General features: G+C 39.7%; 15 protein-coding genes across 21 annotated transcripts in view; 3 read left to right on the top strand and 12 right to left on the bottom strand.

Moving 5' to 3' along the window:
• tgfb2 (transforming growth factor, beta 2) overlaps window positions 1-19,477 on the top strand; it is a 71,676-nt gene extending 52,199 nt beyond the window's left edge. The window contains exons 3-8 of the mRNA XM_020923645.2: window positions 3,324-3,487; window positions 10,023-10,155; window positions 10,853-10,963; window positions 11,630-11,792; window positions 14,317-14,470; window positions 19,267-19,477. Of these exons, the coding sequence (XP_020779304.1) occupies window positions 3,324-3,487; window positions 10,023-10,155; window positions 10,853-10,963; window positions 11,630-11,792; window positions 14,317-14,470; window positions 19,267-19,425 (884 nt within the window). The 3' untranslated portion in view covers window positions 19,426-19,477. The remainder of the gene's footprint in view (window positions 1-3,323; window positions 3,488-10,022; window positions 10,156-10,852; window positions 10,964-11,629; window positions 11,793-14,316; window positions 14,471-19,266) is intronic.
• A 54,876-nt stretch (window positions 19,478-74,353) lies between these two features.
• Window positions 74,354-81,869, top strand: lyplal1 (lysophospholipase like 1). The gene is made up of 5 exons (XM_020923648.2): window positions 74,354-74,447; window positions 75,154-75,253; window positions 75,676-75,845; window positions 77,169-77,284; window positions 77,964-81,869. The coding sequence occupies exons 1-5, from the start codon at window positions 74,363-74,365 to the stop codon at window positions 78,198-78,200; spliced, it is 708 nt and encodes a 235-aa protein (XP_020779307.2). The 5' UTR covers window positions 74,354-74,362; the 3' UTR covers window positions 78,201-81,869.
• Window positions 81,870-85,578: 3,709 nt separating this feature from the next.
• preb (prolactin regulatory element binding) lies at window positions 85,579-102,640 on the bottom strand. Its single transcript, XM_055163738.1, has 10 exons — window positions 102,466-102,640; window positions 100,889-101,074; window positions 97,567-97,762; window positions 96,410-96,651; window positions 95,813-95,893; window positions 95,152-95,276; window positions 93,211-93,384; window positions 92,218-92,290; window positions 90,418-90,577; window positions 85,579-89,094 (listed from the first exon to the last, which is right to left on the bottom strand). Exons 3-10 carry the CDS (start codon window positions 97,712-97,714, stop codon window positions 89,000-89,002), a joined length of 1,098 nt encoding a protein of 365 aa, XP_055019713.1. The 5' UTR covers window positions 97,715-97,762; window positions 100,889-101,074; window positions 102,466-102,640; the 3' UTR covers window positions 85,579-88,999.
• A 1,290-nt stretch (window positions 102,641-103,930) lies between these two features.
• On the bottom strand, window positions 103,931-111,767 carry LOC129411850 (zinc finger protein 3-like). Its single transcript, XM_055163993.1, has 3 exons — window positions 111,390-111,767; window positions 110,255-110,737; window positions 103,931-107,380 (listed from the first exon to the last, which is right to left on the bottom strand). The coding sequence occupies exons 1-3, from the start codon at window positions 111,687-111,689 to the stop codon at window positions 106,418-106,420; spliced, it is 1,746 nt and encodes a 581-aa protein (XP_055019968.1). The 5' UTR covers window positions 111,690-111,767; the 3' UTR covers window positions 103,931-106,417.
• A 2,294-nt stretch (window positions 111,768-114,061) lies between these two features.
• LOC110159075 (gastrula zinc finger protein XlCGF52.1-like) lies at window positions 114,062-121,827 on the bottom strand. Its single transcript, XM_020923634.2, has 2 exons — window positions 121,374-121,827; window positions 114,062-115,440 (listed from the first exon to the last, which is right to left on the bottom strand). The coding sequence occupies exons 1-2, from the start codon at window positions 121,671-121,673 to the stop codon at window positions 114,616-114,618; spliced, it is 1,125 nt and encodes a 374-aa protein (XP_020779293.1). The 5' UTR covers window positions 121,674-121,827; the 3' UTR covers window positions 114,062-114,615.
• Window positions 121,828-122,441: 614 nt separating this feature from the next.
• LOC110159076 (zinc finger protein 32-like) lies at window positions 122,442-128,483 on the bottom strand. 2 transcript variants are annotated; one of them, XM_055163996.1, is made up of 3 exons: window positions 127,681-128,483; window positions 126,390-126,509; window positions 122,442-123,835 (listed from the first exon to the last, which is right to left on the bottom strand). In XM_055163996.1, the coding sequence occupies exons 1-3, from the start codon at window positions 127,978-127,980 to the stop codon at window positions 122,984-122,986; spliced, it is 1,272 nt and encodes a 423-aa protein (XP_055019971.1). In that variant the 5' UTR covers window positions 127,981-128,483; the 3' UTR covers window positions 122,442-122,983. The 2 variants fall into 2 exon arrangements, with proteins under 2 accessions (XP_055019971.1, XP_055019972.1); XM_055163997.1 differs by lacking the exon at window positions 122,442-123,835 and adding an exon at window positions 125,782-126,209.
• A 3,818-nt stretch (window positions 128,484-132,301) lies between these two features.
• LOC129411852 (zinc finger and SCAN domain-containing protein 31-like) lies at window positions 132,302-139,450 on the bottom strand. Its single transcript, XM_055164000.1, has 2 exons — window positions 139,105-139,450; window positions 132,302-133,596 (listed from the first exon to the last, which is right to left on the bottom strand). The coding sequence occupies exons 1-2, from the start codon at window positions 139,384-139,386 to the stop codon at window positions 132,814-132,816; spliced, it is 1,065 nt and encodes a 354-aa protein (XP_055019975.1). The 5' UTR covers window positions 139,387-139,450; the 3' UTR covers window positions 132,302-132,813.
• Window positions 139,451-141,856: 2,406 nt separating this feature from the next.
• On the bottom strand, window positions 141,857-150,234 carry LOC110159086 (uncharacterized). The gene is made up of 7 exons (XM_020923646.2): window positions 149,915-150,234; window positions 149,059-149,430; window positions 146,205-146,937; window positions 146,041-146,097; window positions 144,099-144,167; window positions 143,955-144,032; window positions 141,857-143,016 (listed from the first exon to the last, which is right to left on the bottom strand). Exons 1-7 carry the CDS (start codon window positions 150,164-150,166, stop codon window positions 142,802-142,804), a joined length of 1,776 nt encoding a protein of 591 aa, XP_020779305.2. The 5' UTR covers window positions 150,167-150,234; the 3' UTR covers window positions 141,857-142,801.
• Window positions 150,235-154,918: 4,684 nt separating this feature from the next.
• LOC110159078 (zinc finger protein 391-like) lies at window positions 154,919-160,557 on the bottom strand. The gene is made up of 3 exons (XM_055163992.1): window positions 159,637-160,557; window positions 158,245-158,616; window positions 154,919-156,920 (listed from the first exon to the last, which is right to left on the bottom strand). The coding sequence occupies exons 1-3, from the start codon at window positions 159,925-159,927 to the stop codon at window positions 155,784-155,786; spliced, it is 1,800 nt and encodes a 599-aa protein (XP_055019967.1). The 5' UTR covers window positions 159,928-160,557; the 3' UTR covers window positions 154,919-155,783.
• Window positions 160,558-160,852: 295 nt separating this feature from the next.
• LOC129411851 (gastrula zinc finger protein XlCGF52.1-like) lies at window positions 160,853-166,769 on the bottom strand. Of its 2 annotated transcripts, none has more exons than XM_055163998.1 (2): window positions 166,411-166,769; window positions 160,853-162,046 (listed from the first exon to the last, which is right to left on the bottom strand). In XM_055163998.1, exons 1-2 carry the CDS (start codon window positions 166,699-166,701, stop codon window positions 161,084-161,086), a joined length of 1,254 nt encoding a protein of 417 aa, XP_055019973.1. In that variant the 5' UTR covers window positions 166,702-166,769; the 3' UTR covers window positions 160,853-161,083. The 2 variants fall into 2 exon arrangements, with proteins under 2 accessions (XP_055019973.1, XP_055019974.1); XM_055163999.1 differs by lacking the exon at window positions 166,411-166,769 and adding an exon at window positions 162,189-162,807.
• A 2,218-nt stretch (window positions 166,770-168,987) lies between these two features.
• LOC110159079 (zinc finger protein 768-like) lies at window positions 168,988-173,101 on the bottom strand. The gene is made up of 2 exons (XM_020923639.2): window positions 172,727-173,101; window positions 168,988-170,281 (listed from the first exon to the last, which is right to left on the bottom strand). Exons 1-2 carry the CDS (start codon window positions 173,021-173,023, stop codon window positions 169,151-169,153), a joined length of 1,428 nt encoding a protein of 475 aa, XP_020779298.2. The 5' UTR covers window positions 173,024-173,101; the 3' UTR covers window positions 168,988-169,150.
• Window positions 173,102-175,753: 2,652 nt separating this feature from the next.
• Window positions 175,754-181,213, bottom strand: LOC110159080 (uncharacterized). Its single transcript, XM_055163994.1, has 4 exons — window positions 180,819-181,213; window positions 179,971-180,381; window positions 178,028-178,325; window positions 175,754-177,741 (listed from the first exon to the last, which is right to left on the bottom strand). Exons 1-4 carry the CDS (start codon window positions 181,143-181,145, stop codon window positions 177,035-177,037), a joined length of 1,743 nt encoding a protein of 580 aa, XP_055019969.1. The 5' UTR covers window positions 181,146-181,213; the 3' UTR covers window positions 175,754-177,034.
• A 1,999-nt stretch (window positions 181,214-183,212) lies between these two features.
• Window positions 183,213-199,950, bottom strand: LOC129411849 (zinc finger protein 271-like). Of its 4 annotated transcripts, none has more exons than XM_055163989.1 (8): window positions 199,565-199,950; window positions 197,811-198,182; window positions 193,538-193,675; window positions 192,946-193,005; window positions 190,816-192,845; window positions 190,582-190,731; window positions 190,446-190,502; window positions 188,766-189,950 (listed from the first exon to the last, which is right to left on the bottom strand). In XM_055163989.1, exons 1-5 carry the CDS (start codon window positions 199,880-199,882, stop codon window positions 191,463-191,465), a joined length of 2,271 nt encoding a protein of 756 aa, XP_055019964.1. In that variant the 5' UTR covers window positions 199,883-199,950; the 3' UTR covers window positions 188,766-189,950; window positions 190,446-190,502; window positions 190,582-190,731; window positions 190,816-191,462. The 4 variants fall into 4 exon arrangements, with proteins under 4 accessions (XP_055019963.1, XP_055019966.1, XP_055019964.1 ...); XM_055163990.1 differs by having other exon boundaries at window positions 190,446-190,499; XM_055163988.1 differs by lacking the exons at window positions 188,766-189,950; window positions 190,446-190,502; window positions 190,582-190,731; ... (1 more) ...; window positions 192,946-193,005; window positions 193,538-193,675 and adding an exon at window positions 183,213-185,887.
• Window positions 199,951-204,503: 4,553 nt separating this feature from the next.
• LOC129411789 (zinc finger protein 32-like) lies at window positions 204,504-209,851 on the bottom strand. The gene is made up of 2 exons (XM_055163814.1): window positions 209,489-209,851; window positions 204,504-206,420 (listed from the first exon to the last, which is right to left on the bottom strand). Exons 1-2 carry the CDS (start codon window positions 209,768-209,770, stop codon window positions 205,551-205,553), a joined length of 1,152 nt encoding a protein of 383 aa, XP_055019789.1. The 5' UTR covers window positions 209,771-209,851; the 3' UTR covers window positions 204,504-205,550.
• A 393-nt stretch (window positions 209,852-210,244) lies between these two features.
• hace1 (HECT domain and ankyrin repeat containing E3 ubiquitin protein ligase 1) lies at window positions 210,245-261,772 on the top strand. Of its 2 annotated transcripts, XM_020923641.2 has the most exons (25): window positions 210,245-210,615; window positions 217,063-217,117; window positions 219,458-219,547; window positions 220,300-220,404; window positions 223,638-223,713; window positions 224,251-224,382; window positions 225,867-225,949; window positions 226,343-226,439; window positions 227,738-227,839; window positions 229,140-229,246; window positions 230,288-230,438; window positions 232,691-232,750; window positions 235,558-235,937; window positions 236,588-236,656; window positions 237,020-237,107; window positions 238,319-238,430; window positions 238,671-238,768; window positions 239,181-239,268; window positions 239,888-240,037; window positions 241,491-241,687; window positions 246,695-246,826; window positions 251,853-251,951; window positions 252,856-252,926; window positions 254,919-255,032; window positions 255,790-261,772. In XM_020923641.2, exons 1-25 carry the CDS (start codon window positions 210,525-210,527, stop codon window positions 255,890-255,892), a joined length of 2,850 nt encoding a protein of 949 aa, XP_020779300.1. In that variant the 5' UTR covers window positions 210,245-210,524; the 3' UTR covers window positions 255,893-261,772. The 2 variants fall into 2 exon arrangements, with proteins under 2 accessions (XP_020779300.1, XP_020779301.1); XM_020923642.2 differs by lacking the exon at window positions 232,691-232,750 and having other exon boundaries at window positions 255,790-261,771.
• Window positions 261,773-288,358: the final 26,586 nt, after the last annotated feature.

The raw sequence follows: 288,358 nt of genomic DNA, 5'->3' as shown, positions 1-288,358 counted from the left end.
TTGAGTATTGAGTTTATTCCTTGGTATCGAAATCGAGTTTGAAATTTTAGTAAGGTGACAACACTGCTTCATACTACTGATCAGGGCTGCAACAATATTCGATATAATATTAAGTTGTTCGATACTGATCTCATGATTTGATACACGTGTTCAGTTAATATGCATGTGTCCCTTCATGAGCTCTGTGTTGTCATTTATTTTAGTCTGAAAGGAAAACGGTTATCGCTGCGTGCTCCTCAGATGCAGCAAGAAAACAGCTCCATTCAGACATTACAGCTGAAACATTCTAACAGAGGTGGATTTTGTCTTTCAGTCACTCTTTATTTTACGTTGATAAACCCAGGAATGACAGAGAAATTAACTTTTAATCGCTTTTGGCTTTACTTGGGCTTTACTCAAATGCGCTCGTACATGCATGCGACGTGACTCACGATATACACAATCTTTTTCTCAGACTCTGCCTCATTAGTTTCCTCAGAAAACAGGCGACTGAAACATTTCTATGTAATATTACGTAGTCTGAGTGTCCAGAAAGAGGATGGGAGAGCACAGTGTGTTACATACTGTAGGGGCAGTGTGGGAGGAGCTACGTACTGTCTCTGCTGGAGGAAAAGAGCAGCACCGACACAGACATGAGGTGTGCAGAGAGACTCAGGAAGAAAAGAAATCAGCAAATCATCATCAAAGAAGGAAAAGTCTGATAGTGTCACTCCCCTACAGTTTATAATAGTAGACTGTCTATATTCTAAAATATAAAATAGCCTGAGAAACCTTTGTTTTTATTCTCATTGACTGTAAATCGCTGAACCAAATGAACTAAAACACTTCACATATAAACTTCACCTTTACAGTAGCTGTACTGTAATGTATTGTGTTTAATGTACCGTATTTTCCGCACTATAGGCACTCTGGATTATAAGGCGCACTGTCATCGAATGGTCTATTTTCAAACTTTATTCACATATAAACCGCACCGAAGTGTAAGGCGCATTAAACGAAACACAACAGTCAGATAAGTCAGTCAAACTTTATTTAACGCGTTCACAATAACTCTCAACTTTGTTCAATTGTAACACGTAAAAAAAATACTGTCTGAGACGCTAAATTGTCATTCACAATAACTCATAACTGTTCAAACAGTTGGGCGATTACGGCGTCCAGCACGTCCACATCCCTCTCGTCATTATTCGAGTCAGTGTGGTTACTGTTCTCTGGCAGTTCAGATGATTCTGGTTTTGGTGAAAGCTCGGACCACAGTTGATACTGATCCTTAGCCCAGGCGTCCACGATCCGTTGGCAGATCGTGGCGTAAGTCGCTCGGCGCTGTGTTCGCCTTCTCTCATCCACTGCTCCCACGCAGCTCGCACTTTAACCTTATAATAGTCTTGAGTTTAAAGTGGGTGTTGTGTCTCTTGACAGGTGTATTTTGATATTAAAAGGAATCACAGTATGTATTATTCCTGATGCTCCTGACTACTGGAGCCGTAATGCTGCAAGTGGTGTGGCTTTGTACTTTACTAAAGTCATACTAAGACACCCCAATAAATTTATATATAAGGCACTCTGGATTATAAGGCGCACAGTCATTTTTAGATTAAATTAAAGGCTTTTAAGTGATCCCTATAGTGTGGAAAATACGGTATGTAATATTTTATGTGTTTAAGTTTTTGCGTCTTAATATGTATCGAAATTGAATCGATATCATGACCAGTTTATCAAAATATTAATCGAATTGTGGGAAAACTGTATCGTTGAAACCCTATTTATGCAAATAAATACATCTCCATTTCAGTGAATACAGTTATTATTATTATTTTGCGCTGGTAACTGGGAATCTAGCGCCAACCTGCAGCTCATAAAGTGACGACTCCACCACCTGAGACTCCTGCTACTACCGGAGCTTTAAGAGGTTCAAAAATAGCCTAAAGTTTGAGCTGACGTAAAGAAAACATTCGACCAGGAATTTCCCAGTTCCTCCCAAATGTTAAATGTTGATGTTGGACTGAAGCAGGCTGAGAAGAAAGTGCTCTGGTTTTAATGTGACTAAAGAGGAGCAGAGCCGGAGGAGCAGAAGAGAGCAGAACAAGAGGAGCAGAAACAGAGGAGCAGAGATGAGACAGAGGAGCAGAGACAAAAGAGTAGAGACAGAGGAGCAGAGTCAGAGGAGCAGAGGAGCAGAGAGACAGAGAGCAGAGGAGCAGAGTAGAGACAGAGGAGCAGAGTCAGAGGAGTAGAAAAGAGACAGAGGAGAAGAACCAGAGGAGAAGAACCAAAGGAGCAAAGTCAGAAGTGCAGAGAGGAGCACAACCAGAGGAGAAGATCCAGAGGAGAAGAGACAGAGGAGCAGAACCAGAGGGGGAGACAGGATCAGAGTCATAGCAGCAGATGTGACAAGAGCAGACAAAACTGAGCTGAAGAAGGCCCTAAGTGTGCGCTGTGTAATTAATCATATTTGGATCACGATTTCGATTTGTATCAAACGATCTCCAAACTCATATAGTTGAATTGAAATGATTTAAAGCTTAATAAATTTTATTTTGGGATATTTTTTATATAAAGTATATTTATTATTCTTTTTAACTATAGCGATTGTAGAACAGGATATATAGCTTATTTTGGATACATTGATGTTTTTCTATATCTTATTTCATGTTCAAAGTTAATTTTATTAATTTTGTGTTTCGTACATCGCAAAACTGCTCCTAAGGTTCATATTTGTAGCCTGTGTTTATTTCTATTTTAGAGAGAAATGCTGAATAAATGCATCGTGTAATAATCGTTTGAATAATCGTGATTTTAGTATTGACCAAAATAATCGTGATAATGATTTTTTTCCATCATCGAGCAGCTGTAGAAGGTCCTGAGTTCCATCAAATCAAGTCCTCACCTCGCACCACATCGTTTGGGAAACAGTGAAAGTTTTAATAAGGACCAAGTAAATTAACAAATGTGAAAGACTTCTGTGGAGAATAAAGCAGCACTACGTCACATTTTTACCTCCTCAAACATCATTGTAAGTCCCTGTGATAGTTTAATATGTGTTTGTGGGTGTATGAAGCGTCCACTATCGCCCTCTGCTGTCTCTGTGCAGAAAACAAGTCTTGTAATACGGCCAACACGACCCGAAAAGAGTGTAAGAGACTGTATTTGGCAATGTTGCGTTTCTGTATGTGATTATATTCCCTTATTTTAGTAAAAAAGAAAAGACAAAAATCTGCCTGAGCCTGTTCCCTCATAAAGGAGCTGCAGGGGAAGCTTTATCGCCGAAAGTTCTTCAGTTTTGCTTTTAACGTAACTGTTTCTGTTCCTCTTTCTCTCCTCAGACGTGATTTCTCCGACGCTGTTAAACCCGTTCTACCGCCGGCTCTCCTTCGACGTGTCCTCCATGGAGAAGAACGCCTCAAACCTCGTCAAAGCAGAACTCAGGATCTTCAGGCTCCAGAACCCCGGAGCCAGAGTCCCAGAGCAGCGCATAGAACTCTACCAGGTACGACAGACTCTACACAGACATAGAGCTATTTGATCAGGATTATCTACCGTAAAATCCAGACTATTGAGTGCACCCGAATATACGCCACATCGACTAAATTTTAACAAAATCCGCACCTGAATATAAGCCACAGGTGTCCACATCTTCAAGAACGTTTTCAAGTTCGGGCGTCTGCTTTTATCACCTCTGAAAGTTTTTGTCGTCTTTTTGCGTTGAGTCAGTTCGTCACGCCGCCGTCGCCAAAATCTCACCATCGACTCACTGACATTGAGCTCGATTTCTTTCTTCCACAGCCACATCAGTCGTCGTTAACTTAAAAGGTGCATCATCTGCATTTCTTCGTGTGTTTTTCATGAGGAGGGTGTGTCTATGAAGCGCAAAATAACAGTTCAAAACACAATCAAACTAGAATCTTCCGCATCACCCCCGTCTCTCCCCTGTGCATGTCTCCTGCAGAAAGAGTCTCTGTTCTGTCTGTATCATGTCAGTGTCTTGGAGGATTTCAGCAGATTTCAGACTCTCTCTGGGGCAGGGTTATTTCTATCAATCAGGTATGAGTGGATGTCCGGCTACTGAAGATTAAGACGTTTCTTCTCGTCATTTACACACACGGGTAAGACGTATCCCCCTCACTAATGTTCATTTAGCATCACAACTTATTTTATCAAGCGGCGATAAACTATTTGAGTGCGCTGACAGGAGATCAACCCTAGATCCGTGTGTAACTGCACAGACAGCGACGTTTTCTGCACTCAGGCTTCGTGTATCCGCTGTGTTGCCAAACCATAGACCGTATATATGAATGGACAATGTGCCAAACAAAGAATCCGTCCATATATTCGCCGCATCGTTTTATTACCCGCGGGGTTCAAAGTGTGACCAAAAAGTAGCGGCTTATAGTCTGGAATTTACGGTATTGACCTTATTTCGCCCCGCCCACTTTTGCAGTAAAGGCGACTAAACCGTGCTTTCTTTGTGGTGGAATTCACGGTTAAGCGAGGATCTAAGCTAAAATATGAAATAAAGTAGGTTTATTTGTGTAAAATGTTAAATTTTCATATGCACCATGGGAGATTAAATAATTATGATCTGTAATTAATTTATCTAATTAATCTCTTTTTTAATCTCACCTAAAAATTGCTGAGAAAAGCTTCCACTTGAGGTATTTTGATTTAAATTCATTATTACATTATTGTGGCAGATCATAAGACTGATATATAACAAAAAAGTGACTTTATAAAGTCATTTATTGTTTAACAAGATGCAGATCAGATGCAGTCATTTACATTCCACAGCATCATTGTTATTACTGTTACTAATCTGCATAAATAAACTCAACTTTACAACATATAAACCATAACCACTCTAGAGCCACATCAGCCCGTTTGACATTATAATGTGTTTAATTCAGCTTTGCGCAAGTCTCACAGAAACAAATCTTAAAACCGCATGGCTAATTTGCATAAACTAAGAGGAGAAAAGAAAAAAAAAAGGATAAAAAAAAAGAGGACTAAAGGACACGACTCAGTGGAATATAGATGTTCTTTCTGTGACAGAGGGATGTTGATGCTGAAGGTGAGTCTGTTCTGTGTTTGTGTCTCGATGTTTTCAGAGATCAGACGTGTGCAGGTTTATCGCAGATGTGGGCGAGAACGGGAATGAAAATTACAATTCTTTGCAGGAGCGATGTGTTGTTGTCCCAACATAAAACATAAACATAAAAAACACAACATAAAAACAGATTTTATAATAAAGCAACTCACATACAGAAACAGTAAAGTTAGAGATTAAAAATAAGATTAACGCGATTAAAAAACATAACGCGCTAAATATGACTGTAATTAATTAATCGCAATTAACTCGATAATTTGACACCCCTACCAGTAAGTCAACACTGCACCGATTCTCTGTGAGGCTTTTAAACGGTTTTGTGGTCCAGATAGAACTTATTTACTGCAGAGGTCATTAAGGAAATAAAGTGAATATGTGGTAAATGAGGGAAATCTTTTTGAAGTCCAAAATGATCGTCATTTTCAGTCAGAAGCGCCCACTGTTTTCACTTTTTCTGTTCCCCGAATCTGCAAAGAAGCTGGACACAGATCATTTCAGTACAAAGCCCCGTCAGACTGGAACAGATGACCCACAGCCTTAAGAACTTTAACATCTTTCAGTTCATTTAAATCCTCTTTGTTTTCATATCTCAGAAACTTCTTGTTTATGTTTTTAGTTTGGTTTATTTTTCAGTTTGTTCTGTTATTACTTTTCCATTTGTCCATATCATCCATATCATTGTTATATAATGTTTACTCTTTTTTTTAAATATATATATAAATCATGTCTATCTGTATGAGTGTTAAAAATGACTTTCACAGAGTCAGTTTTAGTTTTCTCAGGGTTTATATAAGTACAATCTGTTCTACAGTTAATTTAACATTTTTGGAAATGTTAATGAAGTAACACTGGACCAAAGTTCCTGTTTAACCCCGAAATCAAGAGTTATATTAATGTTTTGAGAGTAAACAGATAACACTTTGTAGGGTGTTCTTGATCTTGATTTAGCTAAACAACACACAAAGGCATTTTATTTATACACTTTACTTTAGTTTATTTAAGATGAAACTGGTTCAGACTGGTTTTCTCTCGCGGGGGTTTGAAGTGGTGGGTGGGACGAGCCAAATTAACTCTAAGGGAAGTTCAGTTAACTTCAACCATATCAACTCTGGCAAATAACCCCAACTCAAACTCCCATTTAACTTTCAAATAGTTAAAATAACACGTTTTAAAAACAACTCTGAAATATTTTACCCTGAAATTTTAACCCTTCAGTTTTTGCTGTGAAATGAAGGAGATCACTGGTCACTCAAGATTTAGTTTAGTACTTTTGCTCTTTGATTCTGCAGAAATCCACAATGTTTTTCAGTTCCTTTTGTTTTTCATATTATTTTTCATATTGCATATCGTACTACTTTGTTTGCACTGACTTGCACTCGCCTTGCACTCACCTGGAATCAAAAGACTCTGAGATGCCAAAAACAAAACAAACATGAACGGATTGTGAAATAACAGAAGATGGCACAGACCGGCGTTGGTCATGCTACAAACACTAACAGAGATGCTCACACTAGCTCCTCTGCCAAATCAAACTCTGGAAATGTTCCAAACATTTCAACTGAGACATTACTAAAAAAGTATTTCTACAGCAGTGGCCGAGGAAGGAAACATTCAAAAGGCCATGAAAGAATCGTTTGATGACTTTGAGTCTAAGCTGAACTGTAAGATAGACGACCTAATATGGCACATTAATGAAGTCGTTGCTATAACTCACTAAATGCATGACAGACCGAGTCCGAAACACGCATCTCCTAGCCTGATTCATCAGCCGGTTTCACTTCGTTTCATTTCGTACAAACCGTCTGACCTCGCAGTGTTAGGATTCGTTCGCTCAACGATAGTAGGGTACTTTTTTTATTTAACCAATCGCTGTTATTTGGTCGTGATGTATGTAATGCGCCGCTAACGGGGCTAAATGATATATTAAGCTTTTCCCAAATCCCGTAAGAAGAAGGACAATAACATCTTTCCCCTTGATAAAATTCACCAAACATTCTCTTTGTTCCGGCTTTAAATCCTCGATCTTGGGAATTGTTGCCAACACTGAATATCTGGCTCTTCGCTGATTGACTGGTGCCTGAACTCACACTTCTGGTATTTTTGCGAACCATCTATTGTATTTTGATTCCTGACCTAGTTGCTGGAGAGAAATTAAATTGAGCAGAGGCATTAGGTGGCGCCAGCCTGGCTATGCATCTCCGGGATTGAAGATGACATCACACCGATAAAAAGGCCTTTGAATGAGCTAATGGACAAGGTATTAGACCTGGTGGGGCAACCTAAAATAAGACTACTCAATCTAAAAGAGGCTACAGACGGAAAAGATCCGATCATGTTTTTTGATGGATTTATACCCAAGCTGCTAAAGCTACGGGTCACCTCAGTACCAACTGACAGCCCCCACCAGGGCTTTGGAGTGTCTAGAGACGCACGCCCAGTTATCATCAAACTTCAACGCTCCAGAGATGTTACGATGATACTGACCAAAAACTGAGTCTGTCAAGCCTTTACATTAATCACACTGTGGTGATGAACCCCATATTATACAAGTTTACCCAGCTTTTACGGGAGTCCATGTTTTTTTCAGTTTTCACATATTGCATACATAAAAGTATTTGCCTATTGTGGGATTATAATTTATAGTCTAAAATTGTGGAAAAAATAAAATTGGAATTAAAATCAAACTCAAAAATGGAGAGATTCAAGGGTGACCAGACTCACACCTTCATAAATACTGAAGAAGTGAGTTTTCTGGATTAAGGGCAATGAGAAATCCTTGACCCTGGGGAAACCTGCTCAGACACAGGGAGAACATGTAAACACAGAAAGACCCGGCCTGGGAATCATAACCACACCTTACTGAATCACAGGGGACAGTTTTTCTTAATCACATCTCAACGGGTCGATTAGGTCGGCTTGGATTATGAGACAGATTTCACACTGTTGTGGAGTGTACATGTGCTTTCAAGAAATGCATAGAAAGCAAAAAATAATGGAGAAAAAAATGTATTTAAGCCCTCAAATAAAAAAATATTCTGCGTTTAAGTTGCTTTTAACTGGATTTTCCTCTGAGTCACCAAGTTCTTCTTTCGTGAGCAGCTCCTGTGTGGTCCCTGCACTCATGTACTGCGATTACTGTGCACTACTGTGTTGAGACATTGTTTGTAGTACCACTCGGCCCGGCGTACTGCGTTTGACAGTTAGCATAAACAGCCTGTAAAGCACTCACCGCGACATGCTAACGGCCAACGCTGAACCGTATGTGCGCAGACGGGACGACCCGGTACGGAGAATTAGCACCTCATCTGGATCTACAGCACAATGTTTAGGCCGCAGGCTCCGGGTGGGTAGAGGGATGAGGGATGGAGGCTTTTTTTTAAACACTCAAAAAAATCATAGTTTTTAGAGGCTGTGAAAATCACCTCTAGATACAAAGGCTCTCGAAGGGCTGGAATTACAGAGTCCCTCGTCTTTCACTAAGTTACACCAGTGTTTCCTTTACTTTTTTTTTTCTAGGGACCCATATTTTAAAAGTCACAAACCTTCGCGAACCAAGTCAATAGACATTAGTCATGAATCACAAAACAAAGGTGGATTTGATCATTATTGAACATTAATGAGGATATTTTATTGTTGACTGAGTGATCGTGTCTCTGAACAATTAGTGTTACTCAAGTTTTAAACAATGAAAAACAGTCACTGAAGCCGCAATAAAAGGATCCATAAATCGCCTCTTTGGACATTTAATGTAGAACATTTCTTTTTCTTTTCAACATTCAACTGAACCAGCAATACTGGAACAAAATAGTCAATAAAATAATTTGAAAAAGATTAGAAATTATACAAAACATGTCTTAACATTTCAACATTTCTAATGACATAGGTGGACCTGTGTGTGTTTTTGTAGCCCGTTTTGTAGCGGGTGAAGGAGGAGAGCGCAGCAGCAGATCGGGTGTATAGGCAGAACTGTATATCGCAGACCTTCATGCAGATCGTTACAAGGCGACCCAAAAAAAATCTCTTGTGACCCAAAAAAAATCTCTTGTGACCCAGTCTTTAGAAACAATGAGTTCCACTGTACATGGCTTTTGATTATTGGTGTCACAATACTAAAATTTCAACCTCCATACTCAAAGACAAAGATATGACCTTTTAAATACTCTAGAATCAGTTTTGGCTTTACTTAGACTCTGTCTCATAAGTTTTTCTCAGAAAAATATAACATGGTTTGAGTGTTCAGAAAGAGGATGAAGACGAGGCAGAGCAGCGTCGACACAAGAGTCTGTGTGAATGCAGCGAGAGCAGAGACAAACTCAGGAGGAAAAGAAAATACATCATCAAATCATCATCAAAGAACGAAAAGTTTGATAGTGTCACTCCCCTACAGTTTATATGAAGAGTAGACTGGCTGTATTATAAAATATAATATAGCATGAGAAAGCTCTGTTCTTATTCTCAGTTAATAAAAATTCTGAGCTGTAAACGAACTAAACTATAAACTACAGCTTTACAGGAGTTGTACTGTATTGTATTGTATGTAATGGATGTTTCATTAACATCATAGTGTTTGCGTCTTAAAACGTATTGAAATTTAATCGACATCGTGACCTGTGGAGAACTGTGGTGTTGCGTCCCTAAAACTGATTGTCTTATCAGATAAAAACACTCTTTCATTAGACAATAAAATGTGATTTTCAGCATTAAATTGTAGTACTTTTCTTTTATATTCCCATATGATCTTATATCTGAATTCTAGACTTGGCAAATGAACAGGAACTTTTCAGGAGCTTGTGTTGTGTCTGTGAGCAAGACACTGCAAACCTACTGACCACTACCGTCATAGAATTCCAACGATATTAAAAATGTCCGTGTACTTGTATTTGTTTTTATGTGTGTTAAAGTGTGTCTGTTGTGTGTTCAGGTCCTGTCACACAAAGCGCTGGCGTCTCCCACACAGAGGTACATCGACAGCAGAGTGGTGCGCACGCAGACCGAGGGGGAGTGGCTTTCCTTCGACGTCACCGAGGTGGTCAGCGAGTGGCTCAATCACAGAGGTGTGTCTGCCCACTTTAGATAGATAGATAGATAAATGACAGATAAATGATACATAAATACTCTATTGATTTATTGAATTCAGGTATTGCAACCATCTCAGACACACCTTTAAATCTCAGACACACCTTTACTGCACCTGTCAGAATGTAGTCTTTGTGATCTACTGCACCTGTCAAGACTTTACATTTATAACATGTAATATACTTTTTGTTTTTTTAGCAGTATTTTAACTGTTACACGAGCCTTTTACCTGCAGTTACTTGCGGTCTCTTTGCCTCTGCCCTGAACTACACATTTTAATAAGTTTGTAGCTGAATCTGGTCTGTGCAATGCATTTATTGTGCAATGTCAAGTAAATAAATAAAATAAATACTGCACCTGTCCAGGCTTTACATTTGCAATCTACTTCACCTGTCACCTGGCATACATACTGCCACATTCACCACAAAAAACTGTGAGAATTTTACTCCTAGATCCCATAACTTTGAGAGCAAATTACTATAAAAACATGTAAAAGACTTTTCTGCCAGTGCAGTTTAAACAACTGATGTCAAAGGGCATCAAAGAATTATATACAGGGCCTCAAGTCTGACTGACTCTGTGTTATATGTGGTAGTAAACCCAGTGTTTAAACTTTTGCATCGACATTCTAGACCTGTATTGTTCATGTGTGAGTAATACTGTTGTTGTGTGCAGACAGGAACAGTGGGTTTAAGCTGAGCCTGCACTGTCCCTGCTGCACCTTCGTCCCCTCCAACAACCTCATCATCCCCAACAAGAGTGAGGAGCTGGAGGCGCGCTTCGCAGGTCTGTCAGCTTTATACTCACAAGTTTAGATTCTGTTTATGTGTCTCAGTGTAAGGATTCAAACTAAAATTGTACCCCTATGAGTACAATTTAATCTATAATCTACTTCTATGAGCTTTAATCATGTTATAACCGTGCTCTCTCACCATTAGTTAGCTCAGAAGTTGTGTTTTAGTAACCCTGTATTGCCCTGTATTTGAGACTTGAGTGCTCAGACATTTTCAGTTTTCACCAATCCCCTACCCCCGCCCCCTGCTCTGTATTTAATGTGATTGATCAATATTGTGATTTACAATAAAAAAGTAAATTAATTGCAAAAGAAAAAACTATTCAATTTTGAAACCAAACAATATCTGATCTTAAAACCTCCTTGTTATGAGGTATATATTAGACCATTGAGCGGCTAAGTGATATTGTTGTTTTGGGTTTGTCTAGGTTTGATGTGGTAGATTTAGATGAGCACTAGTCTTTCATTTAATTAATTTTGTCCTGGACCTGTTGTGTTGTGTTGGTTTGTATTGTTTTTGTTATATTAAAAAAACAATAAACATTTGGTAACAAAAAAAAAAGTTAATTAATAATATACATAAATATTTGTATATATCCATCTAGAGCAGCCCTCCCCCTGTAAATACCTGTTTGACTTTTAACAGTGTTTTTCTTCAGGTATCGACGACAGTTTTGACCTGAAAATGTTTAAGAAGCGCAGACACAGCACCCGGGCCCCTCACCTGCTCCTGATGCTGCTGCCCTCCTACAGACTGGAGTCCCAGACGCAGCACAAACCCTACAGGGCCAAGAGGGCGCTGGACGCAGCCTACTGCTCCAGGTACCACCCCCTGAATGCTCTCCCTCTGATCCAGTCCCGCTCTTAACATAAACATCACTGATTTAGCGGTCAGACCCACAGGTTGGCAGTGCAATTCCATACTGGACGTGCTCTGCATAAGCCCTGATTAGTGCTCTGAACTCTATGATGATAAAATTAGCCTTGGACCATGTTTAAGTGTCCCTCAGATTCCCTCATGTGGCCACCCATGAAGTTCAAAAGATAAAAATTAGGACCAAGCAGACTGTTCTTGTTAGCAGGTCTCATTTTCTTATACAAGTTAGTCATCATTATATTGATCTGATTAAGTATGAGGTGATTCATTTACTTGGCACTAGAGCTCTGCAACCGACGCCATGCCGGAGCAGGCGGGTGGGATGATAAACTGTAGTAAAAGAAGTACAAATGAAGAAAACATACAAATGATTAATCTATGACTATCATGCATAATTTGTACTAGGTATTTTATTTGGCATTAGTAAAAACATTTTAAGCAGCCTAAATTTGCAGATGTGGTCTAATCTCGTGCACATTTTAGACAATTCCTTTCTGCTTCTCCGTGTTTCATAGAGTTTAAGAAGAGCTGAAGAAAGCGAACAGCTTTATTACGGGATTTGCGGACGGGAGCGGGACAAAATATCGTAGATGCTGGCGGGAGCGGGATTGAAAATTATAATTCTCTGCAGGTGTTGGCTAGTCTGATTCATCAGCCGGTTTTACTTCGTTTCACTTCGTGGAAACCGTCTGACCTCGCAGCCTTAGATTACTTTTTATCATTTACTAACTGGTATATTAATCTTTTCCCAAATCCGTAGGAAGAAGGACAATAACGTCTTTCCCCTTGATGAAATTCACCAAACATTCTCTTTATTCTGGCTTTAAATCCTCGATCTCCGGAATCTTTGACAACACACTGAATATATGACTCTTTGCTGATTGGCTGCACTTTCGGGGCTTTTGCGAACCATCTAGTGTATTCTGATTCCTGACCTAGTTGCTGGAGAGAAATGAAATTGAGTGGTGGCGCTAGGTGTTGGCGGGAGTGGGACTGAAAATTCTGTCCCGCGCAGACCTCGACTTGGCACGTTTTGATAGAAGCACAAAGACATTGCCTACCTAAGAATGTAAGCGTCTAAACATGACTGAGAGATAAATAATTTCTTTGGTAAAGAAGAACTAATTCATTTTACTGAGAAAACAAGATGAATATTCAGAACTTATCGTGCATTAAAGGTTGTATGGAGGATTTTTTAAGGAAAGAGAAATACAGCGACAGTCCTTTTTCAAATGTTGTGCAAACGTGACACCACCTTCCTCCTCCACAGCTCCCTCAGTAGAAACACCTCCTCCCTCCTCCATACTCTAGAAATCACGTTTGTTTACAGCCAGTGCGTGTTCAGAATTACTGTTGAAGTGACCTGTCTAGAAATAATTTGGAGACCGACATGTCAGTTTTTAGACCCTTCGTCTGCTTCATTCGCGCCATCGCTGGAAGGAATCTCCAAGAATCACCTCAGTTTGGCTTCGCTCCTTTTCCCCTTCTCTTCTTCTTTCAGCGACCTCAAAAACAGACTTTCTTTTGCGGCGAACTGGTCGTGGATTCTCGTCCGCCATCGCAACAAACTTTGTGCTAATAACTGCGTGAGAGCTACAGTTTGAAAAAGCCTCTAAGAACCGCTCCGTAAACCGCATAATCCCTGCACGCCGGAGAATCAGTTACACTAGAAATGCAGGGAGTTTGATTGACAACCTAACAGCCAATAGATAAAGAGGGAGCCTCGTTGTCTATTAGCTGATGTTTATCTGGTCTCAGTACATCCACAGTTGATAGATTTTCATTCTTTTTTTTTTTTTAGTCATTATAATTACAAAGCTGCTGCATCTCTGTAATGGTATATTAAACTTTCATTGACAATTTAAAACAAAAAAAAAAATCCTCCATACAACCTTTAACATGGCTGATGTTCTAGTGTGTGACCAAACAAATGTATACAAAGTAGAAAAAAACGATGTACTCAAAAAGTACAAAATAATTAAAAGCCTTTAATACCACATGGCAGATAAAGTTAAAATCACACCAACATGTTTCGGCCCTTCGGTTTTATCAGGGCAAACTCGAAATGATGGGACATGTAGACTGAACAGATTTTAGTTACAAAATATTTAAGATAAGATATAATACAAGATATAAATAGTACAATTCCCAAAAACCAATACTTAGAAAGATACGAATAAAAATATATATAATCCAAAAATTCAAAAGTGCTACAGATACAACATATATAATTTGTATAATATATTAGAGGGCAGGTCTTAAACAGTTTCATGGAGACAAAGATGTAAAAAGGAAATGATTGCACATTTAAAGCTTGTAGTTTTAAAGGAAGGGGAATAAATCTAACCCTCCATTGAGTCCTGGAAACTGGATATGGAACTGAATGGAAAGGACAATTCTGCACATTTTCTGTATATCCATGTAGCACTCCTGCCCCCCAGAGTTTTGCAGGTTTTATTTGTGTTGTAGGAACGTCCAGGACAACTGCTGCCTGCGCTCGCTCTACATCGACTTCAAGAAGGACCTGGGCTGGAGGTGGATCCACGAGCCAAAGGGCTACGAGGCAAACTTCTGCGCCGGAGCCTGTCCGTATCTGTGGAGCGCCGACACGCAGCACAGCAAAGTAAGTACGAGCATAAAACCCATCAGCATCTGTCAGCGCCTGTCCAGTAAAATCAAATCGAAAACGCAATTTGAATACACACAATTAGCAAATTACAAAGGTTGCAGTTTTTTAAGTTGGGTCCGGTTAAGTGGTAACGGAGGGAAACAGGGGCAGATTTTTGACATTCAAATGTCTCTTATTCAGAAACTAGAGGAACTATTGAAATAAGTAAAGTATCAGAATGTAGGAAAGAGTTACACTCCAACAGGGTCAAGTTAAACCTGTGATATTCTTTCAAGTTGTTGACAAAAAATTTAAAAACTCATGTCGGTAACGGAGGGAATGAAATATGCAGCACGTTTTGGGCAATAAATCCAAACAGTGATAACTCTTGGTTCTCACTTACATATCCTTAACAAACTGGTTTGAATATTTGCTTCATATTGTTTTCTACCATATGGTACAAGATTAGGCTGAAAAACCTCTTACTTTTTGAGTCATGATATTTTTTATTACGAAAGGTCATGGTAACGGAGGGAAAAGTAACGGAGGGAAAATTGTTCAAACAAGTAGAAGGTGCAAGACTTTGCATAATTTGTCGCTTTTTTCTTCCGAATACTTTAATATTACTTCAAAATTAAAGGAAACTATTTCTATAAAATATGTCAGTCCTTCCAAGCAAATTTTAAATACATTTTTAAAAAATCATGTACCTTCATCAACAGTTCAAAGATGGAATAACACAAGATATGATGAAATACATCAATTTATTTACATGATTTGCAGGTCTTTGAAATTTGGGAAATAATTTTTGTTCCATGTTTCATACATGGTCTGTTTAAAACGTATGTAACTTTAGAACCAAAAATGGTACAGAAAAAAGGTCAACAGTTTCATAAACTAGAGTACATATGTATCTGTTCAATAAATTTTTATATCAGATGCATTAACTTGAATTTTTGGCCTTGTTGTTTACTTCTGCTTGACTGGGCCCAGTTCTATAATTTCCTACACAAAAAACAAAATCTCCTGTTTTATTCTGCATTAAAGCTGATAACCCGGTACTTTGGATCTTATGTCTCTGTGTATAAGATCTTTTCCTTTGTGTCCGTGGGGTCTTATTGTGTATAAAAGCTGCTAACTGTAGTTTAGATCTGTACAAACATGTTCTGAAATGTGATTCTTGTGTTAGTTTGTCAGTTCAGATTTCAGTCGTCTTGTCAATTCTTCTGGTCGTGTTTAAAACGGTCGTAGTAATAAAACATGAATCTCAAATCTAACCTCAATCGACCTTAATGTCTATCTGAAAACCCACAATTAGATGTATTTTCCAAATCATTCAGCCCCATCTGTCAGCCTGTCCAGCACCAGACCGGTTTCTCCTGGCCTTCAATGCGCTGAGGTGACTCTTGGCACTTTATCCCTCTGAAAAATGGAGAAATTCAGTCTGGTGCTGCCACGTTGGTATTGGTGTGTTGGTCATTCAATCCCAGGACTGTGCTGCTGTGTTTCTGTTTTGTCCACCACAGGATGCCAGATTATTTCCAAATTCAACATCGTGCCAAAACATGTCAGCTGCTGTGGTTCTGTCCTTCAAAAACAGTTGTGCACTTGTCACAAAATCTCTGATGCAGCTGCCATTTTGAGTGTTTTCATTTGTTTTCAGCTCCAACAGTGAAATACCAAATTGAAGGCAAGAATGAATGAATGTGAATGGAATGTGTTGGATGTTCTTTTTTGTTGTGCACTATTTGTTTATTGTGAGTGCAGAGTTTTGCTGTGACACTAAAAGTTACAACAACAACCTGAATATCAGACAATAAAAACATTTCTATTTAGGACCAAAAGAGTACAATATACAATATATCTGCACTATTATATAATATACATTTTGCTCAGATAAATGGAAAAGAATGGGATACATCACTCTTAAGATTTTATACACAACCTAACCAAAATTTTATACCAAACAGTGAGAGATACAGGACTACATTCATGCCATACTCCATACAGATGTACAAGAACTCACTTTTACACAGACATGTTAGACTGGCCCGTGATACAATTATATTTGGTCCGTGAGATCATATCAAATCTGTATTAGAGCTGCCCGCCGGCTACAGATCGACTATAGAGACATTATTTATTTAAAATTGTGTTATTATTTTATATTCTGCTTGTTCTGGATTCAGTATTTAAGCAAAACTATTATTAAACATTTATTTTAATAAGAAAAGGTTTAACATTACATATCTCAAAAGAAGAGAAAACATGCAGATGTTGTTGAAATTTTTCAATAAATATTTAGTTTGGCCCACAACTTAGTCCCAGTTTTTAATTTTGGCCTCTGTGAATTTGAGTTTGACTCCCCTGATGTAACAGATAATACTCCCTACAACTGTACAACAACTCACCCTCGTAAGAGAATTTAAGTAATTTATCCTCCATGTACATCTCAGTTTAACATTGACTCACAAAAGCTATATTTACACCATGATGTTTCCTTGGCACACCACTGGCACCATTGTCTAAATTGTGGCATATTTCTGACTAACCGGTGCCTACTGGTCTTCATAGTCTCACCACACTTGCTTTACAAACCTCCTCCTTTGGAAACAGAGTCAAGGGGCTTAAACACTCAAAGATCACACTCTGTTCACTTTTGAAAACACACTCTGTTGACTTTCAAGTCCCTCCCTGGGCCGTATTATTGATGGTAAATGAACTTCTCCTGCTTAAGACTCCAGTTGGTCTCCTTTTGCTTCCACCCTTTCTTGGACAAGCTGAAAACTCTACAATTCTAACTCAGAATTTACACCAGGAGCGTCCGCAGCACATAACGTATCAGAGCTGCATAGGCGTGAACTTTTAAAAGCTTCAATTTACACCAGAGGCAGCAGAACAGCCTCTGTGTATTCTCACATTTAAACACTAAACTTTTCACATTATTTATGTATTCATTATTGATTGGATGAATTATGTTTTAAATCACAAAACAATAGTTAACAACAAGAGAGATGACGCTTTACAAATTTTACAGTGATAACTAGGGCTGGGTATCATTAAGAAGTTGCCGATACGATACATACCTCGATACACAGGCCACGATACGATACATACCTCGATACAGCGCACTTTCGATTCGATATGATATATTTCAAATCGATTCGATACGGTTCAATAAAAAAAATAAAGGTAATCATGGCTGTGATACTAAAGTCTTTGTTAAACCAGTTTTTCTGCAAAGTTAATCTGAAACACAAACATTTTAATCCTCAAAATAGTAAAAATGTCAAATGTGTTACATAAATGAGTTTCCTTTCACTCCACAAGCAACAAAACTGTAGCTCTGTAACAAAATAATTTTGTAAAACACACCTAAAAATACTCTTGGTGAAATATCTATACAGTAGCCTACGATATCGATACTGTATCATCACATTAAACGATATGATATATCGATATTCCGATATTTTTGCACACCCCTAGTGATAACGAGTTTTATCTGCGGTGCTGCATTAATGAAGCTCCTCACCATTTCACTTTGTTCGTCTGCTCCACGTGCCTTTTCCTTCAGAATTTGTTTTTGTAAAGTCACTGTCTGACGTCGTAAAGTGTTTTATATTTATCAGTTACATGGCTGTAAACTTTCCGTAGTCCATCACGAGTCATTCCCTGAGCTCCTGATGCGACGCTCGGTATTTATGCTACTGTCGTGGTTTTAGAGAACGTACAGTGGTCCCTCGTTTATTGTGGGGGTTATGTTCTAAAAATAACCCACGATAGGTGAAATCCGTGAAGTATTCAACTTTATATTTTACATTTATTATATCTGTTTTAAGGCTGTAACACTACTCACCACAAACTTTATACACTTTTTTAAGACAGGACTGTTGCAACCCTTTTTGCATCTTTCTTAAAACTTATTGCTGCTGTCGTCTTTTTTGTTATTTTCCTCCTTCTTTATGTAATGAACCTGAGATTAATTTATTCCATAATGGAGCCCTACAGCGCAGAGTCCTGCACCCGCGCAGTACAGCACCGCACCCGCCTGTTAACCCGAGATTATACCAAACTTTTGCGCTGCCTACTCCACGGACTGAACCTAGGACTGATTCCAGGACTGAAATAGGACTAAAACAGGAGTAAGCCAAGAGTAAACCAGGACTAAACCAGAACTGAAACAGGACTCGCTGTCGGGACAGGCTCGGAGGTGACCGCAGGAGAAAGGACGGAAGCAGAGCTCCGCACCTCACGGAGATAAACGTGGCAATTACCCGATTGCGCTTTGTGGACAAACTGCTCGGGGTTCTCTCTCTTAAATCCAAGATTAGTCCTGGTTTAGACCTGGTTTAGACCTGGTTTAGTCCTGATCCACCTGTATGTAATTACTCCCCGCCCGTAATACTCAATACGCGTTCATACCCTGTAAAAAAAAAAGCATGCAAAATACACTAAAAGAGACGGCAAAAGATGAACCGCGATATAGCGAGGGACGATTGTATTTTGAAAGGGCATAGGACGTTTATTTTGACCATTTCCTGTCTTTCCTCTGCTAAAAAGCCTGGAGACGTTCCGTTGACGGTGCAAAATTAGAACTCCAACCTAATTTGATCAGTACATAGCGTAATGGCGGCCGCTGGACACACGTATGACTCTGCTGCTGTAGACTGTCTGACCAGTTCAAATGGAAAGCCAAACCTGTGCTGTGCTGCTGTGCTTACGCTGTTACGCTTTGATGTAAATAGGAGGTGAGTCTTTCTTCTCTTCTTCTGCTGTCAGAGTAACTCCTCCTCTTCTGTTTTTATCTCCAGGTTTTAGGTTTGTACAACACGATAAACCCCGAGGCGTCCGCGTCTCCGTGCTGCGTGTCCCAGGACCTGGAGCCCCTCACCATCCTCTACTACATCGGAAAAACGCCAAAGATCGAACAACTCTCCAACATGAAAGTCAAGTCCTGCAAGTGCAGCTAGGACCGCCACAAACTGGACTCTACCAAAACTGGACTAAACCGAACCTGGACTAAACCCCGGACTATATCTGGACTCCAGCCTGGTCTTTCACGGCGAGATCTCCACTCTAACCTGGTCATGCCCGAAGGTACTGTTGTTGCAGTAGTTTACGTCCTACATTTACGTTTTCATGAAAGCATTTTGGACATCTGGTCTGGGGAAGCTTGTGTACAGTTTTGTTGTTCATTTTGTTTATTTTTATTATTTTATTGAAGTTAAAAGTCCCTGTCACAGACCCATCAGACTCCGAAGCATGGCTAACACTGGAAGAACAAATATGTCTATGTGAAATCCATCCCATAATGTCCTCGCTCAATGTTCGTCCTCTCTTTTTCTTGTTTATTATTTTATTTAACTCTTAAGTCCTTATACAGTAAATGTCCAAACCAGCGCCCCTAGACTGTCGAGTCTAGTCTGGGATTTAGCTGTCTTTAAATCTCCTCTTTGTTCTCCTTTCTCCTGGCATCTTAGCAAATTTCTAACAATATACTCTGCAAATTTTAGTCAAATTGGCTTATAATTCAGTATAGCTGATAAATTTTTATGTTTAAACCAACATTTAAAGTTACTATTTCAAAATATTCTATAATCAGAAGATTTGGGGAGATGTAATAAGCAATTTGCAGTCTTTTTTCCTCAAAAGTGGTAAGAATGACAAACGTAGATATTATAGATTTTCACACATTTCACTTTTTGTAGCGTATTCACTCTCACCTATCCTCGAAAAATATTGATATTAAATACATGTTTAAAGGGTCTATAATATGAAAAATTGACTCTTGTGAGCGTTAAGTCATGTTATAATGTTGTTACCTCGTCAAAAACAGACCTGGAGCTGTGTTTTGTTTCATTCACACATGTTTGAGTAACTCTTTATTATTAGTCTGTCTGCATCTCTAAAGCTCAAAATGCTCAGTTCCACCTCGTGATGTTGTGTTGATGAAGTGGTAGTTTTCAAGTTAACATCTATGTTTACGTAGAGATTGGCATTTCCAGGGCTGAAGTTGGTCAGTTTTCTGTTTGAAAGAAGGACTCATTGTATAAATATATAAATATACAGCGTTTGTGTGTTAAATATTGTAATTTCCGGACTATAAGCCGCTTCTTTTTTCTCACACTTTGAACCCTGCAGTTTATACAACGATGCGGCAAATATACGGACGGATTATTTGTTCATCATTCATTCAGCACAGTGGATGCTCCGCAGCCTGAGTGCAGAAAGCGCCGCTGTCTGTGCTGGTAATATGAAGCTGCAACACAAGCTAATGATGTTGTCAGCACTAAAGCAGTTTATCGGCATGTGATAAAATAAGTTTTGATGCTAAATGAACATTAGTGAGTGAGTTTATGACCCGTATGTGTTCAAGGTGAGTACGTAAATGACGAGAAGAAAGGTCTCAAACATCCACTCAGACCTGATCCATACACCTATCCCCGCCTCCCAGAGAGCCTGAAATCTGCTGAAATGATACAAGAAGGACAGAGACTCTTTCTGCTGGAGACATGCGCAGTAGAGCCTAGTGACGTACTCTGATAATCCTTTTCTAAGGGCGTAATCCTGTCGTTTTATTGCTGTTACAGGCACTGTTTGGAAAAAGCATGTACAGATATTTAATTAAAAATAAAAAAATATTTCTGTTTAAATATGTCAAGTTACAGCGTGGACACCACATGTGCAGCCTGTATATGTACAATTTTTATTTTATTTTTTTAACTTTAATTGTTGCGGCTTATATCCAGGTGCTCAAAAGTCTGGAAATGACAGAATGTGTGAATGAAACAATGATGAGGAAACAACATTATAACATAAAACACAAAATATCATAATGTTGGCCCTTAAATGTGGGCGGGTTTAGGTGTTTAGTCCCACTTCAACTTGAAAATCTGTTAATATAACTGATGTAAAAAATGCATTTATCTCATGTGGACACTACTTTGATTTAAAACTTTAAAGTGACAGTCCTCAAGTTTTTTTTTTTTGTTTTTTTTTTTTTTTTTTTTCACCAGTAGATGGCAGATGTGAAACCTGTTTGCCCCTCCCCTCACCTGACCCCTCCCCCTTGTTTAGACTCACCTTTTCTCTCTGGTCTTCTTCTTCTGTCTAATTACAGATGGTAGCTTTAATCGGTGGAATTCTCTTATTCCAGTGTGTGAAAGAGTTAAATTTACTGAACAAGGAGGTTGTACTTTATATTATATTATTTTTGATTTATTTTTTTAAACTAAATTTATTCCAGATGGACGTCTAATTGCCAGAGCGACAAAACACTCGATAGATATGGAAAAATTCAATGTTCCTTAACTTTTCACTACTACTAAATATTTGGATTAGGTCGTCGTTTTCATCTAAATAAAGTCAGCATTTCATCTTTTTATTGTAGTTAAATTATTTTGTTTATTTTATAATTTGTAGCGCTCTAAATGTTCATAAGAAGCAGGATTGGGAAGGTTTTGTTTTTAATGGTACTGAAGGTGTTTTGAAGGTTTGCTGAAAGTGTACAATGGCCTAATTATTGAAAGTTTGATACAAAAATACAAAAAATGTCATTACTTTTGTTCATTTTGTGTTACCTTGTCTTCCCAATTGAAAAAAACTAACCATGAAGCAACGGTTGTGAACTTTGAAACGCACTGCAAACTGCAAACTGCATATGCAGTACACTTTGTTCACTTCTGTAGTTTTCATATTTCAGATTTCTGTACATGCTGAACCTAGATTACTTTAATTTAAAGCAAAATCATCTGATCAGTTTGAAATAAAGTGCATTTTCTTCTTTAATCTTTAAACCTTAATTCTGTGTTTAATACAGAATCAACCTTTCCCCATTTAAGTTCAGGCAAAAGAAATATTTGGACGTATATTTTTTTCTGATCTGATGGAGTTTCTGCCACCTGTTTAAGTTTGCACTTATTCAGTAGCAAATGTTTTTATTTAAAAAAAAAACAAAAAAACAACAATCTTACTGTGAGCAGGGTCACCGCTCTATTCTCTATGGATATTGGTAAGTTTAATGCCACACTGTGGAATATTCAAAGCATGGAGGAGCAGGAGCAGTTCAAACTTAAAGGTCACACATTATGTGAAATCATAGACTGTGTAAAAGTGGGCTAAGCGAGTGTGACGGTGCTCAGCGTCGCTCAAAGGCCATCTGGACGAGGATTTTGTAGAGCATGTCAGACAGCAGGTACAGAGAGAGCGGTGACAAGATCCAAATGTAAGTCAACTAGAGCCAGAGTCAGAAGGAGCCGGAAGAGCCTCCTGGAGAACTTCCTGTTTGGTACATGGCAGCTAGTGCGTTAGCTATGTCCTCTCATATATATACGGTCTATAGGTGAAATTGAGTAATCCTACATCTCAAAAGTTCTAAACGCTCTGTTCCACCTTGTGATGTCATTAACCAGTAGATTTCAGCAGATATTTTTCACCTTTTGTTCAGTAGAGATCGGCAATTCCAGGGCTGAAACTATCCAAATGTTCCTAGTGAAGATGTATGGAGTTTTAAAACACAGAGGAGCACTTCCTGTATTACCACATGACATCACAAGGTGGAACAGAGTGTGAATGAAACAAAACACAACTCCAGCTATGTTTGTGACGAGGAAACAACATTATAACATAGATCAGAAAATAGCGCAATATGGAACCTTTAAAGAAGCCATATTGTGATTGTGTTTGCTCTATAATTATAATCTATGACACCCATGGAACATTGTTATAATTTGATCCAAATTTAATTCAGTTTTAATTTTGAATCGCAATATTCACCTAAAATGACTTAAAGAGTCAAATGCGTATAATAAAAGAAACAAATGCGATTTCCATGTTAGAAAACTGAAACTATGAAAAATCTATTTTGCATAATTCGTCCGCTTTAATTATCAACTTAATTAAACCAGGTCAACAAGCTCAAGATGTAAAATAATCTAAGTCCTGTGAGGAAATAAATGTACATGAGTCAAAACTACTCAAAATAATTACTCTACTTCTATCAGCTTCATTGGGTTTTCTGATTTTATTATTTCATACTCAAATCAAGTTCTTTTTGCAGTGCGTTTCATTGTAAATTTCTCGTCTTTGTGTTTTCCCTGAGTAAATAATCGTGACTTTGTTGGACAGGGCCAGTTTCTGTCTGTGGACTTAAACCAAACAAAACCGAGCTGTTTTTATGTTGTTTTTAAAATATTGTTTATGTTTCTGATGCACTGTAAAAAAACGAGTCTCTACATTGAGTTATTATCACTTGTGTTCAGAATCTGATAGATCTTGTTTTGCCTTTTTTATTGTTTCGCACTTAATTTGGCTTGAAATTAAACCACAGATCCGTATATCCTTCGGTCATTTGTTTTTCAAAATAAAACCAAAAATAAGAAAACAAATAAAAAAATTTAAAAAACTGCTATTTTCTTCATTATTTGTCTCTAAAACCAAAATGAAAAAACGTATAATGATTAGTTTTTTTACAGTTTTCGATTTTGTTAAAATTAATAATTTCCGTGACTTAAACTGCGATGCCGGACAAAACCAGGTCTAAACCAGGACTGAACCAGAACTAAACCAGGACTGAACCAGGACTAAACCACGTCTAAACCAGGACTAAACCAGGACTAAACCAGGTCTAAACCAGGTCTAAACCAGGACTAAACCAGGACTAAACCAGGACTAAACCAGGTCTAAACCAGGTCTAAACCAGGACTGAATCGGGACTGAACCAGGAGTGTCAGGATGGGCCCGGAGTTGCGCCCGCGTAGACTGTCAGGTGATCAAGATTGAGACCGGGACCAGATCGGGACCAGGACTGAGACCGGGACTGAGACCAGGACCAGACCAGAACTTAGACTGGAACAAGATCAGGAATGAGACTAGGACTGAGGCTCGGACCAGACCAAGATTCAGACCTGGACCAAACTGGGAATGAGATCGGGACTGAGATCAGGACTGAGACTGGTTTAGTCCTGGTTTCGATCTAGTTTAGACCTGGTTCAGTTCTGGTTTAGTTTAGGTAAAATCAAAAACTGAAAAAACAAATTGTTATCCATTTTCTCATTTTGGTTTTGGAGACAAATAATGAAGTGAAATGAAATTCTCTTATTTTTGGTTTTATTTTGAAAAACGAATGATACACGGATTGACCACAGAACTAGTTAAAAATGAAACACAGACTTAAACATATTGTTGTGAATAACGTTAAATCCAAATATTTATTTTTTGCATTACATTAAAGTGATAGTATGTCACTTTCTGGAGGTGGAAAGTCTGCACCAGCATGAGTCCATGGAAACAGAAAGTTAAAACCATACTGTGGAACATTCTCCATTGAGATAGATAAATGCCTTAGAGTGGAATATTAGAGCCAAAGGAACAACGGTAGAAGGCGTGTGTTTTTTCAGTTCAATAAAAACATCCATAAAGAAAAGAAAAAAACAAACAAAAAACAAAACACATGCTTATATTTTTATCTATTTTTCATACAAAAAAGCTACATACTATGGCTTTAAATCATTAAATATAAAGTTTGGCATAATGTATTTTGCAGAGTCAAGATTTTATTTTGTAGAGCATTTATTCCTTCTTATTTCAAGCTAAAATATCGGCCGATGTGGTAAAACAAATCCAATAATACATCAAGATTTCATTGTCAAAACAGACCTTGAAATTCAACACAGATATTCTAGGTCTGTTAGAGTAAATACATTGAGTTCAAATTACTCAAAACAAGATGCACATTCAGAATTCAAGTGGTTTTAACTCTGAGATCCTCATTTTTTGCAGTGTGTTGTTGTGACCCACTTTGCTGTTTGTATCACAGTATTGTAGAGGGGCTCTGGTGGAAATAAATTATTTAAGTTTTACATCACACTCGTTTCCTGATTGGTGAATTTATTTGTTAATAAAGGAAATATAATGGTTCTTTTAAAAGGGACGGTCTGGAATTTTGGACATAGGACCTCATTTCCTCATGAGCCAGAGTGTGGGAGACGTGTGGAGACACTTTTTAAAATATTCCATCCAGTCCTTGTATTTGCAGAGGTCGCTGGTGCTAGACTAGTGCATGTCAATGGCCACAGTTATCCTTCCACTAAAAACAGTCTTACCCACTCCACAAAACACCCGAAACGAATCTATTATTACACCAGACTGTCGATGTAAATGTCTGTGTTGATAGAATAATGTTTGAAATAAAACTCACCTTGCATAACAGGAATCATCACATGAATCATTCTATGTTGAGGGACTATTTTCTCTTATATCAGTCCGCCACTGCCGAGCTTTCTATCAGGAAGTACAACTCACTGCTGCTGCTCAGACATAAATCCTTCAAATGCAAACTATGGTCACTGACATGAACTAGCCTGATTCATCAGCCGGTTTCACTTTGTGGAAACCGTCTGACCTTGCAGCATTAGTATTCGTTCGCTCGACGGTAGGTGGATTCTTTTTTTTATTTAACCAATCGCTGTTATTTGGTCGTGATGTATGTAATGCACCAAATCCCATAAGAAGAAGGGCAATAACGTCTTTTCCCTTGATAAAATTCACCAAACATTCTCTTTGTTCTGGCTTTAAATCCTCGATCTCGGGAATCGTTGCCAACACAGAATGTCTGTCTTCGTCTACAACCATCTCGACGTTTTGTTTACTGTTGTGTTGTTCCACAAAAGGGACACAGACAGGCGCGACGAGTTTGACATCATGGCTTCACAGCTCTTCACTGATTGGCCGGTGCAAGGTTTAGAACTTCTGGTATTCTTGCAAACCGTCTAGTGCAGGGGTGTCAAACTCATTTTGGTCCAGGAAACGTATCCAACCTACTTTGATCCCAAAGGGGCCGAATCAGAAAACTCATGACATATAAACCCCATAAATAACAATAAATTCAAATATTTGTGCAGAGAAATGCAAATCTATTACAGAAATCTTTTTTAATTGATGAACTCTTTCTTACAAAATATTATGAACAACCTGAAACTTTAAGAAAAATGCAATTTCAACACAATGTTTTAACATGAACTTGTTTGCAAATAGGAATAAGTCAATTTTTCTTGGAAAATCCTGCACTCGCTCCACTTTTCTCATTTTGGACATTTTTGCTGATGAGGGTGTCACGGTCAACAGTCAAAACGATCGTCCTTTAAGAGCGTTTGGAAAGAGACAAGTCTTCATTTGTGCTGCTCTGGTGGGAGGGGCCACGTACAGAGACGCTGGACACGCTGGTATTACCAATATTTTAATAGAAAATATAATTAAAATATTTTATTAGAAAATCAGCCGAGGGCCAGATTAAAGGTCTTGGAAGGCCGGATCCGGTATGTTTGACCCCCCTGGTCTAGTGTATTCCAATTCCTGACCTAGTTGCTGGAGAGAAATTAAATTGAGCGGAGGCACTAGCACCAGCGACCTCTGCAAATACAAGGACTGGATGGAATATTTAAAAAAGTGTCTCCACACGTCTCCAACACTCTGGCTCACGAGGAAATGAGGTCCTATGTCCAAAATTCCGGACAGCCCCTTTAATAATAGATTACAGAGCATGGGTGGGGATGGGGGGAAGGTGAAAACAGACATTTCGCAGCATTATTCAAACATGCACGAATCAAAAGACAACTCTGAGTAAGATAATGATGAGAGAGGACTGGTATGAAATGGTGAGAAGCTCTGGAAAGTCCATTTTGCCTTTTTAAACTCTGCTTTCGTTTATGTGTTAACTGGACCCGAGCCATGTGCGACGTGTGGGTGGTTCCTGCGGGAGGCGCCGTCCACCCCCCGGAGCCTCGAGTGAGGTCACGGATGAGAACATGCACCGAAGAAACAAGACTCCTCCATTTTCCATCACCCGCTTTATATTACATTACATTACAGACTCCAAAACAGCGGAATAAGGCTGGAATTCAGTCACTTTGTACCCAGGAGGTTTTCACGGCATTAAGATATTACTTTCTTGCTCTAATAGTTAAAAAAAAAGATATATTCATAGTCATCCCCCTGGAGGAGCTGGAGGACGTGTCTGGGGTGAAGGAAGAAGACCGAGACCTGGACTGAGACTGGGACTTAGACCAGGACCCGGATAAGCAGAAGAAAATGGATGGATGGATATATTCATAGTATTTTTTCAAGCCAAAGTTTCATAAAAATCCATCCAAGCACTGACCAGGACCAACCCTCTTTACCTTCTGAGATCTGAGTGTGACCCTTTAATTTCAATAAAATAGATAAATACGTAAATAAAACACATAAAATGATCAGTGTCGGGGAGTAACAGATTACACGTACCGGAGTTACATAATCAGAGTACAAATTATGAGTAACTGTATTCAGTTACAGTTTCAGAGAGTGGGAAATGGATTACAGTTACTTTGTTGAAATAAATGGATTACACGTTGGTATTTTCCTGTTTTTACATTTTGGGATTATATCCCCCGTTTTTTTTCCCCCCCGTAATTCCACTCATTGCCAGACACTAAACTAGGTCTAAAACCAGGTAAACATTAAAATAAACCAAGGACCAGGTAAAACCAGGTCTAAACCAGGTCTATACCAGGTCTAAACCAGGACTAAACATGGACTAAAACCAGGACTAAACATGGACTAAAACCAGGTCTAAACCAGGTTTAAAACCAGGTCTTAAACAGGATTCAACAGGACTAAACCATGCTGGGCGGACATGTCTCCTCCTCTTCTATCAATAATATTTTTAATACGGTTAAGGAAAGTCTGGGTTTTTTATTTTCTTTTAGCAGACAAAACAAAACTCTACAGCAAATCAAGTAATCCAAAGTATTCAGATTACGTTACTCACCTTAAGTAACTTAATGGATTACGTTATAAACAACATTTTGGTGTATGTAATCTGTAATCTGTAGGGGAATACATTTTAAAAGTCACCTTCCCAACACTGAAAATGACTAAGGCCACAGGTGACTTTGTAAAATAAGGACTTAAAATGTATAATTAAAATTCATTAAACACTAAAAGAGGGCAAGTAGAAAGGTAAAATTGTAGGTGAAATGTTTAAATAATAAAATGGCCAAGATGCATAAAACATACTAAAATAAGGATAAAACTTTGCAGCTCCTGGGGGGAAGAACCAAATCTGCAACAAACAGAAATAAATGTTACAAATAAACCAAAACAAGGACAACTTGAGACTGGGCAGCGCCACCCAGAACAAAACAGAAAGTGCTACCGTGCAATCACATCTAAAGAACTTAAATCCCAAAGTACAAACAAAAAGGTACGGGCTAAACCCCTCCCAAGTACGACCCGGGAACTTAAACTAGAACTGAAACTAAAAGCCCAGGGACGGCAACGATAAAAACACATGTTTATTAAAAGGTGCAATAGAGCCAAGATACAAACATTGCTAAATGAAACAGTAAAATAAAACTAAAACAAAATGCAAAACCCAAACAAAACAAAACACAAAACAGTAGTAGACCACACTCCTATGATAAAAAGGACAGATTACTATTAAAAACAAGGATTAAAACCATGTTAAAAATCCTGATTTAAAAGATGTTAGACCTGTCCTACCTTCAAAACGTAAATACTCTGGAGAAAAGGTCTGCCTCCGGTACAGTTTTAGCTCTACAATGATAAAAAACAAACAAACATTAAAACCAATTTAAAAAACAGCTAAAATAATTAAAAGGGAGATAGTTTAAAACCTTACCTGACACCAGCAGCAGAAGTCAGGACTGAGCCTTTGCCACGTGGGTGACTTGTTACGCGTGGGCACATTGATTCGGATCATTAGTTGTTTTTCTTGCCTTTTGTAGTAAGTTGTAATTAGTCTTTTTGCGTATTTTTGTTTATAGTTTATTTTTTGCGTGGCTGTGCGGAGCCTATAAATATGGCTGTTTGTCCGTGGTGCTCTCTCTCTGCTCTGCCCCGCCCAGCCCCACTCACCTGGCGCGCTCCAGACTCCGTGCACGCGCCCTGACGGTGGCGTCGCCCCTGGCAGACAGGTGCAGGGTGGGCTCCATGTAGCCTTCATTAGCCATTAGTCTTTTGTTTCGACCTGGTGGGAGCAGCTGTCCTGTTTTTGCTTTTCTTTTGGGTTCAGATTTTTTTGGGGGGTTTTTTTTGTCTTTAGTTACAGGTGCTGGCACCAGCTTCTACGGTCCTGTGCGGGGTTGACCTGGTGTCGCACCTTTTTGTTCTGTTTGACTGGATCGCCAGGTCCACCTTTCTGTTGATTACTTTTCATTATTTTTGGGGGGCACGGGAGGGTTTTTTAATTTCTTTAAAAACGTTTTAAAAAATTAAGAACCAACTCCTGTGTCCCTTTTAAATATGTTGGGACTCACCTTTTGGTGTCGTAACACCGACCTCCGCTGGCACAGGAAGGTGGTGTCAGGTAAGTCTAAAAAAATAAATAAAGTGCGCCCCCTGCTGTCCACCACATGAGGAAAAGCTCAAGGTGCTACACCCGTATAATAATTACTTTACAGAAAGTGAGGCAGAGAGGGAGATCCACTACAAAGAGGAGATCCTGGATGTATTGAATGATGCGGATGCAAAACTCAAAAGGAAAACCAAAGGTATATCTGGATTTCTCCAAGCTCCAACAGTGTTTTGAAGAGAGACAGACAGAATCATCTGGCCTCCCGTCAGATCATCAGGCTGCAGGCAGAGGCGTGGTTCCTAAAGAGGGAGGGTATTTTGAGGCTAAGAAAAGAAACCTCACAGCTTCGTAGAAATGTGCAAGAGCTTCGGTGGAAAGTTCAGGTTACTCATTTTGTTATGATCTTCAAATCTGGTCCTTATTTGTGTGAGGATGTTGTTGATTACAGTCAGGTGAAGCGTGGGCCGAGCTTGGCCTGTTGAAAATGTCACTAAATTTAGCTCGCTCTCTTTCATCGCTGTTGCAAAAGGCACGTCAGCGTCAACACATCATCAAAAATACCACTAAAGCCATAAAGGAAAAAACAAAACACTAAACTTTTCAACTGTTTCTCGATTAAAATGTCCAGCATGATCGAAGATGTGCCGAAAAAGCTCTTATCGTGAACAGAACACACCAGTCTGCTATTGAAATTCCACCTCTCCTGTGCCACGTGTGACAGCTGCTTTTGACAGAACAGTAGTAGTTTAGTATGTTTTGTGGAGCATTTTCATAAAATATCTTACACTCTGTTTTTGATGCTCCTTGGGACATGAGCAGGATTAAGGTGTGGGCATAACACACAAACAAAGCACCACTGTAGCACTGAGACACTTTGGATTTACAGTCAAGGGTGTCGAGCAAATCCAGTACTAGTCTTGCAAGTTCCTGTGCTTGTTTTTGTCAGTAACATCCTCAAACTTTATTTCTTTCTTGCACCTCCATTTCATTCATTATGGACCTGAGGATGCGGCACATTACTGAAGTCAGTCGTCTCATCAATGTCACGACCCAGCTCTGCTAAGGACAGGGAAGTAACAAAAATAAAACCAAGATGTAAAATGGAATAAATTAAATAAGGTTTAATTAACAGGGGTGTAAAAGGTAAATTAACAAAAGACTAAAATATACAGAAAATAACCTAAACTAAGAAACAGAACAACAGAATAAGCTGAGTTTTGTGCCACAAAAGGAGTCACGCAGGCTTACACAAAACGAGTGGTTAACAAAGGGACACACACTAAACTAAAACACTAAAAGTTCCCCAAATTAAACCACATAAACCCACAAACAGAATCGAGTGACCAAATAAAAAGAAGGCACAAAACAGTACTAAACTAGACACAAAAACGCAAACACAAAATGGTATACTGGCCACCAAGACCAGCAGCTCCAATCAGGTGCAGGTAATCTTCTTAAATAGGGGGAGGTGACTGCAGGTGAGGTGGGCGTCGACATGCCCCACCAATCACAAGTCAGGGCTCCTGCCGCAGGAATCAAGGGGTGTCAGCAGAACAATTTACAACACACAAAACAAATTACAATCTAAGACCTGGGGCCGTAACAATCAACCACGACAAACTTCAATACAATGTGATGATTCAAAAACATCGGCCACGGCATTTATAAGAACATTTTGAATTTTCCTCAATGTTCCTGTAAAAAAACAGTAGCTAAGTGTGTTAGTAACTCCCACAGTTGAGTGTAAAAATAATGGCCTACATTCTATTGGACGATCTTAGGCCATATCCACACTATGATTTTTAGGTGGTGCACTAGTGAGCGGTCATGAGCTGTGGTTTGAGCTTTAGAATGGCCTTGTCCCTGCAGTGGTCTCTCTGGGTTCAGGACAGAGCACTGCTGTAGTCACAACTTTCTCTCCGAAAAAGAGGACACATTCAACAACAAGACACTTCAGGATGTCGCGTTTCTTCGTGACCTTCTCTTTGTGAAGACGGATCTCGCTGCAAATGGACCCAATATTCTCCAGAAGTTTTCAAATGGACAACACACACAGCTCTGTATTTATGAAGCGGTTCAAACTAGACCCAATGCAAAACAGAACGTTGCGGGACACATTTTGAAAACTCATTGCAGGTGCAGACATGAGCGGACGGGTGAGAAGATAAACTGCAGTCCCGCAAACTAAATATGAGTGTAAAGTAAAATATGCAAATGATGAATGTTTGCCTGTCATGCCTCATTTGTGCTGGATGTTTTATTTGGCATTAATAAAAACATTTTAAGCAGCCTAAATTTGCGAAAGTGATCTAATCTCACGCACATTTTATAGACAAATCCTTTCCGCTTCTCCTTTTGATAGAGTTTAAGAAAGCGAACGTCCCCATCTTGCAGGACTTGCAGGCGGGAGTGGGACAAAATATTGCAAATGCAGGCAGGAGTGGGACAGAAATTCAGTCCTGCTTGGACCTCTAGTTCAAACTGCTGAAGCCAGAATGAATCCCTGGTCCTCTGCTGGAAGTGAAAAACAAACATGGAATTTTCACAGTGTAAACTTTACAGTGTAAACTCACAGTGTAAAGTTTAATCTTAATAAAGAGTGTAAAGTTTTCAGTATAAATGCAGGTGGTTTGCCTCAGCTGGGGATGTGTCAGTTTTTCTTAGTGATGGGCGAATGGAGCCTCGTGAAGCATTGACACTTCAGTCGCAATATTGTCTCAAATGGTTCGACGTGTCTGAGGCCTCGGAGAAACACTGACCTCTAGTGGACAAATTTAACCATTGGCACGCAGGTGTCTCAGCGTCGATGAAGTATTGTTAGTGTAAGACAATACTTGTGTGCAGAGCGACACCGTACCTAACAACAACAATAATAATGATTTCACTAGCTAGGACCACGGCAACAACAATATAGTGCGAAGAAGTTAATTGATAATGTACGAAGCGGGGCAGAGGTGGCTGGGTTGAGACTATGGGTGGGCGCTCCGTCTCAATCTGCAATTGGCCCAGCTGGAACGGGACCCCCCCTGTAGGGGTCTTATGACTGAAAGACAAAATAGGGGATGGGAGGGTGGGGTCGAGTTCGCCAAGACAAACTGGGATGATGGGAAAGGCTGCTACATATAGGCTTCTGGGAAATTAGAGGCGTGGTCGAGGTGAGTTGTGGTTCGCTGGTGAGGAGGAGAGGGCGGTTGAGGCGTGGTCCTGCTCCTGAATCTCAGTTAATCATATTAACTACATTTAAAATAATATGTAAAGAGCAACATAAATAGCTGCTGTAAATAAGAAAATAGGTGTTACCTTGTTAGGTGGAATTAGATCAAAGTGATCCTAAACCATGGATCGCTTTTTTCCACTTGTAGATGCCATCAAAAATGAAACAAATGCCAAAAGTCTCCAAAAGTCACCAAAATCACCACTAACGTCACACAATACTCCTCACTACCCAACATTTTTTAAGAAATATTGGAACATTCTCTGAGCCAATGAAACGCTTCGATACAGTGAAGCGACTGACACGCAGAGCGAAGCAGTAGGGGGAGAGACCGACACTTCCACACTTCATGTCATGTGAGCGGCTGCTGCGAGACGAGCTCCGAGGCAGTGCTTCAGAGCAATTTGTTTCAGAAAGAACGAGACGTGCTCCGGAGCTCCGTCTCATTTGCCCATCACTAGTTTTTCTGATGGAAGCACAGACTGGAGACTCGTCCATCACCAAAGCTGACGTCCCTGAGGAGTCTTTGGTTCTGTCCCGCTGTCCAGTCCCTGTTTGACCAGAGCAGGAGATGGAGGAGGTGCACTTTGGTCTCACCTCTGACTGGTGACTGTACATGTGTCCTTCACCATCTTTGCCCTCAGTGTTCATGAACCCTGGAACGAAGGAGTCTGAGAGTGAAAGCAGGACAATGGATACAACCAGAGTCTTTACATGTACTGTGTTCATCATCATGTATTCTGCCAACCAAATCGAATCTGAATAAACAGATGATTGGTACAAAGAAATCTGACAGGTTTAGTTTTGTACACGATAAGAGAGACTCAAGGATTAACCACACACATCACCACAATTGAATCATTTCAGTCTTTGAGGTCTGACAATTACAATTCAAACTGAAGTTTTGTTTGCAATGAATCTTTTGGCTCCAGAGCAGAGTGACAAAGGGAGGCAGAGAGAGTGAAGTAGGGAGGAGAGAGAAACAGGGAGAGAAAAAGGAAGAGGAATAAAATAAGCATAACCTTAAGAGAGACAAGGGACAGAGAGAAAGGGAGATGATTGAAGTAACCTTAACCTTACGAGAGAGAGGGAGAGCAGGAGAGCCAAAGGGAGGGAGAGAGAAAGAGCAGGAGAGAGAGAGAGTAAAGAGTTAGAAAAAGAGTGAGGGGGAGTGAGACGCTTCCACCATTACCTCTACAACCGCAGTCTGGTTTGTTCGTTACAGGACCAGGGCCAAAACTTAAAAACACATCAGATTTTAACCCTTGTGCGGCCGGGCGAGCGTGGAGCTGTTTCCACTCTCGGCTCTGGGGACTGCACTTCTCAGGTTGAGCCGTTCTTAATGTTTTCATTGGGGAGGTAAAGTTACACACATGGAGAGAGCATTAGAGCCACTCCACACAATAATGTGATTAAGAAACATTTTCATCTTTTTATGTCATTAAATAGTTTGACTGTTTTCTGGGTTTGTTACACTTTTCAAACTGTGCTTCTATAATGTTTAGTTCAGGTTTTGTAGCTCAACTAGTATTACTTATAATATTTTACTACTTTTAACTACTTGCTCTTGCCGTTAGAAAACTATCAAGACTGCCAATACTTCATACTGCTACTTACTACTTATCATAGTACTTCTTCTACTACTAGTACTACTACTTACTTACTTTTACAACTACTCATACTTTTGTAAACATCTAATCATGTAAACAACTTCTAATGTTCTTGCTGCTAATACTAATACTTCTACCATTACTGTAACCTGCCATCCTACTACTACTTTTTCTACTAATAATACTTGTACTACTACTATTTTATTATTATTATTTTATGTAACAAAATGTTTGAGAACGAATTCTCATTTGCAAACAACTACTACTACCAATCACTACAACGTTCTACCACTACTACTACTACAATTACCTTTACTACCCCTATCATTATAACTATTAATACTACTACTACTACTACTACAATCACTACAACTTCTACCACTACTACTACTACAACCAATATTACTACTACTACTACAATTACCTTTACTACCCCTATCATTATAACTATTAATACTACTACTACTACTACTACTACAAGAACCACTATTACTATTACTACTACAACTATTACTGTAACGATAACTATTACTACTACTACTATAACAATTACCTTTACTACCACTATCATTATAACTACTACTGCTACTACTACTACCACTACTACTACTACAACAATTATCACTATAACTACTAATACTACTACTACTACTACTGTAATTGTTACTCTTACGTCTACTAGTACTACTACTATTACTATTACTACTACTACTACTACTACTACTTCAATTATCTTTACTACAGCTACTACTATCATTATAACTATTAATACTACTACTATTGTAACTGGTACTATTATTTCTAATAGTACTACTACTACTACTACTATTACTATTACTGTTACTATTACTACTACTACAAGAACTACTATTACTATTACTGCTATTACTGTTACTGTAACTATTACTACTATCATATCACAACTATTAATACTATTACTATCACTATTACTATTACTACTATTACTGTTAGCATAACTATTACTACTACTACAATTACCTTTACTACTACTATCACAACTATTAATACTACTACTACTGTAACTGTTACTATTACTTCTAATAGTACTACTACTACTACTATTGCCACTACTACTACCACTATTACTATAACTACTAATACTACTACTTCTGTAACTGTTACTCTTTGTACTACTACTATTACTATTACTAGTATTACTACTTCTACTACTACTTCTCGACTTATCCTTAGTATGTTGGGCACCAGTCAAAAAAGGCTCTAAGGCTCTAAAAACTTCACATATTTCTTTTAAGCGTTTATATTTGTGGCCAGTCTGCGTCCAGAATGTGGGACATTTAAAAGCTTGTAAACCCATTTATTTTTTTTAAATCAGGGAATTCCCAACCAACATTTGACAAAGTAAATTTAAGCCACTTACAATTAGTTTGAGCTGAGTTCTGTGCTGGAAAACGCTGTAGTGAAGGGCCAATGGAAAAGCTATCAGGGGCTGGACTCATGAGCAGAGAATCATCCATATTTAAAGTACTCTCAGAGGGTGGAGCAGAGCCAAAAACGACAATAAAGTTAGAGTACTGTCACTGCAATAAAATATTACCCACATATAGACGGATTATCAGACTAACTTTGGGCTCTACTGCGCATGTTTGCTGGAGAGAGAGCCACTGTCCTGTCTGGTATCTTGTTTCCTGGAGAAAAAGCCGCTGTCCTATCTGGTATCATGTCTCCTACAGAAAGAGCCGCTGTCCTTCTGGTATCATGTCTCCTGGAGAAAGAGCCAATGTCCTGTCTGGTATCATGTTTCCTGGAGAAAGAGCCACTGTCCTGTCTGGTATTGTGTCTCCTGGAGAAAGAGCCGCTGTCCTATCTGGTATCATGTCTCCTGGAGAAAGAACCGCTGTCCTTCTGGTACCATGTCTCCGGGAGGAAGAGCTGTTGTCCTGTCTGGTATCATGTCTCCTGGAGAAAGAGTCTTTGTTTTGTCTGGTATCATGTCTCTTGCAGAAAGAACCACTGTCCTTCTGGTATCATGTCTTCTGGAGAAAGATCCTCTGTCCTGACTGGCATCATGTAAGTGTGTTGTAGGATTTCAACAGATTTTAGGCTCTCCTGGGGGTGGGGATAGGTATGTCGATCAGGTATGAGGTAGATATCCGGCTACTGAAGTTTGAAGTCACCTGCATTTAACTCATACCAGCCATTAAGACGTGTCCATAGACTAGGGTTTCAAAATGACTGCCCATTCAAGTCAATGGGCCGAGCTCAACGTGTCTCCAGATTTGCCTTTACGGCAGTAGCTCAGTCAGTAGAGGGTTCGTTCACTGATCCGAAGGTTGGCGGTTCGAATCTCGCTCTCGACATAAATACCATTGGTTGATTGGTTGAGCAATCAGATCCACAGACCCACAGTTTGTGTGATTCTGTTGTTGTGTCCTTGGGCAAGACACTTATCCCACCTCACCCTCAGGGGCTGCGTACACTGGTGAATGGCTGAGTTGTTCCTTGTTGTAAAGTGCTTTGAGTGTCTTGAAGGTGGAAAAGCGCTATAGAAAAATATGACCATTTACCAATATTTAATACAGATGCAACAACAGCAAAACAACATAGTTAAAATGCAGGTTTTTGTTATAATATTTGTTCTTTGGTCTGGTTAGATTTTCCATTATACTTGATTCCATGAAACATCCAAAAGGTAAATTCACAAATGTTGAAGCTGATCATTTCTATAAGTGACGAGACCCACAAACTCACTGTATTACAACAAAAATCTGCATATTAACTGTATTATTTTTAACTGTCCCCATTTGCATTAAATATGATTGGTCTATGTAGAATGTTGTGATGTCATCTGAAACCCAGCAACAGCTTATAATATATATGTAGACCAAAATAAAAACAACTGTGGGCTCAACATTTCTGTATTTGTCCAGTAAAACCTCTCAAGTCAAGAGTTTGCGTCAGAAGTGTATAATAATCTCCCACTGCGTTACAAAAAAGAAATCAACAATGGGGGAAAATGTCTTGCGGGCTTTGATATCGCTCACATGTATCTGAGCGGTTTTCATTTTCCAAAACCACCTTTTCATATTTGTGTTATTTTGAGGTTAATCACAGTTTCTCCATGACTCCGCTCTGGAATTTAAACCATGTATTTGTTCACAAAAGTTTTGCAGCTTTTACTCTGCACCAGTTAAAGTTTGTGCACAGTTTTTCATCCACATTTCTTCTTTATTTTCATGATTATTTACATTGTAGATTCTCACTGAAGACATCAAAACTATATGGACGAATGGTATTATGGTCACATATTTATACAGCGCTTTTCCACCTTCAAGTCACTCAAAGGACTTTGCAAGAAGGAATCACTATCTAGTTTATACACACACTGTGGGAAAGGGGGTTAAGTGTCTTGCCCAGTGACACAATGACAGGATTAATCAGTGGGAATCAATGATGTTATGTTAATGTTAATATTCACAGCTTCAAAAGAAATTATAAAGAGTTTTTGCTTTTGTGGTATAAGAGTGAGTCACAGGACTGGGTGATCTAAAATAAATAAATAAATATATATATAAAAAAAAATTTAAATTAAATTAAAAATAATAATAAAATGAAAAAAGTATACAGATAAAGTAGTAACTGTAAAACTTTACAGTACAATACAATACAAAAAAAAAGAACAAAATTGGGTTAAAATTATTTATATATTATGTTGAGAGTGGGATTCAAACTGCCAATCTTTAAACACTGGCAACAGTAGCTCGGTTGGTCGAGCATTTGTCTGCTGATCTGGAGGTTGGCGGTTTGAATCCCTCTCTTGACATAAAAAACATCATTGGTTGAGTGGTCAGGTTGGCTGGTGTGATTCCAGCTCTCACAGATGAATGCTGTCATTGTGTCCTTGGGCAAGACACTTAACCCACCTTGTACTCAGTGTCTGCGTACACTGGTATATGAATGGATGAGTGGTTCCTTGTTGTAAAGCGCTTTGAGTGACTTGAAGGTAGAAAAGCGCTGTATAAAAATGTGACCATAATACAATTTGTCCGTTCATAGTTTTGAAGTCTACAGTGAGAATCGACAATGTAAATAATCATGAAAATAAAGAAATAACATGAATGAAAAAGTGCAAACTTTGACTGGTGCAGAATAAAAGCTGCAAAACATTTGTGAACAAATACATGGTACCATTTACCACATCACCTACTGAGCTACTGTCAACAAATAAACTCAAAATAACTGAAAACATTCTGTATTTTAGATTTTTGAAAACAGCCTTTCAACTTTGCTTTGATCACTGCTTTGGACTTTTGGCATTTCTTGACTCTGACACAGCACAGCTGTGAAGTGAAAACCATTTCAGGAGATTTCATCATGAAGCTCATCGAGAGAAGGCCGAGAGTTTGGAGCGCTGTCCACAAAGCAAAAAGAACTAGAATTTCAAATCGAAAAAATATATAGTTGAGTTATTTCACTTTATTGTCACCATGATTACATATATCTTGCTCATTTGTTGTCTGTTTATATCCAAAATGTAGAAAGTACAAGTCAGAGTACTGTTACCTCACAATATTACAGAAGTACCAGTAAAAGATAAGTAATAAAACTACTCTGAAAAGCGCAGTTTATTGAAAAGTTATTTGATGGGTAAATGCAAGTGAAAAAGTGTAACTAAATCCCCACATGTGCGCTCCTCCTTATTCTGGCCGGACTGAAGGTATCCTGGAAAGACGTCGTCCGTGTGGAAAATTGAGGATAAAAATAGAAATAGTTGGAAGCGAAACATCTCCAGATCGAATAAATAATGTGTTTTTGGCTCCTCGTGGGTCGCTCACTCCGCTCGCGCGTTCCCACATCGTTCGGCAGGATTTTTCCGACTGAGGAGACTTTTTTACTTTTTTCTCCTTCTTTTCTCGCACATCTGGGAAGAGCACAACTTTAAATGCTGGACACACATTACCCACGTGGAATTTCCCAGAGCTAATGGCAGACATTTTGATTTATTTGTTTAATTAAAGGTGCACTGTGTAAATTTCAAGGAGAAGAGCTGGGCAGGTGACACCGCCAAACCAAGTTCAAGGTCAGCTCTGTGGAATGGGGAGCCAAGTGACTGTAAGAATTCATGTATTTTCTATATTTTTTGAGCAATAAAACACCTATAGTTGAATAAATATAAGATAACTTTAATGCCGTACTGTGAAACTTTCAAGCCAAAGCAATATCATCTCCATGGAGACAAGAAGCTGCCAGACGTCCCACCAGAAAAGTTACATATTGCACCTTTAAAGGGTCTGTATCGTGCCAAATAAACATTCACTTATGGAAGAGAGTTTGTTTCATTTAAATGAATTTTTTAACTAACTAAAAATCACCTTATATTCAACAGAAATATTTTCAAGGCCCCAAATTCAAAAAATCTGAGTGTAAAATTCACAGTGAAAAAAATTGCAGGAAAGATCCAAGATGCCAGGGCAGGAGCAATCGATGCAAAGTGTTGCGATCTAATTTAGTAACAAGCAGGAAATGGTGCAGTGAAGCGATCTGATTGGTCAGAATTATCCTCATCAAAACCTCATCTCTTTTATTTCTTAAATGTAAACCCCGCCCACAGATTTTTATTTTGAACTTGAAACATATTGAAAAAGAATACTTAAAATTTCAGCAACTTTGGCTGCGTTCAGACTGCAGCATGAAGTGACCCAAATCCGATTTTTTGGCCCCTATGTTCCTGTATCTGATCTTTTAATGACAGTCTGAACGACACAGATCCGATTTTTTTAAATGTGACCCAGGACACTTGGATATGTGCTCCTAAAACCGATACATATCTGATCTTTTGACATGCGACTTCAGTCTGAACGGCCAAACCGCATCCATTCACCTACACGTTATCAACAAGCCACAAACGTCACTATTCTGCGCTGAAGTAGGCGAAAATTGTTAACGAACTCTGTGTCACTGAAGTGAAGCACATCGCCACTCACCACTCTTGGCTCCGTCTCCACATCCACACGTTCCTTTCAACAGACGTCGCTGCCGCTGCCCCACAAAACGCCACGGCCAAAAACCTCGTCCTTCTCCTTCTCAATCTCCTCCTTAAAACAAGTAAGTTGTTCATGTTCTGGCTCCGGTACGAGAGAAACTTTAAAATCTCCAGGTGCTCAATGCTCGTGTCCATGTTTGGACAACTTCCGTAAACACAGAGACGCTCGCTGCGGTTGACGTCGTCGTGTCTCCAGTGCACATGTGGGACACTTTTGGGCCGTTTAATGTTCACACTGGAGATCACATACAAGGCACATTTAATTGGAAATGTGAATGACCTCGCAACGGCCCTGCGGTCTGAATGTAGCCTAAAATTCAGCATAAAAATAACTGAAACTTTTTTTTTTCTGAGTTAAAAGTTCAAAGTGAGTATTTAAAATTCTAAATTTAATGTAACAAATTTACCTTCCATATTCACTCTTGTTTCACTAGTTCTGTATTTAGACACTCCTTACTGCCCCCAACTGGTAAACGCCATCATAACACTCTGATGGACAGCTGCACATCACACTAGCAAACTGCATATTTCTTTCTTTTTCTTTTTTTTTAAATTTTATACCAAAATGACGACACTGCTGAAACTTACATGTATGTTTTTATGTAGCTTACAGACTCCGGTCCACGTTCACACCTGCAAACGAACCAAAATTGGTCCGACTGACGTTTCATCAATGTTTATCTTCCCGTAAAAATAAATGCCATTTTTAATTCACTGTGGAGCGACACATTCACACATTTGTGCTTGCTCTGATCTTCGTGTATTACATTCTCTGCAATAGCCATTGTCAACAAAATATCCAATTTGAATGGTGGCCAAAACTTTACAAGAGGTGAGGAATAAAGTCGCTTGTTTTCGCTGAATTTGCATCTTGCGCCTCTGTGTAAGTTGCTCCTCTGCCCAGATCTTGTGGTTAAGAGACAAGACAAACCACTCTGCTACTGTGTGTAATAGTGAAAAAATCCACAAACATATATTAAAACAATTATTCCTGTCTTACTCAAACACATTAACTAAAAGAGCCAAGTTGACTCGTGCCCCACCCCTTTCACTTCAGCATAAACCTTAATTCTAAATAGTTAATGTGATATTTCTTGTATTTTCTGGTTTAAATCACTGGACATCCCGGAGAAAAGAGTATGAGCTATTAGAAACTGTGTGCAAACAGGCCACAGATTTAACACCCCCCGGGAGTAGAATTATGGTCTCAAGTTTCACATGTACTTTGAAGAGGGATTCAGTGTCAAGTCAGGAATTATAAAGCTGGTAAATGCAGAGGCCCGGGACAGGGAGGGCATCAGGCATAAATGAAAACACACTGTGGCTTTCATTTAGAAAGAGAGTAAGAATATAAAAGGTGGAAAGTGACATCTGGAGATCCGGTCGCCGAGGCCCCCGCCGTCGACTGCTGCCCGGATCCTCTTGCACCGGCCCAATATGGATCCTCCCGCGGGTGGTGGGCCCACGTGAGGACAGCCCCACATCGCTCCTTCGGGCTGAGCCTGGCCGGGTCCCGTGGGGGAAGGCCCGTCCACCAGGCGCTCGCTGGCGAGCACCCACCCCAGACCTGGCTCCAGGGTGGGGGCCCGGTAATGCCGATCCGGGCGACGTCTCTGACCTTTGATCGTAACTCATCATATGAGGCTTCTGAACCGTTCTTTGTCTGACCCGTCCCCCCGGACCTGTTTGCCTTGGGTGACCCTACCAGGGGCATGAAGCCCCTGACAACACACCTCCTGGGATCATTCGGGCACTCAAACCCCTCCACCACGATAAGGTGGCAGTTCAGGGAGGGAAATATTGCACCTTTAAAGGGTATGTATCGTGTCAAATAAACATTCACTTATGGAAGTGAGTTTGTTTTTTGTCAGATTTTTTATTTTAAATGAATTTTTTAACTAACTAAAAATCACCTTATATTCAGCAGAAATATTTTCAAGCCGTCAAATTCAAAAGTGTAAAATTCATAGTGAAAAAATTGCAGGAAAGATCCAAGATGCCAGGGCAGACGGTTTCCACGAAGTGAAACCGGCTGATGAATCAGGCTAACCTCGGACCTGCATACAAGAAAGTGCAGAGGCTAATTTCTTCTTTTTAGTGTGGGTTTGTCAGACCAGAGCAGGTGAAGATTCAGCTCTCACGAAATGGGAATCAGCTCTTTTGATTCACTACAGAGAATCGGTTTGGACATGAAAAGCCCATAGCTGCAGGACAGGAAAGCACAGGGTCTGTATTTGTACATAGAGGGTCTGTATTCATGTCTAATTAGCCTGAGGTCACTGTGGGCCCGGGCTGTTTCGTGTGCAGTCTGGGGTCAGGCGTCTGGGGGCGTTCAAACAGGAAGTCGGGGTTCAAAGGTCGTGTGTGGAGCTGAGAAAACACAGACTTTAAAATGACTCATTGTTTTTGTTTGAGACAAACTGCAGCCTGTTCATGGGCTTATCTGTCACATCACATCTGACTCGGACCCTGACTCGTTTCTGAGCAGCCAGTCTCCTCCACATTCTGTTGGAATCCAGAAGGGACTGGAATCAGACCATCGAGGGCAAAATAAACCTCTTCATAACACAAGGCGATTCAGTCAGTTGCTCATTTGTAGCTTGTGTTTCTCAAATGCAGAAGACAAGTCCGGAAAATTCTCATATCGTTCAGAACAAAATATGTAACTTATTTTACCTGAGATAGATTAAAGTTTAGTGCTTTGCTTGTTTAACTCTTAGGGCCTGTTTACACGAGAACGCTTGTGGGTCAAATGTTTTATAGGAAATGCCTTTCATTTAGATGGTGATGGCATTTTTGGGGCTTACAAACGGAAAAATATGAAACCACCCTCCAGAGTGAAAAAGTTGAATATGTAGTGTTTCCATCTACACTGCCCAAGACGCAAAACTCTGATCAGATCTGCTCACGTCATGTGCATGTTTACGTCTCATACATACAGTACACAGAAACAAACATGTCGGATCATTTCCACGCGTTGGACCTTCAAGCTGCTCTAATAAACTTACAGGAGGCTCCCGACAAATGTACAGAATCTGCAGAGATACTATTAGTGAACAGAGAAGGATCTGCAATCACCTCTGTCAAATTTAGGATGCACCAGTTCGTCTCAATCAAGTCAGACGGATATGGACGAGACCTGAAGAACCAGTCGATGGTTAGACAACTTTGTTGGAGGAGTAGCTGATGAAAATGTTTGGTGTGAAAACTTCTGTATGTCCAAAGACGCTCTTGTTGCTTTAAGTACATGGATACTCAATCGAATTCCACACACTTTTGCGACCGTATGGACACAGATTTACTCCCGAAAACGCTCGTCTAAATGCGGAATAAAAGTGAAGACGCAACGCCACTTTTGCATCTTCTGTTCAGACCATCATCATATAAACGTAGCCTTAAGCCAACGTGTTTGTTTTGCCATGAACGGAGCATTTGTCTCTGATTGGTTAATCCGCCTGTCAATCACACCCTCTGGAATCAGGGAGACAGGAAACAGCTCCAGACCTGGACGTCTTTGTAAAGTTTTGTCTGTGTGGTTTTGGCCGGACAGACATGCCTCATTTGGTACCAGACCTTGTACCAGACAGACTTTGAATAACAACAACACGGCAGAAGGTTAACCCTCGTGTGAATGTAGTGAGTGAGCGAGCGTGGTGGGAGGGGCTGATGGTGACTCACCTCAGTCAGTCTGCCCCAGGGCGACTGTGGCTACAATAGCAGTTTACCACCAACCACGGACTGAATGAATAATATACAAGAAGTTAAAAAGTGACTGGGAAAGAACTCTATATTTGACTAATGCATTTTCATTCTCATTCTTCACAACAGTGGGTGGTAAAACGTGCGCTTGGTTAAACTGAACTTCTTCTAAATAAGACACAGTGACACAGACGTCTCTATCTGTCTGAGGAGGCCTGACCTTTGACCCCAAAACAAGGACGAAGCGTTTAGTGCGTTTAACTGCACCTGCACATGACAGCTTCAAGATGGCCGCCCTCCTGTCTCCAGATGTTAGCGCTGAGATTAGCCACATCTGGATCTGTGCAGTCTCCTGTGTCGCAGGAATATTAGGCTGCTATTGGTCTTAGAAAATAGGTTATTGAGTTGGCTTTTACTTTTTCAAATGTTTTTTTAAAGACTTTCTGTGCTTGTGTGTGCTTTTGGGCATTTTAAATCACAATATTCATCTAAAACAAGTCAGTGGCTTCCACGGTAGAAAACTTTGGTGTCCAATAGGAGCTGATGTCATTATACTAATAAGCTTTCATCTGGAGCAACTTTGTCCAATCTGCACCTAAAGATCTTTTATTGTTTGATCGGTTTACTTACGTCCATAGAATTCAGTGTAAAATGGAGACACAATAGAGACATAAAGATCACCTCTTACACTCTGGTGCAGGTATTTGACAGATTATTTGTCTTATTTATCTCATTCTAATTCTGACACGTTCACGTTTTTGCTCCAAATTATCTGTAAATGTTGTTACATGTTTCATTGTTCCTATCAAATACATAAATAAATTTAAAAAAATATAAAAAGGTGACATTTGACCCACATTTGACCCACATTTGCAGTAGATGTAGTGGGAGTCAGTGAGTGGGAGTGAGAAAAAGGAAGAGGGGATGAGAGAAATCCAAAATCCCCTTTTATCTTCTGTATGAACAAAAGGAACCATGTGTTAAAGGTCTTATATTACTCAGAACTGAGTCATGTTAGAAGCTGCGACCTCCACAAAAACACCTGGAGTTTTGTTTTGTTTTGTTCACACTTTAATCTGTCTAAATCTCCAAAGCATGAAGTGGTAGTTTTCAAATGAACAGCTCTTTTTACCTTCAGTTCAGCAGAGCTGATTTTATCTGTGTCTCCTCGTGAAGGTGTACGGACTTTAAAAAACACAGTGGAGCACTTTTGGTATTACCACATGACATCACAAGGTGGAGCAGAGTGTTTCCTGTTTGAAAGAAGAACTAAATTAGTGTTCTCAAGATTACACTAGTCAAGACCAAGACCTGTCCGAGACCACAGGGTCAAGATCAAGACAAGACCAAGACAAGACCAAGATAAAACCCAGACAAGACCAATACCTCTGAGGGGCAAGACCAAGACGAGACCAAGACAAAACTAAGACTAAAACAAGACTAAAACAAGACCAAGACTAAGACAAGACCAAGACAAGACCAAGACAAAACCCAGACAAGACCAATACCTCTGAGGGGCAAGACCAAGACGAGACCAAGACAAAACTAAGACTAAGACAAGACTAAAACAAGACCAAGACTAAGACAAGACTAAGACAAGACAAGACAAGACCAAGACAAGACCAAGACAAGGACTTTGATCTGTCAAATCAAGACCATATTTGTAATTTTCTACATTTACTTGTATTTTACAGTTATTTTGGCACACATATATGTCAATGTTTTTATAAATCTATCTCCATTTAGGCTTAAAATAAGCCAAGCAAACTGATACAAGTTTGTTGCCGACAATAGTGGATGCAATGAAATGTGAGTGTTAAATCTCGAATCCATGACAAGACCAAGTCCAAGTATCTTCAAAAGCGAGACAAGACCAAGACCGTGAAAAATCAGTCTCGAGTACTATGACTCTGGGTTAAAAATGCAGGGTTTGTGTTAAACACAACTCCAGGTCTGTTTGTGATGAGGAAACATTATAACATCGATCAGAAAATGGTGAAATCTGGGCCCTTTAAACCAAACCAGATCCCAGGTGCCACAGATCGAACATGGCCTTTAAAGTTCCGGTTTCAGACGGTGCCCGGTTTGGCCCTGTACCTGCTGCCGCTCCTCCTCTGTGTCCATGGTGAGGATTTCTGACATTCCACCAGTGTTTTTCCAAAGAGTCCGGAAGCTCAGTCTGGAAAAGGTCTCTGCTGCAGCTGGGAGAGATACGGAGAGAGGGAGAGAGGGAGAGGAGGAGAGAAGGAGGAAGAGGTAAAGGGGGAGGGAGAAGGGAAAGGAAGGATGCAAGGAAAAGGGGAGAGAGGAGGAGAGCGCAGTCTGGAAAAGGGAAAAGAGAGAGGGGGAGAAAGGGAAGAATAGAGAGAGAGAGGAAAGAGGGATAGGACAGAATAGAAGGAGGGGCGGAAAGGGGGAAGGAAGGACAGAGGAAGAGGGAGTGTAGGAGAAAGAAGGTGAGGAGTAAAGAGAGAACAGAGGAAGAGAGAGGATGAACAGTAAAGAGGGAGAGAGGACAGATGAAGGGCGTGGGTAGAGAGAAGGTGAGAAAATGGGAAGGGAGGAGTGCAGGAAGGAGGAAAAAAGGAGGCAAGGAGAAAGAGAGGAAGAGGAGGAGAGATTTATTTATCATTATTAAAGTGGAACTAAACTCTAAGCCATTTTCTTTTCACTACTAAGCTGCGTCTGTGATGTTTTAAATGCATTATCTACTGTTCCTGGTACTTTTTTTTTAGCACAGACTTAAGCATATTTGCAGCTTTCTGGTCAAAAAACAATCGAAGATGTGCCCTGTTTCCCATGGGCACTACAATTTCAAGTACTACGTGACATTACACAGAGCTGCCGTGATTAGAGACATGTGTTTCTGATACAAACACCTGTCTGCAGAGGTGGAGTTTAGCGTGTGGACACCTTTTTAGACCATTGTTAGACTTCATGGGGGTCGCATGAGATTTTTTTGGGTTGCCTTGGGGTCACAATCTGCACGTAGGTCTTCAATATACAGTTGTGTACATGGATCTGTGACCTTATCGTCATTCTGGATAAACATTTGGTCAGAATATCTTGTCCTCAGTAGGGCCAGTATTTCTGTACTTGTTGCTTTCACTACTACATACATGTTCGGCAAATCAACAGTTATAACCAGCTGCCTGTAAACCTACGTTCACTGAATGACTTTGTTAATTTCAGATCTAGTGAGGGCAGAGTGACCAGAGGAGCAGTGAGGGAAGACTGCATTATTCCTCACAGAAAAGCGGTATTTGGTCAGTGTGTTTTCTCCGTCAGAGCGTCCTGTTCTGAAGCCATCACTCTCTGCTATTAAAAAGAATGCTAAAAAGTGGCTTTTAGAAACGCAAATGTGTGAACACTAAAACTTTTATTGTTTTTTTTTGTAATCTTATTGTACATATGTGTAATTTTTGATGTGTAACTATTTTCTTTTAGGATGCCTTTTTGACATCTGGCAAAGGGACTACCGATGCAAATTAGCTCTTATCAGCGAACTCGGGCACATTTACATTGTTTTGATGTTGATTGATGTGCATTGTCCCTTTTCAAATAAATAAATAAATACGTTCAGACTGCAGCCTGAAGTGACCCAAATCCAATTTTTTTCTCCCCTATGCTCCTGTATCTGATCTTTTATTGACAGATCCGTTTTTTTTTCAAATGGGACCCAGTCCACTTGTAGCCAGGCTGGCACCACCTAGTGCCTCAGCTTAATTTAATTTCTCTCCAGCGACTAGGTCAGGAATCAAAATACAATAGACGGTTTGCAAAAACCCCAGAAGTACAAGTCAGGGCACCAGCCAATCAGCCAAGACTCATATATAGAGCATGTGTTGGCAACAATTCCCGAGATCAAGGATTTAAAGCCGAAATAAAGACAATGTTTAGTGAATTTTATCAAGGGGAAAGACGTCCTTCTTCCTACGGGATTTGGGAAAAACTTAATATACCAGTTATCCCCATTAGCGGTGCATTACATACGTCACAACCAAATAGCTGCGATTGGTTAAATGACAAAAAATATTGGTCTTCCGTTAAGTGAACGAATTCTAACATTTCGAGGTCAGATGTTTTTTACGAAGTGAAACCTACTGATGAATCAGACTAGGCCACTTGGATATGTGCTCCTGTGACAAAGTGGGCCTTTGTCTTATTTTAAATTCACCTTAGTTTATGTTAAACATTTTGATTTTGAAAAGACACCTTTTGCTTTGCTTTACCTGGAATCGTTACTCACTTGGGGGAGGTGCTTCCTGTGGGCGGAGTATAAAAGGCAAGCAGGTGTCACCAATTAGGGAAGACTTCTGTGCAGGTATTTGGTGGTTTGCTTTGAGTTACTTATTTTTTGTCTATTTGTATTTTTGTTGGTTAAACCCAGAAGTCTGTTTTTTAAAACAAATTTTGTCTGCGTAAGACACCTTTTTTTGTGTCATCTGCCTCCTACTTCGACCACTTTGGCCAGCTTCCCCACAGCTCCTAAAACCAAGACATTTCCGATCGTTTGACATGTGGCTTCAGTCTGAACAACCAGGTCCTTTTCATCCCAACTACACGTCATAAAAACACGGTAACAAGCACCTGTTGCAAACCAAATAGGCCGCCAAAGAAGTGTTTCCTCCCACGAGAGTGGAAGAAGTAGGCGCTCACAAATGTACACAAACGTTCTTCTGATCATACAAAAATTGTGTATGAACTTCGTCCTTCTTCTCAATCTCCTCCTTGAAACAAATAAGATGTACATGTTCTGGCTCCGGTACGACAGCAACTTTAAAATCTCCAGGTACTCGATGCTGCGTCCATGTTTAGGCGACTTCCGAACACACTTGCTGTTGGACACTTTTGGGGCGTTTTAAAGTTCACACTGGGGATCAAACACAAGCCGCATTTAATTGGAAATGTGAACGACCTCGCAAAAAAATCAGATTTCACAAAAAAATCAGAATTGAGCATTAAGCCCTGCAGTTTGTGACATGAAAGACACGATTAGAGTCCCGTCCTCCATGGAAAGTTTTGTCAGGTTGTGAAGACGCTGCTGCTGAATCCACGGTTTTATCACATGCCCAGTGCCGGGAACTACACCGGAAGTCGTAATCCGTTTCCAAACGTCTTCCGGAAAGCGTGAACAGAGCCTCTTATCCAGTTTTAAACCAGTAGCACGTGTAACTACAAGAATTTGATCTTTTGGTTTTTATTTTTGGTTCACTTCGACTCCACTCTCGAGCCATTGTCGTTAAAGGGGTTGTTAAATGTAGCTTTGGCTTTTTTTTCACTTTCCTGTTTGAAGTGTTGTCCCGCGCGTTTAAAGCAGCTTGTAAAAGTTTGAACAGTGAGTGAAGGATAATGTTTTCAAGACATAAGAAAAAGAGAAGCAGAGAGAGAGAGAGTGACGAGGAGAGACAAGAGGGTCACGTTCAGACTGCAGGGTTTAACGCTCAATTCGGATTTTTTTGGTGAAATCTGATTATTTTGCGAGGTCGTTCACGTTTCCAATTAAATGTGACTTGTATGTGATCTCCAGTGTGAAATTTAAACACCCCAAAAGTGTCCCGCGTGCGCATTGAAGGACACGAGCTCAGTGTTTTAAGGAAGTCACCTAAATGCTGGTCTTGTCTCCCAAAATCCGGTCCAGTTCTTGGTAAAATGGGCAGGTTACACGTCCACGGCCGCTTCGTTTGTTTGAAATGTTCAGTGTTCATGTGCACCAACAAGTCACACTGCACTGATTTTCTGGAATGCTTTAAAACGAATTTATCGTCCGGATTGAATTTATTTGCTGGTTTGGACCTAGTTTGGACCTAATTTAGTCCTGGTTCAGTTTGGACCTGGTTTAGTCCTGGATTAGTTCCAGTTTAGTCCCAGTTTACATCTGGTTCCCTCCTGGTTTAGTGCTCAGGATGGACCTAGTTTAGTTCTAGTTTAGTTTAGACTCGGTTTAGTCCTGGTTCAGTCCTGGTTTAGACCTGATGTAGTCCTGGTTTAGACTTGGTTCAGTCATGGTTTAGTTTAGACCTGGTTTAGTACTAGTTCTGTCCCAGTTTAGACCTGGTTTAGTCCAGTTTCCGTTTCTCTTACACTCCAGCCCTGGTTCAGTCCTGGTTTAGACCTGATGTAGTCCTGGCTTAGACTTTGTTCAGTCATGGTTTAGTTTAGACCTGGTTTAGTCCTAGTTTTGTCCTGGTTTAGTCCCGATTTAGTCCTGGTTCAGTTTAGATCTGGTTTAGTCCTAGGTCCAATTCTCTTACCCTCTAGCCCTGGTTCAGTCCTGGTTTAGACCTGATATAGTCCTGGTTTAGACTTGGTTCAGTCATGGTTTAATTTAGACCTGATTTAGTTCTAGTTCTGTGCCGGTTTAGACCTGATTTAGTCGTGGTTCTGATTCTCTTACCCTTTAGCCCTGGTTCAGTCCTGTTTTAATCCTGCTTTAGTCCCAGTGTAGACCTGGTTTAGACCTGGTTGAGTCCTGGTTTAGTTTAGACCTGATTTTGTCCTAATTCCGATTCTCTTACCCATTAGTCCTGGTTCAGTCCTGGTTTAGACCTGATGTAGTCCTGGTTTAGACTTGGTTCAGTCATGGTTTAGTTTAGACCTGGTTTAGTCCTAGTTCTGTCCCGGTTTGGACCTAGTTTAGTCCTGGTTCAGGTTAGATTTGGTTTAATCCTGGTTCTGATTTTCTTACCCTTTAGCCCTGCTTTAGCCCTGCTTTAGTCCTGCTTTAGTCCTGGTTTGGACCTAGTTTAGACCTGGTTTAATCCTGGTTTTGTTCCGGTTTAGACCTGACAAATGCAGCTGATGGACCCTGTTACATAATTTGTTTTTACTGTATTTTGTTTTGGTGATTAAAGTTGTATGAATAGTTTTAAAGTGAAACAGAATCAGTAATGGCCCAGGTAAAAACCTCAAGGTGGAGGTTGTGGAGGTGGTGGTTGTTCTTGGAGGTGTTGTTGTTGTTGTTGTTGTTGTTGTTGTAGGAGGTTCTTCTGAGGAGGACTCTCAGCTCCACACCTGTTTCTCCGCGCGCTCACACCTGCTTCACATAAAGTCCTCTTCTGCGCACACACCTGGTTTACATCAAGTTCAGGAGGAATGTTCCAGATTGAGTCTGATCCAGCAGCTCATGGTCCTGACACATCTGAGCTACAGGTGGACCACAGTTCCGGTTTAGAACTGGTTTGGGCCTGGTTTAGACCTGGTGCCCTAGTTTGAACGTTGTTAAGACCTGGCCTAGTCCTGATCTAGTCCTGGTTTAGTTTGAGTTTAGTCCTAATTTAGAGCTGGTTCAGTCCCAGTTTAGTCCTGGTTCAGTCCTGGTTTAGTCCTGGTTCAGTTTTGGTTCGGGTCCGATTTAGACCAGATTTAATTCTGGCTTGAACCTGGTTTAGTCCTGGTCTAGTCGTAGTTTGGACGTGGTCTAGTCTTGATTTAGTCCTGATCTAGTCCTGGTTTAGTCCTGATTTAGATCTTGTTCGGTCTTGGCTTAGTCCTGGTTTGGACCTGGTTCAGTACTGGTTTAAACCCTGATTTAGTCCAGGTTCAGTCCTGGTTATAAGTCCTGGATTGAGGACTAAACCTGGTTTAGTCCTGATTTAAATCTTGTTCAGTCTTGGCTTAGTCCTGGTTTAGACCTGGTTCAGTCTTGGTTCTATCCCGATTTAGACCAAATTTATTTCTGGTTCAGTCCTGGCTTGGACCTGGTTTAGTCCTGATCTAGTCCTAGTTTGGACGTGGTTTAGTTCTGGTCTAGTCCTGGTTTAGTCCTAATTTAAATCTTGTTCAGTCCTGGCTTAGTCCTGGTTTGGACCTGGTTTAGTCCTGGTTTAGTCTTGGTTCAGTCCTGCTCTAGTCCTGATGTAGTCCTGGTTCAGTCTGGGTTTATTCCTGGTTTGGATCAAGTTTAATCCTGATTTAAATCTGGTTCAGTCTTGGCTTAGTCCTGGTTTGGACCTGGTTCAATCCTGGTTTAGATCTGATTTAGTCCAGGTTCAGTCTTGGTTTGGATCTGGACAAACATTCACTTGGAATCAAATCCTCAACCTTAGTCCAAAGTAAATTTTTCCATAAATTTAACAAAATTTAGGTGTTGTCGTCTATTTTTATTATAATCATAACTATTGGTCTGAATTTGATAAATATTTGAGTAAAATCTTCAGTATAATTATGTGAACGATGTTTGTGTGAAAAAGTACTTCAACCTGTCACATGCACTTTAACTTTTTGCTACTGGGAGATTCTCTTTCCTTTTGACAAGTTCACGCTTCAGTTTTGGGATGAATTCCTCCGGAGCAGATGAGCCTGGCATCTCCAGGTCTGTACCCAGGACGGAGCTGATGTGATGGGGCAGACAGCAGCTCCAGGCCCCCCTCTGTCTCCTCCAATCACACGCTCCGATCGGATTTCTGTGGATTAAACCAGACCTGATCCAAAACCTGATCCGAGCCCGGAGGCAGGGCGCGGGCGAGCGAGCGCACAGGGGCCGGGTAGGGGTGAGAGAGGGACGCGGCGTCAGGATCGAGCAGGTGAGGAGCACGTTTAACTTTGCTTTTCAAGACATTTGCTGAGACTTGATCCTGGACTAATGTGAACTCACGTCAGCGCTGATAGCACGAACACATCACACTGTTTTAGACTGAGATAACTGCACATGACAGCTTTTCATGTTAGAATAATTATTACTCAGTTTGGTGGTGTGACAGACAGAAGGGGGCACCTGTACTTTTTAATCACCTTCCTGTGCCAACCTGTTCACTTAAAAACTACCACTTCCTGACATCACAAGGTGGAACAGAGCATTTTGAGCTTAATAAATTACTCAAACTTTTTTTTGTGCTATTTATTCAGTGTTTTCTTTTCCTCTCTCTCTCATAAGTTGCAGTACCTGTATTTTCCGGACTATAAGTTGCACTTTATGGGGAAATGTATTTTATAAAATCAGAGACCAGGAACCGACATTTCATTTTGAAAGCCAAGTTAACATAACATATTAACAGTTATTCAGATATCTACAGCATAATCAACAGAACATAAGATTATCAAACTCACGATCTCACTCCAAATCACTAAATCCATTCAATTCTTCATCCTCTGTGTCACTTCTGCGCGACCTCCAGAGATAAATCATAGATCCATGATGTAAACAGAGCGTCGCCGCTTCCTCTTCTGTGTCGCTGTCGTCAGACTCAGCATCAGTTCCAGTTAGAATTATTCCGGTCTTTCTGAATCCTGACAGGATGGTTTTGGTGTCACTGAAGTTCAGGCTTTATCAGTTCATCCAGTGACTTCAGGAAAGTTTCATGGTGCATCCTCCCGGTTCACATGAAGCTGTGTTCTCCATTTCCGCCTTTCCGCCAGTCCCTCACAAGTTTCTCACTCACTCCAAACTTTCTTTCTGCTGCTCGATTACTGTTTTCAGCTGCATATTTCACTATTTGCAGCAGGACAGCGGCTTTTTCTACAGGAGATATGCGCAGTAGAGTACGCAGTGACAGTGGTACAGGAGTAATAGACGTACTAGACATTGACACAAAAGACTAGAGCCTCTCGCTGCTTCAGTCTGAAAATTTTAATATATAAGTCACACCAGAGTATAAGTCACGGGAAACACTCAAACCATCAAAAAAGCGCGACTTATAATCAGAAAAATACGGTATATGGTCATAGTTTTGTTTTTTTCTTTGTTTTGTGTTTTTTTTTACATAAAGTTAATATAAAAATAAGAATACATGAAAAAATACTGATGATAATAATAGAATAATAATAGAATAGAATACATTTATATAATTATGCCTTATATCAGGTGTCAAACTTAAATTCACAGAGGCCAAAATAAAAAAAACTGGGACAAAGTCATGAGCCAAACTAAATATTTATTGAAAATGTCTGCATGTTTTCTCTCCTTTTGAGATAGGTAATGTTAAACATACATATTAAAATAAATGTTTAATAATAGTTTTGCTTAAACATTGAATCCACAAACAAGCAAAATATAAAATAATAACAACACAATTTTAGATAATGTCTCTATAGTCTATCTGTAGCCAATGGGTAACGCGAATACAGATTTGATATGATCGTGCGGGCCAAATATAATTATATTGCGGGCCAAATTTGGCCCCCGGAGTTTGACATGTCTGCTTTATATCAACCCCCGTGGATCGTTTGGTACCGGGCCGTGCAAAAAGAATAATTAACTTACATTATTTTTGTTTTATTTGTTATCCGAGTCTGAACAATGTTTTATTTTGAAAAATGACGAATGAAATCAAGACATTAACGCTAATATTAAACCCATAAGCTGCAAAATGAGTAAAAAACAGATGTTATTGGAAATGTTTATTATCATATTTACAAAATACCACAGTTTTTTTGTTAGTCATATCATTTTATTTTGTCGTATTTATCCGTCACAGCTTAAAGGCCGGTCCGTGAAAATATTGTCTGACATTAAACCAATCTGTGGCGCAGCACAGGTTGAGGACCGTTGAATTATTTGACACCTGTCTGTTTTTTGCTACTTATTTAGAATTTATTATTACCATTTATATATTTTTCTCTTTGTTATTATATTATATTGTGATGTGTGAGCTACTGTGTCCAAATAATTTCCCTTCTGGATCAATGTTTGTCTAAGTTCTGTCTAACTCTAAATATTAATGAACCAATAATAAATAAAATAAAGAGCTACTCAAACATGTGTGATGGAAACAAAATACAACTCCGGGTGTTTTTGGAGGAGGTAACATTATTATGGTCCAAAGTTATTCCTCACTTACTTTACTCTGTATTGGGGAAAGACACGTTTTGGCCAAATACATGGAAGGACAGGGTCTTTAAACAGAAATGAAACAGAATAGGCCTCTTGTGGTCCTCTATTTATAGCCTCCGTGAGTATTTTAGACGCTCTCTCTCCACTGTAACTCTTCAGGTGTAATAAGAGGAACTTTTTAATACCTTTAATTGAGTTGGAAATTGGAATGTTTGTTTCTGGTCGGTGCAGACGGTTACTTCACTGTTCCCAGAGTGACCGGGATTTTCCGACGCCGTTAAACCCAACAGAATTATTACTGTACGACCTCCATTAGCGAAACTACCTGGGCCCCTCTGCTGCCAAGTCTCACTCATAAAGAGCACTGCTAATGTATGGAACAGGGTTTCACTGGAGTCTGCTGACAGTGAAATCATTTTTTAAACAAGACATATTATGCAAAATCTGGGTTTATGGACTTTAACCATGTTATAATAGTTTTCCCTCATCATTTGTTTACTCAGAGTGGTATTACAAGTGAGTGGCAAAGGAGAGATTCAATTTGTCAACTGGATATAAGTTTATTTTGGTCGAATACATTTCACAGCTCATCCAAAGTGCTTCTTCAGTTCTGGTCAGACGCTGGAGGACACTGACTTATATCTGTCTGAAGTGAGGAGCTAACTACAATGAAACGACTCTGAAACTAACACACACCTACATGTTTACAGTTTCTGTTTGTAGCTCGGTCTGTTGAACTGCACTGAGGGTACACTCACACAAGGACTTTAGAAATGTGCCCAAGCACAAATCGCCCCTAAAGCACCGTGCCTTTGTCCAGTATGAGTGCAGTCGAACCGTGCTCAGGTACGGCACGGATGGGACTTTAGTCCGATTGGAAGAGGTGGGCCAAAGCACGACACGGTTGCTCATGTTCACGCACACACACGACTTTGCTACACAAGCCCTGTCAGGTGCGCTGTCACAGTTCTTCAATAAAGACTGTGACAGATGTTTAGCTGCCTCTGGTCTCCAGCTGTCATCACTGCTCTGTTTTTATCTGCAACTCACAGAGGAGCCCGTATCATAAAAGGACGCACATCAGCCTCACTTTTAATAGATATTTCTTTTCTTCTCCAAAAGCGTTAGCACATGTAAACAAACAGTGCCGTGTGATGATATTATGGAGCTGTGGCTCGGTTTGGTTATGCAGGTGTGAGTCTGGGCCATAGAACCCTAGAGTATGGCACAATTCTAAAGTCCTAATGTGAGTGCGCACTGAGTGTGGGGTCATATTAGCAGAATCATTCAGGCTCCTGATGGAGCTTTCACTCCTCTGGCTCTCACTGTTGTTTCATTTGTTTTGATTTAGGTCTGAGGATGGAGTTATAGATGGGAGACAGATGATGTCTGAGACCTCCATTTCTGTTCAAGGATTGATTTTCTTTCTTAACAAAAATAACTCCCCTCTGAACTACCTGGACGACTGAGGGATTTTACACATTACAAGTGAGTGATTGATTGATTCATGCATGTTTGAATAATCCTGTATTGTCCTGTATTGTTCTGTATTAGAGTTTTGAGTCCTGAGAGAATGTCTGTTTTCACCTACCCCCTATGTCCGCCCACACCCACAGATCTATACTGTGTTTCTTTGTAAAATGATGTTTCTGGGACACACATAAATGGTTAAAAATGTTAAAATTTTTTCAAAAACTATTAAATGAAGTTCTGCTGCTTACTATGAGGATGCATGACCAGCAGCACTGAGTATTTATATTATTAAAAAGAAGAGAGAAGAACTCAGCCTAACTCTGCAGAATTTGTGTGTTAAACATGTGAATGAAACAAAACACAACTCCAGGTCTGTTTGTGATGAAGAAACAACATTAGAACAGATCAGAAAATAGCATCATAGCACCTCTTTACATTATTTTAGATTCATAATTTGGATTACAGTGAAAAAATTGATTTAAACTTCAACAATATGTGCAAAAAAACGAGCGAGATCAGGAGTCTAACCCGCAGCCTCGTCGCTGTAGCACAGGGAGAGTATTGTGGGTGGATTAGGGGAGTTGGGTTTTGGAGGTGGTGACAGTGTGGCTTTGTTTTGGTCGTGCAGGTGCAGAGGATTACAGACGAGCAGATCTTCTATCAGACACTTTTAATCGGCTTAAGCACCTGCTGCGGCGAAACTGGACGACACTCGGTTATTGCAGATGGACAAACGGGGCAAAATGGTGTTAGAACTTCCCCTACCACTGTAAAAAAAAAATCTTCCTGTGTCTTATTTTTACTGTTTTAAATACGTGAAAAATAAAAGTAGTCCATTTTAAACCGTTTGCAGTGGTCCAAAGTTAGTCCTCACTTACCTTATGCTTTCTGAACATTCAAATTATTCACCAAAATACGTTTATAACCATGTTTTCACAACTCTTGCCATCCATGACAACTTGCAGGCTAATTGTGAATTTAGTCCTGGCTCTGTCCCGGTTTAGACCTGGTTTAGTCCTGGTTCCATCCTGGTTCAGAGCTGGTTTACACTTGGTTTAGTTCTGGTTCTGTCCTGGTTTACAACCGGGTCAGACTTAGTTTAGTCCTGGTTTAGACCTGGTTTAGTCCTGGTTTAAAGCTGGGTTAGACTTGGTTTAATCCTGGTTCCATCCCGGTTTAGACTTGGTTTAAAGATGGATTAGACTTGGTTTAGTTCTGGTTCCGTGTCGGTTTAGACTTGGTTTAGTCCTGGTTTAAAACTGGTTTAGTCCTGGTTTAGAGCTGAGTTATACTTGGTTTAGTCCTGGTTCTGTCCTGGTTTAGGCCTTGTTCTGTCCTTTTTTAGAGCTTGTTTACACCTGATTTTTACCTGGTTTAGACCTGGTCTGTCCTGGTCTGTCCTGATTTAGACCTGGTTCAGTCCTGGTTTAAACCTTGTTTAGACCTGGTTTAGGCCTGATTTAGACCTGGTTTAGACATGGTTTAGTCCAGGTTCTGTCCCGGTTTAGACCTAGTTCCGTCCAGGTTTAGAGCTGGTTTAGTTCCAGTTCTGTCCTGGTTTAAAACTGGGTTACACTTGGTTTAGTCCTGGTTCTGTCCCAGTTTAAAGATGCGTTAGACTTGATGTAATGCTAATAGTGCACTTCCTGATTCTGGACATTAAAATGCTTTATAATGCAGTCCGCACACAGTGGACTTATTTTGACCAAGAGCGGCTCTTCTCTGTACTGAGGCAATAATGTAAATATTTACTTATCGACCCATAAGTCTTGCCCAAGGACACAACAACAGACAGCACTGGTTAGCACTGGGATCGAACCGGCAACCTTTGGGTTAATGGGCAAACACTGTGCCACTTTTTGCAGTGCTTGGTAATTCCGTTCCGGCTAATCTCTGAACAGATATCAGATGTTTCTCCCTTTTGTGTCTGTCTGATCTTAAACCAGTTATGATCCTGTAACCAGACCTGAGTCCTGGTCCGGTCTTTGATCCAGGCCTGATCCTGAAAGCGGACTCTCTTTGTCCTGGTCTGGTCTTTGAAATGCACCCAGCAGGACTGAAGCTTCTGTGAGGGCGCAGACAGAAGCAAAGACAGGAGCAGAAACATGAGACACGTGAGGAAAAACATGAGCTGAAATAAGAGAAACATGAGCAGAAACATGAGCTGAAATGTGAGAAACATGAGCAGAACTTCAGCAGAAACTTGAGCAGAAACATGAGCTGAAATGTGAGAAACATGAGTAGAAACATGAGAAACTGGAGCAGAAACTTGAGCAAAAATGTGAGAAACATGAGCAGGAACTTGAGCTGAAACATGAGCAGAAACTTGAGCTGAAACGTGAGAAACATGAGCAGGAACTTGAGCTGAAACATGAGATACGTGAGGAAAAATAAGAGCAGAAACTGGAGCTGAAACACGAGGTGAAACATGAGCAGAAACATGAGCTGAAATATAAGCTGAAACATGAGAAACATGAGCTGAAACTTGAGTTGAAACATAAGCAGGAGCATGAGGAGAAACATGAGCACAAACATGAGAAACATGAGCTGAAACATCTGAAGAAACATGAGCTGAAACATGACAAACATGAGCAGAAACATGAGCTGAAACATGAAAAACATGAGCTGAAACTTGAGCTGAAACATGAGCTGAAACACCCTCATTCTGACCCAATCATTCAGGACGTTTCAGTTGAATTTGCACAGATTGGAGCTGCTTTTGTTTTGACGTCACTTTTACCTGAACTCAAACTTCTCTCCCTCCGACAGAACAAACTTACTGTGATTTTACACTATTGTTTTGTCTAGTTTATTTTTTATTTATTTATTTTTAATGTCATTTATTTGAATTTTTTGGATACACTTTAAATGCAGTCGGTGTTGGACGTGTCACTCCAAATTTTACAATATAATTAAAATACTGTACATTTACAAAATAAAAAAATAGAAAAAAAGATATCGATGACAATTTCAGTGATCCACTAATACAAAGAAATACCCCCATGTGACTGTGGCTGGGACTGTCGCCTCACTGCAAAAGGTTCCATGTTAGGGTGACCAGACGTCCCTATTTCCCCGGGACAGTCCCAGTTTTGTGTCCTGTGTCTCCTGTCCCAGCAGATTTATCCAAAACCAGTTATTTGTCCACGTTTTACACAAGAAATATCCCAGGTGTCTCTATTTTTAGAGACACTTGGAACATTGATGATGGAACCGGTTTAAACCTGGTTCTATCCTGGTCTAGAGCTGGTTTAGACTTGGTCTAGTCCTGGTTCTGTCCTGGTTTAAACCCGGTTTAGACTTGGTTTAGTCCTAATTCCCTCCTGGTTTAGACCTGGTATAGTTCTGGTTCTGTCCTGGTTTAGAACTGATTTAGACTTGATTTAGTCCTGGTTCTGTCGTTCTGTCCCAGTTTAAACCAGGTTCCATCCTGGTCTAGAGCTGGTTTAGACTTGGTTTAGTCCCAGTTCTGTCCCGGTTTAGACCTGGTTTAGTACTAGTTCCCTCCTGGTTTAGAGCTGGTTTAGACTTAGTCTAGTCCTGGTTCTGTCCTGGTTTAGTCCTGGTTTAGACCTGGTTTAGTCCTGGTCCTGTCCCAGTTTAGTCCCAGTTCCCTCCTGGTTTAGACCTGGTTTAGTTCTGGTTCTGTCCTGGTTAAACCTGGTTTAGTCCTGGTCCTGTCCCAGTTTAGTCCCAGTTCCCTCCTGGTTTAGACCTGGTTTAGTTCTGGTTCTGTCCTGGTTTAGACCTGGTTTAGTCCTAGTTCCCTCCTGGTTTAGAGCTGGTTTAGACTTGGTTTAGTCCTGGTTCTGTCCCGGTTTGGAGCTAATTTAGACTTGGTTTAGACTTGGTTTAGTCCTGATTCTGTCCCAGTTTGGTCCTAGTTCCCTCCTGGTTTAGAGCTGGTTAAAGTGATTTGTCCCAGTTTTATGCAAAAAATATCCCAGGTGTCTGTCTATTTTGAACCAATTTGATCTAAACTAGGACTAAACTAAGATTAAACCAGGACTAAAACAGAACTATCACAAGTTTTGACTTATCTGACTACACAAAATCTACAGAAATTTGTGTTTGCGAATGACTGATAAGCAAAAAATAAAAAATGCAGTGGCAGAAGTCCCTCAGATTATGACACGAGAATCCACAATGTTGCACACTCTTTTCACAATTTTATTTATACTGATCATCCAAAACCTGGTGTGTCCCAGTTTAGAATTTTAAAATCTGGTGACCCTATTCCAGGTTTAACGCTCTGTCTCTGTGGAGTTTGCATGTTCTCCCTGTGTCTGGGTGGGCTTTCTCATGGATCAAATGCAGAGGACGAATTTTACAAGAACAAAAACAACTTTATGTGGATCCCCATAACCCTATTTTTAACCAGCGTCTCTGATTTAAACTGTCCAGGACCATCTGCAGATATGAGTTTGATCAGGAGGAGAGCAGATCTGGAGGATTATAACACTTAAATCAGGCTAAATATTCCGATTCTGAGTGGATTTGAGTTGTTTCCCTGATTTGTTGAAGCTGCAGCAGGAGTTTTGGATTTGCAGGAATGCTCCGAAAATGCCAAAGAATTCTCTGGCTCCGCGCGGCCGCTCTGACGCTGCTTTGATCCGCTCTCCATCGCTCTCCTTTTCTACTTTTCTCTCACTCTTTCTCTTCTTTTTCTATCTCTCCATCTCTGCTTTCTTTAAAATGAAAAGCACACGTTTATATCCAGAGGGTCATCAAGGACACGCACGGTTCGGGCCATATTCTCGTCAAACAAACACAACACTGGAAGTAAACATTAAATCCATCCACTACATAACTGTGCATGTGGGGTTTTAAAAGCATTATCTTCTGTTTATTGTCATTTGTGTGTGTTTGTGACAAATGGTGAGTGCAAATTAGGTAAATGTGCAGCTTTGTGGTCAAAATGTATTTATTTAAAACGAGGACAGTGCACAGAAAACATTAACATCAGACAGAAAAGATGCTCTGTGCCAGATTTAGCTACAAGCTCCTTTCCATCTGCAGTCCTCAGGCAAGAAACAAAACACGTTAAAGAAACTATTTACATTAAATCAACTCTAACAACAATATTTCATCAGGAACAGTGTCTCCTTAAAATAACCACAAACCAATTCATCATTAAACATTTAAAACAATCAAAGTTAATTTATTCTAATTTCCATAAATACAAGATTTCAGATTCATCATTATCTTCTAAAAATAATTAAATTCATCGTCATCAAAATCCTCTAAAATGTGCATTTACCAAACTCATCAGTATTATTTAACCTGATTCATCGGCCGGTTTCACTTTATGGAAACCGTCTGACCTCACAGCATTAGGATTCATTCGCTCGACGGTAGGCAGGTACTTTTTTAACTTAATCTGTCGCTGCTATTTGGTCGTGACGTATGTAATGTGCTGCTAATGGGGTAAACTGGTATATTAAGCTTTTCCCAAATCCTGTAGGAAGAAGGGCAATAACGTCTTTCCCCTTGATCAAATTCACCGAACATTCTCTTTGTTCCAGCTTCAAATCCTCGATCTCGGGAATCGTTGCCAACATAGAATGTCTGTCTTCATCTACATCCATCTCGATGCTTTGTTTACTGTTGTGCTGTTCCACAAAATGGACCCAGACAGATGCTTGAGTTTGACGTCATGACTTCACATCTCTTCGCTGACTGGTCGGTGCGCGGTCTACAACTTCCAGGGTTCTTGCAAACCGTCTTGTGTATTCTGATTCCTGACCTAATCACTGGAGAGAAATGAAATTGAGCGGAGGCACTAGGTGGCACCAGCCTGGCTAAGTATTGTTATCCTCTAAAATACAATTCGTAAACAACATGACCATCAAGACAAATGTCACAGTCAAACACAATACATTTCGCAGCTTTGTACCCCCAGCCTGGCGAGCGGGAGTGTTGAACCAGCATCCCGTGGCTGCAGGATCTGGTTTCCTGTTAGCCTTTTTCATCTGTGGAGGAAGTTTTACCGTTAAGAAATCAAAGAGATGAAGTTTTGATGAGGCTAATTCAGACTAATCAATGTAAGTTCACTACAGCATGTTCTGCTTGTTACTAAATTAGATCACTCAGAATCGATTGAGGATGAGGATCAGCTCCTCCAAATCTGAGGCCATGGTTCTCGACCGGAAAAAGGTGTCTTGTCCTCTCCGGGTCGGTGGAGAGTCCCTGCCTCAAGTGGAGGACTTCAAATATCTCGGGGTCTTGTTCACGAGTGAGGGGAGGATGGAGAGTGAGATTGACAGGTGGATCGGTGCAGCGACGGGAGTGATGTGGTCGCTGTATCGGACCGTTGTGATGAAGAGGGAGCAGAGCCGAAAGACAAAGCTCTTAATTTACCGTCAATCTATGTTCCTCCCCTCACCTATGGTCATGAGCTCTGGGTAATGACCGAAAGGACAAGATTGCAGATACACACAGCCGAAATGAGTTTCCTCCACAGGGTGGCTGGGCGCTCCCTTAGAGATAGGGTGAGGAGCTCAGTCACACGGGAGGAGCTCGGAGTAGAGCTGCTGCTCCTCTCAACGTGGGGGTGTTCCGGGGAAGACCCAGGACATGGTGGAGGGACTATGCATCCCGGCTGGCCTGGGAATGCCTCGGGGTCCAAACAGAAGAGCTGGAGGAAGTGTCTGGGGTGAGGAAGTCTGGGAGTCCTTGCTTAAACTGCCCCCGTGACCCAGCCCCAGATAAGCAGAAGAAACAGCCAAACAGTCACAGCTCTTATTTTAGAGTGCTTGTTTTACTCTTTGCAAGTTTATTTTTACTGTTTGAAAATTCTCCAAACAATATTATTAGGTTCACTGGTTTAAGTGTTACTCCCATGTACAAACTACTCCTGAATTTCTCTGCTAAAGTCTTTGTTTACGCCTTTCTCCATAAACCCTCCTTCTCTCTCTTTCTCTCTCGTTACCCCCCTCCTCTGTCCCTCCCTCTCTTCTTCTCTCTTTCATGTCCTGCTTTTTGGCTCTGTCTCCACCACTTTGATCTGGCTCCATAAAGCCTGCAGCGTCTGACCTGAAGGTTGAGTCCAGTCGTACATTTTAAAAGACTCAACATGAATATAGTGCTTTTAATAAGAGCCACATTCATATTATTGTCAGTGAAGTTAGAAAGAAAAGGAAGAGGTACATCATATAAACGATAGTTGCTTTGACTGGCCCCATGTCTTTAGTGGTTCATGGGAAAACACAGCGAGAACAAACTCCACACTGATGTTTGTGAGTTCCTCTGCGAAGTGTGCTAAAGCTGCAGAACGCACAGCTCCAAGTAATAATAATAAAATAATAATGCAACAGTTTTATATAGCGCTTTTTTGGACACTCAAAGACGCTTTACACAGCATTATTCATTCACTCCATACCCGGTGGTGGTAAACTACTACTGTAGCCACAACTACCCTGGGGCAGACTGACGGAAGTGACGCTGCCAATCTGCACCATCGGCCCCTCCGACCACCACAATCACTGACACACAGTAGTTTAATGTGCTTACACCACAGCTATAAACTGAAATGTCTCACCTGTGAATCTGGAAAGCCTGTGTCCTGTCTGTATATGTCCAAAACATCAGCATTCAAGCGTCCACACAGTGCCGGATCAGCTCCGTACTCAGATGAATTTGTGGGAGCTGGCGGCACCAGATTGTTCCGTCTCTGGAGCCATTTTCAATTAGATTAGTGTGGACAAACACTGCGTCCACAATGAAAAAACGGCTCTAATATGTACTAGTGTGGACAGGGCCTAAAGCTGCGAGGTCAGACGGTTTCTACGAAGTGAAACAGGCTAATACAAACATGCCTGGATGCACAAACCCTACATATTTATAAACTAAAAACACTCTGTTCCACCTTGTGATGTCATGTGATAATACAGGAAGTGCGCCACTGTGTTTTTAAACTCCACACACCTTCACTAATAATCCTTTAGATCATTTCAGCTGTGGAACTGACAATTTCTACTGAACCAAAAGTTTGAAAAAGTCACTGTTTGCTTGAGAAACTTCCACTTCATGACATCACAAGGTGGAAAAGAGCATTTTGGAGCTTTGGAGATGTAAACAGACTAATAATGCAGGTTACCAAAGATGTGTGAATGAAACAAAAGACAAGTCTGTAATGTTTTAGCATGACTAAAAGCTCACAAGAATACATTTCTCATAATATAGGACTTTTGAAATTAATAAAACCACATTTGAAAAGTCCCTCTTCCTAATTTAATGCCTTGCCTCCAGTTTTGAGTGATTTTTCACATCTCAAACATAAACCAGAGCCTCTTGTGTTTGAACATGTCTTTATTTCATTCCCTGTTTATGTGAGAGCTGCAGATTTACAGCTTTAGGGGCAGGGTGACCTCTTTCTTCCTGTAAAACCTCCTCCTCTAAAACCAAAAAACATTTCAACATTAATAATTGTGATTTCCTTCAGCGTTGGTGGTCCGTTTATGAACAAACTCCAGAAGGTTTCTCCCATCACACTCAGCCATTCCATCTCTAGGACTTTGCCTTTACACAAGATAAGACAAGCCATGAGATAAACAATGAACAGAATGACTAACTATTGTATTTCAATATTGAGTTATTTGAAATTTGCTGTATTCCAGTAACTTTGTTTGTCAAAAACAAATAACTAAAAAATCTGTCTTGCATTATTTTTTGTTCTAGGTCTTCACTCAAAATTAAATCTCATTGGTTTTGGGGATTTTTGGAGCTCTGGAAGTGGTCTTAAAGAGTCTCTCAGTTTGGTGATTCGTCCGTGGGCTTGGGTTTCAGTTCTAGTTTAAATTCCTGGGTCGTAGTTGGGTTGGGGGAGGGGAAAATTATTACCCATCCATCCATCCATTTTCTTCCGCTTATCCGGGGCTGGGTCCCGGGGGCAGCAGTCTAAGCAGGGACTCCCAGACTTCCTTCACTCCAGACACGTCCTCCAGCTCCTCCGGGGACCCCAAGGCATTCCCAGGCCAGCCGAGAGACATAGTCCCTCCAGCGTGTCCTGGGTCTTCCTCGGGGCCTCCTCCCGGTGGGACATGCCTGGAACACCTCTCAAGGGAGGCGCCCAGGAGGCATCCGGAACAGATGCCCGATCCGCCTCAACTGCTCCTCTCGACGTGGAGGAGCAGCGACTCTACTCCGAGCTCCTCCCGTGTGACTGAGCTCCTCACCCTATCTCTAAGGGAGTGTCCAGCCACCCTGCGGAGGAAACTCATTTCGACCGCTTGTATCCGTGATCTCGTCCTTTCGGTCATTACCCAGAGCTCATGACCATAGGTGAGGGTAGGAATGAAGACTGACCGGTTATTCGAGAGCTTCGCCTTTCAACTCAGCTCTTTCTTCACCACAATGGTCCGATACAGTGACCGCATCACTGCTGACGCTGCAAGCGTCCCCTATGGTGAGTAGAAGAACGAGGCCAGTTACGTCGCCCAGATTTGGCGTCACCAGGGCCCCACCCTGGAGCCAGGCCTGGGGTGGGTGCTTGACGGCGAGCGCCTGGTGGCCGGGTCTTTCCCCACGGGGCCCGGCCAGGCACAGCCCGAACAAGTGATGTGGGGCCGTCTTCCAATGGGCCCACCACCTGCAGGAGGATCCATAGGGGCAGGGTGCTGTGAGCTGTGTGTGTGTGTGTGTGTGTGTGTGTGTGTGTTAGGGTGTTAGCTCTGTTTTAGTGTGGAATAAAGATAACACCATGAGTGTGAGGAGGCATCTTTGGCCATATAAATGGAGTGTATCATAACAGCCCTGCACCTCAAGAACTCTGCATGTGCTGCACCATTACCAGAGCTCACAGATAAGGTCTGTACGACTCCTCAAACGCAGGTACAGTGTTTAAGGTAAGCATTCAGTGCCATGTTTGGTTTTATAACATGTAACATCTGTTTCCTTAGGCTCAGACGAGGGTTCTTCCAAAAGCAGCTACTTCAGATTATTGTGAATAGTTATACACTTCTATTTTGGGTGTGGATCCTTGGTTGTGTCCAGTGCTCCCTGAAGTACCAGCTCCATCACTGCTTTGCCCTGACGAAGACGATCTTGCTTTTCTAAACGCGTTGGCGTCTATTGTTGGCGTATATTTTATACAGAGGGATACAAGTCTGGTCTCCACACACTCCATTGCATCTCGAGCCAGAACCAAACAGGATGGTGTAATTAGATTTGTTTCTTTCAGTGATGCATGTGAAATAAAGGAGCTCATTGATCACCAGGTCACCAAAACATTGCTCACTGATTCTGCAGAAATCTGCCATGTTTTTTGGCCCCCTGTGATGCTTTCTCTTTGTTTTTCCTCGTAAGCAGCCATATTTAATTTGATACGAGCCATGTGTCCCTTGTTAGATTTCTGATTACATAAACACTACTAGTCGCAGCTAGTGAGACTAGCCTCAGCTATCTGCCACAACTATGGCAGCTAAAATTGTTCTTCAAACATCCTTATGGTTTTAGGTTCCCCATGTCCTAAACTGCCAACTCAAGATGACAGGATGTGTCAACGTCACGACCGCAAATATATAAACACCTTCACACACATTGCTACATACTGTATCTACCTACTTCTATCTGGTTCTTAAAGCACTTTACATGAAAGAATCATTCACAAATTCTCACCCCAGCACACACAGACACACACAGACACTGGGCCAAGGTGGGGTAAGTGTCTTCTGTAATGTCAGACGTGGGATTGAGACACCAACGTTTTGAACAGAGGACCAACACTCTAGTAGGTCTTGTAAGAATTGGTACCCAAAAAAGTTTGTTCTGTGCCAACTTTTGCTTCCTTAGATTGAAATGCCTGCATCGATGAGCCAGTACAAACACAACACAGACTGATCAGCAGTACAAGTGCTCACGCGTCACGACTGCGCTTTGCACAAATGAATGTCACAAAACAACACTCACGTTTACCACAGTCCTACATGCGCCCAAACAAAGCTCTGTGTGTCATCTTACCGGGTAAAACAGCGTGGAACAACCCGAAAACACATCACGTCTCCAGTGCGTGGCCTTTACAGTCAAAGTGCGTAATAATAAATCCACATCCAGTCACAGTCTGTAGTGTGCCCTGAAACAGATAACATGAACCAACTCCTGGTCTTGGTAAAAGCGTAATTCCAAAATAAGTATGGTGATATCCAGTGTAGAAGTGTGTGCAGTCAAACACATAATATGAACCAAAGCTCTGCCACAATCCACCTCCTCCTCAGTCCCGGTAAAAGCCTAATTCACAAATAAATGTGGGATAGTGAATATATCCAGTGTGGAGCGCATGTGCATAACGATGAATCCAAACGAGTCTGCGTAAAGTTCTTCATAATCCTCCTCTGTCAAGGTAACTGCGCAGTCGAAGCAAAAAGTTACAAAAATATGATATAAAGTGAGGCACAGGAAGAAAACAAAAGTGAAACTTAAGCGAAACTTAAACATATTTAAAGGTGCATTGTGTAACTGTTTTTGCTGAGAATGTCCGCTATTAAAATCTTGCTCTAACGTGTTAATTGTGGAATCTGGATTCAAGGTGCTGTGTGGAGCTGGTGGTGACGGCGGTCGATCCGAACGTGCTCCGAGCCCCATGTAGAGTGCCCCCCTCCCCCTTCTAAATTCTCAATAAATGCCTTTTTTGTTGTATACCTTGGGTGGTGGTCGCTAATGGTCAACCTGAAGTGAACTTATTGTTCCCTGTGTAACAGATTGCCACTGCTGCTTTATTTTTGCTCCTTATTTTTACTCTTAGTGTTGATTTTTATTTGAATATTGTGGGACAGTAGCTCAGGTCTTAGAGAGGAAGTGCCATATTTGGCCAGGTTCTCAGTGCAATGCAAAGTTAAGCCTCACGGTTAGCACAAGTCACTGTAGCCCAGATAGGCCTCCTTAGCACAAGCACTTTGACCATCTGGAACTCTATGCACTGTAACGTAACAAAGCCTACCTCAAATATCTTGGCACATGCACTTTAAGTACCAGCTAGCACAGAATTTATGTTTACGCAGCACTGGCACTTGTGAAAAATCCCTCAGTTGTCCAGGTAGAATCCACAGCCAAGGAGAATTTCAGTTTGTCGACTGGACAGAACTTTGTTTGGTTGAATACGTTTCGCAGTTCATCCAAGCTGCTTCTTCAGTTCTGGTCAGATGCTGGTGGACACTTCCTGAGCTTCCTAATTACTCTGAAACTAAAGCACCTACTTGTTTACAGTTACAGCTTTGAAACTGTAAACAAGTAGGTGTGTTAGTTTCAGAGTAGTTTCAGTGTAGTTAGCTCCTCCCTGCAGGCAGATATAAGGAAGTGTCCACCAGCATCTGACCAGAACTAAAGAAGCAGATTGGATGAGCTGCGAAACGTATTCAACCAAACAAACTTTTGTCCAGTCGACAAACTGAATTTCTCCTTGGCCACAACACTGGAACTTTAACTTACTGTAAATGTAGGGTTTAACTAGTGGTTTGTTTTTCATTAATGTTTGGTTTGCAATTACTAATTTGATTTGTTGTGTTTTAGTTAGGGATGGGTTGAATCCTGCATTGACGAGGGTTGAGTTGTTTGTAGTTGTGCACAAAAAAAGAACAAGAAAATGAAATGTCTAGAATATTAAATAAAGATTTGTAACTTTTCATACCGCATTGTCCTTGTTCTTTTTTTTAATGCCAGTAGGGATTTTGTGTTTAGTCTAATAAGAGGATCACTCGGTTACACCTGTTTTTTTTTTTTTTGTAGATATTAAACCACGTGTTATTAACTACATGTAAGGTAGAGCTGTTTAATGACATACTGTGGAACATTTCAGGCAGAGCAGGTGACGGACCCCCAACCCGAAAGGTTTCACAATGCGCTTTTAAATGTCTGGAGAGTTGCAGGGTTTGGAGTTTAACCTCTGAACGGTTGCTCCCTTTCTCCTCCGAGGTCTGAGGTCTGGAACAGTCTGTGTGGTCTCTATGGAAACACAGTGAAAATGTCCAGGATCAGAAACACAAGATGCCGTTTATAAAAGATAAGACAGAGACGTGCGTGTGAGACGATAGGACCACCAGACTGCATGAGATCACCGCACTCAAGAGGCCTGCCGGATAACAGCCTCTACTGCACACGCAAAGAGGTAAGCACGCATGCCCCACAGCGACAGGGTCCCCGGTTCAAATGTCTGTGTGAGGTTTGGACCAGACTCAAGAGGCCTGCGCGATAACAGCCTCTTTGAGAATACAGCAACTACATGTAAAATAAATGTAAAATAATTGGTCAGCACTCACACGCCACAACGAGAGTGTCCCAGGCTCAACTACTGGGCGAAATTTGATTCATGAATAGTACATTTAAAGGTGCGGTGTGTAACTTTTCTGGTGGAGTGTCCATCACCTGCTTGTTTCCGTGGCATTCGGGAGCTACCAGTAGCTCTTCACCCCCTTTCAAGTGGCTCGCCAAGGGATTTCTGAATTATACCTTTGATTAATTAAATGCCTATTACTATTGGGAATGTATCATTTTGATGCCTAACTTTGTGCACTAATAAATAATGGTTTATGTTTTATACACATTTAATATAGGGTGACCAGGCGTCCCTATTTACCCAGGACAGTCTCAGTTTTGAGCCTGTGTCCCCTGTACCATCAAATTTATACAAAACCAGTGATTTGTCCCAGTTTTATACAAGAAATGATCCAGGTGTCCCTATTTTTGACCAACAAACCAGGGCTAAACTAAGACTAATCCATACTACATCAGGTCTAAACCAGGACTAAAACAGGACTATCATAATTTTTGATTTATCTGATCCCCGCCAGCAGTAAACAGGAGCATAAATTATAATTTGTTTAACCAAAATACAGAAAACTGTGTAGCATCAGAGAATGCACAATGTTACCCATGTTTTTAACAGTTTTATTTACACCAAACATCCCAACCCAAGTGTGTCCAAGTTTTGAAATTTTGAAAATCTGGTCTCCCTAATCTAATCTAACGGTCGACTCAGCTGTTACATCGACTAAATTTCTTGCAATTGCTAAAACTGGTAGCTCTCTGGCATTTTTGTTTTGTAAAGGAAGAAAAAAGGTTGGAGACCCCTGTTCTGTGGAGATGTCATTGCTCTGCCTGAAGTGTTGCACAGTATACCTTACATTTATTCAATTACAGGTGGTTTTATAGCTCAAAAATACCTAAGAAGGGTCACCTCTCCACAGATCTGACTTGTAACTTGGTCTGATTTGGTGTCCATGAAGATAGAATGGTTTAATGCCATACTGTGAAACATTCCAGACAAAGCAATGACATCTCCATGGAGAAAAGAATTTCACTAAGCCTCCATTAGAAAAATTACACAGTGCAACTTTAAATGTACTATTCATGAGTCAAATTTCGCCGGGTAATTGAACCTGGGACCCTCTTGTTGTGGGGTGTGAGTACAAACCCCTCAGTTTACATTTATTTCATGTGTTACTGTATTCTAAAAAAGGCTGTTATCTCGCAAGCCTCTTGAGTCTGGTCCAATCCTCTCAGGACATTTAAAAGTGCATAGTAAAACTTTTCTGGTTGGGGGTCCATCACCTGCTTGTTTCTATGGATACGTCATTGCTCAGCCTGAAATGTTCCACAGTGTGACATTAAACAGCTCAACCATTTATTCAATTACAAGTTGTTTTACAGCTCAAAAATAGCAAAAACAACAACAACAACAAAAACAGGCCTTCTGACGGGGTCGCCTCTCCACAGATCTGACCTGTAACTTGGTCTGGTTTGGTCTCCGTGCAGATAAAATGGTTTAATGCCGTACTGTAAAACATTCCAGACAAAGCAATAACATCTCCATGGAAAAAGCATTTGATGGGCCCTCAACCAGAAAAATTACACAACCATCAAATAAGAATGTCAACATTATTTATCTCACCACTGATCATTCAGGCCGGTATATAACTGTAAGAACTAACAATGAATAATCGTGTTAATTTTAGAATCCAAATTAAAGGTGAACTTTGTAACTTCTGGTCGAGGAGCTACAGCCCGCCCCTTCCAAGTAGCTCACCAAGGGATTTCTAAATCACATGTACTGTACTGGATAACTAAAATTTGATTTGATTAAATGCTTGTTAGTATGTAAATGTATCATTCTGAGGCCTATCTTTGTGCACTTATAAGTAGATAATAGTTGTATAAATGTTTTATAGACATCAAACTGTACTCCATCTAAGGCTCTTATATTTACTCCATTTCTTGCGACCGCTAAAATGAGTAGCTTGCCGGCATTTTTGTGTTGTAAGGGTAGCTCACAAGAGGAAAAAAAGTTGGAGACCCCTAAAGAATTATTATGGTTTTGACTGGAATGTTCCACATATGGCATTAAGGTTCTTTCTCCATAAAAAGGACCTGTAATTGAATAAATGGAAGATAGATACAGTAAGTTTAGTTTAAGATCACTATTAGTTGCTGTTTGATGCCATACTGTGAAACATTTTTGTGGAAAAGTTACTCTGGCAAGAAAAAGGAATTGCAGATTTCACTAAAATAATGATGTTTCTATTCACCAAAGGAACAAAATGTGACATCCACCTTTAAGAGTTTTGGAGAAAAGTTATCAGTGATGGTCAGTGTCCATCATGACTTTTGGCCTGAAAAAGAAATGACATTAAGAACTGAGAGATTACATAGCAGTCAAAATATGTTTAAATAATACATTAACTTGAATTTTCAGATTCACAAAAGGTGTTAATGAATGTCTAAGTGCTAAGAGCTCATGTAATATTTGACAAGTTCCACTAAAATGCACGTAGACCCTTTCTTTCTATCTCACACTGCTTTATCTAAGGACACATTACAGCTTATGGTCCTAATGCCTGAGTGTTTTGGTCTGGACACTTAAAATACCCCAAAGTATGAGGCCATTTCCTATGGCAGATACTGGGGCCTGTGACAGTGTCCAGACTGTACAGTGCCTCCATTACACCTCAGACTGCCACGTCTGACAAATATGTAGACTAGTAATAGAACCAAAAGCTTGTTATTAAAATGTCACTGAAATTAAAACATTTATCGCAATCAGAACTTCAAATATTAATGACAGATGATGCGAGTGTCAAATTCAACACAATAAAATGAACATTCTTTTAAAAATGTTGACTCATATGGTTCTTTTTTTGTTTAGCTCATTGAGAGGTGGATCAGTGCAGTGTCGACAGTGATGCGGTCGCTGTATCGGTCAGTTGTGGTGAAGAGAGAGCTGAGTTGAAAGGCAGAGCTCTCAATTTACCGCTATGTTCCTACCCTCAACTATGGTCATGAGCTCTGGGTAATGACCGAAAGGATGAGATTGCAGATACAAGAGGCCGAAATGAATTTCCTCCGCAGAGTGGCTGGGCGCTCCCTTAGAGTTAGGGTGAGGAGCTCAGTCACATGGAAGGAGCTCGGAGTAGAGCCTCTGCTCCTTCAGGTCGAGAGGAGCCAGGCTTTTGTTCCAGATGCCTCCTGGGCACGTCCCACCGGAAGGACACGCTGGAGGGACTGTGTCTCTGGGCTGGCCTGGGAACACCTTGAGGTCCTCCCGGAAGAGTTGGAGGAAATGTGCATGGAAATAGAAGTCTGGGAGTTCCTGCTTAGACTGCTGCCTCTGTGACCTGACCCTGGATAAAGCAGAAGAAAATGGATGGATGGGAAAATTGACAAGAGTGGCTGTGCAAAATCAATAAATAAAATAGTGTACATTGTTCAAAAGTGATGACCGTGTATCAGATTTTTCTATAATATCACTGCACAAATTGGGTCGTCCATTGAGAAAGTCACAAACACACAAGAACACAAACCAGCTAATACCATATTAATTTATTAACTGATTTAAACTGCTGGACACTCCTGCTCACCCACTGCACCAGACTATAGCGGGACAGATAATACTCCCTACAATTGTACAACAACACACCCACTGCACCAGACTATAGAGGGACAGATAACACTCTCTATAACTGTACAACAACTTGCGCTTATGTAACAGATAATACTCCCTATAACTGTACAATAACCCGCGCTTATGTAACAGATAATACTCCCTACAACTGTCCAACAACTCACCCTTATGTAACAGCTAACCCTGTGTCCTGTCAATCATCATATGATTGTTGCACTGTCTTCCTATGACCTCTTGTATGAGGTTTTATATTTTATTACTTATGTTTCTATTTCATTTTGTTTTATTTATCATTTTACTTGTACATTTAATTTATATTATTATGCTTTATTTGACACCTGTCTCTTGCCATCAACTTATTTAGAAATTTTTATTACCATTTATGTTTTTTTCCTCCTTGTTATTATATTATATTGTGATGTGTGAGCTACTCTGTTCAAATAATTTTCCAGTCAATAAAGTCTAATTATATTAATATATATATATTATATATATATATATATATATATATATATATAATATATATATATATATATATATATTATATATATTTATATATATATATAATATTATATATATAATTTATATATTATATATAATATATATAATTTTATTATTTGTATTAAAATAAATAATTAAAATAAATAATACATTAAATTAAATAATCAAAATTATTAATTATTGATGACTAATTATTATTTATTCATTATTAATTGCTTTTAAAAATATATATTTTGTACATTTTTTTTATGGGTCGTTTAAGCTACGCGGTCGCTATGGTAACCTCGGTGAATTTGTGCGTGTCTCAAATCTCGCGTGATTTCATCCTATTAACTAAAAAAAGTACGCTGAATCTCGCGTGATTTGGCGTAGCTGTCATGGCGGCCGCCCGCAGGTTGCAGCTGTGCGCCGTGTCTCCCACAGCGAAACACTCCGCGTCTGTGGTGTTCCTCCACGGATCAGGTGCTCCGGACTGTCCCTTTCCCTCCCGGGGACCAAACTGTGAAAAACGAGCCTTTGTCCGGGAACTGTCGCGTTGTTGTGGTTGTTTTTAGCGCGTTGTTTTTAGCCTGACCTCAGTACAAAACACTTCAAGCTTCTTCATGAGTGACTTTCTGTGGTGTCCTTTCACTTACAACGCTTTAAAATGCTCATATATTTATTGTATATATTTCTAAAGTAGTATTTTACCTCCGTCTATGTTAAAAAAGTAGCAATGGTTGCTTTTAGCATTTGTAAAGCTTAGTTTTTCTCATACATTTCCCCTTACACTGCTATTTGGGCACATGTGAACTTATCTGAATCATTTTATAAGCAAACACCGGATGCATAATGCCACTTCTTCAATTCTAGTTAAATGTTGTTTAATCTCACTCTAATATTGATTTAAATATAGTAGTTAACATGCAAATAAATTAACACAATTCAGTTCAGCTTTTTTTTTTTATAGTGTGGGAGACCTATAATTTCTGTTAGTTATTTGGAAACAGAGAGGGTCATCAGATGGAGAAAAGGATGCAGATGAGAGGGATAGATGAAGCAGTGGAGTAACATAATGTACACCTATTCTTGCGTCCTATTTTTCTCCTGCTGACATGGACTATGAGAGGCTCCTAAAAGTTTAACTCTAGAATCTGAAATCTCTCTCACTGCTGTTTGTTTTCCTCAGGTGACACTGGGCAGGGCCTGAGAGCCTGGGTCAGAGACGTGATGACTCCAGACCTCGCCTTCCCCCACATCAGAGTCCTCTACCCCACAGCTCCAGAGAGGTGAGAGCCACGGAGCTTCTTCTGACTCTCTCGTCTGCTCCATCTGACCCTCTCCTCTATTCTATCTGACCCTTTCCTCTGCTCCTCTGCTCCACCTGACCCTCTCCACTGCTCCTCTGCTCCATCTGACCCTCTCCTCTGCTCCTCTGCTCCATCTGACCCTCTCCTCTTCTCCTCTGCTCCTCTGCTCTTTCCCTCTGCTCCATCTGACCCTCTCCTCTGCTCCATCTGACCCTCTCCTCTGCTCCGCTGCTCCATCTGACCCTCTCCTCTTCTCCTCTGCTCCTCTGCTCCATCTGACCCTCTCCTCTGCTCCATCTGACCCTATCCTCTGCTCCGCTGCTCCATCTGACCCTCTCCTCTGGCTCTACTCCTGCTTGCTCCTGTCTCCTCCTAACTCGGCACTACACTCTGCTCCTCAGGCCTTACACTCCAATGCGAGGGGCTGTGTCTAACGTCTGGTTCGACCGGATGAAGATTTCCAGGGATTGTCCGGAGCATCTCGACTCCATTGACTCCATGGCTGAAAGTTTAGGCTCCATTATCCAGGATGAGGTCAAAGCAGGCATCCCCAAACACAGAATCATCGTAGGTAAGTGTGGCTGTGGAGGGAACTGTTGAAGCTTCAGTATGGTGTAGATACTGAACCCTGTCTAAAATTAAACCTTTTTTATCTTTTAAATTATTTGAACAGGTCAAGAACGCTTTTATTTCTCGTTTAGATGACTGTAATGCACATTTTCTCTGGCATTAGCCTCCATACACTGCGCACCTTTTAACTGGAACCAAAAAATGTAAGCACATTACCCCGATTTTAGGATCGTTCACCGGCTTCCAGTTCATTTTAGACTTGATTTTAAGATTTTATTGTTTGTTTTTAAAGCTTTGAATGGACTGGCCCCACAGTATGACTTTGACCTCATCCAAATTTACTCTCCTGCACGCTCTGCAGTCCAAGGGCCAAATCCAGCTCGTGGTTCCTAAGACGAGACTTAAAACCAGGGGGACAGGACCTTCTCTGTGGCCGGTACCGAGCTCTGGAACGCTCTGCCCCCCCACACCCAAACAGTCTAATCTTGAAAAACACTTTTATTCTCTGACCTTTAGCACTCCGTGAGTTGTGTGGTCCCCTGTGTCTTTTATTTATTTTATTTATTTGACTTATTTGTTATTTTATGATTTTTATGGTTTTGCTTTTATTTGATTTTTACTGGTTTTATTTTTTTTAGGTACTGGTATGATAACATTTTTAGCAATTTACCTTTTTGTTGTCTTCATTTTATGATCTCTGTGCAGCACTTGGGAAACTGCTTTGTTTAAATGTGCTTTATAAATAGTGGTAAAAAGTGGATTTGGATTTGTCACAAACCCATCAGTGGATTTTCATTCGGGCTATTTCTTATTTAAAAAATACAACATTAAAATACAACTGACACTACAGGAAAACTGGCACCTGCTCCATGTGAGTGTGACATGAACTCTGAGGAGTAACAGGAGAAATGGTTTCAGATACTCACTAATGTATCGAAAAGTATTGATTCTCATGCAAAATATCGATACTTGATACTTCAAATTTATCCAAAGACTGCAGTTATTTTTTTATCAGTTTTTAGATAATTTTAGTTTATCTTCAGATATATTATGGTACGTTTTTTGGTCCGTTCAAGCTGGACTGAGGCAAAGATAATAACGTAGCCAGATAATTATTACATTACTTAGTTTTGTCTCTAACTTTGTACATTTTTCAAGATGTTGAACCTTAAAAATGTAATTACCGAGCCTATCCTCATGAAACAAAAACAGGAGATATTAACCGCAAACCAATCTGCACTTTGGCAGTTAAGAAAAAACAATCTGTTTGATCAGGATCTGTGCTTTTTTCTGATTCTGGCTGTTCTTTTTTTGTTTTCGTCAGGCGGCTTCTCGATGGGAGGAGCTATGGCGCTGCACCTGGCCTGTCGCTTCCACCCCGACGTCGCCGGAGTCTTCGCTCTCTCCAGCTTCCTCAATAAAGACTCTGTGGCTTATCGGGTAAAAACTGTCTCCGTCTTTTTGGAATTTAACTATCATTATTATTATTTTTTTTAAGGTGACCAAGTGTAAATCATAATTACACTGAAAGGTCCTATGTTACTTAAAATTGACTCTTGTGAGCTTTAAGCCATGTTATAATGCTGTTACTCCTCAAAAACAGACTGGAGTTGGGTTTTGTTTACTTCACACATGTTTGAGTAACACTTTATTATTAGTCTGTCTACATCTCCAAAGCTCAAAATGCTCTGTTCCACCTTGTCTTGCCATAAAACCAGTAATGTTGAGGAGATGGCCAATTCCAAAGCTGAAATTATCCAAATGATTCTAGTTAAAGTGAATGGAGTTTAAAACACCGTGGAGCACTTCCTGTATTACCTCATGACATCCCAAGATGGAAGTGTTTTCTGTTTGAGAGAAGAACTGAGCCTAAATCTGCAGGGTTTGTGTGTTAAACATGTGTGAATGAAACAAAACACAACTCTAGGTTTGTTTTTGATGAAGTAATAACATTCTAACATGTTTCAAAGCTCACAAGAGTCCATTTTGTGTATTGAAAAGATTTAAAACCAGATTTATTGAGTATTTCCTTGTTGTTTTTATCATAGAGTTTGGACTTTTTGACACTGTGATAACACTACCCGGCTATTTTTTTCATTTTAATCTCCTGTGTTTCCAGGTGGTCGAGGAGCGTTGCGGGTCTGGTCTGCCTGTCCCGGAGCTACTTCAGTGCCACGGGACCAGTGACGAGCTGGTTTTACATCAGTGGGGCCAGGACACCTCGGCTCTGCTCCAAAAGGCTGGGATGAAATGCACGTTCCACTCGTACCCAGGACTCTACCACCAGATCTGTGGCCCGGAGATGGAGCTGCTGCGCGGGTGGATCCTCAGCAGACTTCCCCCCTCCGGCTCCTGACCTCCAAGACAGACTCACGGACCTGACAGAGATGTACAGCGTGTAATTAAGACTATGGTTTTGTGCATTTGTAGGAGAACAGACAGGAGCTGGGGCTGCAAGATTAACCGCAAATCAAATTGAAAATGAGAATGGCAATTGGGACCTTGCACCATGAAATACCATAATTTTAAGACCGCCACACACTACAGGAGAATTTGCCCGATTTAGGCTGCGATTTGCTTTTCCGTGAGTTTGCGGAAGTACGGCCTGACTTCATGTGTCTTCACGTGCTCTCCTCATGTGTGGTGTCAGTGTGACTCTGAGCTGCTCTGTCAGATCGTAACCACCAAACATCAGCAACGCAATGAGAACAGCAAATAAAACAGAGCGTCAGGGGCAGAGGAGTGACGGACACAGAGGCGCAAGATACAAACTCAAGAAATACCGAAAATAATGAGAAGACTTTATTCCTCACCTCTCGTAAAGTTGTAAATTTAAACTCCAGCACCTCATCCACATTATCTATAGAATCTGTCCACCACAAATAATAACCCCCAGTCCACAAAACATAAATATATTAATATAGTTTGTAGTAGAGCCCTTCACTTCCTCAGGGCGACGCAAAACAGTGCGGCGCAGGACACATTTTGAAAGCTCATTGCGGGTGCCGGTGGGTGGGATGATAAACTGCAGTCCCGCAAACTAAATCTGAGTGTAAAGTAAAATATACAAATGATGAATGTAAGCCTATGATACATCATTTGTGCTGGATATTTTATTGGCATTGGCAAAACATTTTAAGCAGCCTAAATTTGCAGACGTGGTCTAATCTGGAGCACATTTTAGTCAATTCCTTTCTGCTTCTCCGTGTTTGGTAGAGCTTAAGAAAGCGAAAGCATCCCCATCTTGCGGGTTTTGCAGGCGGAAGTGAGACAAAATATCAAAGATGCGGGCAGGAGCGGGAATAAAAATTACAGTTCTTTGCGTGTATGGGTGGGAGTGGGACTGAAAATTCCATCTCGCGCAGACCTCTAGTTTGAAGGGTTCGTTAAAAGTAAAAAGGCGAGAGTAAGAGTAAGTTCTGAAGCTGCAGATTAGTGACAGTGACTCTACTTCCTGTGAACTTTATCTCCAGCCTTCTGTGCTTTTAAAATCATGTTTCTGAAGTTTTGCACCACATTTCACAAATAATAATAACACAGTTTTGATTTGTATCTAAACGAGAAGTGCAGAGCAATGATCTTTTGAAGACTTAAGAGTCTCAAAGCGAGTGGTTTTGCTGTAGACTGGAAACGGCTGACTCGAGACGCGTTCACAACTTTATATCCTGTGGTTATCCTCTTTGCGATCAGAAATTTTAAGTCTCATAAGATTATCCTCATGTCTGTGGTGTGCGCTTTTCATTTAAGATAAAGGAAATAAAATCCTGTAGTGTGTAGCGGCATCAAAAACTCCAACCCTGTAGTTTAGATCTGTACAAACATGTTCTGAAATCTGATTCTTCTGTTACTTTGTCAGTTCAGATTTCAGTCTTTTTGTCAGTTCTTCTTTAGTTCAAGGGGCATTCCAGTGCTTTTTTTTTTTTTTTTGTAATCTGAGGTAGAAAACATCCCATTTACCGGTAGTCAGTTTGTCACTCTCACCTTTTTTTGCCAAAAATGTTTGTCAAAATGGGACCATGAACAATTGTATCGATGACAGGCTCCTGAAAATGTGTTGTTTAAATCCATTTTGTATTTTTTTTGAGTTTTCAGACGATTGTAAAAGCTAATGTGTGCACCATAGACATAATGCAGCCCTCCCCAGCACGATGTCACTGCAAAGGACCATTACATTTATAGTTTTTACACATCCTTGCCGTTATAGACTATGATCTCCCGTTGTCCTTTTACATCAGAACAGTTTTCCGTGTTTTTGAGGCTGTGGATGGAATAATCTTTATATAAACGTCTGTGGGTTAGTGACAAAAGCAGTGCCGAAAGCCGTGTTTATTTATTTAGTCTCCGCTCTGTCACGAGTCCAGACGGTAAACGGCACCACAAAAGGTTATGGTCCATGTCTGTCCACAGATATTCAAAAAGAAATTCTACACACACTACCAGTCAAACATTTGGACACACGTTTTCATTCATGTTTCTTCTCGATTTCCATTTATTCCACTTTTTTTTTTTTACTACATTATTCCATATATCTTGCTTCATGTATTTGATATCTTTCGCATGTATATAAAATATAAAATGTAAAAAGCAGTAAACAAACAAAAAAAAACTTGAGGGTGTGTCCAAACTTTTGACTGTAATTAGACAGAATGAATAGGTGCATGGATACATAATCTGATTTCTTTGATTTTCCACAAATATGCAGGCTTTAATTATGCAAAAAAGAGCAAAAATATAAAAATGCAAAGGAAATGTTAAAGATACACTGTGTAACCTTTCTGATGGAGGGTCGCCACATGATTGTTTCCATGGAGATGTTGCCTAGTACTTCATTAAACACTTGCATCTTGCATTTATTCAATCTGTACGGCTAAAATACATTGAAAAATATTACAATATTTTCTATTTGTACCATAGGGCCTCTCCACAGATCTGACCCGGTGGTGTCAGCTGCCTGTCTTCACTGATATAAGTTTAATGTGATATATTAAAGCAATTACTTTTTCGAACTATAAATCGCACTTAAAATCCTTTAATTTTCTCAAAAATCGACAGTGCGCCTTATGTATTAATTCTGGTTGTGCTTTCTGAGCTCGAAACGATTTTATGTGATGCACGGCGCTCAAAAGTCTGTCAAAATGTTTTGGTACAACTTTAGTAAACTACGAAGCTCATTCATCAAGCATTCAATTACGCCACGATCTGCCGATGGATCGTGGACGCCTGGGCTAAGGGATCAGTCTCAAGTGTCGTCTGTTTGTTTTGCTTAATGTTCCTTTTAATCCGGTGCGATTTATGTATGAAAATAATTGAGAGAATTCAACATTATTGATATTGCGCCTTATATTCCGAAAACACACAACATCTCCATAAAGACAAGCAGTTGGCGACCACTCCACCCGAAAAGTTACCTACAGTGCAATTTTAAAGGTATTTATATATTACACAAACTTGACTCATAAAGGTGCACTGTGTAACTTCTCAGATTTGGAGAAGTTACCATGGAGATGCTATTCCTTTGCCTGTAATGTTCCACAAACTTAAGATGCTTTTGATCAATTATAGGTGTTTTTATTGCTCAAAAATGCCTTTAAAAACCTGCATTCTGACTGTGAGCGGGGTCGCCTCTTCACAGATCTCACCTGTAAACTGCTCTGGTGGAGTCTCCTGCTCGTTTCTATGGCAACGGAAAAGATTAACGCCATACTGCAGTTGTGTTTTGTTTCATTCACACATGTTTGAGTAACGCTTTATTATCAGTCTGTATAAAATCTCTCATCTCCAAAATGCGTCGTATTTTGTCTTCCAAATGTAACAGCAGACCCGAGCACATCTCTTTACTGGGTTATCTGAGTTATCTGATTTGTAAAAGAACTCACTGTCTCGGAGACTGAGCTGAAAAAGATGTTATGATGAATGCTCTTGTTGTTCACTGTCCTCTGTTTTGTTTTGTTTCTATGTTATGTTTTATAACTTATATATATTCTTGATTTATGGAAAAAAAATCAATAAAGAGAATTATATTTTTGGAAAAGAAAAGTTCAGTCCCTGTTCCAGTCGATCTTGCTGTTGTTGTGTTCTTGGGCAAAACACTTGACCCTTTTACAAGTCCCTGTCGACACCGAATGTTTTGGTGTTAGGATTCAAACCAGGGCTCAAAACTTTTGCTGTGGTTCTCTGTGTTTGACCAATCTTTCAGTGGCTATGCTTACTAGTGCACCGCAAATCCAAACCTTATTTGATTTCTAGAGTTACCAGATTACTGAAAATCCAAGTAAATAGTTTTATCTGAAGTGGTCTTTCTGATGAGGTTTTGACAAGGACAGTTCTGCAAAAAAGACTGAAATGCTGACATGGTGAAAATGTACTGGGAATATTATGCAAAATACTACTATTATAGTTCATTCCACGCCTAATCTCCGAATGCCCCGCCCGACCATCTCAGATTTGACTGAAAAAAAATTCTAGGAGGTTCACACACTTTCTAATAAAAAAGTCTCAGATTTTAGCTCCCAACTTTTTATAGTTTTGTCATTAAAAAATATTTTGTCAGCTCCCCCCTGATCTGTTTTGAGCAGAGTTTTCCGAGGAGCCACTTTCAAATTGCTGTATCTAAAAAAAACTATTTAAGGTCAGTTCTTCAAATTTTCAAGGGTTAAAATTTGGCAAATGTACTTGTAGAATCTGGACTTTTACACATGTGGTTTTGGTTTATCACAGATTTCTGGGGGTTTGAATTTGCTTGAAAATTCTACTCTTCAGATCTGAGGGCATCTTTGAAGGGCTGTGGAAAGTACAATTTCAGAGACAGAGGTTTGATTTTGAACATACACCTTCCCACACACGCCACTGTGATCTTTGTATTTTAAAACTGACCCTCTGTGAAGAACGCTCTACAAGATATTAAATGTTAAAAATGGGAAAAAACTAAATTTGGTGCCATCTTTACCATGTTATGCCAAAACAAATGACAGCACCCACCAACATAAAATGGACTGTTTTAGAAAGACTAGATCCAACATTTGTGATGGTAGAAGACGCTGTATTTCTATTGTACTTTAGTTGTGCTGTTAGTTGTACTTCGTTACTGCTCCTGTTTAGTTTATGTGGCAAAGCTCTGCACTTTCGCAGAAGGAGCCCACATGACGTGCCTCTTTTTTTTTTTTTTTTATGCTTGCCACTCAGAGCTTCCGTAAATTCTTTTTCTGTTTCTGTGGTTGTCTCATCTTTACCGGCCTTTTCGATGCATCCAGAGACACAGGATCAGAAACCAGAAATAACAGTTTGTGTTCTTTAGTGGCTTTGTGAACTTTAGTGGGACGACAGTTCCATGTGTCACTGGACTAAAATGAACATAAGTTGGAGAGACAAATGAAAATACTCTGCTGTGGAGTTATTTCAGAAAAGGTGAAACGGATGAGTCACTTGTGCTGAAACAGAGGTGATAGAACATTAGTTTGAACTCAGTGGAGATGTAACCAGGCTGTAGTCTAAACACAAACTCAAGATAACCTATTAAAAAACTTTTCTTGGTGGAGGGTTCGTCAAACACTTTTCTCCATGTCACATCTTGGACTAAAATTGAAGCTTATAAACTTGGGGAGTTTTTCCATCTACATTTGAAGCAGTGATACATAGAATAAAATGCTTGAAAATGACTTTTGATGATAATTTGTCAATTTTCCTCTTACTTGAATAAAAGATTTTATTTTATTTTTTATAGTAGTACAATAGACAAATGCTTTATGTGACAATATGACATAATTTGAACATTTGTGTTTGTGTTTAGCTTTTGTCATTCTGTCCTTACATAATACCAAAATACCAGATTTTTGTGCATCATTTAATGTTTTGTCCTTCACATTACAATAACTTCAAAATTTAAATCAGATGTTACTCTTAAGTGAGTAGGTTTCCAAGTTGAGAGTTATTTTTTGACACTTTGTACTTCTACTTTAGTAATATTATTCTAAATGTTACAGTTATTGGCTACTTTACCAGTCTCTGTCTACAAGTGACAGAAGCTTTATGTTTCAATGTGAAATGATTTGAGCATTTGTGTTTCTTGCACAGATCCTTCAGTTTATCAGACATTTTAAATATTTGTCAAGATTACTACTTTCATTCTAGTTTAATATTGACATGAATTCTCCTAACCAACCTTTACTTGATAATTATATGCCTATCCTGTCATACCCACTACACCCATTTCCCAAAACAGTAAAAGTCCAAATTCAGACCTTTTGTGGTCATACAGCGCCTCCTACTGGACCATATAGTAATAATTTAAATTAACTTAAAAATCCAGGGGTAATAATGGACTCAGACTTGAACTTTAAAAGCCACATCAACCCAATAACATCTGCAGCCTAAAAAAAACAGCAAAACATCATAATGTAAGTCATGTTTAATAATGTCTAGACCAGGGGTGGGCAAAGTTTTTGACTCATGGGCCACAAAGGGTTCTAAAATTTGACAGAAGGGCCAAACCAGGAGCAGATGGATGGAGTTTTTTTGGTAATCCACCTCATAAGAGAAAAAAAATTACATGGAATATGTAAAAAACATATTCCATGTAATTGAACTATCCCATAATTGAAAATAATTACAACAAAATATGTGTCTTTCAAGTCCCACGGTATTTACTATTTATTGAAATGACTTTTAAAACACTGAAAATTATTATTATCATTGCTGTTGTTGTCGTCGTCATTGTTATTATTATTATTCAAGTTCAGTGGGCCGGGTTAAAAAGAATATTAGTGGGACGTAGTTTGCCCACCCCTGGTCTATAGTGTCTAAATCAGACTTGGAGAGACTTATTATTATTCATGCATTTGTCTCCAGTAGGTTAGACTCCTAGTCCAATGAGATTCATTTGGTCTTCTGATATTTTATGTTATTAGGTTTTTTTTTTCAGACCTAGAGTTTTGTTTCACACCTGACAGTTTCGACTGCTCACTAGCGGTCTTCCCCAGAGTCACGTAATGTTGCCGTGACTGTGTCTGGTCAGTTGATTTAAACAGGTTTTGGCGCTGTCTTCCTACTGGCGAGGGCAGGACGACAGCGCCATCTGCAGTCCCACTTCCTCAGGACAGTATCCCAGGTGTGTGAGAGTAAAAAAGCCCCCTCGTCCCGGTTTATAGTCCTGTGGGCACGTTTCTGTATAGGTAGGAAGACAGTGCCAAAATCTGTTTAAATCAGATGACCAGACACATCAATCACAATTTTTGGGATTATGACTGTCTAGGTATTTTAAAAACAAAAAAACTGTCCTATCTACAATTATATCAGCCTCTCCAAAATTAATTGCAATAAATATCGTACCGTGAGATGCAGATCGTGATAATATCGTACCGAGAGATTCGGATGTCGTTACATCCCTATAAACCAGGATTAAACTTGAGGAGTCAGTGTTTCAGATTCATGCAGCTAAAACTTAGTGAGGCTGGCGCCACCTAGTGCCTCCGCTCAATTTCATTTCTCTCCAGCGACTACGTCAGGAATCAGAATACACTAGACGGTTCGCAAAAACCCCGGAAGTGCGAGTTAGGGCACCAGCCAATCAGCAAAGAGCCATACTTTCTGTGTTGGCAACGAGATCCCGAGATCGAGGATTTAAAGCCAGAACAAAGAAAAAAACAACCATCACTTCGAATTACTTTGTGTGCAAATTGTCCGATACAAATAAAGTTGTCTTGTCTTAAACTCAGATAAATAAGTGCAAAAGACAAACGTTTGCATTCATCCAACCCTTTTTTATTCATTATTAAACATTGTATTTAAATAAAAGGGCTTCTTCTACACATCCACTCTTCACATATCAGGACTAGTACAGTTTTGTCATTTTATCTTAATAGATTTTCTGTTTTCATAATACCTTCATTTGTGCAACAATGAAAAAAGGAAAGTAATGGGTAATTCATTTTAAAGGTGAACTCTGTAACCTTTCTCTACTTCTTGTCTCCATGGAGATGTTACCTTATTGCTTTGCCTGGAATGTTTCACAGTATGGCATTAAACGTTTTTATTTTCACGGAGACCAAACCGGATCAAAATACAAGTCAGATCTGTGGTCAAAATGTCTGTTTTTCTAGGTATTTTTGAGCAATAAAACCACAATAAACGTAAGGTAGAGCTGTTTAAAGTCATACTGTGGAACATTCCAGACAGAGCAGTGACATATCCACAGAAACAAGCAGTTGACAGACCCTGAACCACAACCAGAAAGTTACATAGTGCAGCTTTAAAATGATCTCTTACACATTTAGTCAATTACTGTTTTTTTAATGCTTTCATGCCCTCATAGTTTCTTAGGGTAAATGGACTAGCCTCTTCACAGATCTGACTTGTAACTTGGCCCAGTGGTGTCGCTTGATTGTCTTAATGTGAAAAAAATCCAGGCAAATGTCTAAATATTGAAATGAACACTAACTTTAGAATTTAAGACTTCATTTTGGAATCATATCGAACTGATTTTCCTGCTTTGGACCACTTAAACTTGGGACTAAACCAGGACTAACCTAGGACTAACCCAAGATTAAGCCAGTCTAAACCAGGACTAAACAAAGCTGCATTTTTGAGAGACTCTATAACATTTATTTTCAACTCAAATCTTGTATCTGTGCTTCGAACTCGTAATCAGAAAATGTATTACAATGGATATGGTCAGGTTTACCATATTTTTCGAACTATAAGTCGCACTTTTTTTCATGGTTTGCGTGTTTCCTGCAATTTATATATTAAAATTCACACTGACAGCCACAAGAGGGCGCTCTAGGCTTGTGTGTCAGTATCTAGTACTGCTATTACTACTGTACCACTGTCACTTCGCATTCTACTGCGCATGTCTCCTGCAGAAAGAGCCTCTGTCTTGCTGCAAATAGTGAAATTTGCAGCCGAAAACCGTAATTGACCAGCAGAAAGAAAGTTTGGAGTGAGCAAGAAACTTGTGAGGGACTGGAGGAAAGTGGGGATGGAGGGTAACCAGGAGGGTGCACCATGAAACTTTCCTGGAAGTCACTGGATGAATTGACAAAGCCTGGACTTTAGTGACAACGAAACCATCCTGTCGGGATTCAGAAAGGTCGTAATAATTCTAACTGGAACTGATGCTGAGTCTGACGACAGCGACACAGAAGAGGAAGCGGCGCTCTGTTTACATCATGGATCTATGGTTTATCTCCAGAGGTCGCGCAGAAGTGACACAGAGGATGAAGAATTGAATGGATTTAGTGATTTGGAGTGAGATGGAGAGTTTGGTAAACTTATGTTCTGTTGTTTATGCTATAATTATCTGAATAATTGTTAATATGTGACGTTAACATATTAGTGCCTATTCAGCCTGTTGTTCTCTGTTCTATTGTTATTACTAGAACTTCCATTTCAAGATGAAATGTCGGTTCCTGGTCTCTGATTTTACATCTAATATACATTTCCCCAAAAAAGTGCGACTTATATATATACATTTTTTTTTTTTTTCTTCTTCATTGTGCATTTTTTGGCTGGTGCAACTTATAGTCCGGAAAATACAGTAACACATTTTTTTCTTATTTCAAGCCAATTTATAGAGATGATCCTAGCTCTGAATTTGCGTTTTATTGTTGTGTCCTTGGGCAAGACACTTCACCCACCTTGCCTGCGTAATGTGGTGAGTGAGTGATCGGCGGTCGGACGAACTGAACGTAACTAATTTAACTCTTATAAATCCCTTTTTGCTTTGTGAATCATTGAAATATTTTAAAGTCTGGGGCGTTTGTAAACCACTGGACAGATCATTCATTCATATATTTTTTACATTAAATATTCCAATAAAATCTTCATGATCCCATTCCCCTTTCACAAAAACAAAATAAGACTTCAGAAAATTAAAACGAGTCCAATGTGCAGTCCATAATCCTGAGGTCTGTTTTGAGTTGGCGGAAATTAAAAGTACAGAGTGACACTGTAAAAAAAGGAAGATCCAGCCTCGGTTAAAATGACTTGATTTGAGTATTTCAGTTGAGTGGTTTTACTTAGATTGAAATTTTTATATTTTGTACAGTTTTAACCGGTTTATTATTATTAAAAGCTTCCAGGTCAATTTCTCTTAAATGGACACTATTCGTTTTTAGGTTGTGGAGTCTGAAAACCTTTCTTCAGAGTTGTTTTGCCGGTAATGTTCCACAAAAAAATGGTATTAAACTTTGCAATTTTCGTGGAGAAAAGCCGCCACTTCAACAAAACTAAGTATTTTTGTCTGTAAATAAATGAAAGATACAAATTTGTTGAACATTCCGGGAAAAACGATAAAAGAACACTTGATTCTCTTATTATTTTCATGTGTAAATTTATGTTTTGAGGTTTAAATTGAACTCAACCGTAACACTTTATTATAAATATGCATTTTGAAGTCTTAATAAACCATGAACAAAGACCTAATTGATCATGAAGAGTGAATTAAGAATAATTCAGGCTTAGTAACTATTTCCTAAACTTCAAGTCCAAGTAGGGACTTCCCTTGGGTCGGACACTTCCACGGCGTCTCATTTCTCTTTCCTCGCTTCCTTCTCCTTGATTCTGCAAGAAATGGGTTGACGAAGTCCCACAGAGGAGACAGAAGAAGGAGAGAGGATAAAAACTCCTCATGCGACCAATAAAGTTTGATTCTTTTATCCGACGTTTGCCTCCTGAAGTCTCGCTCGTGTTCACTCCTTCCTTCCTTCTGTGGTTTTCTTCGGGATGTCGCTTGATTAAAAGGTGAAAAATGGAGGACTGAGGAGAGGAATCGATGAGGAGGAAGCGAGGAAAGAGAAATGAGACACGGTCATAGTCCCTCCGGCGTGTCCTGGGTCTTCATCTTCCTGCTGGGACGTCCAGGAGGAATCAAGAACAGATGTCAAAGCCTTCTAAGGTGACTCATCTTGACGTTGAGGAGCATTTTCATAAGCTGTTTGTTCATTTATGTATTCTCTCGTGTCTTTGTGCATGGTTTATTCAGGTTTAGTCATTATAACGTGACGCCAACTTCACTAAAACTACTAAAATTAAGCGAAAAACCCAGAATTCAAGCCATTTAAGCGGATCGTTCCCTTTCCCAGTGGTGTGAGATGTCTGTACTGTTTTTATATATGTGTGTTTTATTTAAGAGGATTTCAAGTCTTTCAGTTGGACGGAGGATCAGAGGAACCCGGGAAACAGATTCTGAAGGAGCAGGATCACCATCACGACCATCAGACCACAGGAGACCAGCATCAGCCACACCGGACACGACCCTGAAACAAACACACGGTCACGGTTCAGTCAGTTAGAGCAAGTAAAAACATTTGTGCAAAGTTTATGGTATGTTTCCAACCAAAACATGTTCTCACTGAAAATGTAATAATGCAAAATATTTTCTTATCTGTGTGTAACTATGTATGTGTCTTACCTGTTTTTACGCAGGTATCTTATATTTTTTTCTACGGACAGGTGTGGAAAACTAGAAAACACTCAGAGAAACGCATCTAGATTGTCTAATGCAATTGTGATGTCCTTAATTAACATACATAAAAAAATAATAATAATAAAAAAGCAGAATTGATACGTGATACTACACGTAACTCTATGGTGGAATGTTCAGCGGTTACCATGGAGATCGAAACAAAAAAAAACAAACCAAATCACTGTGTGACATCCCCAACCTCGGATAACCCCAACACAAACAAATTAAAATGTGTTAGAAGATATAGAAAAACAATCAATTGCGTGCACATAATTTGATACTTTTGCTGTCAAAAATGGCATTTAAGAGGTTCAAATTTCAAAACATTATATATTATTTGGTATTAGAGCTGCTTGATTATGGAAAAAAAATATGATCACGATTATTTTGGTCAATATTGAAATCATGATTATTCAAACGATTATTTACACTGATGCATTTATTCAGCATTCCTCTCTCAAAAACAACAACAACAACAACACATTGTTACTGATAATTTAGGCAAAATTTGAACAAATTGAAAATAAATATAGGCTACAAATATGAAGCTTAGAGCAGTTTTGCGAGCAGTTCTGCGATGTATAAAACTAAAAATTTATTAAAAAAAATACTTTGAACATGAAACAAGGCATAGAAAAATAAAAGTATCCAAAATAAACTACATATCCAGCTGTTCTACAATCTCTATATTAAAAAAAAATAATACATATACTTATTTATATAAAAAATATCCCAAAATAAACTTTGTTAAGCTTTATTGTTTCAACTTGATTATATGAGTTTGGAGATCGTTTGATACACAAGTCGAAATTGCGATCAAAATTTGATTAATTGCACAGACTTATTTGGTTTGTACGGTTAGGGCAGACGTAAATGAAGATATTGATATAAAAAAGTTGAACACAAATCTGTACTGCATAAAAATATTGTGGTATTCTTTTCCGGTGTACATTTTAGTCACAAAGGATGACAGTTGTGATTATTTTAAAGAGTTGCACGAAGATTAAACATGTTTTGATCAAGAATCTAATCAATACCGGCTCAAATATCTAGTTTCGATATTAGTTTTTTATAAAGATTATAACTCTTCAGCCAAACTGTACTGAAAACTCACTGCGGTTGCTGAGCGTGTGCAGTTGGCAGCGGCTGTCCACGGCCACACTCATCATGGCCGCCTCGTGGTTCCCCCTCAGCTGTCTGCCCCGGGGCGAGTCTGGCAGGAAGGCCAAGTCTGTGACCACAATCCCATGAGACTCCTGAACATAATAGAGCTTCTACAGAAAGAGCAGAGGGGGCAACAACAGACAAGAGGGTTAAACAAGTTCAAGGTCAAAAATTTATCTATGAACAAAAAAAAAAGTGACCAGATAACATTGTGACGAGTCATGGCAGATGGTATTGGAATTTGTACGCGGTAATATTTTTCTTATTTTATGTCTTTTAAACTACCAGTAAGTTTGGAAACACTTTTCGTTCATGTTTCTTCTTTATTCCCATGATTATTTCCACTGTAGATTCACACTGAAGGCATTAAAACAATGAACAAACACAAATGGAATGTATTAAAAAAATTTACGCAAAATAACTCAAAACATGTTTCTGATTTTTTTTAAATAGCCACCCTTCGCTTTGATCACTGTTTTGAACACATGGCATTTCACTTGTAAAATTTCAAAACTTTTCCATTCTTTTCATGAGCTAAAGTGAATTTTCCATGACTTTACAGCACCTACATGTGTTGAACTGATCAAACTTTTAGATCTAAATATGAAATGTTAACTCTTTCCACTCACCTTATGGTTTGGGATTATAGTTTTTTAACATTCAAAATCCTGTCAGTGCCTTTATTTTCATCTCTTTAAAACAAAAGGTGCAGACGTTTGGAAATAATCATAATAGTCTCATGAGAACTTAACAGAACGCTGTAGTTGCGTGAAAGAGATACTAAAATTCCATGACTTTTCCAAAACCGTCATTGAATTTACAAAATTCTATGGCTTTTCCAGGATTACCATGACTGTGGGAACTCTGTAATTGGTCACATTTTTATACAGCGCTTTTCCACCTTCGAGGCTCAAAACGCTTTACACCCTTTCACACACCAGTGTACGCAGACACTGTGGGCGAGATGGGTTGAGTGTCTTGCCCAAGGACACAACAATAGCATTCATCTGTGGGAGCTGGAATCACACTGCCAACCTGTGGGTCAGTGGATCTCACCGCTCAACCGATTATTTTTATTTAAAATTTTTTTACGTCAAAAGTAGGATTCGCACCGCCAGCCTCCTGATCAGTGGACAAACCCTCGACCTACTGCTGTCGCTGTGAAGTGAAAACCATTTGAGGAGACTTCATCATCATTTAGAAAAGGCCGAGGGCAGCTCCGTCAATAACGAAAAGGCTGGTTACTTTGAGTATCGGAATATAAAATAAGTTGTGAGTTATTTCAAGTTTTTTACTTTGCTACATAGCTCCATATGTCATGCTTTCTGTGTGTCTAAAAATGTAAAAAATAAAGAAAAAAACATAAATGAGAAAGTGTGTCCAAACTTAAGACTGGTAGAATAGATTTTATTAATACTGTACTGTTATTGTATCTTTGAGCTATATTCACCAAGTCAAGAGGAGAATGGCCTTTTTGTCATTTTTTAAAATATATTTTTTAAAATGGTCAAACCAATTAAAAAATAAGGATATGATGTACAAACTGTTCCACCATTTGCATCAGTTGATTTTATTTCACGGGAAATATACAAAACAAAATAATTGTAGTGATTGTAGAAAAGACAATGAACAATAGCAAGTTTACCCGTTTGTATTAAATATTATAAGCCTATAGAATATTGTGATGTCCAAAATCTTGCAATGAAACCTTTACATATTTAAAATACAGATGTAGTTAGAGAATTGTTACCTGCAGAGAAAAGGCGATGTAAATAGCGACAGATCCAGTCACTGTCCCCAAACCCAGAAATGTCCCAGAGTCACTGAAACAAAGATTAGCTGTGGTTATTATTATTGTTTATCATGTTTTATTCACACAGTCGGGTACGAGTCACTACACAAATACTACACTGCTCCTGTAGCTGGGCAAGCCAAGACTCTTCCTATTCTGTTCATAGAATCTAGACTAGACTGAACAACTTGGGAAAATATCCAATTGTGATTAGAGGAATTGACAAAAAGGCTGAAATATGAAATGACAAAATAATACAAGAATCACATTTCTGGACATGTTTGTACAAGTCTAAACTACAGGGTTAGCAGAGTATTTTGTTGTTTGTTGTCTGTAGAAGAAATGATGGTAGTTCAAAAATAACAGCTTTTGTGATTTGCTTATTGGGTCCATCAAATTGCAATTTTGTTTGGATGAATTAATCACCTTGCCCGAAACTGTGCCAAAACAAACATGGGACAAGATCTCGTGCCACAACATCTAGCAAGTCAAAATTGCCACAATATTGTGCATGGGCAAAACTATTTTATTTTTCCCCTCATGTGTTCACATTTGGATTGGACAAAAAACGATTAAGTGCAGGTGAGTCAGATCTTGAGAAGCTGGAGTTCCAAAAAGCAATGCTACAAAGACAGCAATTGTATTTAATAAAATTAATGAAGAATTGTGAGTCCTGAAGTCCCCAAGTCATGAACTGAGCTGCACAGTTTTTCAGTAACAAATTATGCCAAATCTCATCTCGTGGAATCAATCTCATATCTTGACTCTTCTTGTGGAAATTGTTTCTTGTCCCACCCCTAGTAATGGACAATGTTTGAAGAACAATTCAGGAGAGGGTTCCTACTTTTGAATCACAAGCATCACAGTAAATGGGTGTTTGGTTTGCTTGATTTACTAAGAAGTCCAAGTCCTGCCCCTGAAGCCAAATCAGACATATGTTTTTAAAATTACCTAACGGCGAGCGTGGAGATGACCTCTGAGCCACAGGGGGCAGTGAGCATGGGCAGGAAACTCTTGCCGTCCCATTTGGTGATGAAGCAGGGCGGGGGCTTCCTGTCGCGTTTGTGAGGGATCTGCACCGTGTAGAGCCGCAGAGCCTCCTTCTGGTCCTCCACTGCACCAAACCTGGAACACAGAAAAAAACGTATCAGAAATGTGTCCAAGTTCACATGGGGGACAGGACACCAATACTCTATGGGTGAGTTATAGATTTTGAATCCACTACAGATGGACCAAACTAGTCGACACATGTTGAGCTCAGAAAGTAACACCTGTGTAGAGTTACTAGTTCTGTGTGTCGCTGAGTGTGTCATTCTAAGAAAACTCATGTGACCGATGCATCTACTGTGTCCTGTGGTGCGGCTCGTGTCGGGAGCTGAAGCAGCTCATGTAGCACAAGTCACGAGGCTCAAGTCTTGTGGGTCTCTTCATCAGCTCAGAACCACAAAAGAAAAGAGGATAGGCCTATTCTTCTGTGTGGGATGTTTTGATCAATCCCAAAAGGAGCTCACTGCTGAATCACTATTATTTTACTATCATTTCCATCACTATTCACCTCGTCATAGCCTACTGTGTTGTACAAAAGGCTGTCATTTGCTTTAATGACATAAGACTGCGTTACCTTCTTGGACAGTTTTTTCCATTTGTTGGATATCAGAGCATATCTAGCACAAATTAAGCCTCATTTCCATTGGCACTCCAAGATTTTCCACAATGCACCTTGAAAAATAGTGGGCATTGGTGTTCACTAGAGCGACCAATAACGACCACAATGCACTGGGAGAGTCGGAAAACAACAGCGTACAGCAACAGGTCATTAACTGGACACAACACTAGTGAATGAATCAGATAGAATATCTTTTTTATCACACTGCTGATCCTGATTATGAATACAACACTCTTAAATAAATCGTTATGGTGTAACGTTTACCTCAGCATGAGCTATTAAAACATAATAAGATCAAATTTCCACATCTCTTGAGCTTCAGCGTGACAAAAATGTGCGTCTGATATGATCATTATTTATGACAGGGAAAAAAAAAGAAGAAGTTTAGCACACTTTTTTCTCACCCAGACGCCAGAGTGTGGTCTGAAACGTGTGGGTCTATGTAGTGAATGAGGCGTTAGGGCAGGGGTGGGCAAACTTTCTGGCTCGCGGGCCACATAGGGTCCTAAAATTTGACTGAAGGGCCAGACAGAAGACAGGACATAACGTGTTAAGAGCTCGGCTTCATTACTTTCTTATTCACATTTACCTAGGACTTCAGACGCTACACATTTCATCACTACTGTGAAAGATTCAAAACACATAAAACTGTTGAGACCTGTTCCACTGCACACCACGAGTGAATGTATATCATGACTTCACTGTTTTCAAATATGACTGATAACAGCTTAATAACAAAGCTCACGCCGTTCAATCACAGATACACACCTGTGAGTGCAGTAAAAAACCTGATTCCAAATTGTTGTACATATTAACAAATACAACTTACAGATTACAAGTTTTATTGATTGATTTATACCAACTCAAACTGGAAGCAGTGCAGTCTTATATCTTAAGCACCAACTACTTCACTCATGGTCTGAATAACTCCTGTAAGAACACTTTCCCATAAAGCATTGCGGCCAACATAATACACCGCAACTCAATGTATATATATCTACCATCTACTGGGAAAACGCTGGAAATGCATGACAAATAAAACATCAACAAGGTTTATTATTGTAATTTATTCCAGTTCGGCGGGCCGGATTAAAAGGTTTAAAGGGCCGCATACGGCCCCCGGGCCGTAGTTTGCCCACCCCTGCGTTAGGGTATAGGGGGGCATTCAGAACCGCCCTAGTTTAGATCTGGTGTCTGGTGTAGTCTCAGTACTGGTTAGTCCATACCTGCAGCCCATGTAGCGGTAGGTCTTGTCCCCGGTCCCAGGTCTGGTCTGGTGCCACTTTAGGCTCATGGCGAGTTGGTCTCCGCTCCACACGCTGCAGCTGAAGTCTCTGCCCACAGTCACCAGCTGAACACACATAACCACATTTAAACAACGCTGATTTCATGTAAACATCGTGGCCGCTTGGTAAAGTTAAAGTCTGTTGATTAGAAAATTACAATTATTAACTAGATGTCTACAGACATATTCTGAAATACATGGGATTCTTGTATTAGATTTCAGTTTTCTCTCAGATGTGGTGCTCCTGGAAAGCTTTTAAATGTGAAATTACACGTTTCAAAACCCTCAATATTGTGGAGAAAAATTTGCTCTGCCACTTAAAAGTATATTATACTGTGCCAGCATGGTTCTCTGTAATTTAACCTGCCCTTCACACAGCCGAGGTTAAACATAAGCACCAATCTTCAGGTCTTCAGCTACTGTCTTGGTCTCCTGGATAATTTGTCTGCTGCCTTGCCCACTGACACAACAACTGTATATGTTAGGACAAAGTTTGAACCATTTCCTCAAGTTTCTAATACAGCAGTGACATTTCATTCATTGTTGTGCATTTTTAAAATAAAATGGCAGACTAAAACACATTACATTTTCAAAAAAGTCACCTTATTCCCCGGGCTGATGTCCAGGTCTTCTATCTCGTCTTCATGTGCTTTGAAGTCGTATTTCTTTTTTAGGGACGGGAACTGTAAAAACACACACTGGAATTAGAGACAAGAGGGTCACATGGAGCAGAGGATGCAGAGGAGAAAAGCAGGTAGAGCAGAGGATGCAGAGGAGAGGGGCAGATGGAAGGAGAGGAGAGGGGCAAGCAGAGCAGAGGATGCAGAGGAGAGGGGCAGATGGAAGGAGAGGAGAGGGGCAGATGGTGAAGAGGATGCAGAGGAGAAGGGCAGGTAGAGCAGAGAATGTAGAGGAGAGGGGCAAATAGAGCAGAGGATGCAGAGAGGGGCAGATGGAAGGAGAGGAGAGGGGCAGATGGAGCAGAGGATGCAGAGGAGAGGGCAGATAAAGCAGAGGATGCAGAGAGGAGCAGATGGAAGGAGAGGAGAGGGGCAGATGGAGCAGAGGATTCAGAGGAGAGGGGCAGATGGAGCAGAGGATTCAGAGGAGAGGGGCAGATGGAGCAGAGGATTCAGAGGAGAGGGGCAGATGGAGCAGAGGATGCACAGGAGAGGGGTAGATGGAGCAGATGTCTTTACCTCCCAGACTCGTACGTGTCCGTCAGTGCCTCCGGTCAGCAGCAGGCTTCGGTCTGGACTGAACCGGACGACCTTCTGCAGAGGGTCCTGAGGGTTCTCGTCGGACTGGACCTCACCCAGACCCTGCACCTGGATCTGAGCCGTCTCGTCCTTCAGCTCCGTGCAGTCTCCAGAGTCCTGCGCAGGCTTATTCCCTTTACCTGCTCTCCTCCGGGGGGCGCTCTGCTGACTGCTGTTACCCGCTGAAGAGACCGAGTGCACACAAGTTACTTTACTAGTCCTGGGTTTGATTCCTCAGTTTAAAGTCCTCGGTTTTAAGTCCTCGGTTTTAAGTCCTCGGTTTTAAGTCCTCGGTTTTAAGTCCTCGGTTTTAAGTCCTCGGTTTTAAGTCCTCGGTTTTATTCCTCAGTTTAAAGTCCTCGGTTTTAAGTCCTCGGTTTTAAGTCCTCGGTTTTAAGTCCTCGGTTTTAAGTCCTCGGTTTTAAGTCCTCGGATTTTAAGTCCTCGGATTTAAGTCCTCGGATTTAAGTCCTCGGATTTAAGTCCTCGGATTTAAGTCCTCGGTTTTAAGTCCTCGGATTTAAGTCCTCGGATTTAAGTCCTCGGATTTAAGTCCTCGGTTTGAGTAGGTCCTGAGTTTAGTCCTGGGTTTAAGCCCTAGGTTTAAATCCTTAGTTTAAGTCCTGGGTTTACATCCTGGGTTTAAATCCTAAGATTAAATCCTAAATTTAAATCCTGGGTTTAAGTCCTGAGTTTAAGTGAGTCCTGGGTTTGAGTCCTGGGTTTGAGTCCTGGGTTTGAGTCCTGGGTTTGAGTCCTGGGTTTGAGTCCTGGGTTTGAGTCCTGGGTTTGAGTCCTGGGTTTGAGTCCTGGGTTTGAGTGAGTCCTGGGTTTGAGTCCTGGGTTTGAGTCCTGGGTTTGAGTCCTAGGTTTAAATCCTTAGTTTAAGTCCTGGGTTTACATCCTGGGTTTAAATCCTAAATTTAAGTCCTGGGTTTAAGTCCTGAGTTTAAGTGAGTCCTGGGTTTGAGTCCTGAGTTTAAGTGAGTCCTGGGTTTGAGTCCCGGGCTGAAGTCCTGGACCCACAAGGGGTAGAGGTATTCTAAGTATTGGTATTAGTAGCAGTAGTAGTACTTATACCATGGACCCATTCTCACCGTCTTTAGTTGCGGTGGTTTTTGTTTTGCTCTGTGCGTGTTTGAATTTCATGAGGCAGCAGTTCCCGTCCTGTCCTGTGGCGATGACATCATCAGCCAGCGCCAGGTTCATGTTGGCTTTGGTTTCAGTGTCGTGAGCGTGAAGCATTGTCGCACTAAACTCACGCTCCCCGACTCTCTGCAGCTCCAGGAAATGCTAAAAAATAAAAATAAAAATATTAAAACAAAGAGGACCGCTCCAGTCTGTTTAAGGCTGCTCACATATGGAAACAAATGGGAGATTATGCTGTATACTTGATTAGACTTTAATTCTTCCTTAAACTAAAATCACAATTATTGTGCTTGAGCCTGGTATGTAGTTAAAATCATGACACTAGTGGATCATTATATTATAATTTTGGATATTTAAATCACAGCTTTCATCTAAAACAACTTAAAAGAAAACTTCAGTGGCCAACGGGAGCTGACGTCACTGTAAACGTCATAAGAAAATGTAAGAACAGAGCAGTGGGCGTGCACCAGTGATGGTGAAAATGGGGGTGATCGGCAATAAGGCGTCTGGAAAATAAGATCAGACATGCACAAATCACTCCAAATACAACTTTGAAAGGGTAAATGAGAAGGAGAAACAACTATAATATGCTGCCCTACAAAGGCAAAAGAGCTTAACTCGCCAGAGTGTTAAACTGAGAAAAATGACTTTTCTGTTTTGTGCAGAAGTTTCTGTTTTGTCCAGACAAAAGTATAATAGGTAGGGTATAATGAAAAATTTTTGTATGTGAAAAATATTGAGCTCAAAATTGACCTTTGACCCTTATTTGTCAGTTCCTGTTCTCAGCCTTTGTATCATGAGCAAAAAATAAGAAGTCGAGCAAAGGCAAAAGGAAGAAACATGACATGATCATTATTGATGATTGATTTTCTCCAGACTTCCATCCATTATAAGAAAAATACCTCACCAAGTCATCATGGGGTTTGATTTAAATGATATAGAAGAACTTTGGATTTCCTCTTTAGTGCTGATCAGGATCGTGTGGCAACATTTACATAGTTAAACAGTTTGATAGACGAGTTACTTTGCCGTATAGTCTTTACAGTATGAATAAATACACAAAATACTTTCACATTAAAGATCATTTAAGTATAACTGAATACAAAGTTATATTTATTTAATGTGTTAAGACCCTGAGCCAAGGCCGCAACAAAAAGAAGGAGGTGAGAGGTTGGATTTAAAAAATAAAATATATTTATTAACTTAATGACAAACAAAACATACACAGTTTCTGCCTTTTGCCTTTGCACAACTCCTTATTTTGAGCTCAATATTCAAAATACTTATTCACGTGATAAAGGAGGTCTCAAATACCCCCAAAATTACATTAACTCACTTTTGACCAAACGTGATGTTACAGCGTTCTGTCTTTGTAGCAGCATGGTTAAAACCTCTAAAAAGTCGATAATCGGTTTGCCTAAAACTGAACTGGAGACAAGTCAGGACTCTATCGTGGAAATTGCTGTTTAACTGTTAGATTAACTGTTCGAGCCTCTCCACATGAAACAAAAAACGAGCACACAGTTCAATGTTTTCTCAAAAGTAGAATTATGTTTTCACAATAGCTTCAGAAAACTGCTCCATTATTGCCAAAAAGCCATTGTTTTCAGTTCAAAAGGACTTCAAACCACAAGATTAATATGGCATGTTTTGACAGAACGAGAACCCGAATACAGTATATATCTCAAGAGAACTGCATTTCAGTAACTGTTTGGAGCAATAATTATAATTGCATTACTGTAAGCAGTGTTGTTAATCATGTTAAAGCAAAGAGGAGGTCTGGTTAACACCTTGTTCATTTGCAAACAGGAGCCATAAAGAGCAGCTGACCATGTGACAAATGTGATGCAAGTGAATCCACAAAATAAACACCAACTGAAAGAACAAGAGGCCATTTTGTGAAACGCCCTTTTCAAACACAGCCTAACCGCTTTGACAGTAATACAAGCCTTTTATAGTTTAGTACTATAGTTCGTAGACAACCACAGTATTCTTTATGAAGTCTTATGTGAATGCTACGCACATTATACGTTATAGACATTGCCATTTCCGTAGTCATAAAATCTGTTTTTTTAAAGAAAACTCCCGCACCCCGTCTCATTCTTGATTTTTCTTTTATTGGTTAGACGTTTCGGTCCCTCAGATCTTTCTCAACCTAACCCTAACCTCGAGGTAGGTCTGAGGGACTGAAACATCGTACAAATAAAAGAAAAATCAAGAGTGAGACATTGTGTGGGAGTTTTCTTTAAAAACAGCTAAGTGCTTCTCCTCCAATGCACCTGTCACCCAGTCAGCTGTGCAGAGTCTTCTTCTGTGTCTCCACAAGTTTCTGATATAAAATCTCCTAACACTGTAGTTTAGAAGTCTACAAACATTGTCAGAGTAGTGGCACTTTACCATTTTTCAAACATTCCGATTTTCCGACATGAATAATATTAATGTGATAACCTATTATACTTTGCGCTCTCATATATCATAAGATACTTGATCAGAGAATACTTCAGCCACAGAGGATATCAGACAGTGAGAAAATGTCCTAACTGAGCTGTGGGAAAAAGTCATGCATTTACAAAAAAAAAAAGCCGGCTTCAGAAAAATATCTAATCTGAAACGGAGGCTGCATGGGCTTTTTCTGCTTCATTCATTTCGTCATGTATCTGCAGAGAACCACATATATGATGTGTCGAAATATCGATACTAAAAAGTGTCAGAAAACCAGAACATCTTAATAGAGGCGTGTCGTAATGAATAACGTAGTGATATAGGAATAGGCGGCGAACCCCGTTAACATGTGAGTACGACTGCAGGGAAAGAAGGCACCTGATTTATCTGTTATTAAATCTTGATTAATGGACAATACAGCAGAATAAAAACCCCAGGATCATGTAGAGCGTGTTAATACAAACCAAACCAAAATGACGGATCTGGGACAGCAGTCATACAGAGAGGGGTGACAGCTTTTGAATACAAATTGAATTTGAGCCGATTGGAGCCAGAAACGTGCCCATGCTCAATTCCTATTTGGATTTCCGCGGCTCTCAGTTTAGCTATGTCCGTTTATACATAGTCTATGTTTAGAACTGAGCGCGACTTCCTTTACTTTTTTCCTTTACCTTCTGTCTTACATTTTTTCCACCACACCTTAACTAATCTAAAAATAAGATAAATATTTACCACAGGAATTGCACCAAACAAAGTGATTATTACCAAATGGGAAAACCTGTTATGCACATGCACTTCAACAATGCTTTAAGTGTTCAGTTCACTCACCACAGCATTCTTGATTCCAGTTTTGGATGGTCCTCCGCCTCCAGCGACTATGACCAGCCCTGAACCCGGATCCACTTTGACCGAGTAGAGTGGAAATGGCGCCCGGTAAAGATCTGGCACTTCCTCTTCCCCATCGCAAACAAAACGCTTCGCTCAAAAGTCAGAGGAACGCAGCATTAAACCAACCTGCAGCAACAGAAAAACACAGACAACATGAATGATCTGGAGAATTCAGAGTAAACAAGAAGACATTATTACAATGCCACCTATGGTGGCACATATATATATTTCATTGGAAAGGGCTCGCGTCCAGTAACGCACCCGTGCGGTCCATTGTCAACGCGCTTGTCATTGACCTCTTCGATTACTCACATACCCAATGCACGTTTTTGGCGTTTACGAGAGTTAACGATTACAATTACTAGTAGTAGTCTGTACTACTGGATGCCATGAGTGTCACTATTGAGTGGCACTGAGTGTTTGATAAGGGGAGAGCGCTTCGCGCTCTGTTTTTGCGGGCGCACTTGACATCGTGCACGATGTCAAGAGCACCCTACGTTTTGAGTGAGCAATAACAATTAGGCCGCTGTCGCGGCCCACGGGCAATGCCACCGTGCCATGTCAGCGGGCACCAGTCACTGACATGTGAGTGTGAGTGTGTGTTTGGAAAGGGGAGAGCGCTTTGCGCTCTGTTGCGTGTGCTATGCGCACTGCTGAACAGTAACAATAGGCCCTACGCCACCCATGGCGCTCAGGCCTAATAATAATAATAATGATAAAAACATTACATTTAAACACCTTGGATTAAATTAATTTGATTCAAACAAGGATTAAAAGACAATGAAACATCCACAATTGAATGATTATCAAACATTGTCATGAAATATCAAACATTTCCTCAAACTGTTTTTAAACTGTTTTTAAATTCAATTACAGGTGGTTTTATAGCTCAAAAACAGCTAGAAAAACAAATATTCTAACATGAGTGGGGTCGCCTCTCCACAGATCTGACCTGTAACTAGGTCTGGTTTGGATTTCATGAAGATAGAAAGGTTTAATGTCATACTGTGAAACATTCCAGACAAAGCAACAACATCTCCATGGAAAAAAAAACAAAAACATTTGACGGACCCTCCAGCAGAAAAGTTACACAATGCAGCTTTAATATTTCTGTAATTACGTGTCCTATTCACGTGAAACAAAAACTAGCATCAAGTTCAACATCTTCTTTGTCAGAAAAAAAAAAAAAAAAAAAAAAAAAAAAGTGTTAATATTCCCAAAAGCGATTGTTGTCATCTGAAAGAACTTTAAGCCTCTTATCTGACAACTCTGAATAAATTACAGAGATAGAAACGCACTGGAGTTGGGTGTTATGGTAAACACTCACTATTATTTCATATTTTTGCACTTATTTTGCTTGGGATTTCTTGGTTTACATGAAAACCCGCTGCAAAAAAAAAGAGCAGGTTAGTAAAGCAAAAGTTTGTTGTTCATTCCTGTTCAGTCCACAGCTGCTAGTGGAGGGTTAGCTCGAGGGCTAGCAGCTCGTTAGCTTTTCTTACAACAGAATGTCTTACCTGTTTTTTCTTTAGGGGATTTAGTGTTTAGTGATATCACCCACCCGCGAGAGCCGAGGACACAGAATCATTTCATTCTTAAAGTCTGTCGCGGAGGTTTTTCTTTCGGTTTACAGAGGAAAGATTAGCGGCTAAAGGCTAAAGGACTTCCCCATCCCCACGTACACGTCAGCAGCACACGGGACGTAGCCAGCGTCACGACGTAACAGCAACATTTTATTATTATTATTATTATTATTATTATTATTATTATTATTATTATTATTATTATTATTATTATTAATTTATTTTTTGTAACCGCAATATAATACAAAATGGTAAGTGGAAGATAGCGAAAGTTTGTCAAGATGTATTTATATGGGGTTACTCTTCAAGGACATGCGAAACTGACGTGAACGAGGCTATATTCATTCACTTCATGTAGACTCACAATCTGAAGCATGTCTCGTGCTCTTCCTGCTGCTGCTGTCTCCCTGTTTCCCTGAAATAACCAACACTTCAGTTCTAAGTTAATGAACTGTAAAGCGCTATATAAATGCTATCAATCAATCAATCAATCAATCTAACAAGCCAGATCTTGTCTCTGAGCAGGGTCAGGCCTGGTCAGTACTTGCATGAGAGACCATTGGGACCATCAGGTGCCACGGGGGGTGCCAGTAGCAAAAACTATTATTGTGTCCTTAGTAGGGGTGTGCAAAACTATCAAAATATCGTATTGTTTAATGTAATGATACAGTATCGATATTGTGAGCTGCTGTATCGATATATCACCAAGAATATTTTTTTGGTATATTTTTCTACATTATTTTGTTACAGCCACAGTTTTGTTGCTTGTTCAGAGGAAAGAAACTCATTCATGTGACACATTTTGACATATTCACTGTTTACTGATTAAAATGAAACAAAGACTTTTAGTATCACAGCCATGATTTAGCCATTATTTATTGAACCGTATCGAATCGTTATCGATATCGTATTGAACAGAACGTGCACTGTATCGAGGTATTGTGGCCTGTGTATCAAGGTATGCATCGTATCAGCAACTTCTTAATGATACCCAGCCCCAGTCCTTAGGTAAGGCACTTTACCCACATTGCTTAGTATGAACGCGGTGTGAGTGATGGTGGTGGTCGGAGGGGCTGATGGTGAAGATTGGCAGCTTTGCTTTTGTGAGTCTGTCCCAGGGCAGCTGTGGCTACAATAGTATCTTACCACCACAGTGTGGAGTGAATGAATAATACTGTAAAGTGTCTGAGTGTCCAGAAAAGCACTATATAAATCAATTATTATTATCAATAGAAGTATTAGGTATCATAATGTTTTGTGATTCATGTTTTAAAGTCACTATAGACGAGGCCCTGTTCCAGGTTTTGCAGACAGAGAGTGTCAATATAATTCAAAACAGATTTCCAATTAGTTTTAATTGTACAAACAAAAATTGTAATCACAATAGAAATTCAATCAATTACAACGATTTTTAAAAAATATAATTGTTTTGTATTAAATCAGAAACAAAAATGTGTTACAATTATGAACAGTCCTTAAGACCAAAGAAAGGATTTACAAATATTTAGCACGGACACCTCAAACCCAGGAGAATCGTCCTGCAGTTTTGAACAGGAATGAACTTGTTTCTATAATCAAATAGTTTTAGATCAATAATGTGGTTTACAATGGACATGTAAAATAATGATCCACATAAATAACAGAAAATTGCATAATATGATTTCCTTAAAATGACAGATATTGTCTAAAAACATTCAAGGTTAAAAGTCAGGGTTTGCAGCCTGAACTCTTAAAAAATAAATAAGATAGAGCTTAACCTGCATACAGAGGATACACATTTTTCTCTGTCGTGTGTCTGGACACACCCGTCTCGTGTAAAAGTTCATGACCTTTAACACAGTCACTCTTCTAAAGATAATTAAAATTACAGCTAATACAATACCATGAACTTTCACAAATTAACCCTTAGAGAAGAAATACATATTCTCATTTATATATGTCCTTATGTTTTGTAATTCATTGAAAGCCAACAGAAAGCCACTGTAGATTTGAGGAGATTTTCTTGTATTTCAGGAGAAGAGCCTTTACACCATGCAGTGTATAGTAAAAGTGCAGAAGCAGCTGCCTGTGACTCTGAGTTGTTTCTCTGTTATGGTTCAAAATCAGGTACAGGAGCTTTAAACAGATGACAGCTGCAAACATCTGTATTTGAGTCATCAGCAGCAGAATCCAACACAAAACTGAACACAACCAAAAAAAAAAAACTTCAGTCACTTCTGTTCTGTGAGTTGTCATGTGTCTTTTCAAATGATATACAAGTACTAGTCGATACCTTTTATTACAGTTCAAACAGCTGTAAGGTTTCTCACCGGTGTGTGTTCTCACACATTTAACACGATTACTCTAATTAGATGTTTGTGTCTTGTTACACGTTAAACAGCTGTAAGGTCGTTCACCTGTGTGTTCTCAAATGTGCTTCTAGATTACACTTTTTTGTAGAGATGGGACGATTCATTTAACTTCTGATTCGATTTGGCTTTTGATTTTGGACTCCCAATTTTTGATTCTCTTCGAATTTGATAACTTCTTTAAATGAACATTATTTGTTCCCTTAAAATACAAAATATCATTAACATTGAGTTAGAAAATACAGTCATTGTTATTAATGATCAGAACTTTTGTTGGCATGAACAATAAATCATAAGATTTAATGTTCCTATTGTAGATATCTGAAATAAATGATTTATAATAAAAATAACTTTCTAAATTAAATAAAAAATAAACTTATTGTGTGTGTGTATGTATTATAGTATTTAAATGTATTATATTTTATTAATTATAATACAATACAATTGATATATTATATTATATATTTGAACTTTTGAACCCTGCGGTTTATATAACAATGCGGCTAATATATGGACAGATTATTTGCTTATCAACACAGCAGATGAGCCACAGCCTGAGTGCAGAAAGCGTCACTGTCTGACATGAAGTTGAAACACTAGCTAGAGCTGTTGTCAGCACTAAAACGGTTTCTCACTGTGTGATAAAATAAATTATGATGCTAAATTAGTGAGTGGGACACGTTTTAATGACCCATATGTGTTAAATTCAGGTGAGTGCATAAATGACGAGAGGATGTAGTCTGATAATCCTGTTGTAAGGTCGTAATGTTGTTTTACTGCCGTGTTACAGGCACTGTTCGGAAAAAAGCACATAATGGTATTTAATAAAAAAATAAAAAAATCTTTCTGTGTAAATATCTCAAGTTACAGCATGGACACCTGCAGCTTATAGACAAGTGCGACCTATATATGTAAAAAAATGTATTACTTTTAATATTTTGTTGATGTGTCTTATAATCAGGTGCGCTCAATAGTACAGAAATTACAGTATATAATTTTGTTGGTAAAAGTCTTTGCTCATCCTGACTCACTCATGTCTGTGTATCTGTGTTTCTTCCTTGTTCTCAACAGCAGCCCCTCCCCCTGATAAAAACTCTCTTTCCTCTCTTCTTTTCACCACTAAACATGTTATAAGACGTAATAATGTCCAAATGAGTTATTTAAGTCAAACTGAGGAGACTGTATTTTTAAAAAAGATTGTAGTAGTACAAGCTGCGTGTGTATTAACAAAGCCGAGTTTGGAGTATTTCAAAGTTTATTTCTGAGTCTATCAATGCAAAATAAAAAGTGTCTGAAAGATAAAACTCACCTCTCTTAGAATATACCAGCAGTGAGTCTCTGTAAAGCCGATTAGTTTCTGTATCTAAGAAAGGACCCCAGGCTTGACCTGTTCCTGCCCGTGCCAAAGTGACAATGCGGTGCACATGGAGGGACACGAGAAAATCCAATTCAACTCAGAATCAAATCGAAACCCCAGAATCCAATGCTTGGATCTTTTTTTTGAGAATCGTTCCATCCCTACTTTTTAGAAAATGTATTTACTGCTTGATCACCTGAACAGTTTCTCTGTGTGTCGTCTCATGTTTATCTCGATTATACTTTGTGGCAAAAGTCTTCTCACACATTGAACAGCTGAAAGGTCTCTCGCCTGTGTGTATCTTTAAATGTTTATCTAGATGACCCTTTATTGCAAATGCCTTGTCACAGGTGGAACATCTGAATGGTTTCTCTCCTGTGTGTTTCTTTACATGGTAAGATAGATTCACTTTATGGGCAAATGTTTTCTTACAGATTAAACAGCTGTAAGGTTTCTCGCCAGTGTGTATCTTTACATGATATTCTAGACTAGTTTTCTTAGTAAATGTTTTCTTGCAGATTAAACAGCTGTAAGGTTTCTCTCCTGTGTGGATCATTAAATGGTAATCTAGACTTGTTTTTTGGGTAAATGTTTTTTTACAGATTATACAGGTGTGAGGTTTTTCTCCATTGTGTAGCTTTTCATGTTTATCTAGATTTGCCTTTTGGTTAAATGTTTTCTCACAGGTTGAACAGCTGAATGGTTTCTCTCCTGTGTGAATTATAATGTGTCTTTGTAATTTCTGCACAGTCCCAAACCTCTTTTGACACACAGAGCACTGGTGTTTCTTGTCCTCAGCTCCTTCTGCTGTTCCTGACATGTCTGCATTGTTCACAGTGGCACTGGTCTCTGGTGCAGACTTGTATTTGGGGGATAGACTGGAGTTCTGGACTTGGTTGTAGTGGTCTCCATCAGCGTCTGTCTCCATTTGTGCAGTTGAGCAGCTGAGTGGAGCTCTCCAGTCTTCATCATCAGTGTCAGAGGAGTTCTCTGTGTCTCCCTCAGTCTCTGAGTGTAAATGTGTCTCTGCGCTGATGTCCTCTCCCTGTGTTTCCTCTCTGAGCTCAGTTTGTCTTTGTTGAAGCAGTGAGGACTCTTCTGTTGTCGCACAGGCAGTACTGGACTCTGGGACGCCCACTAAGACCTGGGGTGGGGGAGATTGACACACATTAATACTAATATTTGGACCCTCCTGAAAACAATAATCAAAATGTTTCTTGATTTCAGATAGAAATGTTTGTGATTTTCTTGGTTGAGGTTTGTTAGAAATATTGTTATACATTTATCAGTCTCAGTTTGAAAACAATGCAGAGCCTCCAGATCTGTGCTTAAGTTCGCTCACAAAATAATATAATCAAATATACACAGGTCTAACTCAGCCACGGGCAGTGTGCAACATGCAGTGTTTTCCACACTTTAACATTGTTTGAACAACATCCACAAAGAGATAGTTAGGGCTTCTTCATCCACAACTTAGTTTAAAGTGAGGAAGAAGGAGAAGCATTTCTCCTCTCCCTGTGTCTAGACTAGTCTACTATATGCCCATGGACCACTGATCAATTACACAGATATCAGGCTGCATGGGGATATAAAAGAAAGTATTGTCATTTAATGTTGAAAATCACATATGATTTTTATTATCACTGTGATATCAGAATCTGTATTGAGTATCAAGTTTACTCCTTAGTATCAAAATTGAGTTTGAAATTTTAGTATTGTGACAATAATACTGTATAACCTTTTGAACCACAGATCTGTAAAAGGTTCTTATGTCTTTGTGTAAATGCATTTGATGTTTGCAGGAGGAGCAAAGTTGCAAGTGACCACTCGAGCAGCGGCAGAGAAGAGAAACTCTGGGACAGGGTCCTAAAAGAACAAAGGATTTGATTCTTTTAAAAACTGACATCCAATTCCCAACATTCACGTTAACGAACCGTTCAAAAAGCCGACTCGTTCATGAACATCACATTACTAGATCAAACTGAAAGTTTCCAAGTACTGTACTCATTTACAAGTTACACTGCATCAGATTATTAATTAAAATATTCTGTATAAACAAACTAAATTTTGGAATGTATAAAGCATAACGACTATAGAGCCACACCAGCCCGTTAGAGATTATAATGTGTTAAATTTTGCTCTTTTTTTGAGCAAGGTACAACAGCAACAACAATAACAAAGAACAATGATATGTACATATTTGGGACCTACCCCAGTTGTTTTACATAATCAAATGATTGACACTTAACACCAAACACAGAAACAAAACGTAAAACTGCATGGTTCAATTGTTATATACTACTATAAACCTAAAAAAACAGCTCACTCCTTGTGCTGCCGATGCCATCAGCTGCTGTCGAACTAAAGGTCAGGACTGAGTGGAATATTTTTTTTTAATTCATACTAACAGCAACAAACTGTTGGGCTGCATCTTTTTAAATTAAAGTAAATTAATCAGTTTGTTACATAATTTTATGGATCAAACAGTTGCAGCACTTAAGGACTTAAATTTGGTTTGAAACAGGCCAGTGTGGCTCTTTTGTTGTTAAAGGTTGCAGACCCTTGAGCTGTTCCTACATGAGATGTATTAAGAACATGATGATGATGTAAATGTGTGAGAATGTGAATACTAGAGCCCGACCGATATATCGGTTGACCGATATTATCGGCCGAATTGAGCACCTGGAAGCATATCGGCTATCGGCCGATATACTTGCTGATAGGGGCCGATATTTCACGTGGGCATGTTATTCGTCGTTATAAAGCTTAGACTCTCTACATTATGTTCATTTAATCCAATTTACAGTCAGATAAATGTCCAAATATGTGGCTCCACATCAGTATTTATCTGCGGAGTCATTTGTCTGTGTGAGAGTCACGTGCGTTTGTTTACATCTGCAGACACAGATCCACTGGGATTATTTTCTTTTTACGGACAATCGGTTTGAGTCTGGATTAAAAGGACATTTATTAGTGCTGACATGTGATGTGAGGAGAAGCCTGTGTGAGCGGTGAGTGTTGGAAATATGTCGACTTTGAAGCAAGTTTTTGGTTAGCGGTTAGCTGCTGTAGCTCCCACACATAAATTGGCCGTTTTCTATTGGTCTATTGTAAAGTGACTATATTGGCCATATATTTGTTACTGGACCTGCATTGATATGTAAATGAGCTGTGAATAGACGTGTGAATGATGAAATTTGCGCATATAATTAATTACCGCGGCACGCAGCATTTACGCCTAAAGGCTAATAGCGATTGTTTATTTACTCGCTAGCAGTGATGGGTCGTTCGCGAACGAAGCGGCTCTTAGATCCGGCTCTTTGAAGCGAACGACGGGAGCCTGATCCTTATTGGGAGCCGTGTTTTCTCTTTCTCTCACTTTTTTCTCTTCATGCCGCTGCAGACTCGTGGTAGTTTGACAGCGGCAGCGGCTAAAAACGAAACTTTCAAAACTCTGCGTGTGCATAGTGTAAAAAAAAAAACTTGCAAAAATATATTCAGCATAAAATAAATAAACCAGGACTAATCTTGGGGTCGAGAGAGGGAGAGAGATAGAGACCGAGTCCCGACACTCAGTCCTGGTTAAATTCTGGTTTAGTTCCGTTTTGCACATAGTTTAGATCTGTTATAGTCCTGGTTTAGTGCTTTTTCAGTGCTGGTTCAGTTCTGGTTTAGTCCTATGACATTTCATGTAAAGAGGCAGAACAACAATAAATGTTGCCTAAATAAACCCAGTTTAAAATCCACAAGAGCCAAACCTAAGTTTTTTTTTTAAATAATTCAAGATTTACAGTGAATTTTACATCACTAAATATATTGGTGATTATATCGGCTATCGGCAGCTCCAACTATCATTATATCGGTATCATATCGGCCACAACAAAATCCATATCGGTCGGGCTCTAGTGAATACGCAGTCTTATGTTCAGTCCCTCCTAAGGACTGTAAATGAAAATGACACCTTCTATGGTCCATTTTAGTAAACTTCATCAGAGACAATAATGTGGATAAATCCCACCTGTACTAGGAGCGCATCTTCCTCCTGTTTGACACTCGGCTCCTGTGGCTCCTCTTTAATCCGTGGAGTCTGTGAACGGTTCTGGTTCAGACCGGGGTCAGGAGTCTTTGAGGGGCTCAGCGCTGAATCCAGGAGCTTCTGTTTCCTCTGGCTCTCCTCTTTGGAGCGGCAAACTTCCTTCTCATACTCCGCTATCATTTTTTCAAACAGCGCAAAGATCTCCTTCACCAAAGCTCTCAACCTTTGACCTTTCTGGACTTGGTTGTCGTGGTCTCCATCAGCGTCTGTCTCCATCTGTGCAGCTGAACAGCTGAACCGAGCTCTCCAGACTTTATCAGCAGTGTCAGAGGAGTGTAAATGTGTCTCTGCGCTGATGTTCTCTCCCTGTGTTTCTTCTCTGAGCTCAGTTTGTCTTTGTTGAAGCAGTGAGGACTCTTCTGTCTTCACACAAACGGCACTGGACTCTGGGACGCCCACTGACACCTGAGGTGGAGGAGATTGACACACAATATTAATATATTAATATTTTGACTCTCCTGAAAGTAATCAGAATATGTATTGATTTCAAATCAGAAATGTGCTAAATGTTTGTGTTTTCATCTTGGTTAAGGTCTGTTGTAAATGTTGTTATACATGTATCAGTCTCAAGTCACCAAGTAATCTTTATTCTCTGTATTAGATAATGCCCCGTCTCCCTCACGATATTGGTGTTTTTCAGATTATAGAATGTGATAACAGTTTTCTCTATTGATTACATTGCACTTTACAATTAAAAACATCCAAAAGGCAAATTCACAAATGCTGAACCTGATCATTTCTATTAGTGACTGGATCAAAGAACTGACTGAATTACAACAACAATCTGCATTAGTACAATATTTACTTTACCTGCCCCCCATCTGTATTAAATAATATTGGCCTGTAGAAAGTTGTGATGTTGTCTGAAACCCAGAAATAAAAAGACACAGCTCCCAAATGAATATTTTCTGTTCGAGATAAACTGAAACTAGAGATGGAAACGAGCTATTACAGTTTGATGGTACAAACATGAAATATTGATACAGAAGCTGCGCCCCTCCAACCTTAGATTGTCTGTTTTTATCCTGTCTTCATCTTAGACATAAATAAATCTCACCTGAACTAGGAGCGTGTGTTCCTCCTGTTTAACGCTCAGCTCCTCTGGCTCCTGTGGCTCCTGTGGCTCCTCTTTAATCCGTGGAGTGTGTGGAGGGTCCTGGTTCAGACCGGGACCAGGACTCTTTGAGGGGCTCAGTATCGAGTCCAGGAGCTCCTGTTTCCTCTGGTTCTCCTCTTTGGAGCGACACACTTCCTCCTCATACTCCGCTATCGTTCTTTCAAACAGCGCAAAGATCTCTTCAGCAGCCGCAGTCAGCCGCTCATTCACCAAAGCTCTCAGTGTTTGGCTTTTGGACATTTTAACAAATTGTTTTTAGCTTTAGCTCCGAGCTAACCGCACACGAGGGTCGGCGGTCTGCTTCCTGCTTTGTGTGCAGCAGAGTAGACACGGTGAGTGCATTACTGCCCCCACTGGTCAGGATGTTAAACTCCTAAAATGCTCATCACAGTGGCTCCTCCTCAGACTTTATAACATACTAATACCGCTGCATTTCTAGTTTATTCACAGCAGTTACCATGATGCTTCCAGGTAAGAACTCTGTGGTCAAACCTAAGGGATCATTCTGGTGGCAAGGGGCCTCCAAAAGCATCTGCAGGGTAAATGACCACGGGAAGTGGACGTGCAACTCTCCGTAGTGGCGAGGAGGAGATTTTTGGTTCTTAAATAGTCAAAAACTACTTTAAAGTGTACAGTTGTGTTCAAAATAATAGCAGTGTTTTTAAAAACGTGAGTAAAGCTCAAAATCCTTATAACATTTTTATTTCCATTCATTGGGAACACATATTTTTTACATCAAGACATGAAGAAAAAGTATCAATATTTTAATTACTTTACATAAAAAATAAGGAAAAAAATGATATTGGGCTGTTAAAAAAAATAGCAGTGTCTGCATTTTTCATTACAAACTCAAATATTTACTAAGTAAAACGAAAAAAACTTTGCGATTTAGCATTCCTGTCAATCACTAAACTAATATTTAGTTGTATAACCACTGTTTTTGAGTACTGCTTCACATCTATGCTGCATGTCCTGTCGACCAAATTCTGGCACCTGTAAACAGGTATTCCAGCTCAGGATGATTTGACAGCCTTCCACAATTCCTTTGCATTTCTTGGTTTTGCCTCAAAAACTGCATTTTTGATGTCATCCCACAAGTCTTCTATTGGATTAAAGTTTGGGGATTGGGCTGGCCACTCCATAACCTTAATTTTGTTGATCTGGAACCAAGATGCTGCTCGCTTACTGGTGTGTTTGGGTCGTTGTCTTGTTGAAACACCCATTTCAAGGGCATTTCCTCTTCAGCATAAGGTAGCATGACCTCTTCAAGTATTTTGATATAAACAAATTGATCCATGATCCCTGGTATGCGATAAATAGGCCCAACACCATAGTAAGAGAAACAGCCCCATATCATGATGCTTGCACCACCAGGCTTCACGCTCTTCAGAGTGCACTGTGGCTTGAATTCAGTGTGTGGGGGTCGTCTGCGGCCCTTGGACCCAAAAAGAACAATCTTACTTTCATCAGTCCACAAAATGTTTCTCCATTTCTCTTTAGGCCAGCTGATATGTTCTTTGGCAAATTGTATCCTCTTCAGCACGTCTTTTTTGAACAGTGGGACTTTGCGGGGGCTTCTTGCCGATAGACTACCCTCACACAAGTGCCTTTTAATTGTCACAGTCCTCACAGGTAACTTTAGACCATCTCTGATCTTCCTAGAGCTGATCATTGGCTGAGTCTGCCATTCGGGCTATTGTTTGATCCGTTCAAATGGTAGTCTTCTGTTTTCTTCCACGTCTCTCTGGTTTGGCTTTCCATTTTAAAGCAATGAAGATCATTTTAGCTGAGCAGCCTATCATTTTCTGCAATTCTTTATACATTTTCCCCTCTCCAATCAACTATTTAATTAAAGCACGCAGTTCTTCTGAACAATGTCTGGTACAACCCATCTTTCTCAGGTTTTCAGAGAGAATTGCGTGTACAACATGTGCTGGCTTCATCCTCAAATAAGGGCCATCTAAATGACATTTGTTTCTTCACATATTGATTGACCTCACTGATTGAATTCCACACGACTATTATTTTGAACACACCCCTTTCACTTAATTATTCAATTACACAGACTCAGGAGCATTTATATCATGAATGGGTGGTCTGTTAGTTTCTCTGACTCTATAATACCTACTGATAAAACATTTGCCACGTAATACTATGATTTATAACAAAAACAATGATGAGTCATGTTGGACTGCTATTATTTTGAACACAACTGTATATGTCAATAAAATGTTGAATTTCAATCTACTTCTTTATATTGAATAGGCCTGTAGGCTATGAGGGTTACAAAACAAAACAGTCAGTTCTTTTTTTGTTGTTGTTAAAAATTTGTGTAGGTTGTAGTAGGTCCCTTTCTCTTCTGGACATTGGAGACTTTGCAGGTTAAATTATTTTAAGGCAGTTTGGTTTATTATTGCACAACTGAATGTTTAATATTTAGATTTGATTGTAAAAAGCGTCAGTCAACTTGAGTGTCGGAAAGGGCTCTATAAATAAAGATTGACTGAAAAAACAACGACAACAAAAAAACTTGATAGCAAACTTCTGGAATTTACTTCTTTTTTTGTACAGCCCAAGTCAAAAACATGTTTACTTAAAAACTGAAGAAACACTAATGATTGATCAAAGTTTAATAGAAATGCATTGTATTGAGACGTATTGGTACTTAAAAACTCTTACAATATTGTACTTGAAGATATTTTGAGGACATGCAAGATAATTTTCTGAAAAATGTCTACTCGAGTGTTACACACAAAAGACAAATAAACTTAAACACTTACAACATGAAAATCTACCACTTGCTTCGGTGCAATGCAGCTATGAAGAGAATCAGTCCAAATCAACACCAGCTTTTCTTGTAGTTCAGAAGAAAAGCCTTTACATCATGCAGTGTGTTGTAAAAGTGTAGAAGCAGCTGACTGTGACTCTCACAGAGTTGTTTTTCTGTTATGGTTCAAAATCAGATACAAGAGCTGATCTGGGCCAAACATCTGTATTTGGAATCATCAACAGCAAACTCCAAAACAGAGATATTTTTCTTTAAAATATCTCATGAACACAATCAATAATCCTTCAGTCACACTCTGTTCTGTGAGTTCTCATATGAATATTCAAATGATGTCTCTGTATAAACCCTTTATTACAAATGGAAAATCTGTAGGGTCGTTCACCTGTGCGTTCTCATATGCATATTTAGTCTACATTTGTGAGAAAATGCCTTCTCACACATTGAACAACTGTAAGGTCTCTCACCTGTGTGGGTTCTCTCATGTACATCCAGAATATCTTTGCGGGAAAATGTCTTTTCACACGTTAAACACCTGTAAGGTCGTTCACCTGTGTGCGTTCTCACATGTTTATTTAGATCACCCTTTTGAGAAAATGATTTCTCACAAAATAAACAGATGTATGGTTTTTCACGCAGGTGTCTCTTAACATGTAGAGCTAGATCACCATTTGTTGTAAAGGATCTCTTGCACATTGAACAGCTGAATGGTTTCTCTGAGTGTATCTTTTCATGTTGATCTAAATAAGCTTTTTGGTTAAATGTTTTGTCACAGGTTGAACAGCTGAATGGTTTCTCTCCTGTGTGAATGATAATGTGTTTTTGTAACTGCCACTTAGTCCCAAACCTCTTTTGACACATAGAGCACTGGTGCTTCTTGTCCTCAGCTCCTTCTGCTGTTCCTGACATGTCTGCATTGTTCACAGTGGCACTGGTCTCTGATGCAGACTTGTATTTGGGGGATAGACCAAAGTACTGGACTTGGCTGTCGTGGTCTCCATCAGCGTCTGTCTCCATCTGTGCAGTTGAACAGTTGAATGGAGCTCTCCAGTCTTCATCATCAGTGTCAGAGGAGTATAAATGTGTCTCTGCACTGATGTCCTCTCCCTGTGTTTCCTCTCTGAGCTCAGTTTGTCTTTGTTGAAGCAGTGAGGACTCTTCTGTCTTCACACAAACAGCACTGGACTCTGGGACGCCCACTGACACCTGGGGTGGGGGAGATTGACACAAAATATTAATATTACTATATTAATATTTTGACTCTCCTGAAAGTAATGAGAATATATATTGATTTCAAATCAGAAATGTGCTAAATGTTTGTGTTTTCATCTTGGTTAAGGTCTCTTGTAAATGTTGTTATACATGTATCAATCTCAAGTCACCAAGTAATCTTTATTCTCTGTATTAGATAATGCCCCGTCTCCCTCACGATATTGGTGTTTTTCAGATTATAGAATGTGATGTGACAGTTTTCTCTATTGATTACATTGCACTTTGCCATTAAAAACATCCAAAAGGCAAATTCACAAATGCTGAACCTGATCATTTCTATTAGTGACTGGACCAAAGAACTGACTGAATTACAACAACAATCTGCATTAGTACAATAGGGTCATTCCACGCCCTTTCATCAAATTTCCAGAAAATCTCAAGCATCATGTGTTTTAAAAATTTTTTAAAAAATTACCAGCTGGTCCCTTACTATCATGTACCAATCCTGTGAAACTTTTGTCATTTTCGATCAATACTTTTTAAGTTACAGCTCATTTTATGAGGGGAGTATGTGTCAATTTACGGGCCCAAAATCGCATCATTTGTTCTCGGCCGTTTTCACAGGTCGATATCTCCGTAAGTATCACACATAGAGGGCTGAAATTTTGTAGGCTTGTGCTCCTCTACTCTGTGTTCAAATAACATCTATCGAAGGTTTGGTATCTCAACTCATTTTCATTTTATATGAACTTAAAAATGAAAAACAAAAAACTCGTACATTTCCGTGGCGTACCATTTTTAGCTCCTTTTTAAACCTACTTGTAGGTGTAGTAAACCCTTAAAATTTATTGAGAATCAAGATATGTACTAGGACAGTCAAAAAAAAAAATCACCAAATGTTGAAAATTTGAAATAGGTCATGTATGAGGGTCCTGTTAAAAACAAGAAAATGCAACATGGTCCGATTTTCACATGTAATTTATGGCATGTGGGTAGTGATAAAACATTTTTAAATAATTTTCGTTTGAAAGACCAGAAAAAGACCTTTCATATGGTACCAAACATATGTATTTTATGAAGCTCCTTCAATTTTTTATTGTATCTTGAACATTCACACTTGACACAATGACACAAGTATACAGTGACCATGTACTATGTTTTTATTCCAGCAGCTAAAGCTCCCAAACATGAAGAATGAACAAGAATGAATCAACAGGATGTGTTACAAGATATCTAAAAACCCAGAACACAGAACATGTATGTTTTATTCGTCATCAGTATCAGTAGGCACATCTTCATAAACCCGCAGTCGGTCTCGAAGCTTTTCGATTTTCATGGACAGTCCCCACAAGCTTGACCACCAGAATTCTCCTCAACCTGTGGAGGCTTTTTCATCGCTGGTGGACTGGTTTTAGATGGTTCAGTTGACCATGTTGACTGTGGTGTGGCCTTGTAACTTGAATCAGGCTCTTTGTCATCTGTGCACTTTATTAATTTCTTGGGAGTAGTCTTTTGGTCTCATGGTGATCCAAACATGTACTGGCTCTCTTAAAATATATATATTTTTAAAAACCCTTCAAAACAAATGTGCATTTGAAACTATATAGGTCCACCCCGGAATAAAGATGAATATGATTTTTTATATGTGATAAATTCCCACAAATCCTGCAATTTCCCTTAAATAGACAACCTTAACAATTTCCATTTAAGGCTCCATAAGACGTTCTTTACCTGCTCAGGCGATCTGAACATGATAGGGAACTGTGTCCTCACTTGGCTGCTTCTGGATGTTTGAGTTCCTTGTGCATCTAAATCTATTGTAACATTTGCATAATCTTGAACATCAATGTGCTGTCCACAACTAACGGAAGACAATATCATATTGTTGAACATGACTGAATTGTTTCTTTAATATGAGAATAATCTACAGCTGTTTTCGTGGATGTCAGATAACTTGTCACAGATACCCTGTCAGATCAAAATTTTTATCAAACCTTTTGATTCAGTCTTTAAATGTTTAGTGACCTTAGTTGCTGGAATAAAACATAGTACATGGTCACTGTATACTCGAGTCATTGTGTCTTGCACTGTGACCGAAACCTCAAAAACACAAATGTTCAAGATACAATTAAAAATTGAAGGAGCTTCATAAATACATATGTTTGGTACCATATGAAAGGTCTTTTTCTGGTCTTTCAAATAAAAATTATTCCAAATGTTTTAATCACTAATCACATGCACATACATTACATGTGAAAATCAGACCATGTTGCATTTTTTTGTTTTTAACAGGACCCTCACACATGACTTTTTCAAATTTTCAACATTTGGTGATTTCGTTTAACAGTCCTAGTACATATTTTGATTCTCAAAAAAATTTAAGGGTCTCCTACAGCTACAAGTAGGTTTAAAAAGGGGCTAAAAATGGTACGCCATACAAATTAATTAGTTTTTTTTTTTTTTCCATTTTTAATTTCATATAAAATGACAATGAGTTGCGATACCAAACCTTCGATAAATGTTCTTTGAACACAGAGTAGAGGAGCACAAGCCTACAAAATGTCAGCCCTCTATGTGTGATACTTACGGAGATATCGACCTGTGAAAACGGCCGAGAAAAAATGATGCAATTTTTGGCCTATAAATTGACACATACTCCCCTCATAAAATGAGCTGTATCTTAAAAAGTATTTGATCGAAAATCACTAAAAGTTTACAGGGTTGGTACATTATAGTAAGGGACTATTTGGTATTTTTTTCAAAATTGTTTGCGATCAAAGTGTGTGGGCCATTTGTTGAAATGGCGTAGAATGACCCAGTACTGATGTTACCTGCCCCCCATCTGTATTAAATAATATTGGCCTGTAGAAAGTTGTGATGTCTGACACCCAGAAATAAAAAGACACAGCTCCCAAATCAGGGCTGGGCGATATGGATAAAAAATATATATCTCGATATATTTTGCTATATCTCGATATACGATATATATCTCGATATATGTTCAAGAAAAAATAACCCCCTAAAATTGAAAACTTGCAAAAACAAATCTGCCAAATTCCACAAGGTCCTTTTTTTTTAAATTGAAGAGTAAGAGGTCGACAGTTCATATAGGAACATTTAAGATTACAAAAAAACCCTAATTACATAAATAATAATTTAACTATAAAATAAAAGAAATAATACATATTTCCTTCTTTTCATTCATAAATAAACCAACTCAACACAAGCTCATCTTTGCATTAACTCTGTTATCCAAACCAGAACCATAACCATGAGCTCATTTAGCAGAAGAAGCTCAGGATGCTCCTTATTTCAATAGATCCATGTTATTATCCAGCAGTAAAGAGCTCTGAGTTTTCCCACAATCCACTGCAGATCAAACCCAACGTTTCCAAACACTATTGTACAAGTGACACTGCAGCAGATTATTCATTAAAATCTTCTGCATAAATAAACTTTACATTGCTAAACTTTACAATATATAAAGCATAACGACTCTAGAGCCACATCAGCCCGTTTGCGATAATAATGTGTTTAATGCAGTTTTGCGCACGTGTGTTTACATTTTACAGAAACGAAACTTAAGCACATGGCTCATTTGCATAAACAGCGCACTTCTCACGCAGCTCAACTCGTTCAGCTTCTTTCGGGCTAAAGGACGCGACTCGGTGGAATATGAGGATGTGCTGCTGATGGTTTTGTCTGTAAATGGTGGAAAATGTTCGTGGTGCTTGAAGTTTTTCACTAGCACCAACTTTCGGCATTCACGGCGGTAGTGAGGAGTGAAGGAGACGCAAGCGAACAAAATCAGGGAGGCGGGGGCGACGAGAGAGAAGATAAACAAGCGAAGCGGCAAAATCAGAATTGAATATAAGCATTATATCGATATATATGATGTGTCAGAATTCATATCGAGTTTTAAAACTATCTCGATATATTTAAAATATCGATATATCGCCCACCCCTATCCCAAATGAATATTTTCTGTTTAAGATAAACTGAAACTGGATATGGAAACGAGCCATTACAGTTTGATGGTACAAACATTTTTTTCATGCTTATTGTAACAGTATAAATAATTAAAGCTGCAAGCGGTGTCGAATGGCCCTCGGCCGTCGCACACGCCATGCCCCGCAAACTCTGTGCCCCACAAACGGGGTGCTCTGCAAAGGCCAAGCCCCACAGTAACACTAATAACCATAAATCCCAACCACAAGTCTAACCCCTAGCCCCAATCCTAACGTTAGGCAAAACCCTACTCGTAACACTAACCATAGCCCCAACCCCAAATCTAACCCTAGCCCTTACCCTAACCCTAAACCCTTACCTAATCCTGCCATTTTTCTAAATTTGTGTGCCAAACCATTGTCCACCAGAAAATTTAGATAGTGTGCTTTTAAATTATTATTTTTTTAGGGGTCTTTGCACCCCATGCTGGCCAACCGTGAAAAATGCCCCATATCAGTAATATATGTTTTTGCTTCTAGTTGTTCATAGAATTGAATTCCCAAATTTGGTACAATTCTGATAATGTTGACTTTTCATGTCTATGGTAGGGGGCGCTATAGTGTTCACTTTTCATATTCTTTATAGTGTATTATATTCAGGCTGAGATCATACATTAGTGATTCAAATTTCAGCATGATCGGACTAAGCCTGTGTGTGCAATACTATTTTCAATATTTTTGGGGGGAGTCTATGCGCCCCTGCTGGTCAACAGTGGAAAAATTCTCCATGTCCATAATATTTTTTGTTTGTTTGTAATCACGCATAGAATTTAATTCCCAAATTTGGTGCAGATCTGACAATGTTGACGTTTCATGTCTATGCTAGGGGGCGCTATAGTGTTCACTTTTCATATGTTTTATAGTGTATTATATTCAGACTGATATCACGCATTAGTGATTAAAATTTAAAATCGGACTAAGTCTGTGCGAACAGGAGCAAATAATGTCATCTCGAAATTAGTCAAAATTTTGATTGAAATTTGTGGCCTCGCCGCACGTAAACCGTGACAGTTACCAAAATAAATCAGCTAACTTTAGATGTTCCACTTGTCTAGATGATGTACGGTGATTTTCAGGCCTGTGGGTGAAGCGCCTTCAGAGGAGTTCGTTCGAACGCAACGTCAACGAAAACGCGGACTCAAATTTCAATCCAAGATGGCCGCCTTCTGGTTTGACAGGGGGCGTGGCCATAATAACATTTTTTTTGTTTGCCTTCACGTGACGAATGTGTTTACTGAATTTCGTGGCTCTACGACAAAGTTGACCGGGACATCTCCCATAGCAGCAAAATTTTTGAGTTTTCCAGGTGGCGCTGTGTCGCCATTTTTTTTATGCCCGTGCATGAAACCTATATTTTATCAAATTTTCCGCCACTTCTGAATATTGTGCCAAGTTTGGTGAGTTTTTGAACGTGTTTAAGGGGTCAAATTAGAGCTCAAAGAGCAGAATAATAATAAAAATAAAATAATAATAATTCAAGCAAAAACAATATATCCGAAAATTATAGAACACATATTATACATTTTTTGAAAGCTCTTGACCTTCCCCACGTCACCGTGGGGTCATTACTGAGTGACGAGCGCGTCTGCACCATCTCATCGGGGTCGTCCCCTGACCTCCCATTGACTTCCATTCATTTTAGCAGTAGTAAATTTGGCTCAGGCCTTGGACGTGGGTTACTGGGATACTGCTGTTCGTGCCGGGGGCGACCGAGGACAATGTTGCATGGCGTCCTGTTCCATTCGGACATGCGCACGTCGCTCCCCATTCGCTCCGCATAGCGGAAGCAATAGGCCCTACGCCCTGTCGGGGCTCGGGCCTAAATATATGACATGAAATATTGATACAGAAGCTGCGCCCCTCCAACCTTAGATTGTCTGTTTTCATCCTGTCTTCATCTTAGACATAAATAAATCTCACCTGAACTAGGAGCGTGTGTTCCTCCTGTTTGACGCTCGGCTCCTCTGGCTCCTCTGGCTCATGTGGCTCCTCTTTAATCCGTGGAGTGTGTGGAGGGTCCTGGTTCAGACCGGGGCCAGGACTCTTTGAGGGGCTCAGTATCGAGTCCAGGAGCTCCTGTTTCCTCTGGTTCTCCTCTTTGGAGCGACACACTTCCTCCTCATACTCCGCTATCGTTCTTTCAAACAGCGCAAAGATCTCTTCAGCAGCCGCAGTCAGCCGCTCATTCACCAAAGCTCTCAGTGTTTGGCTTTTGGACATTTTAACAAACTGCTTTTAGCTTTAGCTCCGAGCTAACCGCACACGAGGGTCGGCGGTCTGCTTCCTGCTTTGTGTGCAGCAGAGTAGGCACGGTGAGTGCATTACTGCCCCCACTGGTCAGGATGTTAAACTCCTAAAATGCTCATCACGGTGGCTCCTCCTCAGGCTTTATACCATCCTAATACCGCTGAATTTCTCGTTTATTCACAACAGTTACCATGACGCTTCCAGGTAAGAACTCTGTGGTCAAACCTAAGGGATCATTCTGGTAGCAAGGGGCCTCCAAAAGCATCTGCAGGGTAAATGACCGCGGGAAGTGGAGGTGCAGCTCCCCCTAGTGGCGACATGTCAATAAAAATGTTCAATATCAATTTACTTCTTTATATTAAATAGGCCTATAGGCTATGGGGGTTAAAAACAAACAAATAAACAAACAAACAAACAAAAAAAAAAAAAAAAAACACTCTCACAGCACCCCCTGTTAAAAATTCGTGTAGGTTGTAGTAGGTCTCCCCTTCTCTTCTGGACATCTGAGACTTTGCAGGTTAAATGATTTGAATGCAGTTTGGTTTATTGTTTCACTACTGAATGTTTAAAATTTAGATTTTATTGTAAAAAGCCTCAGTCAACTTGAGTGTTGGAAAGGGCTCTATAAATAAAGATTGACTGAAAAAAACGACAACAAAAAAACTTGATAGCAAACTTCAGGAATTTTTTTGTACAGCCCAAGTCAAAACCATTTTTACTTAAAAACTTAAGAAACAGTAATGATTGATCAAAGTTTAATAGAAATGCATTGTATTGAGACGTATTGGTACTTAAAAACTCAATACTTGAAGATCTTTTAAGGACATTCTAGCTAATTTTCTGAAAAATGTCTACTCGAGTGTTACACACAAAAAACAAATAAACTGAAACACTTAAAACATGAAAATCTGCCACTTGCTTCGGTATAATGCAGCTATGAAGAGAATCAGTCCAAATCAACACCAGCTTTTCTTGTAGTTCAGGAGAAAAGCCTTTACATCATGCAGTGTGTTGTAAAAGTGTAGAAGCAGCTGACTGTGACTCTCACAGAGTTGTTTCTCTGTTATGGTTCAAAATCAGATACAAGAGCTGATCTGGTCCAAACATCTGTATTTTGAGTCTTCAGCAGCAAACTCCAAAACAGAATTTAGGCTCTTTAAAATATCTCATGAACACAATCAATAATCCTTCAGTCACAATCTGTTCTGTGAGTTCTCATATGAATATTCAAATGATGTCTCTGCATAAACCCTTTATTACAAATGGCACACCTGTAGGGTCGTTCACCTGTGCGTTCTCATATGCATATTTAGTCTGCACTTGTGAGAAAATGACTTCTCACACACTGAACAACTATAAGGTCTCTCACCTGTGTGGGTTCTCTCATGTACATCCAGAATATCTTTGCGGGAAAATGTCTTTTCACACGTTGAACACCTGTAAGGTCGTTCACCTGTGTGCGTTCTCACATGTTTATTTAGATCACCCTTTTGAGAAAATGACCTCTCACACATTAAACAGCTGTATGGTTTTTCACCCAGGTGTATCTTAACATGTAGAGCTAGATCACCTTTTGTTGTAAATGATCTCTTGCACATTGAACAGCTGAATGGTTTCTTTGTGTGTATCTTTTCATGTTGATCTAAATAAGCTTTTTGGTTAAATGTTTTGTCACAGGTTGAACAGCTGAATGGTTTCTCTCCTGGGTGAATTACAATGTGTTTTTGTAACAGCCAATTAGTCCCAAACCTTTTTTGACACACAGAGCACTGGTGTTTCTTGTCCTCAGCTCTTTCTGCTGGTCCTGACATGTCTGCATTGTTCACAGTGGCACTGGTCTCTGGTGCAGACTTGTATTTGGGGGATAGACCAGAGTTCTGGACTTGGTTGTCGTGGTCTCCATCAGCGTCTGTCTCCATTTGTGCAGTTGAACAGCTGAGTGGAGCTCTCCAGTCTTCATTATCAGTGTCAGAGGAGTGCTCTGTGTCTCCCTCAGTCTCTGAGTGTAAATGTGTCTCTGCGCTAATGTTCTCTCCCTGTGTTTCTTCTCTGAGCTCAGTTTGTCTTTGTTGAAGCAGTGAGGACTCTTCTGTCTTCACACAAACGGCACTGGACTCTGGGACGCCCACTGACACCTGAGGTGGGGGAGATTGACACAAAATATTAATATTAATATATTAATATATTAATATATTAATATTTTGACTCTCCTGAAAGTAATCAGAATATATATTGATTTCAAATCAGAAATGTGCTAAATGTTTGTGTTTTCATCTTGATTAAGGTCTGTTGTAAATGTTGTTATACATGTATCAGTCTCAAGTCACCAAGTAATCTATTCTCTGTATTAGATAATGCCCCGTCTCCCTCACGATATTGGTGTTTTTCAGATTATAGAATGTGATAACAGTTTTCTCTATTGATTACATTGCACTTCGCCATTAAAAACATCCAAAAGGCAAATTCACAAATGCTGAACCTGATCATTTCTATTAGTGACTGGACCAAAGAACTGACTGAATTACAACAACAATCTGCATTAGTACAATAGGGTCATTCCACGCCATTTAATCAAATTTCCAGAAAATCTCAAGCATCATGTGTTTAAAAAAAAAAAAAAAAAAATACCAGCTGGTCCCTTACCATCATGTACCAATCCTGTGAAATTTATGTCATTTTCGATCAATGCTTTTTAAGTTACAGCTCATTTTATGAGGGGAGTATGTGTCAATTTACGGGCCAAAAATCGCGTCATTTGTTCTCGGCCGTATTCACAGATTGATATCTCCGTAAGTATCACACATAGAGGGCTGAAATTTTGTAGGCTTGTGCTCCTCTACTCTGTGTTCAAATAACATCTATCGAAGGTTTGGTATCTCAACTTATTGTCATTTTATATGAACTTAAAATGAGAAAAAAAACAAAAAACGTGTTCATTTCCCTGGCGTACCATTTTTAGCCCCTTTTAAAACCTACTTGTAGGTGTAGTAAACCCTTAAAGTTTATTGAGAATCAAGATATGTACTAGGACTGTCAAAAAAAAAAATCACCAAATGTTGAAAATTTTAAATAAGTCATGTGTGAGGGTAGGGATGGGCATTCGTTGAAATTTTCTTAATCGATCGTCGGAAGTATTAACGATCGATTATCAATTAATCATTAACGTTTTTATATTAAAATGATCATCATTATTATTACTATCTGCACTACTAATCTGCATAAATAAATTCAACTTTACGACATATAAACCGTAACCACTCTAGAGCCACATCAGCCCGTTTATTATAATGTGTTTAATTCAGTTTTGCGCAACTCTCACAGAAACGAAACTTAAATCCGCATCGCTAATTTGCATAAACTAAGCGAAGATAAAACTACAGCTCTTGTGTCACTGATGCGGTCAACTTCTGTCGGATTAAAAGACATGACTCAGTGGAATACAGGTTAGTGTGACCATATTTGCGTTTGTCAAAACCAGGACACAGTACGGGGGGAGGGACGTGGGGACTCGTCATCGACATTGCGCGACTCTCACCTGGCAAAACTTTTTCCCACTGGACACCGAAACATATGTGCTGCTTTATACACTGTGCACATGGCCTCACACTTGTCCCGACCGGAACGGAAAGCGTGGAATTTCTTGTACAAGTCGTCGTTAAATACGCATATGCACCTCGGTACGTTGCAGGTGGACTGACTGTTAGTGTTTGTTCGCTCCTTCTGAGTGCAGAGAGCTACTTGTACGGACCTCCGTTTGGTCACGCTACACACAGCAACTTGCATTCGGTTTGTCGATTAACATTAACATAATCGATGAAATTCTTAATGATCAATTATCGATTAATCAACTAATCATGCCCATCCCTATGTGAGGGTCCTGTTAAAAACAAGAAAATGCAATATGGTCCAATTTTACATGTAACTTATGGCATGTGATTAGTGATAAAACATTTTTGAATAATTTTAGTTTGAAAGACCAGAAAAAGACCTTTCATATGGTACCAAACACATGTTTTTTATGAAGCTCTTTCAATTTTTAATTGTATCTTGAACATTCACATTTGACACAATGACACAAGTATACAGTGACCATGTACTATGTTTTATTCCAGCAGCTAAAGCTCCCAAACATGAAGAATGAACAAGAATGAATCAACAGGATGTGTTACAAGATATCTAAAAACCCAGAACACAGAACATGTATGTCTTATTCATCATCAGTATCAGTAGGCACATCTTCATAAACCCGCAGTCGGTCCCGAAGCTTTTGGATTTTCTGGCCGAGGTCACGGCAGCATGGACAGTCCCCACAAGCTTGACCACCAGAATTCTCCTCAACCTGTGGAGGCTTTTTCATCCCTGCTGGACTGGTTTAAGATGGTTCAGTTGACCATGTTGACTGTGGTGTGGCCTTGTAACTTGAATCAGGCTCTTTGTCATCTGTGCACTTCATTAATTTCTTGGGAGTAGTCTTTTGGTCTCATGGTGATCCAAACATGTACTGGCTCTCTTAAAATATATTTAAAAAATACTTCAAAAACAAATGTGCATTTGGAACTATATAGGTCCACCCCAGAATAAAGATGAATATGATTTTTTATATGTGATAAATTCCCATAAATCCTGCAATTTCCCTTAAATAGACAACCTTAACAATTTCCATTTAAGGCTCCATAAGACGTTCTTTACCTGCTCAGGCGATCTGAACATGATAGGGAACTGTGTCCTCACTTGGCTGCTTCTGGATGTTTGAGTTCCTTGTGCATCTAAATCTATTGTAACATTTGCATAGTCTTGAACATCAAAGTGCTGTAAACAACAAACAGAAGACAATATCATATTGTTCAACATGTTTGTTTCTTTAATATGAGAATAATCTACAGCTGTTTTCTTGAATATCAGATAACTTGTCACATCAAAATTTTTATCAAACTATTTGATTCAGTCTTTAAGTCTTTAACTGCTGGAATAAAACATAGTGCATGGTCACTGTATACTCGAGTCATTGTGTCAAATGGGAATGGTCAAGATACAATTAAAAATGGAAGGAGCTTCATAAAACACATATGTTTTTTTTAATCACTACCCACATGTCATAAATTACATGTGAAAATTGGACCATGTTGCATTTTCTTGTTTTTAACAGGATCCTCACACATAACCTATTTTAAATTTTCAACATTTGGTGATTTGGTGAACAGTCCTAGTACAAATCTTGATTCCCAAAAAAATTTAAGGGTCTCCTACACCTACAAGTAGGTTTAAAAAGGGGCTAAAAATGGTACGCCACGGAAATTAACAAGTTTTTTTTTTTTTTTTTTTCATTTTTAAGTTCATATAAAATGACAATGAGTTCAGATACCAAACTTTTGATAGATGTTATTTGAACACAGAGTAGAGGAGCACAAGCCTACAAAATTTCAGCGCTCTATGTGTCATACTTACGGAGATATCGACCTGTGAAAACGGTCGAGAACAAATGACGCGATTTTTGGCCCGTAAATTGACACATACTCCCCTCATAAAATGAGCTGTATCTTAAAAAGTTTTGATCGAAAATCACTAAAACCTCACAGGGTTGGCACAGGATAGGAAGGGACTATTTACTAATTTTTTCAAAAAAATTTTGAGATCGAAGTGCGTGGGCCATTTGTTGAAATGTCATGGAATGACTCAATACTGATGTTACCTGCCCCCCATCTTTATTAAATAATATTGGCCTGTAGAAAGTTGTAATCTCGTCTGAAACCCAGAAATAAAAAGGCACAGCTCCCAAATGAATATTTTCTGTTCGAGATAAACTGAAACTAGAGATAGAAACGCGCTATTACAGTTTAATGGTACAAACATTTGTTTTCATGTTTATTGTAACAGCATAAATAAATATATGACATGAAATATTGATACAGAAGCTGCGTCCCTCCAACCTTAGATTGTCTGTTTTCATCCTGTCTTCATCTTGGACATAAATAAATCTCACCTGCACGAGGAGCGTGTGTTCCTTCTGTTTGACGCTCGGCTCCTCTGGCTCCTCTGGCTCCTGTGGCTCCTCTTTAATCCGTGGAGTGTGTGGAGGGTCCTGGTTCAGACCGGGGCCAGGACTCTTTGAGGGGCTCAGTATCGAGTCCAGGAGCTCCTGTTTCCTCTGGTTCTCCTCTTTGGAGCGACACACTTCCTCCTCATACTCCGCTATCGTTCTTTCAAACAGCGCAAAGATCTCTTCAGCAGCCGCAGTCAGCCGCTCATTCACCAAAGCTCTCAGTGTTTGGCTTTTGGACATTTTAACAAATTGTTTTTAGCTTTAGCTCCGAGCTAACCGCACAAGAGGCTCGGCGGTCTGCTTCCTGCTTTGTGTGCAGCAGAGTAGACACGGTCAGTGCTTTACTGCCCCCACTGGTCAGGATGTTAAACTCCTAAAATGCTCATCACAGTGCCTCCTCCTGTCAGCTTCTCGTGGAGGCAGCCTGAACACAGAATCTTAAATAAGAGTCTTGGAGAGTTAAAACAGTTCTCAGACATCTCTTTATTAGTTCAGGCAGGTACAGGTCTCTCCGATTCAAGCTGATTTACATGATTCGCCTACGCGGCGTCTCTTTGCGTCGTCGTCCCTCGACAACGCCTCTCGAAAATGGGGGACCCATTTTCTCAAAGAAAAAAAAAATGTCGGATTTGCTGGCGATTGTTTACCTATTTTTAGATCATAAACTTTTTCTCAGCTCAAAATCCTTCACTTGTCTTAAAAAACGCTTTATAATCGTTAGCTTCGGCTCCACTGTGCTCCGCTCTAGCTTCTCTCGCTCTGATTGGTCAAAGCGATCACGTGATACACGAGCCCGTGCTCCGTGCGTGCGGACGCGTGCATTCGCGTGTGCTCGCGGGAGAAAAGACACTACCGCGAAGCGCGAGCTCGTGTATCACGTGATCGCTTTGAGCAATCAGAGCGAGAGAAACTAGAGCGGAGCAGAAGCGAACAGTTATAAAGCGTTTTTTAAGACAACTGAAGGATTTTGAGGATTTTGAGCTGAGAAATAGTATATGATCTAAAAATAAGTAAAAATTGCCACAAAATCCGACATTTTTGAAAGTTGTTGGTCCCTGTTAGCCTAACACGAGCAGTTTATGATTACATTGCGCTTTATGAGAAATATCTTGTCTCGGCCTATGGGACTTTTTCTGCTGAAGTTCCAGTGACTGGCCATTACGTCAACTGGAGGCAGCTACAAGCAGCAATACTGTATCCAGTTATTTTAATGGATCCATGAGATCTAGCCACTTGCTGCTACGACGCCGTTCGTCACTATGGACCCTCCAAGAAAGATAAAGTTTTCTTCCGTGTGGGATCATTTTGATCTCATAACACCTGATAAGGTAATGTGTATTCCATTCCCGTTTCCACGGCAGACAAAGTATTTTATATATATATATTTTTGACCCACAGGTGAAATGTCGTCAATGCTCAACGGAGTTGTCCTATGCAACCCGAAACACATCATCAATGCTACGGCATTATAGAGTTCGCCATGAAAGAGAACAAAATACACCAGGGATGGACACTGGTGGATTAGTATTTTGTAATCAGTCACTAATTATTATGGAGCATTCCCAGAACTGAACACCCATTGGAATATTGAAATTCTCAAAAAAAAGACCTATCCACACTTATTCAAACTGTCCCAAAAATATTTGTGTACTCCTGCCTCATCAGTTCCTTGTGAACAAATTTTCTCTAAAGCTGGAGAAATTATTTCCAAGAGGAGAAATCGTTTGGGCCCAAACATGCTTCAAAAACTTTTCTTAATAGAAATGTTTGAAATCCACCCCCCACCCCCCAAAAAAGAAAAAAAAGACAAGCACTCAAATGTTACAGGCGCAATGTGTAAAATGTTCACAAGCACTCATATGACACACACAATTAATCATCACAAGAATATTCACTCTAATTTCACATAGAGATTATTGAACATTGGCAAGTAATATCTTGCACTTAGTTATGCAAACTCATTACAATGTGTTTCTTTTGTAGTATAGCTGTAGTATATTTTTAAACTACTAGATGAAACCCATACACTGACCAACACAGCGTGATACAGTCTCGACACACAAGGGGAAAAGTGTGATACACACACTGAGGTATCATCTGTCCATAACTAGCCTATAGGCTATGAGGGTTAAAACAAACAAACAAAAAAATTCAGAGTTCTTATGTGTTGTGTTGTGTTGTTAAAAATTCGTGTAGGTTGTAGTAGGTCTTCCCCTTCTCTTCTGGACATCTGAGACTTTGCAGGTTAAATTATTTTAATGCAGTTTGGTTTATTATTTCACAACTGAATGTTTAAAATTTAGATTTTATTGTAAATAGCCTCAGTCAACTTGAGTGTCAAAAAGAACTCTATAAATAAAGATTGACTGAAAAAACGACGGCAACAAAAAAACTTGATAGCTAACTTCTGGAATTTACAGCTTTTTTTGTACAGCCCAAGTCAAAAACATGTTTACTTAAAAAAAAAAGAAACAGTAATGATTGATCAAGGTTTAATAGAAATGTATTGTATTGAGACGTATTGGTACTTAAAAACTCTTACAATATTGTACTTGAAGATCTTTTAAAGACATTCCAGCAAATTTTCTGAAAAATCTCTACTCCAGTGTTACACACAAAAAAACAAATAAACTTAAAAACTTCAAACATGAAAATCTGCCGCTTGTTGTTTCTCTGTTATGGTTCAAAATCAGATACAAGAGCTGATCTGGGCCAACTCAGCAGCAAACTCCAAAACAGAATTTAGGCTCTTTAAAACATCTCATGAACACAATCAATAATCCTTCAGTCACGCTCTGTTCTGTGAGTTCTCATGTGAATATTCAAATGATGTCTCTGTATAAACCCTTGATTACAAATGGAACATCTGTAAGATCTCTCACCTGTGTGGGTTCTCTCATGTACATCCAGAAAATCTTTGCGGGAATATGTCTTTTCACACGTTGAACACCTGTAAGGTCTCTCACCTGTGTGGGTTCTCTCATGTACATCCAGAATATCTTTGCGGGAATATGTCTTTTCACACGTTGAACACCTGTAAGGTCGTGCACCAGTGTGGGTTCTCTCATGTACATACAGTTTATCTTTACGGGAATATGTCTTTTCACACGTTGAACACCTGTAAGGTCTCTCACCCGTGTGGGTTCTCTCATGTACATGCAGATTATCTTTGCGGGAATATGTCTTATCACACGTTGAACACCTGTAAGGTCGTTCACCTGTGTGCGTTCTCACATGTTTATTTAGATCACCCTTTCGAGAAAATGACCTCTCACACATTAAACAGCTGTATGGTTTTTCACCCAGGTGTCTCTTAATATGTAGAGCAAGATCACCATTTGTTTTAAATACTCTCTTGCACGTTGAACAGCTGAATGGTTTCTTTGTGTGTAGTTTTTCATGTTGATCTAAACAGGCTTTTTGGTTAAATGTTTTCTCACAGGTTGAGCAACTGAATTGTTTCCCTCCTGTGTGAATTATAATATGTCTTTGGAAACACCGCTTAGTCACAAACCTCTTTTGACACACAGAGCACTGGTGTTTTTTGCCCTCAGCTCCTTCTGCTGTTCCTGACATGTCTGCATTGTTCACAGTGGCACTGGTCTCTGGTGCAGACTTGTATTTGGGGGATAGACCAGAGTTCTGGACGTGGTTGTCGTGGTCTCCATCAGCGTCTGTCTCCATCTGTGCAGCTGAATAGCTGAATGGAGCTCTCTCACCTGTGTGTATTCTCTCATGTACAATTAGATGACACTTTAGAGAAAATGTCTTCTCACACATTGAACAGCTGTATGTTTTTTCACGCGTGTCTCTTAACATGTTGAGCTAGAAAACGTTTTATTTTAAATGACCTCTTGCACGTTGAACATCTGATTGGTTTCTTTTTGTGTGTCTTCTCATGTTTACCTAGATTGGACTTTTGGTTAAATGTTTTGTCACAGGTTGAACAACTGAATGGTTTCTCTCCTGTGTGAATTATAATGTGTATTTGTAACTGCCACTTAGTCCCGAACCTCTTTTGACACACAGAGCACTGGTGTTTCTTGTCCTCAGCTCCTTCTGCTACTCCTGACATGTCTGCATTGTTCACAGTGGCACTGGTCTCTGGTGCAGACTTGTATTTGGGGGATAGACCAGAGTTCTGGACTTGGTTGTCGTGGTCTCCATCAGCGTCTGTCTCCATCTGTGCAGTTGAACAGCTGAGTGGAGCTCTCCAGTCTTCATTATCAGTGTCAGAGGAGTGCTCTGTGTCTCCCTCAGTCTCTGGACATCTGAGACTTTGCAGGTTAAATGATTTTAATGCAGTTTGGTTTATTGTTTCACTACTGAATGTTTAAAATTGTGATTTTATTGTAAAAAGCCTCAGTCAACTTGAGTGTTGGAAAGGGCTCTATAAATAAAGATTGACTGAAAAAACAACGACGACAAAAAAACTTGATAGCAAACTTCTGGAGTTTACTGCTTTTTTTGTTGTACAGCCCAAGTCAAAAACATTTTTACTTAAAAAATGAAGAAACAGTAATGATTGATCAAAGTTTAATAGAAATACATTGTATTGAGACGTATTGGTACTTAAAAACTCTTACAATATTGTACTTGAAGATCTTTTAAAGACATTCCAGCAAATTTTCTGAAAAATCTCTACTCCAGTGTTACACACAAAAGACAAATAAACTGAAACACTTAAAACACGAAAATGTGCCGCTTGCTTCGGTGTAATGCAGCTATGAAGAGAATCAGTCCAAATCAAAACCAGCTTTTCTTATCGTTCAGGAGAAAAACCTTTACATCATGCAGTGTGTTGTAAAAGTGTAGAAGCAGCTGCCTGTGACTCTCAGAGGGTTGTTTCTCTGTTATGGTTCAAAATCAGATACAAGAGCTGATCTGGTCCAAACATCTGTATTTTGAATCTTCAGCAGCAAACTCCAAAACACAATTTAGGCTCTTTAAAACATCTCATGAACACAATCAATAATCCTTCAGTCACGCTCTGTTCTGTGAGTTCTCAGGTGCATATTCAAATGATGTCTCTGTATAAACCCTTTATTACAAATGGGACACCTGTAGGGTCGTTCACCTGTGCGTCTTCACATGCACATTTAGTCTACACTTGTAAGAAAATGTCTTTTCACACGTTGAACACCTGTAAGGTCGTTCACCTGTGTGCGTTCTCACATGTTTATTTAGATCACACTTTTGAGAAAATGACTTCTCACAAATTAAACAGCTGTATGTTTTTTCATCCAGGTGTCCCTTTACATGTAGAGCTAGAAAACCTTTTGATGTAAATGATCTCTTGCACGTTGAACAGCTGAATGGTTTCTTTGTGTGTAGCTTTTCATGTTTATCTAGACTGGTCTTTCGGTTGAATATTTTCTCACAGGTTGAACAGCTGAATGGTTTCTCTCCTGGGTGAATTATAATGTGTCTTTGTAAATGCCACTTAGTCCCAAACCTCTTTTGACACACAGAGCACTGGTGTTTCTTGCCCTTAGCTCCTTCTGCTGTTCCTGACATGTTTCTATTGTTCACAGTGGCACTGGTCTCTGGTGCAGACTTGTATTTGGGGGATAGACCAGAGTTCTGGACTTGGTTGTCGTGGTCTCCATCAGCGTCTGTCTCCATCTGTGCAGTTGAAAAGCTGAGTGGAGCTCTCCAGTCTTCATTATCAGTGTCAGAGGAGTGCTCTGTGTCTCCCTCAGTCTCTGAGTGTAAATGTGTCTCTGTGCTGATGTTCTCTCCCTGTGTTTCTTCTCTGAGGTCAGTTTGTCTTTGTTGAAGCAGTGAGGACTCTTCTGTCTTCACACAAACAGCACTGGACTCTGGGACGCCCACTGACACCTGGGGTGGGGGAGACTGACACAAAATATTAATATTAATATATTAATATATTGACTCTCCTGAAAGTAATCAGAATATATATTGATTCACAAATGCTGAACCTGATCATTTCTATTAGTGACTGGACCAAAGAACTGACTGAATTACAACAACAATCTGCATTAGTACAATAGGGTCATTCCATGCCCTTTCATCAAATTTCCAGAAAATCTCACGCATCATGTGTTTTAAAATTTTTTTTTAAAAATTACCAGCTGGTCCCTTACTATCATGTACCAATCCTGTGAAACTTTTGTCATTTTCGATCAATACTTTTTAAGTTACAGCTAATTTTATGAGGGGAGTATGTGTCAATTTATGGGCCCAAAATCGCGTAATTTGTTCTCGGCCGTTTTCACAGGTCAATATCTCCGTAAGTATCACACATAGAGGGCTGAAATTTTGTAGGCTTGTGCTCCTCTACTCTGTGTTCAAATAACATCTATCGAAGGTTTGGTATCTCAACTCATTGTCATTTCATATGAACTTAAAAATGAAAAACAAAAAACTCGTACATTTCCGTGGTGTACCATTTTTAGCCCTTTTTAAAACCTACTTGTAGGTGTAGTAAACCCTTATATTTTTTTGAGAATCAAGATATGTACTAGGACTGTCAAAAAAAAATCACCAAATGTTGAAAATTTGAAATGGGTCATGTGTGAGGGTCCTGCTAAAAACAAAAAAAACGCAACATGGTCAGATTTTCACATGTAACTTATGGCATGTGATTAGTGATAAAAAATTTTTGAATAATTTTTGTTTGAAAGACCAGAAAAAGACCTTTCATATGGTATGAAACATATGTATTTTATGAAGCTCCTTCAGTTTTTTATTGTATCTTGAACATTCACATTTGACACAATGACACAAGTATACAGTGACCATGTACTATGTTTTATTCCAGCAGCTAAAGCTCCCAAACATGAAGAATGAACAAGAATGAATCAACAGGATGTGTTACAAGATATCTAAAAACCCAGAACACAGAACATGTATGTCTTATTCGTCATCAGTATCAGTAGGCACTAGGGATGTGAATATTTGGCAAAAACACTATTGGAAAATCAATGACAGCTATTCGAATATTATTCGAAAATCGACCCCTCCCCTCCCTCCCTTCCCCCACCCGCCCGCACGCATATACGAGATGACAGATGGGGTATTTAAGCGCTAAAGGTTTAATCAAACAACAACCTTCCAAATCAAAAATGAACATATTAATTGAGCAACCCACATATGAAACAATATGAAATTATATTCAAGGCTATCTCAATTTTAAAAACGCATGACCAAGCACATACTGTAGCCCACTGCGCTACTTTCATTGAGCTGCCCGCTGCAGAGACTCGCTCCGATGGCACAGATGTCGCACACACACCTAAGTAAGCGCTCGCTAACTTTACCAGTCAGGGGTATTTCTGTTTGTTTCTTTTCCACCATGTCATCGGGTCAGTGTGAAGCGGTGGGCATATCTCCTGGCAGTACTGAGTTCATTTGCGCATGTTCCCGTGTTTCGGCGTGTTTCACTCTCAGATGGCTCTGCATGGTAGTGGTTGATCTATGGTTTGCGAGCTTCACCTGACAGATTTTACACTGAACCTCTTTGTCATTTAACAAAGTAAATAACGATCATAGGGAACTTTTACTTCCTTTCTGCATTGCTAATGCCGCGCGACAAGTTTTCTTCTTCTGTTATTCCGGAGCAGCCTCTACACTCGGCCTTGTCTACCGCGCCTACAGGGAGTTTTACAGTCTGTTAGCGCCACCTTCTGGCCGAATGCCGTACATGAAATATTGGTTAGGAAACGTCTTTATTCGAAATTACTATTCGATATTCGAACGTATGACGAATATTCGACTATTCGAAAATCATGTCTCATCCCTAGTAGACACATCTTCATAAACCCGCAGTCGGTCCCGAAGCTTTTGGATTTTCTGGCCGAGGTCACGGCAGCATGGACAGTCCCCACAAGCTTGACCACCAGAATTCTCCTCAACCTGTGGAGGCTTTTTCATCCCTGCTGGACTGGTTTTAGATGGTTCAGTTGACCATGTTGACTGTGGTGTGGCCTTGTAACTTGAATCAGGCTCTTTGTCATCTGTGCACTTCATTAATTTCTTGGGAGTAGTCTTTTGGTCTCATGGTGATCCAAACATGTACTGGCTCTCTTAAAATATATATATTTTTAAAAACCCTTCAAAACAAATGTGCATTTGAAACTATATATGTAACATAGTTAATGTGAACGTTGTTAAATCCTGCTAAATTGTGAACTAGCGCCATCTCCTGGTGCCCGCCGTACCTGCACTTGCTAAACTCGCGCGAATTCTGAGTCCTCCTCATTGCTATGGAGAACTCGAGACGAGGTAACGTGGCTGTGAAATTGTGTGGACAAAAATTATTAATTCACTCATGTGTAGCTATTTTATTGCTAAACTGACAGTTGTGTGTTGTACTGGAGGTATTTTATGTTTGTTTGGCCATGATCTGCTGAAGTCAGTTTACAGTATATTTGAATTGACCGTGTTTTTCTTAGTTTTGCTAGCGGCTAATAAATGACTGTTTTCTACAGATGAAACACATGATGAATGTCCACTACAAATCAATTCACAGCAACTGTTCTCTATATTTTGTGCAGGTACGTAAGGTACAAATGTTTTATGCTAATGTACATCTGGTTATATTATTCTAAGTGCGTTGCACGTTACAGAAAAAGAAAAAAAATATTAATTAGAAAAATGTGACAGACAGGCAAATTGCACTGAGGGTACAAATATAAATTGCCCGTTGAAAAAAAATTGTATTTTATTTTATAGTACGAAAATCCACTATACGGTCACAAGAACTATTTACAGAGTATTGAGTAATGCTGCTGTTCTATTTTTGTTATTACAATATTGTAAAAGACTTAATGTTGTAATAACCTGAATGTTGTTGCGTGTACTACTCATTGCTATGGAGAACTCGAGACGAGATGAAACACATGATGAATGTCCACTACAAATCAATTCACAGCAACTGTTCTCTATATTTTGTGCAGAATAAACTGCTGTCACACCAAACTCCAGCAGCCTCCGTGGGTCATTGAGATAAAAAGAGAGGGCAAAACACACCGGTCACATATAGGTTCACCCCGGAATAAAGATGAATATGATTTTTTATATGTGATAAATTCCCACAAATCCTGCAATTTCCCTTAAATAGACAACCTTAACAATTTCCATTTAAGGCTCCATAAGACGTTCTTTACCTGCTCAGGCGATCTGAACATGATAGGGAACTGTGTCCTCACTTGGCTGCTTCTGGATGTTTGAGTTCCTTGCGCATCTAAATCTACTGTAATATTTGCATAGTCTTGAACATCAAAGTGCCATAAACAACAAACAGAAGACAATATCATATTGTTCAACATGTTTGTTTCTTTAATATGAGAATAATCTACAGCTGTTTTCTTGGATATCAGATAACTTGTCACATCAAAATTATTATCAAACCATTTGATTCAGTCTTTAAATGTTTAGTGACTTTAGCTGCTGGAATAAAACATAGTACATGGTCACTGTATACTCGAGTCATTGTGTCAAATGGGAATGTTCAAGATACAATTAAAAAATGGAAGGAGCTTCATAAAACACATATGTTTGGTACCTGTGACGGATATGAAAGGTCTTTTTCTGGTCTTTCAAAAAACAATTATTTACTTTTTTTTTTTCATCACTACCCACATGCCATAAATTACATGTGAAAATTGGACCATGTTGCGTTTTTTGTTTTTAACAAGACCGTCACACATAACCTATTTCAAATTTTCAACATTTGATGATTTCGTTTAACAGTCCTAGAACAAATCTTGATTCTCAAAAAAAATTAAGGGTCTTCTACACCTACAAGTAGGTTTAAAAAGGGGCTAAAAATGGTACGCCACACAAATTAATGAGTTTTTTTTTTTCCATTTTAAATTCATATAAAATGACAATGAGTTCAGATACCAAACTTTTGATAGATGTTATTTGAACACAGAGTAGAGGAGCACAAGCCTACAGAATTTCAGCCCTCTATGTGTGATACTTACGGAGATATCGACCTGTGAAAACGGCCGAGAACAAATGATGCGATTTTTGGCCCGGCTGATGCCTTGTTTAGTTCGTTGAGACACTTTTTTTTGTTCGCAGTAAACATTGAGTTAGATTTGGTACATTGTATTTAGTTAGGGCTCTTTAGTTTATTAGATTATTTTGTTTTGTTGTTTGCAGACGATGTTGTCCTGTTGGCTTCATCGAACCAGGACCTGCAATGTGCACTGGGGCGGTTTGCAGCCGAGTGTGAAGCAGTTGGGATGAGGATCAGCTCTTCTAAGTCCGAGGCCATGGTTCTCGACCGGAAAAAGGTGGCTCCACCCACCTCTCCGGGTCGGTGGAGAGTCCCTGCCTCAAGTGGAGGAGTTCAAGTATCTCGGGGTCTTCTTCACGAGTGAGGGGAGGACGGAACGTGAGATTGACAGGCGGATTGGTGCAGCTTCGGCAGTGATGCGGTCGCTGTATCGGACCGTTGTGGTGAAGCGGGAGCTGAGCCGAAAGGTGAAGCTCTCGATTTACTGGTCAGTCTTCGTTCCTACTCTCACCTATGGTCATGAGCTCTGGGTAGTGACGAAAGGACGAGATCGTGGATACAAGCGCTCGAAATGAGTTTCCTCCGCAGGGTGGCTGGGCGCTCCCTTAGAGATAGGGTGAGGAGCTCAATCAAACGAGAGGAGCTCGGAGTAGAGCCGCTGCTCCTCCACGTCGAGAGGAGCCAGTTGAGGTGGCTCGGGCATCTGTTCCGGATGCCTCCTGGGCGCCTCCCTCAGGAGGTGTTCCGGGCATGTCCCACCGGGAGGAGGCCCCGGGGAAGACCCAGGACACGCTGGAGGGACTATGTCTCTCGGCTGGCCTGGGAACGTCTCGGGATTCCCCCGGAGGAGCTGGAGGACGTGTCTGGGGTGAGGGTAGTCTGAGAGTCCCTGCTTAGGCTGCTGCCCCCGCGACCTGGCCCCAGATAAGCGGACGAAAATGGATGGATTATTTTGTTTAACTCCAATTTATTTTCACCTTAATTGCCTGTTTTTTTTTTTTTGTCTTCCCTTGCACTGTAAATAATAAATGCACAATTTTTAGTTAAACATCCCGATTTTTTTTTTGTTACTTCCCTTTCTCCCCTAGCAAAGGGGACGTAACACCCCCATCTGTATTAAATAATATTGGCCTGTAGAAAGTTGTGATCTCGTCTGAAACACAGAAATAAAAAGACACAACTCCCAAATGACTATTTTCTGTTCGAGATAAACTGAAACTAGAGATAGAAACGAGCTATTACAGTTTGATGGTACAAATTTTTTTTTCATGTTTATTGTAACTGCATAAATAAATATATGACATGAAATAGTGTTGCAGAGGCTGCGCCCCTCCAACCATCCTGTCTTCATCTTAGACATAAATAAATCTCACCTGCACTAGGAGCGTGTGTTCCTCCTGTTTGATGCTCGGCTCCTCTGGCTCCTCTTTAATCCGTGGAGTGTGTGAAGGGTCCTGGTTCAGACCGGGGCCTGGACTCTTTGAGGGGCTCAGTATCGAGTCCAGGAGCTCCTGTTTCCTCTGGTTCTCCTCTTTAGAGCGACACACTTCCTCCTCATACTCCGCTATCGTTCTTTCAAACAGCGCAAAGATCTCTTCAGCAGCCGCAGTCAGCCGCTCATTCACCAAAGCTCTCAGTGTTTGGCTTTTGGACATTTTAACAAACTGTTTTTAGCTTTAGCTCCGAGCTAACCGCACACAAGGCTCGGCGGTCTGCTTCCTGCTTTGTGTGCAGCAGAGTAGACACGGTCAGTGCATTACTGCCCCCACTGGTCAGGATGTTAAACTCCTAAAATGCTCATCACAGTGGCTCCTCAGACTTTATAACATACAAATACCGCTGCATTTCTCGTTTATTCACAGCAGTTACCATGATGCTTCCAGGTAAGAACTCTGTGGCCAAACCTAAGGGATCATTCTGGTGGCACCTCCACTTCTGCGGTAAGTGGAGGTGCAGCTCTCCCTAGTGGCGAGAAGGAGATTTTTTGTTTTTAAATAGTCAAAAACTACTTTAAAGTGTATATTTCAATAACATGTTGAATTTCAATCTACTTCTTTATATTTAAAATGTATTTTAAATAGACTGGTCTAGGACACTGGTCTCTGGTGCAGACTTGTATTTGGGGGATAGACCAGAGTTCTGGACTTGGTTGTCGTGGTCTCCATCAGCATCTGTCTCCATCTGTGCATTTGAACAGCTGAGTGGAGCTTTCCAGTCTTCATCATCAGTGTCAGAGGAGTGCTCTGTGTCTCCCTCAGTCTCTGAGTGTAAATGTGTCTCTGTGCTGATGTTCTCTCCCTGTGTTTCTTCTCTGAGCTCAGTTTGTCTTTGTTGAAGCAGTGAGGACTCTTCTGTCTTCACACAAACAGCACTGGACTCTGGGACGCCCACTGAGACCTGGGGTGGGGGAGATTGACACAAAATAATATTTATATTTCAGAATATTTCTTGATTTAATTTATTTATTACACATTTATCAATCTCAAGATGAAGGGATCACCATGAAGTACACGTCACCATTTTCATGGTAAAGGACACAAGAATTAAATGTTTGAAAGACGCATCCTGACGCCTCCCTACTCCGATCACACCGGACCTAAATTACACTGTAAGATTTTTCAAGTTGGACACAGCTGAAACTTTGGATTGAATTTCTCTCAAAGAGCCAGAACAAAATAACTGACAATCTCTTTCAGTAAAGAAACAAGCACTGACCAAGATACAAATAGAAGACACTGCCGTTTGATAAAACAGGCGACTTTCTCAACAGACCCTGGAAAAAAACACAACAATCCAACACAGGGCAGCAGGACAAAAACATAGTCACACTACCATACATCAGAGGAATAACCGAACCCATCCAGAGAGCCATGAAAAAACACAACATTAGCACTGTAGGAAAACCATACACAAAACTCCGTCAACAGCTCGTACACCCCAAGGACAAAATCCCACAAGAACAAAAATGCAATGCCATCTACGAAATTCAATGCAAATCATGCAATAAATCATAAATAGGGGAAACAGGCCGGGCATTTCACATCCGAAAAAAGGAACACCAAAAGGAATGCGAGAAGGAAACGTCAGGGAGACTCACCAGAACAGAAAAAGACAAAGCAGAACAGAAAACCTAAAATCTGCCATATCAGACACTGTAAAAGGAACAACCACATTATGGATTGGGACGGGGCTTGGGTCATTGGATCGGAAAACAACAAGTTCAAACGCTGGATCAGTGAGGCCATTGAAATCAGGAAACGAGGCATGGACAGCATTAACCGTGATGAAGGCGCGTTCCTCCTTTCACACACCTGGGACACCCTCCTCCAGAGAACACCGGGCGACGGGAGGCGTGGTCAGTCTGAGCGACCTGCCAGGTCCATCAGGTCTGACCACGCCTACAGGAAGTAACAACAGCTGATATACGACACGTCACCACCAACACCGGTGACAGTTCTGAAGATGACTCGCAGCTAGCAGTCGAAACATGTCAACAAGGTAAACACACTTTACTGCATTGTCTTTAAAAAGAACCCAAGAAGTTAAAGAAAGAGGAATGATGTAAATTGTTCATGCTGTGAATATTGTGAATGTTGTTTGCATATTGACTTGTTAATGTTTTGTTTAGAGAAGACCACACTCATTTGCATATTTCCTATTCAAATGCTGCCTCATTAACTTGGTCAGTAACTTGCTTTGGTGAATAATGATGTTATTTACAGTTATTTCTAGATATGGATCAATGATATGGTACAAGAACCTATGAACCTTCAGAGCACACACAAAGGCCATATTTATATTCTATACATTCTTGGCAGTTTTAGTTTAACATGAGACATGAGAGGACTTTTTCAGGTTTAAACCAGGTCCATGCAGCTTTATCATTTTATTTAGAAAATTTGTATTTTTTCAATGAAAACTGTGATCCATAACTGACCACTAACAAAGAAAATTTCACATGAAATTGTTATTGTCTTTATGTTTTTTTTTAAATTAACAACAGAACATTGACTGTGAGTCTGTGTAATCACATGAACATTTTTTAAAATTAATTTATTTTCCACTTCACCTTTGTACTTACAGAACAAACTAAAGCCATTGTCAGAAGCGATGAGGTAAATAAAATATTTCACTTTCTGTATATTCTTTAAGGCACCAAATTGACCAGGCCACTAAAACAAAGGCATAATAAACTTATTTTTGTTTTATTACAAAAAAGTACTACATGTACTTACTGTTTGTTAAATAAACAATAACAACCTGAACATCCATGAGCAACTGGGAAACTTAAGAAAATAATTCAAATATTAACATTATACCTTGGCAAAATATACACATGCATATTACAACTTGCAGATCCCAGTGGCTCTATAAACACATTTACTTACAGGTAGAATTTAACTCAGAGTGAATGTCTTTTGTGTAATCGCTGCATTGGCCTGTGGGCTGAGGAAATATTTTCATTGTGGTAATTTTTCTGGTTTGGCCTCTATTTACACAAAGACATGTGCACAGTTATCCTTGTAGCATCATCGCCCACGTCAAACACAAATAAAGAACAGTATGTGGAAGATTCAACATCATTTTATACTCATATAAAATTATATTATGACATTTGTGATTAGTGTTTTGTATTCCATACCTGAAATTCACATACGTTTGTAGGAGTTAAGTAATTATGATATGAGAATAATAAAATGTTGATGTAAACTTAACTAGTAGAAAAAGCCTGAGCCCTGCCTAATATAGGCTGTACTTGCTCTTACACTTAGTCACTTTTAAGAGTAGAGCTGTATAATTAGAATCTACCATCACAGCACCCATGAAATTCACTATTAATGTAAAAATCTATGGGTGGCTTTTCAGGAAATATTCCGTGCTGTTGAAGTAATTTCTCCTCTTCAGGACATTTATTTACAAATGCAGGCAGACAGAAATATTTGAGATGTACCATACAGATTAGTCATGGTTATACATCTTAGAGAAACCCCTCGATGACTTCCATTCCATCTAATGAAACGGTGAGAACATTTGCTTCTGGTTGCTAATTCTGTTTAGTACTATTTTGTTTTATAGTTTTAGTTTCTTCTTGGATGCAGTGATCCGATTGTGGACAAAGCTTTTTATGTTAATCCAGTCTCTGTCCTTGAGTGCGTGGGGTTCTGACTGGAGGCAGGAGGTACAGCTTCTTTTACCAGGTACTTTACGGCGTGTGATGAAGTCCATCATATGTCGCTCCACCGCTTTTACTTCGTCAAGCGTCCAAGCCTTCCTTCTCCTCGCAACTTTAAGAAGTAAAAACACTTTATTCAAACTTCCATATTTATGAGGATTATTTTATTCAGAAATGTTTCATATATAAAAACAAGCAGAAGTACGTGCTTTATTTAACCAACATGAATACACCCTTTAATGAAATTCATAAGGTGGTCTTTCTAAATCAATTTTGTGTGTTTTGTTTAAAAGACACAAGGTTTGTTTTTCTTAATGTATACACACTTTCTTAAGGTATACACACTCTTCTGACTCAAGGCTACTACAGGCTACTAAAGTGAATGTTTTCTTCAAAACTTTCAGAAATAAATACAAATGTAATATCTAGGGGTGTAACGATATCCAAGTCTGATGATACGATATCATCACGGTATGAACCTCACGGTACGATATTTATTGCAATATTTTGTGGAGACTAACAAAACTGTGAATATGCTTCTTTTTCCTCTTAAAATGCCTTGACAAGACTTAATCCAAAGAACTAAGACTTAAAAGTGTTAGAACTGTTATTTCTTCTTATAGTCTGCACTGAAATGGAGCAAAGGATCATGGTCTATGTAGTTCCCTGTGTCTTTTTTTAGCTATTGCTGCAGCATAACTCTTAATTTAAGCAAAGAGACTTGTAATTTGATATATTGTGATGGTCCACGATATTATTTGAGAACTTTGACGATACAATATCACAATATTTCGGTTACTGTTACATCCCTAGTAATATCCAAACTCAGCTCAAATGGATTTTTCTGTGTTCAGAAATGTTTAATTAAGTGGAAATGTTTAATTATGTGAAAATGTTTAATTATATGGATGAGATACACGCGTTCAATTCAGGTATAAGCAAATATAAATGTATAATTTAACCAATGTGAATACAGGATGTGACTGACAAATAAAATATGATCACATTTTAGTCAATTATGTAATAATTATTCCTGAAAAGCCTGTTTACCTTGCTTGGGAATGCTGTGCCCCGGGCTTGATTTAGACATGTTCTGTGGAAGTGCTGTGCTGCTTTGTGAATTGGGATCTATTCAAACACACATTTAATTATTGAAAAAGCTGCTGGATTATTGTGACTATAAATTCACATTACCATTTGGTTTCATTTCCTCTTGGGTTGTTGACTCAGACGGTTCTCCTTTGCACGTCTCATCAGGAGAGCCTTCAAAAAATAAATAAATAAATAAATAAATAAAAATAAAAATACATGAAGTGTTTTGGTTTGTTATTTGATCACTTTGTTTCTAATAGTTATTAATGACATTTCATTATTACCTCTGCTGTTTTTATAGACACAGAAATCTGAACACAAACTAGGAATTACAGAATAACTTAGAAATAATGCTTACACAATTACTCCAAATACAAGCTTTGATCACTGGTTTGCACTCTTGGCATTCTTTGACCCTGACAAAGCCCAGCGGTGACGTTCAAGAGATTTCTTCCAGACGCTCATTTAAAGAAGAGCGAGAATTTGTAACGCTGTCAACAGTGAAAGCAAAAAGTGGCTACTTTGAGAAATTTCAATATAAAATGTTAGTGTTATTAAACTTTTTTTTCTTTCCAACATAATTTCATAGATCTTGCGTCTTACATCTGATGTCTTCTGTACAAAGTAGAAAGTGGTAAAGGAAAAAAACATTGAACGAGAAGGTGTGTACAAACCTTTGACTCGCAGTGTATATGACCAGTGTTGGGGATTACATGTACTGGAATTAAGTAATCAGAGTACAAATTACGAGTAACTGTATTCGGTTACAGTTATTGTTTCAGTGAGTGGTAATTGGATTACAGTTACTTTGTTGAAATAAAAGGATTACACGGCGGTATTTTCCTTTTTTCACATTTTGGGCTATATTTTTTTTCTTTTTTCAGTAATTCCACTCATTGCCGGAAACTAAACCAGGTCTGAACCAGTCTGGACTAAAAGAGGTCGAAAACCAGGACTAAACCAAGACTAAACCAGGACTATAACCAGGTCTAAAACCAGGACTAAAACCAGGACTAAAACAGGATTTAACTGGATTTAACAGCATGAAACCATTCTGCCTTCTCCTCTTCTATCAATAATATTTTTAATACGGTTTAGTAAAGTCTGGGCTTTTCATTTTCTTTTAGCAGACAAAACATCTTATGTTACGATATCCTAGTCTTTGCTTTTCTACAGCAAATCAAGTAATCCAAAGTATTCAGATTACATTACTCTTTAAGAAATTTAATGGATTATGTAACAAACTACATTTTGGGGTTTGTAATCTGTAATCTGTAGGGGAATACATTTTAAAAGTAACCTTCATAACACTGTATATGACATAAGCAAAGACTACATGATGAAAGCTACATAAGAAAATAATTCGCACCATAAATACCAGAGGTGGAAAAACTACATAAAAATTGTAATTAAGCATCTTTACTTTGCTTAATTCCTACTCAAGTAAAAGTAAAAGCAACCATCTAAAATTCTACTCGAGTAAAAGTAAAAAAGTGCCTCTATCTAAGTGCCTAAATCTAATCCAGCACAAGTTGTTTTAATCGATTTTTAGGTGATACAGTGCAAACATTTTACAATTTAAAGAAAACCGAGCTCACTAAAAACTTACTATTTTAAACACTCGTATTATTATGTTATTCCCTATTTTGCGTCACAAAGTCCGAGGTTTGGCCAAGGGTTTCCTTCGCTTTCCTCTTGAGAATTATTCAGTGCACCTTCTTCTTCAATAGTTAAAATGCTGCGTTTTTTTTTTTTTTTTCATTTCCGGCAGATTGATAGAGGAAAAAAAAAAGAAAAAAAAGAAACAATCTGATTTTAGTTTGGGTTCCAAAATAATGAAGTAAAATATTTCAGGCAAAACACACTCGAGTAAAAGTAAAATTACCAAATTCAAAAACTACTTAAAAAATTACAAATTACTCATAAAAACTACTCAATTATAGTACTTTGAGTAAATGTAATTTGTTACTTTCCACCCTTGATAAATGTTATTGTTGGTATTTGTTAACATGAAACATTTGCACAAATAAATTAACCAGGATACCTTCGATCTGATGTTGGTCTGTGCTGACTCCTTCACCAGAATCTTCCTCCATTTTATCTGATTGGGTAAAACATATTTAGAGAAAAAGTAAATTTTATTTATACTTTTTGTTTATTTTTAGGTGAAATGATGAACAATTCAAGCCAGTTAAATCTAAATCTCACCTTGAGGATTGAAAGCAGGCATTGGTAAACGAATGAATGAATACATCCGTTTTCGTCGACCTTTAGACTCTCCCTGGATAGATGGATTGTGGGTGTTTTTTATGTGTCTCCACAGAGTTTTTCTTGCAAAAAGGCCTTGACAAACCTTACAGTGTACAAAGTCACTGGGCGGTTTTGATTCACCTGGACGTCTACAAACAACCAGCTCTCCAACACCAGAGGACGCCACTGTTGAATTGTGAAAAAAATTCCCTCTATTCCTAAGAGAACTCAACATCTCTTTTCTTTTTCTGGAGCCCTTTTTCAAACTAAAGGCCAATGCCACCTCCCTCTCATTTCTGTGGACAGCTCCAAGATGTCTCGCTAGTTTGTAAAAAGGCTTTTGACAAAAAAGACAGTATTGCCTTTTCTTGTACTTGCTTCCCTTTGCAGCTGCTGGTGGCACTGGAGGAACATGTGTGGCCATGTCTGTGGAGGACGTCACTGTGCTGTTGTCTGAAGAATTATTCAGAGAGTTTTGTGCTCTACTATCATGAAAGCTACAGTCAGGCTCCTTGGTTTCAGTAAAAGTCTCCATACTGCATGAGGTCACATTCGTTATTGAAATTTGATTTAGTTTTTCCCATTTATTATCACTGTTTTCAAGTTCATCACTATAAGAAATTCCATCGAAGGAATCTGTATCTGGAACAAAGTCTCTGGTGATAGAAGCTTCATTCGTGTTGTATGACATCTGCAGGAAAATAAAAAATATGAGTTATCGATGACTTGTTAGCATAGATTTGTAAATGAAGGCATTTATTCAATATTTGGTTATCATGGCTTGTGCTTCCATCAACACTTTGCTCATAGAATTGTTAAGCAGGTTCAGAATTCACTGTCTTTATCTCAGTAATTTCCTCTGTAGCTTCATAAAACCGATTCAAACGTGATGCTGTTTCAGATGTCCAAGACGGGCTGCTCTACACTGTCATTACACACAAAATACAAATACAATTCCAGTATCTAACCTTTTGACATGACATTAGAGAAAAACACTCCTCTGCAATCCCAATAAACTAATAATGAGAGGACAATAAAGAAAGAAGTACAGAGAAGACTCTCCACATGAAGGTGAACACTAACGGCAAAAAATAATACCAAAATCATCAAAATTATTATGAGCTCAAGGAGACTATGTTATTAGGTTCTTGTTTTCAGACCAAGAGTTTGTTTTCATACCTGACAGTTTCGACTGCTCACTACCAGTCTTCCTCAGAGTCACATCTCGATGTGAGACGTGTCCGGTCAGCTCATTTATATAGATTTTGATAAATGTGGAAATAGTGACTGCTACACCTTGGAGTCCAGGTGAATGACAGACTGGACTTTAGGGACAACAGTAATGCTGTGCACAAGAACATGAGTAGACTCAACTTCCTGAGAAAGCTCAGGTCTTTCAACGTGTGCAGCAAGTTACTGGAGATCGTCTACCAGTCTGTGGTGGCCTGTATCTGGCTTTGGTCTGCTGGGGGAGCAGCACCAGGAAAAGGGACACTAGGTGGATCGATGAACTGATCCGTAAAACTGGTCATGTGATCGGCCGTGAGCTGGAGACATTTGTCACACTGAGGAACAGGAGGACAAACTGCTCTCCATCATGGACACTCCTGCTCACCGACTGCACCGGACTATAGCGGGACATATAATACTCCCTACAACTGTACAGCAACTCACCCCTATGTAACAAATAAACCTATATCGTGTCTTCCTATGACCTCTTGTATGTAGCTGAGCTAAATAGCTATATATATTAATATATATATATATATATATATATATATAATTCAGAGAGAGAGAGAGAGAATATAGCTTTAATATTTTATTACTTATGTTTCTATTTTATTTTGACATGTACATTTACATTTATATAATTATGTCTTTTTTGACAAGTCTCTAGCTCATTTTTGCTACTTATAAATTGTAATAATAAATTATTTTTTCTCTTCGTTATTATATTATATTGTGATGGGTGAACTACTGTGTCCAAATAATTTCCCTTGTGGATCAATAACGTCTAAGTCTAAGTCTAAGTCTAAATCTAAATCCTTATACTAGTAACTTATTACCTATCCTACTTAACTTAACCTTTCATTATGATTTTTTTATTTTTTATATTAGTATCTTTAAAACAAGAAGCAACGCAAACAGGTGTCTTTGAGTGTCCAGAAAAGTACTATATTAGTTATTAGATGTTTAGAACATACAGGTGTTGGAATCCAGTCTCACACTGCAGTATGGGGGAGTATGTCCCCATTTTAACAAAGGTCCTCATAGTGTGTTTTTTGAACGCTCTCATTTTTAAAAAGAATAAGCACACACCCACCCACACACAAATCCTCTGCTGCAGCGTCTCCCCCAGAGTCTTCATAACCATTTTTTTTTAATGTGATATATTGCTGAAGTAAATCTAGATGATAAATGAAAATACTAAAACCAAATTATGAAGCAAAATTATCTCCAAAACATAGTCGAAAATTCTACAACACTGTTAAAAAACATGAGCTGCAATAAATACATTTTTGTTTGTATTTCTGGTACATAATTTAACCCTCTAATTGGTTCATGTTTAAGTAGATTTCATTTGGAACTTAACTGGCGATGTCCTTATGGTGAAATAGAGGAGTGGAGGATCATGTGTGCAGACTGCTGCAGGAGGATTTTATAATCCCAATATTTTTTCATTGTATGAAATGTGCTTTTTGTCCACATAAACTCTTTCACTTACAGCTGTAGTCATGTGAGCGCCAGAACCTAACTAATTGTTGTTGTCATGTAAATGTACCATTTTGGTCTATTTGGCCATGGAACCCACCTGCTCCTCCTGTTTGACGCTCAGTTCCTCTGGCACATCTTCAATCTGTGAAATCTGTGGAATGTCCTGGTTCAGACCTGTCTCTTCAGCAGTCACACTCAGCCATTCATTCACGAAAGCTGTCAGCGTTTGGTCTTTCTGGACTTGGCTGTCGTGGTCTCCATCAGCTTCTGTCTCCATCTGTGCAGCTGAACAGATGAATAGAGCTCCCCAGTTTTCATCATCATCAGTGTCAGAGGAGTATAAATGTGTCTCTGCGCTGATGTCCTCTCGTTGTGTTTCTTCTCTGAGCTCAGTTTGTCTTTGTTGAAGCAGTGAGGACTCTTCTGTCTTCACACAAACGGCACTGGACTCTAAGACACCCATTGTGACCTGGGGTGGGGGAGATTGACACAAAATAATATTCATATTTTGACCCACTTAAAAACAATAATCAGAATATTTCTTGATTTCAACATCCAGTAACCAACTTCACCACAGTTATTTTGGCTCACACTAAAATGCAGGAAATGTGTGATACCACAGAACCTATTTCAGCCATAAACATATGTTTTATTTAATAATTAATACACATTTTTATAACAATGACAATGTAGGTCAATTAAATTTGATTTAAATTATAATAATGACTATAATAGCTAGGTCTACATGTGTGAAGGACTTGGATAAAGCCTTTTATTCTAAATGTGTGAGTGTGAACACTGAGTCTATTGTAAAGTTTTCCGTTGTCCAGGATACACTGTAAGAAGTGTAAAAGCCACACTATTGTTTATGTAATCCTTTAGTCTCACAGGAAGGCTACAGATGCCGCTGTGTTTCCATTTACATGTTTTTGTTTGATCATCCTGATCCTGACCTGACAAAGGTCCTGTGGCTCCTCTTTAATCCGTGGAGCGTGTGGAGGGTCCTGGTTCAGACCGGGGCCAGGACTCTTTGAGGGGTTCAGTATCGAGTCCAGGAGCTCCTGTTTCCTCTGGTTCTCCTCTTTGGAGCGACACACTTCCTCCTCATACTCCGCTATCGTTCTTTCAAACAGTGCAAAGATCTCTTCAGCAGCCGCAGTCAGCCGCTCATTCACCAAAGCTCTCAGTGTTTGGCTTTTGGACATTTTAACAAACTGTTTTTAGCTTTAGCTCCGAGCTAACCGCACACGAGACTCGGCGGTCTGCTTCCTGCTTTGTGTGCAGCAGAGTAGACACGGTAGTGCATTACTGCCCCCACTGGTCAGGATGTTAAACTCCTAAAATGCTCATCAGACGCTGTAGGAGCTATTTGCTTGTTTCGTTTATTCTAAAATTAGTTTAATTTTGTTTGTCAGTTAGTTTACTAATTTAGTTTTGTTCATTTGTATAATAAATTTTTGTTGTATAATATTATGTTTGCTAATTTGTTTAGTCTAATTATTATTTACCTTGACACCTTTTCTGTTTTTGGTTTAACCCGTGGGGTACCTAGCACAGACCCAAAAAAAGTAATTATAGTTATTATTACAATTTAAAATGTATTATTGTATTAATATTTTAATATAATATTTGAATATTACATGTATAAACTGTAACTTACAGGGAGAGGTTCAGTCGGTGCTCATTGGTCGCTGAGTAAACTTGTTACATTAGATTTCAGCGTCTGTTAAGCTGCAGACAGGTCAAATAGTTTGAACTGAAAAAAGTTTACTAGACAGTTTGTCGCTCATTCAATCAGTTTGCATTTTCGCCAAAAAATGGATTTACGAAAAGGGCTTAGACTTCCTCCTCATCCTCCAGCAGCAGACACTGACACTCTGGTCACCTGTGGGGGTACACGATTCGTGACTGAACCAGGACTAAACCAGGACTTAAACCAACACTGAACCAGGACTAAACCAGGTCTAAACCAGAACTAAACAAGGACTACACTAGGCCAAAACCAGGTCTATATATATATATATATATATATATATATATATATATATATATATATATATATATATATATATATATATATATATATATATATGTGTTTCTCACCTTCCACGGTGGTAGGTCTCTCTCACCCTCATTCAGCTCGGGTCTTCTACCAGAGGCCTGGGAGCTTGAGAGTTCTGCGCAGTATCTTTGCTGTTCCCAGTACTGCACTTTTCTGGACTGAGATGTCCATTGTTTTTCCCGGTATCTGTTGAAGCCACTCTTCCAGTTTGGGGGTTACAGCCCCGAGTGTCCGATCACCACAGGCACCACTGATGCCTTTACTTTCCAGGCTCTCTCCAGCTCTTCCTTGAGCCCCTGGTATTTCTCTAGCTTCTCGTGTTCCTTTTTCCTGATATTACCATCGCTTGGTATTGCGATGTCAACCACCACGGCTCTGCTCTGTTTCTTATCCACCACCACTATGTCTGGTTGGTTCGCCATCACCATTCTGTCAGTCTGTATCTGGAAGTCCCACAGGATCTTGGCTCGGTCATTCTCCACAACCTTTGGAGGTATTTTTCCACCTTGATCCTGGGGTCTCCAGCCCGTACTCTGCACAGATGTTTCTGTGGTAGATCTGGGCCTCTATTGCTCGAGTGCCCAGGGCCTGCTCCTGAGCAGGCAGGATCAGTGCCTCTGTGCTGTCCTTCAGACCAGCCCTCTCAAGCCATTGGTAGGATTTCTTGATATCAGCCACTTCAGTTATGTTCCGGTGGTACACCCCATGTAGGGGTTTGTCCTGCCATGATGGTCCCTCCAGCACCTCTTCCTCTGGACCCCACTGTCTGAGACATTCTCTGAGCTCCTCATCTGCCGGGGCCTTGTCCTTGATGTACTCAAGGAGCTTGGATGTTTCATCCTGGACAGTGGTTCCCACACTCACTAGTCCTCGGCCCCCTTCCTTCCGGCCTGCGTACAGTCTCAGGGTGCTGGATTTGGGATGGAACCCTCCATGCATGGTGAGGAGCTTTCGTGTCTTAACATCTGTGGTCTGTATCTCCTCCTTTGGCCAGCTTACAATCCCTGCAGGGTATCTGATCACTGGCAGGGCGTAGCTGTTGATTGCCTGCACCTTGTTCTTGCCATTGAGCTGGCTCACTCTTTGCAGGTATTTGGCCGTAGCCGCTTTCCTTGTTGCCTCTTCAAGGTTGCCATTTGCTTGTGGGATACCAAGGTACTTGTAACTGTCCTCAATGTCTGCTATTGTTCCCTCTGGGAGTGACACCCCCTCTGTGTGGACTACCTTCCCTCTCTTTGTCACCATCCTGCTACATTTCTCAAGCCCGAATGACATCCCAATGTCTGTACTGTAGATCCTTGTGGTGTGGATCAGTGAGTCGATGTCTCGCTCACTCTTAGCGTACAGCTTGATGTCATCCATGTAGAGGAGGTGACTGATGGTGGCCCTGTTTCTGAGTCGGTATCCATAGCCAGTGCGGTCGATTATTTGGCTGAGGGGGTTCAGGCCTATGCAGAACAGTAGTGGGGACAGTGAGTCTCCTTGGTATATGCCACATTTGATGGACACATGTGCAAGTGGCTTCCCCTTGGCTTCAAGGGTGGTTTTCCACAACCGCATTGAGTTCGCAATGAACGCCCTTAGAGTCCTGTTGATATTGTACAGCTTCAAGCACTCAGTGATCCATGTGTGTGGCATTGAGTCATAGGCTTTCTTGTAATCAATCCAGGCAGAGCACAGGTTGGTCTTACGGGTTCTGCAGTCGCGGGCGACTGTTCGGTCAACCAGGAGTTGGTGTCTGGCTCCCCTGGTGTTTTTGCCGATACCCTTCTGTGCTGCGCTCATGTATTGATTCATGTGCCCACTTATCTTAGCCGCAATGATGCCTGACATGAGCTTCCATGTTGTGGAGAGACAGGTTATTGGCCGATAGTTGGATGGGACTGCACCCTTTGAGGGATCCTTTAGGATCAGGATCGTACGCCCTTGGGTTAACCATTCAGGGTGAGTCCCATCCCTTAGCAGCTGGTTCATTTGTGCTGCCAGGCGCTCGTGGAGGGCAGTGAGCTTCTTTAGCCAGTACGCATGAATCATGTCAGGGCCCGGTGCGGTCCAGTTTTTCATACCTGAGACTCTTCCCTGGATGTCTGCCACTGTGATGGTGACTGGATTCTATTCAGAGAGGTTGCTGTGGTCTTCTCTCAGATCCACCAGCCACTGTGCATCGGTGTTATGTGATGCCTCCCTCTCCCATATGCCTTTCCAGTACCTCTCAGTCTCCAGCCTTGGTGGGTCTGCTCTGGTGTTATTACTCTGCCACTGAGCGTACACTTTCGCCAGTTGTGTTGCGAACAGCCGGTTTATTCGTCTGGCCTCGTTATCTCGTGTGTACCTCTTTAGGCGGCTGGCCAAGGCTTGGAGCCTTTGTTTGGCAGTTTCGAGTGCTTCAGGTATGGGCAACTGGTTGTACCTCTTGGGCACTTGTTTTTTCATTGCACTTTTCTGGGCCTCTGACAGTTGGCTCACTTCTCTCCGCACCTCCTTGATTTTAGCCTCTAACCGTCTTTGCCATGGTGGGTATTGTATCGCATGGCTCCCATGGTTGCTCTTATAGCCCAACACATCTAGGATCACTGCTGCTGAAGTGTATATCAGCTCATTGGTTTCAGTGATTGTTGTGGTAGGGATCGCTCTCAGTGCTGCATTCACATCGTCTAGGAGACTTTCAGATGGTACTTCACTTAGCCTCTGTAATTGGCATCGGGGCTGCCTTGTGTTCATTCGGGCCATGATCTTATCTTTCAGGTCAGTCGCTGCCTCGCTCAGCATGATACTTATTGGGGCTTCGTACCCAATCTCTGGTTGGGGAGTTGGTGTCAACTCCCCTCTGACCTGGCACACTGGTTCCCCCTTGCCGTGGCATTTGTGTTGTACCTCATCAATCTCTAGTTGTGATAGCAGTTGCCGTTTGTGGATGTTGGAACACTGAGCTACTAGTCGTTTGGCTGTTAGCTTGGACTGTATGTATATATATATATATATATATATATATATATATATATATATATATATATATATATATATATATATATATATATATATATATATATATATATATATATGTGTGTGTGTGTGTGTGTATATGAATGCCTGGAGAGGAGTGGGATGAAGGACTTGTAGTCCGAAACGTGCCAATAAATTTCACGTTGGGAGCTTTAAAACAGTGTGCGGATTTTAATTATTCCTGTTTATCTGATTTTGTTGGTCCTGCACCTGCACTTGGCTGGTGTGCGCACATCCTTTCTTCTTTTGGATCAAAATTATTACTAAACCAGGACTAACCTTTAGTCCTGGTTTAGTCCTGATCCCTCATGTGGCAGGTCACTATAGAACAGTCCTGCAGATATTGTGAATCTGCAGTTTGTTTTCACCATTGCTCCGGTTTCACATTTAAGTTGTAGCTATTTATATTTGTTATTTTTTTATATCTCACATCAGGAGAAGTGGGTGGACGGCGAACCCCTGCAGACCACGCACACTACACCCCTGGTGCTGCCTGATTACATGCTTCTTTCAGTGATGTTGTTCAGGGTGTTTTTGATGAGTGTGAGGCTGTTGTCTAATGTTTACAACCCGTGGCAAGTCTTACATTTTTTTTAAATAGACCTCAACCTTTTATTGATAATAATAGGTTGAAGTTTATTTAAAAAAAAATTAAAATAAAAATAAACATCCAATAAAAGTGTGTAGTACAGCAGGACCAGAGTGCACCTGGGTGGGCCTGTTGTTTTTACCAGCCAGCAGGAGAAATAGTAAGTAGGATTGCTTATGTATGCTTGTTGTTTGCCTGTTAAAAACTGTAATAAATCTTTTAAAATGCATCTCTGGATCTGGACATTGAGTTTGCTTTACTTTAGATTAGATTTGATTAGAAAACTTTATGTATCCCCAATTATCCATCACAATTCTATTTGCAGTCACAGAACACAGCATAAAAAACACACACATACATTTCACACAGGTCAGGGGCTCGTACAATTATGGGTATCAGAGCCTCAGCATTGGTGCAAATGACACATAAAGGGCAAAGGCCAAATACAAAACAGAACAACAACATCAGAACAGTAAACAAAGGATAAAAAACATACTTGGCCATTTCACCTCTGTGTTTAAAAGCCGGAGTAAACCACATCCCCAAGGTGCCCAAAGCTGATTATTTGAGTTGTGTTTAGTTCTAATTTTGCTCACCGCCTTTGTTTGTTAGTTTTTGTTGACAAATAGTCACTACACTCACCATACTTGCTCCTCCTTAAACTTACACCCCTGCATTTCTCGTTTATTCACAGCAGTCACCATAAGAACACAGATAAGAACTCAGTGGGGATCATTTTGATGACAAGGGGCCTCCAAAAGCATCTGCAGTGTAAATGTTGCTGTAGCAAAACTTGAATTTCCCTCAGTCGCCATAAAGCTAAAACGGCCTAAGATTAGATTTGATGTTAACTGTATGTGCTCGTGTAGGTTGTAGTAGGTAGTACGACTTTGCGCATTAAACTATTTTAATGCAGCTTGGTTTAAGGTTTGATTTTTATTGTAAAACAGAATTTAGGCTCTTTAAAACATCTCATGAACACAATCAATAATCCTTCAGTCACACTCTGTTCTGTGAGTTCTCATGTGAATATTCAAATGATGTCTCTGTATAAAGCCTTTATTACAAATGGAACACAATGTAAGGTCGTTCACACCTGCGTCTTCACATGTTTAACAAGACAATTCTGCTCAGAAAATGTCTTCTCACATAATCAACAACTGTGATGTCATTCACCTGTGTGTGTTCTCTCATGTCTAATTAAATTACTCTGATCAGAAAATGTCCTTTCACACGTTGAACAGCTGTAAGGTCGTTCCCCTGTGTGTGTTCTCTCATGTCCATCCAAAATATCTTTGCGGGAAAACGTCTTCTCACATGTTGAACACCTGTAAGGTCTTTCAGCTGTGTGGGTTCTCTTGTGTCTAACAAGACTACTCTGCTCAGAAAATGTCTTCTCACATGTTGAACACCTGTAAGGTCTTTCAGCTGTGTGGGTTCTCATGTGTCTAACAAGACCACTCTGCTCAGAAAATGTCTTTTTACACACTGAACATCTGTATGGTCGTTCACCTGTGTGTATTCTCACATGTTTATTTAGATCACACTTTTGAGAAAATCTCTTCTCACACGTTGAACAGCTGTAAGGTCGTTCACCTGTGTGTATTCTCACATGTTTATTTAGATCACACTTTTTAAAAAATGTCTTTGCACAAGTTAAACAGCTGTATGGTTTTTCACCCAGGTGTCTCTTTACATGTAGAGCTAGAAAACTTTTTGATGTAAATACACGCTTGCATGTTGAACAGCTGAATGGTTTCTTTGCATGTATATTTTCATGTTTATCTAGATTGGCCTTTCGGTTGAATGTTTTCTCACAGGTTGAACAACTGAATGGTTTCTCTCCTGTGTGAATTATATTATGTCTTTGTAAATGCTGCTTAGTCCTAAACCTCTTTTGACACACAGAGCACTGGTGTTTCTTGCCCTTAGCTCCTTCTGCTGTTCCTGACATGTCGCCATTGTTCACAGTGGCACTGGTCTCTGGTGCAGACTTGTATTTGGGGGATAGACCTGAGCTTTGTGCAGCGGAGCTTCGGGTTCTGATCTGGACTTGGTCGTCGTGGTCTCCATCAGCGTCTGTCTCCACCTGTGCAGCTGGACAGCTGAATGGAGCTCTCCAGTCTTCATCATCAGTGTCAGAGGAGTGCTCAGTGTCTCCCTCAGTCTCTGAGTGTAAATGTGTCTCTGCACTGATGTCCTCTCCCTGTGTTTCCTCTCTGAGCTCAGTTTGTCTTTGTTGAAGCAATGAGGACTCTTCTGTCTTCACACAAACAGCACTGGACTCTGGGACGCCCACTGAGACCTGGGGTGGGGAAGATTGACACAAATTAATATTCATATTTCAGGAGATATATATATATATTTTTTTTAATTTCAATCAGAAATGTGCTAAATGTTTCTGTAATTTTCTAGATTGAGGTTTGTTAGAAATATTATTACACATTTATCAGTCTCAAGATGAAGGGATAAACATGAAGCACATTTCACCATTGTCATGTTAAAGGACAAAAGAAGGAAATGTTTGGAAGATGCATCATGGGGGGTTTTCCATCAAAGTGATTTAACAAATCCAGGCTTGTCCTGAAATCCTGAACTGAATCTAACTCCAACTTATCTTAAGCCTCAAGTCGTTTCATGGTGGAAATTCAGCCTGAGTCTGACCAAAACTAATTCAGGCCTGAAGTTTAAGCTGCGCTTTATGCTTCTGGTGACTCTGGGAAGGCAAGATCAATGGAGCAATGACATCATGGAAAATGGACCAAAAATGTGATGTTTTTTACGATATGACTAAAAGAGTGGAGCCACAGCGCACACCCGCAGAGTCTGATTTGGGCCATGGAACTTTTCTGGTCATTCTGATCTGAGGAGTGAGAGGAAAGACAAGACTCCCCCCTTGTCTCCTCCTCTCCCCCTCCTCTTCTTGTCGCTCTGGACAGAGAGGAGGCTGGCTGCAGAGTGCAGACTCCAGAATCAAAAACAATCAAAAACAAAAGTAGCACCAAAACCTACACACTGCAACACTCACCGCTCACACAGACACCTCTCAGATCACAAGTCTTCACTAATTAGTGTCCTTTTAATTCTGAGAAGATTGTCCATAAAAATAATATATTCAGCAGCTGTGTGTGTGTCCTCTGTCTGTGGGACAGTCCTCTCTTATTCACACTTGCACTTTGATAAAAACAAGCAGTAGTTTTTTTGCTGGCCTAAACTACACTAAAGTTCACTTTTCTTTATAGTCAGTATCTTGGATCAGACTCAAGAGCGTTTAAAGCAGCGTCTCAGTCTTGCAACATGCCACATACTAGGACATTTATATGTCAGTAACTTGAATTAAATCGACTCAATATAGAGAGTCTAAGATTTATAACGAGGTACAACATGCCCACGTGGACTATGGGCCCATATCGGCAAGATTTAGGCCGACAGCCGATATGTTTCCAAGTGCCCTTATCGATATATCGGTCGGGCCCTAATCCCAATATTTTTTCACGTATGAAATGTGTGTGTGTTGTGGCCACATCAACTCTTTCATTTAGATTTTGACGCACACCTGGCTGCAACTCTAATAAATTGTTATTGTCATGTCAATTTACCATTTTGGTCTATTTGGAAACATAACCCACCTGCTCCTCCTGTTCGACGCTCGTATCCTCTGGCTCCTCCTTAATCTGTGAAGTCTGTGGCGTGTCCTGGTCCAGACCTGTCTCTTCAGGAGTCACACTCAGCCGCTCATTCACTAAAGCTGTCAGAGTTTGGCCTTTCTGGACTTGGTTGTTGTGGTCTCCATCAGCGTCTGTCTCCATCTGTGCAGCTGAACAGATGAACAGAGTTCCCCAGTTTTCATCATTAACAGTGTCAGAGGAGTGTAAATGTGTCTCTGTGCTGATGTCCTCTCCCTGTGTTTCCTCTCTGAGCTCAGTTTGTCTTTGTTGAAGCAGTGAGGACTCTTCTGTCTTCACACAAACAGCACTGGACTCTGGGACGCCCATTGTGACCTAGGGTGGAAAACAATGCTCAGAATATTTCTTGATTTCAATCAGAAATGTGCTAAATGTTTGTGTAATTTTCTTTTCTTTTAGTTTTCTGATAACAAATGCACAGCCTCCAGATGAAGGAGCGCCGTGACCAGAAGACATCAAGTCAGCAAATGGCCCTAAACACATATTCTCTGCATTAGAGAATGTTCCCTCTTCCTTCAAATATAAAAAGGCACAGCTCTTATTTGTACATTTTCTGTTATAAATTGTAAGGTACTGGGTTGGCCTGCTGAGCCCCAGAGCCCTGAGGCAGTGGTGATATTCTGACATGGTTTGGGGTAACTGGGTCAAATGCACTAAAAACTCTAAAAGAAAAACCCCTAATTAAACTGAAAATCTGAATGTCTGTCGAACATCCAGTATCCAACTTCACCACGGTTATTTTGGCTCACATTAAAATGCAGGAAATGTGTGAAACTGCAGAACCTATTTTAATCATAAACATATGTTTTATATAATAATGAATACACATTTTTATGACATTGACAATATAGGGTAATTATTCAAATTATAAAAATGACTATAATAGCGAGCCCTACATGCGAAGTGTGAAGGACTTGAATAAAACCTTTTATTCTAAATGTGTGAGTGTGAACACTGAGTCTATTGTAAAGTTTTCCATTGTCCAGGATACACTGTAAGAAGTGTAAAAGCCACACTATTGTTTATTTAATCCTTTAGTCTCACAGGAAGGCTACAGATGCCTTTGTGTTTCCATTTACATGTTTTTTGTTTGATGTCTTCCTGTATGTTTTGGTTTTATTTTACAGATCATTTCCACAACACCCCCCAAGGACTACAGGTGGAAACTACCTATTACAGTTTGGTGGTACAAACATTTGTTTTCATGTTTATTGTAACTGTACATAGTTCTGATAAATAAATAAATGACATGAAATAGTGATACAGAAGCTGCGCCCCTCCAACCTTAGATTGTAAATTTTACCCAACTTCATCCTAGACATAAATAAATCCCACCTGTACTAGGAGCGTGTGTTCCTCCTGTTTGACGCTCGGCTCCTCTGGCTCTTGTGGCTCCTCTTTAATCCGTGGAGTGTGTGGAGGGTCCTGGTTCAGACCGGGACCAGGACTCTTTGAGGGGTTCAGTATCGAGTCCAGGAGCTCCTGTTTCCTCTGGTTCTCCTCTTTGGAGCGACACACTTCCTCCTCATACTCCGCTATCGTTCTTTCAAACAGCGCAAAGATCTCTTCAGCAGCCGCAGTCAGCCGCTCATTCACCAAAGCTCTCAGTGTTTGGCTTTTGGACATTTTAACAAACTGTTTTTAGCTTTAGCTCCGAGCTAACCGCACACGAGGCTCAGCGGTCTGTTTCCTGTTTTGTGTGCAGCAGAGTAGACAGGGTCAGTGCATTACTGCCCCCACTGGTCAAGATGTTAAACTCCTAAAATGCTCATCAGACGCTGTAGGAGCTATTTGCTTATTTTGTGTATTCTAAAATTAGTTTACTTTTGTTTGTCAATTACTTTACTAATTTAGATTTGTTCATAATACATTTTTGCTATGTTATTGCTATGCTAATATTATGTTTACTAATTTGTTTAGTCTAATTTGCCATCATTTACCTTAGCACCTTTTCTGTTTTTTTTTAAGCCTTGGGGGACCTAGGGGATAAAAGCGGGTGGTACAGCAGGACCAGAAGGCACCTTGGGAAACAAAGGGCCTCCAAAAGCATCTGCAGATTTGATGTTAACTGTATCTGCTCGTGTAGGTTGTGGTAGGTCTCTCCCTCCTGGACATATGAGACTTTGCACGTTAAATGATTTTACAGTTTTTCTCCATTGGTTTGGCTCATTTCTTGAACAGAAATTACATTCTCAAAACAACATTGACAAACCTCCAAGCCATCTTGCAGTCGTTCAAAACAGTATGGCATTTCTCATGGATTTCATCAAATTGTAAATGTCTTAGTGCGTGTCTCAAGTGTCTCAGTGCATCTTTGCACATGGTTCTGTACAAGTTGTTTACAATTTGCACAATGAGCCCACATTTAACACATTTTCCAAATAAATCGATCTTGCTGATCTAAACTGATGAGTTGATTCTCAGTCTAATGGTTGGTCTCTCCAAAACATGTCAGCATGATTTCATTGTCTGAGTCATCATATGCTCAATTGTCAAAATTATCAAATCAAACTTTATTTATAAGTAAGTAAGCCTTTATTTATATAGCGCTTTTCACAGACATATGTCACAAAGATGCTTTACAGAGCATTATAGATTCATTATTCTTTGTTTTTTCTCCACAACTGGTGATGGTAAGCTACTATTGTAGCCACAGCTGCCCTGGAGCAAACTGACAGAAGTGCAGCTGCCATGCCAATCGGCACCATCGGTCCCTCCGACCACCACCGTCACTCACGCACACACCACTTTCATACTGGGCAATGTGGGTGAAGTGTCTTGCCTAAGGACACAATGACCAGCCACGCTCTGTTCTGTGAGTTCTCATGTGAAAGTTCAAATGATGTCTCTCTGTAAACTGTTTATTACAGATGGAACATCTGTAAGGTCTTTCACCTGTATGTGTTCTCTCATGTCTAATTAAATTACTTTGATGAGAAAATGTCTTCTCACACATTGAACAACTGTAAGGTCTTTCACCTGTGTGCGTTCTCTCATGTTTAACAAGACCTCTCTGCTCATGAAATGTCTTTTCACATGCTGAACACCTGTAAGGTCGTTCACCTGTGTGTATTCTCACATGTTTATTTAGATCACCCTTTTGAGAAAATGACTTCTCACAGATTAAACAGCTGTATGGTTTTTCACCCAGGTGTCTCTTTACATGTAGAGCTAGATCACCTTTTGTTGTAAATGATCTCTTGCACATTGAACAGCTGAATGGTTTCTTTGTATGTATCTTTTCATGTTTATCTAGATAGGCTTTTTGGTTAAATGTTTTCTCACAGGTTGAACAACTGAATGGTTTCTCGCCTGTGTGAATTATAATATGTCTTTGGAAACACTGCTTCGTCACAAACCTCTTTTGACACACAGAGCACTGGTGTTTTTTGTCCTCAGCTCCTTCTGCTGTTCCTGACATGTCTGCATTGTTCACAGTGGCACTGGTCTCTGGTGCAGACTTGTATTTAGGGGATAGGCCAGAGTTCTGGACTTGGTTGTCGTGGTCTCCATCAGCGTCTGTCTCCATCTGTGCAGCTGAACAGCTGAGTGGAGCTCTCCAGGCTTCATCATCAGTGTCAGAGGAGTGCTCTGTGTCTCCCTCAGTCTCTGAGTGTAAATGTGTCTCTGCGCTGATGTCCTCTCCCTGTGTTTCTTCTCTGAGCTCAGTTTGTCGTTGATGAAGCAGTGAGGACTCTTCTGTCTTCACACAAACAGCACTGGACTCTGGGACGCCCACTGACACCTGGGGTGGGGGAGATTGACACAAAATAATAATCATATGTCAGAATATATATATATAATTTTCTTGGTTGAGGTTTGTTATAAATATTAATTACTTATTTGTTTTTAATGAGACAGGAACGGCGCACAATTTTTACATTAACCTGAACACGAGGTCCCTGCTTTTGACTGCCGCCCAGATTTCTCTGCACCGGCCCCATATGGATCCTCCCGCAGGTGGTGGCCCCACAGGAGGGCGGTCCCACGTCGCTCGTTTGGGCTGTGCCCGGCCGGGCCCCATGGGGGAAGACACGGTCACCAGGCGCTCGCCGTCAAGCACCCACCCCAGGCCTGGCTCCAGGGTGGGGCCCCGGTGACACCAATTCGGGTAACGTATCTGGCCTCGCTGGTTCACTTGTCATATGGGACTTCTGAACCGTTCTTCGTCTGACCCGTCCCCCTGGACTTGTTTGCCTTGGGTGACCCTACCAGGGGCATGAAGTCCCCGACAACATAGCTCCCAGGATCATTCGGGCACTCAAACCCCTCCACCACGATAAGGTGAGGGTTCGAGGAGGGGCTCGAGGATGTGTCTGGGGTGAAGGAAGTCTGGGAGTCCCTGCTTAGACTACTGCCCCCGCGACCCGGCCCCGGATAAACGGAAGAAAATGGATGGATGGATGGAGGAGAGATGCATTGTATCAGGTTGTAGCACCAGAGCTAATTTCCATCTGTAGCCCCTGGGCAGATTCACTGAGTTAATTGATTGTACTTAATTGACTTTAGCTATCAACTGTTCTTCCTGGAGACCTGTAGCATGTTTTGGGTTGATGGGGGAAACCAGAGCGCCCGAAGGAAACCCATCCAGACATGGGGAGAAACGTGCAAATTCCACAAAGAAAGGCCCGGGTGACCTGGGGATCAAATCTGGAACATTCTTGCTGTGAGGAATGAGTGCTAGCCACTCGGCCATGTATTTCACCATTGTCATGGTAAAGGACCTACGAATGAAATGACAATAAAACAACTGTGACCAGAAAACATCAAGTCAGCAAATGGCCCTAAACACATATTCTCTGCATTAGAGAATGTTCCCTCTTCCTTCAAATATAAAAAGGCACAGCTCTCATTTGTACATTTTCTGTTATAAATTGTAAGGTATTGGGTTGTCCTGCTGAGCCCCAGAGCCCTGAGGCAGTAGTGATATTCTGACATGGTTTGGGGTAACTGGGTCAAATGCACTAAAAACTGTAAAAGAAAAACCCTAATTAAACTGAAAATCTGAATGTCTGTAGAACATCCAGTATCCAACTTCACCATGGTTATTTTGGCTCACATTAAAATGCAGGAAATGTGTGAAACTGCAGAACCTATTTTAATCATAAACATATGTTTTATATAATAATGAATACACATTTTTATGACATTGACAATATAGGGTAATTATTTATTCAAATTATAAAAATGACTATAATAGCGAGCCCTACATGCGAAGTGTGAAGGACTTGGATAAAGCCTTTTATTCTACAGTCCCTGACAAAAGTCTTGTCGCTTATCCATTTTGTAGAGACAAAAACATATAACCTGACTTTAAATTAATCGATTGGTTTTAGAAATGTCTCATATGAAAGCTAAAACCCTCCCAAATTATGCTCAATAAACTAAAATAAATTTGCTTCACTGAAGAATTATTGATCATTTAATGAACACAGAAAGGTCAGATTTTGGCAAGACAAAAGTTTTGTCGCCTACAGAAAATTGAACAAATAATTTACTTCAAATACAAAACTATGTTGCATAGTGAATTAAGTAGTAGTGCTGTGAGATCCACATTTAATATCTTGTATGACTTCCATGAGCTTGAAGGACTGCATCCATGCGGTTCCACAATGATTCATACAATTTGTGTATGAAGTCATCAGGAATAGCAAAGAAAGCGTCTTACATGCCTCCCAGAGTTCATCAAGATTCTTTGGTTTTGCCTTCCATGTTTCCTCTTTCATTCTACCCCAGACATGCTCAATGATGTTCATGTCTGGTGACTGGGCTGGCCAGTCCTGGAGCACCTTGATCTTCTTCACCTTGAGAAACTTTGATGTAGAGATAGAAGTATGCGATGGAGCACCATCCTGCTGCAAAATTTGACCCCTTTTATGGTTGGGAATGTAAGAGGTAGCTGATACTTCTTGATATTTGAGGCTATTGATATTGCCTTCCACCCTGCAAATGTCTCGCACACCCCCATACTGGATGGAACCCCAGACCAGGATTTTTCCTCCACCAAACTTAACTGTTTTCTGGGTGAATCTTGGATCCATGTGGGCTCCAGTAGGTCTCCTACAATATTTGCGGTGGCTGTGATGTAATTCAACCGAGGATTCATCTGAGAAATCCACCTTCTGCCACTTTTCCAGTGTCCATCCTTTTAGCAGGCTGTGGGCCTTGGCAAATGCCACACTTTTTTTTAATTGCCTTTTGTTTAGTGCTGGTTTCTGTGCACTGATTCGACCACGGAGGCCATTTGGAGACAGAATTCTACAAACTGTTGTGGTTGACACAGGGACTTGAGGTGACCAGGCCTGGTGGAGTCTGCTGCAGTGGAAAATCCAAGGCCAGCCCGGATTTTCGAATCAACAAACGGTCCTCCCGGGCAGTTGTCTTGCGGCGTCTGCCAGACCTGGGCTTGTCAAAAACATCTCCAGTCATTTCAGATCTTTTTCTTATTCTTTGTACTTGACGCTGAGACACATTGAAGGTGTCAGCCACCTCAGCAGTGGATCTGGTCTTCAGCCTCTTGATAATTAACACTTTGGTCTCAGGGTGGATCTTAGGCATGTTGTCAGAGGTCAAGTTGCAGTTGATGTGAAGGTCTGGCGTGCTGGGCTTCTTTTTATACACAAACACTAATTGACTGATCAGTAACAGATCACAGGTGAGGCTGTAATCTAGGATTGGATGCATCATATGACAAGGCCACAAGACTTTTGTCTTGCCAAAATCTGACCTTTCTGTGTTCATTAAATAATCAATCTTTCTTCAGTGAAGCAAATTTATTTTAGTTTATTGAGCATAATTTGGAAGGGTTTTAGCTTTCATATGAGACATTTCTAAAACCAATTGATTAATTTAAAATCAGGTTATAAGCTTTTGTTTCTACAAAATGGATAAGCGACAAGACTTCTGTCAGGGACTGTAAATGTGTGACTGTGAACACTGAGTCTATTGTAAAGTTTTCCGTTGTCCAGGATACACTGTAAGAAGTGTAAAAGCCACACTATTGTTTATTTAATCCTTTAGTCTCACAGGAAGGCTACAGATGCCTTTGTGTTTCCATTTACATGTTTTTGTTTGATGTCTTCCTGTATGTTTTGGTTTTATTTTACAGATCATTTCCACAACTAGGGATGGGCATGATTAGTCGATTAATAGATAATTGATCACTAAGAATTTCATCGATAACGTTAATTTTAATCGACAAACCGAATGTAGGTTACTGTGCGTAGCGTGACCAAACAGGGGTCTGTACATGTAGCTCTGCATCAGAAGGAGCGAACAAACACAAACAGTCGGTCAGTCTGCAACGTACCGAAGCACAAATGCGTATTTAACAATGACTTCTACAAGAAATTCCACGCTTTCCGTTGCGTTCGGGACAAGTGTGAGTCCATGTGCACAGTGTACAAAGCAGCACATATGTTTCGGTGTCCTGTGGGAAAAAGCTTTATCAGGTGAGAGTCGCACAATGTCTATGACGAGGACCCACCTCCCTTCCTCCGTACAGTGTCCTGGTTTTGACAAACGCAAATCTGGTCACACTAACCTGTATTCCACTGAGTCATGTCTTTTAATGTGACAGAAGTTGACCGCATCAGCGACACAAGAGCTGTAGTTTTATCTTCGCTTAGTTTATGCAAATTAGCGATGCGGTTTTAAGTTTCGTTTCTGTGAGAGTTGCGCAAAACTGAATTAAACACATTATAATAAACGGGCTGATGTGGCTCGAGAGTGGTTACGGTTTATATGTCGTAAAGTTGAATTTATTTATGCAGATTAGTAGTGCTGATAGTAATAATAATGATGATTATTTTAATATAAAAAATGTAATGATTAATCGATAATAGATCGTTAATTCTTCCGACGATCGATTAAGAAAATTTCATCGAATGCCCATCCCTATCCATAACACCCCCCAAGGACTACAGGTGGAAACGACCTATTACAGTTTGGTGGTACAAACATTTGTTTTCATGTTTATTGTAACTGTACATAGTTCTGATAAATAAATAAATAAATAAATGACATGAAATAGTGATACAGAAGCTGCGCCCCTCCAACCTTAGATTGTAAATTTTACCCAACTTCATCCTAGACAGAAATAAATCCCACCTGTACTAGGAGTGTGTGTTCCTCCTGTTTGACGGTCGGCTCCTCTTGCTCCTGTGGCTCCTCTTTAATCCGTGGAGTGTGTGGAGGGTCCTGGTTCAGACCGGGGCCAGGACTCTTTGAGGGGCTCAGTATCGAGTCCAGGAGCTCCTGTTTCCTCTGGTTCTCCTCTTTGGAGCGACACACTTCCTCCTCATACTCCGCTATCGTTCTTTCAAACAGCGCAAAGATCTCTTCAGCAGCCGCAGTCAGCCGCTCATTCACCAAAGCTCTCAGTGTTTGGCTTTTGGACATTTTAACAAACTGTTTTTAGCTTTAGCTCCGAGCTAACCGCACACGAGACTCGGCGGTCTGCTTCCTGCTTTGTGTGTAGCAGAGTAGACACGGTCAGTGCATTACTGCCCCCACTGGTCAGGATGTTAAACTCCTAAAATTCTCATCAGACGCTGTAGGAGCTATTTGCTTATTTCAATTCAATTCATTTCAATCTTTATTAAGAACACGTAATATCTGGTTCATAGTATTAAAAAGAAAATAGTAAGAATAAAAAAGTTAGATACAGTGAATGTTATAATGTACAGACAAGAGCAGCAGTGTCTCCACAGCTCAGAGGTGAATCTGACAGAGCGCCTCACAGACACACTAGCGCTTCCGTGATTCTATTGCTCAGATTCATGGCTCTACACATAAATGAATAAATACAACATGTGATTGTGACGACACAGGGTCTCACACCACAGTTTACAAACATTTCACTGGCGCTACAGAACCTCGGCACTTTCAGTAATATTCTCAGAGAGTCATTATAGGCCACTGTCAAACTCTGCAAACTCTTTTTCTTGTAGTTGGCCCAAAGATCCGCAGTATACAAGAGTGAGCAGAAACATTTAAAAAGTGCATTTTGACATCACTGGAGCACATGGAAAACTTACGGAAGAGCATATTGACCTGACCGTAAAACTTACACTGCTGCCTACACATGTCTGTATCATCTGAGAGGTCACTGGTGATATAATGCCCGAGATATTTGACCTCATCTGTGAGTTGGAGGGCTCTCCTGCACAGAGAGAAAACAGGAAAGGATAGTTTTTTGTCCTCTTTTGTTTTGACAATCACAATGTGACTTTTCAGAGCATTGTAATTAATGTCATATTCAAAGCCAAACTGGGAACAGATATTTAAAAGCTGCTGCAGACCTGCACTGTAAGGTGTAAGGGCACAGCAGGACAAGATCATCTGCAACATTAAATGGTTATACAGATAATCACCAGCAAAACATCCAGTTTGACATCATTCAGCTGCACAGACAGGTCATCAACATAAATATTAAACAGAAGGGGAGACAGGACTCCACCCTGGGAACTCCATTATTGACCCTAAGAGTCAAAAGTAGAATCACCCCATTTCACCTGCATGGACTGACAGGTGCACCAGAAAATAAGTATTCTAGTGAGGTACCCTGGAACACCTCGGTTTGTTAATTTGTTGAATAGTTTTCCATGATTAATCCGATCAAATGCTTTAGAAGCATCTATAAAACACATGAATATAGTGGACCCCTGGGAATTATATTTATCCATCTCTTTCAGTGCAAAGATACATGTGTCAGTGCCAAGCATAAAGCCAAACTGATTAGCTGTAGAGTACAGATATGACTCGAGTCTGGTTAACAGAATCCTCTCTAGCACTTTTGATAATGAGCTAGCCAGTGCTATTGGCCGATAATTGTTAATGTCACTAAGTTTACTCATTTTATTTTTGATAACAGGAACCAAAACAATAGACAGGAGGGACTCTGGCAAAAGGTCAAGGACCAGGAACCCAGTAAAGCAGATGGCTAGGAGTGGACACAGCTTAGCACAAGCAAACGTCAGGTGTTCGTTTAGTTTATTCTAAAATTAGTTTAATTTTGTTTGTCAATTGCTTTATTAATTTAGTTTTTTTCATAATACATTTTTGCTGTTATTGCTATGTTCATATTATGTTTACTAATTTGTTTAGTCTAATTTACCATTATTTGCCTTGGACCGAGGGGATAAAAGCGGGTGGTACATCAAAGGGCGTCCAAAAGCATCTGCAGATTTGATGTTAACTGAATGTGCTCGTGTAGGTTGTAGTAGGTCTCCTCCTTCTGGACATACAAGACCTTGCAGGTTAAATGATTTCAATACAGTTTGGTTTATTATTTCACTGCTGAATGTTGAACTTGAAGATCTTTTAAGGACCTTCTAATGATTTCTCTGCATTTGGTGCTTGACCAATTTTAAGCTTATTTCCTGAAAAATGTCTACTCCAGGTCAGTGATAAAAAATGTAGTCACACACACACACACACACACACACACACAAATCAAACAAACTAAAACAAACAAACTTAAACACTTAAAAATGAAAATTTGCCACTTGCTTCGGTGTAATGCAGCTATGAAGAGAATCAGTCCAAATCAGAATCAGCTTTTCTTGTAGATCAGAAGAAAAGCCTTTACATCATGCAGTGTGTTGTAAAAGTGTAGAAGCAGCTGCCTGTGACTCTCAGAGAGTTGTTTCCCTGTTATGGTTCAAAATCAGATACAAGAGCTGATCTGGGCCAAACATCTGTATTTTGAGTCATCAGCAGCAAATTCCAAAACAGAATTTAGGCTCTTTAAAACATCTCATGAACACAATCAATAATCCTTTAGTCACACTCTGTTCTGTGAGTTCTCATGTGAATACTCAAACAATGTCTCTGTATAAACCCTTGATTACAGATGGAACATCTGTAAAGTCTTTCGCCTGTGCGTTCTCACATGTTTAACAAGACTACTCTGATCAGAAAATGTCTTCTCACATGATGAACAGCTGTAAGGTCGTTCACCTGTGTGTGTTCTCTCATGTCTAATTAAATGACTGTTATCTGAAAATGTCTTCTCACACATTGAACAGCTGTAGGGTCTTTCCCTTGTGTGCGTTCTCACATGTACATCCAGAATATCTTTGCGGGAAAACGTCTTCTCACACACTGAACATCTGTAAGGTCGTTCAGCTGTGTGGGTTCTCTTGTGTCTAACAAGACTACTCTGCTCAGAAAAGGCCTTCTCACACATGGAACACCTATAAGGTCTTTCACCTGTGTGCGTTCTCACATGTTTAACAAGACCATTCTGCTCAATAAATGCCTTTTCACACATTGAACACCTGTACGGTCGTTCACCTGTGTGTGTTCTCACGTGTTTATTTAGATCACACTTATGAGAAAATGTCTTCTTACAAATTAAACAGCTGTAGGGTCTTTCACCCAGGTGTCTCTTTACATGTAGAGCCAGAATACTTTTTGTTTTAAATGATCTGTTGCACATTGAACAGCTGAATGGCTTCTTTGTGTGTAGCTTTTCATGTTTATCTAGATTGGACTTTCGGTTGAATGTTTTCTCACAGGTTGAACAACTGAATGGTTTCTCGCCTGTGTGAATTCTAATATGCCTTTGGAAATGCCACTTATCCCCAAACCTCTTTTGACACACAGAGCACTGGTGTTTCTTGTCCTCAGCGCCTTCTGCTGTTCCTGACATGTCTGCATTGTTCACAGTGGCACTGGTCTCTGGTGCAAACTTGTATTTAGGGGATAGACCAGAGTTCTGGACTTGGTTGTCGTGGTCTCCATCAGCATCTGTCTCCATCTGTGCAGCTGGACAGCTGAATGGAGCTGTCCAGTCTTCATCATCAGTGTCAGAGGAGTGCTCTGTGTCTCCCTCAGTCTCTGAGTGTAAATGTGTCTCTGCACTGATGTCGTCTCCCTGTGTTTCCTCTCTGAGCTCCGTTCGTCTTTGTTGAAGCAGTGAGGACTCTTCTGTCTTCACACAAACAGCACTGGACTCTGGGACGCCCACTGAGACCTGGGGTGGGGGAGATTGACACAAAATAATATTAATATTTCAGAATATATATATATATATATATATATATATATATATATATTATCTCAATCAGAAATGTGCTAAATGTTAATAGCATTTTCTTGGTTGAGGTTTGTTAGAAATATTATTACACATTTTCAGTCTCAAGATGAAGGGATAAACATGAAGCATATTTCATTCACCATTGTCATGGTAAAGGACATAAAAAGGAAATGTTTAGAAGACGCATTAAAGTGGTTTAACAAATCCAGGCTTATCCTGAAATCCTGAACTGGATCTAGCTCCAACTTTATCTTAAGCCTCAGGTCGTTCCATGGTGGAAATTAAGCCTGAGTCTGACCAAAGCTAATTCAGGCCTGAAGTTTAAGCTGCTCTTTGTGCTCCCATGACACTGGGAAGGCCAGATCAGTGGAGCAATGAAGTCCGACCCGCACGTCCGACCCGCACGTCCGACCCGCACGTCCGACCCGCACGTCCGACCCGCACGTCCGACCCGCACGTCCGACCCGGAGGAAGCACGCGGTCAAAAGACAATCCAAGTCGAGCTGCAGCCCTGCCCGATCCCTCCTCACTCTCTCACACACAATATCAGGACGTACAACCCTGACAAATGGGGAGATGCGTTTCTGAAGTCTCTACAGACCTGAGTCTGAATGAACGAGCCCTGTGCTGTGTCAATGCTTCTGCATAGGAAGCAGTTCATTTTTTACACCACCAGATGTAATCATTAAATATACATAATTTGCAGCATATAAACGCATTTAACCAAAAAAGGAATAGGCTGTAAATTTTACACTAGTATATTACTAGTAGTATGTCCCCATTTTCCCAAAGGTCCTCATAGTGTGTTTTTTCTAACGCCCGACAGATGAATGGGAGTTGGAGGAGCCGATAACAAATATAAAAGCTGCTAAATTTAGTGATGCAAAAATTCACTGTAAATCTTCAATTCATTATAAAACTTAGGTCTGGCTCTATTGGATTTTAAATTGGGTTTTGTAGGCTACATTTATTGTTATTTTGCCTCTTTACAGTCATATTTAAAGACATTTGGCCTAATGGCATTTTTCATGATATTTCAGCCAGTAAAGAAAGTAAGTAAACTACCACTATCTTTAGCCGTAAATGTGTGCGCGGCACAGTAATTAATTACAAGCTTATGAGCATATAATTAAATGTTTATACGCTGTGGGATAGTTCTCTCTTCTTCACACTTGCACTTTGATAAAAACAAGCAGTAGTTTTGTTGCTGGCCTAAACTGCACTGAAGTTCACTTTTATTTATAGTGAGTATCTTGGATCAGACTCAAGAGCGTTTAAAGCAGCGCCTGAGAGTCGCGCACATGGATCTATGGAGGCGCACTGGTGGAAACAAGCACACGTGATTTACATTATTCTGGGGGTGCGTTCAGGAACAGTACGGCGTCACAGACACAGACAAATTACTCAGAAAATAAATATTAATGCGGTGCCACATATTAGAACAGTCTTTCCCAAACTTTTTTGCGATCCAAGTCAATAAACATTATTCATAAATTACAAAACAAAGGTGGATTTGATTATTATTAAACATTATAAAGGATATTTTATTGTTGACTAAGTGATCATGTCTCTGAACAATTAGTATTACTCAAGTTTTAAACAATGAAAAACAGCAATAAAAGGATCCATAAGTCGCCTATTTGGACATTAAATGTAGCCCATTTCTTTCTCTTTTCAACATTCAATTGAGCCAGCAATATTGGAACAAACTAGTCACTAAAATAATTACAAACGATTAGAAATTATACAAAACATATCTTAAAATTTCAACATTTCCAATGAGATAGGTGGACCTGTCTGTGTTTTTGTAGCGTGTTCCAGTCCGGGTGCAGGAGGAGACGCAGCAGCAGATCAGGAGCAGCATTCAATCTGTTTCTGTGCTTTGTCTTCATTTTTGTGAGCACAGAAAATCCAAATTCACACATGTGAATTAGTGAAAGGCATAAGCACAGAAATACTGGCCCTACTGAGGACTACTGAGTCTTTTGCAGACCAACATGTAGATGGTGACAAGGCGACCCAAAAATCTTCTCTGAGAGTCGCGACCCAGTCTTTAGGAAACGATGTATTATGACATTTATGTCTGTAAATTTGATTAAATTGACTCAATATAGAGAGTCTAAGCTTTATAACGAGGAATAACATGCCCAAGTGGACTACAGGCCAATATCGGCAAGATTTAGGAAGACAGCCGATATGTCTCCAAGTGCCCCTCTCGATATATCGGTCAGGCCCTAATCCCAATATTTTTTCACGTATGAAATGTGCGTTTTGTCCACATAAATTCTTCCAATTAGATTTTGACGCACACCTGACTACAGCTCTGATAATGGGCTGATGTTGTCATGTAAATGTGTCATTTTGGTCTATTTGGACACAAACCTGCTCCACCTCCTGTTTGACGCTCGGCTCCTCTGGCTCCTCTGGCTCCTCTGGCTCCTCTGACTCCTCTTTAATCCGTGGAGTGTGTGGAGGGTCCTGGTTCAGACCGGGACCAGGACTCTTTGAGGGGCTCAGTATCGAGTCCAGGAGCTCCTGTTTCCTCTGGTTCTCCTCTTTGGAGCGACACACTTCCTCCTCATACTCCGCTATCGTTCTTTCAAACAGCGCAAAGATCTCTTCAGCAGCCGCAGTCAGCCGCTCATTCACCAAAGCTCTCAGTGTTTGGCTTTTGGACATTTTAACAAATTGTTTTTAGCTTTAGCTCCGAGCTAACCGCACACGAGAGTCGGCGGTCTGCTTCCTGCTTTGTGTGCAGCAGAGTAGACAGGGTCAGTGCATTACTGCCCCCACTGGTCAGGATGTTAAACTCCTAAAATGCTCATCAGACGCTGTAGGAGCTATTTGCGTATTTTTCTTTGTCAGCTATTTACTTTTGTTCATTTGTATAATACGTTTAGTCTAATTTGCTGTTATTTACCTTAACATCTTTTCTGTTTTTGGTTTAATCTGTGGAGCACCTCAGCTTCCTGTGGCTCAGAGACTTTAAAGTGGCTCTGCTTGTGTACAGGTCTCTCCATGGCTGAGCACCAAAGTACATCTGTGACATGTTAGTGTCATATGAACCATCTCGCACTCTGAGGAGCTCAGGGACCGGCCTCCTGCTGATGCCCAGAGTCAAGACTACTCTGTAACAGTCTTCCTGAAGATGTGAGACATACTCTACTTTGACACTGTTTAAATCCATGTTTTGTTCAGCTGCATATGACTGAGCCACACTCTTCTCTCAAATTTATGTAATTAATGTTTTTAATTTTATGATGATTATTTATGTTTTGACTTGATTTTATTGTGACTTTAATGTATTTCTTATTCAGTAAAGCGCTTTGAATTACTTTGTGTACGAATTGTGCTATACAAATGAACTTGCCTTACCTTGCCAGAAGAGACCACAAGTAGGCTTGCTTATGTATGCTTGTTGTTTGCTTTGGTGAATAGTGATGTTATTTCCAGTTATTCCCAGATATGGATCAGTGATATGCTACAAGAACATACGATCCTTCAGAGCAGGCATAAAGACCACCTGAGTCCTACTTTAAAATTAGAACTTAATGTAATTCCAAATCAATCTTAACTTAACGTAATTCCAGATCAATTACCCTTTAACGTCTGGAGCTGCAGCACGCAGTACACACTCTTCAGAGACATGACTCAAAGCCCGAAGATCCCCACACTGTCAATGTGTTTCTTAATAAAATTATCACTGGACACACGTCTGACCCACACGTCTGACTCGGAGGAAACACGCGGCCAAAAGGCAATCAAAGTCGATCCCTCCTCTCTTTCTCAGACACACACACACAATATCAGGACGTACAACCCTGACAAACGGGACATGCCTTTCTGAAGTCTCTGCAGACCTGAGAGTAACAGATTTGAACCTGCGTTAACAGTAACACAGCCGCTGTTTATATTCTATACATTCTTGGCAGCTTAAGCTTTAGTTTAACATGAGACGTGGGACTTTTTCAGGTTTAAACCAGATCCATAGAGATTTATGATCATATTCAGAAAATCAGTATTTTTCGTCATGGAAAATTGTGACCCATTACGGACCACTAACAAAGACAATTCCATGTGAGACTGTTATTGTATTTATTTATGTTTTTTAAATTAAAAACAGAACACTGACATCTACTTCACCTTTGTGGTTACAGAACAAACTAAAGCCATGATGTAAATAAAATCTTTCTGTCTATTCTTTAAGGCACCTGCGCGAGGCTCAAATCTGTCGCAGTGTCTCGGTTCATCATCACAGAACCACAGAGAAACAAGTCAGGCCTGTTCCGTGTGGGCTCATTTTAATCAGTCCCAAGTGGAGCTCTCTACAGACTTACTGAAAGAACTAGATTATTATTTTCACACCCATTCACCTCTTCATGTATCACGTGTGCTTACTTTATTGTACAATGGGCTGTGATTTTCTTTAATGAGACTGCATCACCTTTTTGGTCAGTTCTTTCATTTGTTGGATATCTCAATGTGTTTCCTCTGAGCTCAGTTTGTCTTTGCTGAAGCAGTGACGTCACACAGACAGCACTGGAATGAAATCAGATGGAAAGTCCCCCTGAATTGTTCCCTTTATGAAACTACGTTAATTTATATACATATTAATTGTAGGAGCTATTTGCTTATTTTGTTGATTCTAAAATTTGTTTATTATTTTTGCTTGTTAATTCGCTTACTAGTTCAGTTTTGTTAATTTGCATAATATATTTTTGCTATGTTAATATTATGTTTAATTTCTTAGTCTAAATTGGTATTATTTATGTTAGTACCTTTTTGTTTTTGGTTTAGTCTGAGTCACCTAAGGGATAAAAGGAGGGTAGGACACGTAGACCAGAGTGCACCTGGGTAGACTTATGGTTTTTTACCAGTCGTATGGAAAAGCAGCAGGAGTCGGCCTTCAACATATATCCTTGTTGCTTGCCAAAACTGGAAATAAATCTTGGAAATTCAGCTCTGGTCATGGACATTGATTTGTAATTTTGTTACTGCGTAAACCACATACCCATCAAAACGACCAAGCGCCCCACAATCCAGAGCGCCCTATACACAAATCCACTCGGGTGTCCCAGCACGACTTCAGTAAACTACAAAGCTGCACCACCTGCAGAACACGCAAACACACACGGAGCAGACAGCGACCGCACAGCAAAAAACACCCACAGACACACTCATCACTCCACGCCGACGAGGAACAGAGGAACAAACCGAAAAAGCGAGTGCAATGTGCCACTTCTAGACACAACTGAACAACTGAGTCATTGCGAACACACCGACAATCCAGCGTTCCCAGACAGCACCCTCCCTACACGCCACAACTGAACAAAGCCCAGAGTCACCGTGAACGAACAAACAAACAAAACCACTCACCCATCACACTGCTGTGTTTCCTTCAAAGTCCGGTACAGTTTATTTGTGAAAAAAGTTTGAAAATAGATCATTTAATGACAGTGCGCCTTATAATCCAGAGTGCCTAATAGCCCGGAAAATATGGTATTTCAAAACGATTCAATATGGTTCAATAAAAATAATGTGTGACTGTGATACTAAAATCTTTGTTAAACCTTTTCTTGTGCAAAGTTCATATGAAACACAAACATTTTAATCATCAAAACAGTGAAAATGTCAAATGTGTCACGTAAACAAGTTTCCTTCCTCTGAACAAACACAACTGTAGAGCTGTGACAAAATAATTTAGTAAAATATTCTAAAAAGTATGCTTGGCGACATATCGATACAGCAGCCCACGATATCAATACTGCATCATCACATTAAATGATACGATATATCGATATTTTGATATTTTTGCTCACCCCTAATACCCATGGTGCCCAAAGATGATTATTTGAGTTATGTTCAGTTCTGAGTTTGCTCACCGCTTTTGTTTGTTACTTTTATTTGACAAATAGGCTACGTTCAGACTGCAGCCTGAAGTGACCCAAATCAGATTTTTTGGCTTCTATGTGACTTGTATCTGATCTTTTAATGACAGTCTGAACAACACAGATACGATTTTTTCAAATGTGACCCAGGCCACTTGGATATGTGCTCCTAAAACCGATACATATCCGATCTTTTGACATGCGACTTCAGTCTGAACGGCCAAAGCGCATTCATTCGACCTACACGTTATCAACAAGCCACAAACGTCACTATTCTGCGCTGAAATAGGCGAAAATTGTTAATGAACTCCGTGTCACTGAAGTGAAGCACATCACCACTCACCACTCTTGGCTACGTCTGCACATCCACACGTTCCTTTCAACGGACTGTCTCACAAAACACCACTGCCAAAAACCTCATCCTTCTCCTTCTCAATCTCCTCCTTTAAACAAGTAAGTTGTTCATGTTCTGGCTCCGGTACGAGAGGAACTTTAAAATCTCCAGGTGCTCAATGCTCGCGTCCATGTTTGGACAACTTCCGTAAACACAGAGCACGCTCGCTGCGGTTGTCGTCGTCGTGTCTCCAGTGCACATGCGGGACACTTTTGGGCCGTTTAATGTTCACACTGGAGATCACATACAAGTCGCATTTAACTGGAAATGTGAACGACCTCGTAAAAACATTGGATTTCCCAAAAAAATCCGAATTGAGCGTTAAGCCCTGCAGTCTGAACGTAGCCATAGTTACTACATAAATAAAAAAACAGCAACTTTTTTTTAAAATTATATATATTGTATTAATTACACTTTTTCTCTGGCTAGGTAATCCAACTGTTGGGATGTAGATAATATGTGACGCTGTCCTTCATACTCAATGTCCTCAGAAGGAACATTGTCACTGTCCAGTTCAAAGTCTAGACTCACTGGATGGTTTGGTCTCAAGTTTTGCCTCACGCGATTGGCCTGACGCAGCAAAGTGTTCACATTTGGTAGCTCCTTGCCACTCTGCTCTAAGTCAATGCTCGCTAAAGCTCGGCTCACAATGGCACCAGATGAAGCAAACATCTCCTTCCTTGCCATTTCTTTCACGATGGCACGCACCGTTGACTTCAGCTCTGCTCCTGGATTGCTGGGATGATTATGGTGTCTTGGTCCACGAGTGAAGGTGGTGGTTCCCAGTGGTTGTCGCACCGTCGCCGGACACTTCTTGCCAGTTCGACAGTTCCAAGTAACCGCCACACCAGACTGACGTTTCTTGGAGTAGGTAAATCCAAGGGAGTCACTGAGCAGCTGACCACCTTTCCTGTTGCCGCCTTCGATAATCTTGTATGTGACAATAGAGTCGTCCATGAGAACATCTGGTATTTGCTCCTCACCAGCAGAATCCTCACTGGCAGGTAGAAGTTGTGGGTGACTTGATCTTTCAGCGGTGAAGCTGGTGTTTAGACCCACAGGTGAAGGTGGAGGCAGTTCTACGTCCATCTCTATGTAGGTGTCTTCCTCTGACGCTGAAATAATAAAAAAGAAATACATAAATACCCGATGAAAATGTACACAAAAACATTTGTAAGGGAAAAAATGTCATATTTTGTAAATTTATTTTATTTCTAAAAAGTTTACATGGTTTATAAGTATTTAAGTTTATTTTATTTCTGAAAGGATTTTATGGTGGCAAAAAATAAATTAAGTTAAATAAAATAAATAATAGTAGTCGTTTATCATAAAATGAATGCTGACCAATAAATATAATACAATAAATAATAAATAACAAAAAATAAAATGATTGATACATACCTGTGGAAGACATGACTTCAGGTGAACTGTGATGTTCTTCTGGCTCCTCATGTTCTGCTGTTGTGCATTTTGGAAGCTGACATTCAAAGCAGATCCACTGAGAGTCCTGCTGGATCATCTGCTTGTACCTCTTGGTTGATAATTCTGTGCCACCATAAATGGGCCTGCATCTGCTACACGACGCACACTTCAGGACTCCCTGTGTTTCCTCTCTGAGCTCAGTTTGTCGTTGCTGAAGCAGTGAGGACTCTTCTGTCGTCGCACAAACAGCACTGGACTCTGGGACGCCCACTGAGACCTGGGGTGGGGGAGATTGGCACAGAATAATATTAATATTTGGACTCTCCTGAAAACAGAGGTTTGTTACAAAATATTGTTTAACATTTATCAATCTCTGTTTAACAAATGCAGAGCCTCCAGATCCAGGCAGTGTGGAATATGCAGTGTTTTCCACACTTCCACAAAGAGATATTTAGGCCTTCTTCATTCACAACTTAGTATAAAGTGAGGAAGAAGGAGAAGTGTTTCTCCTCTGCCTGTGTGTAGACTAGACTAGTATGAGTCCATGGACCAATGTGGAACCTGCCTGCACCACTGATTGATTACACAAATATTAGGCTGCATGGGAATATAAAAGAAAGTACTACCATTTAATGTTAAAAATCACAATTGAGAGTCCAAATATAGTGTTTTATTATCACTGTGGTATCAGAATCTGTATCGAGTATCGAGTTTATTCCTTATTATACTGTATAACCTTTTGAACTACAGATCTGTAACCTGTGTGATGGAAATGTGTATTTGTGTTGTGTGGAAAAGATTCTTATGCCTTTGTGTAAATACATTTGATATTTGCAGGAGGCCAGAAATGAACATTAACATGGGATGTGCAGCAGACTGTCTCCATGCACAAGCACAGTGATAAATGTGGAGGGGAAAAACAGTGTTATTTGGATGAAACGCCTCAAAATATTAATGTTTCAAGGGGCCTCACCCCCGAGATTTACGGCATAGAGGTCCAAAATACTAGGCAGGCTGGCGCCACCTAGTGCCTCCACACAATACACAATACACTAGACAGTTTGCAAAAAAAAAATGGAAGTACGAGTCCAGGTACCAGCCAATCAGTAAAGAGTCATATATTCAGTGTTGTCAACGATTCCCGAGATCGAGGATTTAAAGCCAGAATAAAGAGAATGTGTGTTGAATTTTATCCAGGAGAAAGACGTTATTGCCCTTCTTCCTACGGGACTTGGGAAAAGCTTAATATACCAGTTAGCCCCATTAGCGGTGCATTACATACGTCACGACCAAATAGCAGCGATTGGTTAAACGACAAAAAATACCCGCCTACCATCGAGTGAACAAATTCCAATTCCAACTTATCTGATGAGGAAATCATAAAGAATTACATAAAAAGAGTTTTTTTCTGTTTTCTAGTGCTCAGTTTTTAACAAATAAAATATAATAAACTCAACTTTGGAAACTATAAAGCATGAAGACTACAGAGCCACACCAGCCCATTTGAGATTATAATGTGTTAAAAGCACTTTGTGCATATTTGTTAACGTTTTACAGTCCAACAGCAGCTGATTGCTGATTCTGTTTATATTCATACTAATAAACAGTTGGTCTGCGTCTTTTTAAATGAAAGTAAATTAATCAGTTTGTTACAACATTTTGTGGATCAAATAGTTGCAGCATTTTAAGATTTAAATTTAGTTTGAAACAGGCCAGTGTGACTCTTTTGTTGTTAAAGGTTACAGACCCTTGAGCTGTTCCTACATGAGATGTATTAAGAACAAGATGATGATGCTAAATGTGTGAGAATGTGAATACGGAGTCTAATGTTCAGTCCCTCCTAAGGACTGGAGATGAAAATGTGACCTTCTATGGTCTGTTTTCCCAACTTCATCTGAGACAATAATGTGGATAAATCCCACCTGTACTAGGAGTGCGTCTTCCTCCTGTTTGACGCTCGGCTCCTCTGGCTCCTCTTTAATCCGTGGAGTCTGTGGAGGGTCCTGGTTCAGACCGGGGCCCGGACTCTTTGAGGGGCCCAGAGCCAAATCCAGGAGCTTCTGTTTCCTCTGGTTCTCCTCTTTGGAATGACACATTTCCTTCTCATACTCCTCTATCGTTCTTTCAAACAGCGCAAAGATCTGATTCACCAAAGCTCTCAACCTTTGACCTTTCTGGACTTGGTTGTCGTGGTGTCCATCAGCATCTGTCTCCATCTTTGCAGCTGAACAGCTGAACCGAGCTCTCCAGACTTTATCATCAGTGTCAGAGGAGTGTAAATGTGTCTCTGTGCTGATGTTCTCTCCCTGTGTTTCGACTGTGTTTAGACTCTCCTGAAAGTAATCAGAATATTTCTTGATATAAAATTTAAAAAAAATTGCTAAATGTTTGTGTTGTCGTCTTGGTTAAGATTTGTTGTTTTGTTATACATGCATCAGTCTCAAGATGAAAACCAATGAACTGTCACCAAGTCCCAGCTGGCCCTTAATGTTTATTCTCTGTATTACATAATGCCCCATCTCCCTCACGATATTGGTGTTTTTCAGATTATGTGATGTGATGGCAAATTCAAATTCTCAAATGCTGAACCTGATCATTTATATTAATGCATGGACCAAAGAAACGACTGAATTACAACAAAAATTTGCATGAGTACAACACTGATTTTAGCTGCTCCCCACGACTATTAAATAATACTGGTCTGTAGAAACTTGTGATGATTAGATGTCCGTTTCATCCTGTCTTCATCCTAGACATAAATAAATCTCACCTGTACTAGGAGCGCGTGTTCCTCCTGTTTGACGCTCGGCTCCTCTGGTTCCTCTGGTTCCTCTGGCTCCTCTGGCTCCTCTGGCTCCCGTGGCTCCTCTTTAATCCGTGGAGTGTGTGGAGGGTCCTGGTTCAGACCGGGGCCAGGACTCTTTGAGGGGCTCAGTATCGAGTCCAGGAGCTCCTGTTTCCTCTGGTTCTCCTCTTTGGAGCGACACACTTCCTCCTCATACTCCGCTATCGTTCTTTCAAACAGCGCAAAGATCTCTTCAGCAGCCGCAGTCAGCCGCTCAGTCACCAAAGCTCTCAGTGTTTGGCTTTTGGACATTTTAACAAATTGTTTTTAGCTTTAGCTCCGAGCTAACCGCACACGAAGCTCGGCGGTCTGCTTCCTGCTTTGTGTGCAGCAGAGTAGACGCGGTCAGTGCATTACTGCCCCCACTGGTCAGGCTTTTCTGTTCGTCATTTAAACTAAAATATCTGTTCAGTTATGATTTAAAAGAGTTTATAATTATCTAGTTATATCCATCACCAGAGGAAGCTCTAGAGTCTTAGCTTGTATTTACATTGAAATATTTCTAAATTATTATTATTAAAGCGTTTCGTCCTTAGTTACACTTATTCAAATGGTCAAAAAAAAAAAAAAAAAAAAAAAAAAGAATAAAATTAACTTTTTAACCCTCTTTTTGTCCATTTTATTTCCTGGCTTTGTTCATTGGAGTATGGCGCTATCTTCTGGACAAAGTTGAGAACTGCAGATATCCGCAAAAGTACTTGTAGTTATCCCATATGGCCGCTAGAGGGAGTGTTAACTGTTAAACTAGTTTATTCATGAATGTATTTATTCATTGTAAGTAATAATGAGATTATATTATTACAATAAAAAGTCGATCTGTAATATCAGTTCATTTATTTTTAATGTATTTTTTTAAAATCAATTACATTATGTATGTCTCATGTGAACAAAAAATGAGAAGTACACATATCCCCAAAAACGGGACTTTTATCAAAATATTCCACTCTATTTAAAATAAAGACACATTCTTGATGCTGAATTTAAAATTATAAATATATTAACATTCCAAAACAATAGTAACAGAAATAGTTGAATAATTGGAGTATAAATATTCAAATCTTTTTTATGTGAAAACACACTGTTTACTAATAATTTTAAAATATATATAATTAATAAAATAAAATAAAATTTAAAAAGTACTGCGTATTTAGTAATACATGTTTTTTTTTTTGTTTTGTTTTTTTTATAATTTGTCCTGAAGTTTTGTTTAGTGGAGGTTGGCGCCATCGTGTGGACAAAACAATGAACTGCATAAATCTCTCCAAAGCTTGTAATTCTGACCTGTGTCCGCTAGAGGAAGCGCCAGAGTATAATGAATTTAATTTATAAATTAAACTAATGAATTTAGTTTATAGTTTATAATTTGGTTTCTAATTGTAATACAGTTTATATATCTACTAAATATTTATTAGTTTATTTTATTCATGTTTCTTTTTTGTTTTTTTATTTTTATTTATTTATTTATTTTTTGCTGTGGTGTGGCTCAGAAGATAAGACACAGACACACATAGACTCCTGCTGGACTGGAGGTTGAGGGATTGAATCCAGCCTGTGACTATGAGCTGATCTCTTCCCACTGTCTGTGACCTTTAAAACACTATTTATTGTCCAAATTAACTTCTCGTTGAGATCATCATGTTCTAACCTCACTGACTAGTCCTAATTTCCAGGTTCTGTTGCAGCGCAGTATTGAATTAGCAACAGAAGCCTGGAGTTTGAGGCTTTAAGTTGTGCTACAGCGTGGCTCAGTATGCCTATGGCCAGATTAAATTTGATCCGAAAATGTATATACTTAATCTTTTCTATATACTACTTCATCAAAAACACTTAGGTACCCATTCACAAATGCTGTGATTCAGGGGTAAAGACACAGACAGTTAGAGTCTCATGCTGGTCCTGAGGCAGTGTTACAGGACACTTTCATTGTGGAATTGATGACATTTGATGCCCTGAACTTTGTTACACTTAGATATGGAAATTAGTTCTAACGGCAGTAGAGCTGGAGGGTTTTTATCATCAGTTCACTGTTACAAACAGGACACGAGAGTTGTTACTGCGATTTCGAATAATGTCTGAAAAGTACCGCTGTCTTGTTCTACCCAAACTGTGGTTGTACATGTGCATCTTTTCTCTGTAAATCTCATAAGAAACCTGGAGGTTTGACTTGCATCATTTCTGCTCGGCCCCCTGGCACTCTCTTTTCTGTGCCCTAACCGTGTCATTATTCCTACACGGAGCTTTTTGCATATCTTTAACCATTTGTCATGGGTTCTTTTTAATGAAAAGAAATAATACAACGAAGTAAAAAGTAGTGTTTGTGAATTTATTTAGACAAGTACCCAAAAACAGTGAAAAATGGGAAAAAACTTACATATTTACAGGTGGTGATAGTCGTTTCAGTTGCTCCTGAACTGGTGCCTGTGGTGCACACAGCTCTCCTCCTCAAAACACACACTGCCTTTCTGCAGATGGGAGTCCCCTTTTATAGTATGAGACTCCTCCCAATCAATTAGTAAACAAAAAACTGCTGTTTCTCTACTAACAGCCAAACATTTGTATTTTGAGTCGCCAACAGCAAACTCCAAAAAAAGAATTTAGTCTCTTTAAAACATCTCATGAACACAATCAATAATCCTTCAGTCACACTCTGTTCTGTGAGTTCTCATGTGAATATTCAAATGATGTCTCTGTATAAACCGTTTATTACAGATGGAACAGCTGTAAGGTTTCTAACCTGAGTGCCTTTTCATATGTTTATTTAGCTCACACTTTTGACAATGTCTTCTCACATAATGAACAGCTGTAAGGTCTTTCCCCTGTGTGTATTCTCTCATGTACAATTAGATCTTACAAGAAAATGTCTCCTCACACATTGAACAGTTGTAGAGTCTTTTACACTGGTGCATCTTAACATGTTGAGCGAGAATAACTTTTGTTGTAAATGACCTCTTGCATGTTGAACAACTGAATGGTTTCTCTCCTGTGTGAATTCCAGTATGTCTTTGTAAATTCCACTTAGTCCCAAACCTCTTTTGACACACAGAGCACTGGTGTTTCTTGTCCTCAGCTCCTTCTGCTGTTCCTGACATGTCTGCATTGTTCACAGTGGCACTGGTCTCTGGTGCAGACTTGTATTTGGGGGAAAGACTTGAGTTTTGTGCAGTGGAGCTTCTGGTTCTGATCTGGACGTGGTTGTCGTGGTCTCCATCAGCGTTTGTCTCCATCTGTGCAGCTGAACAGATGGATGGAGCTCTCTCACCTGTGTGTATTCTCTCATGTACAATTAGATCACACTTTTGAGAAAATGTCTTCTCACACATTGGACAGTTGTATGTTTTTTCATGCAGGTGTCTCTTAACATGTTGAGCTAGAAAACATTTTGTTTCAAATGATCTCTTGCACGTTGAACATCTGATTGGTTTCTTTTTGTGTTTCTTCTCATGTTTATCTAGATTGGACTTTTGGTTAAATGTTTTCTCACACGTTGAACAGCTGAATGGTTTCTCTGTGTGAATTCCAATATGTCTTTGTAACTTCCACATAGTCCCAAACCTCTTTTGACACACAGAGCACTGGTGTTTTTTGCCCTTAGCTCCTTCTGCTGTTCCTGACATGTTTCTATTGTTCACAGTGGCACTGGTCTCTGGTGCAAACTTGTATTTGGGGGAAAGACTGGAGTTTTGTGCAGTGGAGCTTCTGGTTCTGATCTGGACGTGGTTGTCCTGGTCTCCATCAGCGTTTGTCTCCATCTGTGCAGCTGAACAGATGGATGGAGCTCTCTCACCTGTGTGTATTCTCTCATGTACAATTAGATCACACTTTTGAGAAAATGTCTTCTCACACATTGGACAGCTGTATGGTTTTTCACGCAGGTGTCTCTTAACATTTTGAGCTAGAAAACGTTTTGTTTCAAATGATCTCTTGCATGTTGAACATCTGATTGGTTTCTTTTTGTGTTTCTTCTCATGTTTATCTAGATTGGACTTTTGTTTAAATGTTTTCTCACAGGTTGAACAGCTGAATGGTTTCTCTCCTGTGTGAATTCTAATATGTCTTTGTAACTTCCACATAGTCCCAAACCTCTTTTGACACACAGAGCACTGGTGTTTTTTGCCCTTAGCTGCTCCTGCTGTTCCTGACATGCCTGCATTGTTCACAGTGGCACTGGTCTCTGGTGCAGACTTGTATTTGGGGGAAAGACTTGAGTTTTGTGCAGTGGAGCTTCTGGTTCTGATCTGGACTTGGTTGTAGTGGTCTCCATCAGCGTTTGTCTCCATCTGTGCAGCTGAACAGCTGAATGGAGCTCTCTCATCTGTGTGTATTCTCTCATGTACAATTAGATCACACTTTTGAGAAAATGTCTTCTCACACATTGGACAGCTGTATGGTTTTTCACGCAGGTGTCTCTTAACATGTTGAGCTAGAAAACGTTTTGTTTCAAATGATCTCTTGCACATTAAACATCTGATTGGTTTCTTTTTGTGTTTCTTCTCATGTTTATCTAGTTTGGACTTTCGTTTAAATGTTTTCTCACAGGTTGAACAGCTGAATGGTTTCTCTCCTGTGTGAATTCCAGTATGTCTTTGTAACTTCCACATAGTCCCAAACCTCTTTTGACACACAGAGCACTGGTGTTTCTTGCCCTTAGCTCCTTCTGCTGTTCCTGACATGTTTCTGTTGTTCACAGTGGCACTGGTCTCTGGTGCAGACTTGTATTTAGGGGATAGACCAGAGTTCTGGACTTGGTTGTCGTGGTCTCCATCAGCATCTGTCTCCATTTGTGCAGTTGAGCAGCTGAGTGGAGCTCTCCAGTCTTCATCATCAGTGTCAGAGGAGTGCTCTGTGTCTCCCTCAGTCTCTGAGTGTAAATGTGTCTCTGCGCTGATGTCCTCTCCCTGTGTTTCTTCTCTGAGCTCAGTTTGTCTTTGTTGAAGCACCGAAGACTCTTCTGTCTTCACACAGACAGCACTGGACTCTGGGACGCCCACTGAGACCTGGGGTGGGGGAGATTGACACAAATTAATATTTCAGATTTTGACCTACTTTTTTTTTAAATTTCAGTCAAAAATATGCTAAATGTTTTTCCTTTTCATTTTCTGCTGAAAACTTTGACTAAACAGTTTCTTTAGACGTTCATGGAGACAGAGATAAAATAATCTTAGTCTGGTCCTGACCAGGGGCCTGATTTATAAAGCTTGCTTACGCAAAAATCCGTGCGTGCGCGCTTCCTACGCCAACCGCGGTATTTATAAAACTCGACTAAGGCGTGGCTCTTTGCTTAACTCTACGCCAACTCGGGACCTCCTGTAAGTTCTACGCAAAGTCTGGAGACACGGGGAAAAAGCGACACTCGTGGAGATGAGCAAAAGTGAACAGAGTTTGAGGAAGTGTTTGATCAGAAAATCCACGTATATAGAAGAATTACCTTCAGATTTGCGCATTTAAGTGTTTGGTTCGCCAAAATACGGAGAAGGGCTGTTTATTCCACTCATTATTCTCCACAATATTATACATTTGAAACTCGTGCACGAGCGCGGCCACGTTCCCGGACTCGGTGTAGCGCAGAGTCCCACAGTCCACACCGCGACCATAGACTTCTATAGAACACAGTCTGTGACCAACACAGAGGACGAAATAATGACCCAACCTGAGAGAAAACTCTTCCCTTGGACGCAGCAGGAGCCAGGCTTTGATTTAATGAACGCAACTTTAACACTTTTACTTTAGTAGTTATTGTGTAAAGCACTTTGAATTACTTTGTGTACGAATTGTGCTATACAAATAAACTTGCCTTGCCTTGCCTTGCCTTAGTCTTTACGCACCGAGCGCCAGAGTGACCTGAGTCTGTGGACAACACGAAGCCTACTGCCCGAACCTGACCCCAACCAAAATCTTCCCTACATTTTTGTGTAATGGGGAACTCTTGTACATGAGAACTGCTCTCTCACTGTATGAAGAACAGAATAATGCCCCCGACCCAGACCCACACTCACAGGTTCAGCAGTTTGGATGTATCGTGTGGACTTTAATTGGCAGAATAACATCTGTATCTGATGTGTTTCGTGCTAAATCTGTGTCCTCGTGTCCTCGTGTCCCTCCCTCGCTCCTTTCCCTGTCCAGGGGAGGGCATCTGAATCTCTCGCACGCGCTCATAATTTGACCATTCAGATCAGCGCGTGCACGTTTCTACGTGTATATGCATAAATACACAGGGCCAGTCCTCACACACATCATAGACAGACTTAAAAATATAGCGATAAAACTCTTGAAACAGCGAAAAAACACATGGGCTTTACTGTAAAGATGTGCTGCCTAAATATTATAAAATATGATCAAATGAACAGATGAGTCATTGTTGTCACTTTTTTAGTTTTTATGTATCGCACTAACTTACGACAACTCCTGCGCAGTTTTTTATAAATGAGGCCCCAGGTCTTCCGGGTCCTTTTTACTGCAGCAACTCAGAATCAGCTATGGTTACTCACTTTGGTGGAAGTGAGGCTTCGACAAACTTGGATTGGCCAAATAAAACAGTTTTAGCTCGCTTTGTGGAAACCCCCCCGGTGCCTATCTACCCTCATCACACTGGACCTAAATTCCATTGTAAGATTTATTTATTACAAGTTGGACATAGTTAAAACTTTGGATTGAACTTCTCTCAAAGAACCACAGAGTTTCTACCAGAACAAAATAACTGACAATCTCTTTCAGTAAAGAAACAAGCACTGACCAAGATACAAATAGAAGACGCTGCCATTTGATAAAACAGGCGACTTTCTCAACAGAAAGAGGAATGATGTAATTATGTGCTGTGAATAATGTGAATGTTGTTTGCATATTGATTTGTAAATGTTTTCTTTAGAGAAGACCACACTCATTTGCATATTTCCTATTCAAATGCTGCCTGATTAACTTGGTCAATAAATGTTCATAAATTGCAACTTGCTTTGGTGAATAGTGATGTTAATTACAGTTATTTCCAGATATGGATGAATGACACGGTACAAGAACCTATGAACCTTCAGAGCACACACAGACCATGAGTCCTGATTCACAATTAATAATAACAGAATGTAATAATTAATAATAATAATAACTAAATGTAATTCCAAATCTTTCTATCAATTACCCTTTAAACTCACTTCACCGTGGAACATTTCACATCTCCATGCGTGTGGTCCACACTCTTCAGAGACACAACTCAGATCCCCACACTGTCAATGAGTCCCTTATTGAAATGATCACTCGACACACACGACCGGCCCTCTACAACTGACTCAGAGGAAGCACACGGCTCAAAGACAATCAGAGTCGAGCTGCAGCACTGCCCGATCCCTCCTCTCTCACTCTCTCTCCCTCCCTCACCACCCCCCCTCCCTCTCTTACTCACTCACTCTCTTCCTCCCTCCCTCTCCCACAACACTCTATCTCCCTCCCTCCCTCTCACTCTCCCCCTCCCGCTTTCTCTCACTCACTCTCTCTCCTTCCCTCTCTCTTCCTCACTCACTCTCCCCCTCCCTCTCTCCCTCACTCACTCTCCCCCTCCCTCTCTCCCTCACTCACTCTTTCCTTCCCTCTCTCTCCCTCCCTCCTTCATTCTCCCTCACTCCCTCCCTCATTCACTCACTTTCTCTCTCCCTCCTTCTCTCTCTCCCTCCCTCACTCACTCTCTCTCTCACTCTCCCTCACAAAACGCCTATACGGGTTTATATAGTTGAACAGGACAATTTCACGAGACACGCCCGGTGGTGGTTTAGGTGGACTACCCTTTCCCAAGGTCCTACAGCTTTGGGAGTTGGCTTAAAATGCTCTAAAAAATCTGAAAAAAATTTGGATCACTTCAGAGTTCATACACTCTCAACAGAACTTCATACACACGACCCTGTTCAAATTATGGTTTAAGCAGACAATTCACATTTTGACAAATGTGTGGTTTATGAGGACAGAAAGAAACACTATCCGGACAGTGATGTCATTTTTTTAATTTAACATAAACATAACATACATGTACCTGACAGCACAGCATCAGCAGGACATGTCATTACTTTGAACTGTAAAAGCACATTATTGTATGCGCAAATTAAATACAAAAAAAAAAAAGGTAACAATATAAATAAAAAAGATGAACATTTTATATTGAAACCACCCTGATTAATGGCAAGAGAAATTCTCACTATGTTCAAAGTGGACCTCAGTCTGCTATACTTCTCCACCTAAAAGCCAGGATTCTCCTTTGAGGACAGTGAGGTACAGATTTTAGTCAGAGAAAAGAATTTTAGATGGGAGTTAAAGAGGCTATTTTTGTTAAGACAATCCTTCCTTGAACAGAAAGAGGCCTCGGACCTCATCTGTCTCCATCTACAACTCCATCCTCAGAGCTAAATCAGAGAAAACAATGGTGTTAGTCAGGTCAGAGCCAGAGGTGTGAAAGCTCCATTATGGGCCTGAATGATTCTGCTAATATGACCCACACTCAGTGCAGTTGAATGGGCCTAACAAACAGAAACTAAACAAGTAGGTGTGTTAGTTTCAGAGGAGTTTCAGTGTAGTGAGCGCCCCCTTCTGGCAGATATTAGGCAGTGTCCACCAACCTCTGACCAGAATTGAAGAAGCAGCTTGGATAAGCTGTGAAACATTTTTCAAATTTTTCAAATCAAAATCAATGTTTGCCCAGTTGAAAAATTGCCAATCCATGGCAAAGGAGAAATTCAAAGGAAAAAGAGGGATTCTGCACACACCTTGTTTGGTTTAAAACAATAAAAAAAAAAACTGTTCTCTTGCACACAGATTTGTGAAGTCACAGATTTTGCTTTCTTGACAGCTTTTTTGCGGCTACTCCTCGGTTTCTAACAAAGTCCCTTATATTTTGCACTGTTCTTTGCTCTAACACAGACCCTTCAACCAACTTGCAATGAGCACATTCAGTTTTGGTAGCCAATTTTCCTTTAGCTATGTGAACTTTAAAATATTTCATTACTGCATTGATCTCAGCCTTAGACCATGTTTTCTTAGGTGTTCGTCTACCTTCATTGTTGGATGTTGGACCAGCATCTTGCCCTGTGTTTGTAGAAAGACAAAAAACTGTTAAGCCATTTACCGATTTCCACAGATTCTTGTTTGTTTCTAGGACTGCAATTGTCAGCTAGTTTTTCACCATGTGGTCATAATATCACCACTTAAAATGGAGTCTCACATTAGCTGCAGCTAATCTAATTGAATTCATTTACTCTTTTTGTATACCTTTAAACCAGCAGCAGATCTCAGAACAGCTGCATTTATTGTCATCAGGTTTATGTCTGACATGTTTCATTCTGATGTCTGACATCAGACATAATTTGAATAAACTGACACCTCCATGATAATACTGTGAAATAGATAATTATATGAACATCTAAAATGCACAGCACTATTATATTTTTGCAGTTTTTATCTTCTATTTTATTCTATTGAATTTCATTTGTGTTCTTTATTATCTTCTAAATGTGTTTTAAATAGTCTCCATGCATTTTTCTCTTAAAAGTGTAAATATGCTCTTTAATAAACATGTCTTACCTTCATAGCCTGGGATAGTCTCATTAATTGTGGATGCCACTGTTGAGACAGTTTCTGCTGAACACGTGTTGGGGGGAAAAAAATGTCAATGTACATTTCATCAACATAAACACACCTATTAAGTAAGGCGACTTACCAAAATCTCCAGTGCTATGGACCTGCTCTGTGACTGTAGACTGTGAAGCAGCATCAACAGGTTCACTGGTTCCACACTCTTCTGTTTTTATCACTTCCGTGTCACCATCATCAGACTCATTCTCTTCAGTATCACTAAACACAATTTCATCTAGGAAAAGGTTTGAATAAAAGTCAAATGATGACTGTGTACAGTTGCTTCAAACTAATCAAACACTCCAGTAGATGTACAAACCCTCTATCTCGATCTCATCAAGTGATTTTCCCCGCATGCTGGAAAGATGTCCTTTCTCCATTGCCAAAAGTAGTTTTGAAATCTTTGCCAGCTGTGTTGTGGGAACTGGTAGTCTGTAAAAATTTCGATGAACATTGATATCATGACCCAGGAAATCTGCAACCTGATCAAGTTCATTATGTTTTAAATTCAGGACTTGTGAGAGTGTGGCGACATGTTTCCTGAGTTGTGTTGATCTGAGATGCTCAGGGTACTTTGCTCCACACTGGTCCGCATAAACACGCAAACAGTCCTGTCCTCTGTAATAGCTTATTGATTTGGGTTTTGCAAACAGGAAGACATTTGTGGCACAAACATCACATTCACTTCTTTTACTCGCCAGTAGTGAAAGAGAATTCACCGCACTTGGTGGGAGAAGAACTGTAACCTTTCGACCTCTTTTGCCCACGATTTCCACTCGACTAAAATAGTTGCAGAGCCTCTGTTCAATCTTTGACAAACCCATGGCAACATCTTTATGAAGCTTGGTGTCGTCTCTTTCATTAAAACTTTTGAACCGCATTTTTGAAACCTCCTCAGCAGGTCTTCGATTGAACACAATGATTTGTGCAAGTGTAACTTTTGCAAGTTGAGCATAGTTGTGCGGGCTAGTCACTTCCTTCAAGCTGGAAAAGGCACTTTCTGCAAGATTTCTCAAGGTACTGATGGAGAATCTGAACATCCTCAGTGAAGAGTAATGTTGATGGCTTGTTGTACTTTGCATCACTCAGTGTGTTCAAGGCACTATGAGGCACCAATTCAGACCACTTGGAGGCGTACAGCTTCTTGAATCTATCGGTGGACTTGCACAGTTCTTCATCTTCTACCACGAGAGCCCTACAGTGGATAATGTCACAGATTTTTTTAAGTGTATGTCCCAATTTAAGAGCTAGGCTTGGTGTTCCATACAGTTGTTTTTCTTCATCGAAACCAGCAACTTTCTTCACAGCTTGCACAACTCTCTGGAAGTTAACAGGTTTAACAGCCTCCTCCAGGTTATGTATTGAGAATTCTGTGCGCAGACATAACAGCAAACGGCCCACTTCTCTGAGCTGCTGTCTCATGTATTCTCTCTTTGTAGGGTCTTGTCCATGTCTGTTGTAGAGGAACTGTGCAAACTGAATGATAGACAGGTCATTTCGCACAACTGAGGCAACCTCATCCTGTTTCATGGCTGTCAGGAGCTTCCACACACCACTTGAAATCTGGTGACTAGATACAGTCTCTAGAGTACCAGCCACACCCAGTACTTTGGTTCTTCCAGGTGCTTTATCAGTAATTTCATTGTCTGGCTTACAGGGGCATTTGCGGACATGTCTCCAAAGTTCCTTCCGAATGAACATCCCTTGACAATGCATACAGTGAATAAACTTTCCTGATATTTCTTTAGTTTTAGGTTTTCTCTTAACTTTCACTGGTCCTGAAGCGCCTTGTAAAACTGCAGTGTAATGTCTAAAATTTCCCTTATTCCGCATTCTTTCTAATAATCTTTTCCGCTCTTTTGAGTGGTCAGGTAGGGAAAATACATGTAGAACTTCATCGTGTGTTGTGTGTGTTCTCAAGTGGCGGGAAATTTTGCTTTGTGGCTTACCACAAATGTAACAGTAATTTTTTATAGTCATTGTCAATTGTGTTGAGTCATGATTGGGAAGCTGTTCTTCATCCTTTGGATTTTCCTTTGGTGTGCCTTTGGTAGAAGTAGATGAATGTGATGTTTTAGTATTATTGGAAACCACATGGTCTTCAAGAGGAGGTGAAACCTTGGATGTGGTAGGCTCAACTTGGATGTCAGCGTCTAATCGATGAGATGTTCCTTCTTCAGGCATAAAGTTTTTTTCTGTAACCTGTCCATCTCTTGACTGATTAGGTATAAAAGGTATGCCAATATCTGAATCATTGTCTTCTTGTGACTTGGAGTCTGGTATGTACTCTTCATCAGACAGGTTATCATCAGCATCTGATATCTGACCCACTTCTGAATGTACACGGTCCTGAAATAATGAGAAAACAAAATAAATAATAAGACCATGCTGTTTGGGTTAAAAAGGTGTTAAATATAAAATAAATATCTTGGGTGAGTGGGCCACGCACTGGACTTTTCAAACTCTGGTTGCCTTCATCTATTTCAGGCTGGTTGCTCTCAGTCATAATCTGTAAAAGAAACATTATGCAGGAAATAAATAAACTGACAACGTATTACTAAGATTGTACAATTCAATGAGATTCTAGAGGTTTGAATAACTGTAACAATTCTACTCCTTACAAAAGCAGAAGTCCTCATTGGAACCTCACTGGATGATTTTATAAAACGGTATAGAATGCAAGATATCAATAATAATCTATGTATGATGAGGTTATACTTCTTCAAAATCCTTGGTTGCGGATGAGAAAATCTCTTTACGAATATTAATCTGCTAACATTCAAGACTATTTAACCAAATTCTTCACCATTAGTGCTTATTGATCAATTTAACATTTGATTCCTTTCCATTTCTATATCTATAACACTCTTCTAGGAGGTTGCCTGTAAGTTTTTCTCTTGAGTAAGGACATTTCTTTAGTTTTTAGATCTGATGAAATTTATGTAAGATTCTGCACACACACAATACCTATATCACGTGTTGATGGACTTAAAACATTCCACAAAACATTGCCATTGTAATGAAGGCTCCATTTGATTTACCTTTTCATCTTGGCTGAGTGGATCATGATCTGGACCTGTCAAACTCTGGTTGCATGCATCCATTTCTGTCTGGTTAGCTCCATCTATTTCAGTCTGTTTGTCTTCACCCACCTCAGGCTGGTTGCTTTCAACTACCAACTGTAAAAAAAAAAAAATATGAAGGAAATAAATAATGAACCAAGAATGTATTAACATGATTGTACCATTCAAGGGGATTCTAGAGGTTTGTGTAACTATAACAATCCTTTTCCTCACAAAGATCAGAAGACACGGTTTTGGAAAGCATTTCATAAACACTATCACATTCAGGTTACTACACACAGACACTCACACACTTTCAGATCTTATACTGACTTAGACTTTAGAAATTACTTTAAGAGAGGGTTCTTACAAAACAGTGTCTTTACAAATAATGTCACATGCTGATGATTACACAGTAAAAAACACTTTGAAAAAGAGAGTCCTTTCAAAACAATGTCCATATAAACCATATCACATTCAGGTTATACTCCTATATCTATTTCAGTGTCCACGTCAGGCTGGTTGCTTTCAACCACCATCTGAAACATTATGGAGGAAATAAATAAGCTGCATCAGACAGTTTCTCCTCTAAACCGAGCCTTGCTAAGTCACGTAGCTAATGCTAGCTAATAAACTAACATTACATTAAGAAAACTAATTTCTAACCAGACGCATCATGCAGTGTATCAGTTACTAAGTCATATAAGTAAAAAAGACGTCTGTACTAATAAAAGGCTGCTACATTTGCATGCATGTTTGGTTACCTGTATGTTTTTAATCCTCCATTATCGCCATGCTTCTGTGTTGCTCCAGTGCGCATGGGCCCCGAGGTCTTTAACATGTGTTTAAACTGCACATGTGCAAACTGAGCTCTGGCCGCGTTGTAAGCCCCGCCCCCTGTCACGCCCGTCCCGAGTGTATCAGAAATGTGTATAAAACTGCAGTACTGCTTTGGGAACTAGAAGGTAGTGTGTTATACCCAAAACATGCTACATAGGTCTCCAAGAACAGTTGATAGTCAAGGTCAGTTAAATGCAATCAATCAATTAACCTGCCCAGGGCTAGTGGCTAGACACTTCACCCTCATTGACTAGTATGAAAGTGGTGTGTGCATGAGTGATGGTGGCGATCGGATTGACCGTTGGCGCCGTGTGGCATGGCAGCCACGCCAATGTCAGTCTGCCCCAGGGCAACTGTGGCTACAACAGTAGCTTACCATCACCATGTATAGAGTGAATGAATAATATGCTGAATGTAATGCTCTGTAAAGTGTCTTTGTGACAAAAATGTTTGTGAAAAGCTCTATATAAATAAAGACTTACTTACTTATACACTGAAATACACCCAAAAAACAGGTTTCGGGTTAAACTGGACTTTTCAACAAAAAAAAGAAAAGTGTGTATATATGTATATGTATGTATATGTATGTGTGTATATATATATATATATATATATATATATATATATATATATATATATATATATATATATATATATATATATATATAATTATGTTATTTAGACATCAGCAAAAGCACTCTTTGAATTAGCCGGACCTTGGCATAGTCCGGCTATACAATAAAAACCAGCACGCGCACACACACACACAAAATCAGCCCTGCGCTGTGTTGATGCTTCTGCATAAGAAGAAGTTCATTTTTTAAACCACCAGATGAAGCTATAGAACACACCAACACAGAGTTAACACAGTGTTGGAAATGTGTTGCACACACCTTGAGGCTTCATCCACCCATCACTACTAAACACTATTTGCATGTTCTTCCCATGTCTGTGGCAGAGTCCTACACCTGATCGGGTACCTGCGGGTACGGGCAAATAATTGTGAAACGGGCGAGTTTCAATGTTCTGAATTTTACAGGTGGGTAGTGATTACACACAAACGGGTCAAGACTAAACCAGGACTAAACCAGGACTAAACCTGGACTAAACCTGGACTAAACCTGGACTAATCTTGGACTAATCTTGGACTAATCTTGGACTAATCTTGGACTAATCTTGGACTAATCTTGGACTAATCTTGGACTAATCTTGGACTAATCTTGGACTTAAGAGAGAGATCGCGAGAGAACCCTGAGCCTGCAGAGTAGGGTCTCTGCAAAGCGCAGCACATACCTCTGTGTGGCACGTAGCTCTAGTCCAGTCCTTTCTCCTACGGTCACTCCGGGAGTCAGTCCGGGAGTCAGTCCGGGAGTCAGTCCGGGAGTCAGTCCGGGAGTCAGTCCGGGAGTCAGTCCGGGAGTCAGTCCGGGAGTCAGTCCGGGAGTCAGTCCGGGAGTCAGTCCGGGAGTCAGTCCGGGAGTCAGTCCGGGAGTCAGTCCTGGTATCTTGATCAGTGTTTCTTCTGCTCAGTAAATAAAATCTGTGAAGTGATGACAGTCGAGTTGCTTCTGTGAATTCGTATTCGTACTGAAGAAAGTGAAACCGTCTCATTTCATTTTGTGATTGTAATTCTTGAATTCGTAACTTTTCAGTTCATATTCTCATTAGGGATGGGCATTCGATGAAATTTTCTTAAAATCGATCGTCGGAAGAATTAACGATCGATTATCGATTAATCATTAACGTTTTTATATTAAAATGATCATCATTATTATTACTATCTGCTCTACTAATCTGCATAAATAAATTCAACTTTACGACAAATAAACCGTAACGACTCTAGAGCCACATCAATCCGTTTGACATTATAATGTGTTTAATTCAGTTTTGCGCAACTCTCACAGAAACAAAACTTAAAACCGCATCGCTAATTTGCATAAACTCAGCGAAGATAAAACTACAGCTCTTGTGTCGCTGATGCGGTCAATTTCTGTTGGATTAAAAGACATGACTCAGTGGAATACAGGTTAGTGTGACCATATTTGCATTTGTCAAAACCAGGACACTGTACGGGGGGAGGGAGGTGGGGACTCGTCATTGACACTGTGCAACTCTCACCTGGTAAAGCTTTTTCCCACTGGACACCGAAACATATGTTCCTGCTTTGAACACTGTGCACATGGACTCCCACTTGTCCCGAATGCAACGGAAAGCGTGGAATTTCTTGTACAAGTCATCGTTAAATACGCATTTGTGCTTCGGTACGTTGCAGACTGACCGAATGTTTGTGTCTCGCTCCTTCTGAGTGCAGAGAGCTACATGTACGGACCCTGTTTGGTCACGCTACGCACAGCAACCTACATTCGGTTTGTCGATTAAAATTAACGTAATCGATGAAATTCTTAATGATCAATTATCGATTAATCGATTAATCATGCCCATCCCTAATTCTCATGGATGCTTCAGTTAGAGTGTTTTTACGCTGTGTGTGATTTATCACGGGCGGGAAATGGGTGGAATGTTAACAGGTCCGGGTGGGTGCGATGTTGAACTGTGCAGGTGCGGGTCTCCAAAAATGGACCCGTGCAAGACTCTGGTCTGTGGTGGTAGGCAGTTTCCCTAATTAAACAAAACTTGCACCACAGGAACAATCGAGCAAAGATCAAGGCTGAAGTAATCCTTATACTAGTATATTACCTATCCTATTAACTTAACCTTACATTATGATATTTTTTATATCAGTATCTGTAAAACAATAATCATTATAATTGGTGATATATTTGTTATTAGATGTATATGATATACAGATGTTGGAATCCACCTTAACACTGTAGTATGGGGGGAGTATGTCCCCATTTTTCATACAAACGCCCTCATTTTGAGAAAAAATTTGCACACACCCACCCATCCTCTGCTGCAGCATCTCCCCTGGAGTCTTCATAAACATTTTTTAAGTGTGATATATTGCTGAAGTAAATCTAGATGATAAACGAGAATACTGAAACCAAACTATGAAGCAAACTTTTCTCCAAAATTCTAAAATTCTACAACATTGTTAAACATGAGCTGCAATAAATAAACTGCAGAATGCAACACTTAAGTTATTAGTTTGTAATTTTGGTTCGTAATTTAACCCTCTAATTGGCTCATGTTTAAGTAGACTTCATTCAGAACTTAACTGGCGTTGTCCTTTCATGGTGAAATAGAGGACTGGAGGGGCATGAGGTAGGATCATGTGTGCAGACTGCTGCACGAGGATTTTATAATCCTGATATTTTTACACATATGAAATGTGCTTTTTGTCCACATAAACGCTTTCAATTAGATTTTGATGCACACCTGACTACAGCTCTAATAAATTGTTGTTATCATGTAAATTTACCATTTTGGTCTATTTGGACACATAACCCACCTGCTCCTCCTGTTTGACGCTCAGCTCCTCTGGTGCATCCTTAATCTGTGAAGTCTGTGGAGAGTCCTGGTTCAGACCTGTCTCTTCAGCAGTCACACTCAGCCACTCGTTCAATAAAGTTGTCAGCGTTTGGTCTTTCTGGACTTGGTTGTCATGGTCTCCATCTGCGTCTGTCTCCATCTGTGCAGCTGAACAGATGAATAGAGTTCCCCAGTTTTCATCATTAACAGTGTCAGAGGAGTGTAAATGTGTCTCTGCGCTGATGTCCTCTCCCTCTGTTTCTTCTCTGAGCTCAGTTTGTCTTTGTTGAAGCAGTGAGGACTCTTCTGTCGTCGCACAGGCAGCACTGGACTCTGGGACGCCCATCGTGACCTGGGGTGGGAGAGATTGACACAAAATAATTTTCATATTTTGACCCACTTGAAAACAATAATCAGAATGTTTCTTGATTTCAATCAGAAATGTGCTAAATACCCCAGATTGCAGTCGACACCAAGACAAGAGGACACAGTTTGAAACTAGCGAAACCTCCGCTGTCACATTTTCAGCCATCATATTGTAGACGACTGGAATTCACTACCAGAAAACATTGTCTCTGCACCATCAGTCAACTCCTTCAAAAACCACCTGGACAGCTACTGGAAAAATCACCCATGGAAATTCCAGTGGCATGCTGACCTGGGAAGCATGCCTTACAAACCGCACACTCGTGCATGCATAACAACTAAGTTTGTAAAAAAGTTAGAGTATGCATGTACAAAGGAACTGAAGACTACAGATCTGGTCTCAGAGGCTATCAGCCCGTGAAAAGGAACATCCTAAGTATCCTAAGTAAGTATGTATCGTATTTTCCGGGCTATTAGACGCTCTGGTCATTAAATGGTCTATTTTCAAACTTTTTCCACAAATAAACTGCACTGGACTTTAAACTAAACACAACAGTTGGATGGGTCAGTGGGACTTTGTTTGTGGCGTTCATGGTGACTCTGGGCTTTGTTCAGTTGTGGCGTGTAGGGAGGGTGCTGTCTGGGATCGCTGGATTGTCAGTGTGTTCGCAGTGACTCAGTTGTTCAGTCGTGTCTAGCAGTGGCACATTGCACTCGCTTTTTCTGTTCGTTCCTCCGTTCCGTTCCTCGTCGGCGTGGAGTGATGAGTGTGTCTGTGGGTGTGTTACGCTGCGCAGTGGCTGTCTGCTCCGTGTGTGTTTGCGTGCGCTGCGACTTTGTAGTTTACAAAGCACCTACTTTTTTATCTAGTGTGTTTCTTTTTATTGTTGTTATATGTGCAAAATAAATAATAAATAAATAAATAAATACATAAATACATACTGAAGTCATGATGGGACACCCGAGTGGATTCGTGTATAGGGCGCTCTGGATTGTGGGGCGCGCGGTCATTTTTTGATGGGGTTAGAGGCTTAAGAGCGCGTCTAATAGCCCGAAAAATAAGGTAAATGTTTGTGTAATTTTCTTCATTGAGGTTTGTTAGAAATATTGTTATACATTTATCAATCTCAGTGTGATAACAAATGCACAGCCTCCAGATGAAGGGACCGCCGTGACCAGAAGACAGAAGACCTCAAGTCAGCAAATGGCCCTAAACACATAGAGACATCGAGCGTCCCCCTCCTCCATCCGGCCGCCCCCTTCTCTTTGTTGTCACACGGCCCCCTACCCCGCTGTGCCCGGGAGAGGAGGGAGGCTCTTCTGTTTTTAATTTTCCCCAATTTCATCCTAGACATAAATACATCCCACCTGTACTAGGAGCGTGTGTTCCTCCTGTTTGACGCTCGGCTCCTCTGGCTCCTCTTTAACCCGTGGAGTCTGTGGAGGGTCCTGGTTCAGACCGGGGCCAGGACTCTTTGAGGGGATCTGAACACCCGCCCTGAGCAGCACGACTCTCGGGCTCAGCACCGAGTCCAGGAGCTCCTGTTTCCTCTGGTTCTCCTCTTTGGAGCGACACACTTCCTCCTCATACTCCGCTATCGTTCTTTCAAACAGCCCAAAGATCTCTTCAGCAGCCGCAGTCAGCCGCTCATTCACCAAAGCTCTCAGTGTTTGGCTTTTGGACATTTTAACAAACTGTTTTAAACTTTAGCTCCGAACTAACCGCACACGAGGCTGGGCGGTCTGCTTCCTGCTTTATGTGCAACAGAGTAGACACGGTGAGTGCATTACTGCCCCCACTGGTCAGGATGTTTATTTATTTATTTATTTATTTTATTTATTTGAGACAGGGACAGCGCACAATTTTCGCATTAACCTTGACAGGAGAGATGCATTGTACATCAGGTTGTAGCATCAGTGCTAATTTCCACCTGTAGTCCCTGGACAGGTTCATTGATTGATTGTATTTAACTGACCTTGACTATCAACTGTTCTGGAGACCTGTAGCATGTTTTGGGTTGTTAAACTCTTAATTTTCTTCTTCGAGTAGTGTTTTAAGTTGGCAAACAACTTTTGGTGATGAGTGCAAACTGGAATGCTGAATATATGTAAAAACAAAAAGTAAATATACTGTGTATGTATATAAATAGAAAACATAATAATAATAATAATAATAATAATAATAATAATAATAATAATAATAATAATAATAATGTATATCACTCAAAAACCTAAGTCAAATTTTGAAACTTCCATCACTGATACTTTATTTCATTTCTTTCCTGAGTGTACTTGTCCTCCAAAAACATCATATATTCAATATTTTAAGTCAAAATCATATATTATATTGACTCGAGGCACACAGAGTGAAGGTTTCAAGCCTTTATTTCTTGACATTTTGGTGATAATATTTATGGTGATTGTTGGGTCTGGTTTCTCTCATTTTCCTCTTAATAATACCCCATAGATTCTCTGTGGGGTTCAGGTCAGGTGAGTGGTCATTTAGCCAGTTTTGGTACCTTTGGCTGTGTGGGCAGGCGCCAAGTCCAGCTGGAAAATGAAATCAACACTTCCATATATGGCTGCGTTGGCTGTGGACTTCAGAAAACACAGTGGATCAACACCTGCAGATGACATAGCAGCCCAAATCATCACTGACTGTGGAAACTTCACACTCGACTTCAAGCAGTGTGGGTTCTGTGCTTCTCCACTTTTCCACCAGACTCTGGGACCTTCATTTCCAAAAGATATGCAAAAGTTACTTTCAGCTGAAATGAGAACTTTAGACCACTGAGCAACTGTCCAGTTCTTTTTCTCCACAGTCCAGGTAAGACACTTCTGACATCTTCTCATGTCCCATTTAGACTTTGCACTAACTCCAGCAAAAGTCCAGTCCTTATGACGCGTCCCCAAATTCTTGAGTTGATTTTGCTTGACTATCCTCTCGAGGCTGCAGTCATCTCTTTGGTTGGTGCACCTTTTCCTACCACTTTAGGACATGATTAGGATGTGACCTTTGCGACGACCCATCTCACTCAGACCCGGATGGTGCACTCGGACCCTGACTCCCCCAGGATCTGAGTGAAGTAACAAGTGTGAGTCAAAGGTCCCCCTGACAGAGGGCTCTGCCAGATGTTCCCAACAGACCCTTAAGATACGCTTGGGCCTGCCAGGTTTTTCCAACTTCCTCCTCCTCCAGCAAACTCAACTCACCACCTCCGGCCTGTGTGTCCTCATGCCACGTGGTCTGATGGATGCCCTTGTCCAATCTGGTCATTGAGGCCCCTGCCATCCTCAATAATACATTCTCTTCTTCTCGACTTACATTTTCAAAATCAAAACATAGTCATTTTTTTCATCTTCAAAATATTCACCAGAAGCATAATCAACATGTAATTGTAATGTTAAAGGCTGTAGCTTTATTATATTAGAATAAGTAAAATGTTTTAAACCCAAAAGATCAGGGACCTCAAGTGACTTTGAGGTTTTTTTTCTACTCAATTTGTAATACAATATTTTAAAGGTCCTATATTACATGACTCTTGTGAGCTTCTTGTTGTTGTTGCCTCATCAAAAACATACCCGGAGTTAACAGCTAACTATTACCTTTAATTCAACAGAGATGGGCAATTCCAGGACTGAAATGATCCAAATGATTCTACTGATGTATGGAAAAGACAATGGAGCACTTCCTGTATTACCACATGACATCACAAGGTGGAACAGAGTGTTTTCTGTTTGAGAGAAGAACTCAGCCTAAATCTGCAGGGTTTGTGCGTGAATGAAACAAAACACGACTGGAGATCTGTTTGTGATGGAGAAACATTATAGCATAGATCAGAAAATAGCAGAATATGAGCCTGTAAAATAAACTCACACATTCACACTGACTCCACACCTGACCGTAAAACACATAATGCACCATTACCAGAAATCGCCTCAACACGTCTGAGGGATGTCACCACAAAGAACCATTAAGGCCGTGTCCAGCCCAGTCTACAGTGAACACCGGTGAACAAATCCTGCATATTTAGGCTGAGCTCTTTTCTCAAACAGAAAACATTGTGTTCTACCTTGTTAGACCTTCAAATCATTTTAAAAGGAGCTTCATTACAGTTGCTTTTGTACTAATTTATGTTAATTGTAATCTATTTAGTACCCTGTCATGAAAAGTCATGTTTTTTTTATATTTTTAATAACAAATCCATTCTGCTCTGGAGTAATGTAACACTTTATTTTGTAATTGTGTTTTTACAGAGTATCCCCAGGTTTGACTACCCAGAATTTGAGACTTTTTAAAGACCTTTTTAAGACCACTGAAGGCTGTATCAAGTGGTGGTTTGAATATTGTTTAATGAAGTTACACATTAGTTGAAGCTTAAACTGAAATCTGTTGAACAGTACCATTGTGTTTCCTAATAATGAACCATGTGCTTCTAAGCAATTTCCTTTGCAGAACTGGGACTGTGGAGATAACCATGGCTATCTAAACAGCGGTGTGATTTACAAAAAAAGAAGAAATGCACCAGATCCAATTCTAATATATGACCAGACCAACAACAGTAACAACAATCTGACCCAGAGCTCTGTATTAGAATTGTATTGTCTAAGAACTTAAATTGATTGAGTCTAGTAATTTTTTATAGAACTAACACCACTTAAATGTGACCAACAGATTAAGGCAAAAAACACCAGATCCAATTCTAATAATGACCAACCAACAACTATATCTAGAATCTAAGAGTCACTGTGGATTAAAGCGATACTTCCCCACGATCCATCCAAAGTCTTCCTCCACTCTACTGATTGTTTACTCAGAAAACCAGAAACCAAAGTATTGTTTGCGCATACCCCATATTAGATGTACATTCACATTTCACGTTGTATTTTTTTTTTCCCTTTCTCCATCGCACTGCAGCCCGGATGAGTATACAAAAAAAATAGGCTAATGAAATTTAAGACCTTTGTGAAAAAAGTCTTGGACAACATATTTTAAGACTTTTAAGACCCCGCCGCTACCCTGTTTTATGTGTCTATTGTGTGGAGTTGATTGAATGAAATGCACAATATGGGACCAACTTCTCAAATCTGTAAAACAAATTTACCTACGGCTACAAATAAAGCAACGTAATCTAACATGACCTAATATCATGTGAAAATCACAGTGGAAGTGCTCCACTTTGTTATTAAACCTGACCCAAAAACATACTACACAGGTCTCCAGGAAGAATAGCTGATAGATAAGGTCAAATAAATACAATTAATCAATTAACCTGCCCAGGGACTACAGGTGGAAATTAACACTGGTGCTACAACCTGGTACAAAGCACTTCTCCTATCAAGGTTAATGTAACACTGTCCCTGTACCATTAAATAAATAAATTATAAACAAAATGCCATACAGCCTCACTAAAAGACAGCGATTAATTTGAAAACACCCCTTTAATTAACATCACACGGTGATGCGCTGCTGCTGCTGCCACTACAAATTACAGTATTTTTCGGAATATAAGACGCACCAGCCAAAAAACGTGTAATGAAGAAGAAAAAAAGAAATCGCACTGGACTATAAGTCGCACTTTTTGGGGGAAAATTACTTTATAAAATCAGAGACCAGGAACCGACATTTTATCTTGAAACGAAAGTTCTAGTAATAACAATACTGTAGAATAAAGAACAATAAGCAGAATAGGCATTAATATGTTAACGTAACATTAACAATTATTCAGATAACTATAGCATAAACAACTGAACATAAGTTTACCAAACTCTCCATCTCACTCCAAATCACTAAATCCACTGAATCCACAGAATTCTTCATCCTCTGTGTCAATTCTGAGCAACTCTGCCAGTACAGACTTTGTCGACTGATCCAGTGACTTCCAGGAAAGTTACATGATGCATCCTCCCGGTTGCCGTGAAGCTGTGTTCTCCATCCCCGCTTTCTGCTAGCCTTCACAAGTTACTCGCTCACTCCAAACTTTCTTTCTGCTGCCCGATTACCGTCTTCTCCTGCATATTTCACAACTTGCAGGAGTTTTTATACAGGAGGCATGCGCAGAAAACTGACACATAAGACTAGAGCCTCTCAGGGCTGTCAATCTGAAAATTTTAATGTATAAGTCGCACCAGAGTATAAGTTACAGGAAACACCCAAACCATGAGAAAATAAAAAATAAAAATGAAGAAAAATACGGTAATCCCTGAAGAATCTACTTGGTTAGTAGTGAAACATCGGCTGCAGTAAGCCCAGTTAGTTTTGATTAACTTTGTGATATACTACTGATAGAGACTTACAAAAACAGACTAATGTGACTGTGATTTATTTTATATTAATACCAGAAAAAAAAACAAAAAAAACATGTATATGTAAACTTAAATCTTTATACCACTGCGTTGACAAAGCTGTATTTTTTCTTTTTTACTGTGACAAAATTTAGATTCAAAACAGGATGAAAACTAAATCTCTATGCGTATAAATATTTCTGTTGTGTACACATAAGCCTTTTTCTACAGTTTTAATATGAAAGATGTTGTCCATATAAAACTATAGAGGATACTAGGGGATGGGACAAGACGCAATTTTCACAAGACGAGACAAACCCCGAGATTAGGTTTACGAGAATGAAGTTTTGACATAATTTGTATAAGTAGTGCAATTGATTTCACAATTTTTATTTTATGTAATACTTTAGCAGTCATTTTACTACTGCTTTTTGGAACTACAGCTTCTCAAATTGTACAACTCCCCAGCTCTTAATTCTTTTTTAGTCCAAGCCAAAGGTAAAATCAGGGAGAAAAAAAAAATCTCTCAAGATAATTTTTTTCCATCTTGTGGCAATTTTGTCTCACCAGATCTTGTGGTATGAGATCTTGTCCCATCCCCAGAGGATACTATTTTTACATCCCAATCCAAATAACTTTAAGACATTCTGGGGCAAACAGCAAGTCTCCACTGTGATACAATTACATTTTATATCATCTGACAAAACTGTCACAAATACATGTTTCATTCAGTTCAACTCATATCATACGGGGAACACAAGTGAATCCATGCATACATACTTGAAAATAACTAAATGCAAATTTAACTCTACTGACAAATAAATTAGCATTCAAACTTTTGGTTTTAAAATGGTTTCAAAAGTGGTATGAAATATATAAGTTAAAGAGAGGTCGAGTATAGCAGGCAGAATCTTTATGATTCTTGTTAAAAATCAGGTAGATAAGCTTTAACCACAGATGGCAGCTCCAAACTTCTGTATTTGATTCGTCAGCAGCAGACTCCAACACACAACTCTGGGCTCTTTAAAACATCTCATGAACACAAACAATAATCTTTTTTAAATACATTTCAGTCACACTCTGTTCTGTGAGTTGTCATGTGTCTTTTCAAGTGACTCTTTTGCACAAACCCTTCATAACAGATGCAACAGCTGAAAGGTCTTTCACCTGTGTGCGTTCTCACATGTTTACTTAGATTATTCTTTTCAGAAAAGGTCTTCTCACACATTGAACAGCTGTAAGGTCTTTGCCCTGTGTGAGTTCTCACATGTGCGTCTAAATTACACTTTTGAGAAAATGACTTCTCACATATTGAACAGCTGTAAGGTTTTTCCCCGGTGTGTTTTTGTCTATGTATATTCAGTGTATTCTTCTGAGCAAAGGTTTGCTTACATATTGAACAGCTGTAAGGTCTTTCACCTGTGTGTAATCTGATATGCACATCAAGATTATACTTTTGAGAAAATGTTTTTTTACATATTAAACAGCTGAAAGGTTTCTCTCCTGTGTGAACTCTAATGTGTCTTTGTAATTTCTGCATAGTCCCAAACCTCTTTTGACACATAGGGCATTCATATTTCTTCTCGTCAGCTCCTTCTGCTGTTCCTGACATGTCTCCATTGTTCACAGTGGCACTGGTCTCTGGTGCAGACTTGTACTTGGGGTATAGACCTGAGTTTTGTGCAGCGGAGCTTCTAGCTCTGATCTGGACTTGGTTGTCGTGGTCTCCATCAGTGTCTGTCTCCATCTGTGCAGCTGAACAGCTGAACCGAGCTTTCCAGTCTTTATCATTGTCAGTGTCAGAGGAGTGAAAATGTGTCTCTGTGCTGATGTCCTCTCCCTGTGTTTCTTCTCTGAGCTCAGTTTGTCTTTGTTGAAGCAGTGAGGACTCTTCTGTCTTCACACAAACAGCACTGGAGTCTGGGACACCCACAGGGACCTAGGGAGAAGAAGATTGACAAAATTAATATTTTGATTTTCCTGAAAACAATAATCACAATATTTCTTCATTTCAAATCAGAAATGTGCTAAAAGTTTCTGTAGTTTTCTTGGTTGAGGTGTATTAAATACATAACAATATTTCTAGCAACCTCAAGATGATAAATGCACAGATGAGGGAATTCCAAATACTACCGTCACTGTAACAAAAATCAGCCATGTCCAAGCACTGCAAGAGACAAATCCACATCATGATCTGAAACATTCCCAGAGCCATCTGTGCTTAAGGAAACAAACTCCAACTGGATCAGCGAGGCCATCGAGATCCGAAAACCAGATGCAAGGAGCAGAAATTTGGAGTGTACACTTTATTACACACATAGACTGTATAAAAAAGTGGATTAAGCGAGTGTGATGTGTTCAACATGGCTCAAACGAAGCTTGTGATACTACAGGGGCGAATTTGGAGCCAGTTTCAAGTAGATTTTTTAAAATGGACAAACAGTGAAAACAAAAACCCACCAGGATCACGTAGAGCAGGTTAAAATGGACAATTTAAGACCAAAATGATGAGAGGGGGGCAACAATATTCTAATCTAAGTCAATGAGAGCCAGGGTCAGTAGGTCAGGGTGTAAACAGGCTTACAGATGTATGATCCTTTTTATAGGAAGGGAGCTGAAAACCCCCACCTCTGGTACATAGAAATAAAATATGCCTATAGAGAGCATTATCTACAATGCATCTGGTCACATTTTTTGACTAACAATCTAAATTTGATGTGAATACTGCATCTGTTGTCAAACGTGGCCAGCAGAGACCACACCTTTTGAGGAAGTTTTGTGTCACTTTTATCTGTCCTATATGAAAGAGCCTGTGTATATAGTGTCCTTCCTCTTTGTAAAAGACAAGAACAGTCTTAATTCTATTGCTGATATCTGTTCTAAAATCACAGCAGGGCAGGCAGCTCAGAGACTTAACCTGTCTCACATCCGATTGATAGATGTGTCACTCTGAATTGAGTTACACTGACATTATCGATCTGGAAGGGCTCTCACTGAAAGAGATTGGGAAACATGGAGCATCATGACGACTACTTGAATCTTACTGGTCGAAGTGTCACAACAGAGGAACAAGCCAAAACATTTAACTTATTAAATCCATTTGTGGGAAAAGCACTCACATCTTCCCTGTCCACAAATGCCCAAAGCTCTAACCTTCTACATGTTTTTCACAAACTAAATAGTCTGTATTGACACTACAGCGCTCCACTATTTTTCACAAAATTTCAAAATTTTTCCATGACTTTTTCATGACCTAAAGTGACTTTTCCATGAATTATGGCACCTACATGTGTAGAATTGATCAGACTTTTAGAGCCAAATAGGAAATGTTAACCCTTCCCTCTCACCTTTTAACATTTTTTAACATTCAAAATACTGTCAGTGCTTTTATTGTCGTCTCTTTTAAACAAAAAGGTGCATAAGTTCAGAAATAATCATAACAGTATAATGATTAACAAAACACTGTAGTTTAGTGAAAGAAACTAAAATTGCATCGGGATGTTTGTTTTGATTCACTCTGACTTTTGCTTCTGAACAAACCTCAATGCTGCGACGTGACTGATCAACCACCACCTGTTAGGCAATAATGCACCAACGGCACCAAAATGAATCCTTTGTGAGATTGTTCTTCCTATGCACACATTTTACAAAAAAGCCAATGTGATTCTTACTTCACAGAGTCAGATTTTAAAAAGTGAATTCTCTTTACTGCCCTCATGTTGTCACTATGTTGTCCCCTATTAAAAAACAAACAGGTATTTGAAATCTTTTGTTCCTACTGCCATTTACGTTTCATCCATATACATGAAATGCCTTTTTATTGTTGTTTTAATTTATTCAGGAGTGCTCCATGTGGTGAATGTTTGGTGTCACTGTGTTTTTTTAACTTCTCAAACCAATTGTCCCTGGGATCAGAATAACATAAGACAATTTTATCCAATGTATGACAGTTAAATGTTTGTGAGAATGAATAGTAGAAACGATTAAAAATAGACCAATCACACTGCTCCTCATATGTCCAGGCCATATGGTCCAGACCCCACCCCTCCATTCCTCTCACGCTGCCCTTTAGTCCTCCAGGCACTGCCCAGTTTAGCAGCTTTGTGTGAAATGTGGATGAGTTTAAGAAATCAGCAGTGCTAAAAGAAAGCAGCCCATTTTATACTAACTGTATGAGTATGAATTCTTATGTCTGTGGTTGTGTTAAAGGTGCAATGTGTAACTTTTCTGGTGCAGGGTCCGTCAAATGCTCGCGAGATCAAGTTACAGGTCAGATCTGTGGAGAGGCGACCCCGCTCACAGTCAGAACACCTGTTTTTCTAGGTATGTTTGAGCAATAAAACCACCCGTAATTGAATAAATGTACATGTAAATGTAAATGTCAAGTAGAGCGGTTTAATGTCACACTGTGGAACATTCCAGCAGTGACATATCCACAGCACAAGCAGGTGAGAGGCCAGAAAGTTAAGCAAAAAATTACACAGTGCACTAGGGCTTGGTATCATTAAAAAGCTGCCGATACGATACAAACCTCGATACAGTGAGCTTTCGATTTGATATAGTTCAATAAAAAATAAAGGCTAAACCACAGCCGTGATACTAAAAGTCTTTATTAAACCACTTCTTGTGTAAAGTTCATATGTTACACAAACATTTTAATCATCAAAACAGTGAAAATGTCAAATGTGATGCATAAATGAGTTTCCTTCCTCTAAACAATCAACAAAACTGTAGCTCTGAAACTAAATAATTTAGGAAAATATGTCTAAAAACACTCTTGGGGATATATATATCGATACAGCAGCCCATGATATTAATACTGTATCACATTAAACGATACGATATATCGATATTTCAATATTTTTGCACATCCCTACAGTGCACCCTTAAAAGAACTGAATGCACTTGACCACTCCTCATAAAATCCAGATAAATAAATATATGAAATGTTGATACAGAAGCCTTTTGGCCTATTTTACCCATTTGGACAGGCCTCTACACACCCACCTGTACAAGAAGCGTGTGTTCCTCCTGTTTGACGCTCGGCTCATCTGGCTCCTCTTTAATCCGTGGAGTCTGTGGAGGGTCCTGGTTCAGACCGGGACCAGGACTCCTCGACAGGCTCAGCACCGAGTCCAGGAGCTCCTGTTTCCTCTGGTTCTCCTCTTTGGAGCGACACACTTCCTCTTCATACTCCGCTATCGTTCTTTCAAACAGCGCAAAGATCTCTTCAGCAGCCGCAGTCAACCGCTCAGTCACCAAAGCTCTCAGTGTTTGGCTTTTGGACATTTTGACAAACTGTTTTTAGCTTTAGCTCCGAGTCCGAGCTTACAGCGCACACGAGGGAGGCTGCGCTTTATACTCCAGTTTATCCTTACCAATCACTTCCGGTCGAGAGCTTCCGTTTAAACCAATTTATTTATTTTTAATGGCAGGTGTGGAATGTGGATATACATACATAATTTAAAACCAAAAAAAAAAAAAAAAAAAAAAAAAAAAAAAAATCAAAAATCAAAATTAAAATTTACGTCCATGTAAACTTAAACTGAGGCAGATAATACGTACAAAGAAATTAATACAAGAAACTGAGGAAGTGGTTAAAAATTAAAAATACAATCCCAATTCTTCTGTAATATTGAGTGTTTTGATAGATTTAATGTTAGAAATACTGTTTAGTGTTCGAAAATAATTATTGATTCCGTTTAAACTACGATACCCAGCATGCAACATCCGTAGACGTCATCACAACAGGAAGTAGCCGAGGCGGGGTTCTATGGATTGAGGCGATTTTAGCTCCAGTATGTTATGACAGTGGACAGAGGGAAACACACATTATAAATCAAAACCTACTTCCTTTTTTAATGCGTGGCAATGGACCACACTCCAAACTCGTCCTGTCGCTTCTAAAAACTAAACTAAAAAGCGTCCGGAAGCTGCCAACATTCGCTGGATTCGCACCTTTCTCCATCCCGCGGTGCAGCCCAGTCCTGGAACCGGGTGGTTGGCTCACCTCCTCGGCCTGGATTATGCCCATGTTTCGCCTATGATGGAGCGGGCCATGGAGCAGCTCAACGTACAGCTGAACCGCCTGACACGCTCCCTGCGCCGGGCGAGGACCGTAGAGCTCCCGGAAGGTGAGTCTGGATGGATCTGGCTTTTTATAAACTTGACAATAATGCTTAATTCTTCTAAATAAATTAAGGTGATCAAATATGCACATATTTCCCCGGGACAATCCCAGTTTTGAGCCCTGTGTTCCCTGTCCCAGTGGATTTAGCTAAAACCAGTGATTTGTCCCAGTTTTATACAAGAAATGTCCAAAGTGTCTTTACTTTTAACCAATTTGATCCCAGTAACAGTAAAGAGATTCATACATTGTCATTTGTTTAGGTAAAATACAGAAAAAACTGCTTAAAAATGACCATGTGTCCCCTGTTCCAGTGGATTTGTCCCAGTTTTATACAAGAAATGTCTCTATTTTTGACCAATTTGATCCCAGTAACAGTAAACATTGTCATTCGTTTAGATAAAATACAGAAAAGCTGCTTAAAAATGGCCATGTGTCCCCTGTCCCAGTGGATTTATCTAAACCAGTGACTAGTCCCAGTTTTATACAAGAAATGTCCCTAGTCTCTCTATTTTTAACCAATTTGATACCTGCAAAGGGTAAAGAAAGGCATATATTGTCATTTGTTTAGGTAAAATACAGAAAAGCTGCTTAAAAATGACCAAAACATAAACAAAGTGACTCATTTTAGTCATGAATGTGCCAAATGCAGAACAATTTTCATTAATTTCTAGGGATGTAACAATAACCGAAATATCGTGATATTGTATTGTCAGAAGTCTCAGTAATATCGTGGGTCATCACAGTATATCAAATTACAAGTCTTTTTCCTTAAATTAATAGTTATGTGGTTTTTATGTCTTTCTTTGTGGTTGAATTATCTTTCTTAATCTGTAAAGCACTTGGAATTAGTTTGTTTATGAATTGTGCTGCACAGATAAACTTGCTTTGCTTTGCCATGGTGCACCACGAGCTAAAAAAAAGAGGGAACTACATAGACCTAACCTGATTCATTAGCTGGTTTCACTTCATGGAAACCTTCTGACCTCGGAGCATTAGGATTCGTTCACTTGACAGAAAGCGAGAACTTTTTTTATTTAAGCAATTGCTGCTGTTTGGTCGTGACGTATGTAATGCGCTAAATCCTTTAGGAAGAAGGACAATAACGTCTTTCCCCTTGATAAAATTCACCAAACATTCTCTTTGTTCCGGCTTTAAATCCTTGATCTCGGGAATTGCTGCTAAACACAGAATGTCGGTCTTCGTCTACATCCATCTCGACGCTTTGTTTACTGTTGTGTTGTTCCACAAAAGGGACCGGGACAGGTGCAACGAGTTTGACGTCATGGCTTCACAACTCTTCTCTGATTGGCCGGTGCTCGGTCTACAACTTCTGGGGTTCTTGTAAACCGTCTAGTGTATTCTGATTCCTGACCTAGTTGCTTGAGAGAAATGAAATTAAGCAGAGGCACTAGGTTTCACCAGCCTGGCTAACATCGACCATGATCCTTTGGTGTTTGGTGAAATAACTTATTAAGCACTTTTACATCTTAATTCTTCATATTATATCAGTACCAAAGGACGTTTCAAGGCTTTTCCAAGACTTTTAAAAGGAAAAGTAGCATATTCGCAAAATATTTGCAATAAATTTTGAACCGTTAGATGCATATCGTGAAAATATATCGAGGGATTTTGATATCGTTACATTGTTATTAATTCCACACTCGATTCACAATTTTATTATTACCTCCCACCACAAACCGGGGGTGTTCCAGTTTTTGATTTTGTAGCGTACAATAAATCTTAATGTGATATTATGGAAAATTTTAGATGTAGCTTTAACATCTCCATGGAAACAAGCATGTCGTTGACGCTTCACCAGAAATATTTGAGTAGATATACAATTTTTTGTTTTTAGATTTTTGTTTAATATTATGTTTACTATAAAGTTTATATTATGGAAATTTGAATGAATGGATGAGTTCTGTTTTAGAGTTTCATATTTGACATAAACATGGACACTCTAAAATACAAGTCTTGCCACAAATAATGAGATCACAAGAGCAGTCGCATCTCAAATTGAAAGATTTTATATAAAAGCTACAGAATTACAAGTTGACTAAGGAGTAGATACTTGCTCAAATGAGTATTTAGTTTCAGTACTGATTAAGTATCAATACTAAAGAAGTCACATTGACAGGACAGAAATGAACCTTTCCGGAATCACTTTAGAATCATCTTGAGCTTTATCAGAGCAAGTATAAGAGCACATAGACTAATATATGCCCATGGACCACTGAGAGATTACACAGATATGAAACCACATGGGAACGGAAAAGAAAACACTACGATTTAATGTTCAAAAGGACATTTTATTGTCTAGTGTTTTAATTATCAATTGTCGTGTGGTATCGGAATTGGTATTGAGTATTGAGTCTATTCCTTAGTATCTAAATGATCTTGAAACTTTTGTATTGTGACAACACTACTAAGAAGTGGGAAGAAACAGGACATCATTTATTTAATCCCACTCTTTTCCTAATTGGGAATTTAAATTGATTGTTTCCTGTTACATGTTTATAGTGGCAGTGATCGCCCACACACATTTCTCATACATAGTTTTCCAAAAAAGGTCTTCCTCAGAGATAATCAGCTTTGTGGTAATTAATTCCACACTCGATTCAGAATTTTATTATTACCTACAATAAATCTTAATGCCATATTAAGGAAAATTCCAGGTGTAGATTTAACATCTCCATGGAAACAAGCATGTGGTTGACCCTTCACCAGAAATGTTTGAGTGGATATACAATTTTATTTTTTTGTTTAATATTATGTTTATTATTAAGTTTATATTATGGAAATTTGAATGATTGGATGAGTTCTGTTTTAGAAATAATATTTGACATAAACATGGACACTCTAAAACACATGTCTTGCCACAAATAATGAGATCACAAGAGCAGTTGCATCTCAAATTGAAAGATATTTTATACAAAAACTACAGATTTACAAGTTGACTAAGGAGTAGATACTTAATCAATACTGACAACTAGGGATGGGCATTCGATGAAATTTTCTTAAACGATCGATTATCGATTAATCATTAACGTGTTTATATTAAAATGATCATCATTATTATTACTATCTGCACTAATCTGCATAAATAAATTCAACTTTACGACATATAAACCGTAACGACTCTAGAGCCACATCAATCCGTTTGACATTATAATGTGTTTAATGCAGTTTTGCGCAACTCTCACAAAAACGAAACTTAAAACCGCATCGCTAATTTGCAGAAACTAAGCGAAGATAAAACTACAGCTCTTGTGCGCTGATGCGGTCAACTTCTGTTGGATTAAAAGACATGATTCAGTGGAATACAGGTTAGTGTGACCAGATTTGCGTTTGTCAAAACCAGGACACAGTACGGAGGGAGGGAGGGAGGGAGGTGGGGACTCGTCATCGACATTGCGCGACTCTCACCTGGCAAAACTTTTTCCCACTGGACACCGAAGCATATGTGCTGCTTTATACACTGTGCACATGGACTCACACTTGTCCCGAACGCAACGGAAAGCGTGGAATTTCTTGTACAAATCATCGTTAAATACGCATTTGCGTTGCAGACTGACCGACTGTTTGTGACTCGCTCCTTCTGAGTGCAGAGAGCTACATGTACGGACCTCTGTTTGGTCACGCTACGCACAGCAACCTACATTCGGTTTGTCGATTAAAATGAACGTAATCGATGAAATTCTTAATGATCAATTATCGATTAATCATGCCCATCCCTACTGACAACGCTACTAAGAAGTGGGAATAAACAGGACATCATTTAGTTAATCCCACTCTTTTCCTAATTTGGAATTGAAATTAATTGTTTCCTGTTATGTGTTTATAGTGGCAGTGATCGCCCACACACATTTCTCATACATAGTTTTGTGGTAACTAATAACCGCAAGACTTATACTTTTATGTAAAGTCTGTAACTTTATTAACATTTTATAAAGTTATTAAAGCGTTTTGCAGAATCTTGCGTTTAAAATGTGCTTTTTGGACTTAAAACAACCATGTTATAGATTCTAGTTGGCACACAGCCTTTGAACTTTTAATACCTTTAATATCTCTTTTTAAATCTGTGAGAAAAATGAATGAAAATTTTCCTTAGAAGTGGACAGGACTGTTGAGCTCCATTCATGTAGTCAATAAACTAACCAAAAAACACTTTAAATTAGCACTTTTCACAGCTCATCGGTGTAGTTTCTTGAGATTTCTCCCTAAATGTTCTCCTGCTTGAAGATTATTTCAAAGAGCTCGACTGATGTGTTTTTTCATGGCTGATGCAGATACCACTTGGTTTGATGTGTAAATGTAGTGCTGATTTGTGACAAAGAGGGCCTTTGTCCCCATTTTTCACCTTAGTTCAGTTACATCTATCTATATCAACTAAACAGCTAAATAATAACTATCCCGGGTTTGTTTTATTTAGTCTTTGTTTAATTGATCACATTCACACAGTTACTTTAAATTCATTTTATTTGGTTATATCCCTTCATTTTTGTTTAAACTTACCACCTTACCTGTGACTCCACATGGTCTGGGAACAAAAGAGGGGGCGTGTCCTTTGGCAGCCATATTTATAGGCTCAGGGGGAGGTGTTGGCCCAGACCATGTGGAGGGAAGCCTCGGAAATGGTTCTCTTTGTTTTATCAAATGGGTTATTAGAATTTTGGTTTCAGTGTTATCTAGTTAAGTTGGAGCACTGTTCAATTTAAAAGGGGGATTAGGCTTCAGAAAATAATTTAAGGCAGCACACCAGTAAGGAAAGGAAATTGCTACAGTTTTCCCCGTAAGTTGGTGTGAACCCAGGGGGAGGGACTTCCTCTCTGGGGGGTATATAAGTAGAGGCAGTTTAATCAGTAGGTAGGTCACCATCAGTGCAGCCAGGTGCCTGTGGGTATTTTCTTTTGTTGCGTTATTTTCTGTTGCTTTTGTTTAGTTAAGCACAGTTCTTTTTTTGTAAATATGTATATAATTTTGCCCACGACTTGGAAGGATCCAATAAAGAATTTGGTTTGGTGAAGGACAACTTTGCACTGGACTCTCATTTTGACCACTTGGGCCAGCTTCCCCACATGATTTAACATTTTTTTTCACAAAATATATAATTCAAATTGATTACAAACTCATCTAGCACCGTATTTTACTACAAATTGCATAAGAGAGCTTTGTAGTCATATTTTGTGGTGTTTCCTCTTCGCACTAAATCAGACATGTCAGACTCGGGCCCAGGGGCCAAATTTGGCCCACGTTATAATTATATTTGGCACAGGAGATCATATCAAATATGTATTAGAGCTGCCTGCCGGCTACAGATAGACTATAGATTATAGAAGCATTATTTATTTAAAAATGTGTTATTATTTTACATTTTGCTTGTTCTCTATTCAATGTTTAAGCAAAACTATTATTAAACATTTATTTTAATAAGAAAAGGTTTAACATTACATATCTTGAAAGAAGAGAAAACATGCAGATGTTGTTGACATTTTTCAATAAATATTTAGTTTGGCCCATGACTTAGTCCCAGTTTTTAAATCTTAGCCCTCTGTGAATTCGAGTTTGACACCCCTGCAATAAAGTGTTCAAATTAAGCTTTATACCTCCTTTTTAGGCAGCTGGTTGGTCAAAACAAAATATCGGCCTTTGCTGGAGATTTAAAACCAATAACCAATACAATTAAAAGTACAAAACGTCTATCTCTAATTTAGGGATGCACCGATCCAATAATCAACCGATGTCCTGGTTTGACATAAATGTATTGATAACATTAGAAATATTTTTGAACTTTTATTTATACAAAGCTGTTCTGCTCTGTAACATCCATAACACATCTGGAACAGTTCTGTCTAATTTTATTTTTGTTTTAAGGAAATAATTGCTGTTTTTGGTCTCTTCCCTGGTATTGGTCAATATCGGATTTTAACAGACACTTAAAGTTATAGCATTGGTATTGGGGGAGTGCAAAAATATTGAAATACTTATATATCGTATCGTTTAGTGCGATGATACAGTATCGATATCGGGGCTGATATATCGACATATATCGCTAAGAGTATTTTTTGGTCTATCTTGCTAAATTATTTTGTTACAGCTACAATTTATTACTTGTTCAGAGGATGGAAACTCGTTTATTTGACATTTTCACTGTTTTGATGATTAAAATGGGCTTTTTCATATTAACTTTATACAAGAATTATTGTATTATTGAACCGAAAGTGTACTGTATCGAGTTATGTATCATATCAGCAACTTCTTAATGATCTCTAGCCCTAATTGGTATCAGAACTTAATAAGCTGGTGCATCCCTACTCAAGTATCTCATGTAGGTTCAAGTGATTCCCTAATTTAACACAAAATTATGACCCCTTTGAACATACTGCTGACTTCTCATTTGAAACATATGAGTATGTTTTTTGGTAAAATAATGATCTCCTTCCCTCCACAGACAATGAGACGGCCGTGTACACGCTTATGCCCATGGTTATGGCTGACCAGCACCGGTAAGTTCCTGCACGACATCCCAATATGTGATGTAATAATTTCACATTGAGGGCAGAGGTACATGAGGGGGCACTAACGGCTCCTTCTGACCCTGGCTCCGATTGGCTTACACTGAAATTTTGTCGTCCCTCTCTCCGTAACTGCAGCTGTGAGCCTTGTCATTTTGGTCTTAAAATGTTCGTATTAAACCGGTCTATGTGATACTGGTGTTTTTATTTTGCTGTTTTGTCCGTTAATATATTTCTGTTCCTAATATTGAGCTGGGTTCCAAATTCGCTTCTATAACTGCAGGCCTCATTGAGATTTATTTGACTGGAGTGGACTGTTATGAGTGACGTCACACTTGCTTCTTATACTCACTTCTTTATACAGTCTGTGGGTATAACTCTACGAGCAATTTACTTTTTTTAAATAATTAATCTTAACATGAAATCCACAAAATTATCATTATTTGTTCATTTGAGCTGTCAAGGCTTAAAGTCATTTTAACAACAATCACGTGTTTGTGATGGTAAATTTAAATGTTTGTGTGTTGAGAAGACATTGAACTTTGTGCCATATTTTAACCTGGTGAACAGGTCCAGTAAATACTGAAGTATTAACCATGAGCTGGACAAACAAAGACAACTTCTACCATACCATTGTTTCATATGTGTAACACTCTGAATTGAATTCTACATATTGTGAGTCTGGAGCGGCTCTCACTCAAAAAGATGAGAGAAAGTCTAACTCTTTTGAAAAAGTGCACTTCAGAATGATGTCACATATATGAACGGGCAGTCAGTTGAGTGTGTAGAGTCCTATAAGTATCTTGGAACACTCATTGATTCAAAATTGAGCTTTGACGATAATTGTACTTTTTATTTTGTTTATTATTGTTTTTTATTGTTTATTATTGTTTATTATTTGTTTATTATTATTTTTGTATTATTGCGTGTAAAAGAGACACAAGCGCATTCATTGTCTGAGGAACTTGTCCTTTTACCATGTAGACAGAACCATGATGACACTGTTCTGTAAAACATTTATGGAATCAGTTTTAACTTTTTCACTGGTCTCATAGTTTGGGAGCATCTCTGCTAAAAACAAGAACTCCAGGAATCAGTTGGTTAAATGGACGAGTTCGGTGATTGTTCATCCTCAGACCTACCTGGACTCTCTGTATTCAGGACAGTTACAGACGATGTCCCAGAGTATTTTATTTTCAGCTGCTTCCCTCTGGTCTGAGGCTTCCCGAGATCTAGAACGAATTGTTTTAAAAGCAGCTTCATTCCAGCTGCTATTGTACTTATGCATAAATTGTTATCTATTTAAAATTGTGTGTTTTTATATATATATTTAATATTTATTGTGTTTTTAGTCAAGCGTGATGGGTGAATTTAACTAATCGTTTATGGAACAAACCTAATCTTCACTGGAGCACTGTAACACTATTTTGTAATTGTGTTTTTATACCTGTTTATTGCACATATTGTAGATAAATGAAATGTGAAATGTGTGACCTGCCTCAAATCTGCAAAACAAATTTATCTAGGGGTACAAATAAAACAACCTAACCTAACATTCAGGTAAACACTTGAATCTAAATGGGCGCCTGGTCACAACAGCATAACAAGTCGAGCAATCAAACTTTTGTTAATTCCAATTGAGAGAAAACTACAGATGTCTTTCCATCCACAAATGCACAAAGCACTTCCCTCTGCACATTTTTAAATTAAAATATTCAGTTTTTCTGATGAATTATGTCTAAATATGCCCGGGAGTTTCGCCATGTTTAGTTAATTTGGGTGCTTCACGCTTGATGTCCACTCAAACCACAATGCTGTACTGTGATTGTTCCAATCTCCGAAACACTGTTGGCCCAGGTTCAGTCACGCCAGAGAGAGCCGGACCAGATGGATTCTCATGAGTTCCCAAAAACGGGGTGGTACTGATCCGGGGACCGTGAGATGACGTGGAACTATGACACAATTGCTATCAGTATTTTATCACTCGGATTTCCCTTTTTAGGAGAAATTCAGGTGTCCGATAGCAAACACAATCATTTTATCACAGTCATTTTCAGGAAATTATCTAAAAAAACTTAAAGAACTGAAGTAAGTACAGTTAAACCTGCATTTTTGTATCGTTGCAAATTGAAATAATTACAAATGTCATGAAAAGTTTTGGAAACCACTCATCTAAACTACTGCATTTGAAGGTTGTATCCATAATAGGCCCTATGAACATAACTATACAACAATACATTTGGAGTTTTTGGATTTTGATTCCATTGATCTTTGAGTTCCTTGTAGTTTTGTTGGTACTAGGAATCTCTCTTTCTCTTCTGCCCCCTACAGGTCAGTGTCGGAGCTGCTGGTCAACTCCAAGTTTGACGTGAACTACGCTTTTGGACGTGTCAAAAGAAGCCTGCTGCACATCGCTGCCAAGTACAACTGTTTTCTCTTCACAATTTTCTACAGACCAATAATATTTAATACAAATGTGGGGCAGCAAAATGAATAATGTTGTAATGCAGATTTTTGTTGTAATTTAAAATGTCAGTGGGTCTTGTCAGTAATATAAATGAGGTTCCACATTTATGTATTTACTTGGTCTTTCATCTTCCCTCCTTCTACCTTTGATAGTATCTGTGGTCAATATTTCTCAGAGTTTTACACCAGCCAAGTAGAAATTTGTGGAACTAAATTACATGAATACAGGAAGTAAACATAATGCATCGACAATTTAGGCACAAGTGTAACATTTTTTAGACAGTTTAAACATTCATTAAAAAAAAAAAAAGTCTAACCATTAAAATAATAAACTTCACCAGAATTTCAAAATTAGAAAACACATACACAGAGCACCCCCAGTGTGACGTCACTGCAACGTATACATCCCTTACAGTATGTGGTGCTTCTTTGTGTACATGAATTGTGATACAAATCTGTTGTGGTCTTAGCCCTAAAAAGTGGTTTCCTCCACAAATAACAAAATCTCCTGTCTTATTCTGCATAAAACAGAAACTACTTACTCTGTAGTTTACATCTGTACAAACATGTTCTGAAATATCAGTTCATTTTTCAGTCTTTTTGTATTTTCTTCTGGACATGTGTAAAATGTGAACCTTGAGAGTAAATCTATAACAATTGCAATTATTTTCCCCAGATTGTTTTCCAAATGTTATGTCTTCTTGCAGTTGTGGGTCGGTGGAGTGTCTCGTCCTCTTGTTGAAACGTGGGGCAAATCCGAACTACCAGGACATCTCTGGCTGCACCCCTCTGCACCTCGCTGCCAGGAATGGGTACGGTGTTTTTATTCTGTGCATAGGCCCAGAAATACTACATCAACTTATCGTTCAGTGTATGAAAGCTGGAACTATATATTTTGGGATTCAGTATTTATCGTGTGTACATTTTCTTTGTAATAGTGGGGGGGTTTGGGAATTTTTTTTGTTACTGACACTTTGCAGCTGGTGTCACAAACATTCTCTAGGATTATGATGCTAACTGAGTCACTTCTCCGAGCTTTATTTTAACACATCCTAACCCAGGGGTCACCAAACTTTTTTCTCTGGGGGCCGTGGTCGGGTTGGCTGCATAACAGAATAGTTTGACCCTCTTAGAAAATGGTAACACTTTATTTACATATAAGACAAACTGCACGGTCCTTGTACTCAACAAAAAATGATTGGTCGTCCACTGTTCTTTGAAAACTCAGCACTCACTTTCAAGTTTTCGTACTTTAACACAAGCCATTTTGCTGTCCTTAACTGCACTACAGAACTGTCTGTGTGTGTGTTTACTATCACTGTTTGATCTTGAGCTTGTCCAGTGACGAAATTTTGGCAGCAAATGTAAATACGTCTTATAATTATTTAAATATAAATCTAATTTTTTAATTGAAAAAATCAACAAAATACAAGATGATTATTTGCTAAAAAGTAGTTAAAAAAAAATAGGCCTTGACAACTTTTGAGGATCGCTTCATTGGTGGGGGGACAGAGGGGCTGAGGGGCCAGTCAAAGGGGTGTGGAAGACCCACGGGCCTTTGTTTGATGACCCCTGATCTAACCAGAAAGAGCTGATTTAGTTGGAACTACAACAGGTGATCTGATTTGTGTTGTTAAACCGTAGAACTGTAATAAAATCTGGAAGATGAATCCAAGATAGCGTTGTATTGTTTTCAGTGTCCTGTGCTCATTGGCTCATGGACCCAAAAAGATTTTTACTTTCGCATTACTGCCTGAATACTGGCCTTATCCCGCAAACCGTGACATCAGAAACGTGCGGGGCTGGGTTAAGTCTTACAAAGTGAACTTTTAAGTATGTACACAGACACATGAGTGTCCTGGTTTCTGTGAGAACATGTGGTGAGTGAACACTCTGTCCAGAATGCTGTCATCACCAGGATATTCGCGTGTATGTAAACGCACTCACTGTTAACATGATAATATTACTTAGATCAAATTACCTGTGACAAAACATTTCTGTCTGTTCATTGTTACAGCACTGTGTTTGAAATAAGACACTGTACCCCAAAGCACTGTGCATGTGAAAATTGACGTGCATTGCCAGTCCACTGAAATTATGTTTTATACATTTTAAGAAATTATTATTATTATTACCCAATTTACTCACATTTTTGTCAGACATAACAGTTATGTGTATGTTACTTCTTCATTTATGTTACTTCTTCTTATTTCCATGATTATTTATGTTGTAGTTTGTCACTGAAGGAATCAAAACTATGAATGGACTCGTGTGGAAAGTAACAAACAAAAAATAAACTAAAATAACTCAGATCTTGTTTTAGATTTTTAAAAATAGCCACCCTTTGCTTTGATCACTACTTTTCACACTTGACATTTCTTGAACCTGGCGAGGCACAGCTGTGGAGCGAAAACCTTTGAGGAGACTTCACTTCATCATGAAAATCATTGTGAGAAGGCCAAGGGTTTGCAGCGCTCTCAACAAAACAAAGGGTGGCTATTTTGAGGATATGAAAAAAAAAAAAAAAAGTTGAGTTATTTCACTTGTTTGTGCTTTTTTTGTTACTTAATCCCATGTCTTGTTTCATATATTTGATGCCTTCCATATTTAATTTCCATCAGGGTGAATAAAGTAGATCTCTCTATATATAAAATGTTGAAAGTAGTTAACAAAAAAGGAAAAAAAAAAAAAAATATATATATATATATATTGAATGAGAGGGTGTGTTCAAACGTTGACTGGTTGTGTATCTCTACATATCATCATATCTGCTGCTGTGTCCAACCAGGAACTAAAATTATAAACCAAAATTTTAAAAACTAGAAAAAGGCCTCAAGTGGAGGAGTTCAAGTATCTCGGGATCTTGTTCATGAGTGGGGGAAGAACGGAGTGTGAGATTAACAGGTGGATCGGTGCAGTGTCGGTAGTGATGCGGTCGCTGTATCAGACCGTTGTGATGAAGAGGGCCGAAAGGCGAAGCTCTCGATTTACCGTCAATCTACGTTCCTCCCCTCACCTATGGTCATGAGCTCTGGGTAATGACCAAAAGGACGAGATCGCGGATACAAGCGGTCGAAATTAGTTTCTTCCGCAGAGTGACTGAGTGCTTAGAGGGCCTTACAGATAGAGTGAGGAGCAGGAAATGCTGTAGGGACTATGCCTCTCAGCTGGCCGGGGAACACCTCAGGATCTTCCTGGAGCAGCTGGAAGAAAGTGTCCGGGGTGAAGGAAGTCTGGGAGTCCCTGATTAGACTGCTGCCCCCGCAACCGGATAAGCGGAAGAAAATGGATGGATGGATGGATAGAAAAAGATATACATATTTTTTAGTAAAATCTTATGCTTACTATGTTTTGGTGAAATGAGTAGTCTAACCTGCCATATGCACTTTAAAGAGACTTAGACTTAGATTAAAGGCGGCCACACACTACAGGAGAATTTGGCCGATTTTTGCGGCGATTTACGATTCTTCCCGAATTTGAGGAGCTGTGACCCAACTTTGTGTCTTTGTGAGCGATTTTTAAGCCGCTGTGTGTGGTGTCAGTGTGACTCTGAGCTGCTCTGTCAGATCATAACCACTTAACAATAAAACAGCAAGATACAAACTCAGGAAATAGTGAAAACTATTATTACTCATCTCTTAAAAAGTCATAAATTTAAAGTGCAGCATCTCATCCACTTGTACCTATAGCATTTGTCCTTTAGAAATAATGACACCCAGTCCACAAAACAGCGCCTTTAGACTTCGACAAACTTTACTGATCCACAAGGAAAATGATTTGGACACAGTAGCTCACAAAGGACAATATATTATAATAACAAAGAGTAAAAATATAAACGGTAATAATACATTCTAAATAAGTAGCAAAAATAGCAAGAGACTCTTGTCAAATGATGCATAGTTATATAAATGTACAAGTAAAAATGTAATAAAATAGAAATATGTAATACAAATATCTCAGCAATATACAAGTGTTCGTATTAGTTTGTGTTTTTGTATGATTTCTGTGCATTATTCTGCTCTGAAAGCTCCTGTGTTTCCCTCAGGCAGAAGAAGTGCATGGGCAAACTGCTGGAGTACAACGCAGACGTTAACATCTGCAACAACGAGGGACTCACCGCTGTAAGACACAACTCTGTATCATTTTATTTCTATTGATACTTTGCAGCTGACAAGTCTCAGCCGTTTTTCAGTTAGTCATTTGCCACGTTTACATGAGAGCTTTAATTCCGATTAAAAATGATTAAATTTGGACTTAATTCATAATGACAATTCGGAATTAAGTGGGTGTTTTATTCCAATTTTTAAGCCAAATTAATTAATTCCTCAATCATTTAAATGTTTATCCCTCTTAAAAATAATTCCAGTCGTTTAGTGCATGCTCATTGGGTCACCCTTCTGACACGATAAGTAAAATTATAAACCACACCAAATAAAATAAATTTGACACAAAACATCTTATGCTAACTGTGTTTTTTGTGAAGTGAGTAGTCAAACCTGTCCAACATTTGCAGCTTTAGTTTTAACCACATTAATCTAAACAATATGGAAACTGAAGGCCCTCTAATCTAAGAAAATTGCAAATAAAAATGACGATGTGCATTGTTCTCGTGTTCAAAGACGTCACCATCTCAAACTTGCGTGTTCTTACCGTCTCAGATCCACTGGTTGGCAGTGAACGGTCGCACTGAGCTCCTCCATGACCTGGTGCAGCACGTCTCTAATGTGGACGTGGAGGACGCTATGGGACAGACGGCTCTGCACGTGGCCTGCCAAAACGGGCACAAAACGGTAACATCTGCAAACGTGTACATGAGGATAATAACACTGAGTATATTTACAAAAATCTGAACTAGAATAATCTGTTAACCCAGTAATTAGATCTGTTTGGGTGTGTGTTTACAGCACAAGAGAAATCAGGTGATCAAAACCTCACACCTGGTGACATGGGTCAGTTTATCTGTCGTTTTAAAGATAATTGTTGTATTTGGCAGACTAAGAACAATGGATTTTAAAACAAAGGCATGTTAAATATAGGTTTATTTTTTGGGGGATTGAAATGAATCTAATTGTGCTTCCAAAATTGTCCCTGTTAATGATTTTTTAGTTCCTCCGATTCCGTTGTGACCTGTAGCATCAATAAAACGAATAATCTCAACTAGGCATTGGTCAATATAGAAATTTGTTGTCACAATTATCATGGCCAAAGTAACTGCAATAATAAATTAACATGACAAAAATGACTAACAGTTTGAAAATATTTGCTATATTAATAATAAATGTCCCATGAATGATTATTGTGTACTCTTTTTATCATGATAAGCTATATTATTGTTGAGAGAGAGTGTAAAGACAGAGTGAGACAAAAGGAGTGAAAGAGAGAGAGCGAGTGAGAGAGAGGGGGAGACTGAAAGAGAGAGAAAGAGAGCAAGACTGTTAGAGTAAGAGAGAGAGTGAGAGAAAGAGATTGAGCGAGAGGGAGAGACTAAGAGAGAGGGAGAGACTGAGAGACAGACAGAGAGAGAAAGAGACAGAGAGTGAAAGAGAGAGACTGAGAGAGAGACTAAGAGAGGGAGAGACGGGGGGAGAGACAGAAAGGGAGAGGGAGAGACTGAGAGAGACTGTAAAAGAGAGAGACTGAGAGTGAAAAAGAGACAGAGAGGGGGAGGGAGAGACAGATAGAGTGAAAGAGAGACTGAGAGAGAATGAGGGAGAGACTGAGAGAGAGGGAGAGACTGAGATTGAGAGAGAGAGTGAGACAGAGAGAGAGGGGGAAAGACAGAGAGAGAAAGAGACAGAGGGAAGAGAGACAGAAAGGGAGAAGGAGAGACTGAAAAAGAGACAGAGAGAGAGGAAGAGGCAGAGAGAGTGAAAGAGAGAGACTGAAAGAGAGTGAGAGAGAGACTCAAAGAGGTTGAGAGAGAAGGAGAGACAGAGGGAGAGACTGAGAGAGAGAGAGAGAGAGGCAGAGAATGAGACAGAGTGAGAGTGAGAGAGAGCGAGACTGAGACTGGGAGAGACAGAGAGGGAGAGTGAGACAGAGAGAGAGAGAGAGAGTATGTTAGAGAGAGAAACTGAGAGAGAAAATAAGAGAGAGAGAGAGAGAGTGAGGGAGAATGCGAGTGTGAGATAGGGTGAGAGTGCCTAATCTTAACACACTACTGTCATTTAATTTACTAACAGAGCGGTATTTCTGAAAAAAAAAACATGCACTTCTGTCACTGGTTGGTTTAGTTTTGCCTTTAACACGAGTGATCTTGTATATTTTTTTCTAGACGGTGTTGTGTCTTCTGGACAGTGGAGCAGACATCAACCGGCCAAACGTCTCTGGAGCCACGCCCCTTTACTTCGCCTGCAGGTCGGAAAACATGACAAAGAACTCGAGTTTTCACAAATCTGCAGTGTTTTGTTGTTGGATTGGCCACTGTTTTACAACACGACAAGCCATGTGTTCATTCAGTCTGTGACGGGAGACCATTCAGAGCTCATAAATACTGGACAAAATGGTTTTGTTGGAGGCATGCGAGTACTGTCCGCATTGTCCCACAAAAGCACATGGTCTAAAAGTTATCTTCAAGATATCATTACTTCTGCAGTGTACTATAGTGCCGATCGATTTAGTTTTTTGGTGCGTTATTCTGACCACAGTTGTATGTAAACAAGGTCCAATACTCCATTACATTGTTGTGTTGTTTGATGTTACTGGTTGATAAAGTAATAATATTTTAATAAAAAGTGTATTCCTTTACAGTCATGGCCAAAGGGACACAGCTCAGATTCTTCTCTCTCGCGGTGCCAAATATCTCGCTGACAAGAACGGAGTCACGCCCCTGGACCTCTGTGTTCAGGTGAGCCTTGAACTTTAGACTTAGACAAAGTTTAATGATCCATAAGGGAAATTACTTGGGCACAGTAGCTCACACATCACAATATAATATAATAACAAAGAGTAAAAAATATCAGTGGTAATAAAAAAGAAAAACAAGTAATAAAATATAAAATGTCAGCTATACAGAAGAGCTCATAAGAAGACAGTGCAATAATATAATGATTGACAGGACATGTGGTTATCTGTTACATAAGGGTGAGCTGTTGTATAGTTGTAGGGAGTATTGTTTGTTACATAAGGGTGAGTTGCTGTCCCTATAATCTGGTGCAGTGGGTGAGCAGGAGTGTACATGTTGGAGAGCAGTTTATCCTAACTAGAGGTCTGCGCGTGGACAGAATTTTCAGTCCCGCTCCCACCACATCCGCAAAAAATTGTCATTTTCATTCCCGCTCCTCCCCCATCTGCGATATTTTGTCCCGCTTCCACCCGCAAATCCCGCAAATTGGAGACGTTCACTTTCTTAAGCTATATCAAACATGGAGAAGCGGAAAGGAATTGTCTAAAATGTATGAGAGAGTAGACCACATCTGCAAGTTTAGGATTTTTTTCTGTTCTTGGGCTGCTCCCTCTCCTCCAATGGACCCATCTCAAGTAATTGATCTGCAAAGTTCTAATTCTTTTATGTTCAACAGAGGTAAAAAACTGCAATTTCAAGTACTATGTGACACAGTGTTCTTCATAGCCCAAGACCCAGGCCCTCTTGTCCCTTCACTTTGATCTTAAATCCTCCAGACACTGCCCAGTTTAGCAAGTCTATGTGTGAGGAGTCTCAATTCTCTTTCCTCGCTTCCTTCTCCTTGAATCTTCTCCTCGATCCTCCATTTTTCCACTGTCAATCAAATGTGCCATATTAAGTGGTGTCCCAAAGAAAACCACAAAACAAAGGCGTAAACACGAGCAAGGCTTCAGGAGACGGACATCAGAGAAACGAATTAAACTTTATTGGTCTCAGTGAGGAGTTTACTCACCCATTTCCTGCAGATTCGAGGAGAGGAATCACCCAGAAGGAACCAAGGAAAGAGAAATGAGACGCACCCTATTTGAGATGTGTTGTGGGCAGAGTATAGGTGTTTAGTCCCTCTTGAATATTTTGCTGCTGCCCTCTGCTGGAACAGTTTTGAATAATAGAAGTGCAGGAATTTTTTATGAAAGAGATAAGAGATAGATAAAGATAAAATAAACAGTTCACTTCCAAATGTCGCCCCTAAACGAGAAGCAGACAATAGAAGTTTTGGTTTAATACTTTCTATTTTTCAGGGTGGATATGGAGAGACATGTGAGATCCTGATCCAACATCACAGCCGCTTGTTCCTGACGCTCGTTCAGATGACGCAAAATGATGATATCAGAGAAAGCATGGTACACACCTCTTCTATAATTCACCTATTTGATAATGTAATGTTGTGTTTAAAGGCGCTGTACCTGATTTTCACAGTTTTATTATTTAATTTTAAACACTTTGCAATGGTTCATAGTGATTCCTTACTTACTTTACACACTTACTTTACACAGTCCGAGCATCCTCATTATTTACCGCGATGAGTTTATAAGCACGTTTTTATAGCTTTCGATGGCTAGAGTGTCATAGTGCCATCAACTAGTAAGATAACCTCACACTTCCTGATAGCTGGACAGTAAAACACTTTATAATGACATCCACGTAGTACACAGCAGACTTATTTTTACCTTAAGAGCTTATACATTATATCTGTACTGTGTTTTTTCGGACTATAAGTTGCACTTAAAATCCATTAATTTTCTCAAAAATCGACAGTGCCCTTTATAATTTGGTGCATTTTATGTATTAATCCTGTTGAGGTTACTGACCTCGAACCGATTTTCACACATAATCCACTGAGTCGTGTCCTTTAGTCCGACAGAAGCTGAACCACATCATCGCCACAAGGAGCGAGCTGTTTTATTTAGAGCTTATTGTTTATGCAAATGAGCCATGTGGTTTTAAGTTTTGTTTCTGTAAAATGTAAACAAATGTGTGCAAAGTTGAATTAAACACATTATTACTCAATGTATATTTGAGTCATGCTCATAGGAAAGAAAAAAAAAACAACTTAAAGTATCCACCCACATTCACATTCATAATCCACATTCACCAAGACAGGGAGGCAACGCTGGGTGAATTATGCCACGATCTGCTGATGGATCGCGGACGCCTGGGCTAAGGATCAATCTCAGGTGTCGCCCGTTTGTGTGCCTTATAATCCAGTGTGACTTATGTATGAAAATAGACGAGAGAATTCAACATTATTGATATTGCGCCTTATAGCCCGAAAAATACGGTAACTGGGCAATACAGTTTTTGTTCAAACACATTAAAAGGTGTGCATTGTGTAACTTTTTTGGTAGAAGGTCCTTCAAATGCTTTTCTCCAAGGAGATGTTATTGCTTTGTTTGGACTGTTTCACGATATGGCATTAAACGTTTCTATCTCTATTGAGACCAAACCAGACCAAGTTACAGGTCAGATCTATTGAGAGGCGACTCGGCTCACAGTCAGAATGCCTGTATTTCTTGGTATTTTTGAGCAATAAAACCATCTATAACTAAATTAATGTAAAGTAGATCCTCCACTAGAAAACTTACACAATGCACCTTTAAGTTTTGCTTAAAAAATCCTTACTCTTACGCTTCATGCCTCCAGCTGCGGCAGGTTTTGGAGCACTTGTCCCAGCAGAGCGACTCTCACTATCAGAAGATCCTCATCAGTTTGGCTGAAGTGGCCACGACCAACGGACACAAACTGCTCAGGTACACAAAGACTATGGTTACATTTACTATTACATTATTTTATTGTTATTGTGTAGAGCTGTGGAATTGCAAACGGCCTCTGTAAATCAGTCCTTTGTAAATGCATTGGTAATAATTAATTTTTTTGATAATTTTTTATGCTGCGTTCACATTTATCCAATCCAGGTTTTCATTAATGTAGTTTTCTTGCTTTTTTGTCTCTTGTTTTTAATGTTCTGCTTTTAAAGCTGCACTGTGCAACTTTTTTGGTTACTTGTTTCTATAGATATCTCACATTGTTCTGCCTGGAATATTCCACAGTATGACATTAAACAGCTCTACTTTGCATTTATTCAATTTATTCAGGTGATTTTATAGCTCAAAAATATCTAGAAAAACAGGCATTCTGGCTGTGAGCGGGGTCGCCTCTCCACAGATCTGACCTGTGACTTGGTCTGGTTTTGGTCTCCATGAAGAAAAGCATTTGACGGACCCTCCACCAGAAAAGTTGCACAATACACCTTTAAATGTAGAATGTTAAAAACAAGAGACAAAGCAAGAAAACTACAATAATATAAAAAATAAACAATATATGCCATCCTTTCAAGTTAGTTGTCGCCCAGTTTGAGTCCAAATATTTGGTCTTTTTGGGTCTAGTCCTGGTTTAGTCCTGGTCTAGATTTAGTTCCAGGTTTAATCCCGGTCAAGTCCTTCTTTGATGTGGTGATTGTGCAAACACAGTGTGAACAAAGCCTTGATTTTTGCTTCTGAATCAGTTCTGAAGCGACTACTTTTATTACTTTTAAGATTACTTAAATCCTTAACACCGCAGTTATAAGACTGTTTTTTGTAATATACTATCAGACATAACATTTACTGATCACAATTCTGCATTTATGTTTGAATCTGATAGCCACATGTGCTCTGGAACATACAGACAGAATGTATTTATCAAATTATCAAATATTTTGTGATAGAATGTAAAGGAAATAGACTGAAATACACTGTACAGATGGAATATTTACCCTTGTATTTTATTGTCTTTGTATTGTCTTCGATCAGTTTGTCCAGCAGTTATGAGGCTCAGATGAAGAGTTTGCTGAGAATCGTTCGTATCTTCTGTCACGTGTTCCGTCTTGGACCCTCGTCTCCAAACAATGGCAACGACATGGGCTACAACGGCAACAAGACCCCCAGAAGTCAGGTCTTTAAGGTCTGTACCACCCAGCTTCACCTGTGCATGTTACATTACAACCTTTGTAAAGCTCCCATCTTATGCTACATGCTTTTTTTTACAATTTTTTTTAGCTCATATATTATGCTCTGGTTCAATCGTACCTAGAGTTTTATTTCATATTATTCACGCACATTTCCATAAGTTGTCTCCCTCTTCAGAGCTCAAATCAAAATGTGTCCCCCCTCCAATAAAGGCAAGACAAGTAAAGCACAATTTATACACAAAGTAATTCGAAGTGCTTTACAGAATAAGAAATTCATTAAAATCACAATTCACACAAATCCAAACATAAATTATTATTATAAAATAAAATAAAAAAGAGAGAGAGATTTTAAATGAGAGAGAAGAGTGCAGAATATAAACCTTTCAGTTCAATGCAGCTAAATAAAACCGTTTTGAGTCTGGATATGAACATAGTGAAAGTAGAGGCCTGTCTCACATTTCCAGGAAGACTATAAAAGATGTGGCTTCTTCATGTTTCATTCATTTTTGTGAGTGACTTTTTTCCATTACTTAATGTGGCGCTCCATAACACAACTCTACTATGGTGTTTCAGAGGGACGTAACAATAATAATGATATTGTATCGTCAGAAGTCTCACAATAATATAGAGAGCTGTCACAATAAATCAAATTAAAAAGTTCCTTTGCTTAAATGCATTGTTCTTTAGTAGGAATATCTAATAAACATAGGGAACTACGTGTCCCATGAGTCATTTCCGCACATACAACATGAGGAAGTATGTGTTTTACTTGAATTCTTGAGATTCTGACAGTAATAGTTTGCACCAAAATCTTGTAAAGGTATTTTAAAAGCAAAAAATTGTCTTATCTAGAATTATATTTGCTACTCCGAGATATCACAATAAATACCGTACTGTGAGATACATATCGTGATAATACCAAGAGATTTGGATATTGTTAAATCCCTAGTGTTTAATTTATACATACTGAGGGAATCCCCCAATTCAAGAAAGTTTATCTAAGATTTAGATTTCAAATTCCATCGATATGATCTAACTGTGTCCCCAGATACAAGATAAATATGTTTAAATCAAGTATAGCTTTTACTGATCAAAATTCTAATGCTGATTTATTCTTAATTACAAAAATGTGGACACAATGGCCAAGTTGTTCAAGTTTGTTGTTTTGTTTGGTTGTTCAAGTTGGGTGCTTTTGGTTCACAAGATGATTATCCAGTCAGAGTTGGTTTAAACCTAAAGAGACTCTGTTATCTTAATAGTCATAACTAAACCCCTAGTCAGGCTGGTGCCACCTAGTGCCTCCGCTCAATTTCATTTCTCTCCAGCGACTAGGTCAGGAATCAGAATACACTAGACAGTTTGCAAGAACCCCAGAAGGGCGAGTTCGGCCACCAGCCAATCAGCAAAGAGCCATACATTCTGTGTTGGCAACGATTCCCCAGATCTAGGATTTAAAGCTGGAACAAAGAGAATGTTTGGTGAATTTTATCAAAGGGAAAGATGTTACTACCCTTCTTCCTACGGGATCTGGGAAAAAGCTTAATATACTATACATATATAGCAGCGATTGGTTAAATAAAAAATGTACCTGCCTACCGTCGAGCGAACAATTTCTAATACTGCGAGGTCAGACGGTTTCTACAAAGTGAAACTGGCTGATGAATCAGGCTAATAAACCCCAGCACCTGCCAATCATCAGTCAGTGCTAGTGCACCCTCTGCAGCTCACTGAGTGGCTTCTATAGGTTCTGAGCTTTCACATGAGGCATGGCCTGTCCATATACTGACAAAACCTTGCATGTGCTACCTGCAAGTTTAGGCGTTGACAACACAGGTTGACTTTAATACCTTTGTTAGATCAGTAAGATCATAGCCTAAGTACATCTCTTTTAAGTCATCCTCCCCTAATCATGTAAATATTAATTATTTCAACTCTATAACCAATTCAAACCAAAATAGGCTCCTATTTGATTTTAAAACTCCATACACCTTCTTAGAACTAATATCTGCACTCAAAGTAGAGGGTCAGTCAAGGACAACAGGCTTTGTATCCAAGTCTTACCATTGAAAGTGAAACATTTACAACTCCCTTATAAACATTACCCACACTTATTTAATATTTATGAGTAAAAAAGTGAAGTGTGTACACGTCTTATTGTTGTGTTCAGATGTTAAAAGCATAATATGGGAGCTTTAATTTCACTTTGACCATTCTCTCGTTCCATGCGTCATGTAATGGGTTTCAGATGCGAGCAAAACCACTGGAGAGAGAGGAGGGTGTGTCCACAGGCTCTGCAGCTTTAGATGTGAGATTTTAAACTGAATAGACAAACTGCATGACAAACTGATCACACAGAATCACTTCTTCAAGCTTGCTGAGAGTGGTGCTTAAAACTGAGCTTGGTGGCAATTTGCTTGGTCACTAACTGATTTCGTGCATAATTAAAAGTGGAGAAATACTAATCAATTTCATGGGGAATCGGGTGCAATAATCTGTGAAATGCTGTAATTTTTTAAAGGTGCTCTGTGTCACTTTTCTGGTAGAGGGTCCACCGACTGCGTGTCTTTTCCTTGAATGTTCCACACTTTACGCTTTACGCTATTATTTGATTTAATTATTCACATTTTTATTGTTCAAATATACCTTAAAACATACATTCTTGCTTTGAGTTGGTGGGCCCTCTCCACAGATTTGACCTGTCACACGTCTTGCACTTGTGTTGCTTTTTAAAGGGAAAAAAATTAAAAAGAAGGTAGTTTTTAGGGATTTTTTTCTTTGTATTTGACCCATCCTTTAGTGAAGCTCGAGTTAAAGCTGGTAGGGACAGGGCCATCTCCAGATCTCGATCTTTGTGTGGTCAGAGAGCGGATTAGCCTATTGTGCATGGATTTATTGACACAGTGGTTAGTGCTTTAGTCTCACAGCGAGAAGGTCCTGGGTTTGACTCCCGGGCAGAACTGGGGGTGTGAAGTTTGCATGTTTTTGAGTCTGTCCGGGTTCTCTTGCCACTAAAAACATATACAGGCGCCCTAAAAATAGATTCTGAATGTCAGTGAGAATTTCTTGGTTAATCAAATATAAAATACATAGGTTGAGTACAGAGGGAATTTGTTGTCCATGTTTTTTTTATATATGTATACGTTTGTAATATGTTTAGACTAGGGATGGGCATGATTAATCGATGAATCGATAATTGATCATTAAGAATTTCATCGATTACGTTAATTTTAATCGACAAACCGAATGTAGGTTGCTGTGCGTAGCGTGACCAAACAGGGGTCCGTACATGTAGCTCTGCACTCAGAAGGAGCGAGCAAACACAAACAGTAGGTCAGCCTGCAAGCGTGCCGAAGCACAAATGTGTATTTAACGATGATTTGTACAAGAAATTCCACGCTTTCTGTTGCGTTTGGGACAAGTGTGAGTCCATGTGCACAGTGTACAAAGCAGCATATATGTTTCGGTGTCCAGTGGGAAAAAGTTTTACCAGGTGAGAGTCGCGCAATGTCGATGACGAGTCCCAACCTCCCACCCCCCGTACTGTGTCCTGGTTTTGACAAACGCAAATATGGTCACACTAACCTGTATTCCACTGAATCATGTCTTTTAATCCGACAGAAATTGACCGCATCAGCGACACAAGAGTACTGTATTTTTATCTTCGCTGAGTTTATGCAAATTAGCGATGCGGTTTTAAGTTTCGTTTCTGTGAGAGTTGCACAAAAATGAATTAAACACGTTATAATGTCAAACGGATTGATGTGGCTCTAGAGTCGTTACGGTTTATATGTCGTAAAGTTGAATTTATTTATGCAGATTAGTAGTGCAGATAATAATAATGATGATCATTTTAATATAAAAACCTTAATGATTAATCGATAATCGATCGTTAATTCTTCTGACGATCAATTAAGAAAATTTCATCGAATGCCCATCCCTAGTTTAGACCATTGTAAGTAGTTTACAAGAAATCATAAGAATCGTAATTTTGATTATTACCTTAAAGGGACAGTCTGGAATTTTGGATATAGGACCTCATTTCCTTTTGAGCCAGAGTGCTGGAGACGTGTGGAGACACTTTAAAATATTCCATCCAGTCCCTGTATTTGCAGAGATCGCTGGTGCTAGGCTAGTGCATGTCAATGACCATAGTTATCCTGCCACTAAAAACAGTCTTACCCACTCCACAAAACACCCAAAGAAAATCTATGATTACACCAGACTGTCGACTGTTATTTTACGTGAGCTCCCCCTGCATGTGTAGTCTTGTAAGTGCAGTTTGGGTCAGATACACAGAGATGCGTAATAGTTTTGACTTTTGAGAGCTTTTGCCACGCTCCCTTTTTAGTGTAGAATTTCTTTAGTCGATTCCAGCTCTACAGAATACAAAACTTTGTTACAAAACATACACATATTGACCTGTGATTTGACCCTGTAATCTGTGTATCATTCATTCATTTGTTTTTCAATATAAAGCCAAAAATATGAAAACAAAACAACTATTTTCTTCATTATTTGTCTCCAAAACCAAAATGAAAATAAAAAAACAGGTAACAATTTGTTTTTTCAGTTTTCAATTTTTGTTTAAATGAATAATGGAAAAAATGAATAAAGTCCCGTTTCTGTGACTTAAACTGCAATGTTGGACTTTTGCGCTGCATACGGACTGAACCAGGACTAAAACAGGACTAAACCGGTCTCAGTCCGAGTCTAGTCCTGGTCTGGTCCCAGTCTCAGTCCTGATCACCTGACAGTCTACGCGGATGTAGCTCAGGGCCTGTCCGACTCTTAGTACTGGTTTAGTCCTAATTTAGTTCTGGTATAGACCTATTTAGTCCTGTTTTAGTCCTGGTTCAGTCCTGGTTCAGTTCGGGAAACGGCCATTATCCATTTTTTCCATTATTAATTTAAACACAAAATCGAAAATTGAAAAAACAATTGTTATCTGTTTTTTCATTTTGGTTTTGGAGAAAATTGTTGTTTTTTTCATTTTCTTATTTTTGGTTTTATTTTGAAAAACAAATGAACGAATGATACACGGATTCCCTGTGTTTAAATGTCTGCAGAGATGTTTGTGGTGAATCTTTTCCTTCCTCTTCTATTTCATCTCAGCCTCTAGAGCTGCTCTGGCACTCTCTGGACGAGTGGCTGGTTCTGATCTCCACTGAACTGGACCGAACCAGGACCGACCCGCCCGGCTCCTCCGGCAGCGAGATCGCCTCCCTGCTGCTCAAACAGAGAGACGCCTCCTCAGCTGGCCCCGCCTCCGTGGCCTCCCTCGACCAATCAGCCGCCTCCACTCCCTCCTGTGACTCGGCCCCCTCCTCCGCAGACTCCGCCTCCAAACTTCCCCCCGCCCTGGACCCGCAGCTGGTCGTCATGGAAGCGGAGGCGTGCGCGGACGGCGAGGACGTGATTTCGATGACGGCGAACAGACTGAGCGCGGTCATACAGGCCTTTTACATGTGCTGCTCCTGCCAGATGCCACAGGGGTGAGTCAGGAAGGGTATATATCTCCATGGAAACAAGCAGGAGACCCCGCCAGGCCAAATTACCAGTCAGATCTGTGGAGAGGCAATTCCACTAACAGTAACAATGCAAAAACAGCAGAAGTTAAATCCCATACATTGAAACGTTCCATGCAAAGTTTATATGTTGATGGTTTGAACAGAACACCCAAAAGTGGCGTTGCGTCTTCACTTTATATTCCACATTTAGACGAGCGTTTTCGGGAGGAAATCTGCGTGCATACGGTGACGCGAAAGTGTGTGGAATTCAATTGGGTTGCATGCCAGGCAGCTAGGTGGTGACACGCGGTGGTGATGTATGTGACGTAAATGTGAACGTAACGTGAGCAGATCTGACCAGAGTTTTGCGTCTTGGGCAGTGTAGTCGGAAACGCTAGAGCGGAGCGTATTCAGCTTTTCCACTCTGGAGGGTGCTTTCAGATTTTTGCCTTTTTAAGACCCAAAAACGGCATCACCGTCTAAACGAAAGGCACTTCCAATAAAATATTTTGTCATTTTTACTCTCAAACATTCTCGTGTAATCAGGCCCTGACTTCTTAATTGAAATTTCGAAGTTAAGTTCCCAATCTCCTTTAAGTCTGTCTCTTCTTCTCTCCTTTCTCTTTCTCTTTCAGAATGACATCTCCTCGCTTCATAGAGTTTGTGTGTAAACATGACGAGGTGCTCAAATGTTTCGTGACCAGGTCAGTCCAAACTCTCCTTCTGAAAATATTTTCTCCATTTCACTTAATACACTTCTTAATTATGTCTCCCTTTCCATCTCTATTCCTCCTTTTCTTCACCCTCTTTTCTCTCTCTCTTCACCTACTCCACTACCTCCTTTTTGCTTTTTCCTTTCTCTTTCTTCCCTCTCTTTTTCTGCGCTCCTCCTTAATCCTTTAATCCTCTTTTTTCCCCTTCCTCTTCTCCTCACTTTCCTCTTTTTCTCTTTCACCATCCCCACTTTTTCTTACCTTCTCCTCTCCACCTCTCACTCTGCTCCTCTCTTCACACTCCCTCCTCTCTGTCTCCCCGTGTCTCTCTGTGGTCATTTGTTTGTTTTTCAGGAATCCAAAGATTATTTTTAACCACTTCCATTTCCTGCTGGAGTGTCCCGAGCTGATGTCCCGCTTTATGCACATCATTAAAGGACAGGTGAGGAATACTGACAAATAGATGGTTCCAGTTTGAAATAAGTTCACGTTTATTCACTTAACAAGTTGTTTTGTACAAGTTCTGTTTTACGTTCACAAGTAAAGGTTCTCTATGACACAAAGTTGACTCTTGTGAGTTTTAAGTCACGTTATAATGCTGTTACCTCCTCAAAAACAGACCTGGAGTTGTGTTTTGTTTCATTCACACATGTTTGAGTAACACTCTATTATTAGTCTGTTTGCATCTCCAAAGCTCACTGTAGTTTTCATGTTAACAGCTACTTTTACCTTTAGTTTCTTAGAGATTAGTAATTTCAGGGCTGAAATTATCCAATGCACCTTTAAATATCTTCCTTTCTGCATCTATTAATAGCATTAAAATACTGAATTCTTGCTTTCATTCTGCGGAATGAAAAACCTTTCAGTCATATGCAGCTAAACAAAACCGTTTTTGAGCCTGGATTTAAACAGAGTCAAAGTAGAGTCCTGTCTCACATCTTCAGGAAGGCTTCCAGGTTTTAGCTGCATGAATCTGAAGCTCTGACTGCCCGTGTTTAGTCCTGACTCGGGGCACCAGCAGGAGGCCGGTCCCTGAGCTCCTCAGAGTGCGAGATGATTCATATGGCACTAACATGTCACAGATGGACTTTAGTGCTCGGCCATAGAGAGACTTGTACACAAGCAGAGCCACTTTAAAGTCTCTTCTCTGAGCCACAGGAAGCCAGGGCTAGAGTTTTGTTGCTTGTTTAGAGGAAGGAAAGTTGTTTAAGCACCACATTTGACATTGTCACTGTTTTGATGATTAAAATGGGCCTGTTTCATATTAACTTTGCACAAGAAGTGGTTTAACAAAGAGTTTTAGTGTCACAAACATGTCTTAGCCTTTATTTTTAATTGAAAAAAGTGCACTGTATCGAGGTATGTGTCGTATCGGCAACTTCTTATTGATACCCAGGCCTAATCTCCATGGAGACAAGAAGGTACCAGAAAAGTTCCTCCCCCAGAAAAGTTGCGCCTCTACTTTTATCATGCTAAATCTGATTTCATAACTGTAATTTCCTTTGTCGCCTCCGGTGGAAAAACGTTACATCACATTCACTTAAAAAGGCACAGCATTGTCTGAGCGTCTTGATTCAAAAATCTAATAAAAATTGATTCTTGAAGATTAAATGTGAAAAAATTTTTTTTTGGTTTGTTTCTTTTTTCTGTCAGCCTTTCAAAGATCGCTGCGAGTGGTTTTACGAGCACCTTCTGGCCGGACAGCCAGACTCGGATATGGTTCATCGCCCGGTCAATGAGAACGACATCCTGCTCATACACAGAGGTGATATCAGCTTTGGAATTTCATTTTTTCTAACTTAAACGAAACCTAAAAGGACTTTATGGTGTAAATACTTGCCACTAAATTCCAATAATCATGAATTCTGTCCCAAAATCTTCAACAGGTACAATAGCCATTTTGAGATCCAATCCACAAAAACTAATTTATTTATTTATTTTTTGTATATTGAGGTGTTTAACATACATAACAAATTAATCTCTCTTTCCCTCTCTGTTTTTTCAGACTCTATCTTCAGGAGCAGTTGTGAGATGGTTTCCAAATCGACCAATGAGAAGCTGAAGCAGGGGATCGTAGTGCGTTTCCACGGAGAGGAGGGCATGGTGCGTTTTTTGCACACACTGGGTTTCAGACGACATCACAACATTTGATTTTCCAGTAATGTTTAATACGGAGAGACCAAAATGCTGCTAAAATGGATATTGTTAAAATATATGCAGTGATTTTTGTTCTTGGGTCTAGTCCCAAATCAAAGTTATCAGGTTTGACATTTGTGCAGTGGTGGAGCATAACGAAGTAAATCCTTAAGTATATATTTTTTGGTATCTGTACTTTACTGTAGTATCCAGTCCAATCCACATTATTTTTACAGCACATTTCACAAACTGAAAACTGCCTGTGTTCAACCCACTGCTGACTGTTCATCTGCAGTTCACCTGTATTACAGTGATATTACATTGATATTACATTGATATTACACTGATATAACTTAACCCGTGTGTGTTTGTCGTGCAGGGCCAGGGCGTGGTGAGGGAGTGGTTTGACATTTTGTCCAGTGAAATCATCAACCCGGACTACGCTCTGTTCACTCAGTCTGCCGATGGTATGGTTTAGTGACATTTATTTTAGGAAATTTAAAGAAGATGTATTATACTTTTTTGTAAACCACTATATTGATCCCTAACACTTTAGTAAGAGAAGCAGGTCCAAAATGACAGTGTAGCAAGCAGCAGATTTTCATTTACTTGCTTTTATTGTTGGAAAAATGCTATGTGACTTTTTTTTTATTTATACTGTGTGCTTCTTCATCATGTTTGAGTAATTCTGTGCTGCCCTGCATTCAAGGCTTAACTGTGCATAAAGTTTCTCTTTTCACCTACCCCCTATCTCCGCCCACACCGGTGTACATAGATTATTCAGAAAAGATGACGCCGGTGTCACATAGTAATTTTTTAACAATAAAAACAAACAAACAAACAAATCAATGGACCCGTTTCTATTACTATGCAGTTTTAGACCAATACTGCAGTTTACACTGAACCAAATGTAAAATACTGATCTATAGTATACAGTAGTTTTTGTTTATATGTATGATGAAAAACCAAGACAAGGCAAATTCCTAAATGCAACATAGATATTTTAATCACAAAAATAACAGGGTAATGTGATTGGTAATAAACCAGTCCACAATCTCTTACTTGTCTCTCGTCCTCTGTCTGCAGGCACCACGTTTCAGCCGAACAGTAACTCCTCAGTGAACCCGGATCATCTGAACTATTTCCGGTTCGCGGGGCAGGTCCTGGGTCTGGCTCTGTACCACCGCCAACTCGTCAACATCTACTTCACCCGCTCCTTCTACAAACACATCCTTGGTAAAAAAAAAAAAAACATCATCTCAAAGTGTATGATATTATTTTATGTCTCCTGGTCGGGGATCCGTTCTGCTGGAGATATGTTTGAATTTTGTAAATTACAGCCTTCCATTTTATAGCGGAGCTAATGATAATAATGTAATAACTATAATTTTCAAAAACACAAATACAAAATGCTTCACATATTCCCGTTGCCTGGCAAATCCACAATGATATCTCTGTACTTTTATACAGACAAAATCAGTCTGGTCCACACACCAAAGCACAGCTGTGTTTGATGGAGCTTCACATCTCAGTTTAGTGCTTCTCTCATTGATTCTGCAGAAATCGGGGATGTTTTTCAGTCCTCTGTGAAAAAAATGTCATTTCTTTTTTCTCGTGAGCAGTCATATTTGCTTTGATACAGACTTACCATGTGTATAAAGAAATACTCGCCAAATTTCACAGAAGCTGTAGTCTCGATGAGACTCACTAAAATGTTGATTTGACCGAGCAGATGATTGAAAATCAACAACTATGTCACTGTTATAGTACCATTTTTAATAACAATAATAATGCATCCGTTTTATATCGTGCTTTTCTGGACACTCAAAGACGCTTTACAGAGCATTATTCATTCACTCCACACTCTGTAATGGTAAACTACTATTGTAGTCACAGCTGCCCTGGGGCAGATTGACGGAAGCGAGGCTGCCAATCTGCATCATCAGACCACCACCACCAACACACACACACACACACACAAACCACTTTCATACTAGGCATTGTGGGTGAAGTGTCTTGCCTAAGGACACAAAGACAGAACTGGCACCCCCCTGTGGCACCTGATTTTCCCAGCGGTCTCTCATCCAAGTACTAAACAGTTCTGGTCTTGCTCAGCTTCTGAGATCTGAAAGGATCAGGTTTTGACGAGCCGGTATGGAGACTTTTTTGCTGTGGATAATAGTATACAGTTGTTGTTTTTTTTGCCCATATTGATTTCCAATATTCATGCTGCTGTTGTTGTTGTTGCTGATAACAGCAAAACAAATCTGTGGAAATCCTCTGATATCACTGATAATGCTGATACCTGAAACACTATTCATAAAATACACAGTTGAAGAAATACAAGTTTTTATTTATAATGATACATTTTAAATATTATAATAATATTTTGTGCAGGATCTCATAATGTCTGTATGTTCTCGTCATTCTGTGCACTGATCTACCAAACTTGTAATTTCAGTTTTATTCATTAAAATATCTGTTAATTATTATTTTTTCCAGTATTAAGCAACCCATTGTATTTGTATCTTATACTTTGTATCGTAAACTAACTCTACCCAAAATGTCACACCCTTTAGATTCTGTGCACGCTAATATATTGAATATATTTTCCATTATTACAGTTTTTAAGTCTATTTTATTTATCCACCTCAGCCTTGCATTTCATGTATTTTATTTCCGTACTTAGGTATCCCAGTGAACTACCAGGACGTGTCCTCCATCGACCCAGAGTATGCCAAGAACCTGCAGTGGATCCTGGACAATGACATCAGTGACCTGGGCCTGGAGCTGAGCTTCTCTGTGGAGACGGACGTGTTCGGAGCCATGGAGGAGGTGCCTCTCAAACCGGGGGGCACTGCCATCTTAGTCACCCAAGACAACAAGGTACAAGAGACAAAGAGCTCAGTATACAAGATACATTTTTTTTTTTTAAAACAACCGTTAAAGTGGAAATCCGCCATATTTCTGTCACTTGTGCATGTTGTCTGTAGAGATTCTACATTAGCCAAAGCAAAGTCAAAAGATAAACAAAAGTGTAGTGGAACAACACGATAAACTGTTGGGTCTCTGCTGGTAATACATTGTTCTATAGTGTTGAATGAACTCCAAACTCAGTATTCAGCATCTTAAAATCTCCATTAGTGTAACATTAGGCTCATTGAAAATTTTGGTGATGAGTGAAGTCACAATCCCAACCCCTATTTTGTCTGGAACGTATTTCTAGTGTTTGGAATGAAGTAAATCTACGTTTACTGTTAACATGTATTCAGAAAACTCATTTGGAGGAAATCTACCTCAGTTTCTCTGTCATTTGGTGCTATTCACAATACAATACTTTTCTGAAAATCAAGGGAGACAGTGCTGCATTTGATGAAACCTATTAAGGCTTCAGACTACACAACACTTGATATGTTGTAGCTGATATCATCCTTGAAGTGCGTACATGTGTTTTTTTCCTTCTGTGCTCTGTGATACATTCATGCGTAACAGTGACTTTGTTCACATGCACACAAAAATCTGATTATAATCTGATGTCTCGACGTTAAAGAATATTTAAATGACACGCAAACCACAAAATCGGATGTGAGTGATGAGAGGGACTACGATCAGATAGAAATAAGATAACTGTGCTGTTTACATATTGGTTTAATAATCTTATAAATCCAGAAATCTGATAATAATTGGATTTGTGTGTACATGTAACCGCAGCCAGTGAAGCAAACACAAAGCTGTTTTTAATAGTCTGTTGCCGTGCTGTGGAACGTTCTAAGCAAAACTATTACTGTATATCTCCCTGGAAATGAGGAGATGGCTGACACTCTACCAGAAAAGTTACATAGTAGAATTTTAAGTTACCGTAAATTCCGGACTATAAACTGTTACTTTTTTCTCACACTTTGAACCCTGTGGCGAATACATGGATGGATTCTTTGTTTGGCACATTGTCCATTCATATTTACGGTCTATGGTTTGGTAACACAGTGGATACTCGCAGCCTGAGTGCAGAAAACGTCGTTGTCTGTGCAGTTACACATGGATCTAGGGTTCACATGAAGTTGCGACACTAGCTTGCGATATTGTCAGCGAAGAAATGTCTCAAACTTCAGTATTTGGACATTCACTCATACCTGATTGATAGAACTAACCCCGCCCCCGATAGAGTCTGAAATCTGCTGAAATCCTCCAAGACACTGACATGATACAGACAGGACAACAGCTCTTTCTGCAGGAGACATGTGCAGTAGAGCCTGGGCAGAGACAGGATGATGTGCCGAGGAAGATTCTAGTTTGATTGTGTTTTGAACAGTTATTTTGAACTTCATACACACACACGAAGACACGAAAACACACGAAGAAATGCAGATGATGCAGCTTTGATGTAGCTGTGGAAGAAGGAAACAGAGCTGCTGCACGTGAGCTCGACATCAATGAGTCGATGGTGAGATTTTTGCGACGGCAGCGTGACGAACTGACTCAATACAAAAAGACAACAAAAGCTTCAGAGGTGATAAAAGCGGATGGCTCGAACTTAATAATGTTCTTGAAGATGTGGACACCAACGGGTTACATTCAGGTGCAGTCTATATATATGTACAGTTTTAAAATTTAGTTAAAATTTAGTTGATGTGGCTTATATTCAGGTGCGCTCAGTAGTCCAGATTTATGGTAGTTACAAACTCATTACAAATTCAGCTGCACACTACAGGCTTTCTTTACAGTAATTTACCCACATTAACTGCATTTTTCTGATATGTTTTATAATTAAGCAATAAAACTAAGTAACAAACATTATAAATCCACCTTTTAAAAGGAGTATAATGTAAAATTGTTTGTTTTTTAGCTTTCTACTGATGTTATAACATCATCAAAACCATGCCTGAAGAGGTTTTAGATGTCAACCATGCATGTTTGAGTAATTTAGCGATCTCTCCTGGGCCTTTTTCAAACCTTTCTCACATTTAGCTGTATGATTCTGTTCAAAGCTCTGCCCACAAGCCTACATCACTCATACGCCCACTTGACAATTCTGCATAAATATACAAAAACAAGATAAAAAAAACTGTACACAACAACGCTGTGTTGTGTTTGTCTGTGATTGTGTTGTATGTGTAACAATAACCAAAATATTGTCATATCGTGGCAAAGTTCTCACAATAATATCGTGGACCATCACAAAATATTGAATTACAAGTCTCTTTACTTAAATTAAGAGTTTTGGAGAAGCAATAGCTTAAAAAAGACAGCGGGAACTACATAGACCATGATCCTTTGCTCCATTTCAGTGCAGACTACAAGAAGAAATAACAGTTCTAACACTTTTAAGTCTTAGTTCTTTGGATTATGTCTTGTCAGGGCATTTTAAGAGGAGAGAGAAGTATCATATTCACCTCCACAAAATCACAATAAATATCGTACCGTGAGATGTATATTGTCAAAATATCGTACTGAGAGATTTGGATATTGTTACATACCTAATCGTGAGCTTCCCCACGATATCTCAATAAATATTGCATCGTGACGAATTCGCATCGTGAGACTTGAATACACCCCTGGTCGCGCATGGATTAAGGAGAGGGGGGCTCAGAGCGTCAAAAACGAATCTAAATATGTATAAATATGTATTGTAATTGTAATGTATGCAGAAGTGTAATACCCCCTCTTTAAGTAACCATCACTTATTTATATTGTTTCTTAATATTTTGGCCACCCTTCCCTAATCACCAAAACGTACCTCAAATAGAGTGTCTTGCTCACCTAAATCCACTTCCATATTCATAACGTCATCGAGCGGTTACTTCTGGTCCAAAAGTTTCCAGTATTTTCTGTGCAGTTCGTTCGCGTTAATGACCAGCCCAAGTCCCCTCTCCTAAACACATCCATATCTGCTCCTCTATGAGCGATTGATCCGACTCCAGCTCCTACCACTAACAGGCCTAATTAGAGAGCGCAGTACCGCAGGCAGACTCCAGGTGGCACTGTAGTATCACGTATAGAGCAAACTGGAGGTGGTAAAGTCTGCTGCTCCAGAACCTTTTTAAATCCTTCCCTGGTCCATCCATTAATAAAACACACGTGGGGAGTATTTAGAAAGTCAAGTAGAATGGAGTGTAGCCATAGGTAACTGTATACGTAATTATAATAATAGGATAACTCCAGAAATCAGATAATGATCAGATTTTTGGTGTAAACATAGCCGCTGTATCATTGACCCACCGTTGAGCTGTTTTTTAAGTTTATCTATTTATTTTTTAATTGTATTGATGGCAACGAAAGTATAAAAAAACATACATTACTAATCTTATTTAAAGGGGCGACAGTAGCTCATTTGGTAGAGCGTTTGTCCACTGATCCAAAAATTGGCCCTTTGAATCCTGTTCTCGACATAAACATCATTGGTAGAGGGTTTAGATCCACTGACCCAAAGGTTGGCGGTGCGATTCCAGCTCCCACAGATGAATGCTGTCATTGTGTCCTTGGCAAGACACTTTGATTGCCATGAAGGTGAAAAAGCGCTATATAAAAATGTGACCGTTTAAAGGTTCTATATTTTGTAAAACTGACTCTTGCGAGCTTTAAGTCATGTTATAATTAAGGATGTAACAATAACCACAATATCGTGGTATCGTATCGTCAAAGTTCTCACAATAATATCGTGGACCATCGCAATATATCGAATTACAAGTCTTTTTGCTTAAATTAAGAGTTATGGTGCAGCAATAGCTAAAAAGAAAAAAGACAGAGGGAACTATGTAGACCATGATCCTTTGCTCCATTTCAGTGCAGACTACAAGAAGAAATAACAGTTCTAATACTTTTAAGGCTTAGTTCTTTGGATCAAGTCTTGTCAGGACATTTTAAGAGGAAAAAGTAGCATATTCACAGTTTTTTTAGCCTCCACAAAGAATCGCAATAAATATCATACTGTGAGGTTTGACGATATCGTATCATGAGACTTGGATATCGTTACACCTCTACTTATAATGTTGTAAAGTCTTGTTTCACTCACATATGTTTGAGTAACCCTTTTTTATTATTAGTCTATTTACATCTCAAAATCTCAAAATGCTCTGTTCCACCTTGTGATGTCATGTACTGGTAGTTTTTTTTTTAAGTTAACAGCTCCTTTTATTTGGTCATTTATTTTGTTTATTTATTTCATTCATAAAGTATAAAAAAGACATTAACAGTGCCACAACACCAAACATACAAAAAAAATGAATGAAAAGGAGCAGAAAGAAGAGTAATCTTATGTTATCTTATGCTACCTATTCCCTTTTTTCCAAACACTGATAGTCACTTTAAAACATTTCAAATCAGTACATTTCAGCTCAGGCACAATTATTAATCAACTGCAACAGAAATCTTCACTATTATGCACAACAGCTTAGTTTCCTTTTTCATACTAACACATTGGACTGGATTTTATGTGTTTTTTAAATGCCATTATTGTGTTTGATTCTTTTATATCTTTGTCAAGACTTTTCCTTAAATAAACTTCTTTCACAGTGATGTTTCGCTCCATAACCTTAGTTCTGGATCTGGGTTTTTTTAAAACATGTAGGTTCTTGTTCTTGTCTCAGTCTTTGAATATTTACAGGTAATACATTGCACTTTGCTTTATATGTTACTTTGGCATTACTTTTACCTTAAGTCCAGTGGAGACAGGCGATTCCAGGGCTGAAATCATCCAAATGATTTTAGTGAAGGTGTGTAGAGTTTAAAAACACTGAAAGAAGAACTCTAAATATGCAGGTTTTGTGTGTTAAACATGTGTGAATTAAACAAAACACAACTCCAGGTCTGTTTTTTTATGAAGATGAAGCAACAAGATCCTAAGATAGAGCAGAAAACATCGTAATATAGGCTCTTTAATACGTCTCTTGTTCGCAGGCGGAGTATGTGCAGTTGGTGACGGAGCTGAGGATGACCAGAGCCATCCAGCCCCAGATCAACGCCTTCCTCCAGGGCTTCCACACCTTCATCCCTCCCTCCCTCATCCAGCTCTTCGACGAGTACGAACTGGTGAGGAAAGCACCATAGAATATAAAGAAACATATTTATATTAATGTGTTATGTTGAGAAATGTTTACACATAAATTAGGTAATAGATTAATAGAGTTACTTTTGATTTGGTAATAGGCTGGGCACATGTGATGGCATTATATTGTTTTCTATGCTTTAGAACTACAGACTAGACTTTATTGATCCACAAGGGAAATGACTTGGACACAGTAGCTCACACATGACAATATATTATAATAGCAAAGAGAAAACAATATAAATAGTAATAATAAATTCTAAAGAAAGAGGAAAAAAGACAGCAACAGACAGGTGTCAAATAAGGCATAATTATATACAGTTGTACCTCGCTATATCGCGGTCCACTTTTCGCGGTCTTGCTGTTTCGCGGATTTTTTTAGTGCAGTGTTTTTTTGACAGCGTATGAGCACGTATTGTGTTCCTCCCCCTGCGTCCTGATTGGCTAAGGGATTGTAAACCATTGTCAATCAGTCTCTTCTGTGCCGTGTCTCCTGTACAGTACAGAGTGTGTTCAGCTTGACAAGTTTACATAAATGTTCGATCTCTAGCAGTGTGATTCTGAAGTGCAGTGCGATCGGGCAATTGCCGCGCTTACTGTGAGGTGCGGAGCTCTCCATCGGTCCTTTCTCCTGCAGTCACCTCCGAGCCTGTCCCGACAGTGAGTCCTGGTTCAGTTCTGGTTTAGTTCTAGTTTAGTCCTGGTTTTAGTCCTGGTTTACTCCCGTTTTAGTCCTGTTTTAGTCCAGTTTTAGTCCTAGTTCAGTCCTGGTTTAGTCCTGGTTTAGTCTTGGTTCAGTCAGTGGCGTGTTCAGCACAAAAGTTTAATATAATCTCGGGTTAACGTGCGGGTGTGGTGCTGTACTGTGCGGGCCCGGGTCTCCAAAAATGGACCCGTGCAGGACTCTGCGCTGTAGGGCTCCATTATGGAATAAATTAATCTTTGGTTCGTTACAAAAAGAAGGAGGAAAATAACAAAAGGACGACAGCAGCAATAAATTTTAAGAAGGATGTAAAAGGAGTTGTAAGTGTCCTGTGTGAGAAAAGTGTATAAAGTGTGTGGTGAGGGGTTTTACAGACTTAAAACATTTATAACTGTAAATATAAAGTTGACTACTTCGCGGATTATTTTTAGAACGTAACCCCTGTGATAAACAAGGGACCACTGTAATTGTATATTATGTACAAGTTGAAATACAATAGAAAATGTTATGGAGTTTTGGATCCCCTGCATAGACTCAGCAAGGACACCTCCAGGTCATCGTTGACATTTCTGTGGTTTGCTCTGGCGTCATAAAACTATTACAGAGTTTGTCGTTCTTTAACATGATCAGTTTCCTTGGTCAGCTCGTCTCACAGAAGCGTTCTGCTATGCTTTTCTCATTTTATTTCGGCCAGCATGTCTCCAGCCTGTCCTTCTTAGCTCCTGTTTAAACCTCCTTGTGTGGAAGCAGAGTCAGGGTTGAATAACCAATGCTAACAGCAGTGTGCAGAGTTGAGTGTTCAAGTTTAACGGGTCCCGGACTGATGGTAAATAAACTCCTCCTGCCTCAGACATCCAGAGTCTCCTGCCTGATAATTTGTTTCAATCAGATTGTGAATTCTAAATGCCATAGTTTTATTCTAAATTAGTTGCTGAAATTTGAAGTGTGCATTTTCCAAGTGTTTAAAATTCAAAATAAAATTTAAAAAATTCACCTTTTAAATATTCTGCACAAATATTTGCAAGCTCTCAAATTCAAAAGTCAAAATTCAGTGTAAAATTAGCAGCAAATATCCACAATACCAAGAGCATAAGCAATCGATCCAAAATGATTCGATCTAACTTAGTAACGAGCAGGAAATGATGCAGTGAAGTGATCTGATTGTTTAGAAATAGCCTCATCAAAACCTCATCTCTTTTCTTATTTCTTAAGTGTAAACCCCGCCCACAGATGAGAACGGCCAATAGGAAACGGCGTCTGTCCTCCTCACTCACACAGGATCGATTGCTTCTCCCTTGGCATCTTGAATCTTTGCTGTAAATTTTTCACTGTGAATTTAATTGTACTCATGGCAACGATATAATAAAAAAAAGCATACATTACATTTGTAAGCTTATTTAAATGTCCTATTTTGGAAAATTTACTCTTGTGAGATATAATGTTATAAAATCAAATGTGTATAGTACAGTTGTGTTTTATTTAATTCACACATCAATATGACAAGTGAATAAGACTGATTAGTTCCTTCAAAAACAGTGAATCTCCCGTAGAGTCTCCCTCCGTCTGAAATTGTGACATCGACATTTGCAAATACAGTTTATTTGTTATTATCTATATACTAAATGCTAATAATAATTTTGTGTAAAAGTGTATTTGATTTAACCATAATTTGTTGTAGCTCTTAAGGTCAAAATAAGTCCACTCCCTCCTGTCTGTGTCTAATTACAACGTCTTTTATTGTCTGATAATCGGGAAATCCATTTTCTGATCTATGTTAAAATGTTGTTTCCTCATCACAAACATACCCAGAGTTGTGTTTCTTTTCTCATTCACAAATGTTTGACACACAAAAACTGCATATTTAGACTTGAGCTCTTCCCTCAAACCGAAAACACTGTGTTCCACCTTGTGATGTCATCTGGTAATACAGGTAATGCAGTGTTATTCTGAAGTGCTGTGCGATCGGGCGACGGCTGCGCTTACCTTCGTGAGGTGCGGAGCTCTCTGTCGGTCCTTTCCGGTCACCTCCAGGCCTTTCCCGACAGTGATTCCTGGTTAAGTACTGGTTGAGTCCTGGTTTACTCCTGTTTTAGTCCTAGTTCAGTCCTGGTTTAGTCCTCCTCTTCAGTCCTGGAATCAGTCCTAGGTTAGTCCTAGTTTGGTCCTGGTTTAGTCTTGGTTCAGTCCATGGCATATGCAGCGCAAAAATTTGATATAATCTGGGGTTAATGAGCAGGTGCGGTCCTGTACTGCATGGGTGTAAAAAGGGTTGTAACTGTCCTGTGTGAAAAAAGTGTATAAAGTTTGTGCTGAGAGGTTTTACAGCCTTAAAACAGATATAATAATTGTAAAATATTTCACCTATCCCGGGTTATTTTTAGAACATAACACCTGCGATAAGCGAGGGACCACTGTATCTACAGAACAAAACATAAAAGGTAGCTGTTAACTTGAAAACTACCACTACATGACATCACAACTTGGAACGGAGTGTAGACAACCTAAAAATAGAAGATTATTCAAACATGTGAATGAAACAAAACACGACTCCAGGTCTATTTTTGAGAAGGTGACACCATTTTAACATAAAGCTCACAGAATCAATTTGCGTAATATGTATAGGACCTTTTAACTGGCAACTTTCAAACTCCAATTTCGTTGTAATTGCGGTTAATCTTTGGACCCTACACTCTGATGTGTTCATCGATTTCCTGCAGGTCCGTTTGAAGCCGTGAGGGGGCGGGGCTTGTTGCCGGGACCTTGCGGCCCCTCCCCCTCCGTCCCTCTCAGATCAGATCAGAGTTTTTTTTCGTGTCTGCAGATTCTCGTCCCCTTTCGATCGATGCAGCACTGATTATCCCGCCCTGGATTGGCTGGACATGCCTCGGTCATGCTGTCATTGCTGTGTCTGATAAAAGGGACACAGTGTAGTGGAGGATTCAAGGATACATTTGACTGCAAACTATTGAAAATATTAGTGTTTTGTTGAGTCAGGCTGCAGGATTTTGGAAAAAAAAAAAACTGTGTAATTGCAATTTTTCTGACAATCTTTGTGGTTTGATTTGTGATTTATTTTTTTGTTATCAAAAACAGACCTGGAGTTGTGCTTTGTTTCATTCCTACATGTTTAACACACAAACCCTGCATATTTAGGCTGAGTTCTTCTCTTAAACTGAAAAAAACAAACACCTTCACTAGAATCATTTGGATTATTTCAGCCCTGGAATCGCCAACCTCTACTGAACTAAAGGTGAAAGAGGCTATTATCTTGAAAACAATCACTACATGACATCACAAGGTGGAACAGAGCGTTTTGAGCTTTGGGGATGTAGACAGACTAATAATAATCGGTTACTCAAACGAGTGAATGAAACAAAACACAACTCCAGGTCTGTTTTTGATGAGGTAACAACATTATAACATGATTGACATCTCACAAGAGTTAGTTTTGTGTAATATAGAACCTTTTAAAAGTAGGATTTGATTTAGAGTGCATTAACTTTTGAGAAAATACTGATAACCCATGGATTTGTAGAGGACTAAATTACAGATACAACAAGATTTTTCTATAAAAAGACAGGATAAGTTGTTTTGCCAAGGACAATTTGTTATTTAAATAATTACGGCCCTTGTGATTTGATCATTTTGCCAACTCAAATTGAGATTTTGATTTGAAAGTAGACATTGGTTATTGGTAGTCTGATTCATTAGTCGGTTTCACTTCTTGGAAACTGTCTGACCTCGCAGCATTAGGATTTGTTTGTTTGATGGTAGGCGAGTACTTTTTTTAATTTAACCAATCGCTGCTATTTGGTCGTGATGTATGTAATGTGCCAAATCCCGTAGGAAGAAGAGCAATAACGTCTTTCCCCTTGATAAAATTCACCAAACATTCTCTTTGTTCCGGCTTTAAATCCTCGATCTCGGGAATCGTTGCCAACACAGAATGTCTGTCTTCGTCTACATCCATCTCGACGCTTTGTTTACTGTTGTGCTTTTCTACAAAAGGGACCCAGACGTGTGAGTTTGACGTCATGGCTTCACAGCTCTTCGATGACTGGCCAGTGCGCGGTCTACAACTTCCAGGGTTTTTGCGAACCATCTAGTATATTCTGATTCCTGACCTAGTCACTGAAGAGAAATGAAAATGAGCGGAGGCACTAGGTGGCACCAGCCTGGCTAGGTTATTGGTTATCAGTGTCAAATATCTGTATCTGCTCATAAAATCTATATCAGACCAACCCTAGTGGAAAGTTTGCCTCACTTTAGACCCATAATAATTAGTTTTGTTGTTTGTGGTGTCACAGGAGCTGCTGCTGTCGGGGATGCCAGAGATCGATGTTCAGGACTGGTACAAAAACACAGAGTACACCAGCGGGTACGACCAGCAGGAGCCAGTCATTCAGGTGAGGCCAATGTCAAACCACTGTTACCACAAACATACCGGTACGTCCTTCAGAGATAAACATTATAACTCTTTTAATCATCAATGCTTTTTATGAATGTAATTTAAGACGTTTGTCAAGCAGTTTTCCATTTCAAGTTTTCCAAATTTGACAAAAGACTCTAATCATTCTATTCATAATAATGCTTTATATTGTATTGCATACACAAACTTAAAGGCGCATTGTGTAACGTTGCTGCTTGCTTGTTTCTATGAATATGTTATTGGAATGTTCCACAGAATGACATTAAACAGCTCTACTTTACATTTAATAAATTACAGGTGGTTTTATAGCTCAAAAATATTTAGAAAAAAAAAAAAAAACAGGCATTCTGACTGTGAGCGGGGCTGCCTCTCCACAGATCTGACCTGTAACTTGGTCTGGTTTGATCTCCATAGAAAGATACAAAGGTTTAAAGCCATACTGTGAAACATTGCAGACAAAGAAATAACATCTGAATAGAGAAAAAGTATTTGACAATGCACTTTTTAATTGTAAAGCATTATAAAGCGTGTATTGTTTGAACATCAGGAAGTGTATGTTAGCATGCTAGTTACTGATAGCTTTACCATCATGGCACGGCTGAGTTCTAACAACATGTAGCAAATTTATCATGTATGTATCTTTACTGAATGGAAGTCTCTATGAAAAGTCATCACCTTTCAAAGTGCAGATCCCACTTATACTATTGTCTCCACTTGAGTGAACTTAAACACAGGTTTTTAATGTCAATGTCATTTCAAACCTACAGCGTTAAACACCCTCCTGCTCCTCTCTGCGTTCAGTCTCTGCTTAATGCTCTGACTCCTGTCCTATTTCACAGTCGCCGTTCACATTGTTATAATTTCTGATTTCTTTTTTTTAGTGGTTCTGGGAGGTGGTGCACAGTCTGACCCAAGAGGAGAGGGTTCTGCTGCTACAGTTTGTGACGGGGAGGTAAGTTAATTTAGCTTTTTTTGGGTGGGGGAAATATATTTGCATCATAAAATCACACTCACTCGTTGTTTTAATATAAGCATTTAAAAGTAATAGTTCGAAAAGGACGGCTTAAAGAACACATGTTGTGTTTTTCTCTGCTATATATCTTTGACACTCATGGATGTTGTATTGTAGAGTAAGTATTGATCTGAAAACACTAAATAAGAGAAACAATTCCACGGATTTCCGGCTTGGAAAATCGCAGAGCCCAGTGGGAGCTGGAGTTGCCATAAACGTGATCACGACAAAGAGCCAAAAGCTGTTGGACCTCTCCTGTGAATAACTGCAGATCACGCGAGGGAATAGCAATTAAAAAAAAAAAAAAGAAAGAGTGCCAAAATGGTTATGCAACGCTGCCCAGTCTTAATAATAAAACTAGAGAAGAAAGTACAAAGCAGTGGTATCGGTAGTGGGGAAAGCGAGGGTTGATTGGAGAAAAGACTTCATGAATACAGAAGAAATAAATTAAGTAAGGATGTAAGTAAATTAGTAAGGAAACCTTTATTTATATAGCGTCTTCACAGATAAAATCACAAAGTGTTTTACAGGGCAATGAATAACATATATAAGAACAGAGGAATTACACAGTCAACTAAAAAGCATGTCTAAAAAGCAGTAACTTGAGCTGCTTTTTAAAAGAGTCTATAGCAGGGGTCTCCAACCAGTAGCTTTCCATCCCCTTCCAAGTAGCTCACCAAGGGATTTTTGAATTATACATATTGCAGTGAATATGCCTAACTTTGAACTTGTAAGTGGATAATGTTTTATGTTTTATAGGCCTCTAACTGTACCTTGTCTAAGGCTTACCGTGGCTCTTATATTTCCTCCATTTCTGTCAACTGCTAAAACTAGTAGTTCTCTGATATTTTCATTTTACAGAAAGTAGCTCATAGGAGGAAAAAGGTTGGAGACCCCTGATCTATAGAGTCTGCCTCATGGAAGACTAGGGGTAGGGCATTCCATTTTTTGGGACCCACAGCCTGAAAGCACACGCCCCCCATGTGTTTTAAATCGGGTCTTTGGAACCATCAAGAGGCTCTGAACAAAGGACCAGAGGGTGTGGCCTGAGGAGTAGGGGCGCAGTAAGTCACTGATGTACTGGTGTGCTGTTGAGGAATATAACCCTTTTCCTCGCGTGTTCGTTAGTTTCTGCTTAGACAAAAAAATTACACTTGAAACACAAATAAAGTCCAGATAATTTCCTTATTCCAGTATTAGAAAAGTCATACTTGTACAAGGAGTCTGTGCTGACATTTCCATGCAGAGACTGAATATTTACACCTATACAATGATTTTTATACGCAAACTATAGTGGGAGGCAACCATGGTTTAGACTTAGTGCCTCTTCGTTGGTGCACAGGCCAGCCAGGCCTCTTGGCACGTTGCACAATCTTATCCGATGGTGACAAGGATCTCCCGGATTAATTTCACTCCCCTTACAGGAGTCTCACTGGTCTGATCAGGGTGATGAGTCGTGAGTCAGCACATCCCTATCAATAAATCCTTGCCCTATTTAGTTAATTGATTAGACATATAGATTGAAATAGAATATATTGTACATGAACCGAACCTATCTCTGGATCCCTCAGCTGTAAACTAGTCCCTGTTTTCTGGGTCATTGTATACTGAATTATAATAGTACAATAATAAAATATAGCAGTACATCAGTAACATCATAGCAGTAGTTATACACCACCTAAGCCAAGTTATTTATTCTAACAGTGCCTGTCCAAAGATAACTTACACGTGCACGACTCACACTAAACACAACTTATAACATGGTCAAAAACTGTTTACTACATTTACATTTATGCCATTTATGCGAGACTCTATATTATCCCAGTTTATATAATGTGAAATACTAACAAATTTCATTATATTTCTATGGCAGAAAAAAAAGCACATGTTAAATTTAATAGTCTAATGAACAGTTTCCCGTTTTGTCTGCAGTTCGCGGGTCCCTCACGGAGGCTTCGCGTTCCTGATGGGAGGAGGAGGTCTACAGAAGTTCACCATCGCTGCAGTGCCATACACATCCAACCTGCTGCCTACCTCCAGCACATGGTAAAACTCCCAGAAAACTGACGGGGGAAAAGTGACAGTTCCAAGCAGACTGAACGATTTGGGAGAAATGTCTAATAGTGATTTTTTTCTGGCAAGCATTGCATTTACGATTTATGTTTTAACAATAGGATTCTCTTCAGAGTTCACATTTTTTATATTTCACAGAACTGATCAAAAGACAGAAATATGAACTGACAAAATAATACACGACATTTCAGAAAACGCTTTTAAAGATCTAAACTACAGGCTTAGCAGTTTTTATGCAGAATAAGACAGGAAATTTTGCTGTTTGTGGAGAAATGTTTTGCGAATTGCGGTTTTGATTCAATTGTGATTAATCTTGTAGTCCTAATTACATCCACATTTCACTTCTGTTTCCCTGATTGATGTTAAAAATACATTGTTCTATAAAAATGGTGATACTGTAAGCGTTTTCCCTACTGCCTGCCAAGTCAATGCAGAGAAAATCCACTAGAGGGCGCTGTGTACACATGTATTTGTATCTGAAACCCTCTCAACTCTCAATGATTCAGAAGTGAGGGCAGACAGAAATGAAAGTAGTTATCAATGACCTGGCAACATCCTCCTCAAACTAAAAGAAAAAGAAACAACTAAAAATGCAGTTGACAAAGTGATGTTGCTTTGTGAATAATGGGACTGATACTTGCTTTGTTTTGGAAAAAAAAAGGCAATGTTTTGCATTCTTCTTCCACCTTTCTTGCACTTACGTCAGTGTTTTCCTCTCTTCTGTCCTCAGTATCAACATGCTGAAGCTCCCAGAGTACCCCAGCCTGGACGTCCTGAGAGACCGTCTGCTGGTCGCTCTTCACTGCGGCAGCTATGGATACACCATGGCCTAAAAGTATAGTCCATAGCCTAAAAGTATATAGTATATAGCCCACACGACGGCCTAAAACTTCTCCATGGCCTAAAACTATAGTCCACACCATGGCCTAAAACTATAAACTACACCATTTCCTAATACTATAAACTACAGCATGGCCTAAAACTATAAACTACACCATGTCCTAAAACTATAGTGCACACCATGGCCTAAAACTATAGACTATACCATGCGTCTCCAACCTTTTTCCATCAGACAGCTCCCTTTACAAAACAAAATTAAGAGGGAGCTACACATTTTTGTGTTGCAAGAAATGTTGTTTATATAACAGCCATGGTAAGCCTTATGAGGTAAAGTTAAATACCTTTAAAAAAATGAACTATTATATGTATTAGTGCTCAAAATGAGACATCAAAATTAGATTTGCAAGGGTAATTAATCAAATTTTACTCATTCAGAACAATACGTATAATTTAGGAGAGCCACTGGAGGACTAAAACTATAGTGTACACCACGGCTTAAAACTATCGTCTACACCACAACCTAGAACTACATCACTGTCTAAAACTATACACTAAAACAATAGCAGGGGTCTCCAGCTTTGTTCCTGTGGTGAGCTACCTTTACAAAACGAAAATGCCAGAGAGCTACTCGTTTTAACGGTTGCAAGAAATTGAGAAAGAAATTAGAACAGTGAGATGCCTTTAAAACATAAACCAATGTCCATCTATTAGTGCACAAGTCGGCATCAAAATGACATATTTACAGTGGGAATTAATCACATTTTAGTTTTTAAGAACAACACATATAATTCAAAAAATCTCTTGGCGAGTGACTTGGAAAGGGGTGGAGAGCTACTAGTACCTCCTAAGCCGCTGGAGATCCTTGAACTATAGACCACACCACGGTCTAAAACTATAGTCTACACCAGGGGTCTCCAACTTTTTTCTTCTGGTGAGCAACCTTTACAAAACAAAAATGCCAGAGAGCTACTCATTTTAGAGGTCACAAGAAATGTGAGTAAATATAAGAGCCTTAGATGGGGTACAGTTTGATGCATTTTTGGAAACATTTACGCAGCTATTATCCATTTATTAATGCGCAAAGATATCCATCAGAATTAGACAGTAGTAATAGACATTTAATTAAATAAAATGTAGTTTTTCAGCACAGTACGTATAATTCAGAAATCCCTTGGCGAGTTACGTGGAAGGTGGTGGAGAGCTTCTGGTAGCTCCTGAGCTGCAGGTTGGAGACCCCTGATCTATAGATTACACCATGGCTTAAAACGATAATCTACATTATCGCCTAAAACTATAGCCTACACCCCTGCCTAAAACAGCAGGTTTACGATGAACACAGTGTAAAGTCATGATCCGAGGGAATCAAAAATTCTCACTAAATCCAAAAGTATCCATGGGTTTCAGAATCACAAGAAAAATTATAAAAAAATTAGGACAGTTGTCATAGCTATTAAAGAACACCTATTATGCAAAATCAACTTTTTAGAGATTTTAAGCATGTCTTGATTGTTTCCTCTTCTCATTCCCCCTCTCATAGTTGTATTTGGAGTAATTCACGCAACAGTAAATTTCCAACTGGGAAGTCAGCGGAATAGTTTCTGTGACTAAGGCCCCATTCACACTAATACGTACTCAAGTCGTTTTCGTTGTGGATGCAGTGTTCGTCCACACTAATCCGATGGAAAACAGCTCCAGAGATGGAACTATTTGGTGCCGCCAAGTCCCATGAACTCATCTGAGTACAGATCTGATCCTGCATTGTGTGCACGCCTGAAAATGCTGATGCACTGATGTAGATCTATGCACCGCAAAGTAATTCACCGCCAAAACACTAAGAGGCTAGAATATATGTCCATTCATATATATACGGTCTGTGTGTGACCTGCATACGTATAATCTCTGAAAAGTTTAACATGAACCATCTCCAACGCGATAGAAACACAGAACAGACTCACCATCAACAGAACACCCCTCTGTCACAGAAAGAACACTCATATTCCACCGAGTCATGTCCTTTAGTCCGACAGAAGCTGAACCGCATCAGCGCACAATAGCGAGCTGTTTTTTGAGCGCTTAGTTTATGCAGATGAGCCATGTAGTTTTAAGTTTTGTTTCTGTAAAATGTAAACAAATATGCTCAAAGCTGTGTGGATAGGGAAGGCTTGTGGACACAGAAACGACGTGTCTGGACGCAAATCATTTCCAATACAGTGATACAGTGATTCGTTTCAGTGTAAAGGTAGCCTAAGTCATTTTAGATAAATGAAAAATGTCCAAAATATAATGCAATGGTCAACGAGTGACATAGATTATAACTATATAGCAGACAGAAGCCCAATATGTCTTCTTTAACAATTTAAAACTCTGTCTTTTGAATGGCTGAGAGTCCTCAAAATTTTGCTGTTGATGTTAAAACAAGAAGCTGAAACCCATGAATAACACGTCTTCTTTAATATTCTACATTTAAAGGTGCACTGTGTAACTTTTCGGTTAGGCATTCGTCACCTTCTTGTTTCTTTCTGTATCATCGCTTTGCTTAGAATGTTCCGTAATATGACATGAAACAGATCTACCTTATATTTATCCAGTTACAGGTAGCTTAAAAATACCTAGAAAAACAGGGATTCTGACTGTGAGCGGGGTCGCCTCTCCCCAGATCTGACCTGTAACTTGGTCCGGTTTGGTCTCCATGAAGACAGAAAGGTTTAATGCCATACTGTGAAACATTCCAGACAAAGTAATAACATCTTCATGGAGAAAAAACATTTGACGGACCCTCCACCAGTTAAATAAAAGTTACACAATGTACTTTTAATTGCTAAAAACTCCACAGACCTGACCTGGGATAACTTGAGATTCCAGCCACCTCCATGGAGACAACCAGGCAGACACTCCATTAGAAAAGTTACGTAACACACCTTAAAGTCAATTCACAATCTTTCATTTTTGCACCATGGCCAAACATTAAACGCCAACCGACTCGACTGCTGTACTGCTTTTCCCGTAGAGACTCATTTTGTAGACTTTTGCTGGACTCAAAAGGAACTGAGCTGCTGGAGACAGTCGACAGTGGCTCCGCTGTCTATTTTTATAACACACGGACCTGATATTTTCCTGCTTAGATGTGTATATATACATGGACAGCATTTGAATCACTGAATGTTGTTTTGAAAGATGTTAAATAGTGGTAAAGATGTAAGGTTTCGTATTTGTCAAAGCACAAATCATGTCTGAAAAGGCCAGTGTCAGGAGATGTGTTTCGTGATCTAATCCGTTTTGAACATTTTAGTGGAATTATTTAAGGTCTTGTTTGAGTTTTATTGGCACACTCCACTCAGAGAGATCAGGAGTAGGGTGATCAGATGTTCCTATTTACCCGGGACAGTCCCAGTATTGAGCCCTGAGTCCCCTGTCCCAGCAGTTTTATCTAAAACCAGTGATTTGTCCCAGTTTTATACAAGTAATGTCCCAGGTGTCCCTATTTTGGACCAATTTAATCAAAACCAAGACTGAAGTAAGTCTAAAATAGGTCTACATAAGGTCTAAACTTGGACTAAAACAGGACTATCACAATTTTTTGAATAATCTGATTCCTGCCAACCATAAAGAGAACCATAAATTGTCATTTGTTTTGCCAAAATGCAGAAAACTGTGCCCATAATCCAAAAAAATATGGAGAGATAGAAGCACCTCAGATTATGACTGACACTAGAATACACAATGTTATGCACTTTTTTCACAATTTTATTTATACCAAACATCCCAACCCGGTGTGTCCCAGTTTTTGAAAATCTGGTCACCCTAATCAGAATTCTAACTAGTATTGTTTTGATATCATTTTTGGGGGATCCGATACCGATACTTGGCCTTAGTGCACTCTCCGAAAAGATACCAGTAATAGTAGACAAGACTAGTCAATTTTTTTACTTTACAAGAGCAAAAAATAACTACTAAAAGGCTATCTCTAAAGAAAATGCAAAAGAATGTGATTTTGAGGGCTTAAGTATTAGAGTCATATATGTACCGTATTTTTCGGACTATGAGGTGCACTTAAAATCCTTTTAATTTTCTAAAAAATCAACGGTGCGCCTTATATATTAATTCTGGTTGTGCTTAATGACCTTGAACCGATTTTATGTGGTACACGGCACTCAAAAATCTGTCAAAATGTTTTAGTACGACTTTGGTAAGCTATGAAGCCGCACCGCTTGATGGAGTGTCGGAGCATTATGGTTACTGTAGTCAGGAGCCACGCAGAGTCCGACAGAAGCTGAACCACATCAGTGCACAAGGAGCGAGCAGTTTTTTCAGCGCTTATAGTTTATGCAAATTTGCCATGTGGTCTTAAGTTTCGTCTCTGTAAATCATAAACAAATGTGTGCAAAGCTGCATTAAACACATTATTACTCAATGTATATTTGAGACGTCCTCGTAGGAAATAAAAAAATAAACTTAAATTATCCTCCCACATTCACACTCATAAAACACATTCACCAAGACAGGGAGGCAACGCCAGGCGAATTACGATTTCCGCCAATGGATCATGGACACCTCGGTTAAAGGATCAGTCTCAAGTGTCGTCCGTTTGTTTCGCTTAATACTCCTTATAATCCGGTGCACATTATGTATGAAAACAGACGAGAGAATTCAGCATTATTGATATGGCACCTTATAATCCGGTGCGCTTTATAGTCTGAAAAATATGGTATGTATGATTTAAGCACTTTTATTTTTCTAGTTCATCATTTTGGGCCACAGAGCAAATAAAAACAACAGTGAGGCTTGTAAAAAGATGCTCATCCTCGCTGCGGTTGGGCTGCTGTCTCCATAGTTATTTTACTAAATTCAGCGTCTACACCAAACTCTAAAAAAAGGTATCACAGAGGAAAAACAAATGTCTTTTTTTGTTTTTATTAGAGTGTTTTGAGTGTCCACAGAGCTTCCAGAGTCTGTGTTTAACCTGCTCTGAGCGTCCTCATTCACAAAAATACACAGCGGTATCGGATCGGTGATTTGGTCTGAATACGATACGATACCTGAAAAATGTGTGGTATCGGAGCTTTTGCCTATACCAGTATCGGTATCGGAACAACCACAACCTTCATAAAAAGAGAGGAGGAGTGGCCTCACATCTACTGAAGCAATGCACCTTTTACACATTATCACTCTATGAAATTATCCATGTATTTTCTATGTCAAGGAGTAATCGTTTAGTATTAAGACTTTTGCTTAAATATTACGATTCTGAAGCAACTTTTTGATATGAATAAATAAGTTGGTTAAATCATATTACAATTTGATTAGAAATGTATTGGTAATGTACAGTTGTCACGTTCTGTTGTTTATGTTAATGTTTATTTTTTAGTCCTTTTCCTGCCTGTTTTGCTCTTGCCAAAATATTTCAAGATGCCAATTATTTTGTTTGCCAAAATTTAAAGGGCCAGTTCCCAAATTTGAACCATGAGTGAAAAGATGTTAGCCCCATCGTCTTGTATAATCCCGTCTGAGTCTGATGTTGAACCATGATGGAGAAACAGCCGTCTAGATTAGTCCCAAGCACTTGTTTTGTCATGGTTTTCATCCAACTAAATGTGTTTTAGATGTAAAAGGTGGAATTATTCAGTGTCATATTTTATAGGGCTGCAACAAACCAATATTAGAGTAGAGTTGGCCAGACTAATGATTATTTCTATTGTGGATTATTGAGACTTTTTAAATACATGTTCAATCACTTTAAGTATTGAAATATGCTATAAGGAAGAGGAAGAGAGGAGGAGAAAGGGGAGTAGGAGAGAAGGAGAGAGAGGAGAAGAGAAGAGAAGAGGAGAGACAGGGGAGAGGAGGAGAGACAGGAGAGGGAGAGACAGAAGAGAAGAGGAGAGGGGGAGAGACAGAGGAACGGAGGAGAGACAGGGGAGAGGAGGAGAGACGGAAGAGGAGAGAAGGAGAAATGGAGGAATGGAGGAGAGACAGAGGAGAGGAGAAAAGAGAGGACAGGGGGAGTGACAGAGGAATGGAGGAGAGATAGAGGGGAGGGAGAGAGACGGAGGAGAAGAGAAAAGGAGATACAGGAGAGAGGTGGAGAGACAGAGGAGAGACCGAAGAGGAGGAGTGACAGGAGAGGGAGAGAAGAGACAGGAACAGAGGAGAGACAGAGGAGAGACAGGAGAGGAGAGGGGGAAAGAGGGAGAGACAGGAGCAGAAGAGAAACAGGAGAGGTGGTGAGACGATGAGACAGACAGAGGGTTATATTTACAAACTGACAAAAAATCTAATTGTTCCTTCTATTTTGACATTGTGCAGTAATAATGCCACTGCTTTTGCCTTTAAGTGTCTTATCATGTATTTAAAAGTCTCTGCTCCACGTAATGATTAAAATTACACACACAATATCACAGATTAAGTGTTGCAGCCCTAGTAGCTGCTTTTATAATACACAGTAAAGAGCCAAAGATATTGTTCTGAACACGAAATAAAAATTTAATACAGGCTTTTTAAAATGCACAATGGATTTTGTTGCTATTCCCCCAAATAAGTATTAAGTAACCATATATTTATTTAAGTTTCAAATCACATATTGTATGGAAGCCCTGAGTGGCAAAAAAAAAAACCCTCTGTACCTGATTTTTTAGTGGTCCAAAGTTATTCCTCACTTATCTTATGTATTCCAAACATCCTAATTATTCACCACAATGAGTTTATAAGCACTTTTCACATCTTTCGACTGAAAATAAACCGTGTTATTATTACATGCAGACAGTACACAGCAGATTTATTATAATACGCTTATATAATACATCTGCACTTGGGCAAGACACATTTTACGCTAATATACTGGGAAACAAAATCCGGTATAGAGCCTTTAATTCAACTGTATATTTATTTTCAAAGTGGCTGTAGTGGCTGAATAAACAATAGTTGCTTTGTGCCGTGCCAAGTCGGAGCTTTTAGTGGCAATGGTCCAAACTCAGCATTTTTCTACCTCCAGAGCAACATCCATAATTTATAGAATAATTTATGTAATGCCGACAACAGCTTAGAGGCATTCAGTAGTGATGGGCAGATCTGATCCAAAATGTCAATCTTTTCTACAGTGATGGAAAGACAAAAGTTTACAGGTTCTATATTATGGAAAAGTAACTCTTGTGAGCTTTAAATGACATTATAATGTAGTTACCTCCTCAAAAATGTACCTGGAGTTGTTTTTATTTTATTTAGACATGTTTGAGTAATCTTTTTGTTGGTCTGTTTACATCTTCCAAAGCTCAAAATGCTCTGTTGTAGTTTTTGTTTTAACGTTAACAGCTGCTTTTTTGCCTTTTGTTTAGTAAAGATTGGCAATCCCAGAGCTAAAATTATCAGCCTAACTAATAATGCGGGAATTAGGGTTGGGCGGTATCCAAATTTTGATACTGTTAAACCTTCTTAAGATTTTACCGGAGTATACGTTATTTCCATATTACCAAAATGTTTTAGTACAACGGGCTGTGCGTATGACCTGCAGACTTATAATCTCTGAAAAGTTTCACGTGAACCATTTCCAACGCGATAGAAACACAGAACAGACTCACCATCAGCAGAACACCCCTTTGTCACAGAAAGAACACTCATATTCCACTGAGTCATGTCCTTTAGTCCGACAAAAGCTTTACCGCATCAGCGCACAAGGAAAGAGCTGTTTTTATCAGCACTTTATAGTTTATGCAAATGAGCCATGTGGTTTTAACTTTCCTTTTTGTAAAACGTAATCAATTGTGGCCTGAAACCAAAAATGCTGCCAAATTGTAGAAGTACTAGTATTTTTTGGTGGAGATCAACTCCGTTTACGGCCGGATTTGCCGTCTTATCTTGGTCTCCCTCAGGAGCGTCACGTGACAACGGAACGAAACTAGTCGAACGTCATCTCCCCGCGCAGTTAAAAGAAACATTATAGACACTATTAGTTTTAAATCGTGATAGAATTAAATTGAAAATACAACCACACATTCAAACAAATTTAGGTATCAGTAAATTACAATATTATATTAGGTCCTTATGTGCTGCAGATTTTTTAAATGACGGTAATGAAACTACATTACTACTTTTTGATACTGCAGGATACCGTAACACCGTATTACTGCCAAACCCTAGTGTGAATGAAACAAAACACAACTCCAGGTCTGTTTTTGACGAGGAAACAACATTATAACATAGATCAGGGCCCTTTAAATCAGTTGTGTTCACGTTGTAAGATCTGAAGATGCCATTTTCTCAGATGCAAGAGAAAGGCTTATATAACACTATGGGAGATTTACAGATTTTGAAGGAAATATCCAAAATGCAATTCCACAAATGTTTAACTTTATTGTTATTTGTTAGGGATTGGGTTCACAAACTTGCAATATTAATTTCAAGTCCTTTGGTTTTGACTAATGGCACCAAGCTAATGTGAAAAAAAATCACTTTTGTTTATTTATGCTGACAGAGAAGATGTTGAACTTTGTGTCAGTTTTTGTTTCACGTGGATAGGCTCAGTAATCCCAGAGATATGAACCATAAACCAGGTCAACAAATCCCCAATCTTAGAGTTCTGACCGATCTCCAGCTCTGTTAAAACTACAGGGATTCTAATGTGATGCGATTATTGTATCTATACCAAAATATCCACCTTTTCATTTCATTTTCACATAATTATCTTGAACAAATTTAACTCTAAACTCTTGGTATTCTTGACATATATTTGTACTGTCTGTGTTTGTCTTTACTTGTTTGACTCTTGGCTTCTGAAAATGCTGAAAATGTTTGTAACTGAATGTACCACATGAATTCCTGTTATGTTTACAGCAGACTAAAGGGACTGTACCTGTCACTGATATAATGTCAGTATTGTTTTGTAAACAGAATAAAAGGGATTGTTTGTATATGAGTGTTTATGTATTTTATCATGAAAAATCTACTGTATGTACTTTTACATCAGGATTTCATCAAATAAATTTTATTTGACAATTTTGCTTATGGATTTAATGTTGTAACCTTTTCAGTAGTTGGATTTTTTTTCTATTAAAACAGGTCAATTATCTCATTGACTTTGCAAAAATACACATTGTGCTTTGTTATTATCGTATTTTTCGGACTATAAGTCGCACTTTTTTCCGTGGTTTGGGTGTTTCCTGCGACTTATACTCCGGTGCGACTTATATGTTATAATTTTCAGACTGACTGATTCAGAAAGGCCAGCTATGCAAAAGAGGAAGCGGCGCTCCATTTACATCATGGACCTATGGTTTATCTCTGGAGGTTGTGCAGAAGTGACACCAAGGATGAAGAATTCAATGGATTTAGTGATTTGGAGTGAGATCGTGAGTTTGGTAAATTTATGTTCTGTTGTTTATGGTATAATTATCTGAATAACTGTTAATATGTTATGTTAACATATTAACACCTATTCAGTCTGTTGTTCTCTGTTCTGTTGTTATTACTATAACTTGCATTTCAAGATAAAATGTCGGTTCCTGGTCTCTGATTTTATAAAATACATTTCACCAAAAAGTGTGACTTATAGTCCGGTGTGGCTTATATATGTTTTTTTCTTCTTCATTGCTCATTTTTTGGCTGGTGCGACTTATAGTCTGGAACGCCGGTAGGTTCTTTTTTCGGACCAAGAGTTTGTTTTTCATACCTGACAGTTCCGACTGCTCACTAGCAGTAGGAAGACAGCGCTGAAACCTGTTTAAATCAGCTGACCAGACGCGTCACAGAAACATCACATGACTCTGAGGAAGACCGCAGGGAGCAGTCCAAACTGTCAGGTATGAAAACAAACTCTTGGTCTGAAAAAAGAACCTAATAACATAAATTATCGGATGACCAAATGAACCTCATTGGACTATTACACAATGTGCTGTTGAGTTTGCATGTTCTGTCTGTGTCTGGATGGGTTTCCTTTGGGCACTTCAGTTTTTCTCATCAGCTCAAAACATGCACAAAAGATCAAATCCTTCAGCCATGGTAGTCCTGACCAAGACCAATAAAGTAAACTTTAATTTACCTCATTGGCTAATTCACCTGTCAGTCACGCCCATCTGGACTCTTATAGATGTAACCTGGACCAGACTCACATCTTCTTTACAGACATGTGTTGGAGAAGTGTGTATTCTAGAGCCCGGGTAAACGCTGGGTTAAGCAGGAATGTGACGGTGTAAAATGTTCATCTGCACCAGTGAGTAAACAGTGCATCCTTTCTCTAAGTGCTTTGAAAACAGTTTTCCAGAAGAGTTTGTCGTAGATCAAATGAAGAATTCTAATTTAATCTAGTCCATATCAGAGTCCTGCACCGGGTCAGGTGTCCGCAAATAGTAGAAACAGGTGGGTTTTCACGTTCTGTAATTTTACAGGTGGATATGTGGGGGGCAGTGATTATACACAGGCAGGTCAAGACTAAAACAGGACTAATCTTGACTTGAGAGAGAGAGAAAGAGAGGGAGAACCCTGAGCATGTGGAGCAGGGTGTCTGCAAAGTGCAATTAGGTGACGGCTGCATGTTGCCTCGTGCGGTGGGGAGCTCTGCACCGGTCCTTTTGCCCGCAGTCACCTGATGGACTATGCAGACGCAACTCCGGACCTGTCCTGACAGTCAGTCCTGGTTCAGTACTGATTTAATCCTGTTTTAGTTTTGTTTTAGTCCTAGTTCAGTCCTGGTTTAGTCCTCCTGGTTTAGTCCTGGGATCAGTCTTCGGTTAGTCCTGGGCTAGTCCTGGGTTACTCCTGGTTCAGTCCTGGTTCAGTCTGTGGCGTGTGCGGTGCAAAAGTCCGGATGTTTGTTGATGTTTCTTCTGTTCAACAAATAAGTTGCGCCTGTGAAGTGATGATGTATTTTTGACAGCCGAGTCATGTCTGTGAATTCATATTCGTACTAAAGAAAACATAACTGTTTTATTTCATTTCATGATTGTAATTCTTGATGTCTTAACTTTTCAATTTGTATTCTGATGGATAAAATACACACAACACATTTTATGTTCGACTGGACTCATTCAAGAGTTTATGAATATTTATTTTATCCTCAACTACAGCCACATATGCACAGTTTTCCCAAATATGCATGGATTTCTATCTTATGCACACAAATATTTCTCTAGTCCATATTCACCTTCCAGAAGTTGCTGTGGGTGATTCCGTCATCATGGGTTTGTTTTATTTTACACGGAACTGTACAAATAAGCTCTATACAGTCTACTGTGTTGTTGACTTGCTGGTGTACATTAACCCTGAACATTTTCCACAAACCAACCTACTTTATATCATATTTTAGCTGTGAAACTTTTCTGAAATTCTCCACTGAAATCAACAAATTTCCTGCTTAAGAAGTGCCACTAAAAACGGAGCAGTTTAGTTGAATTTCGAGGCAGAATCAGTCAATAAAGTTCATTTGCTGTTGAGATCGGCAGCAAAAATCACACAACCAGAAATCAAGACTTCAAATAGATGTGATTGACGGGCGGATTAGCCAATTAAGAGAAACAGAGGGCTCATCCGTATTAGTTAATTGCCACGAGCGCCGGCATTTGTCAGAAATAAAAGCGGATGGAATAAAGTGAATAGGAAATGGTTTTAAATTTAAATCTGCATTGTTAAAAAAAAGTGTTTTGGACTTTGATGATAGAGAATTATAATTTTAAAACGGCTGAATTTTCCTCTAAATTTCTCTTTTCCCCAGCTGAATCTGACATCCCATTATTCTAGTATTTCTGACCTCTTTTGTGTTTTAAATCGGTTCTTGGAGCAGGCCGCTGACAACTTGATTAGCCTCTTTATGTAAATGGGCCTGTTAGCGTAGCCGTTTAGTGTAGCCGCAGTAGCCTTGACACTTTTGTTGTTTTTTTCGTGATGGATCAGAGAGGGAACTCGCCGGGTGGACTCAGGTCAAGCTCTCCCACTGGTCCCGGAAATATTGCTTTGTAAAATGTAAATTCATGTGACAGAGTTGAAAAATGTCCGTAATTTGCAACAGTGAAATTGTGGAACACTTTGCACGCTTTTACAACAATTTTCGGCTTGTCAGAGTTATTCAAATTAGGATTTTCTTTTATTTATTTTGTCGACTTTTCAGCATTTGACCCATCTATGAATGAGTGCAACCTGTCAGCAATACATCATTTGGTGTTATAACAGAGGACTTTATATTATTTCTTATTCATGTACTTCTGGCTGCATTTGGGGGCGATGATTTAAAGCAGAACTGTTCAGCAAAATCGACTTTTCAGCTTCATTTGCCCTCTCAAAGTCGTATTTGGAGTGATTGGAGCCTGTTTGAGCAATCTTTAAAGGGCCAGTATTGTACTAGTATAGGGTGACCTGATGTCCCTATTTACCCGGGACAGTTCCAATTTTGAGCCTTGTGTCCCCTGTCCCATCAGATTGATACAAAATTTATACAAGAAATGGCCCAGATGTTACTATTTGTGCCTAATCTGATCCCTGCCAACAGTAAAGAGAGGCCTACATTGTCATTTGTTTAGGTAAAATACAGAAAAGGCGCTTAAAAATGACCAAAACACAAATAACATGTGACTCTGCTGACACATGTAAGTTGTAAATGGGTCGAGGCAGAACAATTTTCCATAATAATGCACTTGATTCACAATTGTATTATTACCAACCACCACAAACCAGGGGTGTTGAAGTTTTTCATTTTGAAAATCTGGTCACACTGCGCCAGAGTCCTGCACTGGGTCAGGTAACCTTGGAAACCTTTGGAAACAAGTGTCATTTTCTGGTCTTTTCCTGGAACGATGGACCAGGCTGAGAGATTTTAGTGTATTTTTTACATAAAACCATCAGCAGAGGTGACTGCACTCCTGGTGTAGTCCTGGTTTTGTCCTGGTGTAGTCCTGGTGTAGTAGATTGGCTCTGTGGTTGCGTCATGTCAATATTTATAATCCACTAATGACACGGTGTAGGTTCAGTCCTGGTTCAGTCCTGGTTTAGTTCTGGACTGTTGAACTAGCGGACTAATGGGCTGTTATCGGATCCGGGCGGGTGTGGGTTTAACTTTGATATAAGCGCAGGTTAACGGGCGGGTGTGGGTCTCCAAAAATTGACCCGTGCAGGATTCTGTCATGCTCTAGTATCTAATTTATATTAATTAAATTCAGTTAAATTCAAGTTTATTTATATAGCATATTTAAAACAACTTCAGCTGACCAAAGTGCTTCACATATAAATCCACAAAATAAAAGGAACAGTTACAAATACATATATACAGATAACATGTGAAAACTACAATAAAATAAAAATACAGTAAAATAAGAAAATGTTTCCTCATCACAAACAGACCTGGAGTTGTGTTTTGTTTCATTCCACCATGTTTTAAACACAAATCCTGCATGTTTAGGCTGAGTTTTTCTCTCAAAGTAAAAACTCTCTTCTACCTCATGATGTCATGTGCTCATACAGGAAGTGCTCCACCTTCACTTGAATTTGTTGCAGAATTTCAGCTCTGGAAATGTCTAAATGTCCAAAATCTCTACTGAACTAAAGGTAAAAGGAGCTGTTAACATGAAAACTACCATTTCATGACATCACAAGGTGGAACAGAGCATTTTGAGCTTTGAAGACGTTGACAGACTGATAATACATGTGTGAATGAAACAAAACACAACTTTGTTTTTGAGGGGGTAACAGCATTATAACATATTTTACAGCTCACAGAAGTTAATTTTGCATAATATAGAACTTTAAATCACTTATTTTCAAGACGCCATTTTGCCGATCAACCCTTGTTTTCACCCTGCCTGCACACGCCTGCTGCTCTGTGCTTAGTCCCTTTTCCAATTTTATTTTCTTAATCTGCGATACATGCTGGATTCTACAGCGTTGAATAAAATGACCTGTTTCCCCTTCTCCGTTTGCCCCTGATGCCCTGGAGCAGACCCCATCAGCCCAGAGCCAGAGTCCGGACCCTGATCCAGATCTAGACCAGGTTTAGTTCCGGTCCATCTGATCCAGTTGTCAGAAGGAGAGACGAGCTGTGCAGCCAAGATAAGCAGGTACAGGTAAATCTATACAGTAAATGAAATCCCATGTGTGAATGACATGTGGTCTACAGCGGCGGGGGAGCCTGGGGGACAGTGCTCAGGGAGGACAAGAACTCGTTTTAGGATTCAATTATGGCTCCAGTTTGGCATTGGACACACAAAGAAGCATGTCGTCCCCGTTTTAGTCGACAACTTTCTGGAATCCTGTGTGTTTTACTTTAAGGTGCACCGAGTAACTTTTCCGGTGGAGGATTCGTCAAACGTCAAACGCTTTTCTTTATGGAGATGGAGGTTATTGCTTTGTCTGGAATGTTTCACAGTATGGCATTCAACCTTTCTATCTTCATATAGACCAAACCGGATCGAGTTACAGGTCAGATCTGTGGAGAGGCGACCCTGCTCACACTCAGAATGTCTATTTTTCTAAGCGTTTTTGAGTAATTAAACCACCTATAAGTCGTGACTTGGACTCGAGTCAGACTTGATTCACTATTTTTAGGACTTGAGACTTGACTTGATGAAATGGACTAAGACTTGGGACTCAACTTGGTCTTGAAGGTCAGTGATTTGGGACTTCACTCGGACTTGAGGCCTCTGATTTGAGAAGCACTTTTAAACTATAATGATTCACACTAAGATCTTGTCAAGACATTTAAAAAGGAAATATTAACTAAATTAATTTCTACAACTCTTGTACACTCTATAAATAGTTACATATAAATATACCAGGATTTTTTAAGTACAATTTATCTTAAAAGTCAAATAAATTGCAAAAATCTAAGATATAATTTGGTTCTGGGCCAGTGACTCGAGACTCGACTTGGACTTGCCTGTATTTGACTTGGGACTTGACTGAGGTCAAAGACTTGAGACTTGCAAAACAACGACTTGGTCCCACCTCTGGGCAGAGCTGCTTAAAGTCATACTGTGGAACATTCCAGCCAGAGCAGTTATGTAGCCAAGGAAACAAGCAGGTGACGGACCCCCAACCAAAGCATAAAGTAAGTAAAGTTCAGATACAGGGGCAAAAAAATGACTCAGGTAAAACTAAAAGTATCACATGAAAAAATCTATTTAAGTAAAACTATTGAAGTACCTATTTAAAACTTACGAGTAAGAAGTATTTAGCAGAGACTTTTAGAACAATAAAAAAATAAATTGTAGGGATTTTGATAAAGAATTCAGCTGATTTTAAGAAATTGAACTGATTTCTTCTTTTTCTTCTGTTTTTGTGTGGGTTTGCTCAAAGTTGGGACGTTAACTCAAATTGTTCAGAGACAGGATCACTCAGTCAACAATAAAATGTCCTCATTAATGTTCAATAATGGTTAAATCCACCTTTATTTTGTGATTTATGAATTAATCTATTGACTTGGGTCGCGAAGGTTTGTGACTTTTAAAATATGGGCCTCCACAAAAAAAGTTTGGGAAACACTGCACTAGGGGAATCTCAACCTGAAAAATGCTCTTTCAAGTATTGTACTTTTACTTTTGTACTTTCTTCTCTTCCATCGCTGTTGTTTAGTCTTCTTTTGCAAAGTGATTAAGTGATTTAATTTCAATTTTAAACGTTAAAAAGTTATAGAATTGCGTGTGTGTAATAATCCCTCAGTCGTCCACGAAGGTTCTACAGCAAAAGAACATTGAACACTTTTTGCCACTCACAGAGATAGCTTCTTCAGTTCTGACACGATACCAGCAATTTACCGTTCACACCTTAGGATGGTTCAATGGACATGGCTGTCATTACATTACATCACATCAGACCTGGTCATTTCAGCGACGCCTGTGAAACGAAGGAGCTCACACGGTTCTCTCTCACCTCAGCAACGCTCATTGATTCTGTTGAAGTTTCAATCCCCTGTGGTATTTTTTTCCTTTCTTTTTTCAAGGTAAGTGGTCACATTTTTTGTTTTGGATACACGCATGTCCCTGATTGGCTAATCCACCTATCAGTCATGTTGATCTGAACTTAAGTTTCTTTTTTCCTCCAGTACTTTACTTAAAAGGCCCATATGCTATTTTCTGAGCTATATTATGATTTTTCCTCATCCTTCTAGAGTTGTGTTTTGTTTTAATCTCACATATTTAACATACGAACCCTGCAGATTTAGGGTCTGTTTACATGAGAACACTTGTAGGTAAAGCCAACTAAATATTTTATCTGAAGTGCCGTTCATTTAGACGGTGATGCCGATTTTGGGGCTTAAAAATGCAAAAATCTGAAACCACCCTCCAGAGTGGAAAAGTTGAATACGCTCCACCATAGCGTTTCTGTCTACACTGCCCAAGACGCAAAACTCTGGTCAGATCTGCTCACGTACACGTGTACGTCACATACATACAGATGTGACGAAAAATAATATTTTAATTAAATTCAGACGGATGGCGGTTTAACTACTCAAATAAAAAACTTGGAGCAACTCGGAGGAGACAGAGCGGATGGCGGGCAGGTGCAGGTTTGAAAATTTGTCAAAAACCGTGGGTGCACATGTATAGCGGACGGACGATGAGTTTTGTGATGCAGTTGTAGATGAAAAAATATCTCATCCGCACATCTCTAAACTACATCACAAGGTGGAACAGAGCATTTTGAGCTTTGGAGATGAACACTAATAATCAAAGTTTGCTCAAACGATTGTGAATGAAACAAAACGCAACTCCAGGTCTGTTTTTGATGATTATAACACAACTTAAAGCTCAATAGAATCAATTTTGTGTAATATAGGATCATTAAGTACATTATATGCTGGATCACAGACAAAAAAAATCAAGAATATTAATACTTAGATTCGACTTTATTGATCCACAAGGGCAATTACTAGGACACAGTAGCTCACACATGATAATATAATATAATAACAAAGAGTAAAAATATAAATGGTAATAATAATTCTAAATAAGTAGCAAAAAAGAGCAAGAGACAGGTGTCAAATAAGAGATAATTATATAAATGTAAATGTACAAGTCAAAATAAAATAGAAAAATAAGTAATAAAATGTTAAATCACAGTTTTATTCAAGAGGTCATAGGAAGACAGTGCAACAATGATGAAATAAATCACAATTATTACAAAATTTACTCCAGTTTAGTTCTTATGTAGACATGGTTTAGTCCTGGTCTAGTCCTGGTTTCGTTCACTTTGTTGTGTTGTGTGAGTCTCTTTTGGTGCTGTTATAAACTCGTGCATTTAGCTTGAGATAATGATGCCTTTTTGAACATTTTTCCCAGCTTTGGTCGGAGATCGAAGGCATCGCGCTGAAGCCCCCGGGGTCAGAGGTCAGGAGGAGCATTTGACTGGACATGAGCCAGCTGCACAGCCCTCTGCTCCGGGAGAAAAACATGTGAATCTGGAGGAGGATCTGAAGAACACACGATCGATAGTGCAGCGGTCGTGTGCTCAGTCTCCAGACGCCATCTTTGTAAAACACTGTAAAACACACGGCCAAAGCACATGAGATACAAGACTAGGATTTTTACAGATTTAAAGTTAAGATATTCGAATGTCCACACTATTCTCTATGTAGGGCACTATCTAGGGGTCACACCATTTTCAGGGGTGTCTGAATGTCCAGTTGGTAAAAAAGTAATGTTCTCAAAATTTCTCACAATGTACCTGGAAAGTAGTGTTGGGAGTAACGCATTATAAAAGTAACAAATTACTGTAATACATAGCTTTTTATTGTAACGCAGGAATGTGGCATTACAGGGGAAAAAAAAATGTGAGTAACCCGCATTACAAAGCATATTTAACCTGGATTGAAGTGGTGGGTTTTTCATTTTTCTTCATGCAAATTTGCTAAAATCACCGCGATTGAAACGCTGGAGATGCGCCCGTGTAGACTGTCAGGTGACCGCGGGTGAAAGGACTGGCCCAGAACTCCACTCTCCACGGGGCGAAACGCAGCTGATGCCCGATTGTGCCACAGACAGGGTGTCTGCAAGTTCTAGTCCAAGATTAGTCTTGGTTTGGTCCTGGTTTAGTCCTGGTTTAGACCTGGTTTAGACCTGGTTTAGTTTTGGTTTAGACCTAGTTTAATCCTGGTTTAGTCCTCGATTCAGTCCTGGTTTAGACCTAATTTTGTCCTGGTTCAGTCCTGGTTCAGCTCTGATTTAGTCCTGGTTCAGTTCTGTTTTAGTCCTGTTTTAGTCCTGGTTCAGTCTGGGTTCAGCTCTGGTTCAGTTTTGGTTTAGTCCTGGTGTAATGCAATAGTAATGTAATGTCTTACATTTTAAATGCAGCAATATTGTAATGTAACAAATTACTTTGAAATGATCGTAACAAGTAATAAATAACACATTACAGTTTTAAAGTAACTTGCCCAACAGTGTTGAAAAGTAGTGGACCACAATTCACTGCGAGAGTTGGGAAAACAACGGCGTACAGCGACAGGTTTAACTGGACACAACCCAACTGAATGAAGCAGATAAAAGCGCTGGTTTATGGCTTTGTAGATCCTGATTCTGAATAAGACACTCTTAAATAAACAGTTCTGGTGTAAAGGTGCAAGAGTTAGCTGCTTATCTTAACTCCAGTTGTTAAAAACGTGATTTCAAACAAAAAGCAAATAATCAGTCCGTTTACGTGAAATCCAGTGTGACAAAAACTTGTATGATTATTATTAGTCCATAAACACTCATGTGCCAGTCTAATCTGATCAACGGTGTAGGTTTGCATAGGGACGGTGGGGACATGTCACAACCAGTATTTGGGGAAGACAAAATAGTCCCTACCAATATTTGCGAGGTTAGCGAGTTCATTAATATTTGGGGGATCGCTGTATTCAGGACAAAGCAAAAGATGTTCATTTTGTCTTCTTATATACTTTAACTTCTTGGGTTCTTTTTAAAGACAATGCAGTAAAGTGTGTTTACCTTGTTGACATGTTTCGACTGCTAGCTGCAAGCCATCTTCAGAACTGTCACCGGTGTTGGTGGTGACGTGTCGTATATCAGCTGTTGTTACTTCCTGTAGGCGTGGTCAACCTGATGGACCTGGCAGGTCGCTCAGACTGACCACGCCTCCCGTCGCCCGGTGTTCTCTATAGGAGGGTGTCCCAGGTGTGTGAAAGGAGGAACGCGCCGTCATCACGGTGAATGCTGTCCGTGCCTCGTTTCCTGATTTCAATGGCCTCCTTGATCCAGCGTTTGAACTTGTTGTTTTCCGATCCAATGACCCGAGCCCCGTCCCAATCCATAATGTGGTTGTTCCTTTTACAGTGGTCTGATATGGCGGATTTTAGGTTTTCCTGTTCTGCTCCGTCTCTCCGTGCCCTGGTGAGTCTCCCTGACGTTTCCTTCTCGCATTCCTTTTGGTGTTCCTTTTTTCGGATGTGAAATGCCCGGCCTGTTTCCCCTATGTATGATTTATTGCATGATTTGCATTGAATTTCGTAGATGGCATTGCATTTTTGTTCTTGTGGGATTTTGTCCTTGGGGTGTACGAGCTGTTGACGGAGTTTTGTGTATGGTTTTACTACAGTGCTAATGTTGTGTTTTTTCATGGCTCTCTGGATGGGTTCGGTTATTCCTCTGATGTTCGGTAGTGTGACTGTGTTCTTGTGGTCCTGCTGCCCTGTGTTGGATTGTTGTGTTTTTCCGGGGTTTGTTGGTTTTATTGATAACTTGTTGTCTGCCTTTGTTTATGGCCCAGCTGGGATATTGGCATTGTTTGAGTGCTTGTATGATGTGTCTCTCCTCTTCCTCCCTGTCGGTCTGTGATGAGTGTGGCCCGTTCCAATAATGTTCTTACTACTGAAAGTTTGTGTGCAGTGGGATGTTCGGATGTCCAGAGTAGATATTGGTCAGTGTGTGTGGGTTTCCGGTATATTGTGATTTTAATGCTGCCATCTGTGATGTGTTGGATTTTAATGTCCAGAAAAGGTATTGCTCCGTCTTTTTCCTCCTCGTGAGTGAATTGAATGTTTCCTGTGTGGTCTTGTGAGTTGAGATGGTCTGTGAGTTCTTGAGTGTGTCCTTGCTGTATTTTTTCTAGGATGTCATCTACATAACGTTTCCAAAATGTTAACCGGCATTGTGGTGGTGCGGTGTTGAAAGCTTTCTGTTCCAAGTCCTCCATGAAAAAACTGCTCATTATTGCGGATAGTGGATCTCCCATTGCAAACCCCTCTTTCTGTCAGTAAATGGTGCTATTGTATTGGAAGTATGTTGATTTGGCCACGAAACGTAATAATTGTGAAATGTCATCGACTGTGAGATTTGTGCGTTTTTTGAGAGTTCTGTCCTTTTTTAGTTTTTCCTGTACTATACACAGTGTGACATCCACGGGTGTTTTAGTGAACAGTGAGATGAGTATTTCGTCCGGTGCTACTGTGATGTTTTTTAGATCCTGTGCCAATTGTTTTGCATTCTTGCAGTGGAATTTTGTTTGACCAATGAGTGGTTTTATTATTTCGAACAGGGCTTTGGATAAATTGTATGTGAGTGAACCTATGCTATCAACTATCGGGCGGAGCGGCGTGTCTGTTTTGTGGATTTTCGGGGTTCCGTAAATGCGCGGGGTGATGCTGGCTGTAGGGATTAGGTCGTTGTATGCTTCTCGGGTGATTTTTTTCTGTTCTAATAGCGATTTGAGTAATGTTTTCAGGGCTCGTTTCTTTTCTTCTGTCGGGTTCTTTGTGATAATTTCGTAGGTGTCGGTGTCTGCGAGTACTGTTTGCATTTTTTGTTCGTATGTTTTTGTGTCCAATATAACTGCCTTTATCTGCGGGTAGAATAGTGATTGTATTGTCTTTTCTCATGTGATTAATGGCTTTCCTCTCCTCCTTGGTTATATTGCTTCTCGGTAACTTGGCTGTTTTTAGGATCCCTGTCACTGTATTGCGTAGTTTGGGGTGGTGGCAAAGTTAAGTCCTCGTGCAAGTATGTTTGTTTCTGTTTCTGTATTTTTACGCTGTGTTAAGTTACATACCCATTTATCTTTATTTTTTGTTAGTGAGGTTTCAATTTTACGGTGTTTTGTGTCCATTAGCAATTTTATCTTATTAACGTGGCGGTCCTTTGTTATTTTAAATTCCAATCCGTATGTTTGTTCTAAGTGTTCGCTAACCTGTCGCTGTGCCTCTTCTTCCATGGGGAAAAGCCGTCCGTATTTCTCCTTTTCGTCCCTTAGTTCCTGTTCGATGTTTCTCTGTTTGTTGACAATGATCCGAATTCTTTCCTTTAACAGTGCTTTCTTGGCCTTATTAATGATTTGTTTTGCATTATGGGTTGGGATCGGGGTCTTGATGTTAATGCTTGCTGGCGTGATGTTCTCGTCTCTGCATCGGAGGTTGAAGCGTAGGTGGCTGTTGTAGCGGGCGCGCGCTTTTTCCAGCCTCTCCAAATGGCGAAGTGCTTTGACACCTCTTTGTCCAAATCTTCTTCTTATTAAGCAAAAGATGTTAATTTTGTCTCCTTATATACTTTAACTTCTTGGGTTCTTTTTAAAGACAATGCAGTAAAGTGTGTTTACCTTGTTGACATGTTTCGGCTGCTAGCTGCAAGCCATCTTCAGAACTGTCACCGGTGTTGGTGGTGACGTGTCGTATATCAGCTGTTGTTACTTCCTGTAGGCGTGGTCAGCCTGATGGACCTGGCAGGTCGCTCAGACTGACCACGCCTCCCATCGCCCAGTGTCTCTGGAGGAGGGTGTCCCAGGTGTCCCATATCAGACCACTGTAAAAGGAACAACCACATTATGGATTGGGACGGGGCTCGGGTCATTGGATCGGAAAACAACAAGTTCAAACGCTGGATCAAGGAGGCCATTGAAATCAGGAAACGAGGCACGGACAGCATTAACCGTGATGACGGAGCGTTCCTCCTTTCACACACCTGGGACACCCTCCTCCAGAGACACCGGGCGACGGGAGGCGTGGTCAGTCTGAGCCACCTGCCAGGTCCATCAAGCTGACCACGCCTACAGGAAGTAACAACAGCTCATATACGACACGTCACCACCAACACCGGTGACAGTTCTGAAGATGGCTTGCAGCTAGCAGCCGAAACATGTCAACAAGGTAAACACCTTTTACTGCATTGTCTTTAAAAAGAACCCAAGAAGTTAAAGTATTCAGGACAAATTGGAGGCATCTTATAGGAACTGGGCATTTTTTTTAAAAAAAATGATTGACAAAGAAATGTCAGCGTGGCTACAGACAGTCTTGGCTCCAATGTCAATGAAAAATAAAAAGCCTGCGAGTCAAATACAAGGAGGCTAAAGACTCAAACAAACGAAGCGGCCGTGGACATGTAACCTGTCCATTTTACGAAGAACTGGACTGGATTTTGGAAGATAAGCCCAGCGTTTAGGCGACTTCTGTAAACACTGAACATACTTGCTGTGTGTGACGTCGTTGTGTCCTCCAATGCTCATGTGGGACACTTTTGGGGCGTTTAAAGTTCACACTGGAGATCACATACAAGTCGCAAGTCACATACAAGCTGGAAATGTGAACGACCTCTCAAAAAAATCAGATTTCACAAAAAAAGTGCAGTCTGAACATAATTTAAGTCTTGCAAGATAAGTGCGAGTCCTAAACCGTACCGTGCTTGCAATCAGTGTAGACCAGGCTGAACACTCTCACAGCAAGGTTTTGGGTTCACCTTTCGGGTCAGCCAGACCATTCTGTGTGGAGTTTGCATGTTCTCCCTGTGTCTGGGTGGGTTTCCTCTGGGCGCTCTGGTTTGTCGCATCATCCCAAAACATGCACAACAGCTAAAATCTTCTAGCTAAGGTAGTCCTGACCTAGCCTGATTCATCATCCGGTTTCACTTCATGGAAACCGTCTGACCTCACAGCATTAGAATTTGTTCACTTGATGGTAGGCGAGTACTTTTTTATTTAACCAATCGCTGCTATTTGGTCGTGATGTTTAAGACTAGACTGAAAACTCACTTCTTCTCCCTGGCATTTAGTACTAACTAGTCAGGTTATCTTGGTGTTTTTATTGTAGTTTTCACATGTTATATGTATATATGTGTATGTAACTGTTTCTTCTACTTTCTTGACTTGTATGTGAAGCACTTTGGTCAGCTGAAGTTGTTTTAAATGTGCTATATAAATAAACTTGAATTGAATTGATGTATGTAATGCATCAAATCCCGTAGGATGAAGGGCAATAACGTCTTCCCCCTTGATAAAATTCACCAAGCATTCTCTTTGTTCTGGCTTTAAATCCTCGATCTCGGTAATCGTTGCCAACACAGAATGTCTGTCTTCGTCTACATCCATCTCAACGCTTTGTTTACTGTTGTGCTGTTCCACAAAAGGGACACAGACAGACGCTTTAGTTTGACGCCATGGCTTCACAGCTCTTCACTGATTGGCCGGTGTGCGCTCTACAACTTTCCATCTAGTGTATTCCGATTCCTGATCTAGTCGCTGGAAAGAAATGAAACTGAGCTGAGGCATTAGGTGGCACCAGCCTGACTAGTCCTGACCAAGACTAGCTCGACATCTAGAGACAGAAGCAGCCATATAAGCTTTCGAGAAGACTAGACATACTAAATATGTGAAATTACAAAACACGCAAATGAAACAAAACAAAACATAAATCCTTAAAGGTTGTATAGAGGATTTTTTAAGGGAAGAGAAATACAGCGACACCACCTTCCTCCTCCACAGCTCCCTCAGTAGAAACACCTCCTCCCGCCTCTTTACTCTAGAAATCACATTTGTTTACAGCCAGTGCACGTTCAAAATCACTGTTGAAGTGACCTGTCTAGAAATAATTCAGCAACCGATGAATCCGTCTTTAGACCCTTCGTCTGCTTCAGTCGCGCCATCGCTGGAAGGAATCTCTAAGAATCACCTCATTTTGTTTTCGCTCTTTTTCTCCTTCTTCTCTTCTTCTTTCAGCGACCTCAAAAACTGACTTTCTTTTGCAGCGAACTGGTCGTGGATTCTCGTCCGCCGTCGCGACAAACTCTGTACGAAATGTGAGAAAGCGACAGATTGAAAAAGCCTCTAAGAACCGACGCATAAACCACATAATTCCCGCGCGCCGACGAATCAGTTACACTAGAAACGTAGGGAGTTTGATTGACAACCCAACAACCAATAGGAAATGAGGGAGCCTGGTTTTCTATTGGCTGATGTTTATCTGGTCTCAACATGTCCACAGTTGATAGATTTTATTTTATTTTTTTTTGTTCATCATAATTCCAAGGCTGCTGCATCTCTGTAATGGTGTTTTAAATTTTCTTTGACAATTTGAAACTAAAAAAAAAAATCCTCCATACAACCTTTAAGAAGCTACCTTACATTACTCAAAACTGTTCTGTTCAGCTGCAGATGACTGAAAGGTTTTATTCTGCAGTATTCTTTTTTAACGCAAATTGTATGATGATTATTTGTGTTTTGATTCGTTTATATTATGATTTTAATATCTTTTTTATTCTGTAAAGCACTTTGAATTTGAATTACTTTGTGTGTGAATTGTGTTATACAAATAAACTTGCCAATGTCATCTAGATATTCATTTTTGCCGTGTGGTCCCTGTGGTTGAGTACGAAGGTTGGAAGTCAGAGAGAGAGAGAGAGAAGGAGAGAGGGAGAGAGGTCAGGCTCAAAAGCCGGATTACGAAGTTGAACCTCGACCTGCAGCTCTGATGTGTATTCATGAACAGGACGGAGAGGCCAGGGGAGAGGGTGGGCGCTGAAGGAGAGGATGGATGTGAACTTGGGAGGAGAGACAGAAGAGAGAAGAGTGTGAGAAAGAGGGGGATGAGGGAGAATTTTCGAGAGAGAATAAGAGCAAAGAAATGAAAAGTGGGAGAGATTCGAGAAAGAGAAGAGGAAGGAGGGAAATAGGAGCGACTCAACGAAGAAAGAGAAGGAGAAGAGGTTAAAGTGAGAAAAGAGACAGGGACAACAGCAGCTCAGTTGGTATTGTTGATGTGAAAATGCTATATAAAAGTGTAGAAAACATAGAAAGGTGGGCAGGAGAGAGACAGGTAAGTGAGAGGAGGTGTGAAAGAGAGTGGTGGGGTGAGGGTGAGGAAAGAGAAGAAGACGGGAAGAGAAGAAAAAAGACTGAAGGAAGAGAAAGGGTTAGAGGAAGATAGAAGTGAAGAGAGAGAGGGGGAAAGGTCAGAGACAGAGATGGAGAGTGGAGGTGAAAGAAAGGGGGAGGGGGTTATGAGGAAAGAGAAGAAGAGGAGAAGAGATCGAGGTTAAGAGAAGAAAAAAGAGGAGGGGTAGAGGAAGATTTGGGTGAAGAGAGAGAAGGGAAAAGGACAGAGATGGAGAAGGTAGGAAGATTTCAAGATTGTTTTTTTAAACTGTCATTGTCAAAGAAAACAACAACATTACAAGTTTTTTTTCAATATAGTGAATTGTAGAGGTCTGTGTGGGACAGAATTTTCAGTCCAGTCTACGATATTTTGTCCCGCTCCTGCTCGCAAATCCCACAAGATGGAAACGTTCGCTTTCTTAAGATCTATCAAACACAGAGAAAGGAAAGGAATTATCTAAAATGTGCAAGAGAGTAGACCACATCCATCCACAAGTTTAGGCTGTTTAAAATGTTTTTATTAATGACAAATAAAATATCCAGCACAAATGATGCATGATAAGCATACATTAATCATTTGTATATTTAGTTTGTGGCACTGCAGTTTATCATCCCACCCGCCCGCTCCCATATTGTGCAGTCCCGCTCCCGCCCGCGCCCGCAATGAGCTTTCAAAATGTGTCCCACGCCGCACTGTTTTGCGTCGGGTTCCACGGAGGCAAGGCTCTAGTGAATTGGAGCCGGAGTCGATGGAGCCGGAAGCGCGCCCATGCTCACTTCCTATATGGAGCGCAAAAGATCAAACAGAAACTCCATACTTGTGGCTCCTCTCTCTGTAATTGCTGCTATGCGCCTCGTCATTTTGGTTTTAAAATGTTGTTATTAACCCACGACACATGATCCTGAATTTTTTTTTTTTTTTTTTCGCTATCTTGTCCGTCAAAAAAATCCTATTCATAAGATAAAGCCTGGCTCCAGATTCGCTCCTGTAACCATGATCATTGGGAGCCTCATTTGAGCGGTGCTGACCACTACGGATGACGTCACACTCGATTAGTCCACTTCTTTTATACAGTCTGTGGTAATAAACAGTAACAGTCTTAGCAGCAGCAGACAGAGAGTCAGGTCTGGAGTTTAAAGGTCCTATATTACATAAAATTGACTCCGTGAGCTTTTCTTATTGCACTATATTACACTATTTGCTGTATATGTCCGAGTTATAATGTTATTTCCTCATCAAAAACAGACCTGGAGTTGTGTTTTGTTCATTTACACATGTTTTTAGTAAGTGAGAAACATTTGTGATATGGTGCGGTGATGGAATAGGTTGGTTAATATGCCAGACACAAGATTAACCAAACATGTATTTAATTGGAGTCTGTTACATAAATCGTTATGGAGTAGAGACATTGAGAAAATGTTGGAGATTGCAGATCTCCAGTTTATTTACAGAAATAAATTAATGTAATATCACACAAACGAGAAACATTGATTTGATGAGCATAAACAAAAGTGGCACAATGAAATTTTATGTAAACCTAAATTAAGAACATATATCTTAATTAAAGACTTGACCTGAGCTGTATGTCACCCTGAACTTGAGGGACTCTGCCTCTGGCCTTGGAGACGGGACTCTCCCAACTCTGTCCCAGAGGAGGAGCACACTTGTGCTCTGTGCAACATAAAGGACACTGAAAATGAAATGCATTTTCTGTTTTACTGTCCTTTGTATCATGACCTGCGCTGTCAGTTGTGTCTAATGTGTCTTACTGTTGGTTTGCTCTGTCTGATGAGGAGAGACTGGAGTATTTGTTTAAATGTAATGTTTTCAAGTTGGCTCAGTCTGTGTTGAAAGCCTGGGACCTCCGTAAAAGGACACTTTATGTTTGATGTGTCATCTGTCTGTTTATTGTTTTATGTGTCTTATAAGCCCATGCAGGCTGGGCTCCAACTAAATGGTGCATGACACTAAATAAGTACAATAAACTAAACTAAAACTAAACTAAGTAATCTTTTATTATTAGTCTGTTTCCATCTTCAAAGCTCAACATGCTCTGTTCAATTTTGTGATGTCATGAAGTGGTAGTTTATGTCAACGGCTTTTTTTTTTTTACCTTTAGTTGAGAAGAAATTGGCAATTCCAGGAGTGAAATTGTCCAAATGATTGATGAATGTTTTTGCGGTTTGAGAGAAGAACTCAGCCTAAATCTGCAGAGTTTGTGTGCTTAAAATGCATGAATGAAACAAAACACAACTCCAGGGCTGTTTTTGTGGAAGAAAAACATAACATAGATCAGAAAATGTCATCATGCAACAAAGCAAAGTCCAGTTCGGTGTTGTTGTGTTCAATGTGGAAGAGTGATGTTGTAGAGAAGTGAGAGGAAGACGTGATGAGAGAGAGAGGAGATTGACTTTTGAGCTTTGACCCTGACACCAACGCTTTGAGAGCCATAAAAAAACAACCTCCGCGCTCTGTGCATAAAGAGCAGGAGCGAGATCAGAGGACGTGAGCGAACATCTGAATAAGTCAAGGCCGTAACTGCAGCTTCAACTTTACAATTTAAAACGACGCCTTGTCAGATCTGATTAATTATATGTTCCTTCAATCTGTCTCATTCGTTTAGTTGGGATTGTAAAAAGTCAATAGATAAACTTTCAAGAACGATTATTTAGAATCCATCTGTGTCACAGTTTTGGCTTTGTTTACATCTTTATCCACATGTAATCGATTGTGAACCAGGACTAAACCAGGACTAAAACGGGACTAAACCAGGACTAAACCAGGACTGAGTGTCGGGACTGGGACTGAGACTGAGACTGGGCCCAGACAAGAACTGAGACCAGGACTGAGAATGGAAACAGGACCGAGACTGAGACTGGAACCAGACCAGGACCAGGACTGAGAACAGGACTAGACCTGGACCAGACTGGGACTGAGACTGGGACTGAGACTGGGCCCAGACAAGAACTGAGACCAGGACTGAGAATGGGATCAGGACCAATACTGAGAACGGGACTGAGACCAGGACCAGACCGGGACCAGACTGGGACTGAGACTGGGACTTAGACCAGGACCAGACCAGAACTGAGACCAGGACTGAGAATGGAAACAGGACCGAGACTGAGACTGGGACCAGACCAGGACTGGGACTGAGAACAGGACCAGACCTGGACCAGACTGGGACAAGCCCAGGACAGGGACTGAGAACGGGACCAGACCGGGACCAGACTGGGACTGAGACTGGGACGAGATCAGGACCAGACCAGGACTCAGACTGGGACCAGACTGGGAATGAGACCAGGACCAGAGCAGGACCAGATCAGGACTGAGACTGGAACCAGACAGGGACTGAGACAAGGACTGAGACAGGGTTAGTCCTGGTTTAGTCCTGGTTTAGACCTGGTTTAGTCCTGGTTCAGTTCTGGTTTAGACCTGGTTTAGTCCTGTTTTAGTCCTGGTTCAGTCCATATGCGGCGCAAAAGTCCGGCATCGCAGTTTAAGTCACAGAAACTGTCATCATCCTTTTTTTCATTATTCATTGAAACACAAAATCGAAAACTGAACAAACTGATCATTATTCGTTTTTTCATTTTAGTTTTGGAGACAAATAATGAAGAAAATTGTTTTTTTTTTCATTTTCTTCTTTTTGTCTTTATTTTGAAAAACGAATGAAGGAATGATACATGGATTATCATTATTTCTTTCTTTCTGCTTTATCATTTTCCTTCACACACACACACACACACACACACACACACACACACACACAACCATTCTTATTGTTTCATCACTCCCTATAAACTTTGATGTATTCACTTCATATTCAAATTTAAGTCAAAATGTCTAATGTTGTGTTGTCTCTAATATCACAATAATAATAATAATTCTTTAAAAAGTTCTGTACTTTCCATGTTAACTTGACGATCTGTAAAAAGACAACTTGATGTGGAAAAAATCTGAACTTTTGCTGCTCAGAGTGCTCATGAGGCAAAAGAAATCTGTGCTCAGAGAAACGAGAAGTGAGGAAATTTGCAGAAGTTTGTGGAAGTTTGTGGAAGTTTGTATTTTGTAAATTTCTAGTAAAAATCCCACATTAAAGATGCATTGTGTAACTTTTCTGGTGGAGTTTCCCTCAAATACTTTTCTCCATGAAGATGTTATTGCTTTGTCTGAAATGTAAAACCTGTTCTATCATCATGGAGACAGAACCAGGTGAAGTTACAGGTCAGATCTGTGGAGAGGCGACCCCATTCACAGTCAGAATGTCTGTTTTTCTGGCTATTTTTAAGCTATAAAACCACCTGTAATTGAATAAATGTAAAGTAGAGCAGTTTAAAGTCACACTATGGGACATTCCAGGCAGAGCAATGATGTATCCAGAGTAACAAGTTTTTAAGATCTGTGGAGAGGCGAGCCACACTGACTGTAATAATGCAAGTTTATAATGTTTGCACAAAAGTAACACCTGGAATTTTATGTTTTGCAGCTCCTGAGATAAAAATCGATCAGCTTTGTTGTGTCTGCTAATCATAATGATAAAGCATTTTATTGCCTGATAATCAGTAAGTGCGCTGTTAGCATGCAAGTTGTTGATAGCATTACCGTGACAGCAAAATTCCTCTGAAAATGGCTTCTGAAAGTTGTGAAAATTAACTGTTTTTGATGTTTTTGATGTTTTTAAGACTGTGCCTGTGAATCAGATCACCTTTAGCATGTAGTTACAGTATTGTTTGTGGTCACAGCTGCCCTGGGTCAGACTGACAGATGTGGCTGCGGGTCACTGTCTATAATTGGCTTGTTTTTGTACGTTTTTCTTTTTTGGTTTGTCTCTGCTTTACATAATTCTGCAGAGCGAGAGACGAGGCTCAGACAGATTTGAGGATTTCACTGCAGACTCCAGCAGCACAAACACTCACAGATAACTTTAGGTTTGGGTTTATTTCGCTCGGAAACAGTTGAGTTCATTTACTGTGGAAGTCGATCTGTTTGTTTAGACTTTAAGGGGCAGCTGGGAGAATGTACGGTATGTCTTTGCACAAATTAAAGTGAAAACTGTTAAAGTTGCACTATGTAACTTCCCTGGTGTGATGATCAGTGTGTTTCCATGGAGATGTGACTGCTTTACCTGCAATATTCCACAGTACAGCATTATCTGTTCTATCTAGATTAATTTTTTTTCCAGTCTATGCTGTTTTCATTGTAAATACGAGCATTATATTGATGAATATTCTTGGTGACGTTAAAGTACACCATGCAACATTTCTTTTGGGGATAAACCACTTGCCTGTCTCCATGGCAATGTGACTACTTTGCCTGCAATGTTCCACAGTATGGCCTTATCTATATCAGTGGTCCCCAACCTGTTTTGTGCTACAGACCAGTTTTATGTCCGACAATATTTCACAGACCGGGGGCTTGTGGCGGCGCTCTTAAGGACGATATTTTCACGGACCGGTGGTGTACGGGAGAACCAGTGCACGCGGCATATCGGAGGAGAAGGTTTGCGTGGCATGGTTTAGTCCTGGGTTTAGTTCTGGTTTTAGACCTGATTTAGTCCTGGTTTAGTGTTTCCGTCCACACTGCCCAAGACTCAAAACTCTGATCAGATCTGCTCATGTCTCGTACGCGTTTACATCACATACATACAGTACACAGAAACAACAGGTGTTGCGTGATAGTGTATCACAGCACCACCTCGCCGCCTCGCATGCATACCCAATCGAATTCCACACACTTTTGCGTCACTGTATGCACGCAGATTTCCTCCTGAAAACACTCGTCTAAACATGGAGTAAAAAGTGAAGATGTGACGCCAGACCATCATCATATAAACATAGCCTCAGTTAATCATATTAACTTATAAAAGAAACATGTCCGCTGACTTCAGCTTTACAAAACTGTGGCGCTTAGCGGGAGCTGATGTCACAACAAAGAGCTGTGCACACTAGCGAATACCGAAATGATTAAGCTACGCTGCCGAATCGTACAAGTTTCATGATTAAAAAAATTAATTGGAGAACGATGTAAGTACAGAGCAGAGAGCATAAGATGGTGACGGTGAAAACAGGGATTATCGGCAATATAATATATATATATATATATATATATATATATATATATATATATATATATATATATATATATATATATATATATATATATATATATATATAGATGTCCGTTGTTTTTCCCGGTATACCATAGTGGGGGTTACAGCCGAGTGCTCCGATACCACAGGCACCACTGATGCCTTTACTTTCCAGGCTCTCTCCATCTTCCTTGAGCCCCTGGTATTTCTCTAGCTTCTCGTGTTCCTTTTCCTGATATTACCAAATTGCATGTCCACCACCACGGCTCTGCTCTGTATCTTATCCACCACCACTATGTCTGGTTGGTTCGCCATCACCATTCTGTCAGTCTGTATCTGGAAGTCCCACAGGATCTTGGCTCGGTCATTCACAACCTTTGGACCCACCTTGATCCTGGGTCTCCACCCGTACTCTGCACAGATGTTTCTGTACACTATGCACTTGGTTATGTCGCTCCATGTATGCTTTCCCTGCCACATCTTACACCCCGCAGTTATGTGCACTGTCTCAGGAGCCTCTTTGCACAGTCTACACCGTGGGTCTTGTCTGGTGTGGTACTGGGCCTCTATTGCTCGAGTGCAGGGCCTGCTCCTGACAGCCAGGATCAGTGCCTCTGTGCTGTCCTTCACAGCCCTCTCAAACATTGGTAGGATTTCTTGATATCAGCCACTTCAGTTATGTTCACGCCCCATGTAGGGGTTTGTCCTGCCATGATGGTCCTCCAGTACCTCTTCTCTGACCCCACTGTCTGAGACATTCTCTGAGCACCTATCTGCCGGGGCCTTGTCCTTGATGTACTCAAGGAGCTTGGATGTTTCATCCTGGACAGTGGTTCCCACACTCACTAGTCCTCGGCCCCCTTCCTTCCGGCCTGCGTACAGTCTCAGGGTGCTGGATTTGGGATGGAACCCTCCATGCATGGTCAGGAGCTTTCGTGTCTTAACATCTGTGGTCTGTATCTCCTCCTTTGGCCAGCTTACAATCCTGCAGGGTATCTGATCACTGGCAGGGCGTAGCTGTTGATTGCCTGCACCTTGTTTTGCCATTGAGCTGGCTTCTAAGGACTTGCCTCACTCTTTGCAGGTATTTGGCCGTAGCCGCTTTCCTTGTTGCCTCTTCGAGGTTGCCATTTGCTTGTGGATACAAGGTACTTGTAACTGTTCAACGTCTGCTATTGTTCCTGGGAGTGACACCCCCTCTGTTGGACTACCTTCCCTCTCTTTGTCACCATCCTGCTACATTTCTCAAGCCCGAATGACATCCCAATGTCTGTACTTAGATCCTTGTGGTGTGGATCAGTGAGTCGATGTCTCGCTCATTTAGCGTACAGCTTGATT

The sequence above is a fragment of the Boleophthalmus pectinirostris genome, unplaced genomic scaffold, assembly GCF_026225935.1.
Source record: "Boleophthalmus pectinirostris isolate CB_2022bp ecotype Guang Dong unplaced genomic scaffold, ASM2622593v1 HiC_scaffold_6, whole genome shotgun sequence".
Lineage (NCBI taxonomy): Eukaryota > Metazoa > Chordata > Actinopteri > Gobiiformes > Gobiidae > Boleophthalmus > Boleophthalmus pectinirostris.
The sequence above is the reverse complement of the archived record's forward strand: the minus strand, read 5'-3'. Positions and strand labels throughout refer to the sequence as shown.

Coding starts and splice junctions, on each gene's coding strand:
- lyplal1 (XM_020923648.2), top strand. CDS start 74,363: ATGGCGGCCGCCCGCAGGTTGCAGCTGTGCGCCGTGTCTCCCACAGCG. Junction 74,448..75,153: donor GGTGTTCCTCCACGGATCAG/GTGCTCCGGACT, acceptor TGTTTTCCTCAG/GTGACACTGGGCAGGGCCTG. Junction 77,285..77,963: donor AAGACTCTGTGGCTTATCGG/GTAAAAACTGTC, acceptor CTGTGTTTCCAG/GTGGTCGAGGAGCGTTGCGG.
- preb (XM_055163738.1), bottom strand. CDS start 97,714: ATGCTTCACGCTCACGACACTGAAACCAAAGCCAACATGAACCTGGCG. Junction 96,652..97,566: donor AACCACCGCAACTAAAGACG/GTGAGAATGGGT, acceptor CGGTCTCTTCAG/CGGGTAACAGCAGTCAGCAG. Junction 89,095..90,417: donor GCACACGCTCAGCAACCGCA/GTGAGTTTTCAG, acceptor TGTTTGTTTCAG/GGTCGTGTCCGGTGTGGCTG.
- LOC129411850 (XM_055163993.1), bottom strand. CDS start 111,689: ATGTCCAAAAGCCAAACACTGAGAGCTTTGGTGAATGAGCGGCTGACT. Junction 110,738..111,389: donor AACACACGCTCCTAGTTCAG/GTGAGATTTATT, acceptor CCTCCACCTCAG/GTGTCAGTGGGCGTCCCAGA. Junction 107,381..110,254: donor AAGATGCGCTCCTAGTACAG/GTGGGATTTATC, acceptor CCCCCACCCCAG/GTCTTAGTGGGCGTCCCAGA.
- LOC110159075 (XM_020923634.2), bottom strand. CDS start 121,673: ATGTCCAAAAGCCAAACACTGAGAGCTTTGGTGAATGAGCGGCTGACT. Junction 115,441..121,373: donor AACACACGCTCCTAGTTCAG/GTGAGATTTATT, acceptor CCCCCACCCCAG/GTGTCAGTGGGCGTCCCAGA.
- LOC110159076 (XM_055163996.1), bottom strand. CDS start 127,980: ATGTCCAAAAGCCAAACACTGAGAGCTTTGGTGAATGAGCGGCTGACT. Junction 126,510..127,680: donor AACACACGCTCCTCGTGCAG/GTGAGATTTATT, acceptor TGTTGTTTACAG/CACTTTGATGTTCAAGACTA. Junction 123,836..126,389: donor TGTTCAGATCGCCTGAGCAG/GTAAAGAACGTC, acceptor CCCCCACCTCAG/GTGTCAGTGGGCGTCCCAGA.
- LOC129411852 (XM_055164000.1), bottom strand. CDS start 139,386: ATGTCCAAAAGCCAAACACTGAGAGCTTTGGTGAATGAGCGGCTGACT. Junction 133,597..139,104: donor AACACACGCTCCTAGTGCAG/GTGAGATTTATT, acceptor ATTTTGTGTCAG/TCTCCCCCACCCCAGGTGTC.
- LOC110159086 (XM_020923646.2), bottom strand. CDS start 150,166: ATGTCCAAAAGCCAAACACTGAGAGCTTTGGTGAATGAGCGGCTGACT. Junction 149,431..149,914: donor AGCCACAGGACCTTTGTCAG/GTCAGGATCAGG, acceptor CCCCCACCCCAG/GTCACAATGGGTGTCTTAGA. Junction 146,938..149,058: donor GCGTCAAACAGGAGGAGCAG/GTGGGTTCCATG, acceptor ATTTTCCTGCAG/ATGTCATACAACACGAATGA.
- LOC110159078 (XM_055163992.1), bottom strand. CDS start 159,927: ATGTCCAAAAGCCAAACACTGAGAGCTTTGGTGAATGAGCGGCTGACT. Junction 158,617..159,636: donor AACACACGCTCCTAGTACAG/GTGGGATTTATT, acceptor TTTCCACCCTAG/GTCACAATGGGCGTCCCAGA. Junction 156,921..158,244: donor GCGTCGAACAGGAGGAGCAG/GTGGGTTATGTT, acceptor TCCCCACCCCAG/GTCTCAGTGGGCGTCCCAGA.
- LOC129411851 (XM_055163998.1), bottom strand. CDS start 166,701: ATGTCCAAAAGCCAAACACTGAGAGCTTTGGTGAATGAGCGGCTGACT. Junction 162,047..166,410: donor AACACACACTCCTAGTACAG/GTGGGATTTATT, acceptor CCCCCACCCCAG/GTGTCAGTGGGCGTCCCAGA.
- LOC110159079 (XM_020923639.2), bottom strand. CDS start 173,023: ATGTCCAAAAGCCAAACACTGAGAGCTTTGGTGAATGAGCGGCTGACT. Junction 170,282..172,726: donor TCAAACAGGAGGTGGAGCAG/GTTTGTGTCCAA, acceptor CCCCCACCCCAG/GTCTCAGTGGGCGTCCCAGA.
- LOC110159080 (XM_055163994.1), bottom strand. CDS start 181,145: ATGTCCAAAAGCCAAACACTGAGAGCTTTGGTGACTGAGCGGCTGACT. Junction 180,382..180,818: donor AACACGCGCTCCTAGTACAG/GTGAGATTTATT, acceptor GATTACTTTCAG/GAGAGTCTAAACACAGTCGA. Junction 178,326..179,970: donor AAGACGCACTCCTAGTACAG/GTGGGATTTATC, acceptor CCCCCACCCCAG/GTCTCAGTGGGCGTCCCAGA.
- LOC129411849 (XM_055163988.1), bottom strand. CDS start 199,882: ATGTCCAAAAGCCAAACACTGAGAGCTTTGGTGAATGAGCGGCTGACT. Junction 198,183..199,564: donor AACACACGCTCCTAGTACAG/GTGGGATGTATT, acceptor CTCCCACCCCAG/GTCACGATGGGCGTCCCAGA. Junction 185,888..197,810: donor GCGTCAAACAGGAGGAGCAG/GTGGGTTATGTG, acceptor CCCCCACCCCAG/GTCTCAGTGGGCGTCCCAGA.
- LOC129411789 (XM_055163814.1), bottom strand. CDS start 209,770: ATGTCCAAAAGCCAAACACTGAGAGCTTTGGTGACTGAGCGGTTGACT. Junction 206,421..209,488: donor AACACACGCTTCTTGTACAG/GTGGGTGTGTAG, acceptor TCTTCTCCCTAG/GTCCCTGTGGGTGTCCCAGA.
- hace1 (XM_020923641.2), top strand. CDS start 210,525: ATGATGGAGCGGGCCATGGAGCAGCTCAACGTACAGCTGAACCGCCTG. Junction 227,840..229,139: donor ATGATATCAGAGAAAGCATG/GTACACACCTCT, acceptor TCATGCCTCCAG/CTGCGGCAGGTTTTGGAGCA. Junction 251,952..252,855: donor AGCAGGAGCCAGTCATTCAG/GTGAGGCCAATG, acceptor TCTTTTTTTTAG/TGGTTCTGGGAGGTGGTGCA.